The sequence below is a fragment of the Panthera tigris genome, chromosome X, assembly GCF_018350195.1.
Source record: "Panthera tigris isolate Pti1 chromosome X, P.tigris_Pti1_mat1.1, whole genome shotgun sequence".
In the NCBI taxonomy this organism is placed as follows: domain Eukaryota; kingdom Metazoa; phylum Chordata; class Mammalia; order Carnivora; family Felidae; genus Panthera; species Panthera tigris.
The window spans coordinates 101,141,377-101,428,777 of record NC_056677.1 but is presented as its reverse complement, the minus strand read 5'-3'; the positions used below and the strand labels follow the sequence as shown (position 1 = coordinate 101,428,777).

Here is a 287,401-nt window from a genome sequence, read left to right as displayed (position 1 = left end):
ACAGAGAGGGGGCACAGAGGAGGGCCCTCAGCACGACTTAGGTGACTCAGGGAGAGATTCCAGTATGTCTAAGCTGAGGCCTGAAGGATGAATAGGCGTTTGCCTGATGAAGAGGTGGAGAAAGAGTGGCCCGGGCAAAGTGAACAGTGTGTGCAAAAGCACGGAGGTAAAAGACTCGATTGGAGAGCTAGACCAAGACCCCATAGTGGCATCTCAGAGTGCAAGAGTGCAATGGGAGACTGACAGGAAGTGAAGCTAGAGAAATCATCAAGGAACAGGTACCGCAGAGCCTTGCAAACCGTGGGATCAAAATTTGGACTTTATCCTAATGGCAGTAGGAGTTTTAAGCAGGAGAGTGGCCCGAACAGGTTTGCAGCAGAGAGATAAGCCTGGTTGCATAGAGGAGAAGGGATGGCCAGAGGGCAAGAGGGAAAGGAGGGAGCCCAGTTAGAGGGCAATGTTTGGTGGCCCAAGCAAGAAACGGGATGGTGACCTGGGAGAGGGTAATAGATGCCACAGTGAAGAACAAGAGAAGTTGAATTTGAGAGGTGTTTTCAAAGTAGACTTGACATTGGTCATTGATTAGATAAGGAGAGGGGAAGAAAGGTCACACAGGATTTTCGGGTCTCTGACTTGAGCACTGGGTGCTGCCGTTTACCGGGCAGGGGGAGCGGGGTGTTAGAAATGAGGGAGACCTCAGTGGAAGACAGAGATTCGGGGGTTACCAGCAAAAGTGGTGACTGGAACCGTATTCATAGATGAAACCGCCTAGCCTTACTACTCAGAGTGCGGGGCAGTGACCAGCAGTGTAGGCATCACTTGGGAGCTTGTTCGAAATGCAGAATCTCCAACCCCGCTCCAGACCTACTGAACACAAATCCTCACTTTGGTGAGCTCCCCAGCGCTCTCTGTGCACATTAAAGTCTAAGAAGCACTGGTCTAGGGGCATAAACATTTCTCAGAGGGGACCCTCTGTAAACACTGACTTTGAGGCGCTTCCCCGCCCCCCTCAAATCAAGTTGTTTACTTGCAATAAACAAAAATGTGTGTGTAAGGCAAAATCACTTTCACACATGAACTTATGATAGGCGTTACAGAGAAGAGACTCGGAGGTCATGGAATCACACAAAATACGTGTGCCTTACTAAGAAGACATTCCTTTTTTGTTTAAGTTTTATTTATTCAGGTAATCACACCCAACATGGGGCTCAAACTCACGACCCTGAGACCAAGAATTGCATGTTCTTCCGACTGAGCCAGCCAGGCGCCTTCAGAGATACATTTTGATGAAGAAACAGCCCCCGTGATAGACAGAATTACATGTCACATGATCTGTTAGAGAAAGAAAGTTACAGTCTCAGCAGAGTGGTAGGCCCTTAATCTTTCACTAGACAAACTTTGTGACTCTACTCAAATTCATGTGATCACCGTCCCTTACAAATAGCCTTTTGAAATGTCTTAACAATAATATTTCATTACACTCCGTCTCCCTACCAAGAAATCCCTACCAAGATTTTAAGGGTTTCTTCCCATGAGTCCTGCTGAAGCTATTCCAGAGAACCTGGAGAGGATGTTCGGCTAAGAATGAATTTTAGCAATTTGTTTAATTCCATCAAAGCATGGCTATTCATTACAGGATTCTACCGGGGCCTTCTGTAGATGAAAACGTAATAGATTCTGTTTTTATTAGGGTCTTCCCAAGAGACAGAACCAACAGGGTGTGTATACGGGGGTGGTGTATATGTGTGTGTAGAGGGCGAGAAAGGTTTCTTGTAAGGAATTGGTTTACGTGATTGTGGGGGCCAACAAATTTGAAATTTGTAGGGCTAGCCAACAGTTTGGAAATTGAGGTAAGAGTTGATGTTGCAGTCTTGAGTCTGACATCTCCAGGGCAGGCCAGCATGCTGGAAACTCTGGCAGAATTCCTATGTTATAGTCTTGAGGCAGAATTCACTTCTTCAGGAAACTTCAGTCTCAGCTCTTAAGGCCTTCAAATGATTGGATGAGGCCTACCCATGGCACATATTATAGAGAGCAATCTGCTTTACTTAAGGTCGACTGATTATAAATGTTATTCACATCTAAAAAATATCTTCATGGCAACATCCAGACTAGCGTTTGATGAAACAGCTAGGTATCATCGTCTAGCCGGGTTCACACATAAAATCAACCATCAAACTGTTTTTCTTTTTTTTTTCTTTTTTTTTTAACGTTTATTTATTTTTGAGACAGAGAGAGACAGAGCATGAACGGGGGAGGGTCAGAGAGAGGGAGACACAGAATCTGAAACGGGCTCCAGGCTCTGAGCGGTCAGCACAGAGCCCAACGCGGGGCTCGAACTCACGGACCGCGAGATCGTGACCTGAGCCGAAGTCGGCCGCTCAACCGACTGAGCCACCCAGGCGCCCCATCAAACTGTTTTTCATTTCACCACGTTGTGGTGGTGGTTTGTGAAAACCCAAAAGAATGGAGTGTTATTCTACATGTACTCCCTTCAGGAGTGGGAAGGACTTTTTCTAAAGACAAATGGCTCCTTTCTCTCCACAGTATGCCACAGCCATACGTTTGAGGCTTGTATTCTGTGGCTAAGAACCATACAGTTCTGCTTCTTTTTATGACACATAACTTGCAAGGTGGAAAGGCATCAGGCACGCACCTCTGTGGCAGAGACTTCTGTTCGTTAACGTCTGGTTCTCCTCCAGACACACAAGGAAGTGCACTTCTCCATCTGTCATGAAGTTGGTTAGGGCCGCGTGGCAAGTTCGGCCCACGGGTCGTAGGCTGGAGTGGCACGTAGAACTTCTGGAACAGAGTACTTAACTGCTTGTGCAACACCCTCAGCCTCTCTTCTCATGCTACATCAGTCAATGTAAAACAGTCATATGTTCAAGATGGGGCAATTATTAGATGGTAAAGCCCCCATCAGCCTGGATGGTCTAGTTGCCATATAGAGGTCCAGTTGTGCTGGAAAGCCCCTCAGACCCACACTGGATATGAGGGACAAATGAACCTTTGTTGCCTTAAAGCACTACTTTGTGACCATTTGCTACTATATCATAACCTGGTATATCCTCCGCTGATTGTCCCTACAAACACGGAAGCACCGGAGAAGGCAGGCGGCCAGCTTTGACCACATCATCCATTCTTCTCCTCTGCCTCAGAAGCCGTGGTCTCCCTCCCTCCCTTCATCCTTCCTTTCCGATGTGCTTTCCATTATATGCGGACCGGCTCAGTCCATCTCCCACCTACACCCAAAATACAAACTTCCTCGGGTTCAAACAGATTGTTCTAAAATGCAGCATCTTAAGATGCCTCTTTGAAACAGCCTCTACTTCTATCAGATAAGAAATAAAAACTTGCTGAGCAATGAGCACTAATTTTCAAATTTAAAAACCAATAGAGAGTCCCCTTCGTGTACCAGCTTCTTCCTTATTCATAAAATTCAGCATCACTGTGATGTGTTCAGACACCTCGGCTTGGGGTTCTCAGCCAGTCAAAACACAAGACCAAAAAATGTAAAGCTGCACATTGGCTCCACTGCACTAAGGGCCATCGACCAGAACGACTGCGTTTCTGGAACGTACTGGTGGAATGGAAAAAGCATCACTGGAATGAAATATTGCCACAGAGGCGCCTGTTTTTATAAGCGAATGTGTTGACAAGACCTATAGCAGCAGGCGGCTTCTATGAAAGGCAGCATTGTGGGTCACCAACCTTGTTCCCTTTAAACTATCCAAAGATAAGAAGGGGGAAGATGGAGGAAGGAGTCCGGTGGAGTCTGCCTGTTATGATGAATTGTGTGGCCCTAGGAACTTTTAAAACATATTGGTGGGTAAAGGTCGAGGTAGCCGTTATTTAAAAAATACGAGCACATGTGGCACCTGGGTGGCTCAGTCGGTTGAGCGTCGGACTCTGGCTCAGGTCACGACCTCAAGGTTCGTGACTTCGAACCCCACATCGGGCTCACAGAGCCCACTTTGGATTCTCTGTCCTTCTCTCTCTGCCCTTCCCCTGCTCACACTCTCGCTTTCAAAATTAAAAAAAAAAAAATTCAAGTACAGAACTTGACGACTAGAAATGTGAATTCGTCTTTAGTTCAAGCTGCTGCTTTTGGGGGAGCAGCTGGGGAGAACCCTTGGATGGGCCCTTCAGTTCCAGACGTGCAGAGTAAGTCATGATGCTTCGTTCTCGAAAGAAACTCTGACACATCCCAAATGAAGATATTGTTAGACTGATAAACCGAGTTCTGTTTGATAATATAAATGGTTTTAAAAATTGCTGGGTGAACTAGAGTCACCTCATGTGCAGATTTCTTTTGCCCTGGGGGACTGTCCTCGGCCTTATGATCACTGCTCACTCTTGCGGAAATATGTCTTCTCCTGTTTGAATGATCACACGCGGGAGGTGAGGAATCGCGCCTCAAACAACCTACAGGGACGACTTTCACCTTAAGAAGAGAGAGAGAAGATAAGACGGAACTGAATTAAATGCTAGCTTCCTGATTCTGATAATCGAGGGCTAGATTGTTTGGACAACCCTCCTGCTGAAAACAAGTGAAAAAGCTAGATAAAATAGAAAAATTACCACCTTAAAAGCATAAAAGACCCAACACGACAGTAGGGAATTACGAGGCCAAAATTAACAGGAAAATATTCACCAGGGAGATGAGTAAGAACAAAAGCAACTTTCTTCTCTGAGGGTTCTTGACAATCCTTCCAATTTGTGAATTTTCATTCTGAAGACTCACAGAACGAGTGGCAGCAGGACAGAAGTAAAACCCAGAGGCCTCACAAACAGGAGAACTTCCCACAGGCAGGACCCAGAAGTCAGGGCCCCAAAGTCCTGAGAGTGCTTCACCCAGAATTGGGTCAGTCTTTACATGGGATCACAGCCTAAGTCCAATTCTCTGGGCTATTCAGAGAACCTCAAGCTTTGTTTTTTATTTTATTTTTTACTTTATTTCTTTTGAGAGAGAGAGTGAGCAGGGGAGGGGCAGAGAGAGAGAAAGAGAGAGAGAGAGACAGAGAGAGAATCCCAAGCAGGCTCCACACTGTCAGCACAGAGCCCGATGTGGGGCTCAAACCCACAAACCGTGAGACCGTGACCTGAGCCAAAACCAAGAGCCGGACATTTAATTGAGCCACTCAGGCCCCCCTCAGAGAACCTCAAGCTTTCAACTACACTTAAAGCACTTGGTGCCCCAAGTGCCTGACAGAAAAAAATACATATCCTTTTTGGAAGAAGATACCTTTATCCCTGATCTCAAATTATTCTTACAAAAAAAAATTTAAATACAACAAGGAACACACAGAGATGAGCAAGCATGGAAAGAAACTAGACTCCAGGAGCAAGAATCAGTAGAAATAACCAACAAAGTCAATAGCGCATTGTAAACAGAGAAATCATCAATGAAATACACAATTTATAAAAACGGTATTATTGTTCTTGTTTATATAAGTGTTTCATATAGTACTTACCTGGATGCACTAACTGTTAACATCTAAACAGGATGATAACAAAAATTCTAATTATCAAGTTTTGTGGGATTTCCCCACCAACAAAATAAAACAGTTGTTGGTATTTTGCCTCATTTGCTCTACATCTTTATTTATATTTTTAATATTTTCTTTGTAAGAATTAAATTTTACACATAAATCCCTTCACCTGCTTTCCTTCCCTAAGGTAACTACTATCTCGAAATTGTTGTATATCTTTCCCTTGTATGATTTGCACTTTTACTCGAGATAAATGCACTCAGGGGCGCCTGTGTGGCTCAGTCGATTGAGCGTCCGACTTCGGCTCAGGTCATAATCTCACGGTTTGTGAGTTCGAGCCCCGCATCAGGCTCTGTGCTGACAGCTCGGAGCCTGGAGCCTGCTTCAGATTCTGTGTCTCCTTCTCTCTCTGCCCCTCCCCAACTTGTTCTATGTTTCTCAAAAAATAAATAAATTTTTAAAAATTAAAAAAAAAAAGAAAGAAATGTACTCATAAACAATAAAATCTCTGTAATATCATTTTTCTACCTTGTAAAAAATATTGCTGGGGCGCCTGGGTGGCGCAGTCGGTTAAGCGTCCGACTTCAGCCAGGTCACGATCTCGCGGTCCGTGAGTTCGAGCCCCGCGTCAGGCTCTGGGCTGATGGCTCGGAGCCTGGAGCCTGTTTCCGATTCTGTGTCTCCCTCTCTCTCTGCCCCTCCCCCGTTCATGCTCTGTCTCTCTCTGTCCCAAAAATAAATAAAAAAACGTTGAAAAAAAAAATTAAAAAAAAAAATTAAAAAAAAAAATATTGCTTACAGCAAATGTTTTTAGCTTTAAATATTAGGATGAACTGCATTAACTTGTCCATATTGATCATTAGTTTCCCATAAAAAAAGACTATTTTATATACCCCAAACTAATATTTCACATATACATAATCAATGTATGAAAATCAGTGAGTTAAAACAAAAACTAAAGTGAAGAAGAAAACAAAAACAAAGAGACTAATTACATAGAAACCATATATAAAGTAAAGAAAATCAACAAATCCAATTTTTTTGAAAAGATTTATTAGTAAAATTGGCAAACTTTTGGTGGGATTATTTAATATGAAAGAAAGAGAGAAGACATAAATAACCAAGATAGGATCAGAGACAAAAAGCAGATTTCATGCATATGCTGAAAACATTTTTAAAAAATAAATGACAAAAATTACTGAAACTGACCAAAGAAGAAATAAAAAATCTGACCAGATCGAAAACAAGAGGATGAGTTAGTAATCAGAAAAGCATAGGACCAGATGTCTATACTGGTGAATTCTACCAAACATTTAAAAATAATTAACACTAGGGGCACCTGGCTGGGTCAGTTGGTAGAGCATGCAACTCTTGATCTCAGTGTTGTGGGTTCGAACCCCATGTTGGGTGTGGAGACTACTTAAAATAAAATCTTAATAATAATAAACACTAACCCTTCTCAAACTCTTCCAAAAAGCATTAGTAGAGAAAATACTTCCTTCCTAACTCATTCTTGAGGCTAGCATTACCCTGACACCAAAGCCAGACAAAGATATAACAAAAAAGAAAAACTACAGACCAATATCCTTTATGAATATAGATACAAAAATCCTTGGGGTGCCTGGGTGGCTCAGTCGGTTGAGCATCTGACTCTTGATTTCAGCTCCGGTCATGATCCCAGGGACATGGGATCGAGCTTAGCATGGAGCCTGCTTCAGATTGTCTCTCTCTCTCTCTCCCTCTGCCCCTCTCCTCCATTTGCACACGTTCTCTCTCTTTCTAAAATTAAAAAAGAAATCCTCAAGAAAATACTACCAAACCAAATTCTGCAGCATATTAAAAGGATTATAAACCAGGATCAAGTGGGATTTGTCCCACAAGTGCAAGGGTAGTTCAACATAAGAAAATCAGTCAATGTAATAATACTCCACATTAATAGAATGACAGAAAAAATCCACATGATCATCTTGATTAATGAAGAAAAGGCATTAGACAAAATCTAACACCATGTTAGGATAAAAACATTCAGAAAACTAGGAAAAGAAGGGAATTTTCTCAACCTGATAAAAGGCATTTATGAAAAACCTATAGCTGACATCATATTCAACAGTGAAAGACTGGAAGCTTTCCTCCCACATTCCTAAGTTCAGGAACAACACAAGGATGTCATTTTCTTCACTGCTATTCAACAACGTACTGGATGTTCTAGCCAGGTCAATTAGGCAAGAAAAAGAAAGAAAAGACATCCAAATTGGAGAGGAAGAGCTGAAATTTATTCACAGATGACATGATCTTATAAGCAGAAAATTATAAAGCCTCCAGAAAAATCTACATAAGCTAATAAATGAATGCAGTAAATTTACAGAATACAAGATCAACATACAAAAATCAATTGCATTTCTATACACGAGCAACGAACAATCCAAAAAGGAAATTAAGAAAACATTTGCATTTATCACAGCATCCAAAAGAAGAAAATACCTAAGAATAAATTAAACCAAGGAGGTCAAAGAATTGTGTACTGAAAGCTACAAAACATCAGTGTGCATGAAGCAATGAGACGGACTGAGCCCCAGCCAGAATCCAGAAACTAGTACACCCTCAGATTTCAGCATACCAGTTTTACATTTCTTTTTGTTCTTACCTTTTCATGTTTATTTTTGTTTCTTTTTTAACTTTTTTTAATGTTTATTTATTTTTGAGAGAGAGAGAGAGAGAGAGAGAGAGAGAGAGAGAGAGAGAACGAGTGGGGGAGGGGCAGAGAGAGAGGGAGACACAGAATCTGAAGCAGGCTCCACACTGTCAGCATAAAGCCCGACATGGGGCTCAACCCAGGAACCGCGAGACCGTGACCTGAGCCAAAGTCGGACACTTAACCGACTGAGCCACTCAGGCACCTCTACATTTCTTTTTAAGTGGTTACAAAGATCTACCCCCATATCTTTTCAGGTATTGTTTTGGGATTCACCAGGAAGGTAAGCTCAAAAATAGACATATTTCAAATGGTTAATATACATTTGAAAAGCAGTTTTCAAGTACACATTTTGAAAACAAGGGCAGTCAAAATAAAGAAGGCAAAATATTCGTCAGTTATACATATTTGAGAAGAGAGTCAGTCTTTGTCCAAAGAAACAAAGATGAAAGAAATAAGGCATTAAAGAATTTTTAGTTGAATTTTTTAACATTTAGAATACATAATTTAAAGTTACTTTGATTTTGGAGAGACTGATTAGGTTATCAGCATCCATTGGCTATTTTCCTAATTCTGGTGTTGAGGGTTTTTTTTTAATTCAAAAAAGCTCTTTATATATTAAGTAATTTTGCCATTTATCATAAATGTAAATCATTTCCACGGTTCATTGTTTTTATTTTCAATGTTCATTTGCTATTTAGGAAGCTATACATTTTTACGTAGTCAAATTTCTCAATCTTTCTGTGATTCCTGAGTTTCGGATCATACTTTAAAATATCTTCCCCACCTTAGGATTATTGAAATGTTTGCCTATATCTTCTCCTAGTATTTTTGTTTTAATATTTAAATCTTTGCTCCATTTGGAATTTACCTGGTATGAGGAACGAGGTAGGGGTCAAGTTGCTTTTTGATGAGGGGAGAATCAAGCTTAATTTTTTTTCCCCAAGAGGCTAACCAATTGTCCCAACATCATTTCCTGAAAAGCCCACCATTTCTATATTGGTTTGAAATGCTAGTTTTAGCATATAATTAATCTCCAAAGAGACTTGGGTCTGTTTCTGAATTTTCTGTCTACTTGATTCATCTTAAATGGAGTTCTATTTCTCCACTTACCATTTTATTTCTGCTTAGTGCTCTGAGTGTTCCTTTCCTGATCCGAAGGTATCTCTAAGATCCAGCCAGAAAACAACTTAGTAAGCATGAAATGAGAATCAAAAGAAATACAAGGTTTGGGGCCAGTTCATCCAGGCCATAGGTACTACCCCCACCCAACAAGAGAGAACGCCTCTCTAACAATCCGTGGTCTACAAAGCCCTTTGCGATCCAGCTCTCGTCCCTTTGCAACACCATCCCTGGCCACTTTCCATCCTCTCCTCCCCTCACCATTTGCTTAGAAGCCCCCAAAACGTCTTGTCATTTCATATCGTCTTGCCTTGCCCTTGCTATGCCTTTCGCCCAGAAGCCCTTCTCTTCCTTGCCCACCTGGCAAATTCCTATCCAATCCTTTAAAACCCAGCCACACTGTAAACTGTCACTCCTCCCTCCTCTTTCAAGTGATGTTCTTCACTTAATAGAGTCAGAAACTATCTTATTCATATTTGTGTCTCCAATGCCGGAAACAACCAGTACACCAACGTTCAGCTGTGTTTGTTGCATGAAAAGCTTAATTCAAATCAATCTGGTGTTTCCGTTGTTAAGTGTTCTTACACCATACTGGGGTGGCTGACAGTCAGTGGTTTTTCAAGAAAAAAGTTTACTCTGACCAGTATATCACCCCTTGCCTCCCTATCCCGCTGGCCTAGTGCACTTCACTGAACTGGGCGGGGGTGAGGGTGGAGACAGAAGAGGGACAAGGGGGGAGAGGAAAAGGAGTGTCCTTAAAACAGCAGAACCATATTAGACACAGTGGAGGGTAATAGGATTCTATCTCCCATAAGCATTTTCCTGAGTTCATTGTTTGTGTAAAGCAAGACATACCATAAAAGCAGCAGGATATCGATACTGTAATAGAGTATTCAAATTATAATAATGGAATTAGTCAGATATGGTGCTGCTTTGATTGGACAAATATTAAAAAATAATTGAACTATTTTCTTACCCCGATAGGCACTCTATGGCATAGTTTTTAAACTGGAGACAGTTTCTCCCATAGAATAATTTTCATTTGGGTCCAGGAAACCTTTATCTACATGAACTACATTTCTAAAAAGTAAAAATGTTAGTAGCAAATGTGAGCTTTGCAGTGTTCTCAAAATTTTACTAAAAACATAGCTGACATAGAAAAGCACTTATGTATTCAAATCCCTTTTCTCCAGGGACCAGTCATTTTAATCTGTTTTATACACACAGTCCTTGGACTCAATTGTACTATAAATGACACAGGTTGGCTCGAAATCTGTCAAATTGTTCCCCAAGTTCTTGGTGCGATTTTTTTAATCTCTGTTTTTCACTATAAAATTTTTCCTCTTGATTTACCAGCATACTTTTTCACCATTTCCAGCCACTGTCTAATTTTATAGAAACAAAAAGGGTGAGGTGGTTACCGGGTGATGAAGACGCAGCTGATTCGTGTCAAAACCGGCAACAAAAACTCCATAATTCCTTTTGTTCCCCTTAAACATATTTCTTAGAAGCGGAATATATACATTTTCCTTAAAACCCAGTATATTTACTTTGCATGATCTTTTCTGACTGTATCTCCCCAGCATAATGGAGAAAAAAGGAAGGCTTATCTAGATAAATTGCTGTGAACAAAGTCAAACCAGGAAATCTAGTCACTGAGTTATTTTCACCCTCTGACGATTTGTTTGGAGCAGTTGAGGAGGGATGAGCAGTGGCTTTGTATATTTCACCCTGGCAGAGCAGTTCAGCCCACACGGCCTTATCGGCAGACGTAAATCGGCACGTGGCTAGGATATCATGGAAGAGAGGGGAAGCGGTGTGATGTGGTAGGGGTAAACCTCTCTGTGACATGGTGCTCATAGCCTGTTTGTATTTTCTACCTTGGTCTTCTTAAACGTGCTATGTTGTGCTGTCACAGCATAAATAGCACCATGATTTATATCTTTCCAACCTTCCTCTACCCAACAGCTTTTATATGGGTAAGCTGATCTCATTAAACTGAAAGACATTCATGCTAATCCCTGATGTCATCACCATATCTTAGGACAAATACTATTGAACACCATCTACGTGTCGGGCTTAGTTAATAATATCCAAAGAACCTATATATAAGCAAGGACTCTAATAGGAAATTTCCTGGCATCAGTTCAGCCAGAGAGCTATTTTGGGGCAGGAACAGGAGGCTACACAGAAGACTGGCTCCTCTGATGGAATCAGAGTGTTGAGGCTCCTATTTTCTTCAGTATATTCCCTAACTCTGATCCTTCAGTCAACTGAAGATTTATTCACAGGATTCTATAAGAATAAGGAAAGTCAGTATGAGTATAAACCTGGTAAGAGTTTAGTTTTTTAATGTTCATTTATTTTTGAGAGGTGGGGAGGACAGAGGATCTGAAGCAGGCTCTGTGCTGACAGCAGAGAGCCTGACGTGGGGCTCGAACTCATGAACCATGAGATCGTGATCTGAGCTGAAGTCAGATGCTTAACCAACTGAGCCACCTAGGGGCCCCTAAACCTTTATAGGAGGTTAAAGAAAAAACAGGACACCTAATCCTTGCCATTAAGATTTTTATGGTAGCTTTACCAGGAATGGAAATTTGTAAGGCAGCCTTTGGAATTCTTGGCAGTAACCTGAACTAAGTGACTCAATTTCCAGTGGCCCCTCACCATCTCGTTCCACATCTCATCATTCACTTCCAAAGTCCCCGAAGGGGCTATTGCCTCTGCTCTGTACTCAAGATCTTTTTGGATTTCTCATCTAAGTTTACCAGTCTCGAAACCAATCATGCTAAGTTACAAATGCTTGATCATACAGTATTGCAAAGCACAGTTTGCACTCAAACAGGGTACTCTAGAAGACATATGGTTTTACAAAAGGAATTTGTGGGGCAGTGTCCACAAAAATGACCAGGAGAGACGACATTGTGTATTTCGGCCCACCTATGGGTGGGGCAGGCCCTGGAGGCGTTGGGCTTAATTAGATCACTGTTGCACAAATTTCTTTTTTTTTAATTTTTTTTAAGATTTATTCATTTTTCAGAGACAGAGCGTGAGGGGGGGAGGGGCAGAGAGAGAGGGAGACACAGAATCCGAAGCAGGCCCCAGGCTCTGAGCTGTCAGCACAGAGCCCGACACGGGGCTTGAACTCACAGACTGTGAGATCATGACCTGAGCCAAAGTCGGATGCTCAATTGACTGAGCCACCCAGGTGCCCCTGCACAAATTTCTTCAAGCAACTTCCTTGTTGAGACACAGTCATTGGGCTTCTCCACAGTCCCTACGGTCTTCATACAAATATAAAATAAAATGAACACGAGTATGCATTTGTACCATTAGTAAATTGGACCTTAAAAAGATAAACGATACATTTTCATTATAGACATAAACCCAAATAGAACTTAACATCTGTATTACTTGTTATTTAATATTATACTTTCTTGTACTGTGGGTTTATTTTCTTTTGTTTTAAAGATATAAAATAATCTTATTTTATTTTCTTAATTTAAATTCACATTCGTTAGCATACAGTGGAGTCTTGGCTTCAGAAGTAGAACCCAGTGATTCATCACTTACGTACGATGCCCAGTGCTCATCTCAAAAAGTGCCCTCCTTAATGCCCATCGCCCATCTAGCCTATCCCCCACCCTCCTCCCCTCCAGCACCCCTCAGTTTGTTGTCTGTATTTAAGAGTCTCTTATGGTTTGCCTCCCTCAACATGGATGGAACTAGAGTATATTATGCTAAGTGAAATAAGTCAGAGAAAGATATCATGACTGCACTCATATTTGGAATTTGAGAAAGGGAAGGAAGAATAAGGGTTTATTTTCTCATAGACACCTCTCCCTAACTCAACTGAGGACACGAGACCATACCTGATAATTTGTGCCAATGGTACTTAGCCAAACCCATGCACAAATATTCAATATTTTTTGAGGAATTGAAGCAACACTTGATTCTTGACCCTAAGAGAATAGAATGGTCAGTGTCACATAGTTTGTGTAGTTGTATGTGTTTCATACAACTATCAGATCTCCTTTTTCTTCTCTCCATTATGGTTATGCCCATTTCTTATAGTAAACAGCTTCTGAGGTGTCTACATAGCTCACAGTACTTCTTGCTTCTCTCAGTACTACTTTTCTACCTATATGGACAGGAAGTCAGGTTTACAATGTGTGACTCTGCCCCCACGATTGCAGTTGATTAGATTAGGGGTAGTGCCTGCCAAGAAGTTAACGAATAAGAGTCTTCCTCCTGGGAATTTTTCATAGGGCATAGAGTCAGCCAGTCAGTCTCTGTGTTGACAGAGAAGCCCAGAAAGTCATTCTACAAAGGGAGAAAAGCAAAGATGAGAGACCAAAAGAGAATATGCTTTCTGGGCTCCTGTGCTGACTTTCTGGCTCCTAGTTCTGGTTTCCTCTAGAGGTCCAGCTACATTCCGGCCTGCAGATACCACGAGACCTCCACCATTTCCTTTTTGTGAATGACCATTTATATCTTTTTGCTTAAGCTGGCTTGAGATACAGTTTACTACTTAAAACCAGAATCTTACCGAATCCACTCCATTATCCAAAAATCGACCAAAGGGGAGTGAAGCTACCAGACTGGTTAGCTGACACATCTTGCATAGGTGGCATTGTAGAGCAGGCTAGGTGGTGGGATGGCCTGTGACTTGTTACACATGTAGTAACAATTCAGAAATCCAAAAAGTGGTGATCTAAGGCCCAGCCACCATATACAGACTCGGGGGACATGAAGAATGCCTAGTAGCATGACCAAAGCATGCCTGTTGTATGACATGGCCAAAAAAGAAAAAGAGGGCTGGGGCACCTGGGGGTCTCAGTCGGTTCAAGGTCTGACTCTCGATTTAGGCTCAGGTCATGACCTCACAGTTCACGAGATCAAGCCCCATATAGGGCTCTGTGCTGATATCGCGGAGCCTGCTTGGGATTCTCTGTCTCCCCATCTCTCTACCCTCCTCTGTGGCACGCTTGCACTCTCTCTCTCAAAATAAATAAATATTAAAAAAAGATTTTAAGGAACAAAGGTGGATGTGGTTTATAATAATTTTTGAAGCTGTTTCATTTTTTTAAATGCAGGATCTGACACAATGAAACAACATGCAAAGAAGAACAAAACTGGAGCCGTCTCACTCAAAACCTAGGGTTTAACTGCAGCTCATGTCTATAAGGAAGAAGGGAAGAAATACCTCTGATTTCCCACGACTCTAACCAAAGGTGGCAAATATTAATTCCATGTGAATTGAACACTGGTTAAAGACTAAAGGATAACCTATGTTAGAGAATGAGCTTGTATTAAACCAACCATTACTATTTCACTGCAATATGCATTATTACTATTGAGAGATTTTCCTCAAGATTTACACTAAGTACTCTGATGCAAGTCTAGCTGCAGACTTCTTTTCCTTGCTTGTGTTCCATTACCTTACTTTTTACTCCTTATCTGGAGCAGTCCTTACATCCTTCTAATCTGACATTCTCTATTGGGTGTGCCTTGCACCAAGGACAACACCTCTCTACCAAAATCAGTATCCTACTTTCAAATTAGAGCACTTTTTTGCCCCCCAGCTTTAGTTATTTTAAAATATTTTTGGAGTAATTTTATTTTTATTTCTTTTTGAATGTTTATTTTACTTTTGAGAGACAGCACGCGGGAGAGGGGCAGAAAGGGAGGGGCACAGAGGGTCTGAAGCGGGCTCTGCAATGACAGCAGAGAGCCCAACATGAGGCTCAAACTCACGAACCGTGAGATCATGACCTGAGCCAAAGTCAGATGCTTAACCAACTGATCCACCCAGACGCCCCTGAAGTAATTTTAGATTTACATAAAACTTACAAAGATAGTACAGAAAATTTCCATGTATCTCCCCCCCCCCCCATTTTCCCCAGTGTCAACCTCTTATATGACTATGGTACATTTGTCAAAACCAAGAAACCAACATTGATACATGACTATTGACTACACTTCAGAACTCCAGGCTAAGATTTCAACAGTTTTTCCAATGGTAGTTGTTTTTGTTGTTGTTGTTGTTTTGTTTTTTTCTGTTCCAGGATCCAATCCAGGATACTGCATTGCATTTAGCAGTCCTTCCTTTTAATTCTCAATAGACAACCGGGAGCTTGAGGGCAACCCTTCTCTTGGTCAAGACACCCTTTGAGTCTCACTTTGTACAAAACCATAAAGGCATCCAACTGGAAAGTCCACCTAGTGAGTATGTTTGTTGGTTTCAGAGAATATCATCATTCCATTGCTTCTTGTTCCTCCTCATGCCTGACATCCTGCCTCAGCAACTTTGTCCAACATTCAATGTGATTTATTCAATCAAAGAGCGTTTTCCTTAAAACTTACAATCTTCACACCCATTAGAAACAATGAGTAACTTCCAACAAGCATTCAAATGATGCTCTACTTCTACTCCTATGGCCTTCTCTGAAGAAAACCACTGTCCTCTTTCGTTCCTTTCATAACTCATCTCCTACTCACAGTCTTTTTTTTCACTGGTATCTCTTCCCCACTGCAGGTGCACTGTCCACTTACTTGTCCATGCTATTCATCTTTTTTTCAAACAATTTTTATGTTTATTTATATTTGAGAGAGAGAGAAAATGAGAGGTGGAGGGGCAGAAGGAAGGAGACACAGAATCCGAAGCAGGCCCCAAGCTCTGAGCTGTCAGCAGAGCCCGACATGGGGCTCGAACCCAGGAACCTTGAGATCGTGACCTGAGTCAAAGACGGACACTTAACCGACTGAGCCACCCGGGCGCCCCCATGCTATTCACTGTAAAAGGGCAAATAGAAGAGATTTATGTCTTGTAGGGCAGGTGTGGGCTGTGAGTGAAAACACAAGATGCCACGTGCAAATGAAGCAGAACGAAGCAGGATTTTATGATGTGCCTCTGTGCGCTGCGATGGATTATAATCATCCCAGCACTTTACCAAGTCACATTAGCCACAAAAGTTCTGGAGCAGAGAAATAAATAAGCATCAACCGTAGGGATGCTCTGAAGTTTTGGGCCAAAAATCTTCTCTCACATATGGCCTCACCCTTTAGAAGGGCGAATGTCTACCTCAACATCATTTCTGCCATCACAGAACGTGGGCAGAATGTAATTATGTATGTTACCATAATATATAATCAGCATGAAAATGTCAGTAATATGAACAAAGAACATCAGACTTATTTTTAACATCTGAACATTTGTTTTCAAATATAGGTAAGCACTGTAGATGACAATTACACTGGAAATCTCCCTGTGTTCTTTCTTTGTTGAAATCTTCCGGTCATTGACATATAAATACATATTTATTATGGCAGGAGTAAAATCCTGGTTCTTAACGATGATTGATTGTGAAAGCTTTTAACTTTATGTACGAACGTAATTTTTAGGAACTTACAGTTAAATAGGGAAATGGATAAAGTCAATACAAACATTAAGAAAACATGCAGTGGGGTGACTGGTTGACTCGGTCAGTAGAGTATGCAACTCTTGATCTCAGGATCCTGAGTTTGGGCTCCACATTGGGCTTAGAGCCTACTTTAAAACATGCAGTGAACAAATAAACTTAAGAGCATTCTTTTGAGCCAATAATTTTTTATTTAAATATAAGGTAAAAATTTAAAAAATATAGAATTCTAATCTTTGTAGAATTGTTTTTTGTATTAGCATTCGAAACAATAAACAAAATCACATTTAAGAACTGCACTTAATTTTTCGTTTTTAATTACAAAAAGACCATGCATGTTTTAAGAGATCTTATTTAAAAATCTTTCCACAGCTTATGAGGATGAAATAAAAGCTAAATGTCAACTTTTCCACCTTGAAATTTCGTAAGAAGGAAAAACTCCCAAATCATGTACATCTACGATAAATCATGCTCCATCCAAACATAATAATGAATGTAACGAGAATAAAGGGAAGAAAGTCTTCGAGACAAGTGAAATAGCCAAAGTTTGATTCTCACCAAGCAAACTTTAAAACAGACTTTAAGAAATATTTTTAAGGCACTTCCTCCTGTTCTAGGTCTATGGCGTTAAAAAACCTAAACGAAATTTGTCGAAGTGACGCTTATGGACTGGCAACCACTCTCAGTAGTTGAAATTGAAGGATTTTTGAGATTTGCTCAAGCAATAATTCCTAGCTACAAAGTTCCTTCTAGAAATGAAATTACTGGAAAACATTTTCTGTGAATCATATTCCGGGCACAAAATGATTAGTGATACTATGAGATGTACTACTTTTTTATTTTGTGCCTTGTACACTTGGACATGCAGAAACACCCAGAAATCTTTTTTTTTTTTAAATCAAATACCACAATGGGTTAATGCTTTTGTTTTACTTGCTTACAGTATCACTTCGCTATTGCTACATAAAAACAGCTACCCCAAAACTCCTTGACTTAATATAACAACCAGTTATTCGGCTCACGATTCTTCAGGTTGGCAATTTAGTCTGGGCTCAGCTGGCCAGCTCTGGGTACAGCCTTCATGTGCCTGCGGGCAGCTGTGTGTCAGCTCAGTTAATCTGCTTCTGGGTGTTGACTGGATGTATACGTGCAATAAATACCAAGACAGAGGTGAAAAATCATAGCTAATTTTAAAGTCTGGAGTCTGTTACATTGCTCCATTGTCACATTTCTAGATGCACAAGTGAAAGGCACATTTTTCACCAATGAGTTTGTACAACGGCAAGGGCTTGTTTCTGTCCCTGCTGAGATAGAGAAGCACATTCCATTCTGTCTTCCTCACCGAATGCAGCTGTAAAACCTGGATGGAATGCATGGGGCGGCTATTTGAGGATTCTGCAAACTAAGTGGTAGCAGAGATCTTGGAAAAGAAGACAAGAATTCAAAGTGGCAACAAATCGGCACCCACGGTAACACAGGCAGCAGGCATCAGGCATCAGGCATCAGGAGCAGGGACCCACAGGGTCTAAAACTCAGAGGCGGGGAAACCTTCCTCTTCAGGAAAATGCAGTACCAAAGGGTAGAGCACATCACCATTGCTTTTTTCCTCCCAGACATGAGCACAGTCGCCAGAAGTGCACAGCGGAACAGGGTACTGAAGTCCCAGCTTTCTGGCCAGAGGACTGACTAGGGAAGCCCCAGGAATCAGAAAGTAGCAGGGAGATGGCGGAGAGAGAAGAGCTCAGAAAACGACTCTATAAAATAGTTCATGAAGTCCTTATAGAAGTGTACACCAAAAAAAAGGTCAATTTTACTGTATGTTAAACTGAGAAATAGAATAAAAATGAGATAAATACAATCTAAAATAAAAACCTAAAGGGGAAAAAAAACCCCACCAAGGTCACACAAGGTATCAGAGGTAAAAGCGTTGAATGGGGGCAACAATCTTAAAACCGCATCTGAAAAAACTTAGAAAATGGGGTTTCCAGTTTCCAGTCCAGCATGAAAGAAACTTGTAAGCACCACTAGGAGAGAAAATAGTTATTTCCCCATATTGGATACTATGCATTTGGGCAAAGAACCTAGGGAGTTCAGGGGGAGTCTCGAAAGCTGTTGGAGGCCTAGCTGAAAACATCTGTAAATTGGTTTGCCAACACTCATTCTTTCAATAACTTATTCTCACACTTAACAAATATTAGCTAAGCACCTATCATGCGCCAGGAATTATGTAAGTTGCTGAATTTATGACAAAGTTCAAGACACAGTTTCTTTCAGAGATTACTTTCAGAGATTACTTTCAAGGCTTTCAGAGATTACTAAATAATATAGGTCTAGTTTCCAGTCTAGCACGTAAAGAGCTTGGAAGTCGCCTCTCCAGGCTAACAACGAGTAAAAGGCTGAACACATTGAAAAATCAACAACTCTCTTTAGATCTGTAAGAGATGTGAGGTTAAAAAAAATAAAGTGAGGTCAAAGAACAAACCAGCGCTCACAAAAGGGACTGACAGGTGAATATAGAGAATCACAACTTACCCAAGCAGAATCCTCTGAGGAAACCAATGCTGGGTTAGGGAAACCTGGACTGCAATTGATGAATCACTGAAGGCTCAGTGTGGGCAAGTCTGAGAGTCGAAAACTCTAAAGGGACCCAGCCATCAGGGGTTCCCCACGCTTTTGTGAGTTTTACCTCCTGGATTTCTACCAGATTCTCACAGTATCAGAGAACAATCCCCTCCTGCTTCTGGCAAGGAGAGGGGAAAAGGAACTATGTTGAAATACGCCAGAGCATTCTGTTCTCCTTAACAAGGTCTGCCCTCAGGAGAAACTATTTAACCGGAACCCAGCCTGCTGGGGGTTTATCAGAACCTAACTGGCCTGAGGAAGGAAGTACTCAAATCCAGCCAGTTGTAGCCTTCCACTTGGGAGAAGGAAAACACCCAACACAACCCCAGTCAAGCCATCCAATACCACCTGAGGAGGGAGAAAAAAACCTGAGAAGCGCATGTGAAGTTCACATTCCAGAGGGACAGGCTCACTAAAATCTAAGACCTAATTTAAGACTATAGACTGCTTCCCCTTCCCCCACACCTTATTACTATATCACTAAAGACCTATTTACAGCAGTTCCTTTTACCCAGTACATCATGCCTACCTGTGAAGAAAAAATTACAAGACATACTCATGGGCAAAAAACAGTTTGAAGAAATAAAGAATCTGAATCAAACTCTGATATGGCAGGGATATAGGAATTATCAGGCCAGAAATTTAAAACAATCATGATTACTATGCTAAGGGCTCAAATGGACAAAGTAGACAGCATGCAAAAAGAGATAGGCAATGTAAACAATGAGATAGAAATTCTAAGAAAGAACCAAAAAGAAATGCTGCAGATCAAAAACACTGTAACAAGAATGCAGAATGTTTATTAGTAGACTGGACATGGCTGAGAAAAGAACCTCTGAGCTTGAGGACATCTCAATAGGAACCTCCAAAACTGGGAAATAAACAGAAAAAAAGACTGGAAAAAAATTCCACAATATCCAAGAGCTGTGGGACAAGTTCAAAAGGTGTAACATACATAATGGGAACACCAGAAGGAGAACAAAGAAAGTAATGGAAGAAATATTTGAAACAATAATTACTGAGAATTTCCCCCAAATTAATGTCAGACACCAAACTGACCCAGGAAGCTTAGAGGACACCAACCAAAATAAATGCCCAAAAAACCTACACCTAAGCATATGATTTTCAAATTACAGAAAATTAGAGAAAAATTCTTGAAAGAAATTAAAGGAAAAAACAACCTTACCCGTAGAGGAGCAAGGATAAGGTTTATACCCAACTTCTCATAAAGCAAAGAGAGAACGGAGTGAAATATTTAGTGTTGAGAGGAAAAAAACCACCACCAATCTAAAATTCTATACTCCACAAAAGAATCCTTCAAAATCAAAATAGAAATAGAATTTCCCAAACAAAAATTGAAGGAATTTGTTGCCAATACACCTGCCTGGCAAGAAATGTTTTTAAAAGTTATTTAAAGAGAAGAAAAAATTATATAGGTCAGAAATTCAGTCAACATGGGGCGCCTGGGTGGCTCAGTCGGTTAAGCATCTGACTCTTGGTTTTGGCTCAGGTCATGACCTCATGGTTTCGTGGGTTTGAGCCTCATGTTGGGCTCTGAGCTGGGAGTGTAAAATTTGCTTGGGATTCTCTCTCTCTCTCCCTCTCTGCCCCTCCCCAACTTGTGCTGTCTCTGTCTCTCTCAAAATAAATAAACTTTAAAAAAGAAAAGAAATTCAGCCTACATAAAGAAAGGAAGAACACTGCAAAAGGAATAGTTGAAGGTAACATTAAATTTTTAATCTTTTATTCTTAATTGATCTCACAGACAAAAGTCTGTTCAAAATATTAATAGCAACGCTGTATTCGACCATGTATGCCCATGTGTGTGTGCTCATGTATGCTTATTGTATAAGTGAAATAAAAGACAGAAAAGATACAAAGGACAGGAGGGATATGTTATGATTGTTTTGTTATTATAAGATAGTTGCACTATCTTTGAAGCTGTATAGTCTTATTTTAAAGTGGGCTTGGATTAGTTGTAAATGTTTATTACAAACTTTAGGGCAACCACTAAAAAAAAGTTAAAAAGGGGGCGCCTGGGTGGCTCGGTCGGTTAAGCGTCCGACTTCGGCTCAGGTCATGATCTCACGGTCCGTGAGTTCAAGCCCCGCATTGGGCTCTGTGCTGACAGCTCAGAGCCTGGAGCCTGTTTCAGATTCTGTGTCTCCCTCTCTCTCTGCCCCTCCCCTGTTCATGCTCTGTCTCTCTCTGTCAAAAATAAATAAACATTAAAAAAAAAAACAAAAAAAACCCCAAAAAACAAAAAAGTTAAAAAAATATATAACTGATATGCTAATAAAAAAAAAGGAAAGAAAATGGCATTACATAAAATGCTCAGTTAAAACCACAAAAGGCAGAAAAAGGAGTGGAAAACAAAAATAGGAACAAAGAACAAGGACAACAAATAAAAAACAGTAACAAACATGGTAGTTCAACTATATCTATAATCATTTTGAACATCAAGGGTCCACATACACCAATTAAAAGACAGAGATTGTCAGAGTGGATCAAAAAACAAGGCCCAATTATAGGTTATCTACAAGAAACCCACTTTATATATAAAGATACATATAGTTTAAAAGCAAATGCATAGAGAAGGATATACCATGCTAAAATGAATCAAAAGAAGCAGGAGTAGCTATATTAATTTCAGACAGAGCAGACTTCAGACAAGGACAAGTTACCAGGGATAAAGAAGGGCATTACATAATGATAAAGGGGTCAATTCTCCAAGAAGACAACAATCCTTGATGGGCATGTTAACAGAGCATCAAACCACACGAGGTAAAAACTGATAGAAATGCAAGGAGATATAGATGTATCCACTATTATACTTGGAGACATCAATACTCCTGTATCAGGAATGGATAGATCCAGTAGGCAGAAAATCAGTAAAGACAAAGTTGAACTCAACAACAGCATCAATCAACTGGACATAATGGACAGCTATAGACTATTTCATCCAGCAATAGCAGAATACTCATTCTTCTCAAGCCCACATGGAACATTCACCAAGATAGACCGCATTCTGGGCCAAAAACCACACCTTAACAAATTTAAAAGAACGGAAATCATACAATGTATGCTCTCAGACCACAATAAAATTAAACTAGAAAACAATAACAAAAAGAGAGCTGGAAAATCCCTAAATACTTTGAGATTAAACAACTCATTTCCAAATAACACATGGGCCAAATAAGAAATCTCAAGAGATAGGGGCGCCTGGGTGGCTCAGTCGGTTAAGCGTCTGACTTCGGCTCAGGTCATGATCTCGCGGGTTCGTGGGTTTGAGCCCCGCGTCGGGCTCTGTGCTGACAGCTCAGAGCCTGGAGCCTGCTTCGGATTCTGTGCCTCCCTCTTTCTCTGCCCCTCCCCTGCTCATGCTCTCTCTCTGTCTCAAAAATAAATAAAAACATTAAAAATGTTTAATTTTTTAATTTTTTAATTTCTCTTGAGATTTCTTTTTTTAATTTTTTAATGTTTTGTTTTTTATTTATTTTATAAATAAAATTTTATAAATTTTATAAATTTTTTTATTAAAAAATTTTATAAAAATTTTATTAAATTTTTATTAAATTTTTTTATAATTTATTTTATAAATTTATATTTTATTTATTTTATAAATAAAATTTTATAAATTTTATTTATTTTTATAAATAAAAACATTAAAATTTTTTTTTAATTTCTCTTGAGATTTTTTTTTAATTTTTTTAATGTTTTGTTTTTTATTTATTTTTGAGACAGAGAGAGACAGAGCATGAGCAGGGGAGGGGCAGAGAAAGAGGGAGACACAGAATCCGAAGCAGGCTCCAGGCTCTGAGCTGTCAGCACAGAGCCCGATGCGGGGCTCAAACCCACGAACCGCGAGATCGTGACCTGAGCCGAAGTCGGACGCTCAACCGACTGAGCCACCCAGGCGCCCCTCAAGAGAAATTTTTAAATATTTGAACTAAATTAAAATGAAAACACAACTTAATAAACCCAGTGAAATGCAGTGAAAGCAGTGGTTAGAGGGAAAATTCTAGTATTGAATGCATATATTAAAAAAAGAGAAAGATCTCAAATGAATAATCTAAATGTCCACCTCAGGAAACTCGAAAAAGAAAAGCAAATTAGGTCCAAACTAAGCAGAAGACAAGAAATAATAAAAATTAGAGCTGATATGTGGAATTTAAGAAACAAATGAGCAAAGGGAAGCAGAGAGAGAGAGACAAAGCAAGAAAGAGACTCTAAACTATAGAGAACTTACGGTTACCAGGGAGAGGTGGGTGGAAGGATGAGTGAAATGGGTGATGGGGATTAAGGAGTGCATTTGTGATGAGCACAGGATGGAGTACGGAAGTGTTGAATCATTATCTTGTACATCTGAAACTAATATAACACTGTATTTTAACTAACTGGAATTAAAATAAAAACTTAAAAAAAAAGAATTAGAGCAGAAATCAATGAAGTTGAAAAAAGGAAATCAATAGACAAAATCACTGAAACCAAATGCTGATTCTCTGAAAATATCAATGAAAGTGATAGTCTATAGGCAGGCTAATTAAGGAAAAAAAGAGAGAAAACACAATTTACTAATGCAGGCATACCTTGTTTGCTCATTCTTTTCTTTATTGCACTTCACAAATATTACATTTTTTACACATTTAAGGTTTGTGGCAACACTGTGTTGAGCAGGTCTATTGGTGCCATTTTTGCAACAGCATTTGCTCACTTTGTGTCTCTGTGTCACATTTGGGAAATTCTCACAACATTTCAAACCTTTTCATTATTATTATATTTGTCATGATGATCTATGATCAATGATTATGACTTACTGAAAGCTCAGATGATGGTTAGCATTTTTTAGCAATTATGTTAAGTTTAAAAAAAATTTTTTTTTTATTTTAGAGCGAGAGCAGGGGAGAGGGGCAGAGGGAGAGAGAGAGAATCTTAAGCAGGCTCCATGCTCAGTGCAGAGCCCAACATGGGGCTGGATCCCATGATGCTGGGATCATGACCTAAGCCAAAATCAAGAGTCAGACGTTTGACCAACTGAGCCAGCCAGGTGCCCAAGCAATTAAGTATTTTTAAATTAAGATACAGAAATTGTTTTCTCAGACATAATGCTATTGCATACTTAATAGACTACAGGACAGTGTAAATACAACTTTTATATGCTCTGGGAAACCAAAAAATTAATTTGACTCACTTTATTGTGATATTTGCTATATTGTAGTGGTCTGGAACCAAACCCTCAATATCTCTAAGATATGCTTGTTTCTAGAATGAAAGAAAAGACATCACTACAGATCCCATAGACATTAAAAGGCTAATAAAGCATACTATTGATAACCCTATGCCCACAAATTTGATAATCTAGATGAAATGGACCAATTCCTTGAAAGATACAATCTGCCAAAGCCCACACAAGTAGCAATAGACAATCTGAATAGGCCCATATCATCAATAAAATTGAACCAATAATTAATAATCTTTTAAAACAAAGCAACAGGCCCAGATGAATTTTACCAAACATTTAAGGAAGAAATTATGGCAATTCTCCACAATCTCTTGGAAGATAGAAGCAGAGGTAACTCATTCTATGAAGCCAGCATACCCTAATACCAAAACCAAACAAAAGACATTACAAGGAAACTACAGACCAGTATCTCTCATGAGCATAAATGCAAAAATCTTCAACAAAATATTAGCAAATTGAATCTAACAATGCATTAAAAGAATTATACACCACAATCAAGTGGGATTTATCCCAGGTATGTAAAGCTAGCTCAACATTTGAAAACTGATTATTCAATTCATCACATCAATAGGCTAAAGAAGAAAAATAACATGATCATATCAACAGATGCAGAAAAAGCATTTGACAAAATCCAACACTGACGTATGATAAAAACTCTCAGTAAACTAAGAATAGAGGGGAACTTTCTCAACTTAAGAAATAACATCTACAGGGGCACCTATGTGGCTCAGTCGGTTGAGCATCTTGACTTCAGCTCAGTTTATGATCTCACGGTCTGTGAGTTTGAGCCCCTCATCAGGCTCCTTGCTGTCAACACAGAGCCCACTTCGGATCCTCTGTCCCCCTCTCTCTCTGCTCCTCCCCCACTCGCACTCGCTCTCTCAAAAATAAATAAAACCGTTTTAAAAAAGAAGTATCTACCAATAAGCAATAGCTAATATCATACTTAATGGTGAGAGGCTCAAAGCTTTCCCACTAAGAACATCAACAAGCACGATGTCCCTTCTCATCTCTGCTAACATCAAAATGGAAGGCCTAAAAATACAGTAAGACAAGAAAAGGAAAAAAATAGGAATACAGTGGGAAGGAAGAAATAAAACTGTCTTTGTTTGCAGATGATGTGCTTGTCTATGTAGACTATCCAAAGGAATAAACCAAAAAAAAGATTGGAACTCATAAACAGTGATACAGGTCAACTGCGTTCCTATATTCCAGCAATGAATAAATGAAATTTTACATCAAAAATGTAATGTCACTTATATTAGCACACCAAAAAATGAAAATCTAAGGTATAAATCTAACAGTAAGTATGTGTAGGAGTTCTAACCAGACCGACTCCATCTTTGGGCCCTCAATCTTATTTTTTGCCTGTGTGCTTACCTCCCAGGAGGCTGCATGTTCCGGGACTACTGGAGGTTAATGTATGTCCTGACTGGAATGTGAGAAGGCTTGTTCTGATCTACCCTAAAGTGGTGTACAGGTGGCACCACTTTGGTTAATTACCCTTTGACCTCACCACAGTGCCTCTATAAAAGTTATGGATTCATGTTCGAACTGGGCGGAGAACGGCTGGGTAGTGTCTGGATTGCTGGTGTGCCCAACCCCCCCGCTAGTAAGTTACCCCGAACAGAACTCTGTATAAACAATATGGGGTGACCTGCAACATTTTTTGGTCTCAAAGTGCCTTCTCAGTCGGAGAACACTGTCCCTCATCCACATTTTAACATATGAACAAGATATGTAGAAGGAAAACTACAAAATTCTGGTTAAAGGAATCAACTAAATAAATGGAAAGATATGCCATGTTCACGGATAGGAAGACTCAATATTATCAAGATGTCAGTTCTTCCCATCTTGATCTGTAGATTCAATGTAATCCCAATTAAAATTCTAGCAAGTTATTTTGTGGACATCAACAGACTGATTCTAAAGTTTACATGGAGAGGGAAAAGACCCAGAATTGCCAATACGGTATTGAAGGAGAAGAACAAAGTTGGAGGACTGACCTTACCCGACTTCCAGACTTATAAAGTTACAGCAGTCAAGACAGCGTGGTATTGGTGAAAGAATAGACAAATAGATCAATAGAATAGAATAGAGAGCCCAAAATAGATCCACATAAACATAGTCAGCTGGTCTTTGACAAGGGAGCAAAAGCAGTACAATGGAGAAAAAATAGTCTTTTCAACAAATGGTGCAGAAACAAATGGACATCCATGTGCGAAAAATAAATAAATAAATCTAGATATAGACCTTACACACTTCAAAAATTAACTCAAAATGGATCACAGATCTAAATGTAGAATGTAAAACTAGAAAACTCCTATAATGTCACATAGGAGAAAATCTAGGTAACCTTGGATTTGAAGATGGCTTTTTAGATACAACACTAAAGGCACAATCCATGAAAGGAAGGATTAATAAACTGGACTTCATTAAAATTAAGTTTTCTCTTGTCTGCAAAAGACACTCTTAAAGGAATGAAAACACAAGCCACAGACTGGGAGAAATATTTGCAAACTATACAAAGACCTCTTAAAACTCGATAATAAGAAAACAAACAACCCGATTAAAAAAATGGGCCAAAGACCTTTACAGTCACCTCACCAAAAAAGATATACGGATGGCAAATAAACATATGAAAAGACGCTCCCCATCACATGTCATCAGGGAAACGCAAGTTAAAATAACAGCGAGATACCACTTCACACCTATTAGAATGGCCAAAATCCAGAGCACTGACAACACCAAATACTGGTGAAGATGGGGAGCAACAGGAAATCTTATTCATTGCTGGATGGGGATGCAAAATGGTACAGCTACTTTGGAACACGGTTGGGTGGTTTCTTACAAAATTAAATATACTCTTATAATACAAGTCAGCAATCATGCTCCTTGGTATTTACCTAAAGGAGAGGAAAACTTATGCCCAAAAACCTCCACAGACACATGGGTTTTTTTTTTTTTTAGTTAGTTAGTTAGTTTATTTATTTATTTATTTATTCATTCAGAGACAGAGACAGAAAGCAGAGGAGGGACACAGAGAGAGAGGGAGAGAGAATCCCAAGCAGGCTCCGTGCTGTCAGCACAGAGCCCGATGCGGGGCTTCAACTCACAAACTGCGAGATCGTGACCTGAGCTGAAATCAAGAGTTGGATGCTTAACCCACTGAGCCACACAGGTGCCCCTACACATACGTGTTTATAGCAGCTTTATTCGTAATTGCCAAAGTTGGAAGGAACCAAGATATCCCTTCAGTAGATGAATGAATAAACAAACTGGTACATCTAGACAATTAGGCACTTAAAACTTGAGCTATCCAGGCATGAAAAGATATGGAGGAATCTTAAGTGCATGTTACTAAGTGAAAGAAGCCAATCTGAAAATGCTACCTAGTCAATGTTTCCAACTACATGACATTTCTGGAAAAAAGAAAACTATGGAGACAGCAAAAAGTTCAGTGATTGCCATGGGTTGGGGACAAGGGGGAGGGATGAATAGGAAGGGCACAGAGGAGTTTTAGGGCAATGAAACTACTCTTTATGATAGTATATTGATGAACACGTCATCATATATTTGTTCAAATCCATAGAACGTACAACACCAAGAGTGAACTCTAATGTAAACTACAGACTTCAGATGACAATGATACACTGATATAGGTTCTTTGATTGTAACAAATGTTCCACTGTGGTACGGGGTGTGGATAATGGGGGAGACTATGCATGTGAGGGAACAGGAGGTATATGGAAAATCTCTGTACCTTCCACTCAGTTTTTAAAAAATTGTTTTAACGTTTATTTTTGAGAGAGACAGAGTACGAGCGGGGAAGGGGCAGAGAGAGAGGGAGAGACAGAATCTGAAGCAGGTTTCAGTCTCTGAGCGGTCAGCCCAGAGCCCGATGCAGGGCTTGAACTCACAAACCACAAGATCATGACCTGAGCCAAAGTCCAACGCTTAACTGACTGAGCCACCCAGACGCCCCTTTCCGCTCGGTTTTGCTATGAAGCTAAAACTACTCTAAAATACAAAATCTAGGGGTGCCTGGGTGGCTCAGTCGGTTAAGCGTCCGACTTCGGCTCAGGTCACGATCTCACGGTCTGCGGGTTCGAGCCCCGCGTCGGGCTCTGGGCTGATGGCTCAGAGCCTGGAGCCTGCTTCCGATTCTGTGTTTCCCTCTCTCTCTGCCCCTCCCCTGTTCATGCTGTGTCTCTCTCTGTCTGAAAAATAAATAAACGTTAAAAAATAAATAAATAAATAAATAAATAAATAAATAATAAAATACAAAATCTATTTTTAAAAGATTCACAAAGCATTTTCTTCAAGCAGTACACAAAACTGGCAGTGCTGAGAAATGAGTGTCCCTGCAATGTAATGTCAATATTTTAAATGTGAAAAAAATCTTTTCAATGTGAAAACCTCATTTTTCACAAAAATCGTGATAATTTTTCAATAGGATTTTGGATTTATTCTTATATTCCAGAACTTTTTTCTATGGTAGTGTTATTTCGTTTTGGCCTTGGCTTCAGGTAAATATTGATTTTAACACCTAGTCACTTAGCAGGATGCTCAAATGTAATTCAGTGCACCGACAGTCACCAATTAAACAAGAACATCAGAACCACGAGGAGTATTTCATGTAACCTTCTGTAAATTTTCTGATTCATCCAACAGGCATATGTTCTGGCTCTTCCTCAATTTTAGGTGTACCCTCATAATTTATTGTCAGTTTGAACTAAGAAGAAAGATGCTTTCTGTATTCCCATATGCAGGTTTTATTATCACAAACTAGGAATGACAATAATAAAGAGAGGTTTCAAACATACCCTTAGAAAATCAAAGTCACCATTCTTGGTAGACATTCCTCAACATTTATCAAGTGCAGTGCTAATGATCCTTTTCAGCAAGTCAATTCGTTTGGTTACCTAGGCATACATTTTACAGCTAGTTTCTCCGGTGGCTGGTTCATCAGGAATTATCGTTCGGAGCTAAATCTTTCCTGACATTCATTTTCATGACTGAGATTTGGTTACGGCTTTAGGTTTTTTCCAACCTAAAATTACTACAGTGATGCTGTCTAGTGTAGAATTTGGGGGTCTGGTTCATCTATGTGCTAAAGCAGACCACAACTTCCTTCTCGAGAGTTATATTGGCCCTGACAGTGAGTATTCCCTTGGCCTGTCTCCACGCAGAAGGGCAGTTGCTTTCTATTCCAGGATGGATTCTTGTTTGACTCATCTTTCACTTGGGTTGACTTTTAACACACATAGCTCTGTACTTTGGCAAACACAGACTAGTTGTGCTCTAAGGACTTGCCAGACAGCATACCCTCAAACCCACAGTTGTTGAACTTATCAAAAGCTCAGCTGAGAGAAATCAAATTTATGGAGGATTGCCTGAAGACTACGAAGTCTATCCATTTCTCTCGTCGACAATTTATCCCTGGGGGCACCTAGGTGGCTCAGTCAGTAGAGCATGCGACTCTTGATCTCGGGGTTGTGAGTTCAAGCCCCACGCTGTACATAGAGCCTATGAACAAAAAGAAAGAAAGAAAGAAAACGTATCCCTGGATAAAAGTGTATCCCTGAATACAAGAAAACTGTATCCTTGGACTGAATTGATTTGGCCCCACATAACTGCTTTTTTAAATTTGAGACATAATTTGCATACTATAAAATTCACCTATTTAAAACGTACAGTTCAGTGTTTTTGAGTATATTCAGAGTTGTGCAACAGTCACCACTGTTATTCTTTGAAACAAAGAGTTCTGTGGAACTCATTTACTATTTTTATATTTTGCATATAAAAAACAGTTCTGTGTACTGTTTCACTTCACAAAATAGATCTGCTAAAATGTGGGACAACCCCTGGGAGTGAGGAAAATTAGAGACAGGTAGTCAAAAAACTTGGGTTTGCCTTTAACCTGCTTTGTTAGTCCCTGTTTGTTCTTCCGTCCGTGTAGAATGAAGTGAGTTCGATTAGAAATTCCTGAGGTTCTTTCCAGTTCTGCCACTCTATGATAAGTCCCCAAAATTAAATAGCTTTTTGAATGCAGCCACACTACCAATTATCTGACAAGACAAAATCTTATTTAAACAGGTTGCGTCGATTTAAGTTTGAGGAGTTCTGCCGTAGGGGAAGTGAGTAGCCAGCAGTGGTGTTCTTGCTGTTGTTGGCCAAGCTCTTTAATTGCAACTGTACATACTTTTTAAACAATGGTAAATTAAGCTGTCTTCCCAAACCGTGTACTGTCTGTGTATGATCAGTTAACTGTCTCAGAGTCTGTTTATCTGGTACTAGGAACACGTTGTTAGCATTCCCTGTTTCCAAAGACTACATCCCTGTTGCTTAGAAGCTAGGGATAAGTGATTCTTTTCTCTCTCCTCATTCCTTCCTTTTCAACAGTTTGTTCTGGAGATTTTCAAACACAGAAGAAAGTTTTCCAGAGTGAACACTCATATACCCACCACCTGGAGTCTAATATTTTAACTACACGTATCGATTCATCTACCCATCTCATCCATAAATTGATCCTATTTTGATAACATTTTGAAATAAGTTTAAGATAGCAGTACAGGGGCGCCTGCGTGGCTCAGTCGGTTAAGCGTCCGACTTTGGCTCAGGTCATGATCTCACAGTTCCTGGATTCGAGCCCTGCGTCGGGCTCTTTGCTAACAGCTGGGAGTCTGGAGCCTGCTTTAGATTCTGTGCGGTCTCTCTCAAAAATAAATACACATTTAAAAACGTTTTTAATTTAAAAAAGATAGCAGTATATTTCACACCTAAATACTTCAGTATAAGTATTAGAGTTAAATATTTGTTTATGGTGTTTGTTATTAGGCAAAATATAAATAATATGAAATGCACAAATCTTAAATCTAAAGGTTTGGGTTACCCAGGACAAAGCTTGTATCACTTTCCAGTCAATTCTGGAATCTACACACCAAAGGCAAACACGTTAGGATTTTTCCCACTATTCCTTTTTATTGCTGAGTCATATTCCATTGTATAAATATACCTTGGTTTACTTATCCATTCTCCTGTTGATGGAACTTGGGCTCTTTCCAGTTTGGGGCCATCACCCATAAAGCTACTGTGAACATGCTTGGTCAAGTCTTTTTATAGACATTTACTTTCACTACTCTTGGGTGAGTAGCTATGAGTGGAATTGCTGGATCATAAGGTATGTGTATGTTTAGTTTCCTAAGAAACTGCTAGACCTTTACCCACAATGAAATATTAAGAGTTTCACTTCCTCCACATCCTTGCCAATATTTCGTGTCTTCAGCTTTTTTGATTGTAGCCATTCTGGTAGGTGTGTGGTGGTATCTTACTGTTATTTTAATTTGCTTTCCCCTTCTGATGAGTACTATAGAATGCTTTTCATGGCTTTCTTTTCTGTCCACCTATCTTTCATTGTAAAGTGTGTGTTCAAATCTTTTGCCCATTTTCATTAGGTATTTATTTCATTGAGTTGTCAGGAGTTTGGGTTTCTTTTTTTTTTTTTTTAAATAATCTCTACACTCAACATGGGGCTCAAACTCATGACCCCGAGAATAAGAGCTGCGTGCTCCACCAAATGCCAGCCAGGTGCCCCTGGAGTTTACTTATCCTGGGTCCCAGTCTTTTTTCAGATGCACGTTTTATGAATACTTTCTCCCAATCTATGGCTTGCCTACATAGCTCCTCAATGGTGTCATCTCATTAGCAGAAGTTTTACATTTTGATGGTCTATTTTATCAACTTTGTCTTTGATAGATATTGTTATCTGTGGCTTAAGAAACTTTTGCCTACTGCCAAATCATGAAGATATTCCCCCAATGTTTTCTTATAGAAGCTTTAGATCTAGAATCCATCTCAGATTGATTTTGTACATAGTGTGAGATAGGGGTTGAGGTTAATTTTTTTTCATATGGTCGTCCAGTTGTTCCAACACTATATTTATCCAGTAGGGAAGAGAATATAAAATTAAGACACAGAAATCAAGGGCACCTGAGTGCCTCAGTCTGTTTAGCATCTGACTCTTGATTTTGGCTCTGGTCATGATCTTGCGATTCAGGAGATCGAGCCCCACATCGGGCTCTGGGCAGACAGTGTGGAGTCTGCTTGGGATGCTCTCTCTGCCCCGTGCCCCGCCCCCACTCAGTCACACTCTCTCTCAAAATAAACAAACAATTTTAAAAAATAAATGAAATAAAATTAAGATACAGAAACCAATAGCCTTTATATATGCAAGAAATAACCAGGGAAGATAATAGTAGAGAAAAGTTCCATTCAAATCACAATAATGAAGATAAAGATCTTAGAAACAGACCTAACAAAAAATGTGCCAATCCTATGTGAGGGAAATTTTAAATACTCCTGAAAGACACAAAATAGAGATGAACAAATGGGAAGGTATTTCCTGTTCTTGAATAGAACAACTTAGCATCATAAAGATATCAGCTGTCCTCAAGTTAGTCTTTAAATTTAACAGAAGCCCAATAAAAAACTAAAAGGATTTTTTATGGAGCTAGACAAGTTGATACTATGTAAAGGGAAAAATAAACATGCAACAATAGTTAGGAAAACACTGAAAAGGAAACCACATATGGGATGTTAAAGCATACTATAAAGCCTTTATAAATAAAACAGTGTGGTTCTGTTCACATAAATAGACCAGTGATACAGAATAGGAAGTCCAGAAATATAAACCAAGTACACAGAGAAATGTGGTGTATGATAAAAGTGGCATCTAAAATCACTAGGGAAAAATAAAATAATAAAATAAAATAAAATAAAATAAAATAAAATAAAATACAATCACTAGAGCAAAGATGAACTTTTAATTAACAGTGCAGGATAGCCATTTGGGGAAACATAAAATTAGGGTCACACCTCACACTACACACAAGAATAAATCTCAAATGGATCAGAGAGCTGAATAAATACATTGAATCACATAAGTCCTGGAAGAAAATTTTACTGAATTCCTATACATGCTCTGTGTAGGGAATGGTTTTCTAACTATGACTCAAAATCCAGATGCAATAAAAGATTGATACATTTGACCACATACAAGTTGTAAAAACTTTTGCATGGCAAAAAGAATCAATCCGACGCATAAGCAAAAAGCCAAAGACAAACGACAATGTGCTTGGCTGGCTCAGCTAGTAGAGTATGCCACTCTTGATCACACGGTTGTATGTTCAAGTCCCACACTGGGCATAGAGCTTATGAAAAAAAAAAAAGATAAATGACAAACTGAGAGAAAATACTTGTAACACATATCACTGATAAAGGGCAAATAATTCTAAGATCTAAAGACTTTTTTAAAATTAAGTGGAGGGGTGCCTGGGTAGCTCAGTCCGTTAAGGGTCTGACTTCAGCTCAGGTCATGATCTCACGGCTCGTGAGTTCAAGCCCTGCGTCAGGCTCTGTGATGACAGCTCAGAGCCCGGAGCCTGCTTTGGATTTTGTGTGTCCCTCTCTCTGCCCCTCCCTTGCTCGCATTCTCTCTCTCTCAAAAATAAATAAACATTGAAAAAAAATTAATTAAGTGAAAAACCCAGAAAAACCTGATAAAACATAAGCAAAAGACATGAACAGACAATTCACAAAAAAGATGTAAAAATGGCCTTTAAACAATAAAACTGTTCAACTTAACTTAAATAATAGAAGTGTACATTGAAACCACACTGTGATACCATTCCTCAGTGATCAGATGGGAAAAACTTAAAAAGTAAGACAAGACAGTCAGTTGGTGAGGTTGTGGAGAAACAGGCACTTGTACATTCAGTACCGTATGCTGGTGGGAATGCAAATTGATACAGCCTTGTGGAGAGGGAATTTGGCAATATTTAACAAAAATACACAGGCACGCACCATTTGAACCAATATTTCCACTGCTAGGAATTTATTCTGAAGATAAACCTTCAACAGTACAAAAATACATACATACAGTTATTTATTGTACCATATTTCTGTGATTGCAAAACAATGGAAACAACCTGAATGCTCCTACATAGGAAAGTGGTTAAACTATAGTATACCCACACAATGGAGTATTATGTAACCACAAGAAAGAATGAGAATCTATAAATGATTTGGAGTGATTTCTAGGAAATACTGTGGTTTTTTTGGTCTATTTTTTTTAATTCCAGTATTGTTAATTAACATACAGTGGAAGTATTAAGTAAAAAAAAAAAAAAAGAATGCAAAAGAGTAATAAAGGAAAATAAAATATCCATGTATCTGCTTATTTTGTAAAAAGAAACATAAGAAATATTAACCCGAAACCAAAGAAACTGGTTATCTACAGGGGGTGAGTGGGAAAAAGATGGAAAGAATGGTGGATGGAAATTAGGATAAAGGGCATCAGGGGTGGGATGCCTGGATGGCTCAGTCAGTAGAGTGTCCAACTTCAGCTCAGGTCATGATCTCACGGTTCATGGCTTCGAGCACCACATCGGGCTCTCTGAGGTCAGCACAGAGCCTGCTTCAGATCCTCTGTCCCCCTGTCTCTGCCCCTCCCTTGCTTATTCTCTCTCAAAAATAAATAAACATTAAAAATTTTTTTAAACAAAAAGAAGGAATCAGGTAGGAGTGAGGCTTCTCTAAATATATATTTTTGTATAGTTTTGGCTTTGGGATTTTTTTTAGTTTATTTTTATTTATTTGGAGAAGGGTGAGTGGGGATAGGGCAGAGAGAGAAGGAGAGAGAGAATCCCAAGCAGGCTCCACACTGTTAGCACAGAGCCTGATGCAGGGCTCAAACCCATGGACCATGAGATCATGACCTAAGCCGAAATCAAGAGTCAGACACTTAATTGACTGAGCCACCCAGGCACCCCTGTTTTGTCTTTCGGAATCATGGAAATAACATTTCACATATTCAAAAATGAATAAAATCAATAAGGATTGAGGGGGACCCAGAAATGCGATATAAACACAAGCAAATGAACCTAGCTGTATGTCAAATGAATAACATAACCCCACTCTGGTGGCAGTGGTGGGGGAGGAGGGTGACACAGAACATTCGTATAGCTATAGAAGTATGCATATGTATGTGTATACATACAGGTATTTCCCAACTCTGTCATCTAAGATGGCCTCTAGAAGCCGTCACAATCCAGTACCAATGAATACATGTAGATCCCATATCCTGGTTTCTAAATACCATTCTCTCTCTCTTTTTAAAATCTATTTATTTAACTTCAAGTTAGTTAATATACAGTGTAGTTTTGGTTTCAGGAGTAAAACCCAGTGATTCATCATTTACATGTAACACCCACTGCTCATCCAACAATGGAAAAAAGATAGCCTCTTCAGCAAATAGTGCTGGAAAAAAAATGAACAGCAACATGCAGAAGAATGAAACTGGATCACTTTCTTACACCATACATAAAAATAAATTCAAAATAGATGAAAGACCTAAATGTGAGACAGGAAACTGTCAAAATCCTAGAGGAGAAAACAGGCAGCAACCTCTTTGACCTCCGCCACAGCAACTTCTTACTAGACATGTCTCTGGAGGGAGGAAAATAAAAGCAAAAGTGAACTATTAGGACCTCATCAAGATAAAAAGCTTCTGTACAGCAAAGGAAACAGTCAACAAAACTAAAAGGCAACTGACGGAATGGGAGAAGATGGTGCAAATGACATATTGGATAAATGGTTAGTATCCAAAATCTATAAAGAACTTAGTGAAATACTATTCTCTAATAAAAGGAACTGGGGCTTTTTGTGGAAATGGCTGAATCCAAGGCTTAGCAGGGAAAGTACAAAAGGAGCCTGGAATATCTTGTTATCAAAAAGTAATGAAATAATCAAAGAATGATAAGAATGTATCAAAAGATAAATGAAAAAAAAAAAAAGGAAAAAAAGAACATATCAAAGACACAGGAGCCAGCTTGAAAGGACTTCCCACTGGCCAAATCTGTGATAATTTGATCAACAAAATAAATAATGCTATTAATGAGTTACAACCATAGATTAAAAGATATTCCTGAGTCCATACTGATATAAATAAATAGTAATAATTGATTAAGGCAAGAAAGTTGATGAGTTACAGAATGTTTACATAGACTCACAGAGCCTCCCCACAAAATACTTATTAACTACAAAGCAAAAAATAGTAACTTACACTGGTGAAAACCCAGCATCATCTCAACCAAGTAATCAAAGTTAAAATCACCTGTAATGAGACAAATCAACCTCATGTGCCTCCTGATATGATGCGCTGAGGGCACATTATTTCTGTAGAATTCCTACTAAACATGTATAGCCTGAATCTATCTGATCATGAGGAAATATTAGACAAGCCCAAATTGAGGGACATTCCATAAAATAACTGGCCTGTACTCTTCAAAAATGTCCATGTCATAAAAGACAAAGACTAGGGATGTTTCTGGATAAAAAGAGACTAAAGAGACATTACAATTAAATGCAATATGTCATCATGAATTAGTTCCTGGATCAGATATTTTTCTTCTCTTGATACAAAGAACATGAGTGGAACAATAGGAAAAAATTGAATAAAGTCTGTAGGTTAAAGCATAGTGTCACGTCAACGTTAGTTTCCTGATTTTGTTAAGTGCATTGTGGTTATGTAAGTGAATATCCTTGTATTTTAAGAAATATACATTACTTAGAGCTAAAGGGGCATCCGTGTTCAACATAATCAAACTTTTCAGAAAAGAAATGTGTGTATGTTGAAAGAGAATGATAAAATATGGCAAAATGCTAACACTTAAGGAATCTGGATAATGGGCACGCGAGACTTCTTTGTACTGGGGTGCCTGGGTGGCTTGGTGGGTTGAGCGTCTGACTCTTGATTTCAGCTCGGGTCACGATCGCAGTGTTGTGGGATCCAGCCCCACGTTGGGCTCTGCGCTGAGCAGGGAGCCTGCTTAAGCTTCTCGCTCTTCCTCTGCCCCTCTCCCCCACTCACGCTCTCTCTCTCAAAACTAGAAAAAAAAAATTTTTTAAAATACTTCTTTGTACTAATTCCTGCAACATTTCTATGAGTCTGACATTACTTCAAAATAAAACATTTAATACACTTCTAAAAAAAGGGCTGTAAATATTGAACTTTAGTAAATGCTATGCTTGTTGAAAAAAAAATAGTTGTAAAAAATTACAGAACTTCCTACAATCAGCACAGATAACCACATAGAAGAGGAGCAACACCCTAACCTAGACCAGCTACCCTGGGCTGTAAAGGGGGAAAAAAGCCTCTCTTATGTAGATCACTGCATCTAAGCCACTGTTGGGTCTTACAACAGCAATGTATTCTACATCAACTAACACAGATCACATACCTGAAAGAGGGATGCTTCCAAACGAAATAAACTATTTGGCATTGCCCAATTCAGAGGTGGCCATGGAGAATGGTGGACAAGAAAAAACTTCCAGAGGAAGGATAAGGAAGACAGAAGATAAGGAAATCCCACTCAGAGAGCAGAACCAGAATCTGACCAAAGGACCTCCACTGCCAGGGTAGGAAGTCTTCACAATTTCTGTCTAGCTGGTTTGCTATGGACCAAATGACTGCTACAGTTTCCATCCTTCTCTTTTCTGAATGTGAATGATTGTGGTCATTCTGTCCATGCTTCACATTTCTATACTGGGTGTTAGAGGATATCTATCTATATGTGGGCTTGATGGAGAAGACTGAGCATAACCCATAGATACTGGACTTTGAACTGCATGTAGTAACTGGGATAGGGCTTTGGGTGGTTTCCCTTGAGGGAGGGGGCAAGTACATCCTAAGAATGGCAAGAAGGATACACATGAATGGCAAAAGGGGGAAGACTGAGGCAGAGACTGCCAGTGGTCTGCTAAACTCCATTCTTCCCTACGTTCTGGGCATATGACTAAGTTACTTTTCCCAGGCTCCTTGCAAGTTAGGTGTGGCCATATAACAGAGTTCTCTCCAATGGAATGTGAACAAAACCAATGGCTGCCACTTTCAGGTCTGGCCCATGGGAAAACTCCCACATGTACTCCTCCATGATCTTTCCCCACCTCCTGTGGGCTAGAATGGTGATGACCAAACAACCTTGAAAGCCATGTGTTAAAGATGGCAGAGTTGTGGGGTGCCTGGGTGGCTCAGTCGGTTAAGCGTCCGACTTCGGCTCAGGTCATGATCTCACGGTTCGTGAGTTCGAGCCCTGCATTGGGCTCTGTGCTGACAGCTCGGAGCCTGGAGCCTGCTTCAGATTCTGTCTCTGTCTCTCTGCCTCTCCCTTACATGCTGTCTCTCTCTCAAATATGAAAAATAAAACATAAAAAAATTTTAAAGATGGCACAGTTGCTTTTCATTAGCCTGTGTCTTACAACAACTATATAGAGAAAAGGCACCTGCCAATTTGGAAGGGTCGTTGGAAGAGTCATCCTGAATTGCTACCAAAGGGAGAAATAAATAAATGTATTAAGTCACTGAATTGCTATTAAGTCTTCTTTTACAATAGCTTAGCCTTCTGCCTATAGAGGCCCTGGGGCTCTCAAAGAAGACAATTATTATTTTTTTAATGTTTATTTCTGAGACAGACAGAGACAGAGCATGAGCGGGGCAGGGGCAGAGAAAGAGGGAGACACAGAATCTGAAGCAGGCTCCAGGCTCTGAGCTGTCAGCACAGAGCCTGACACTAGGCTCGAACCCACGAACCGTGAGATCATGACCTGAACCGAAGTCGGACACTTAATTGACTGAGCCACCCAGGCGCCCCCAAAGAAGATAATTCTTAATAAAAGGACTTTGAAGGTGCTAAAATCCTAAGAACATGCCAGATAAACCTTTAAATGCTATGGAAGGGCTGGTTAAATGTGTCTACACTTATACTAAAACTTGTACAAAGGACACTGGTCCCAAGGGATTTAGAATTGGAAAATGTGAATCTGACCCAAACAGGTTTTGGCAGGCATGAAATGGAGTTCCATGCTCTGCTCCAAGCTTAATCCATCCAATCTTCTCTCAACTCACTACCAAAGCCATTTGCAAAGGATGGGAAGATGACGAAATTGGTTGTTGCACTAACACAGAAAGCCAGGAAATCACAGGGAAATTTCCATGTGGCATAAGACAGACCCTGACAGCTATGGAGGCTGGGAACTAAATATAGCAGTTACAAGTTCAATTACTCTTGCACAGGCTTTGGGAAAGTCCCATGGGAACATCCCTCTGTCAGTTCCCGGAGATGGCAGCCAAAAAAAACCAAAAACAAACAAAAAAACCCGGCATCCCCATAACTCCACCAAAATGGCACAAAACTCAACCTGCCATCAATGGGTTAGCCTGGGGCAGAGGACAGACTGTAATTTGGAGGAGGAAACTAGATTCTATAGATAGGTTAGTGAGAACACTGGTAAGAAAACTTGGCAAAATGCAGGTCAATAGGGCACAGAAGAGTTTCAACGGAGTGGGAGGAATGAAGAGAGAACGGGAGAAGAATCCAGACAGCGAAGAGAGAGAGATGGAGCAGTAGAGGGAGAGGGTTAGTGAAATGAACGTTTTTTCCCCTAGTTTTGAAGATTGGAGATGTTTGTATGTTTCTAGGAATGATCCAGTTGAGGGGAAAATAAAGAACGCAGGGGAGGCAAGAGGGGAATCCAGGGTCTCAAAAACAGGGAGAGCTTATCTCCCTAAGAAAAGGAAACGTAGTATATACAAATTCAGAGCCAAGTAGGCAGGTGCATTTGGTAGCACAAAGATGAAGGGAGATGGATAAGAGCATGGACAGTGAAGTCAGATGACCTGGGTTCATATCTAGACTCCATCACTTTTGAGTTATGTGCTCTTAGGCAAGTTGATTTAACATGTGCACCAGTCTATTTACCTGTGAAATGCGGATACTATCAACTATAAGTTCACAGCAAGAACTATCACTGAAGCACCGTGAAGTGTTTGGCACACAGTGAACACCCAATAAATACTGGCTATTTCTTTAAAATTACCTATAACTGGAGCATCTGGGTGGCTCAGTCTGTTGGACGTTCAACTTTGGCTCTGGTCATGATCTCATGGCTCGTGAGTTTGAGCCCCGCATCGGGCTCTGTGCTGACAGCTGGGAGCCTGGGGCCTGCTTCGGATTCAGTGTCTCCTTCTCTCTCTCTCTGCCCCTCCCCTGCTTGTGCTCGCTCTCTCTCAAAAAGAAACATTAAAAAAAATTTAAATTACCTATAATTTACAAGTACTGTAAAATTATTTAAAAGCTAGCTTGCCAAAGACTCACTGGAGCAAACTCCTCACACCTAAGACGGCAGAGGGTAAATGAGGTAAATTCAAAAACAATTAGTAAACTTGGGGTGCCTGGGTGGTTCAGTTGGTTAAGTATCCAACTTCAGCTCAGGTCATGATCTCACGGTTCGTGAGTTCGAGCCCTGCGTCGGGCTCTGTACTGACAGCTCGGATCCCGGAGACTGCTTCGGATTCCGTGTCTCCCTCTCTCTCTGTTCCTCCCCCACTCGCACCCTGTCTCTGTCTCTGTCTCTGTCTCTCTCTCTCTCAAAAATAAAAGATTTAAAAAAATAGTAAATTTACCGTGGCTGACCTTTCACTTTTAGTTTGCCCTATCAGTCCCAAACTGACTTCAACTGAGCAACCCACTTTTCAAGAATTCACAGCTCATTTTTAATACAACTACACAAGTGATGAACTGTAGGAAAAGTACTCTATTTCTCAATGGTACAACAAGGCCTAATGTGACTAAAACATATAAAACACCCATATCAATAAACAAATCAATTTATCAAAACTCATTATAAAAGCACCCAACTACAACTACTTGGGATATTTGCCAGTTCTGAGAGCACTGCATGTAATACTTAAGTTACCAAACTTGCTGTGAACACACTTTTTCATTTTTAGAGCTGATGTGAGGTAGCAGATGGCCAACTATCTTCCAGTGTTGTCCCACCTACCCTAAACAGCTACTTAATAGTTCTTACATCCATGACAGTTGTTGATGCTGTTGCCTTTGCCTAGAATTCTCAGCCTTGGTCATGTCATCCCCTTGCACCTAGCTTACCTCTCACCTTTTAAAATTCAACTCAAGTAGTAGCTTTATTCGTAACAGCCAAAAGGTGGAAACAACCCAGATGTCCATCAACTACTGAACAGACAAACTGTTGACACATACAACATGGATAAATCTCAAAAACATACTGAAACTTTGGACAAAAAGAATACATATCGTATGGGGTGCCTGGGTGGCTCAGTCGGTTAAGCGTCTGACTTCGGCTCAGGTCATCATCTTGTGGTCTGTGGGTTCGAGCCCCGCATCGGGCTCTGTGCTGACAGCTCAGATCCTGGAGCCTGCTTCGGATTCTGTGTCTCCCTCTTCTCTCTGCTCCTCCCCTGCTTGCACTCTCTCTCTCTCCCTCAAATATAAGCGTTAAAACATTTTTTTAAAGAACACATATTGTATAATTCCATTCATATCAAGTTCTAGAATGACCAAATTTGATCTATGGTGGAAAGAAAACAGTTGTTGCCTCTAGAAGGGATGGAAGCAGGGGTTGATCGATAAGGAGTATAGAGGAACTTTCTGGATTGATGGCCATGTTCATCATCTTTGATAGGGAATTGGGTTAAACGGCTGTTATGCATTTGTTAAAACTCAGCAAATATATACAGTATTATATCACATATGAATTTTACACAAGAAAAAAGGGTAAACAAATATTAAAGTCCTATGATAAGCATGCTAAATATTTAAAAAGTGGGCCCACGTTTGCAATTTACTTTGAAATATGCTTTAAAAATGAGATGTATTGATAGATGGCTTTGTGGTAAAGCAAGTATAGTAAAATACGTTCACTGTAAAGTTCAGCATTGCTTGTGCGAAAATTTGCATTTTAAACATGGGGGAGGGGAAACTCAAGTGACAACTTTATATATAGGAAGACTCCTCCCACAGCACAGCCACAGCTAGTGCCCTTCCTCTGGGGTCCCAGAACACCCAATAAAACCATTGAGTGTGCTTCATTTTATTAGTTTTGCATATGCATCCCAGCCCCCCAGAACTGTAAACAACTTCAAAAGGAAGTCTGTCTTACTGGTCTTTGCTCAGCAACTACCACAAGGCCAGGCACACAGTAGATAGGTAAGATCGGTTGACTTGAAGGGACATTTAGTGAACTTCATCACCTTGTTTCCTCATAACCAAAAACCTTGTACTTGATTAGCTTACTTTCTTCAGCTGAATGATTACAGCTACCAGAATCATCTATATGACCTGGAACTCATCCGTGTGAATCCTTACAAGTTCCCTTTGAGGCAGGATATTGAAGACCTCTCTTCTGGGTTATCCACTTCTTTCCCAGTCTTTCAACTTTAAAGACTATCAACTAGTAAGTATTTATGGGCTCAAGGCTCAATTTATACTCTTTACACAAGTCAGCTGGGTAGCATGTTTAGGACAATGTTTCTTCGCACCACTCAGTTCTATAGCCAGCTGGACCCCTTAAAGATCCTCCATTTCTTCACCATGGCACAATGAACCATGTGCCATTTTACCTTTATGCAATCATCTAGGTTGTCCTTATGTATCAAGTAGTTTCAATGCTCTTGGGACTGAATGCAGCCAGACTGCCTGGACGTGAATGCCAACTCCATCACTTACTAGCCTTATACAGCCTCATATAGCTACATAATAGCCTTGCCCAAGGTATTTTAACTTCTCTGTGCCTCATTTTCTTCCCTGCCTCCTGATTTAGAAAAAGGTGGGGGAAGGGGGACAAGGAAAGATGGGGGACAACTTGTATCACCTACTGCCACGACATTTTAAAAAGTTACTGCATGTAAAACCACTTAAAACAGTGCCCCAGCTATTAGCTATCATTTAATATGCTTAGTTCTGAATCACCAATGACAGAAGACTGGTCTTCATAATATCCTCTACAAACCAGGCGAACCAATGTGCTAACGTTAAGAGTACAATGCAGGGGGGCCTAGGTGGCTCAGTTGGTTAAGCGTCTGACTTCAGCTGGGGTCATGATCTCGCAGTTTGAGTTTGAGCCCCACATCGGGCTCCGTGCTAACAGCTCGGAGCCTGGAGCCTGCTTTGTATTCTGTCTCCCTCTCTCTGCCCCTCTCCTGCTTGTGCCCTGTGTCCCTCTCTCTCAAAAATAAACTTAAAAAAAAAAAAAAAGTTAAAAAAAAGAGTACAATGCAAATCTTAACATGTTAAAGACCATAGTCTTTTTTTTTTTAAGTCAATTAGTAAATTCTTTTTCAAATGTTGGCTTTCACCCACCTCTAAGCATGAGTCCCTTGTCTAAGAAAGGTTATACACACACACACACACACTCATTTTCTAGCTCAGCACACACTGGTAATTTCCTTCCTAGCACTCCTTTTAAGTTTAATTATTTTGTTTACCCCACCAGATCTAGGAGGGAGGAACCTTATCTATCTTCTTCACTGTTAAGATCTCTAACACATGCCTAGCACACAGTACTCACTCGAATGTATCCTGGATAAATAATGCAGACATTTTAAAGAGCGTTTAACCCATACCAAATAAAAATTAAAGTAACAATGGTCACAAGTTTCTATTTTAAAGTAATAACCCAATTAGGGATTTAGTCTCATTTAAAAAGACATGATTTATTAAAAATATAAAATGGCAATGTTCTCTATAAATTAACCTCACTGACACATGTTAAAGTCTGTGATGATGGATATGTTTTCTAAGCCATTTATAGCCACCCTCCTCCTTTAATTATAAAAGATAAAACATACAACATACTGTAGGTTTATTTTTATTCAAAAAGTTACTGTCTCAAGACATAAATACAAATCAGAAAACAGTACAATTAGGACAATAGAATGTGGAGGACAACAGGTTAGAGTAATATATAAAACATTTTTAGCTGGTTGAAAACAAAGCTGTAAGAACTGCTTTCACAAAGAAGTACTCCTTTCAAGAGTGAGAAACAAAATCAACTTAGGTTTAAAATCATATATACAGTCCTCTCAGCAGTTCTAGTAAATGCAGTGGTGTGAAAAACAACATAGGCAGTACTTTTTGCACATAACAATATTTGTAGATGGAAAATCTGTTTAGACAAGTCTGGTTTCATTTGTTATTAATCATGATTTAATAAAACAATTGTACTGTATCATGATCTTTTAGCTAACCTATGGTTTTTGGCTACCACAGCCCAATGCTTGTTGATTTCTGACTCTAAGAACCGGAAGCCTTTTGGTATTCACCCATCTGAAGATATTCTCGTATTGCAAGCATATTAAGGCATGGAATGATTAAAATAATATACCTCAAGAACTGAGAGACGACTGACAAAAGATAGATATACATGTAATATAAGTTAATATTTTGTTTTAAACGATGTCTAGCTGCCTAAGCCTCGCAAAATGAGTTGATGTCAAAATGGCAAGTAGCCACTTTCTGTTTTAAACTAATTTATTTGTGAAAGGACATAAAATGAAGTTTTAAAGCTTAGCTTTCAAAGAATATTATGGGTTATGAATTCTATTATCCCATCTAATTTACATACAGAGGAAATGTACTGTAACCTGTTAGAAGTATCTTTAACCTGAAGACTGCTTGCAAAGACAGATAGATAAAACAATATAAAATACAAATTTAAAAATCATTTTAAAGCATGAACACTCATGCTTTTCTATTTTTAAACATTGTTAAACTTTCAATATATTTCTGAAACCTCATAATTTTAAGTTGGAATTTAAAAGTAAGAAAAAACTAAACAAACTGCGCAATTATAAAATCAGCACCAATTTATATATATATATAATTTTATTTAAAATTTAGATCCCTATTCCCACACTCTAATAAGCTGTATAATTTTTGTTTAGAATTTTTCTGCAAACATACTACAATAAGCTTCTTTTATTTGGAGACAAAATACAGTGGCACTACTGGAAGGAATATCACAACATTACATTTTTATCTTAAAGGACAAGCAAACTTTCAGGGCTGATAATGGGATAAGCATGTTTGAGACTGGTTACCTTCTGGCAGTTCACTGCATCTGGATATTTCTGAAAAGTATAGAGAAGCTCTTGGATTTTAAAAATATCTTAAAATACATTTCAGATGAAAAAATTGTAAAAGTTCTGCTTATAAGTTTACTTTTCTCCACAATTACAATATTTAAAAGAAAGCTTTGTTGATTGATGTTTTAAGCATTTAAATTTAGAATGCTAAAAACAATTCTATCCTATAATTTCAGGGCAGGGGAATAAATTCATCCTTAACTTTGTTTCTTGGATGTAAACAGAAATCCAGCAGAGGTCATCATTACTTAGTACACCCAGTAAATAAATGTGAGAGGATTCATGTCTGTACCAAATGCCTCTTTAGATTGTTATATTTTCTTTAAAAAAAGCATGAAATAATTGATTCAAAAGCCAACTAACAGCGCATAAATAAAATATTTACTTTCTAAGAAAAACTGTAGCTTATCATCAAATTGTTTACTTGTCCTTTACTTTTTTCAGGCAAACAAAACTGCCCCTCAATGCACTTGATCTTGGTAAGCGTAAGCATGTCATATTCTCCTTAGAGAAAAATCTGTACAGAATTTCACTGTATCTACCACACTTTATTTTAAAACTTCCTCTTCCACTTAGAAAATGACTTCACCACAGATTTAATTGTGTACTGGTATTAAAACATTGACACCCCAAGAACCTAATGAGAGAGAAGAAAAAAAATCTTGTTAAAATTGTCATTCATTTCTTTGTAAAACAGATCTGTATATGTTACATTAATAAATGATAATACTAAGTTTAATAATATGCTAATAAAACCACTTTGAAAAATTCCCCTCCCTTCAGATCTTTAATTCTAAAATTGAAACGACCATAAATATGTAATGAAGTAACAACATCAGGCCTACTCAAGATGCTACTTACCTCACACATATAACTAAGAGCAGGGACCATGTCTCATTTATAGGTTTATTCACACCGTTGATGCCTAGATAATGCCCTGAACACAGGCACTCAACATTTGTTGAATGGACAAATGAATGTGCTTCTTTACATACACTTCTGGCACAGGCTCATTGGAAAGAGCTTAAGAATGTCTTGCAGACTTGGTATTTGCACTGTGAAGTGGGTATTGCTTTTAAAAAGGCACCTGAACACACGGACTAAAAATATCCAAGAAGAATACAAGTATGTAGAAAATCCAGAAAATCTAGTCCGAGTCAATGAACAGAACTACAAATTTTAATAAGTAATGTGAAATTTGGGCAAAGTAACTTACACTGATGCTTTTTTTATACCATTCCAGTTGGGAAAAGAAAGGTAAAATCTAATCATTACTTGTCACTAACTGAAAAAAGTAAAAGCATATGATGAATGGAGCCAACTCTCTCTTGTTCATCAAACAAAAACAAGACATAACTTTTTAGCTACATATACTAAAAGTTAGGCTATTCTACTAAAATTCCAGCATTTACTAGGACAATTAAGGAGTATTTTTAAATACTATAACGAGCTAAGATTGGGATTACAGGGTTCTTACTTGTAAATGAAAAATCATTTTTAAAAAAGTTACTGAACTCAGTACTTGTTCAGTACTCACTTGAAGGAAGTGAGTGTTTCCAGACCGGGAAACAAGTATCTATCTGACTGCAGCCTCCTTATAACGAATTATCAAGTAAAGTATTTGGAATTCCCAGTAACGTGAACAAAGAGGATAAAATGCACCCCACTTCTTACCTGTCATTCACCAAAACCACCACCACTGCTCACCCCTTATTCCCCCCGACCCTCCAATAAAGTTTAGGATTCTCCTTTTTTGGCTAGAGTCAGAGTTCGGGTGGTTAGGGTATTTCCACCGAAGAAGCCTACATGATGTTTAAAGGTCCCTTCTAGCCATAATACTCTGTGACTTTGGGTAAGGAAATGTCTGATGAATTGAAGGATAAATCTTACTAGCAACTCTTAGTGTAGAGTATGGCATGAAGATGAACTCACGTTCTTTCCAGAACGCCTAACTAGAAATCATGTGAACATTTATTTTTTTGCTTTTGCACAGATTAGGTTGTAAGTAGATTCTTCTCTAAGAACACAAAGTTAGCTCCATTAGACTGAACACTTCTTTTACCAATTTTATACTACAGATAATTCTAATATGAGAATCTTAACATAGAAGAATGACACCAATGACACTTATTCTCTTTTTGTGCTAACAAACATCTGTTTCTGATGTTAACATTAATAAACACTTAAGCATATATTTAAAAAGTATAAACAGCAAGCTTTAGTGTGTCGTGGCAATAATGACCCACTAGTAGCAGAGAGCGACTACTGGCACAATGAAATAAACCAACACTGCTTCCAGACATACAACTCACTAAACCATAAGTGCAAAATTTTGTGTATATGCAACCCAAACCGAGCTGCTCAGTTCTGATGCTACCACTTCTGAATCTTGTGAATATCATGGTACAAAAGACTGTTTAGGATGTATTTAGTAATAAAGCATCTATGTAGGATATTTTCATTATTTTACGTAGAAGAAGAGAATCTTAGAACTGGGTATAAGGATTTAAGTCTCAATTTTACTATTGTTTTGATGACTCACTTATCACAGGCTTGAGTTAAAAACAGATGTAAGCTATTGTATAAAGGCAAACACAGATTTTTACATTTAAAAATTTCTATTATTCTATTTCTTAAGTTATTGTTGAGACAATAGGAGGTAAAGTTTAATGTATATTTTAAAATAAATTAGTATCAACTTAATACATATATTAACTTAAACATATATATAAATATACATACATTTATATGGTCAAAGATAACTGAACCTTGAAAGATTACTGGCCACTCAGTTATGTGACTGCTGCCATCATGTGGTAACACTATAAAACTACAGAAACAGATGCATGTGCTCATTTTCCTAATTTTAGTGGAAACAGCTCAACTACTATCCTCTTAGTTATAACATTACCTATTCAACAAGACATGAGAATGCCAAAAAAAATCCTATAAGTAACAAGTAATTATTAGGTTCCTATCTGGCTTCACTCAGCTTGTAGTTTCTCTATAAGTTGCCAAAAATATATACGTATGGTTTACGTTGCTGTTTCATTATTTTAGTAATCTCAAGTGAAGAACACCTTTTTGCAAACCTTTAGGCTCACTTTAGGTGAACACATGAAAAAATAAGAGATCTCTAACTGCCCTTATCGACTACAGTTAATCATTCCAATTTCTAAATTATGTTCTTGGTGTTTCTTCTAAATGATGTCTGATTTTAGTTCTGGAAAGTACAACAGCAGAGACAGCATGAGATTTTTTAAATCAAAAGGAACTCTCATCAAATTACTACTCTGGCACTAGAGTTGTAAAACTGAACAAGCCGATGAACCATTTCTTCAGTCCCAAATTTGCTTGAGTGTAAAAATGAGGTCCTACCACCTTTCTCACACGGTAGCTGAGAGAATCCATCTAAATCATGCCTAGCACAGCATCAGGCACATTATGCTCTCAAATACTAGCTTCTGTCCCTTTCACTTCAAAGGGATAGTCACTGTGAACTAGAATACAAACTCCTGGAGGGCAGGTGAGAACATCGAACTCATTTTAGCACCAAGGTCCAGCCCAATAAATTGTTAGGTTAATGCATTTCATTATAACTGCTTGAAAAGATTCTTTTAGTCCTCATCACAGTCACCACCTTCACATTTTATTTAACAAACTGAAGATACATATCCCTGGATTATCAGGGAACCGTACACTTCAAAATGCACTTGAAACTATAGACTTATAGGTAGGCCTAGCTCACTTGTGCTATCGAAAGTATGGTCAGCAGAAGCATCAACAGCACTTGTGAGATGCAGAATCTCAGGCCACACTGCAGACCAACTGAAGCAGATCTACAGGTGAATAAGATCTCCAGATGATTCATATGTGCACCAGAGACAAGAAACACTGATTTAAAGGACATTGAGGTGGCTTATCCAAAGATTCCTATACCTGCTGCTCTGTGACGGTGCGTCCTGACTCAGGTAACTGGCCTTATTAATCTACTATGTTGGTGTGAGTTAGTTTGTTAAAATTTTCCCAAGAACTATCTGAAGCAGATTATCAGGTGAGGAAGGGCTAGGAGAGAACAGCAGAAATTGGGGCACAGAAGGCAGGACTCAGAGGACGGTCGCCTGCGGTAGTAAGGGTTAGGAGGAAGGAGCAAAAATGGGTAGACGATAAAAAATGAGATGGAAGGGGACTTAACAGATTTATTCATTTGACAAAACTAAACACCTATTATGCTGGGCAGAACTCAAAATGAATAAAATCATCACTGCCTGGCGTTAGGCCTACTGAGTGAAATGTAATATCCTATTTCACTACACAGGTGTGGTAATTACCAAATTAAAAATGTACACAAAGTGGTACAAGAGCCAAAAAAAAAAAAAAAAGGCATTTATCTGGAGGGGTCAGCAAAAAGTTCATAGGTAATGTCAGAACTATTAAAGGATGAATTCACTAGGCGGAAAAGGACGGGGCAATTCTGGCAGAGAGAAAAGCTTATACAAAGTCATGGTGTCATGAAAGAGCATGGCGTGTATGGGAGGAACTATAAGACTTGGTATGGCTGGAGAGCAGGATACATGTAAGGAAAAAGTCAAGGTTAAGTTGTTGAGGGAGCAAGAACCCCAAAATTTTTGTTTGTCATGCTGAGGATCCAAAATTTTTTCTTAATGGGGGGAAAAAAATCAATGAAAGCCCTGAAGTTATGAGGGGGAGAACCAGATGTGCATTTTAGGAAGGTGACCACAAAAGAAATATAAAGGAGTGCGGTGGCAGCAAGATCAGTCTAAAGGCTACTTGCAATAGGCCAAGTAAAAACTGAAGTAGACTTGTACCAAGGCACTGTTGGGCACGATATGGCAGTGGGGACAAATATGAGAGGTACTTAAGACACAGTGAGAATACCTAACAATAACCAGTCTCTTTCCCCTTCTCTTTATTATCAAAGTTTATTCAAGTTCTATGTCTTCCTATGTCTTCATATTATGATTATGGTTTCTCATTCATCCTATCCATCCATAAATGCCAAGGAAATATTTCTGAAACACAATTCTGATCATGCCATTCCCTCATTCAACATCCTTGGATGGGTAACTCAAGCCTACAGAAAGAGTCCAAATTCCTGAACATAATACTTAAGTCCCAGCTGGCCAAGGATTCAAGGATACTTTCAAATCTGTCCCACCACTGTATCACCAACCCCCCTTCCTCCTGAAATCCCTTCTGTCTGCCTCTATTTCTCCTGTCCAATTGTTTTTATCCATTTTCAACGTGCTGTCCCAGCTCTTCAATCTCAAACTTAGGGATTGCCTGTACTTTTGATTTTGCAATCCTGGGGTACATTTAAATTGAACGTACTGATTCATCCATAATTGAAGCTGGATCAAAGAAATCAGGTTTCAGTTCTGTTCTTTCTCGTCTGTTCTTTGATGGTGGCTAAGGAAAAAAAGAAAAGGAAGAGAGTTGACAATCACTCTATCTATAAACCAGATAGCAGCTGAAAATATTGAAATTATCGTTAAGTGCTCACATGACATATATAATTGCAAGTGTACGTTACAATATTTTAACTACTGTATGTTAAAACTACAGAATGCATAAAAATACAAAAGCAAATCATTCACAATTATTCTGAAAGATGAAAGCTAGAAAACTTACTTTTTTTGTTTTACTTTTTTTTTTTTAACGTTTATTTATTTTTGAGACAGAGAGAGACACAGCATGAACGGGGGAGGGTCAGAGAGAGCGGGAGACACAGGATCCAGGCTCTGAGCTGTCAGCACAGAGCCCGACGCGGGGCTCGAACTCACGGACCGCGAGACTGTGACCTGAGCCGAAGTCGGACGCTTAACCGACGGAGCCACCCAGGCGCCCCTTGTTTTACTTTTAAAAAATGCCTCTCTCAAATCATTTTCCTTTACTATTATTTTTTATTATTTATTTAGAAGAGAGAGAGAGCGGGGGAGGGGCAGAGAGCGAGGGAGAGGGAGAAAATCCCAAGCACCCTCTGCACTGACAGCGCAGACTCTATCTCACAAACTGTGAGATCATGACCTGAGCTGAAATCAAGAGTCGGATGCTTAACCATCAGAACCACCCAGGCACCCCTCAAATCATTTTCCTTTAAAGACGCCGCATTACCCAACTCTGAAGAGAACCCGTGTTAACTGATTTCTTCCTTTGAAGGAGAACACAGCATAGTATACTAAGAAATAGAATCAGAAGACCTAGTTTATTAAGTCTCAGCATTATTGTTTCTTAGTTTCGTCTCCTTGGATGGGCTAATTGCCTTAAGTTTCAATATCCTCAATCCTCCCAGCCTACCTCACAAAGCTGAATGAGGTATGTGGCAAGATGAAATATGCAGAAGCATTTTATGTATGATAAAGCCCTAATCACATATGATATAATAAAGAATATATCCTTATATATGTATTTAATTTCCAAGTTTAAGTCTCAATACCAGGGTAGTATCAAATTACTAATGTATTGTTTTGATAATGGCAAGTAAGTGGAAAATGATAAGGTGATATGATACTTAGTATAATAGTAAGCAAAATGTAGTCTTTAAATCGATACATTCTTAAATTAATCTGAAAATCTGCCATCTTAAACTAAGAGTTAACAGCCTCATCAACCTCACCCTCTCCCCAGTCCCTTCTCATACACCTAAACACCTAGCAACTATTTTATTTAATCTTTCTCCAAAACTTACTTTTCATGGCAGGCATTTCCTCTAATTCCAACTTAATTTCCAAAGGATATTAAATGAAAATCATACAGAAATCATTAAGTTTCTTACCAAGTCTATATCCATGGTGTCAAAATCCATTCCCTCGTTAAGATCTTCAATCCTCCCTTCTGAGGACATCATAACATCTTCAACAATTGGCTCTTCATCATCTTCCATTAGGCTTGTACCACGCCGACTAGAGAAATATAAAACAAGGTCAAGATCTGAACCAATGTTGTGACTATTAATATGCTGGCAGCAACTATGTAGCTCTCTATATTGAAGTGTAATGGAAAATGATGGAATTAAAGGTCAGGGAAAATGATTAGGCATTGATCATGTCATCAATGATGTCAAAACCCCAATGTTCACTGGTCTAAAAATGCTAAGGAGTTGTTTATTCTACATTACTTCAATACATTTAGCTTGATAGTTCTGATATCCCATATAAAAGTCCAATGAGAATTTCCCACATGGGAACAGACAAGATACCTCAAATCCTTTGTGAAAGTAGGCAGGGTACAAATTAATAAACAAATATAAAACAGAGACCATAGAAATGACATTTTCAGAACACAGATATTTTCACTAATATACAGTAACTTTACCCATCACTCACTCGAATTCACTCAGTACTTAATTTGTACCAGGCACTCACTCATTCATTCACATAGTGCCTACTACATGTCAGGCTTCTTTTATAGCCTATGGATGCAAGCAAAACAAAAAAGGAGAAATAAGACATGGTTCCTGCCCTCAAGGAGCTCACAGTCTACTATAGGAAAACAGAAATAATTAATTGTAACAAAATGTGGCAAATATTGCAAGAGAATCATGTACCAAGGGCTATAAAAGATTACTGAAAGAAGAGATTAATTCTGCTTCAGGAAGAAATAAGTAACATTTATGCCAAAACTTGGATTCTCTGTCCTACAAAAATCAAAACTAAGACATATATAGAAAAGTAAAATAAAAACTTAAGACCAAAAATTCTGTATGTTATCACATAATCACAAGGAATAAACTCAAATGTCAAGTTCACAAATTAGCCCAGACCAACATAGAGGAGTCAACATAATAGCAAAACTGAAGGCAAGTAGTTCCCCAGTTTGGCCAGTATTTCCTTCTTTTCTCACTCATTTAAAAATTCCCACCACCACCAAAATCAATTATTCACTTACAATTTACACAACTTATGTTGAGTCTTTAAAAATAATATAAAGATAGCAAGGCATGATGTCTCATCCAGGCTACCTGGACAAATATGTTGACAATGGTTCCTATTTTCTAAGAGTTCTGGACAGTTAAATGACAATTTTATTTTATCTGGTAAAGGCGACTGTGAAGGAAATATGTGAACCATATTATAGAAAACCAGAAATCCATTGTGCATCTCATTTGGAGTATAAGGAAGATACATGTGATATAAACTATAAAAAAAAACAAAGAGATAATTTGGAAGTATTTCCAGTTGTAGAGCAGATGCCATTACAGAGAAATCATTGTAAAACAAAAATATTTTAAAGTTTCAGGCAACAGACTACTTATGGCACAACAACCAAAAGACTCCTATGGTAATAATTATTTAAATGAGATAATCTCTTACAGTCAGCTGGGGAAGTTCAACAGGAATTAAAACAAACTTCAAATAAAAGAATAATGATAAATGGCACTGAGTAATGAGCTGCTACGGAAGATCTTAGAGACTGGCAGAAAACTTTCAGGGGGAGAGATAAGGACCAAATGAGTGTACGGTAGAATTCCAGAATGCCTGAACTGGTGACTGGTTGGAAGCTAGGAAATTAGCTGTTGAATCCAGCATGAAACAAGAACATATTAAGGGGAATGTGGCCACGGGAAAAGAGAACAGAGGGCAGAACCAAGTCATAGTATAGATGATGACCCTATCAGCCAAGTCAGGATCAGAATCTATACATGTGATAGAGTGTACGTAACTGTAGAGGTTCCTAAGGCCATAACTAAGGTGAATTCTAATAGGTTACCAAGCATGTGATAAGTGATCACTTCTCAAGAAAAACAGGTGAAGTTCTCATCATTTAAAAACAAAATGAAACGAAACACGAATTTTAAAAAGAAGGTAACAATTACTGTCTCCCAGTATTAAAACATATACCACATTATGTTACAAATACAAAACTTTCAAACTCAAAACTTAAATAATCAGAATCATCAGATCTTCCCTTTGTACCAATCATCTAAAGACTGATTTTCTGCCATTTCTTCTGGAGCCAAAGCTAATAAAGATTCATAAAACCCTCATACAGATTCCAGTAAAAACAAAGTATTTAAAAGTTATACTACAATTTTTTTTTTTGCATTGGACATTTATTCATTCAACGAACATTTGCTTAGCACTTTTTATGTGCCAAGCACCAACAGGCAATGAAAGTGGTCCCTGCCCTTAAGGAGCTCACAGTCTAGAGAAAGGGACAAATTCGTAAACAATTACAGTACAATGTGGTAAGTGCTGTAAGAAATATGAATACACAGAGTGCTATGGGAGCACAGATGACCACAGCTTCACTTAAGGTGACACCCGAGCTTATTCTTTCACAGTGCTTTTACCACCTGCCAAGGAATGGGGGGTATCATACTAGTATGTAGGCAGGGGGCATATGTTTTGAAAGATCTTGCATGCCATGAGCTAAGGAGTTTGGACTTTATCCTGTAGGCAATGGGGAGCCATGGAAAGGTTTTAAGTCAAAGAGTTACATGACCAGATTCTTATTCTACAATAGTCATTTTTGATGGTAGTTGAATGATGGAGTGGTGGGGGGGAGTGAGGGGAGGAGTCTGGTGAGAGGATAAATGGGAGATTTGAGGGAAAGAAACAAGTCAGAAAGCTAATACAATGGTTCAGATGAGGGATGAGGGCCTGAACTAAGCTGGGGAATCAATTAAGATGTAACAAAATTGAATTTTTAAGCTATAATTCTGTGTACCAAAATAAACAAGGATTCAAATTTAACCTTTTCCAACAGATCAACCTAAGATTGGTCCTTTAGCTAACTAGTGAATATTTAACTTTGGAAGTTTTCTTCTGTTGGAAAGACCAATTTTTAGTTCCTTGATTATTTCAGCTTACTCTAGAGTTTGCTGAAATTTTTAGGTAAGGCACACATTAAAATATGTGAAAATGAATTAGTGAACTTCCTAGACTCAGACAATAAGGCACTCTCACTTACATGGCATGCTGGAGATTAGTTCGCAGTTTAACATAGCTCATTGCTGCTCTCTCCTGCTGTTGCCTTGCTTCCTCGTGTTGTCTTTGAGCTAACATCCATGTTACCTGCGTGCTTCAAGGAGAATTTTATTCTTCTTTTAACTTAACTTTTTTCTATATAATTAATAAAGTTATAGTACAGAAAATAATCAAATGTACTTACTTATAATCAAGAGGAGTTTGATGATGTTCAGTCTGCATTGGATAGACGCTCATGAAGCTATCCTCAGGTCGTAATCTTTTGGGCTCTCTCATAATCGTTGAGGTGAGTTGTGGTGTCTGCATCATAACTGGGGTGTGCAGTGTTTGTTCTCTGCTTAACCACATACTGTCACTACTACTGCTTTCTTCAGCTAAATGAGAAAATTGATGGCAATAAAGTTCAGTAACTAATTTTGACGAACGAAATGTCTCACATAACCTGTTCAGTTCAACAAATAACTGGCTGTTTTCCCCATGCTAGTGCTTGAAACAGGGGGATACACCAAGGTATGTAAAGTGCAGTCCCTGTCCTTGGAGACAAAGAAAACACACACAATGACAACACGGTGTAAGTGCTACAAGAGAGGGGAGCACGGGTGGAATGGGAGCAATGAAAAGGATCAGAGCCAACTACCCAAAAGTGACTTCTAACTATAGTAGATACTGCGTCAACCGTGACATTTGCCAGGCAGGGGGAAGAACATAAACAAAAACACAAAAACACTGAGGCACGAAACTACAATGACTGAACCATACTAACTTGCTGACACTCAGCAGGTTTTGACCTGCAAAAACGGCAATTTCATATGGTTCGGACTAAGAGTTTGGTACTCCTAGGGCAAGTGGCAAAAGGTAAGGCTGGATAAAGAGGCAGGAACCAATTTGCAGCAAGTCTTACAAGCTGTGCTAAGGTGACAGGAATGACCACTGAAGTTTTATGGAAGGGAAGCAACGTGGTTCAGTTACGTGTCTTAATCAAAGTATGTGGTAGCAGTGTAGAAGGCAGACTGAGGAACATGAGGACTAGTGAGCACACGAGCTAGTTAGGAGGCTAGGTGGGAAGAGAAACGGAGACAATGGAAGAATGATTCCTAGTTTATAGGATGCTCGCCAACTCCAAGGGGAGCACAAATCCATATACTGGACTAACAACACCAGATTTCACACCTGCAAAAGCTATTTGATTTCAAATCTGTAGATGCTGCCATGATTCATAAAAGACAAATTCACATGCAAGTGTTACTGAATTCATAGTAATTTTTTTTTAAATCACTGATTTGGGAGGTGAAATTGTAGCACTTGAGGACGGACTGAACAGGAATTTGCAGGAAAACGGTTTTATTAGAAAATTACACATGTGCATACAGAGGTGTTTTTAAGAAAAGAGTGGAAAGAAAAATGTACTAGTAGCTAATGCCCGAGTAACAGATAGATTAGATGTAAAATTTCACAATCTGCAATATAATTACATGACACCTTAAGTTCTACTGTGTCAGGCTCCAATTCTCTCTTCAAAATTGCACTGATCTGGACAATCTATCAGTAGTCATCCTTCCAAACTACTAATGCCCCAATTTCTATGGCTTTCTCCAAAAATCTGCTAAAGAGTATTGACTCTTTCTGTAAAAGTTGAACTATCTGGTTTGATCATCTACCCTCAAGATGTTATATAAATACCAATTCATTTGTGCTCCATGTAGTCTATAGAAAAGGAGACATCTGATGGCTTGGCATTAAGCTGTTAACTACTATTTGTTCAGATGAGAAAAACTTGTAGTGATATGCAGGATATATCATCTTTTAATTGGATAATTTTTCTACTTAAAAAAATTATTTTAACTTCCTATAAACCATTAACCCTATTTTAACTGGTCAGGAACGCTGTACAAGAGATTTTCCCACAGACCAAGACATTGGAACTATATAACCAACCAAGTCTAGATCTAAGGGTACCAGTTGTAAGTTCATGCGTTTCTATTACTGGACAAAAGATACAACCATTAATCCACAGACAATCAAGTACTGAACACTATATACCTGACGATGGCTGAAGAATTATGTGGCAATTAGAAAATATGGCCCCCAAATCTTTGACACTCCTCACATTAAGAGGTGGAAGATTTATGTTCCATCCCCTTGAAGCTGGGCTCTGACTGCTTGGTCAAGAGAATATGGTGGAATATGCCTGGTCAACAGAATATGCTATGCCAGTCTCTGGCCTTAAAAAACTGGCAGCTTCTACTTCCTGTGTCTCCTCAGACACTTGCTCTTAGAGCCCAGTCACATACTGTGAGAAAGCCAAACAGCCACATGGAGAGGTCACACGTAGGTGTTCTGGCAGACAAGACAGTTAAAGTCCAAGGTGATAGCTAGCACCAGATACTATCTATAAGTGACGGTGCCTCCATAGGATTTGTCACCAGTCTTTGAGTCTTCCTAGCTGAAGCATCAGACAGACACCATGTCCCTTATATGTCCTAAGTTTTGGGGTAGTTTGTTATTCAGCAATAACCGGAACAAACTTTGGCAACTCCACTAATTTGTTTAAAGGTTACGAAGGAGAGGGAAAAAGTCCCCAGGCCCATTATGAACCAGCCCTACAGTGCTAGGAGTCCAAGAGATTCAAGCATCATAATGTATTCTTATTTCTAAGATTCCAGATGGAAATTTGTATCTCTACCAAGTTCCTCATGATAAATGACCTCTTCACAGAAACTCAAAGTCAGAACCTCTCTGAATTTGTTGCTCCACACTTAAATAATCTGGTTTCTTAGGTAACATTAGCTCTGTAATACTTAGTCCATATCCCTATGCATATACAGTATAGCATAGTGATTAAAAAGCATGGGTTCTAGGGGCGCCTGGGTGGCTCAGTCAGTTGAGCATCTAACTCTCGATTTCGGCTCAGGTCATGATCCCAGGGTCGTGGCTTAAGCCTCATGTCAGGCTCCACGCTGAGCGTGGAGTCTGTTTAGGATTTTCTCTCTTTCTTCCTCTGCCCATCCCCCCAGTTTGTGCTCTCTCTCCAAAATTAAAAAAAAATTTTTTTAATTAAAAAAAAAAGCAGGGGTTCTGGAGTAAGATTGCCTGGGTACTAAATAATTGTGTGACCTCAGGTTAAGTTACTTAACCAAGCCACTCTACTAGTTTTCTCATCTGAAAAATGAGGATGTACCTAAAGAGTTATGAGAACTGAATTTATGTATATTAAATGCTTAAAACACTAAATTTACACATAACTAGACACACTGTACTGTACAAGGTATTATTTAACAACACATAGCTCAAATTTAACACTAAGGTGAACCTAATGACAATTCTGCTGGTAAACATAAGGGATACGTATAAAGAGAATCAACTATATTCTTACTGAGTGAAAGTTGCATGCCTTCAACCACTTTCCGTTTTCCTGTAGATGGTTTTGATTTTTTACTCCGCACAGTTGACCCTCGACTGCTGATACCACTAATGACTGACATGGTGTCATCATCACCACCAGCTAGCAAAGAATTTCGGTAAGACATCAGTGGAAGCCACACATCTTCTCTTCGGAGTGACATCTGAAAGGTCATGAACTTTTCCAAGTAAACATACCTTAAAAAGAAGTAGAAACCATTAGCTCTGATACATAAAACTGCCGTAGTTTCAACCCCCACCCCCCCCCGCCAATTTTTATTTATTCCTACTAATCTTAAGGCTCACATACCATATGGAACAATGATTTAAATTAGACTTAAACAAAAAGTAAATTAGAATGAAACAAACATTTCCTCAAAACACACAGTAACAACTCAAGGATTTTAGTGTTTTCTTTTCCATTATGTTTCTTTCTGTTCTATCCTAACTTTACAGGTCTTCTGCTAGGAGAACCAAATAATATTTCTGGAAAGAGAACTGGATTGAAAATCACACAAATTTGGGTTCTAGTCCCAGTTCCACCAAGCCCTAGCTGTACATGCAGGGACACATTACTTCATGATTCAATCTCAGCCTCATTGGTACAGTGACAAGGTATTTTGTCTCTATCAAGATTCTTCATTAAATGAAATAATCCAGAGCATTTCAGCTTAGTATTTGTCAAGCATCCACTATGTCACTATGTCCTCAGCACTGGGGATTGGTACAAAGATGAAAAAGCTATGGCCTCTATCTGCAGCCTGATGGAAGTCATACATTTATCCATGGGTCCAAGTATCATGAGGATTCCATGGCTTATATGTAATATAGCAATAACAATTCAACTAACATTTGTGTGACTACATTATGTATTAGGCATTTTATTCTTGGGTTCTTTAACTTTAGTCTCATAGTCCTGTGAGGGAGATATTCTCCTTACTTGACAGATGAGGAAGCAAAGGATAAGAATGAGAAAGCAACAGAACCAGGATTCAAATCCCAGACTTTTTAAAGTGTTTATTTATTTTTGAGAGAAAGAGAGACAAAGCGTGAGCAGAGGAGGGGCAGAGACAGGGAGACACAGAATCAGAAGCAGGCTCCAGGCTCTAAGCTGTCAGCACAGAGCCCGATGCGGGGCTCCAACTCACGAACCACAAGATCACGACCTGAGCCGAAGTCAGATGCTTAACCGACTGAGCCACCCAGGTGCCCCTCAAATTCCCAGACTTTTGACACTAAGAGTTCAGTGCTTTATTGTCTAAATTATGTTTCAAATACATGAACACAATTTTTGTCAACTAACTATAATGTGTTACCCAAATAATCTGTTGTCACAATAATGACTAATTCGAATCAATTCAAAATCACCAGTTTTAAACACCATTAAAGACAAAGGATAGGAGGAATCGGTTACAAAGATACTGCTTGGGGTTAGTTCACTATTTATTAATTATATTCCAGGTATACAGAGTAGTACAATACTCCTCAAAGTGGAGACTATCAACTGGCCATCATTCTGAAAACTGTTACCAATCTGCAGCAAGATATGGAGCTTGGGCCAAAAGATACTCACTGGTAGAAAGATTTACAGCTACGTATCCACCACATAGCTTAAATGAACATTCCAGATAAGGGGCCCTCCCTGATGCTATTTCCCTTTGTCCTCTTCCCTGCCACAAAGGCTTACTACTAACCTGAATTTGCTATTTAACATCCCCATGCATATTTTTAATATTTTTAATAAATATTTTTCTCAAGTTTTTATTTCAATTCCAGTTAGTTAACATACAGTATAATATTAGTTTCAGGTTTAGAATTTAGGGATTCAACAACACCTGGTGCTCATCATAACAAGTACCATCGTAACAAGTACCTTCCTTAATCCCCATCCCCTATAAATCCCCTTACTCACCTACCCTCTGGAAACTGTCAGTTTGTTCTCTCTAGTTAAGAGTCTGTTTCTTGGTTTGCCTTTCCCCATCATTTTTGTTTGTTTCATTTCTTAAATTCCACATGAGTGAAATCATAATATATTTTTAATATATATTTGTCTATAACTATTATAGCAGTTTTGTAGTTTGACTTTTACACTCAAAATTATATTTCAAAAATCTAACCATTTTTGGAAGAGTGGTGTCAGCTAATCCTATGGTGTTAATAATTTTCCAATATATAGTGTATCAAATCAAAATGTACACCTTAAAATTGTTCAATGTTGTATGTCAACAATATCTCAGTAAAGTTGAGAAAAGAGCTTTTATTTTTTTTTTAAATTTTTTTTTAACGTTTATTTATTTTTGATACAGAGAGACAGAGCATGAACGGGGGAGGGTCAGAGAGAGGGAGACACAGAATCTGAAACAGGCTCCAGGCTCTGAGCTGTCAGCACAGAGCCCGACGCGGGGCTCGAACTCACGGACCGCGAGATCATGACCTGAGCTGAAGTCGGCCGCCCAACCGACTGAGCCACCCAGGCGCCCCGAGAAAAGAGCTTTTAAAGATGACATCTGAGTAACATATAACATGGTGATTATAGTTGATGATGGTGTATTTGGTGTATTATTATTACACTGTATAATTGGAATTTGCTAAAAGAGGAGCATCTAAGTATTCTCAAAAAAAAACCAACAGGGTAAATATGTGAGGTGACAGACGTGTTAATTAACTTGATCAGAGGAATCTTCTCAAAATATACACAATCATCATACTGCACACTTTAAATATATTACAATTTGGGGGCGCTTGTGTGGCTCAGTTGCTTGAGTGTCCAACTCTTGGTTTTGGCTCAGATCATGATCTCACGATTTGGGAGTTCAAGCCCCGCATCAGGCTCTGCACTGACAGCGTGGAGCCTACTTGGGATTCTCTCCCTCTCTCTCTGCCCCTAACTCATGCTCGCTCACTCTCTCTCTCTCTCTCTCTCTCTCTCTCAAATAAAAGTAATTTATGGCATGAGACTACTAGAAATTTGAACAATGACTGGGTGTTTAATGAAATTAAGAAATTATGTTTACTTTGGAAAAGATCTAACCATTTTGACTGCTTATGACATCCTATTGTATAACAATCAATTGATCTCATTTTCTAATTATAGACGTTGTTTTGACCTTTCCTCTATTCAAAACCTGCAATGGTCAAATTCTTTTATGGTTCTCCATGTACACATGTGTAAGTTTCTCTAGGGTATCTACCTATGAACAGAATTACTGGATCATAAGATAGGGAGAATATTAAATGTTACTAGACACTGCCAAATAGCTTCACAAAGTGGTCTTGTATCAATTTACGCTATCACCAACAAGGATAAAAGTCTCCTTCTCCACATCTTTGACAATACTTTGCACTATCAGACTTCTTAATTTTTGCTAATCTGCTACGTGAGAAATGATTTTTCATTGTTTTATAATTTCGATTTCTCTGGTTAATAGTGCTAATGTAATTTTTAAATGAGATAAATTTATATATAATAAAGTACAGAGAACTTAAGAAGACAGTTGGATCAGTTTTGCAAATTAATGCAGTCACATAACCTACACATCTATGAAGATAAAGAACATTCCCATGATCCTACAAATTACCTTATGTCCCTTTTCCCATTCAACACCCCCAACCCTAAAAGTAACCACTACAGGGATTTCTACCACAAGAGAGTAGTTTTGTCTGCTTCAGAAAATCATGTAAAACCTACACAATCTTTCAGTGCAAAATACTGGTAGACTTTCAGAAGAGGTACTATGAGTTACTCATATTCCTCTGCCCTTTTATACCTCAAAGAGGGGAGTAAATTTTGAGAATTTTCACTTGGGCTCTCTTAGAATATAAGTCACCATTTTAGGAGACCACACTAGAAAAGAATTCTGTCTAACTGGTCTGCTGAGGATAGGACTAGTCGGTTAAAGCAAAAAAGATAAAAAGGAAACTTCTACTTTCCAGTGTAGTCACAGCTCGACACAGAGACTAACATGAGCCTGGATGAATTACTGATATTATTGTCTATTAGGTTAAGGTGAAGAATGCAGATAAGAATACATAAAGCATTCAAGTAACAACTCTAAAGCCACAACTACACTGAAGGGCAACAAAGGAATTAAAATGGAGTAGTACGCATAAAATACAGTTATAATCCTTAAATTGTAGAATTTTTTGATGCATAAAGTATTTTGTGTGTTAATGTAATCCTACAACTGTGCAGAAGGGAGAAAAACCAAGTGTAACAATTCATCTTTAAGAATTTCAAAACAGAGATGCGTGGGTAGCTCAGTTGGTTGAGCATCTCTTGGTTCTGACTCTTGGTTTTGGCTCAGGTCATGATCCCAGGGTTGTGGGACAGAGCCCCCCATCGGGCTCCATGCTAGGCTTAAGATTCTCTCTCTCCCTCTCTCTCTGCCCCACTTTCCCATTCGCACACACTCTCTCCAAAACAAAACAAAACACACAGGAATTTCAACACAAACATAAATAGAATATTTTTAGCAAATACATACACCGTTCTTTTGTCTTGTCGGAGTAGTTTAGAAGAAAATTCGCTCAAGATATCAAGAAATGCCAAATTTAAAGGTGGATGGCTCTCTCCTTGTGGGTTAGGCTCTTTAAAAGCAAATTCTATGCCATCTCTGCAACAACAAAAAAACAAAACATTTAAGGGTCACAATACGAAATTTAGTAACACAGAAAGGAAATTTCTCTCTATATATAGTTTTGTTCCACTATTAAGATGTTTCCTCTGCCATGCATTTAATCTGAGGAATAAAGAGAATAAGGAGCCTATAGTGTGAGAATGAGCAAGTACATGTACATTTTATGTCACTGTTATTTTAAAACTAAAACACACAGAGGAATACACACACACCAGCTAGCATTACTTTGAATGTGGTTTGGTATATCTACATTCTTGGATCTCTTCTCCAAAGAAAACAGCCCAAATTCTCTCATGTAATGATCAATATATAGTCTGTATTTTTCAAGACATAAGGAGACCTACTATGACGCTTAAAACTAATTTAAATATTATTAAAAAAATACTTCTAACATTGCATTTAAGAGTCAATTTCAAAACTTAATTTCACTTAGGGCCCATTTTAAATATATTTATTTAGTGACAAATACCTCTAATCAAGACAACAACCCAATGTTATATTCTTATAGTCTATCAAAAATGTAACTGTGTAAAAAACAATCCGATGAAATTGGGGAGGAAGGAATGGAAGGCTACTACAAGAAGAAAATAATATATTACTTTCTCAAAATAATCACTACATGTGTGGTCCTTAAATAATACCTAAAATTATCATCCAATATATTACAGAAAGGCATAAAAAGGAATTTGAGATGTTCAGAACAAAGTAAAAGGAGAGAGGGAGTATGGGGTATGGGACTAACTTAAAGAAGAAAAATACCTGTAGGGAGATATTTAACACATTTATAACTAAGTAAGCAAGGAGTAAAAGAGACACAAATGAAACAAAGAGCTTTCGTGAAAGAGAGTCCAAGCCTCTTGATATTCCCAAAGGCCAGGCTCTTCATCCAGAATTAAGAAGTAAAGCGTATTACTATCCACATGCTGGTTATGTTAAAACTCTAAAATATACTCCTATTTAAAAGCATGATTGAATGCTAAAATATATGACCAAAATAAAGTCAGATAATTTTCAATTTTGATAAGGGCAAAAAATAAATGCAGGCAGAAAGAAGGCTGTGGCTCAAAACAAGGGAAAAGAGCACTACAAAATAGAAAACAGAACCACAGAAAGAGAAAAATTGAATCAAATCTCAAAAATTTCTCTACCTAGCAGTGAGATTATAATAAAAGCTATTAAAAGAGATTTTATAATACCTGATGAATATGTGTTGCTTTTCTTCACATAATTTATAAGGATTTTTGTATTGTTTTAATTAAAGCAAAGACTTTCTATAAAAGAAGTTTTAGTCCCAATACATGTGTTAATGGAGATAGCATTATTACTGGTTCTCAAGAAAGGAGATATGCCACAGATTTGAAAAAAAAATAATAAAGCATCAATTGAATTTGGTTATTCTAAACAAAAGAAGTAAATACAAAAAAATTTCATGATTAAAAAACAGGAGAGCTGAATAAAATATTTGGAGATTACTTGTGTAGCATAGCAATGGCCTCCCTTGTTTTCAACTGATCGAGTCCAAAAGTTAAAGCAAAACGTCGAGCAAGTTCTTTTATGCCGCTAAATGTTGAGGATGATCTATCAAAATTATAGCCGTTTTCCTGTATCATTTCATTAAAAAGCTGTTTGGGAAAAAAGAAAGCATGTTAGAGTTTTGTAGTAAGTATAGATTACTAACATCTTTTAAGATCTCATATTCTTTAGGTGATCCATAAATGGGGCATTGTATTTTATTCTAAAACATGGATTTTTAAGAACATGATAGAAATGACCAAAATTACAGTACTTCATACATTCAGACTAGAGGGAGTTACTGACATTAAGAACTCTTTAGGTTAATTATGGTATAATTCTATTCTGCTGGAATTAACTGGATATTAAAACAGCATATAAGAATATAAAGAAAAAGGAAGCCCACTCCATTATTAGGCAACTATGTGTTACTTCCCATTTAAATAATGAATCTTCACATCAAGAACTTCCATCATAAGTAAGCACAACAAAATATAATTTTCAACTACCAAATGGCCAAGGTTTTCAACAAATAATGGCTACTACTGATAAGACTATCATGCAACAAGCACTGTGACCTGCTAGAAACATAATTGAAAGATAACCTTTCTATAGAGCAATCTGTATTGAAAACTGTAAAAGTCTGATGTCCTTTATCTAAACAATTCTAATTACTGGACTTTACTCAAAGGAATAATAGTATCTGTGCACGATACATAGGTACAAAAATGTTTTGGTGTTATTTATAATGGCAAGGATAGTAAAAGACCTCAATGCTAAACAAGGAGAGATACTGATTAAATTATGGTCCTTGTATAAAATGGAATACTATATAGTCATTTAAAATGCTCAAAAAAGGGGCGCCTGGGTGCCTCAGGCGGTTGAGTGTCAGACTTTGGCTCAGGTCATGATCGTGCGGTTTGTGAGTTCAAGCCCCACATCAGGCTCACTGCCGTCAGCACAGAGCCTGCTTCAGATCCTCTGTCCCTCTCTGTCCCTCCCCCACTTGCACTTTCTCAAAAATAAATAAAACATTACAGGAAAGTAATGGCATGAAAGTGTTATTGCTTTATTAACATGAAAAATTCAGGTTTAGAAAATAGAATGCATAATATGGCTTAATTTTTTATAAAACTTAAGGTTTCATATAGGCATAAAAGACTAAGAAGGCTATTAAAAACTAAAAATGTATTTGTTAGGTGAAAAACAAGGATGTTGTATTTTTTCTAGTTCCTATATTTTCTAAACTTTCTACAGGGAGAAGCTATTGGTTTATAAGAGAAGAAAAGTTACTTAAATGTCAACCTTAAATCCTTTTAAATTCCATTAACGTTTTTTCAATATTTATTTTTGGGAAACAGAGGAAGAGAGAGAGCACACACGTGAGCAGGAGATTGGGGGGAGGTGGGAGGGAAAGAAAATATCCCAACAGGCTCCACACTGTCAGCACAGACATGACATAGGGCTCAAACTCACAAACTGTGAGATCATGACCCAAGCCAAAATCAAGAGTCGGACGCTTAACCAAATGAGCCACCCAGGGACCCCTCTATTGACTTTAATGAAGAATATCCAGGGGCGCCTGGGTGGCTCAGTCGGTTGAGCGTCCAACTTCGGCTCAGGTCATGATCTCATGGTTCGTGAGTTTGAGCCCCACGTCGAACTCTGTGCTGACAGCTCGGAGCCTGGAGCCTGCTTCAGATTCTGTGTCTCCCTCTCTCTCTGCCCTTCCCCCACTCATGCTCTCTGCCAAAAAGAAAGAAACATTAAAATAAAAAAATTTTTTTAAATAAAAGAATATCCAGGGGCACCTGGGCGGCTCAACTGGTTAAGCATCTGAATTTGGCTCAGGTCATGATCGCATAGTTTGTGGGTTCGAGCCCCACGTTGGGCTTTGTGCTGACAGCTCAGAGCCTGACGCCCGCTTTGAATTCTGTGTCTCCCTCTCTCTCTCTGCCCCTCCTCTACTTGTGCTCTAGTAAACATTAAAGAATATCCAAATATGCAAATGGGATTAAGAAATTCAATACCTAGATTTCTTAAAAGGAAATTTATCAAACTGAAATAGGTTGGGTTATGTTCTATACGCATTCGGTCTCCAGAGACAAACGCATATTAAGCAAATGATTTTTACGAAGTTAAACTTGCCTCACCACTGTCAAAATGAAAATGAGTATTGTGGTTTGATTATAAAACTGATAAATGCTCATTAAGGTAAATGTGAAAATGAAAAAAAAAAAAAAAACAGTAAAATTCACTTGAAAACTACCAAAGCAAGTTAACCACAGCTAAAATTTTGGTGATGATTTTTCCAGATAGATATACAGAGAAGTTCAATTTTACAGGGATGCTGTACTATACTCTTTTTCATTTTATTCTCAAACTATATATTTGATCTTTACACACTAGTGAAAGTGAATACAGATCTACACGACTTTTAAGTGCTACACCAAAAAGGAAAAAAACAATTTTAAGTACTACACAATAGTCATTGCAAGAGATGCATTGCACAATATAGTCATCTAATATCTTATTGATAGACATTTGGATTATTTCTAATTTCTTGCTATTCTAAACAACCCTGCCATGTGTGATATTATATACCTCTTTTTGCAAACTTGTCCTATTACCACTTTGGATAAAATTTTAAAAGCAGAATTGAAGCGCGGCCAAAAATGGCATACACGTTATACATTTTGATATACACTGCCAAACAACTGCCTACCAGGAAGCTTGTACCAACACATACTGCTGACCGTACCTATTTCTCCCACATCTTAGATAGCTCTAAGTGTTGCCAGTCTGAAAGCAAAAAATGATCTCACTTGCACAATGTCTACTAGTGAGACTCAAAATCATGTATTTCTACTTTCATGAACTGTGTATTGCATCCTTTGTCCAGTTTTCTACTTGTTACCTTGAAAACTCTTAGATGTTAATTATGTTTAACCAAGTTGATACTTTGTATCTTACCTGTTGCAAACTGAGAATAAGGGTCTTTGCACACTGAATTTTGTCTATCTGCCTTGTTTTACTCATCGTTTCTTTTATGATGTCTCCATAGTCATTATAATACTAGAAAAGAAATTTGTACAAATTAGAGCCTTATCTCCTAAAACTTTTGGACAATAAGGCTAATTTTATGTTAGCCATGTGAGTATGCCACAAAGTATGCCACAAAGTATTACACATTCAGAGGCAGAATAAAAATGTTACTAAACTTTAAAATAATTTCTAAGTATATAATCCCTAACACCAGTAAATTCTGAAACAGTTGAGATCCAATCACATTAAGCTCCAGATCTGGTTTTAAGGAGGTGCGGAGTAAAACACTAAGTAATCAGGTTATGCACATTGTCTGAAATAGCACAAAGGATATAAACAAAGTTCTTGTGCTCTTTGTGAACTATCAAGACAATGAATATAATCCCAGTTACATTTAGAACTTATTCATTGTTACAACAGGCCCACAGGTCACATGCAGTTTCCAACTTTATTAATTTGGCTTATGGAAACTAACAGCCTGTTAACATTTAAAAGAAAACTCATTGTGTGTGACATTTGTGTTATACATTCATCGCACATGAATTTTTTTCTTCTAATTTAAGACCTTGTTTCAAAATGAATACAGAACTATCAGAGATAACAGGATAACCATACCCTTATGACTAATAAAACTGACTTTACAATACCTAAGTCAAAAAGTTTAAACTTGTAAAATGACTTCACAACCTTAGTTTTTTTTTAAAAAATCTAAAAGCAATAATGCCAAATAACTTAAATTCCAAATTTACAATGGTTCTAAGAGAGTTCTATCATGTAGCAAAATATTTCAAAGAGAGAACTAATTAATTAGGTTTTGACAAATTTATTGCATATTTAGTGACAGCAAAGTCTTAAAAAGTTCACATTTATAATTAGATTTTACTTGAGAAAGGATTAAAGAAAAACTATCCTACCACATTTAGTCATATTTCATTAGTACCGCTAATAATATCCTTTCTACTACCACTTAAAAATTAGAGAATCTCACAGGTACTTATGAAAATTGTGAATAACCCACTGTGAATCAAATCAGATTTTCAAAGCCTAAAGGAACCTTAGTTATCACAGTGGAACAGATGAAGAAAGACAGGACACAAAAGGTATTGAATTACTCAAGGTCACGAGCTGCATAGTAACCAAGCCAGAACTATAGCAGCTAGGTCTCCTGACTCCTGGAACAATACCCTTTTTATGCTACATCAAGCAGAGGAGGAACATCATCCTGTTGTCTTAAACCAAATCACAAAGGTAATTTCTAACAGTGCTAGTTAACCTAAGACAACATGTTTCCAATACTGTAAAAGATGTGAACCAACAAATCCAAAATGTCCATTAATGGAAGAGTAGAAGTATGAGGTCATGTTACCGAAAAAATTAGATTTTAAAAGAAATTTTACTTTATGCTAGAAAAGTAATTTACCGTTTAAAAAATTCAATGGCAATCAGGCATAAAAGCCAGTGTTACACTCATTTTCTTTTAAGCATTATAAAAATAAGTTGCTATCCATTTTTCAACTTTACCTTCATATACTGCTTGAAGATATCTGCAGCTGTATTCATCTCCACCACAGTATATACAATTAGCTTACAAAATGCTGCAAGTAAATTTCTTCTCTTGTGCAAAGCTTCAATTTTGCTGGCTTCGTCCTCCTGTTGACCGTCTGAGAAAAAAAATTACAAACATTAAGCCATCTTGTATTTTACTTCTGCCATATGTATTTTTTAATTCTTACTATAAAATACCTTTATTTTGGAGAATTTGAAAAAATAAGGAAAAAGCATTTAAATGAAATGCAAATTATAGTCACTCTTAATATCTCAGTGAATGATCAGTTCCTTAATCCCAAGAGAGAAAATTTTTGTGAACTCAAACAGTAATCATAAGGCTGCCTGTTGAAGACATAACAGGAACAAGTGGAATGAGTCAGAGGAACTGATGTTTAGTGAAGTCAGGCTGAGCTTGCCTAACCCATTCATTCACTTGCCTAAAGGATAGTTTGCCAATGAGATCTGCAGACTCCGTGTCTTTGGTTAAGGCTCTTCACAGGGGACAGCCAAGCTCAGAAACCTTCCTATCCCTTCAAGGATGATTCGACCCTACCCTACCCTCAACATACTTATGCATATTACATATATTCAGTAAGTCTGGCCTAGGAACCATTCTTTTTAAGGTAACTTCACACATTTCTACTCAGATCCATTGTGTGAGATGTTGACATTCAGAGTTATCAAGGAGTAAGACTTACTTCCGACTGAATAGTCAAGGAAGCTGGACTATAGCCTCCAAGTACTGCCAAAAGACTCTTTCTAATTATTTGATACTGCAAATGAAATTGTGATGATACCTTTTATATATAAAGCTACGTATTTTCTTCTGGATAAATTTTACAAACGAAATTCCTTATAAAAACTATCTAATTTTGATTTACATTTCTTTGGTTAGCAGTGAAGTTAAAGTTTTTCGTGCATTGATTAGACATTTGTATTTCCTCTTTTGTGAACAGTAGGTGCATATCCTGTCAGCTCTTCAATATAACATCACCAATATCAAACAACTAATTTGTGTAAAGTAAGAATGTTCTTTAAAACAAATATTTTACCCGGTCTCTGATGATCCTTGATAACTGCTAGTAAGTCAAAACCAAATTTTGAGAATAGGAATTTCAGACAGAGCATCAGAAAAAGTTATCATGAGTGCATACTCCAGAATCCCAAAGCCATTTGATTAGAAACCTAAAATGTATTGTTTACTCTTTTAAAAGATTGCACTGAATATACCAGCTTTGTCTAAACATCTCTGTGATTGTAATGGATTTCTATACGATACTGTTTCCAATCACTGTTTAGTACTACTCTTAGGAAGTACATGTATTCAGATGTTTTCCCCCTACAGACTAAATTGCCCAGATATTAAAAGTTTTTGAGCTCTGATTTTGGGTTTGTTTTTAAAGTTTATTTATTTTTTTGGTAGTCTCTACACCCAAAGTGGGGCTTGAACTCATGACCCTGAATAAAGAATCACATACACTTCTGAGTCAGCCAGGCACCCTGGTTTTTTTCCACTTCTGACTGAAAACCAGCCACTTGTAAGGATTAAACAATGTTAGAGATTTATCTCACCCACTGGGCCTCTCATAGATGTTAGCTGCCATTGTTATTTTGTGTTGTCATTGCCTCTAGAAGCACTCTGTTTTACGCTCCCCTTCTCATGAGATGTAGACAAACAAATCAAATAAATAACCATGGGTCTACAACATCAGGGGTTAGATGAAAACGAAAAGCAATGGAAACTCATGTTCCTGGTGGGAAAATAAAACAATACAACAACTTGGAAGAATAATTTCACAACATGTGGTCAAGTTAAGACACACACAGACTATATAATCTGGCAATTCCATTCTTAGATATGCACTAGAAAAGCATTTGCACGTGTGCTCAAGGGGAAAAGTGTAAGAAAACATTTGTTGTAGCACTACAATAGGGAAAAAATTGATAACAACCTAAATGTTCCTCAATATAAAAATGGATAGGGGTGCCTGGGTGGCTCAGTCAGTTAAGCGTCCGACTCTTGATTTCAGCACAGGTCATGATCTCACAGTCATGGGATCAAGCCCCATATCAGGCTCCGTGCTGAGTGTGGATCCTGTTTTGGATTCATTCATTCATTCATTCATTCTCTCTCTCTCTCTCTCTCCTCCCCCCCAAAATAAAAAAAAGGAAATAACATAAAAATGGATAAAGTAGAGTTAATTCATATTATGTAACAGCAGTCAAGATGAATAAGCTATAACCATGACAACACTGACAGATTTCAAAAATGTTAATGCAAAAAAACAAGATGCAAAATAAAATGTTCAACATAATACCATTTATGTGGAAACTAGTAACATAAAATAAACTATATATTATCAGACATATAAACTTCTAATAATAAAATTAAAAAACAAAGAATGATAATGGCAAATTCAGAATAGCAGTTATCTCCAGGGAAAAAGAGTAATAGGACTGGGCAGGGATAAAAACAAGGATTTCTTTTGTATCTACCCTTTATTCCTTCAAAAATAAAAATCAGTAACAAATAAGGCAAAATTTGACAAGTGCTAGTGGTAGATATGGACATATGTGTTATATTTTATATTTTTCAAAAAAACTGGAATACATTTCATTTTTAAGGTTTAAATAGGAAAAAAAAGTCCAATAAGACTGAGTATAATTTCAACAAGCTCCTAGATAACTCAGGAGTATTGGCAAGCTTATTCTCTTCTAGTTTCATGGTATAAATGTAGTAGAGGCAGTCACCCAATTAACAAAAAGGGTGGTAAACCAAAACCGATTTTGTATCAGTTTTTGGAATGCAACTATGCTTTCCCATAGAAGTTTTAAAAAACTCCTACTCATCTCTTTTAGGATCTGATTCAAATGTTAGCTTATTTCAATGGTTTGACTCCCAGGCCAGTTAAAACTTTCTCTACAAGCCCACAACAATGTGAACATGCCTCTATTACTTATCAAATTGCAGTGAAATTATTTGTGTTTAGATACGTCTTTTCAGGGCACCTGGATAGTTGGTTAAGCATTTGACTTGATTTCGACCCAGGTTATGATTTCGTGGTTCAGGAATTCGAGCCTCAAGTCAGGCTCTGTGTTGACAGCTTGGAGCCTGCTTGGGATTCTCTCTCTCCCTCTCTCTCTGCCTCTCCCCTGAATGTGCTCTCTCTCAAAATAAATAAATAAACGTTTTAAAAAAAAATAGGTATGGCTTTTCCACTTGAATTCTCAAAGGAAAAGCCACTGTTTCATTTTTTTTATATCCATAGCATCTAGTATACTGCCTGCTGACCAATAAATGTCAAATAAATGTTAAAAAATAAAAGTCTAACTAAACCAACAGCTCAAAGTAAGAGGTAAAAAATTTTTAATGTTTATTTATTTTTGACAGAGGCAGAGCAGGGGAGGGGAAAGGCAGAGAGAGAGGGAGACACAGAATCCGAAGCAGGCTCCAGGCTCTGAGATGTCAGCACAGAGCCCGACACGGGGCTCGAACTCACAGACCACGAGAGCATGACCTGAGCCAAAGTCGGACACTCAACCGACTGAGCCACCCAGGCGCCCAAAGGTAAAAAGTTTTAAGTAAATAAACTTCAATACATGGACTCTTAACCAATGTTTCTGCTACTCTAGGTTTCTTAATTCTGTTTTAGCTAAATTTTAATACTTGAGAAACAAAGCTGGTTATTGATAAAAATAAGCTATAAGCCATGTCTAGAATTGTAGGCGTTTAGAATCTGATTTGCAGTGATGTGTCATTATATGTATGGAGATTCATATATATTGATGTTATACTGCACTTCAAATTAAAAACAAACCGAGAAAGAAGCCACCCAACACTGTTTTTCCATGACCTCTTGTTCAAGTAAGGCATCTGTGTATGTAATTAGGGTAGGAAGAGTAATTTAACACTAGGCAAGGCTGGTGCAATTATTTTCCTGTGAACATTCTGTACTGCCCCAGACATTTACAGAACAGTTTCAAACATTTTCTAACATTGAGAAATTATACAGTTTAATACAACAAAAAGGTCACTTAAAGAAACACTTTATTCTGTTCAAACTACCTGAAAACTGGTAAGAAGATATCACATTATCTTTACAATATTACAAAAAATTAATAGAAATGTGCCGGAACATGAACCTGTGTTTAAAGTTTTCAGAGTAAAATATCAAATAGTATTCTACCACTTCCTTAAATTTCTGCTGGATACAAAGGTTTAACAAAAAGATATCAATAAAATTACCTGCGCTGTTATTATCATCATCCTGTTCAATGAAGACATGATCCAGAATAAAGCTGAGCAACTCAGACTGCAATGAAGAATCAGGGGTGTAAACTAATGGCTCTAACATGTCCCGTCCTCCAGACATAATTTGATGGCTGAAGATCATCAGAATATCACACAGAATAGTGAAGGCCTATTAAAAAAAAGTACAGCATGCTATAATTCAAGGTTTCTCACCAACTACCACAAGAGACATATTTAACACAAAAACGGAATCTAACTTTTGCTTAAAAAAATTAGTTTAGTATTTTACTGAATTTTTAAAGCTGAAGAATATAATTTTCATAATAATGATTACTAATATGTGCAATCATGTTTTACTAACTGCAAGGTAACTTCACAAATATTGTTCCTTTTCAGCAACCTTTAAGTGACGTGAACATATTAACACTGCCAAAACATGCAGTCAGGAATCAACCATAGGTTTTCTGACTCCAAATCCCATTCTACACTATATGACCGTATCTCATGTTATACATTCCTAAATATGAAATAACATATAAACTTGGAATGTCCTAGAATATCTCTTAGAAGAGAGATCACAAAGTCTCTGGTACTTTTTAAGCATGCTCATGCTCATTATGTGTGGTAATTAAGTAGAGAAAAAACACAACCAATTATGTGCCTCCTTATTACTCATCAGGCAAACCTGATAATATCATAATAAACATAAAGCTAATGCTATATCTTAAGGAGCTTTATAAAAACTTGGCCAGGAGTTTTAAATGGACTCAAACACTAGTAAAAATAGAAGGAAACCGGAAAATTTTAATTACCTATTGGGAAAGGATTGTAATCAACATAGAATCTCGGGGTCACAAAGTCAACAGTAAAATACATTTGAAGGAAGACTACTGCTAGACAGATTCTAAGAGTATACTACAGAGCATAAAGCAGATCTCATTTATGGTTTTACCTTTTTGGAACTAACCACATTAACTTTTTTCTCTTTCACTTTATGCTTTCATCTCTTCTTTCAGTCTCTTCTCATTTTGCTATTATAGTAGCCATTTATACCCATCAGGATATCTGAGTTTATAAAAACTTTTGCAACATATACAGTAAGAACACAAAGTGATAAGCATGTTGGTATTTACTAATTAGGTGAACTAGCAGGTCAAGTGAACTAACCAGGAACTATTTCTGGAAGCTGTTAGAAGACTGACACACAAGATAATTCATGACCAATATTTCATGACCAAATAATTGCCAAGGCCTGAACAACAGGTTATATAGATTACATATGATAACCCATAAGGAACTGTGTGAACACTATAAGAAATAGGGAATATTAAGCTCAGTATCTTGGTGTCATATGAAAATATATCAAGTAATATTTCATGTATTAAATTTGGATCCATGTATAGCTCCATTAAAATCATATCCTAAGAGTTTAAACTCAATTTACTACCTACAGAAACGTTTCTTCCTTTCATGTGAAATGTAGAGATGAAAACTGAATTTCCAAATCTTTTACTGCTATAATTCAAAACTATATATTTAAAACCAGGAAATTCAGCAATTTAATAATTACAAGAATATACTTCATATTTTTGCATGAAAAACATGAAATTCAGTAACTGGATCTTGGCCATTTAACATTTTCTAATGTATTTATGCCCAAGCATGTATGTATGGGAGGGACAAAAGGGAGTTGGAAATAAGAAAATTAAGATTAACAGTTGGAAACTGACTGTAAATTTTTCACTATATAACTCCAAATACTTCCCTGAAATCAGTTTTGATATTCTAAAATAAAATAAAATAAAATAAAATAAAATAAAATAAAATAAAGACAAGTAACAAACACAAAGGTGGAACAACTTTACTGATCGCTTTATAGTTGGATGACTATATCTAAAATACTTTCATTGTAGCTTTAAGAATGCACTATATTCTAGGGGCGCCTGGGTGGCTCAGTCGATTAAGCGTCCGACTTCAGCTCGGGTCACGATCTCACGGTCCGTGAGTTCGAGCCCTGCGTTGGGCTCTGTGCTGACGTCTCGGAGCCCGGAGCCTGGAGCCTGCTTCGGATTCTGCGTCTCCCTCTGTCTCTCTGCCCCTCCCCAGTTCATGCTCTGTCTCTCTCTGTCTCAAAAGTAAATAAAAACATCAAAAAAAAAAAAAAAAAAAAGAATGCACTATATTCCACTAGGACACAGCAAAGACAGTCATAAGAGGAAAGTATATATCAATCCAGGCCTTCCTAAAGAAGGAAGAAAGGTCTCAAATACACAATGTAACCTTACACTTTAAAGAGCTGGAAAAAGAACAGCAAATAAAACCCAAAACCAGCAGGACACAGGAAATAATGAAGATTAGAGCAGAAAGCAATGCTATTGAAACAAACAAAAAAACAGATCAATGAAACCAGAAGCTGGTTCTTTGAAAGAATTAACAAAATTGATAAACCACTAGCCAGTTTGGTAAAAAGAAAAAGGAAAGGACCCAAATAAATAAAATCCAGAATGAAAGAGGAGAGATCACAACCAACACAGCAGAAATACAAACAATAATAAGAGAATATCATGAGCAATATTATACGCCAATATTATACGCCAATAAAATGGGCAATCTGGAAGAAATGGACAAATTCCTAGAAACATATATACAACCAAAACTGAAACAGGAAGAAATAGAAAATCAAAACAGACCCATAACCAGTAAAGAAATCGAATTAGTAATCAAAAATCTCCCAAAAAATAGAGGAGTCCAGGGCCAGATGGCTTTCCAGGGGAATTCTACCAAACATTTAAGGAAGAGTTAACACCTATTCTCTTGAAGTTGTTCCAAAAAATAGAAATGGAAGAAAAACTTCCAAACCCTTTCTATGAAGCCAGCATTACCTTGATTTCAAAGCCAGACAAAGTCCCTACTAAAAAGGACTATAGACCAATTTCCCTGATGAACATGGATGCAAAAATCCTCAACAAGATATTAGCCAAATGGATCCAACGGTACATTAAAAAAATTATCCACTACGACCAAGTGGGATTTATTCCTGGGATCCAGGCCTGGTTCAATATCCGGAAAACAATCAATGTGGTTCATCACATCAATAAGAGAGGACAAAAACCATATGATCCTCTCAACAGATGCAGAGAAAGCATTTGACAAAATACAGCATCCTTTCTTCATAAAAACCCTCAGAAATTAGGGATAGAAGGATCATACCACGAGATATCATAAAAGCCATATACGAAAGACCCAACGCTAATATCATCTTCAATGGGGGCAAACTAAGCGCTTTCCCCCTAAGGTCAGGAACAAGACAAGGATGTCCACTCTCACCACCGTTATTCAACATAGTATTGGAAGTCTTAGCCTCAGCAATCAGACAACACAAAGGAATAAAAGGCATCCAAATTGGCCAGGAGGAGGTCAAACTTTCACTCTTCGTAGATGACATGATACTCTATATGGGAAACCCAAAAGGTTCCACAAAAGAACTGCTAGAACTGATTGATGGAATTCAGCAAAGTCGCAGGATATAAAATCAATGCACAGAAATCGGTTGCATTCTGATACACCAACAATGAGGCAACAGAAAGAGAAATCAAGGAATCAATCCCATTTACAATTGCACCAAAACCCATAAAATACCTAGGAACAAATCTAACCAAAGAAGTGAAAAATCTATACACTAAAACTATAGAAAGCTCATGAAAGAAATTGAAGAAGACACACAAAAAAAAAATGGAAAAAGATTCCATGCTCCTGGAGAGGAAGAACAAATATTGTTACAATGTCAACACTACCCAAAGGAATCTACATATTCAATGCAATCCGTATCAAAATAACACCAGCATTCTTCACAGAGCTGGAAGAAATAATCCTAAAATTTGTATGGAACCAGAAAAGACCCCGAATAGCCAAAGCAATCTTGAAAAAGAAAACCAAAGCAGGAGGCATCACAATCCCAGATCTCAAGCTGTATTACAAAGCTGTAATCATCAAGACAGTATGGTATTGACACAAAAACAGACACTCAGATAAATGGAACAGAACAGAGAACCCAGAAATGGACCCACAAACATATGGCCAACTAATCTGTGACAAAGCAGGGAAGAATATCCAAAGGAATAAAGACAGTCACTTCAGCAAGTGGTGCTGGGAAAAGTGGACAGCGACATGTAGAAGAATGAATCTGGACCACTTTCTTACACCATACACAAAAATAAACTCAAAATGGATGAAAGACCTCAATGTAAGACAGGAAGCCATCAAAATCCTCTAGGAGAAAGCAGGCAAAAACCTCTTTGACCTTGGCCACAGCCAACTTCTTAACACGTCTCCGGAGGTAAGGGAAATAAAAGCAAAAGTGAACTACTGGGACCTCATCAAAATAAAAAGCTTCTGCACAGCAAAGGAAACAATCAGCAAAACTAAAAGGCAATCGACAGAATGGGAGAAGATATTTGCAAATGACATATCAGATAAAGGGTTAGTATCCAAAATCTATAAGGAACTTAGCAAACTCAACACCCAAAAAACAAATAATCCAGTGAAGAAATGGGCAAAAGACATGAATAGACACTTCTCCAAAGAAGACATCCAGATGGCCGACCGACACATGAAAAAGTGCTCCATGTCACTCATCATCAGGGAAATACAAATCAAAACCACAATAAGATACTACCTCACACCTGCCAGAATGGCTAACATTCACAACTCAGGCAACAACAGATGTTGGCAAGGATGCGGAGAAAGAGGAACCCTTTTGCACTGCTGGTGGGAATGCAAACTGGTGCAGCCACTTTGGAAAACAGTATGAGGGGTCCTCAAAAAATTAAAACTAGAACTACCCTACGACCCAGCAATAGCACTACTAGGTATTTACCCAAGGGATACAGGTATGCTGTTTCTAAGAGGCACATGCACCTCAAGTGTTTATAGCAGCACTATCGACAATAGCAAAAGTATGGAAAGAGCCCAAATGTCCATCGATAGACGCATGGATAAAGATGATGTGTACACACACACACACATACATACACACACACGCACGCACGCACAATGGAGTATTACTCAGCAATCAAAAAGAATGAAATCTTGCCATTCACAACTATGTGGATGGAACTAGAGTGTATTATGCTAAGTGAAATTAGTCAGAGAAAGACAAATATCCTATGACTTCACTCATATGAGGACTTTAAGACACAGAACAGATGAACACAAGGGAAGGGAAGCAAAAATATACAAACAGGGAGGGGGACAAAATATTAGAGACTCTTAAATATGGAGAACAAACAGAGGGTTACTGGGGGGGCGGGGGGGGGGATGGGCTAAACGGGTAAGGGGCACTAAGGAATCTACTCCTGAAATCATTGTTGCACTATATGCTAACTAACTTGGGTGTAAATTTTAAAAAATGAAAAAATAAAAAAATAAAAAATACACTATAAATTAAATGAACAGTATACCCCAAAATGAAAAAATAAATAAAGAGTACCCAACAGAACACAAACTGCTGAAAATAGCACTTGTGATGACTGCTAGGGATCTATCCCAATGTGCAAAGGTTAAGGAGAATGAAATGGCTAAAAAAAAAAAAAAAACCCTTGATATCACAATAACCATTTTAACTGTATCATCATTAATATTTCTTATAACAGGATTATGAAAATGTCTTCCTCACAGAAGCATTTAAAAAGCGTATGTCCAAAAAACCTTAATCCTCTATTAGGGAATTAAAACTAAACAGGCTCTTAGTCCAAGGATCAGAATTCATTTTACAGATGGGAAAATTACCTATGGCAGCATTTAACAATATATTAATTTCCAGAATGAGGAGGTAAATAGTAGTAATGAAATCATGAGGGCATATGAAGTGCGAAGGTAACTCTTTGAAAGCAGGGAAATGATTAAAATTTTTATTTCAAAGTCCACAAAAGGAAAAATAATGTACACAATCAGGATGAACAGGAATATCAGTCTCTATCTGATAATATTCTCAGAGATGACAAAAACCGTATGGACCCATTCTCCTCCCTGAGGCACACTTGTACTTGTTCATTTCAATGGGGAGCCTGCGTGGCTCAGTCGGATAGGTGTCCAAACACTTCATTTTGGCTCAGGTCATGATCTCACACTTCGTGAGATCAAACCCCATTTCAGGCTCTGTGCTGACAGCACGGGAAGGGAGGCTCTCCCTCTCCCTCTCTCTCTGACCCTCACCCACTTACATGAACTCTCCCAAAATAAAGTTTTTTAAAAAAGAATAACTTACGTAATTTCATGCATCTAATTTGTATATATGGGTCTGTTTACCATGTGAGTCATAAAGAAACAGTAACAGAATAACTACAATATGAGGGTAATCTACAATACAACTTACAGATTCCACATGAAATACATTAATCTATTTTCTGAGCATCATATACATGGACAGATACAAGTCATTTCTACTTTGCTCAACCTCAGTATTACTTTAATTTTCTGTATTAGTTCAGACATTTGTAAAGGCTGCTTACAAAAGATGGCTATCTACAGTAATTACTAACCTGCTCCTTAACAGTAGTATTCACGTTGGTCAGGTAATGCTGACATATCTGACAGAATACCCTCATCTGTTTCTTTAAACGCAGCAAATCCTCCTTGAAAAATCCAACATAAAAAATTGAAGATATTGTATACAAACCTCATGTATTAAGATACTTCAAATTACATAAAATATATCATATGTTTAACTATATTAACTTTGTACATTAGAGTTACTTATTTATTATTCATCAGAACGAAAAAGACAAATTAGACCATTTTTCTTAAAATTTGCAACAAATTGCAGCTTTAAAAATACCAGGTATATTAATGGGTAATATCCTAAGTGGTCTGGGTGCTTTAAAAGTAGAAAACCTATATGACTATATATGGCTATCTTTATAAACCTACTAACTCAGAATGCGTAAAGAGTAAAGATTTATGCTCCATCATCGTTTTGTAATTTGAAGGGTAGCCAATTGATGACGAAATTAATTAATAATAAAAGAGACGGTATCTTTTATTTCTTACTTGAAGTATACCAGTTGTACTTTTTAAAAACAGAGATGGACAAAAATCAGTTTCGTGGTATTGCTCCAATTAAAAAAAAATTAAGGTCTTATAAACATACAATAAAAATAAATCTTTTCCTTACATTTTTTTCCTAATTATTTACCAATTACCTTAAAATATTAAACTATTCTACAAAGATCATCCTCACTAATTTAAGGCATAACCTTGACCCATCACCTAATACTGGATCCCAAATGATAGAATATGAATATATATTGCAATAGACCATAAAGTTAAAGAAAAACAAGTTTAACTTGGAGATTGATTTGGTAAAGAAAATTCAACCAAGCTTCAGAACAAGTTTGTATTCAGTAACATTCATTTTTATCCTTTTCCTCTACTCAAAATATAATCTCCTTTCCCATTTTAATTTTTAATTCAATGCTTTTGACTTAGACGAGCAGTCATATTTGCTAATATGGCTACTGTTCCTACTAGAAGCTTGGCATTGAGTTAAATAAATTTCTTGGGTGTTTGACAAAAGTACACTGACAACAATACTCAACTGTTTTTTCAAGGGGGAAATATCCATTTGTGGATATAACAGCATCTTGTGCATTATCACCTCAGAGAAATTCTAAGCATTTAAAATTATTCTGTGATTCTATGCAAAAGAAATTTATTATCAAGACTATGGTTTTTGAGGGAAAAGCTATGAACAACTAAGTCTCTATCTTCTAGAAAGTGCTTAATATTTATACAGATATTATATAATACTTAAGGCAACATCTACTACACGTACAATGCTTAAGCTTCCAGTTTACAAATCAAAGAGGCAGTACTGCTTAGTTCAATTACTGAACACATCAAAGATTGCCATTATGGATAAAATTCTGAAAGTTCTACTACCTTGTAGCTGCCACATTATACTCAACCAGAAAGTGATTTATCATGAATTTGGAACATCAATAGAAAGATCTAGGTATGAACAAAGTGATCCCAAAACAATACTGAGGCCTATGAAGATCTAGGGGCAACTGGCTTGTTATCATCAATTTATATAGTCCAATAGCTATACGCTGGTTTCAAAGGCTCTTGGTCATAATTTACAAAATCTGTATTTCTATATGTTCTCAATACTATTGAGAATATGGACGTACATAAACTATGCCACCTTAAAATGTGAAAGAATTTTTCATTTAAAACCATGCCTTGAATCATAACATATTAATGTTCTTTCACTGAATATATATCAAACTACAAAAAAAACTTTCTAATGGTATACATGCCTAAATGGTACTTTAGAAATAAGCAACACTTTACTGAAATAACTGATCTTACTAAATGTGTACATGTGCTGAAAACAGTTAATGACACTGAGCGTAATAAGACCCTCACAGGACCACCACAAACCTTTGTAGAGCTGCTTTCAGTTATCTTTGCAAGCTGCCAAAGGATCACATAGTGAGTACACTGCAGGGCATGAATAACAATCTGTAAAAAGAAAAGAATACAGTTAAAATTAAAAAGTCACAAGTTTTCATTCTCGAAGTTAAATATGTAACTTGAAAATAAATAAAAACCTGTTCAGGCATGTCTCCATTTTCAATTCCGGTTTTCAATAGTTTGTAATTACAAGCAAACAAATCCCACTTTGAAAGATCATGAGCACTGTAAAAGACAAGTTATATTTAAAAGTTAAGCTTAATCACTTTGAGTGATTTGGGACTTGAATGTTAACAAAAATGCTGTTAAAGTAAATAAAGCAAACTTTTTAACATGCACCCGCAACAAAAACGAAATATGTTTTAAAAAGTATGGTATTTGATAATTTGTCAATTATTCCCCAATTCAAAACATGATTCTACCAACTACTTTTTATATAAAAGTGCAAGAAATCTAGCAGAATGTGATAACATTATAACCCTAAAACACACAAACTGGTTTTGATTTTGCTAGTTTTAAGACATCAGAATATTAAAATTCAACTTACTTATGAAAAGCAGTGATTCTCTTCAATGTTGACAATACCTGATATGCATCATCTTCATCAGGCTCTTCCCCCTACAAATATTAATTAGACAGCATTAAACCTTAATAACTACCCACATGAAAAACTTTAGGCTATCACATTGGTGATACCACCTTGAGAAAAATAACCTAACACCACAAACTAAGTTTCTCATTCAAAACCTAGTCTGCTCAAATTTAAAGCAGTATGGCTGGAGTAATGAGTCAATAGAGTTGTTATCACGGGCACATTATACTCACGAAGGAAAAACTGAATGACACTCTCCCCTTTCCCTTAACGTAACCTTGACACAAAACTAGGAAGTAATTTACTCTTTCACAGTAAAAGATGTATTAGGACAATAAAGAAAAATATAGTAAAGGACAAACAAGAGATCATAAAGACAACACCTAAAAGATAAAACCTAAATGAACGAAACACAGTGCTCAAGAAAGACATATCGACCTTTTTGAGTATCAATTTTCCAATTTAGAGTAACTTAAGTTTTTGAAAATTTTATGAGTCTTACTGCCATGAAACTTATAATTTTTTTTAAATACTATCAAACTTACTATACTGAACCCTGTGTCTCTCAAAAAACATTTTGTTTCTAAACTTGAATTTTTCTACACAAGTAATTAAACTTAATTAATCCACTGCTTGGGGCGCCTGGATGGCTCCATCAGTTAAGCGTCCGACTTCAGCACAGGTCATGATCTCAAGACTCATAAGTTAGAGACCTGCATTTGGCTTTGCGCTGACAGCTCGGAGCCTGGAGCCTGGAGCCCGCTTCAGATTCTGTGTCTCCCTCTCTCTCTGCCTGTCCCCCACTCGGGCTCTCTCTCTCTCTCTCTCTCTCCTTCCAAAATAAATAAACTTTTTTTTTTAATTTTAAAAAATAATAAAATAAACTTAATTAATCCATTGCTCGATTTTGACTTAACTTGTCCTAGTCACAATCACATCTAGCCAACAGTACAGCCATTAAATTTTTTAACTAAAGGGGTGCCTGGGTGGCTCAATCAGTTGAATGTCTGACTTTGGCTCAGGTCATGATCTCATGGTTCGTTGAGTTCAAGTCCCACATCGGGCTTGCTGCTGTCAGCCTGTCAGCGCAGAGCCTGCTTCAAATCCTCTGTCCCCCTCTGTCCCTCCCCTGCTTGCACTCTCCCAAAAAATAAGTATTAAAAAATAAATTTTTTAACTAAGAAATGTCATCATTGTACATTAACATATTTGCACAGACCTCCAATTAAGCAAAACTTAGTAAGCATGGAATGTTACACACACCCAAAACAAGAAAGTTAAAGAAGTAACAAACAAGAAAACTGAAAATTACAAAGTCCATTATGATTTTTGTAACATTAGTGACAAAAGTTAGGTAGAAAAGGCTAAATGCATTCATTTGAGAATTATGACATTTTATTTTATGCACGTCAATTACTGTTAGGTATGTATTTCCAGAAAATACAAAACTCAAAAAATACAAGTATATTTGAGTGTCACAATTTAAGTCTCTTTAGGAATATAATAGAACAAAGGAAACCCCCAAATGAACAGTGGCTATAACAGCAATTTATCAAGGCTTTACAATATCAAAGATCATTAATTGCCTTTCCTTAGTAACACTGTCAAAACACTAAGAAATAGCCTTCTTTTATGAGGCTACATGGCCATAGTTTAGTTCTACTTTTCTGTTCCATTTATACCCTGATTGCCTAATAGCCTCTGGTTCAGCTAAACCCTGGTAACTTCTGAGATTTTTTTTTTTTTTTAATTAACAAAAGGGGAGGGAGTATCAGTTTTGCTTCCACCTTCTCCCAGTCACAGATTCTTACCACCTTCCCATTTTGGTGGAGTAACAGTAACATGATGAATCAAAGAACAAAAAGTCTGAACATTTTTAAACATACTGCTAGGGACTATGACCAGGACACATGAATAATTCAGTTACTGAAGGGGAGGAACCCAACTGACAAAATACTTGTAATATATACCTCTTGCAGAAAATCTTCAAGAAGCCGGTTAAATTTATCTGCCAACTCATCTATCAGTTGACTTCTTGAAATATCTACCCTGTTGAAGATTGTGAACTCTTCATTACAGAGTGCATGGTAAGTTTTAGAACATGCTTCCAAAACATCTGTATCTGTGTGCTTCTCTACAATATTCCGGATCTGTCGTAATAAGGCATCCAAATGCTGCAAAATCAAAGGTTTTTTTTTTTTTTTTCCAGTAAAACTAAGGGAACATATAAATAAAAAAACCACTAAGGTACATATGATAGGCACAGAAAGACTACACCTCTGCGACAAAAAGCTTCAAATATGGTAACTCTACAACAAATAGGGCATACATTTTGATGTTTTTCCAGTTGTGGAAAATAAATACAATAACCCACCCATACGTATTTCCTCAGATTTAATGGGAATAATATTACCAATCTCATAGGGCTTTGGTGAAAATACAAAGAAGTTACAATAGTTCCTGGAACACAGTAAAGGTATTCAATGAATATTAACTGCTCTCATTTTACAGTTACTATTATCCAGTTATCTAACCCCAATTTCCACAAATGATCAGATATATCCTCATAATGGGTAGGAATGAGGGTATGGCTATGGGCATGAATCAAAAGGAAGCCTCATTAATGCCATTCTTTAAATCCAACTTAGAGAAAATAAAGAAGATATATAAAATGTAGATTTCCTTTAGCATTAGAAGTTTCAAAAATATAAACAATATGATGAGATGAACTAAACCAATAACTTTTGTTCAAGGTGTCTTTACACAGAGAAAACACTGTACCTTTTCTAATCGTCCAGTGGTATATATTTCCAAATCAAAATACTGAGGCAACTGCAACAAGTTAGTCACCTTTTCTGCATCTATAGAATACTTTGAAATAAAAAGAAAATCATGACAAAACATCACAAAAATGTTAGGTAGACATTATGATAAAAATCTGCATGGCATTTCCAAACAAATCCTGTAATTTCTCAGAAATACTCTGACATTACACAAATGTACCTTAGCTAATAACTGAGGAAGAGCCACAGCAAAAAGTTCAGTAATTTTTGTCCTGTCATCCAACTGGGTCTTCTTCTCCTTCGCTGTCAGCACCTGAATGAACACAACAATGCTTTTAAGTATTTACTAAACCTATTAACATTGTTAGGTGCTCAAGTTCAAGTTAAGACATACAAAATAAGTGATGAAACTGTATTTTAAATGATGGATACTAAAATTTCTACTATAAAATATGAAACCCAAAAGTAACAGAGAATAACCTGCACAATTATTTTAAAAGCTACCTAAAATAACAACAATAAAAAACTTTGAAGGATTCCAAAGGCAAAATCAATACCCAATTAGACTAACCAACTCTACCATTAGATGAATAAAGAAGCAGTTAGGAATAGAAAATGTAGTTTAGAATCTTCTATAATAACGAGATTGAGTAGCATTTCAGCCTACTCTAAGCTATGGGCCATGATCCATGGATTATGAATTCAACATAGTAAGTTATTATCATCAATTAGAAAAACAAGAAAAAATGGAAAACGAAGTAAGTTACATACTGTAAGTTTCAGTATCGTTTGATGAAGTTTTGTTTCAGTTACACATAAACACACATATATAGGTGTATACCAGGTGATAAACCATGTATTTTTATGCCTCATAATCAAAATGTTTAAAAGGCTGGTGAATTATTGGTCTATAATGCAAATATATGTGAACTTTGCAGTGATACGTTAAAAAATAATCCAAGGAAATAGGTATTTCTCCATTTTAACGAATAAACATGTTTTAATTTCTAATTTTTATTAAAAGAAAGAGAAAGCAAGTCTACAAATAAACCAAAACACAAAAATGGACCATTCTAGGGGCACCTGGGTGGCTCACTTGGTTAAGCATTCGACTCTGGATTTCTGCTCAGATCAGGATCTCGCAGCTCAGGAGATGGAGCCCCATGTCGGGCTCTTCACGCACAGTGCAGAGCCTGCTTGGGATTCTCTGTTTCCCTCTGTCTCTGCTCCTCTCCTGTTCTGTCTAGTCTCTCTCTCCCTCTCTCAAAAATACATATATATTTTTTAAAAATGCCCTTGTGAGTTATATTTAGTCTTGAGCAGAGACTGTCTATCACTGTATCTCCTGAAGTAACTGACAAAGTATCTTATGGAAGGAACTCAAATTTTCCAAATTGCTAACGCTTTAAAATTTACTTCGAACACATATTAGCAAAGATCATCTGAAAAATAAAATTTAAGATTCAAAAATATGGCTCTATAGTTACAAACAAGAATTTTTTTAGGGGTGCCTGGGTGGCTCAGTCGGTTGGGCGTCCCTTCAGCTCAGGTCATGATCTCACAGTCTGTGAGTTTGAGCCCCGCATCGGGCTCTGTGCTGACAGCTCAGAGCCTGGAGCCTGCTTCGGATTCTGTGTCTCCCTCTCTCTCTACCCCTCCCCCACTCACACTCTACCTCTCTCTCTCTCAAAACTAAAATACAAACATTAAAAAAAATTTTAAAACAAGAATTTTTTTAATGATATTGAAAAGGCAGAAATATACTTTAAAATACTGAAACTATACTGACATACCCTTTTTCCTGTCCCTCTTCCCACAGGAGGATGACATTCAGCTGCTTGTCTAATGGTACAAAGCATTATTTCAATCAGAGCACTCTCCTGTCTGTCTGTTAATGCTGAAAAAAAAGAATCAGAAAGAGTTAACCTGTTTCTTTTTCCTATATGCCACTTATAAGTATTACATAACAATTCCTTCTGCCTGTGACAGAATCTGACCTAATGTACTAAAGAATATCCCATTACTGTATCACAAAAAGGGTGAGAACAAGGTAAACGATCCTGAACAGTACAAATCTGTGCATCACTGGTCCACAATTTGACCAAGGATATGAACACAGATACCAGGAGGGAAAAAAATCAACAATATTGACAGCAACTACATCTTTTTACATAGTATTCGTGTATATGAAAACACGATTATTCACAAAGATTTTCAGTTACGTTTTAATATTAAATACAAATGGAATAAGTATAATCTATTTTCAAAACTGTCTAGACAAGAAAACAACCACTTACCTTCTTCTCCACTAAGTGGCTCCTCCAGCAACAAGCTATTCATACATTCCCAGTCTTTCAGTAGCTCGGTAGCACAGTCCCACATGCTGTCCACAAGGTATGCTGCATGCTCATGTAACTAAAATTTAAAAAGAGCAACGTGCTCTTAGACAAATAGTACACTAGCCTTAACTCAAAGGAATGGAAGCTTTGTTGGCACCACATACAAACTCAAACAGCATATCTGTTTGTTGAGGTCAAATGGAAAAAAGGACAAAGAAGACACTTGCCTCAGCTTGCTGTGTATAAGTTAACCTAGTTAGGTAGTATCATTAAATATTCCTCACAATAATCATTAAACAGTTTACAAGAAAATTAATTCTGAAAAGGTTATATACATTTAAGTTTAGTGCCTATTTTGACTCAACACTACATGAATTAACTACAATTATACTGGGATTTTAATTTAATGGGGGTGATAATGGTTACTTAAAACATAAAATACGTGTTTAACTTATCAATTCAATATATAAGCATATTATTTCTCTTCATTCTGTGAAGCTTAAAAGGCCCTATAGCTTCCCAACTCATTTTAGGGAAACATTACAATAACACCAAAAGCTGCCAGAGACATTACAAATAAAACAATGTATGGACCAGCATCTTACATGAATATAGAGGGAATAGAAACCAGCAATATATAAAAAGGATAACAGATCACACTAAGTAGGTTTTACCCTAAGAATGCAAGGTTGGTTCAAAATTCAAAAAACCAATCAACATAATTCAATTATTAACATAATGAAGGATACAATAAAACAATCTTAAGGGACACAGAAAAAGCATTGGACAGAATTCGACATCCATTCAAGATAAAACTCAGCAAAAGGGATAGAAGGAAACATCCTCAAATAAACAGTTACACAATACCCATAACTAATAAGAGAACAGAGAGATATTGGACACTTTTCCACGAAGATCAACAACAATCCAAAGATGTCTGCTCTCACCTATTCTATTCAACATTCTACTGGATGTCCTAACCAGTGCAATAATGCCAGGGAAGGGGTACCTGGGTGACTCAGTCTCTTGATTTTGACCCAGGTCATGATCTCACAGGTTTGTGAGTAAGAGCCCCGCATCAGGCTTGCGTTGACAGTGCAGAGCCTGCTTGGGATTCTCTGTCTCCCTCTCTGTCCACCCTGCTCCCAACTTGAATGTGCACAGTCGGTGTGTCTCTCTCTCTCAAAAAATAAACAAACAGTGACCAAAAAAGTAACACCAAGGAAAAATGGCATAAATGAAATGAAATAAACCTATCGTTATTCGCAATGACTTGATTGTATTATTAGAGAAAAACTCAACAGATCTATTAAAAACTTACCAAACTAAGTGAATTTAGCAAAGTTACAGTTAAGAGGTCCATATGCAAAAACCAACTGTATTTCTATATGCAGAAACAATTAGAAAATTTAAAGACTCTAAAAGTGATTAAGTAATACAGAATATGGACACCAAAAATGTATGTTGGATTCTCTCAAATTCTTGTCAGCAGGTTTTCAACCTGAAGGAGACCTAAGAGCTGATGTTAAATGTAAATCCCTATCTCCTTCTTTACAACAAAAGTAATAAAGCAGGTACCAAATACTGAGAACGAAATGCAGGGTCTGTGTTAAGAGTTAATTTCTTAGGTAACAAATTATTACCCACATTTTTACAAGGGAAATGGGGCATAGAAAAACTAAGTAACTAAAACAAAGTTATACAAATAATAATCAGAGGACCCCAATTGGTCTTTCTGATTCCAAAGCTCATACTCTAAGCTCTGTACATAAATCCTATTATTTGAACATCTTAAGAAAAGTCAAAAGTTTTTTTAAACTTTGTGTAATGGGTACAACTATTCTATCCAAGATTTTCTGTGATATGTGGAAGATTTTAAAATATACATTATTTCAACCTTTTCTCCAAATTGTTTTGAACACACGCATAAAATGAACATTAACTAACCTCACTTTCCAGAAAGAAAAAAACCAATGTCTTCACAAGGTTGGCATTTGGACCTTGTCGTCCCCTTCTTTTCATCATTCCGTCCTCCTCTGGATCTCTACGACTGAAGAGCCTACAATCAACACAAAAGATTTACTTTTAAAACAAAAAAACCGTATTTCCTAATAAAAAAAAAAAACTGTCTGGATTCCATATTTTAAGCATCTAACTAAGGAGAGTAAATGAAACCTGGGTAGGTAGAGTACTCTACAACATGATACCCAAGTAAATAACTGCTATAAACCTTTTTAATTTCAAACTTGATAGTACTTCTAAGTCCTCTTAAATTAACTTCTCAAGTTAATTGTATGGAGTTATGAATTATTTCTTTTTAAAAACATTACTGCATTTTATGCAACCATTCCTTTTCATGAAAATATTATACTAGCCTGTATCATTTATGCCCTAAATCTATGACACTCATCTCTTTAAAACTAAACATGTATTTTCTTTCTATCCTTCTTGCAATTATCCCAAAGTCTGAATTTAGTGGCCTCTTTCTATGGACATCATGGTGGTTTTTCCTTATATATAACAAAAGAGAACCATCACTGGCAGCAACCAATAGAAAAATGGAATATGAACATTTTATGTCATGTAGAACTTTCTAATAAAATTGCTCCTGCCAGGGGCGCCTGGGTGGCTCGGTCGGTGAAGCGTCCGACTTCAGCTCAGGTCATGATCTCACGGTCCGTGAGTTCGAGCCCCGCGTCAGGCTCTGTGCTGACAGCTCAGAGCCTGGAGCCTGTTTCAGATTCTGTGTTTCCCTCTCTCTCTGCTCCTCCCCTGTTCATGCTCTGTCTCTCTCTGTCTCAAAAATAAATAAACGTTAAAAAAAAAATTAAAAAAAAAATTGCTTCTGCCAAATAGGCATTTTAATAAAATCTCAAAGATACATAGTTTAGTCCATGTGGTTCAAATTGTTCTCTTTAAAAGCCATTACATAACATTTGCTGAATGTTTTCTGTGGCCAAGATATTCACACTGCTATCCATACTACCTGATCTGAGGTGTTATAGCAACATGAAAAAGATTGTAGGATTCTTGGGATTCTTATGTCACACTATATCAAACACTTGAGGCAAAACCTTTTAATATTTTCTAAAGCAAAACAATTACAGGCTTAAGACTAAATATTATATTATGGGGTACCTGGGTGGCTCAGTCCGACTTCAGCTCAGGTCATGACCTCACAGTTTGTAAGTTCAAGCCCCACTTCAGGCTCTGTGCTGATAGCTCAGAGCCTGGAGCCTGCTTCAGATTCTGTGTCTCCTTCTCTCTCTGACCCTTGCCCACTCACACTCTGTCTCTGTCTCTCTCTCGAGAATAAATAAACATTAAAAAATTTTTTTTAAAAAGACTAAATATTACATTAGGAAGGGCAATATTTGGAAGCTGACATGGGAGAAAAGAATGAAAAATTAGGAAGAGGTCAGTCTTAACATGATGATATAGATATATTTTTGTATATTTTATCCACTAAAAGGCATTTCCCTTTAAAGATTTAACTTCTACAAATCAAGTGAATTGGAGGAAGGTTTAAATGTGAAAGTTACGCCTTGTACTGAATAATTTTTTAAATGAGTTATATACATCTTTAGTATCAATTATAGCACAAGGAATTACTGTCATAAAAGTATACTTTACAAAATAACAAAAATATAGGTTTACTTTTTGTAGAGAAATTCCCCAGCTGCTACTGCTACTGGCCGGTGAGCTGAATAAACCAGATGGTAGACATTTTCACAATCTTCTGCAGTAAGAACTTCTTCACTACTCCTAAAAAAATAAATGAGCAGGAGCAGTTTCAACAATGACTTAATTTTAAAGACACTGAGAGTACAACAATCCGTGCTCATACATTAAAAAACAGTACACTTTTACTAACTTCTGTTTAAAAAAAAAAGAAAAAAAAATCAACCTTATTTGAGTATCATCTGTCAGTAAAAGCTTACACTGACAAAAGAGCTGCATATTTTTTAACATCTAAGATCAATGGGAGGAAAAATTAGAGTGAATACCAAATGTACTGAAATATATGATGAAGAGAAGTGATAATGTGACAAGGATGCAGAAGAGAAATGAAGACAGAATGAAAACTAATGTAAAAAATTAAGGGGTGGCATTCTAAGAGCTTAGAGTTAATCACAGAAAATACTCTCTGTACTTCATAGTGATATTAAGAATATCACAACATTAAAATATACCAACACCCCAATTCTCTCACAACGATGAATACTTCATTCACCATGTACTGAACACCATAAGGCAATGCAAATAGATTTTTGAAATAGTTAAAATTCAAGTGCCAAAGGCCTTTAATTGCAATCTATCATTGGAAAAATCTTACTAAAATGTACTGCTCATTTCCCTGATCTCATTTTTAAAAAACAAAATAAACCTTGGGGTGCCTGGGTGGCTCAGTCGGTTAAGTGGCTGACTTCAGCTCAGGTCATGATCTCATGGTTTTTGAGTTAGAGCCCCACATCAGGCTCTGTGCTGACAGCTGAGAGCCTGGAGCCTGCTTCGGATTCTGTGTCTCCCTCTCTCTCTGCCTCTCCCCCACTTGTGCTATGTCTCTCTCTCTCGGTCTCTCTCTCTCTGTCTCTCTCAAAAATAAAATGTAAAAAAATTTAAAAAAACACACAAAATAAACCTAATAAAATCTTCTTGGTAAATAAAAGTCATTATTAGGCCCATCAACCACAGTACCTCAGGGTAAACCTTGTTAAGTTCTTCCCTTATGGACTCTGTATTCAGGGTCCTGGCCTCTGGTACCTCTTTCACCCCTAATATGCAATCTAGGTTTTTAGCATTATATGTAAATTGAGAATCACAGGACCACCAACACAGAAAGAAGTCTAAGTATGTTAGATGGTTAGTTGAGGAGCTCAGATCCTTTTTGGTTTTCTGCTGTGCCCAAGGATTCCAGAAGTCTGATGTCTAAGGAAATAGTACTTCTCTTTAAGAGAAACAAAACCAAAATGTTACAATTCAAGTTTCAAAAGCATTTTGACTTACTCTATGTATAATACTGAATCGTTATTGGAAAAACCATTTGGGTCATTTTCTTTAATTTTTTAATGTTTATTTATTTTTGAGAAAGAGAGACAGAATGCGAGCAGGGGAAGGGCAGAGAAAGATGAAGACACAGAATCTGAAACAGGCTCCAGGCTCTGAGCTGTCAGCACAGACCCCGACACGGGGTTTGAACTCACTAACTGCGAGATCATGACCTGAACAAAGTCGGATGCTCAACCCACTGAGCCACCCAGGCGCCCCCACTTGGGTCATTTTATAATTAAAAACTATATATATACTGACTCAAATCAATGTGCAGTAGTTCACTCATTTTAACTGTTTGAGAAGGAATGCTCCTGACAAGTTCCAGTGATGAAGTATGTAATAGCTGAATCAACTAAATGGCTATTATCCTTTAAAAAAATATTGAAAGATATCCATAAGGTATTACAGAGGAAGGGAGAAGCTACGGAAATACATGTAGAGTACTATTACTTTCTTATTTATTTCAGAATTGTTTCAACACTTTCATAATGTATACAATATTTATAATTTTTAAGTTGAACTAAAAAAGAAAATGCAATAGTTAAGAATGCTCAAAACAGCTATTATCTTACATATTAATTTAATTCTTCCTCTACTGATAATCATTTAGGCCATACAAAAATTCTATTCTGGGGCGCCTGGGTGGCTCAGTCAGTTATGCATCCTACTCTTGATTTCAGCTTAGGTCATGAGCTCACTGTTCGTGAGACCCAGGCTCATGTCAGGCTCATGTCAGGCTAGCTCATGTGCTGCCTGCTTGGGACTCTCTCTCTCCCTCCCCTTGCCCCTGTTCGCACGCTCTCTCTCCCTCTCAATAATAAACATTTTTTTTTAATTCTATTATAAACAATGCTATGTTATAGAATGTGAGCAACTAAAGTTTTGAACATAGATACTGTCAAGTTTCTTCCCAAAAAGGTTGTATCAATTTATAGTCACATCAATAATGTTTAAGGACCTGTTTTTGCACAGCTTTAACAAAATAGTGTATTAGCAAACACTTTTGTGTATCTGTCAAATGACAGGTTAAAAAAATGATCTCATTTTAATATACTTGTCTCTATGTGTGGCTCAACATCTTTTCATATGTTTAAATTTTTATTTTCTTTTCTGCCCATGATTTGGTTTCCTGACTCTGGACTATTCTTGGGTTTCTATTCTTTAAATTGATTTACTGAAATTAACTCCTCTGATAAAAAAATATTTTGCCCAATCTGTCATTGGTTCTCTGAGTTTGTGGTATTTTATGTCATACAGACATTTTAAATTTTTTATGTAATTAATTCAATGATTTTTGTTATGTCTAGGTTTTATGTCAAGCTCTGAAAGATCTTGCTCAGTCATTTTACATATCAAATAAAAATGTTTAATCTCCCCCAGGTTTTCATCTAGTACTTGAATGGTTTCATTTATTTGCATTTAAACATTTCATCCATGTGGAAATTACTTTTGTATAAGGAATGGGATGGGAATCCGATTTTATTTTTCCCCAAATAGAAACTAGTTGTCACAAAACCATTTCTTTTTTTTTTAACCATTTATTTTCTTATAGGAAAATGTCACCCTCACCCTATACTAGGTTCCCTGATTCATTTGTGCTTGTCTCTATTCTTTATTCTCTGCTACTAATCACAGTCTATTCACACACCAGTACCGAAATCTAAAAATTACTATGGTTCTACAATATGACTTAAAATGATACTGCGCAGGGGTGCCTGGGTGGCTCAGTCGGTTATATGCCAATAAAAGAGTTTAAAAAGAGGAGGGCGAGAATTTTATTGGGAGTCCTAGGCAATGCTAATTTTAACCAAATCACTTCCAGCCATTTGCGGACATAGGTAAAAAATAATTTATTTTGGGGGGCGCCTGGGTGGCTCAATTGGTTAAGCATCCAACTCCTGATTTCAGCTCAGGTCGTGATCTCAGGGTCGTGAGATCTGGGCATGGAACCTGCGTAAAATTCTCACCTTTTCCCTCAGCCCCTCCCCCATGCTCACTCGCTCTCTCTCAAAAAAAATATTAAAAAAAAAAAAAAGAACATAATCTTAGAATGAACAAAGAATATCCTTTTTTAAAAATAATACTGGGCAGTCATCACTCACTAAATGTTTTTATCACAGCTTCACTGGCTACCATTACATGATGAATTTTCCATATGAGTGTCAGAATTAGCATGGTATGTTAAAAAAATCATTTTGCAATTATTATTTGGATCATGCTAACAAACTAAATGTCCACTGACAGATGAATGGGTAAACAAAATGTGGCATAAACATACAATGGAATATTACTAAGCCTCAAAAGTAAATGAAATCCTGATACATGCTATAACATGAATAAACTCAAGACATTATGCTAAGTGAAATAAGCCAGATACAAAATTACAAATACTATGTGATTCCAGTTATAGGAGTTTCCTAAAATAGTCTAATTTATAGAGATAGAAAGTAGAACAGTGGTCACCAGGGGCTGGGGGGGAATGAAGGAATAGGGCGTTAGTGTTTAATGGGTAGAGAGTTTCAGTATGGGATCATAAAAATAGTTCTGGAGATGGATAATGGTGATGGCTTCACAACAAAATAAACATACTAAAGGCCTCTAAACTATACACTTAAAAAATGTTTAAAATTGTAAATTTTTATTGGCTGAGTAATATTCCTGTGTGTGTGTGTGTGTGTGTGTGTGTGTGTGTACACATGTGTACACCGTATCTTATCCTTCATCTGTTGATGGGACAGATTACCTGCTTCTTAAACTTGGCTATTGTAAATAATACTCCAATAAACATAGAGGGACATATATCTGTTTGAATTAGTGTTTCCATTTTCTTTAGGTAAATACCCAGTAGTGGAATTACTGGATCCTATGGTACTTCTATTTTTAGTTTTTTGAGGAACCACCATACTGTTTTCATCTATAAAGAACTCATACAACTCAATAGCAAAAACATCTGATTAAAAACTGGGCAGAGGACCTGAGCAGACATTTTTACAAAGACATACAGATGACCAACAAACAAATGAAAAGACGGTCAACATCACTAATCATTAGGGAAATGCAAATCAAAACCACAATGAGGTATCACTTCACAACAGTCAGAATGGCTAGTATCAAAAAGACAAATAACAGTGTTGGTGAGGTTGTGGAGAAAATGAACCCTTGTGCCAAAGGGGAGGGGAGGGGAGTGGGGCAAATGGGCAAAAATGGATGAAGGGATTAAGAGGAACAAATTTTCAGTAATAAAGTAAGTGACAAGGATGAAAAGTATATCATAGGGAATATAGTTAATAATACTATGATACACATATTGTGGTGAGCGATATATATTATTTTTGAAATGCTATGTTGTATACCTGAAACTAATTTAATATTATGTCAACTACACTTCAATTAAACATTTTAGGGGCACCTGGGTGGCTCAGTCGGTTAAGTATCCGACCTTGGCTCGGGTCATGATCTCACGGTTCGGGAGTTCAAGCCCTGCGTTGGGCTCTGTGCTAACAGCTCAGAGCATGGAGACTGCTTCGGATTCTGTTTCTCCCTCTCCCTGCCCCTGCCCTGCTCATGTGCATGCTCTCTCTCTCTCAAATATAAACAAACATTAAAAAACAAATTTTTTAAAATACGATGGCAAATTTTTCTAAAAAGGAAAAAATGTTGCATCACTATTACATTTGAACATAATAGAATTTTCTTTTTTAGTCTTTCTCTTTCTCCCTTTTTTTTAACTCTCAAGTTAGTCAACATAGCCATAGTCTTGGCTTCAGAGGTAGAACCCAGTGCTCATCCGAAAAAGTGCCCTCCTTAATGCCCCCCACCTGGGGGGGTGGGGGGGGGGGTTAAATGCATAAGAGAATGTTTTAAATTCAGATTGTTTACAGAGAAATTTCAGTAAATACTATTTTCTAAAAGAGTGACAAAATATAATAGGCATATTTAATATACTCAAGTGTTTAACTTTATTTCAAGGGCACCTAAGACAGTGAAATGGAAAGGAAACTGGCCATCAGAATGGGAACACATGAATTCCTAGCTCAGTTAAAATATTCTACTCTAATGGTTTCCTCTTCCTATTTCTACAACCTTACGTGAGAAAATTAAACCTCTAGCTGTAAAAATTCTGTGACTTAAGTAATTAAAATTTAAAACCAGATAAATTTAAACTATATACTCTAATGTTTTATTTAAACATCTGAACATTAATAATATGCAATAAATACATACTTACTGTAAAACAAGAGTAAGTAATTTTATTGCTTGTACTGCAACATCATATTCTTTGTCAAGGGTCATAGACACAATTCTATCCTAAGGACAAAAAAATTAAGATATTTTTAAAGTAAAAATTAGAAAAAAAATTTTTTTAAAAATAAAGTAAAAATTAGAGAAAAATATTTTCAAACAACAGGTAATTTTTAAAAATTTAAAGTTATACTAACCTTGAACCGACTGGTAAAAAGCTCCAGTTTGGAATTAAGCTCTTTGTTATAATAAAGCCCTTGTAGAGCAGTGAGACATTTGAGTCTTACCTCACCTTGCTAAATGAAACAAGAGGAGAAAATGCATTAAAACTCTGCATATCTTCAACGTGAATATTCAAGACATAAACAGTATTTTCTACTTTAAATATTTAAGTATCTTCCATACAATTCTCCAAAACTTTCATTTTCAAAACCTCTCATCCCTGATAATGCAAAAATAGAAATCAATACATACATTTAAGACTAAAGACCTTTTGGGTTACTATTTCTGTAGGTCAAATGAAAATTTTTTGAAAACTTATTCAAAGCAATACTACCGTGAAAGACAACAGAACATTTGACAGTAAGTTTTCCTTCAAAAAAAGTATTTGTAAAGGATGTATGCTAAGAGCTTCAAGGCTAGTGAAAAGGTAGCCTGAGAGAAAGGTAGATTAACAAAAAAACAGAAAATAAAAAAGGTCAAAGGCAAAGTAATTTATAATCTGGCAAAGATATGTGTTTATCAAAGAGAGAAGAAAAGTTAGAAAAATTTTAAAAGTATTTAGCACTCACATATTAAGAATAAGGACTCTTCTGACTGCTCTAAGAAATGCCTGACCACCACCTCATACATGATTCTAATGTTTCGCTACAAAAAGTAATTCAAGATTGATGTCCAAATCAGTGGCCAAGATTTAAAAGTCTAGGGGATTTTTATACAGGAGACCATGTTCTCATGTAAAAGATAGAAAAGAATAAAAGAGAGGGGCCTATAGGAATGTGGTCCCAGGCATACCTATACGCAGATACTCCTCACGAATGAGAGCTGTAGATAGCTATGCCTATATGTACACAAATATTCTATAAGAGCATATCTTACCTTATCATGCATAGTCCAACCAACATACTTTAAATAACTGTCATTTAGAAAGGCATCACTATACATTTTCATCCAAATGCCAATTTCTTCAATACAAATAGCTCGGATTTCAGCTATTGCATCACTAAATGAAGGAAAGAAAAATTACATATATTAGTGCCACTACAGCAACAGGATTTGTGATTTAGTCAAGAGATGCCAGATACCTTTATGGATTACTGGGGATTTAAAAGTAGAACTGATGCATGACACCTGAATGCTTACAGTCTATTTGGCAAAGCATAATAGTCATCACATGAATATTTAAAATTAAATAAAACTACAAACAAAATCGAATCCCTCACCTTTTATATCATGCCATATCCCAGCCTCTGCTCACACCTGCTGGGCACAGTGTGTTCAGAAAACAGCAGGCACACTAGTCTAGTTAGAGCATAATTTTCCAGGAGAGAATTAGGTACACATAACATTGAGGCCAAGCTAAATTTGGATTTGAATGTCAGACTAAATTTATTTTGAATTCAGCCTATAGATACTGGTGAGTTACTGAAGGCTTCTGAGCAGAGGAATAACAACAAAAAAATGTTTTAGGAAAACTTCAATCATCTCTAGGTATGAGAAATGGTGGGAGAATAGACTAAGATAATGGTGACACCAGAAACAAAAAGGAAAAAATGGACAAAGGGACATTACAAAGGAAGTGATTCAATAATTGACAAGTTGAGGAAGTGAGGGAGAAGTTGAATAAAAATGCGACCAACATTTAAAGAATAGGTTAGAGGAGAAATGGTGATAAGATTACCTATTTCTTTCCTCTGCTCATTCAAAACAGCAAAACAAAACAAAACGAACCAAAAAAACCCTTAAATCCATCCAAACTTTCCCACTGACACGCAAAACAGTAGAGCCCAGAATTGTCATGCATAGTTTCTATTAACATAGTACATCCAAAGGCAATGAAGTATTCTGTGCTCTGAGTCCTAATCATAGAAGTAGCTTCCATCTGCTGGGCAGCTATAAGTCAAGCACATTACCCCATTTTTCAGAGAGAAAACATCAACTTTAGAGCAGTTAAATAACTTGACTGTCGAGTAGCTCAATCAGTGGAAGACCTTACCTTCTAACACTGATCTTGTTCCAGTGCTCCTTCCACTAATTTATACTGCCTAAACCACTAAATACCCAAACTTGAATAGGAAAAAAGAATTACATAGAGGGCGCCTGGGTGGCTAAGTAAGTTAAACATCTGACTCTTGATTTCTTGATATTGGCTCAGGTCATGATCTGGCAGTTCATGAGATCAAGCCCTGCATCAGGCTGCACGCTGACAGCACAGAGCCTACTTGGGATTCTCTCCCTCTCTCTCTCTGCCACTAGCTCCCGTGTGCATTTGTGTGCTCTCTCTCTCTCTCTCTTAGAGTAAGTGAATAAATTTAAACTATATAAAAAAAAGAGTTACATAGAAAAAATGTCCTGACTTACCGGTATCTATGTACAAACACTCCCTTAAATATTGCATTCATCATATTTTCTATCTCGTCTTGATTTTCCTGAAGCTGAAAAGAATACATCATTTCTTTTCAATTGTAAGGAAGGACAATGAAAAGAACTTCTAGAAGTTGTTACAAGTACAAATGCAGGTCTCCCCAGTGTTTTGGTAATTAAATCTAATTTTTAATTCTACTAGACAACAGTAACCACACACAAAAATTAACAGCTGCTGTAGATCAGGTAGCCAAAGTCCCTTGATACCTAGAATATTTGACATGGCTTTTAATGTTTACCTGGTAGATTAGCCTTTTCTAAGGGTCACAAATTTCCACTGTAAAAAGGCACATAAGAATCTGTGAAGTAATTTATTATCACACGTATCACCTATTATATAACATGTATGTTCATATCAAAAAAGCCTAACATTATTTCATTATCTTGGTCATAATCATCAGAAAAAGAAATGTTACAGTGCCTGTTCAAAGAACAAAAGATATTTGAGTAAAATAACTTAGTAAAAATGAATCTCCCTGCTAAATTCTTCTGAAGGAAACAAATCGCACCTTAAATAATCAAGTAAACATTTTAAAATCTTAGTTTACTTATCTACTCCCATTATTTTTCAATTCAGAGTTTGAGAATGAAGACAAAATTGTTTCAGAGCTTGAGGAGAAAAATCTTTCACAGTTTAAGTATCAATGAGCTTTTAGATTATGTTCTGTGCTTTTGTAAAATGTATTTTTTTCTTTTATAAATACATTCTTGCATTTCCAAATAATGCTAATAAGGGCATGTGCTTCTTATATTCATTAGCACAGATAAATAGTCAAATGTACAAGGTGGTCAAAAACTTAACCCTAACCTAGAAGTATTAATATCTTATACCTGTACAGGAATTTTAATCTCAAAATCCTTTTACCTATATCCACTCGTTCTATGCTCACAATCTTAAAATAAATGTCCAAGAATTGGACCATAATTTCAAGGCCTAAGACATGCATTATGTTTACCTAATAAATCTGATGAACGTTATTATCTAAATTAAGGGGCAAAAAGGTCAATTCTTCCATTTCAAACTATACAAAAAAGATGACAAATTTAGGTAGGGGGAAAATATGGACAAGATTTTGAGGCTTTTGTTGAGTCAGGACATTTTAAAGTTATTGACTATCCCAAAAATAATCAACTAAAATTGTAGCTACTACCAACCCCAAATATGTCAAAATCAAGTAGGAATTTATGGATTACCATGGCAAATATTAACTCAACTGCATTACTAACACTTCTAAAACATCAGATCTTGCATATTAGAAATGAGCACAAACATCACAAATATCAGACAGCAAAATATGTATCACTAATGAAGGAGGAATTTAAAATCACAAACACAACATTAAAATATTTTATTTAGGGGGTGCCTGGGTGGCTCAGTCAGTTATGTGTTCAACTTCGGCGCAGGTCAAGATCTTGCGGCTTGTGAGTTCGAGCCCCACGTCAAGCTCTGTGCTGACAGCGCCAAGCCTGGAGCCTGCTTCGGATTCTGTGTCTCCCTCTCTCTCTGTGCCCCTCCCCTGCTCACCCTCTGTGTCTTTCACGCAAAAATAAACATTAAAAAAAATTTTTAAGGCTGAAAAATAGTCTCCTCATTCAAAGTTAAATTTGGCGGTCAGTTGTTAATGCTAACTGCCCTCCTATACTACCAAAAAAAAAAAAAAGGGCAGCAATTGAGACACCATGAATAGCCCATAAGTAATTTTTCACAGTGATGTCACAGAAGTAAAACCTGAATTCATCCTGACAACAAGCTTGGGGAAGAAGTTACCAGAGACATTTTCATGGCAGAGATAAACACTAAGGCTTAAAACAACTTGTCTGAATGGCCAGGACTCCTTACTTAAACCTTGAACTCTTAATCCTAGTCCACACAGAAAAGAAAATGCATGCAAAAGGTACTGCTGGCTTGCACAGTCAACCGAACTGGACATTTAAACAACCTGAAATGTTATTTAAGTTTAAATCATTCCCAAAACTTTGATGAACTTGCAAAGTTATATGATAATTCACGGTGGCCACGTTGGTCATGGATTAACAGATTAAATATTTAATACAGGTGCATCTGGGTGCTCAATCAATGAAGCATCTAACTCTTGACTTTAGCTCACGTCATGGCTTCACAGTTCATGAGCTCCAGCTCTGTGTAGCGCTGCACGTTACAGTGCAGAGACTGCTTAGGATTCACCCTCTCCCTCTCTCTGACCCTCCTCGCTCAAGCTCACACATGTGCATGTGCGCATTCTCTCTCTCGCTCTCACTCTTGATAAATAAATAAATAAATAAATAAATAAATAAATAAATAAATAAAGAGCTAGCATTTAAAAAAACTCAACACAAAAGTTTACCTCCTTCCGCTTCTGTAGCAGGAGTTCTAGCCTCTCATTGGCTCGTTTTCCAATCATTTTATTCCGTTCTGCCTCATACTGTCTTTGTGTGTTATCCATATTAATGCTAAGATTTAGTGCCACATTCACCAAAGCTGTCATCAACTTCATAGCTATTTTTAAATGTAAAATGTTGAAATTAGTTTCACAGATGCAAAATTTTACAATTTAATATCAAGTTAAGAGAAATTAAGGACAAAATGGGCTGTTCTGCTTCTAACAGAAAAGAAAAATACAGCTGCTACAAATGACAAGAAAATAAACAACAGCTAATGTGTACTGAATACTTACTATGTCAGTCACCTATGTTACAGTACTTTTCATGGATTATCTCCTAAACCTCACAACAGCTCTCAAAGTCAAGTATTATCCCCATTTCATTCACGAGGAAACTGAAGGCCAGGGAGATTAAGGAATATGCCTGATATTATACAGTTCATATAAGTAGTTAAACCAGTATCCAAAACTAGGGAATCTGGGGCACCCGGGTGGCTCAGTCCGTTACATATCTGACTTTGGCTCAGGTCATGATCTTACAGTCCAGGAGTTCGAGCCCCGGTGCTGACAGCTCAGAGCCTGAGGGGGCCTGCTTCAGATTCTGTGTTTCCCTTTCTCTATCTGCCCCTCCCCCACTCGTGCTCTGTCTCTGTGTCTCTCTCGGTCAAAAATAAACTTTTAAAAAACCAGGTAATCTGACTTTAGACTATGCTCATATCCCACTACTCTAAACTGTGTCCCCTATGATCTTTTTCAGAGATATTTCACCTTCTAAGTAAATTTTGGCTCATATAGCAGTCATTTAGCTATCTCCATAACCAAAGGGAGAAGGAATCTGAGTGCTCATGTCAAACTATAGTGTGTAAAACTGTGTCTCCCTCTTTCTCTGCCCCTCCCCATCTTGTACTCTCTCTCTCAAAAATAAACAAACATTTAAAAAAAATTTTTTTTAATAAAGTGCTTTTTATTACACTTCCTCCAGATTCCCACCTTCTGTTACCGAACCCTGGCTCCTGAGACCAGACTTACTGTGATTTAAAACTACTATCTCACCATTTTATGCATTTTTTAGTTTACTCCAGACTACTTCTCATTGTATAATAGAACAGCACAAAACTAAATCTTAATTTGTGGCTACTGGGTGTCTTTAAAAGGGATCCTCAACTTTCTCTTCAGAGCTATTTCATTCCCTCAGATTGTTATTCTGATCTAAAATTATCCACCTTATGTCATCATACTTATTTTCATTTACTTTAGCCATCAAGTTCTTGATATTAAACACTACCTAAATTCATAGAGCAAGAACACATTCGTATTTTGTGACTTCCAATCTAAAAACAAAAATCCTATAGAAAGATTGCCTGCATTTTTTTTCCTCTACTCCCTTCCCTCAGATTATCTGCATTTTTTGAAAATGGAAGACTTAGCAAAAGTACGTTTTTAATTGTACCTTTAATTCTTTAGGAAAATAAAGGATAAAAATATCCCCACACTTAAAGAATGAAAAATTTTTGCAGAAATCATATATTCTAGCATTAAGGCTTATAATACTATAGTAACAATGAAAGCCTAGTTGATTTTTTTCCAACTCAAACCAAGAAGTACATATTCAGTGATAGCGTATCAACAATTTTACTTTTAGCACAAAGGAGGAACCAAAAGATTTTATAAACACCAACACCAAAAATCACTGTTCTAGAATTATGTAAGGCTTAAAAATATAACTCATTTCAAAAATCAAAGAATTTAGCTCAGTCTAAAGTTACTCTGAAACATAAAAAAAATAATAAAATAAAATAAACTTTTATGGCGTGATTAAAGAATAAACATGATCCTGCCAGGACCATCAAACCAGGAGGGACAGTGCATAATCAGAGACAAAATAAGGGTCATTAGGACTACATATCCAAAGTGACTGACAGTCTCCCCAAATTTGCTGTCAATATTCTCCCTGATAAAACGTCTTTCAAAAACATGACACATTCCTATCCACTTCTTTTCCCCTTCTGTGGCGTAGCAATCAAGTAGGTTTAACACAAGAAAATCACAATATATACTAACTATAATATACCTTTAAAAATCAAAACTGAAAATATCACTGCATTCCCAGTAATTCATGGGGCAAGGGGGGCGAGTGGAGGAAGAGTGTCCTGTTGATGGTTACTCTACAAGCAAAATTAATTTGTGTGATTATTATTTCATTTCTATTAACGAAAACGATTTTCATCTCTAACCTAAAGAAATAGGCAAAAAAATTTTAAATACTGACCTGCCAGGGTGCTTGTATGTCGAAATGCTCTGACTTGTGAGTCAGACAATCCTGTAAGAAGTGAAATGACTGTATCCATCATGTACTCATCATATATGATGCTATACTGACACTGCCGTACTAATACGCCAATGAATTCACAAAAACTGGATTTGAACTTCTTCCACTGAGGCCCAGCCATGGTAAGTGGATAGTCTCCACTATCCTAAAACAAAAATTTTAAACAGGAATTTCACTTAAAACACACGATTTAACAAAATTTCGCTTGTCTTTGAAATTCCCTAGGCAAAAACTGAAAATAGACTCCTTTACCTCACCCTTCTTCTCCATTAAATCCTCAAAGTAGGCAGGAGAATATGCAAAGGTGGAGGTACCTTTGAACACTTCTCTTTAAGACCAAAATGGATATTCTGAATTCACTTTAACTAATAAAAATATATACCATTACTCAACGTTAAAAATATAAAGGTTCTCCCATCAAAGCAAAACATTATTCTGATTAACAAAGATAAACTGATTACATTTCTTTAAAACAAAAGCATAGCAAAAATCAAACCAATGTTCTATTTTTAATGGATTAAAAATGATGAAATCATATTCTCAGCCAGTCTAAATGATGTATGATTTATAAATAATCAAAAGATTACAATGTATATTTTCATTAGCTTCAAGGACATCAGTCAAAAGACATAAACAATGACATAGTTATTTTTTTTTAATGATATAATTTTTAAAAGAAATGTATAAAGATAGCTAGTATAGCCTGGAAAGACTGGTACTTGAGTTTTCTTCTACATAAAGATGGGGCATTCTCCAGTGCAGTTACATTGAGAATCCCCATAAATCATTAAAAACAAGTCCTTAAAAAATAAAAACGAAGGCCAATACTCCACAGAACATCCAAAAGTAAGAGTTGCTTTCAAGAGTATCCTAGAGACTTAAGATCATTTTATTGGTACAGTTTAGTACATTTTTTAACCATGATATATTTTTTTTCTTAAGTAGCCCAACGAGGGGCTTGAACTCACAACTCTAAGATCAAAAGTTGCATGCTCTACCAACTGAGCCAACCAGGCACCCCTATATTTTGTCATCAGAGAAACATTTTTTTTAAATTTTAGGTCATGGCATATAGAAGTTGAACTATTATTTCTCATCTGAGAATAAGATCCTAATACTCCAGAAAAAACCTTTCTTCCATATTATCTGATTAAATAATTTAGTGGCTACAATGAACTGTATCATCTTAATTGTTGTTAGTTTGCAGATACTTTCAAATCAGATTTCAGGATTCTTATCTCAAATAGCTATTTCCCTTTAGTAAGAAGGTTCTCACTAAAACATTTTGATATTAGTAAGTTAAAATAAAGTAGTCCCTCCCACCATTATCCAGTTTCATTTTCCACCTTTCAGTTACCCACAGTCAACCTCCATCCAAAAGCAGATGATCTTTTTTCTGAGGTATTGTCAGAAGGTCAATAGTAGCCTAACACTATGTCACAACACCTATGTCACTCACCCCACTTCACCTCATCATGTAGGTAATTTTGTCATCTCACATCATCATAAGGGTGAGTATAGCACAAGATATTTTGAGAGAGACAGACTACAATCACGTAACTTTTATTACAGTATAGTGTTAGAACTGTTCTGTTTTATTATTAGTTATTGTTAATCTCTTATTGTGTCTAATTAATAAATTAAACTTTATCACAGGTATGTATACATAGAAAAAATATAGAATATATAGGGTCTGGTACTATTTGTGGCTTCAGGCATCCACTGGAGAGCTTGGAATGTATCCCCCGGGGATAAAGGAAGGGGTGGGGGGCGGGGAGGGACTGCTGTAATACCATTACTCATAATTACCTCTCAACTACTTGGAGACTGATTAATAGCACTTAGTGATCACCAAAGCCTTTTTAAACAAATCTTGTCTATCTTTTAGAATGATAGTTGAAAGCTCCTTCATCAGAGTAAGCAAAAAAAAAAAATGATCAAGTAAAACTCAAATTAGACCAGACTTTCTGCTTGAAAATCCACAGCGACAAGTTTTGAAGAGTAAACCTGCTGGTCCTGGAATGCAGCTGTGAACCCTGCCCTGAAGGAGCTTACATTATAGTAAATCTGTCTTTATTGGTAACAATACTTCAAAGACATCACTGTGATAAAGAATTCACTCAAGTCTAAGCTAGTATTTTTTTATTTGTATTGTTCTTATTACTCATATTTGAAACATAAAAGATATTCTAAGTAATAACGTATAGAGAATTGACCCTTAAACAACATGGGTTTGAACTGTACGGGTCCACTTATACATGGATTTTCTTCAATAAACATATGTATAGTACTGTAAATTTATTTTCTTAGTAACATTTTCTTTTCTCTAGCTTACTTTATTATAAGAATATGGTATATAACATACAAATGTTTGTTAATCGACCGTTCCCTGGTAAAGCTTCCAGGGAAGACTAGGCTATTATAATAGTAAAGGGGAGGGGGGGGGGGAGTTACATGCCTATTTTTGACCATGGTGGGGGGGGAGGGGAGGATTAGCATCCTTCATCCCCCCGCTGTTCAAGGGTCAACTGTATAGTCTTTTGCCTCAGCTACCTGTTCCCCAAATACTGACCAATCTTTAACAATATTCCAAGACGTGTTCTTAGGCACTACATTTTATTCTTTCTTGAAGTTTTAATTTTTTGACAATAATAAAAGCTACCATTTACTTCTTACTATATACCAGACATTGTAAAATGCTAAGAAATTTTTCAAACATTACTGAGTTAAATCTTTACAACAGCCTTATGAAAGAAGTATTATTGGCCCCATTTTACAGATCATGAAACTGATGCCAAGATAACAACTTGCCCAAGATCACATCTCATCATCTGATTAAATCTGATGCCAAAGCTGTTATCCATAACACTAACACTCAGAATTTAAGAATACTTTCAAGGGTAAATCAAGATCAACATGCATAAAATTATCAAAACATTTAGGATAAGTTACCTCATCAAACTCTTCAGTCATTTTTCGAATTATTTCAGAGTTCTGCATATGTCTAAACATTTCTGCTGTGACAACTCCTGAAATGTGCAAGTGTAAGAAGTTAATATACATTGCAGAATGAATAAAATAAAGAGAACTTCTAAGTCAGCCTCTAACACTGTCAGTCTCTATAACATTTCTAACTGACTTAATCTAGTCTTACCTATAATGTGTACACTAGCTTAACCCCTTTTAATATAAAACATGTCATCAAGGGTGAGGCAACACCCAGAGTAACAATTAAAACTTCAAGTATAAAACTGAATAAGGAAGAGAGTGATAGGTAAAGTTCACTTTAGCCAAGTTTCCTTATTAAACACCACTATATATAAGGCAATAACTCGTTATCCTCCAAAAGGTTTCAAATAGACAGTAAGTTGTAGTTCCTGCTCATCGTGTAATCTAGCTGGAAGTTTTAATAAAGAATAACAGAAACAGGAAGGAGGCGTCCGGGTGGCTCAGTCAGTTAAACGTCCGACTCTTGATTTTGGCTCAGGTCATGATCTCACAGTTACAAGATCGAGCCCTGAGAAGGGCTCTGCGCTGACGGTGCAGAGACTGCTTGGGATTCTCTCGCTCTCCCTCTCACTCTCCCTCTCCCCAGCTCCTGCTCTCTCTTGGAAGGAGGAAGGAAAAAATAAAAACTATTAAATGCAATATATAAGAAATGCCCTAATGAGTGGCAATGCCAACAAAAGCTATAGGTTAGACAAAAAATAAATAAATTAGCATAAGTCGGGTGTTTCACAGAGAAGGAATCTGATAAGGACATTCAGAATTGCAAAGGAATATGGGAAAGGGGAGGAGAAACGGGGTACATTACAAGTAGTACAAGTTAGCCAGTAGAGAGATCAAGTATCAGAAAAGGGATTTCTAGAAAAAAGACAAGACAGGAAGAAGATGCACATGAACTTCCACTGATGGGGTATCAGATTATTTTTTAAAAAATCATGTAAAAACTAGATTCTCAAATTCCTATTTCTATTGCTGGATTACTTATTCCTTGCCAGTCATAGCACTATGAACACCATAAATATAGTACCATCTAAAAAAAAAAGAATGTCTTGGTATAAGAAGATGAGATATATTATAAAAATTAGATATAGGGGCGTATGGGTGGCTCAGTCAGTTAAGCTTCCAACTCTGGATTTCGGCTCAAGTCATGATCTCAGCATTCTTGAGTTTGAGCCCTGCATCAGGCTCTGTACTGACAGCATGGAGCCTGCTTGGGATTCTCTACCTCTCCCTCTCTGCCCGCCCCCTCAACCTACCGTCCCCCCCGCTCCCACCAGCTCACATGCACACACTCTCTCTAAACATTTTTTTAAATTAGATACAATTAGACTTCTTTCAATTAACCATGATATATTTTGTATATGCACATACTTGTGTGTGTATATATAAATTTAAAAACAACAATAAAATACCATACTCTCTTTCCAACCCCAAACCAGAAAAGAACAACTGATACCTGAGCTCCTTCTCTATGGGCATGCAATTTAACACTTCCCAGTAGCGTAACAATGCCAGCAAGGCTACAAGAGGAACTAGCATCCAATGAGCCTCCTATACACCAGCCACGTGACATACGTGCAGCTCTGGGAACAAGCCTATGAGGCAGGCACTGTAATCCTAGCTTTACAGATGAGGAAGCTAAAGGCTAAGGCGAACAGAAGCTAAATACTTTGTCTGCCATGATTCATCTTCATCATGCTGCCACCCCCAGGTAAGATCAATTTCTAGTGGTGCTGTGAAGAGCCTTTACTTACCACAACACTAAAGAACTACATGATGGTTTTAAAATATTAACAAATCTGGAAGGAAGCACCATTTTCCTTGCTAAAGAAGGACATTCTCAAAAACATTCCAAAGGTTTTTATTTTAATCTAGAATCATGGATATACCATCTTCAGAACCTTCCTACACTTTACACCCAGGTGCTATAAACTTGGCAATGCTATAGAAAGACATGTTACTCAATCCCTGAAACAATTTCTACAAAATAAACATGCATATAATAAATAAATCTCAAAGCAAACATGCTGCATACATTTTGACAAGTGTCCCATTTCTAAAGCTCCTCTCTGATCTCACTGACCATATAACAGCCAGAAACCCAAAAATAAGCAGAAAAAAAAATAGCTGACACAAACTCCGTGCATGTATCCCCTGGGGCAGGTGTGAAGGTGCCATTAAGACACCAGGCCTAAGGCACTGCCTAGAAATTGTAGAAGAGATGAAGACAGACTGCTGAAAGCTGATAAACTGAAAAGTGACAGCTGACCAGGAAAGAAAGAAGGAAACACTGGCCACATTCAGCCACCACAAAGCAGCCTGAAGCCTTCAGTGTAGCACCAAATATCCCACCACACCTCAATAGCTGCTAAAGGCAAAACTACAGTAAAATAACTGATGTTCATGATGACAATCAGGACTCCAAAAGCAAAAGGTTAAAGTACAATACATATACATAACGATGTTTCTAACTCGTTTATAAAAGAATTCAATTTAAATTATGCTGAGTATGTTTTGAAAGCATTTAATGAGCTTAACTTTGGATTATATGATAAATTCTCCTTGGTGGAACTTTCTTAGTTCTAAAATAGATATTATGGCAGTGTTTAAATATACCTGATAATTTAAGTTTTCAACACCTTCAATTTTTAAAAATCTGGACAACCTAGTTTATGACCAAGTGTATCCAAACGCTCAACTGGCAGGCTCCTGATTCATAAAACACGCTGGTGCCAGAAAAGGAATGAATCTGCTAAAGGAAAATGCTCTGGCTACGGCCTTGCTTTAAAACTACAATAAGGAGCCTAACTAATCAACCTTCCACTGTCAAAGAATCTAAAGAAAAAGGACAGGGCCCTTGATTACACACCACCACAAACAGGTACCTGATTTCTTCTACTCCAGAAAAATAGACTGGACGTAGACAAAATAAAAATAATATTGATATATCTCATTTATGAAAAGTGTTATTCTGATTCATCACTCTGTCATTACTACACACTCTTGAGCAGAGTCTGTAGAATTTTGTAATACTGACTTGTGGCTACCTATAGCTAAGAAGTAAACTAGGCAACTCTGTACTCTAAAGTTTTAAAGTCTCTAAAAAGACAATTTTTAAAATCTCAAAACTGACCACATTAATGAGATTCTGCAGGTAAGACTCAAGTTAATTTTTTATCCGTCTGGACTCTCATACATAATATCTAGTATGCATGCTGCACTGAATGTTGTGATCAACCTCAAATAAAATGTATCATTTCTTAAAAGGTTACTTGTTCATAGGAACTGCTGAATTACTATACTGTACACCTGAAAATAACAGAATACTACATGTTAACAACCCTGAAATTCAGATAAATATTTTAAAAACTTAACTAAAAACAAAGTCTTTATATAAACAGATTATTTAAATTTTACACTGAGCGGTGTAATTTTGAGAATTAGGATTTTACTCCTATGCTACCTGGAAGAGAAAGTAATGTGAGAAGAATGTAAACTCTATTTTCAATAAAATGTCACTTTCAAAGTTAAAAAATAAAAATAAAAAAGTAAAAACTCATTTAAAAAACGTGACTTGTTTTACAACTTCAATAATAGTACTTTTAAAGTATTATTATAGAATTAAAGGAGTAGACATAAATGATTTGCTTCTTTGGATTCTCTTTACAGATTTACTTAAATCTGTCATTAACATCTTAACTTCTCAGATCTATTTTTAAGCAAACATCCCTCCTCCTGACTTATTACTAATGCCTGTTTTTGGTACCACTTTCATTTAAAAAAAAATGTAATACTCTTGGAAAACTCTGTAACATTTATTTTCCTGAACATCTTCTAGAATTTCAAGGATGGACCAAGTATTACAGAGAAACAAAATAGGTCCTAACCTGCCCAGGATTTTGTCTGAATCATTTACTGATCCAGATCAGGATGTATGACACCCCCCAACTTACATAATTTTGTCTCCCTGCCAAATGTCTGCACTCAGTATTTTTGCCCCAGGGAAGACACTACTGTATTTTATATTTACCTCACTCCTACTTCAAAATCTTTTTAAATAAAGTGAAAAAACATTTTCAACAAAACCCCACTCCGAAACTTCTCTACTTTTTAGAGAAAAAAAAAAAAACTAGAAAGTTCACCAAAACCTTACTTAACTTAGTTACTTACTTACCTACTTACTTACTCTTATTCATGGCACTTTTAAACTCCCTACACTTTACAATTCCCTGCCACTTGAACCTGTATCTCTTCATTATCTTCCTCCTCCCTTCTTAATCCATTTCTTTGTTCCTAAAACCAGATGCTGAAAGTGGGAAATATATCTAATAAAAGTAATATAATAATTATAAATTGCCAAGTTTTTAGTTAACTTTCACATATGAATACAATGGTCTCAACAGAGTTTCTTTCTTATTTTGTTCTTTGCTCTTTTTTCCTTTAACATTTTGTATGATTATAATGCAAACAATTCAATATCTTGGCATTATTTTCCATGTAAAGCACTAATGTATATTTAGGTGGAACAGAAAGAGATCATTTGAGAACATTCTGCTTCCAAAATAAATGTATCTTACCTTTACAGCCTGAACACTGAATAAAAAAGTTGATGAGGTCAAGAAGTGCTATATCTCGGTCATGCTTGTAGGATTCTATCCAATCATCTACCACCGACTACAGCAGAGGAGGAAATTAAAGAAAAATTAACTTTTGCTAATGCAAAAAAAAAAATTAGCTTTTGCAATGTTCTAAGAATTGTGATTAAAGTCATTAAGATTCAACATTAAATGGTATCCCATTACTTCAAATTAATATATACATACTTGTGTACTAAAATTTAAAATTAAATTTTAACTGAATTAAATAAAATAATCACCTGATGCCACAAAATGATGATCGATCTTCTGTTTAATCTGCATTAAAAGGAATCTGAAAACTATGGGACCCAACTCTATAAAGTGTAATTACTTACTTCTTAGTGACATTAAGGATATCCTAGAAAATATTAAACATCACACCCATATTTTTTCACTAAAATATGGTAGTAAATATAAATAACACTTGAATATTAACATTTCAATGAAATGAAAACAAAAATCTTTTAAAAGATGTGAATGGCTGGGTCAATGAGAAAATGCACCACCAAACAATTTTTTTTTTCAACACTGAGCACTAATAGTCCCATGTTAGTAACAAAAGCAAACTGATGGCTAAATAAACATCATAAGAAAGTAGGACAGTTCATGGATCTGGAGACTTAATATTATTAGATGACAATACTTTCCAAATAGATCTACAGACTCAACACAATCCCTATTAAATGGGGGCACCTGGGTGGCTCAGTCGGTTAAGCGTCCGACTTCGTCTCAGGTCATGATCTCAGTTCCTGAGTTCGAGCCCTGCACTGGGCTCAGTGCTGACAGCTCAGAGCCTGGAGCCTGCTTAGGATTCTGCGTGTGTGTGTGTGGGTGGGTGTGTGTGGGTGGGTGGGTGTGTATGTGTGTGTGTCCCTCCCCCACTTGTGCACTCTCTCTCTCAAACGTAAACAGCATTAAAAAAAAAAAAAACTTTTTTAAAGCCTAGCTGTCTTCTTAGTAGAAATTGGAAAGCTGATCCTAAAATCCTTATGGTAATTCAAGAGACCTAGAATAGTCCAACAATCTTGAAAAAGAAACACAAAGTTGGAGGACTCACACACTTCATGATTTTTAAAACCTGCTCCAAAGTTATAGTAATCAAGATAATACTGGCTTAAGGATAAATGTGTCGATCAATGGAATAAAAATGAGAATCTAAAAATGAGAATCTAAAAATTTATTTTTTTTATATTGATGGTTACTTGATTTTTTTGATGCCAAGACAATTCAATGAAGACTAGCTTTTCAACAAATGGTGCTGGCAAAACTGGGTATCTGTATGCAGAAGAATGAAGTTGGGCCCTACCTCATACCATACACAAACCTTAACTCAAAATGATCAAAGACCAAAATGTAACAGCTAAAACGATAAAGCAACTAAGTAAATCTTTAACTGTGTGTTAAGCAAACTATTCCTAGATATTAGACTAAAAGCATGAGAGACAAATGACGAATTTCACTTAATCACATTGAAAACTTTTGTATTTCAAAAGACTCCATCAAGGATGAGAAAAGACAATCCACAGAATAGGGCAAAATATTTGCAAGTCATGTATCTGGTAAGGCATTTGTACTCAAAATATAGAAGCATATATTGTTTTATTGCACTTCAGAGATACCGCGGGTTGTTTTGTTTGCGGGTTGTATTGTTTTTACAAACTAAAAGTTTGTGGCAACCATGTGTCAAGCAAGTCTATTGGAGCCATTTATCCAACAGCACATGCTCACTTTGGGTCTCTGTCACATTTTGGTAATGCTCTCAATATTTTAAACTTTTTCATTACTATATTTGTTATGGGAATCTGAGATCTTTGATGTCAGTAGTGTAGTTGTTATGGGGCACTATAAACCGTGCCCATATAAGACTGCCAACTTAATAAATGCTGTGTGTGCTCTGATTCCCTCACCTCTCTCTCTCCTCAGACCTGCGTAGTCCTTGAGACATACTAGTATTAAAAGTAGGCCAATTAATAACCCTACAATGACCTCCAAGTGTTTATGCGAAAGAAAGAGTTGCACATCTCTCCCTTTAAATTAAAAGCTAAAAATGATTAGCTTAACAAGGAAGGCATGCCAAAAGCAGAGATGGGCCAAAAGACAGGCAGGCCTCTTGAGCCAAATAGCCCAGTTATAAATGAAAAGGAAAAATTCTTGCAGAAAATGATGTGTTGTTCACTGAACACATGATGACAACAAAATGAAACGGTCTTATTGCTGATATGGCGAAAGTTTTACAGGTCTGGATAAGAGAATCAAACCAGCCACAAAAGTGCCTTAAGCCAAAGCCTAATCCAGGGTAAGGCCTCACAACTCTCTTCGATTTTACAAAGGCTGGCAAAGGTGAAGAAAATGCAGAAGGAAAACTGAAGCTAGGAGAGGTTGGTTCATGAAGTTTAAGGAAAGAAGGTGTCTCCTTCACATCAAAGTGCAAGGTGAGGCAGTAAATGCTGATGTAGAAGCTGCAATAAATTATCCAGAAAACTAGCTAAGATAATTAACCAGGGCAGCTACTCAACAATAAATTTCCAATGTAAACAAAATAGCCTTATCGTGGAAGTAGACGCCATCTTAGACTTTCATAGCTAGCTAGAGAGAAGTCAATGCTGGTCTTCAAAGCTTCAAAGGACAGACTGACCCTCCTGTCAGGGACTAATGCAGCTGGTGACTTTAAGTTGAAGGCAATGTTCATTTACCATTCCAAAAATCCTAGGGCCCTTAAGAATTACGCTGAATCTACTATGTCTGTGCTCTATAAATGGAACACCAAAGCCTGTTGTCAACATGGTTTACTGAATATATGAAGCCCACGTTTGAGGCCTACTGCTCAGGAAAAAAAATTCCTTTCAAAATATTACTGCTTATTGACAAAGCACCTGGTCACCCACGAGCTCTGATGGAAATGTACAATAGGAGATTCATGCTATTTTCATGCCTACTAATACAAAATCCATTCTGCAGCCCATGGATCAGGAAAATTTCAACTTTCAAATCTTCTTATTTAAGAAATACATTTCACAAGGCTATAGCTGCCATAGTTGGTGATTCCTCTGATGTATATGAGCAAAGTCAATTGAAAACCTTCTGTAAATGATTCATCATTCTATATGCCATTTAGAATATTTGTGATCCATGGGAAGAAGTCAAAATATCAACATTAACAGGAGTTTAGAAGTTGTTGATTGTAACCCTCATAGCTGACTTTGAGGGCTTCAACACTTCCGGTAGATGTGGTAGAAATTTCACTGCAGATGTGGTAGAAATAGCAAAAGAACTAAAATTAGAAATGGAGCCTGAAGGGGCCCCTGGATGGCTCAGTCAGTTAAACATATGACTCTTCATTTCAGCTCAGATTGTGATCTCATAGTTTGTGAGATCTAGCCGCACGTCAGCCTCTGTGCTGACAGTGTGGAGCCTACTTGGGATATTTCCTCTCTCTCTCTCTGCCCCTTCCCCCACCTTAAACATTTAAAAAAAAAAGGAGAAGGAGGAGGAAATGGAGCCTAAAGATGTGACTGAATTGCTGAAATCCTATGACAAAACTTCTAACGAATGAGGAATGCTTCTTATAGACGATCAAAGAAAGTGGTTTCTTGAAATGGAATCTACTCCAGGTGAAGATGCTGTGAAGATTGTTGAAATGACAACAAAGGATTTAGAATATTATATCAACTTAGATGATAAAACAGCAGCAGGTTTTGAGAAGACTGACTTCATTTTTGAAAGTTCTACTGTGGGTAAAATGCTATCAAACCGTATTGCATGCTACAAATAAATCATTTGTGAAAGGAACAGTCTATTGATGTGGCAAATTTCATTGCTGTCTTATTCTAAGAAATTGTCACAGTCACCCAAAACTTCAGCAACCACCATCTCAATCCATGAGCAGCCATCAATCAACACTGAAGCAAGATCCTCTACCAGCGAAAAGATGGCAACTCACCAGAAGCTCAGATAATGATTACCATTTTTCAGCAATAAAGTATTTTTTTTTAATTTTTTTAACGTTTATTTTTGAGACAGAGAGAGACAGAGCGTGAACAGGGGAGGGGCAGAGAGAGAGGGAGACACAGAATCTGAAACAGGCTCCAGGCTCTGAGCAGTCAGCACAGAGCCCGACGCGGGGCTCGAACTCACGGACCGTGAGACCATGACCTGAGCCGAAGTCGGACATTTAACCGACCGAGCCACCCAGGCGCCCCAATAAAGTATTTTTTAATTAAGGTATATACAGTTAAGGGGTGCCTGGGTGGCTCAGGCAACTGAGCATCCGACTCTTGATTTCAGCTCAGTTCATGATCCCAGGGTTGTGAGTCCAAGCCCGCGTCAGACTCCACACTGAGCATAGAGACTACTTAAGATTCCATCTCCCTCTGCCCATCTTCCTGACTCGCACTCTCTCTAAAAACACTTAAATATTTTTTAAAATTCTGAAAAAAGTATATACAGTTTAGACATAATGCTGTTGCACACTTAACAGAGCACAGTACTGTATAAACATAACTTTTATACATACTGGGAAACCAAAAAATTCATCTGACTTACTTTATTGTGTTATTTGCTTTACTGTGGTGGTTTAGAACCAAACCAACAATATCTCTGAGGTATGCCTATCTGAATAACTCTTACGGGGCACCTGAGTGGCTCAGTCGGTTAAGCGGCCGACTCCAGCTCAGGTCATGATCTCACAGTTTGTGAGCCCCCCGCGTCAGGCTCTGTGCTGACAGCCCAGAGCCTGGAGCCTACTTCAGATTCTGTCTCCCTCTTTCCCTGATCCTTCCCCACTCACACTCTGTGTGTGTGTGTGTGTGTGTGTGTGTGTGTGTGTGTGTGTGTCTCAAAAATAAATGAACATTAAAAATTTTTTCTTACAATTTAATAATTTTTAAACATCAAATAATCTAATTAAAAATACAGAGAGGGGCACCTGGATGGCTCAGTGGGTTAAGCATCCAACTCTTGATTTTCGGTTCAGGTCATGATCTCACATTCATAAGATCAAGCCCCACATCAGGCTTCATGTTCAGGGTGGAGCTTGCTTGGGATATTCGTATTTTCTCTTTCTCTCCCTCTCTCTCTCTCTCTACCCTCCACTCCCCCACCCAAAAAATAAACATTAAAAAATAGACAACGATTCTGAATACAGTTCTATACAGAAGATAAACAAATGGCCGTTAGCTCATCAAAAGATGCTCAATGTAACTAGCCATCGAGGAAATGGAAATAAAAAGTATAAGATACCACTTCACACCCACTAGGATGGCTATAATAAAAAATACAGTGACAAGTATTGGCAAGGATGTGAGAAACTGAATGCTAAAACACTGCTGGTGAAGAACATATAACGGTGCTGCCACTTTGGAAAAATAGTTTGGCAGCTCTTCAAATGGTTAAAAAGTTACTATATGATCCTGCAACTCAACTCCTAGGTATGTATCACCCAAGCAAAATGAAGATGTATGTTCAAACAAAAACCTGTACAATACTTGTAACAGCATTATTCACAACAGCCAAAAAGTGGAAACAAACAAAATGTGCATCAAAAGATGAATGGATAAACAAAATGGAAATATTTGGCAATAAAAAAGAATGAGGTTATGATACATACAATATGGATGAGCCTTGAAAACATTATGTTAAGTCAAAGAAAAAACTCAAAAAGGACCAAATATTGAACGGATCATATATATGAAATGTTCTGAATAGCCAAATTTATAAAAAGCCAATTAGTGGTTGCCTAGATGTGGGGCAGATGAAGAGAAAGTGATTGCTAAGAGGCACAAGGTTTCTTTCTTTAAAAACATCTTAAAATTAGGGGCGCCTGGGTGGCTCAGGTGGTTGAGCCTCTGACTTCAGTGCAGGTCATGATCCTGAGGTTCATGGGTTCCACCCATGCATTTGGCTCACTGCAGTCACCACAGAGCCCGCTTCCGATCCTCTGCCCACCTCGCCTTCTGCCCCTCCCCGGCTCATGCTCTCTCAAAAACAAAAAAAATTAAATTATTGTAAAATTAGATTGTGGTGATGGCTACACAACTCGGTGAATATACTAAAAACCACTGAATTTACATTGTAAAGGGTAAATTTTATGGTATGTGAAGTATGTTTCAACATTATATTTTCTGTAAATAGGACAGAGCTAAAAAAAATAAAGCAGCACTTTATTCTTTGGGGGACAGAAGAGGAAACCACAAAGCTGATGAAAATTATTTTTAAATAAACCAAGCTTTAAAAATTAGGATGAAAAATAAGAGCTACTAAAAAAACCAAAATGTCAAGAGGGGAAAACACTGAACTTCTGTACCAACAAATATAAAACCTGGGTACAAACTAAATGAATAAAATATGTACAATTTGATATACATTAAAGAAAATAAAAAGGAAGTATTATCTAAGAACTACCTGGCTCAGAGAATGAGAAGAAATCTTCTACAATTTTACCTAATTTCTAGATTTCAGTCCTTTTCTGTACTTTACAACAGCTTAGGTATGTTAACTAAATCAATTTAACACACTTAGGATTATTCCCAAATATGATACAGTTAATAAATGCCAAAAGAATATATTACAGGACTGTAGGAGTTTTAAAATATGGCCCAAAATGTTGGACACTGTTCTTCAGTAAGAAGTGGGGTCTATCTATGTTCTCTTATCTAGGACTGAAGGCAGTAAAAATGATGCTTCCAAAGGTAAGTCACTGAACACCATTCAACTGCATTGGGTTCTTGGAGCACTAGAGAACTAGATGCTCCTGCTCAGGACACTATCCAAACACAGAAGCCATAATGTAAGAAACCCAAGCCACATGCAAGAGCCATTTGTGCACACTCCAGGTAACAGTTCCAGCTGTGCCCAGCCTTCAAGTCACTCCAGACTAGACACCAAACATCAATAAAGAAGCCTCCAGATGATTATAGTCCCTAACTGTTTATGTAACCTCCAAGCATTAAAGCTGTGTCAGGTAAGGCCCCAGCCATCATGGATAGGAGCATAGACAATTTCATCCCTATTTAGTTCCATCTGAATTCTAGACCAACACAGAATCATTAAGCCTAATAAAATGATTGTTCTCTTAAATCATTAAGCTTGGAGTGATTTGTTATGCAGCAACAGACAAGTGAACAAGGGCTATTTTCATTAATAAAGATACAAAAATATTTAATGAAATCTTACAAAAAGATCACATCACATTAAAAGGTTACTGAGAAAGATCAAATAAAATTTGTACTAGGAATACAAGGATGGTGTAATAAATACAAGCTAACACATTAAAATATTTTAAAATTTTCATCAAGTAACTTGCTAAAAATTTATTCAGTAAGATTCAACATATATTATCTACTAGAACTAAGGGCACAGGCATGCATGATCCCTCCTTTTTTAAAATAAAAACTATTTGATGGGGCGCCTGGGTGGCTCAGTCGGCTGAGCGTCCGACTTCGGCTCAGGTCACGATCTCGCGGTTCGTGAGTTCGGGCCCCGCGTCCGGCTCTGGGCTGATGGCTCAGAGCCTGGATCCTGCTTCCGATTCTGTGTCTCCCTCTCTCTCTGCCCCTCCCCCGTTCATGCTCTGTCTCTCTCTGTCCCAAAAATAAATAAACGTTAAAAAAAATTTTAAAAAAAAAATAATAAAATAAAATAAAATAAAATAAAATAAAATAAAATAAAATAAAATAAAATAAAAACTATTTGAAAACCAATGGCCAGTCTTGTACTTACTTTCATGTATTAAATAATACACAGTCCCTGGTCAAGAAATTAATAACCCAGAAGCATTTTCAGACATATGCATACCTATAATACAATATACTAAGTGCTATAATGGAAAGAGGAGAGTAAGAAATCTATTCAAGGAAAGAAAGAGACAGAGCCTGTGAATGCTTCTCAAAAGAGTGACATATGATTTAAGTCAATCTTATGTGATACTGAAAGAAAGAAAGAAAGAAAGAAAGAAAGAAAGAAAGAAAAGAAAAAAGAAAAAAGAAAAGGAGAAAAGAAAAGAAAGAAGGCTATTCCAGGCAAAGGGAAAAAACGACAAGAAAGGTGTGGGAGTGCTGGGTAGGGTGGAAGCAGAGTACATACTGTGGCTGGGGAAGAGCAAGCACACCATAAAAAAAAATCTGGGCTGGAACTTTTAGATAAGGAAGAACTGTTGGAAGCTTGTAAACAGGAGACTTCCTTGATCAAATTTTGTATTACCAAGATAACACAAGTAAGAGTACACAAAACAAACTAGAGGTAGAAGACAATTCAGGGAAATCAATGGAGAGATACTGTGGACATTCCACTTTTAAGGGTGAAAACACTTTTAGAAATAGAAAAGCAAGTAGCATAGAGGTACAATCTTCATATGTGACAAACCATAATCACAAAAATAAAGAAAATGTTCATTCTTTAAACACTGAGATACCATTAACAAAAAAATTAAATATAAAGTGAAATCCTCACATTTTCTATTAAAAATTTTTGATGAGCCAAAAAGTTAAACAAAAACCCTACAGACCAGACAAAATTAGAACAGTCTAATTAGCTGTGGATATAAGTTGAGACTTCTGATGTTAACAAAAATGAAAGATACCAGAAAAAAGATTAATGCATTTAACAGCTTAAAATAAAATATTATAGAAAAAAAGTATAATATAAAAATAAAAAAGAAAGTAATGAAATACTATATATGACGTAACTGAGACAATTTATTTCTTTGATAAAATTAAACCATGGGAACAACAGAGAGGGGGATAACTTTTTAAATTAGGGAACGACTAAGTAAACCATAGCACCGTAATATAATTAAGATGTTATTTTTTAAAATATCAAATGTATATATGAAATAGTCATTTAAAACATTAAAGAAATAAAATTCATACCCTCATCACAACTATATAAAAAGCAAACCATAGATGAATAAGTGAAGGCAAATTCAAATTTAAAAAATCATGTTCCTCTGTACAACTGGTAACAGCTCACACAATTTTTATTATACATGTAAAAATGCTATTTATTAGTCCTAATTGATACTTAAAATTTATTTACAAAACCATACATATTAAGTCCATATTTATAAACAAGAATTATATTTACTTTTTAATAACACAAAGCTTAAATGGCTAGTTCTCCAAAATCAATCCATGTGCACTTTTTTTTTATTAAAATTAATTCTCTGAAAATGATTCCTTGTAGCTTTTATAAAGTAAATAATAACCTTATTAAGCATGTATTTTCTTTGAGTATAGTGTTTATTCAATTTTTTAAAACAGTACAGGTTTAGTCTCCAATGTAAAGCCTAAATTCTTCTCTTGTCACAAAATCATGCAGAAGAAACAAAATTAGGATGACTTGACATGGATATGACTCTCACTTTTTACTCTTCTGCTAAGAAACAGCACAAGTAATAAAATGTGTAATAGATAACAGTGATCAACATAATTCAATTCACTAAAGTGGATGGTGATTATATTAGGTCACTCAACCAAGAATTCTATATGGGCAAAGGACTTCATATTTTAATGGTAGACATATAAATTCAGGGGAAATTAAAACCTCATAGTTTACATCAGCATATTTTTTGAGCAAAGAATTTTTTATTATATACCATGAAAACAAAATAATGCAGTAGAAAATGACTCAAGACACAGCTTAAAGGTCTTATGTCTGAATGGACAGATCCCTAGTTTTCTGATGACTTTATTGCTTTTTTCTAATAAGTAGTGTTAGAAATTTTTTAAATGCAACTCAAAATCTCCAGCATTTCATATAACTCACTAAAGTTTAAAATGTACAAATGAACTGGGAAGAATACGATAAACATTACCTGCATAGCACTCTTGCCCATTTTAACAACTTCAAACAACATCATGTTTTCCACTCCATTCTGTTGGTGATGACCATTCATTCGGTTTGGACCAGAAGGAGGTTTTCCTCCTCCATTTCCACTTTTGCCCTTTTCTCCTGGGCCCTTTTTGCCTTTTTTACAAGTCTGCATAAAAATACAAGTTGGGTAAGTTATATCATCCTTGAAAATTCAAAACAAAGCTACGGCAGAAGCAGTTGAAAGGGTACATAATTATAACATGCCTAAACCTGAGCTAAAGAGGAGTGCCATACACGTATGTTGAGACAGCCTCTTTGTGGTATCATTTTGTTTACTTATCCTATCGGACACCTCACATGAGGTTGCAGTTAGGAGCACAGTCTCTGCAGACTGACAGACTGCATGGGTCCAAATTCTTACTCCTATCAGCTGAGTGATATTGGGCAAGTTACTTAACCACACTGAGCTGCAGACTTTCTCATTGGTAAAGTGAGGATAAAACTGTGCCTACTCATAGGGTTGTATACTTTAGGGTGCAGACTAGAGTGGGCAGCAAGAATAACAAAACACCTCATCAAGTAAGTAGCTCATATTTAGTTCAAACTTTTAAATTCTATTGTTAGTCTTACAAATTATTGTGGCGGACTGACAAAGGAATTCTAAAAAGGATGAACAGGTGTATCAACCTGATTCTCATTCTGGATAAGTGAAGGCAAATTCAAATTTAAAAAATCATGTTCCTCTGTACAACTGGTGATAGCTCAACACTTATTTATCATGAAAATTCAGTTAATGAACACTAGGGAAACAAAGGACCTTTATAAGGAAGCTGTCAATATTGGGGGTTTGGGGGCTTCATAAACCAGTGAAAAGGTTGCCTACATGCCTCAGTTATAAAATACCTCCCACGGCCTTTATACCTTGTTATAGAAAAGCAAGTCATTCCCTAACTCAGAGTCCTCATTTCTAAAATGTCAGAGTTGTATTAAATCTTTACAGATTAGAATAGATGATTTCTAGGTCTCTTTTCAACCTACACGTTTCTATGATCTAGAGCAAGGATCGGCAAACTTTCTGTACAATACCAGACAGTAAATATTTCAAGCTTTGCAAGCCACATTCCATCTCTGTCACATGTTCTTTGTTTATTTTTATAACCCTTTAAAAATATAAAAGCCATTCTTAGCTCATGGGCAGTATAAAAACAGGTCATAGTTTACAAACCCCCAATCTACCGCCAGGTCTACAAATGTATTTCTGCTGACAGCCCGTATGGGTCTATACTTTGTTCCATCGAGGGTCCTTCCTCAAGAGTCCAAAACCACCCTACTCATAATAACTACTTCAAACTCCTTCCTAACAACTGAAATATATTACTTGTTAACTTACATTACTTTCTTAATGAGACGCAGCCTTTGCGAAACTAAGTCATTAATTACTAATTGTAGAATGAAAGGTTATTGTCCCCAGTAGAAGGATTTCAGATAAGGGTGAAAGAAAAAATCAACTACCGGGAGTACACTAGAAAAGTATAAAATGTTAATGTTAATTAAACGGAACTATATATTTGCAATCTATCTATCACATGCTTCAATACTCCCTGTTGGTATGGAAAACTAATTAGTACAATAAAATGGTTCAATGAATATGCTATGCTAGAAAACAACATGCAAGGAATGATAACACAGGAAGTACAAGAAGTAAACATGCTAACCTGGGTACAATCTTCTAGATGAAAAACATCTCTAAAGAAAGACTATGAGCTAGCATACTACAGTGGATTAAGAGCACCATCTTTCAACATGTGGGCTCAAATCCTTTAAGCACCGGGCTCCTCTGGACCACAGTTTCCTATCTATAAAAATAAGGAAGATTTCTAATCCACAGGGTGGTTCAAATATTAAATTAGTTAAACAAACAATATTATTAGCACAGTGCTTGGGATATACATAGTATAGTGTCAAAACGTAGTTACCAGGGCGACTGGGTGGCTCAGTCAGTTAAGCATCTGACTCTTGATTTCAGCTCAGGTCATCATCTCACAGTTCGAGATCGAGCCCCACATCAGACTCTGTGCTGACAGAATCTGAGGGATTCTCTCCCCACCTCTCTGCCCCTCCCTCCCTCGCATGTATTCTCTCTCTCAAAATAAATAAACTTAAAAAAAAAAAAAAAAAAAACGCCAAGTTACTATTATAATAAATCCTTGACCTGACCCCTAACACCTCACTCATAGCAGTGGCTTATATAAAGTTAACCTGTGGCACAGTAACTTTGGGGAGTCCTCTATTCAGATGCCACTGTTAGTCTTATCCCACCTTGTAAATGAAATCAAAGTCAAAAGCAGATTTTTAGTTTTGCAAGATATTTGTGGAACAAGAAAACATGGATTTATAATGAATAAACCATAAACTACCCACTAGAATTATAGTTGTCTTTGGATAGTTCTGAGTTAACATTTTATTCATTCACACTTTTTCTGTCTCAAAACTTCCACTTTTTAACAGACTAAAAAAGCATATGAAATTATGAAACATGGATTATGTGAACTCTAAAAATATATTCCAAGGACTAGTTAAATAAATTATATTCCATACATAAAATGTGATGCCTTGACAACATTAGAAATTACAGCAAAAATTCACTGATAGGAAAGCTGCTGACAACATACTATTGAGTTTTAAAAGCAAATTAAGCAGTCTGCATAGTATAAACCCATTTAAGTAAAATTCTACGTGCATGTTTATAGACAGGTATATGTATAAAAAAAGTATGTTCATCAAAATGTTTAAATAATACATTACCTCTGTATGATAGGTTTATAGGGAAATTTTACTTTGTTCATTTTACATTTCTGTTATTTAGACTTTAAGTAAATATGTCATAAGAAAATATAAATCCAAAATTCATTTTGGGAAAGAAAATGGTTAACAAAAATGAATCAGCTTTTGTACAATGTATTCACACACATGCACAGGGTCAAGTGTACTTTCCAAATCATCAAAATAATTCACCCATTCACCAAGTTGTCCAGAGCTCTCAGGCTAACTACTCATATTCTAAACTTGCATTCTATTGACTCAGAACCTTACTTTGTTAGTTTTTATCCTTGGCATTATTTATAAAAAGTGAAACTCTTGTCAACTGTAACCTATTAGACTTGAACTGGTTATAGGTTACATCTTTAGAATAGGACATCTTATTATTGCTTTGCTTTATATTTGACTACTCATGTGTAAAGCCAACAAAATATTACATTGTGTTTAGCATACTGTGCTTTACAAAAGAATCTATTAGAAATGGAAACAAGTGTTGGCAAGGATGTACAGAAAAAGGAGCCCTCGTGTACTGTTGGTGGGAAGGCAAACTGGTGCAGCCACTGTGGAAAACAGTATGTAAGTTTCTCAAAAAACTAAAGCTAGATCTACCCTATGATCCAGTAATCACACTAACGATTTGGGTACTTACCCAAAGAACACAAAAACACTAATTCAAAACAATATATGCACCTCTATGTTTACTACTATTTGCAATAGCCAAATGATGGAAGCAGCACATCAACAGATGTCCATCAATAGACGAATGGATAAAGAAGATGTAGCGTGTATATACAATGGAATATTACTCAGCCATAAAAAAGAATGAAATCTTGCATTTGCAACAACATAGATGGAGCTAGAGAGTATAATGCTAAGTGAAATAAGTCTGTCAGAGAAAGACAAATACCATATGATTTGACTCCTATACGGAATTTAAGAAACAAGTGAACAAATGAAAAAGAGAGACAAACCAAGAAACTGACTCTTCGTAACTATAGAGAACAAACTGATGGTTACCACAGGGGAGGTATGTGGAGGGATGGGTGAAATAGGCAATGGGGTTTAAAGAGTACATTTACCATGACAAGCACTGAGTAATGTATAAAATTATCGAATCACTATACTGACACCTAAAACTAATGTAATACTGTATGTTAACTATACTAGAATTAAAATTAAAAACTTAATAAATTTTTTTTTAAAAAAAGAAACAATGATGTGTTATTAATTTCAACTTTACACTAGTGGAAATAGATAATCAAAAGATATTTGACCCAGGGGCACCTCGGTGACTAAGTCAGTTAAGCATTCAACTCTTGATTTTAAGCGTCCAACTCTTGCTCCATGGTTCATGGATCAGGTCCTGCATCGGGCTCTGCGTTGATGGCACAGAGCCTGTTTGGGATTCTCATTCTCTCTCTCTGCCCCTTCCCTGCTTGTGCTGCCCTTTTTATTTTCTCTCTCAAAAAAAAGATATTTGACCTAGAAGCCAAAGAAACCATATGTGTTCAGAAGGTTTACCACACCAATCCAGGAAAAAAGCATTTTTAAAAGAGAGTATCTATCTGACTGGGGCTGCAAGAGTCAGTCAGTCTGACTCTTGAGTTGGACTCAGGTCATGATCTCATGGCTCATGAGTTCAAGCCCTGCATCATACTCCACACTGACAGTGCAGATCCTCCTTGAGATTCTCTCTCCCTGCCTTTCTCTCTTTCAAAATAAATAAATTAAAAAAAAAAACAAAATAGAATATCTGAGATACAACTAAAACTATATTTGTGTGTGTGTGTGTGTGTGTGTGTGTGTGTGTGTGTGTGTACAAATGACCTTAAGAACCAAAATATAGTCTGTACATACCTTTCCTTTGCCTTGCTTTTGGTTTTTTCCTTCAATGTCTTCAAAATCTGTGTCAGAAGAAAAATGTGTTTCTGACTCCCTGTGACAGAAAGATAAGCAATTATTTAAAACTTTCCTTATAGGGGCATCTAGGTGGCTCAGTTGGTTAAGTATCTGATCTCTTGATCTCGGCTCAGGTCATGATCTCATGGTTCGTTGGATCGAGTCCCACATCGGGCTCTGTGCTGACAGCAGGGAGCCTGTTTGGGATTCTCTCCTTCCCTCCATCTCTGCCCCTCCAGCACGCATGTTCTCTCTCTCTCAAAATAAATAAATAAACTTTAAAAAAAAACAACAAAAACATTTCCTTAGAAATAAAGGTGGAATTTAGGGCACCTAGGTGGCTCGGTCAGTTGAGCATCTGACTTCAGCTCAAGACATGATCTCACAGCTTGTGAGTTGGAGGCCCACCTCAGGCTCAATGTTCTCAGTGCAGAGCCCACTTCAGATCCTGTGTCCCACTCTCTCCCTGCCCCTCCCTCACTTGTGCACTGTCTCTCAAAAATAAATACAACTTTTTTAAAAAACATTGGTGGAGTTAATAATTTTTGCCATATTTTCTAACAGAAAGGTTTGATTTATTCTTTTCAATTAATTATTTTCAATTAATTCTTATTCATTAAATATAATGAAGATGCTTCCCCAAAGCATCATACCACAGCACATTCCCAAACATAAAATTACATAACTACAAAAACAATAATCTAAAACACAAATATCTAAACATTTTTATTTTGTTAATTTTAACCAAAATACAAAAACAAAACCAATGGTTCTCAAAATTTTAACCCTAGGAATTGTGTTCTATTGTAATTGCTGGTTTCATTTTCTGATTGAAACACCACTGTGCTCAGAAAACTGTATTTTAACACTAAGAACTAGATGAACTTAATATTAGGGAATTTTAGCAATATTAAGGATCCTCTGACCACTCCTCTCTCACTCAAAAAATATTTGTATATCTAAATATAACTATACAAAACATGTATTTCTGAAAGGTATATATACAACATTTTTACAAACTAAGCCATTTGAAATACAGGTGTGCTAATTGATCAAAATCCTTTTTGAAATAAAGAGGTGGTAAGCTATAGTCAGAAGAACCGATTCTAGTACTAAGAAACTGTGTGATCTTAAGTGACAATCTCTCAATCTTCTCATCTACAAACAATGTATATGCAAGAAAGAATGAAATCTCTCAAGTCTCTTCATTCTCGTACAAGAAGTAAAGTCCTTTATTTTGGAGAAGGTGGGGTGTTTTGTATTATCTGGATTTTCATACACATGAGGAAGAAGACTAATTTAAATACATATGTGTAATGCTTCATATATATGTAAATATGGGTCTCTGTATCTAAATAGTAGTAACATAATCTCATTTAAATGCTTAAGCCAAGGCATACTTGGAATTTGGGTCATAATGGATTTTAGGATTGAGCCACACCCATACAAGATAAAAGTTTGCCACTCCAAATATGTAAACCTCATACCAGTTTTGCTTAAAATAAATGCAATCAAAATTTAAAGCTATCTTTCTAAAGCTAGTCTTCTCTAACTAGATTTCTTTTATTTCCATTTTTATTGCCACAATAACCAGTTGTCCGGAGGCTATGAGGTAGGAATACTTTACATACGTATAATAATGGTTAAGGTGCTAGCAGGGAAAAAAATTACTATTTATAGCACTCAGATACAAAGTAATTTAAACAATGTACTGAAGATAGTGGCAATCTTAACTATCTCCTATAATGCTGTGAGGAAAGGGCTTATAATAAATACCATTTCCCAGAGTTAATGCACCAAAACCTAAACGACTACTATAATATTAACCCTGAAAACCTCATGCCTGTTACATCTTAGGAAGATTGTTGTCATCAATATTCTCCCCACATACCTATATGGTCTTGCAAAAAAAAAAATGTTTTTAAGGATCTGCTGAATATAAATAATACTTCTTCCTTCCCAAGACATCTGTGGGACACCATCTCTCTTAGAGAGCTCAGGAACTGCAGTAAATCTGCAAACAATAACTAGTCTTCACAATATTCCAATGGCCACAGAGTAATCACAGGCTCAATTACACTCCTAATCCTCATCTCCAGGCTATCCCAACTAAAAGAATGAGCCACTAGAGGTTTGATTACAAACTGGAGAACCTTATGAAGAAATCTGGAGTAATCAGGATAAGAGTCTAAAATATCCCCAACCAGAGAAGAAATATTCTTGAAAGTCTGTCTTCCTCCAGTGTTTTCCTCTGCTTTTAAGATCAAAAGAACACCACCACCTATCCTAGGTAAAATAGCCTATGCTAGTATGTTTATGGAGCATACGAGGTTAACCTTTTAGTGGCTTGAAATTTCATGAGTCATCTATCATATGACTGAACCACCCACTCCTTTCTCTTTACCCTGGCTCCCATCTCATCCCCCACCAAATAGTGCTATTCTACCTCCACAACAATTCCCACTTATCCATTATCCTATTTCAGTCTTTAATTACTTGAGATAGTCTAATAGTAGTCTAGTTTATAATATGAACAGTCTTTTTTTTTAAATTTTTTTTTACGTTTACTCATTTTTGAGAGAGAGTGGGAGTGGGAGAGGGGCAGAGAGAGGGAGGCACAGAATCCGAAGCAGGCTCCAGGCTCTGAGCTGTCAGCACAGAGCCCGACCCGGGGCTTGAACTTTAAAGACTGCGAGATCATGACCTGAGCCAAAGTCGGACGCTCAACCGACTGAGTTACTCAGATGCCCCTATACTATATACAGTCTTAACTGGCTCCAATATTAATTAACAATTTAAGAAATTTCCTAATTTTACAATAGTCAAACCAAAAATTATTTTTTCCTAAGACTATCCCATATCCTCCCTCAAACAAAAATAAGAAATGTCCCTCAAGAATCTTAAAATACAATTAATAAACACTGGGATTGAAGTCACATTAAAAAACATACTTTGAAATATTGGCAACATCCCAGTAGACCCCCCATAGTCTCCACTGAAAATAATAAAGTTATTTCAAAAATGAAAACCTAGGAGCGCCTGGGTGGCTCAGTCGGTTGAGCATCCAACTCTTGATTTCAGCTCAGGTCATGATCCCACGGTTGTGGGATGAAGCCCTGAGTCTGGCTCCATGAGCCTGCTTAAGATTCTCTCTCCCTCCCTCTGCCCCTCTCCCCTGCTTGTGATCCCCCTTTCTCTCTCTAAAATAAAATTAAAATTAAAAATTTGTAATTTTTATAAATAAACATGAAAATCTATACAGCATCAAAAGTAGACACTGGCAACCATTATGTACAAAGGTATCTATCTAATGTTTTCACAATTTTTAGCAACCAAACTATTTTCAAATCAAGTCTTATAAAAATTCCAACAGCAAATATACTATGGTGTATATGTGTGTAAAGTTAAGGGGATCCAAAGGCAGTTTAAAGTTTCACTTTTCACTGAGGCACCTCAGGAAACTGCAGCTTAGTGTGAAAACTACTATTACATACAGTAGCTCAAATTCCTTCCTACATCAAATCCTAAAAAGTAGTTAGAATAGAAGTTGAATAAGGAGTATAGGTAGCTTTTAGAACAAGGGTAAAAGAAAATACCTATGTTGAAGTTACTTTATGGACCACTAAGCATGTAATTTGTTTCTGGAAAAAAATATGAAGAGTATATCCTACCCTCCCAGATTTGTTTTACCCTATTCTCATTGGATTTTATAACAAAAATCTGATATTACATCCTAAATGCTACTATGTGGTACATATTCCTTACTAATGAGAACACTGTACATTTTAAGAATTTCACAGCACTCCCTCAAACAGTTTGCTACTGTAAAACCAAGTACAGATTCAAAGAATCACACGGCAAAATAATAAATTAAAAAATAAATTTAACACATAGTACAGAAAACCATGGAATTGCTGTTACAGAGACAAACCAGCACTCATATAAACTGTTTCAAAGTTACATGCTTATCTTCTATCTTATACGTTAGATCTTCTGAACTAACTTTAACTGAAATTAATATACTATATTTCCCATTTCGTGGAAAAAGCAAGTATTTAAAAATTTTCATAATATACTTACTGTAGTAGATTAAAATCAGTTGGTATTTCTGGAGCTGCTATCATTTCTTTATCATCTTCTGGAACACCCCAATGTCAGAAATATATTCATATATTTACGTGGGTAAAATGATGGTTTGCTTCTTTCTTCTAAGACAAACAATTCCTTTAAGGGAAGGGATGCCATATTTATTACAAACAAATGAAAAATATTGGGAAGGATATCCATACTCAAAAATTAAATTTCCAGGGCACCTGGCTGGCTCAGTTGGTAGAGCATGCAACTCTTGATCTCCAGGTTGTAAGTTCTGGTATAGAGATTACTTAAAATCTTAAAACAAACAAAAACAAAACAAAACAAAACAAAACAAAAACTAAATTTCCCAGTGCCTGCTACTGTCCTTTAGTAAATATGGATTTTTTTCCCCTTGCATTTGACTGCTTTTTCTAGATGTGGATTTGTTATAAACAGATGTAGCCCCACCGTAGCAACAACAGTTACAAAGAAAAAACACTGTAATACAGACAATTATTCTTAAATTTTGTTATGATTCTCTCTCTTTGGTCTCAGGCACAGAAACGAGATGATGAAGGGGATGTAATCATTTGGAAAGCGTGGCAATAAGACGCCCCCATTGTGCCGCCACCGTGGCTCCACGGCCTACCACCTTCAGAAGTCAACCTGTGGTGGGGCGCCTGGGTGGCTCAGTAGGTTAAGCGTCCGACTTCGGCCCAGGTCATGATCCCATGCTTCATGGGTTTGAGCCTAACGTCAGGCTCTATGCCTCCCTCTCTCTCTGCCCCTCCCCTGCCTGCACTCTCTCTGTCTCCCAAAAATAAATACATATTTTTAAGAAATTTAAATTAAAAAAAAAAAAAGCCAACCTGTAGTAAATAATCCTGCCAAGGGGAAGAGAAAGTATAACTGGAGTGCCAAGGCTAAAAGATGAAATACCACTGGGACTGATCAAATGAGGCACCTAAAAATTGTATACTGCAGATTCCAGCATGGATTCCGTGAAAGAACAACACTTAAACCCAAGAGGGCAGATGCTGCAGCATCTGTTTCATCTTAAGGATTTCAATAATTAGTTACAAATAAATGTTCTGGTTTAAATAATTAAAATCTGTTATGATTCTCTAGCCTGGCTTAAAGAGATGTATGCCCTAACTAGGAACAGGATATGACTCTTTTACTGGTCCTAAAATCTTTATGACAAGTTTAAAACCATAATACAAGACGCCTAAAAATTCTGCAGCTTTTTGCTGATGATGTACCGTACAGTTAAAAGGAGCTAGCCAGGGGTGCCGGACTGGCCTAGTCTGTAGAGCATGCAACTCTTGATCTCAGGGTCATGAGTTCAAGCCCCATGTTAGGCATAGAGCCTACCTTAAAAAAAAAAAAAAAAAGGCAGGTTCTTCTATAATAAAAGAAGCAGCCCAAAGTCTTGCTTATTAATAAATAATGTCATGATAATACCACACTGTGTTGAAAAGAGAAGGGGAAAGAATGTTAGCTCTGATCTATTCCCTCAAGGAACTTACAATCAATTTAAATACCAATAATGTCATGTAGACAACAGATGATGCCATTTGTGACCAAAATAAGATTAGTTTGGCCATAGGAAGGATATTATTTCTAATTTTGAAGGTCAAAGATGCAGATCCTAAATGAGAAAATGATCTAAAAGTAAATGATAAGTCTGTCTGTAACAAGAAAGAAAAAATAGGCTGGGTCTGAAGCTCTTAATCTTGTGTGTAACTTTCTTTTATAATTTTCTTATGTTTTTCTTTTATTTCCATGTGAATCTAGTACTTGATGGCCACCTAAAGAAAAAGCAGATAAGACTAAATATATCTAATTAATAATAAACATTATGGGGCACCTGGATGACTCAGTCTGTTAAGTGTCCACCTGCGGGTTTTGGCTCAGGTCACCATCCCACGGTTGTGAGATTCGGTCCCGCATTGAGCTCTGTGTTGAGCATGAAGCCTGCTTGGGATTTTCTCTCTCCTCTCTCTGCCCTTCCCCCGCTCGCACGCACACATGCACTCTCTATGCTCCCCGAAAATAATAATGCTAAAATATTGCATACTGATTAACTTCTAATGATCTCTCCCAATAAATACATTATACAAGAAACTGATAATTCAATTTTTCCATTAATTTTAAGATTTTTTTAAGGTAATCTCTACACCCAAAGTGGGGCTGAAACCCTGAGATCAACAGTCGCATGTTCTGCCAACCGAGCCAGCCAGGTGCCCCATTTTTTTCCATTAAGTCTCTAAAAATCATAAATAGCTAGTAATATGCAATTAATAGAAATTCAAAACACTACATTTCCTAGCTCACTCTAATGAAGCTACTATGAACAGCAAAATAATGAGGTAATAAGAGAAACAAGAAGAATGAGTAATCCACAAATCAAGCCCTGAATAATCAGGGGTTGTCTATACTGCTACTTTGAGTTGATCTTTTTTTCTGAAGAGTACTCATATTGTAAAATCTTTATTTGGGTATGACCGTTAGTATGGTCTTCTCATTGCACTAAATCATGGTCCCAGGATTGTTCTCCTCTAAAACCACTAAATTGTTAATCTGGTTTTATTCTTATTGTAACCTAAGGAATTATCTAAGTAGCACACCAGAACTCTGATGCTTGCCATCACACGTAGGATGCACTCTAGCCTCCTAAAAATCCCAACTTATTAAAAAAAAAAAATTACTTCTTAAGAAACAATTTTGTTTTTTATAAAGGAGTTGGAGAAGTATAGAGCTAATAAGTTCCAACCAACACTAACCAGGCAATCTAGATGGCAAGATGGAAATGAAGTGCTTGTTCTGTCTGCCTACCTGCAATGTCCTCAGCCCTCCCCCAAGCACTTTATAAAACCAATTTTTTAATGTTTATTTTTGAGAGAGAGAGAGAGAGAGGGAGGGAGGGAAGGAAGGAGGGAGAGAGAGCGCACGAGCAGGGAAGGGGCAGAGAGAGAGAGAGAGAGAGAGAGAGAGAGACAGACAGACAGACAGACAGACAAGACAGACACAAAATCTGAAGCAGGCTCCAGGCTCTGAGCTGTCAACACAGCACAGAGCCAGATGCGAGGCTCGAACTTCCAAACCATGAGATCATGACCTGAGCTGAAGTTGGATGCTAAACCGACTAAGCCACCCAGGCGCCCCTACAAGTTGTATTTTAAAAAGAAATACCATGACACGGTCTAATAGATTTAGAAAAAAATTATTAAACTCGCCAACTCCCTATCCTGGTTAAATATTTGTTCTAATAAGTTTCTAATTATTAAAAATCCATCCAACCAATTAAAGGTATCTATACCATGTGCCAAATGCAGTGCTGCGCACTGGGGCGCACAGTGGTGAACAGGAGAGATCCTTACCCTTATGGAACTACCTGTACCAATAAACATGAAAATATATTTCTACAAGAAGGCACCTATCTATACTGCCACCTAATATTATTAAGCATAAATACCAAATTGCCTGTATCTGAGTTTTTGCTATTTTAATCACTATCTAAATAACCAATTTGCCACCAAAACAGTTCTTCATAGCTCAAAACATTATATATATTAAAGCTGCTTTGTACTTCTTTAAGGGGAGGGGGAATCAAGGGGTAAATTAGCACTGGGTTTTTTTAAGAATATAAACTTTTATCTGTAGAAAGCGCTATAAATTTTTTTATTTTAAATGTCTACAGCTGTATATAAATACAGTTGCTTCCCCCAAAGACTTACATTAAAAAACTTATATAAACAAAGTCTTTAAATATACTTAATAACATTTGTCCCAGGTTGGAAAACCCAAAACTGTAAGAATATGTAATGCTCAAATAAAAGTAAGAGTCTGATGATCAAACGTATCACACCACTTCTGGACTACTATAGGTTACTAATTTTTTAAAAAATATGCTCAAAGATCACAAGGTGGAGCTCTCACCTAGTGTCAAGGAAAAACTGATTCTTAGCACATGTACAAATTCTCTGCAACTACTATAAAAGAGTTAACATTCCAAAAGCTTTGGAAGATAATGCACAGAAATGAAATTTGCTTTAGCTCTTAATCACTATGTTCCTTTTAAGAAAAAAATACATATAATAACAATTAGTTTGTTTCTCCTTACTGTAGAAAACTAAGTAACACATTTGTAGACAGTTTGAATATACTCTAAAGTAAAACCATTTCCTTAAGCTCAAGTGTATTAGTATACTGCCATTAAAGGTTTGTTAAATACATTCACACATAATTATTAGAATAAAAGGTAATAGGTGATTATAGATTTTCAATTCTATACATTAAATTCAAGTAAATGCTCTCAGCAACACTTCTTTTGATATAAACAAAGATCTAAAAGCTAAAACTTGATCACCATAGCTTTTTCAAGTTATCTATAATAAATACATGTTTATGGCCTATTATTCAAAATTTACATTCCATGTTAAATTCACTCAATAACAAAATCTTCCCTCACTTGTGAAAACCTGTTAGACTCCTATAACTAGAACATACAAACACAAATATATAAAAAATGTCATTATGTTTGCATAATTAACTTTGAATCACCTGCTAATAAATTCATTAAAATTACCCCCCAAAAAAGTAAAAATATACAAAAAACATGTTTTCCTATGATATTCTTTAAAAATCTTAGAGTAATTTTGATTTTTTGGTAAAAGAATTGTTTCAAAGTTCTTTTAACTCAAATCCCAAGTGGTCTCAAAACAGAAAGTAAAAAGCTCCAAAACAGAGAGCCATCACTAACAAGGTCCCTCAGAATCCACATATTGTTAGGGAGTGAGGGGAGCATTTAAAATGACTACGTGTGTTATGTCCCTAAAAATGGAGAAACATTCAGCTGCTAAAGGCCAGCAAATTCAGCACACACAAACATGCTAATCTATTATCTTAACACTCTTCTCAAAAGGATTACATCCTTCTCTAAGAATCACATCTAAGAAATACATATAACCCTCTGAAATGCCACCATCACTATAATATAAACACTTAAAAGTAGGAACAACCTAAATGTCCAGCCATTTATTAACTTACGGTACAGAAACACAAATAATATACCATTCATTCTCTACAACTATTTATGATGACTGTGTAGCAACATGGGTAAAGTTTGATACATCAAAGCCCTCTATCAATGGATGCAATATTAACAACAAAAAAGCAGCAGCAAAGGAGAACAGTTAACATAGGGTGGTGGGATGCCTGTGGTTCAGTTGGTTAAGCATCCCACTCTTGATTCTGGCTCAGGTCATGATCTCACAGTTCGTGAGCTTGAGCCCTGTGTCAGGCTCTGCACTGACAGCTCTGGGCTCTGCCCCAACAGTGGGGAACCTGCTTGGGATTCTCTCTCCATGTTCTGCTACTCCTTTGCCTGTGCTGTGCAGGTGTGCAGGCACACTCCCGCTCTCAAAAAAAATAAACATTCAAAAAAACCATCAGGATGGTGACAATATAGGTGATTTTCACATTTTTAACTCACAATTTTATTGTTAGTATGGAAAAAGTAAATTATGTAGGTGGAGATGTATTTTTTTAATGTCATCTTTTAAAATCTGAACTATCTGAGGAATTACGAAACTATCTCTGCTGATTTATTCATATTTCGGGTCCATAATCTCAAAGTATTTACAAAAATCCGAGTTCTATCACAAAATGATCTTTTTTAAAAAGTAATCTCTACTCCCGATGTGGGGCTCAAATTCACGACCCCTGAGATCAAGAGTCGCATGCTCCACCAACCGAGCCATCCAAGCGCTCACATAAAATGATCATTACCATGTTCATCTACTCAAGGTTAGCAGGGAACAAAAACTTTTTGTACATTTTTTTAAAGTTGATGTATTTATTTTGAGGGGGCATGCGGCAAAGAGAGAGGCAGAAAGATGATCCCAAGCAGGGTCCGAACTGCCAGGGTGGAGCCCCCACACAGGGCTGAAACTCAAACCATGAGATCATGGCCCAAGCCAAAATCAAGAGTCCGACGCTTAACCAATTGAGCCACCCAGGCACCCCCAAAAACTTTATGAACATAGGTATGCTTTTATTGGCCTATCTACTTTCTTAGAAGCCAACTGGCAGGAGTCTATCATTTAGGTTGAGGTCATGAATGTTAAAAGGTAAACTAGTTCCTGCAGCAGAACACTTAACCAAAATAGGAAAGTTATTATCATTCCTTATGTCAAATGATACGTGGCAACTTTGAGTACACAGGGCAAGAAATGAAAAGCTCACCAAAAAACTGCTAATCGTAAATACTTACCTTCAAAAGAAGAAAATCTACTGTCCCTTTAATGATTAATAACCTTCTTAAAAAAAGATTTCTCCTTGCTCAAAAAGATGTTTTTCTTCCCTCTGTTTATCTCCCCAATTTCTGCTATAGTCTTCTAAGGAGATGACAAGGTGTAAAGAATGACAAATCAAGCAATGATCATGCACACCCAGACCAGTAACAAAACTTCAACCAAAACATTTCTTGATAGCATACTCATATCGTAGCTACCACGTGTATCATTTGCAAATATATTTTCGTTTCCATAAACCTGGATGGAGTCCTTAAGAATTTCTAGTGAAAGCACCTGCTTTAGCACAGGAAAAGGTAATCTGGAAATGGTAGGACTAGAAGAAATCTGGGCACTTCAGAGAATTAATGACCCCACCTACATTTCCTAATTAACTGTACGATAGGTCAAGTATCTGCCCTTACAAACTTAAAAAACAACATACAGAAGGAAAGAGGGAGGCCAGAAGTAAAAGGACTTTCTCAAATAAGTAGACAAACTGAACACAATGCCACGACACTTCAGAAACAACTTCTACTTCAGGAAGAGGGGAAGGAGCAAGCTGGGGCACAGTCTACACAGATATGCTATCACTACACATTGCCAGAAACTAAAGCCAGACAGAACTGGAAACATCCACCTGTTCCCCTCCTATTTTTAAGTATGTGATAGTAGGTGCTCAGCAATCTTGCTAGTTTCCTTGTCTACCCACATTCCCCAATACCTTCCAAATACGACTCCAGTGCTAAACACAATTAGAATCACCTGGCCCAACCTACATATTCTGCTTGCCCCAGATCTTGGCCATCAATTCTGATTTCTGTAGAAAATCTAGCATGCCACTCCTCAACTTTGCAACAAATGAGTACTACCAGTTGGGGGAGGGGGGGTGTTGGCAGGGGAAGGGGAGGAAGATAAGAAAAAGCTTCTGCTTTATTCCTGCAGACCCACTACTCTTTCACCCTGTACTCAGTTGTACCCTGTGTCTGAGTCATCCCAGGATCAATACCCTGCTTTGTTCTTGCTATAAATTATCTACCAACCCCATCCCATGAACTGGATTCCTGCCCAAAACCCACCCTAAAAACAGCATCTCTGTGTCTCTCCAGATGCCCTAATCTGAATGCCACATCGTCCTCCCATCTGTCTACCATACCGGCACTGGCTGCTGCTAGACACTGGATATCATATCATACCTGATATACTGGACATGTATCAACTATCTAATTCCAAGTCTGCTGATTCCCCAGTGTGTCCTAACAAGCTGCAGTTGACTTTTATAAATAAATATCAAAACAGATAAATATCAAAATAAATATCAAGCTAAACATCAAAACAGACAGAATATTTGTTTTACCATAAACTATCACCTTAAACTCTTATCTCAGTCTGCCAAGGTCAATAGCTAAATCATGAGTAATTTTTAAAAATACTATCGATGCTCACTCTTCATCTAACTTATACCAGAATACCATACCTACCTTTCGACACTGAGTTAATTTAAAAATATATACATGCCCCCACTGACAGAACTTTCTGTATGTTAAGACATCATGAATAAACAGAGATAATTACAACTGGGTGTAGTGGCTATCAACATTTCAAAGGTGAGACCCAATTAGCTGATATAAATGAATATCTAGATCTGAAAACCAAATTTACAACCATGAGCTAAATTCATGTGTAAATACTTATAAATGGTATACAGTATAAGCACAGTATTATCACCATCAAACCCACTTCACATTGGGCACCACTAGCTCACTGGCAGATTTCAAGCAACAGATAGCAAAGCAGATGTGATAGCAAAGTAAATGAAAATAAGGATAATCCTACCTGGATTTCAAGGGAAATCCACATTTTTATCTCACATATTCTCGGATTATATCAAAACTTTCATTTATTTATTCAAGGTAGTACAAAAAGTATCTAAATGAAATACTGAGTGTTTATTAATAAGTCACAGGAATAGGGAGATACAACTGTCACTAAGATAACAATTCAGTTAACAAACAACAATAAAAGCAAAGTGTAAACAAGCAAAACCACTTTATAGAGGATAATGGGAAATTTTAATCTAAAGTGTATATTTTCAGTTACTACTAGTAAGCACAAAAATATTGTCATTTTAGTATGACCAGGAAACACAACATACAAGCTACATATTTAATATTTTTTGTGCCTTCTATTTCTGGTTAGATAACAACCTGTTAAAATACCTAGCATTAGCATCCACTTGATATAAACTGCTAACCTTTCTACTAACACCCACAGTATACAATTCATAGGCTTGAATTATATTTATATTGGAAGTTCAGAAATCAAATATGCTTTCACAATGAAGTTTATAAACCAGTATGGATACTCTCCATTTCTTATTTCAGATTTAAGAGGTTGGTTCTTCATTTGTTAATTCTACACAATGACAATAACAGAAGAGTCATACATATGTAAACTAAATTTATTTAAATTCTAACCTTAAACTTTCCTAAAGATTAAAACATGTAAATGACATTTTAAAAGTTAAATTAAGCCAGACAGACACTACGAAAACCCTCAGACCAACATCCCTGATGAACACCAATACAGAAATCCTTAAAAATATACTAGCAAACCAAATTCAATAGCACCTTAAACATAGTATACACCATAACCAAATGGGATTTATTCCTAGAATGCAAGGCTGGTGCAACATATGAAAATCAATCATTGCAATGCACCAAACTGAATGAAGGACAAAAAAATTCATAATCATCTCAACTGATGCAGAAAAAGCATTTGATAAAATTCAACACATTTTCATGATAAAAACACTCAACAAACTAGGAATAGAAGGAAAGTCAACAAAACAAAGGCCACTAATGAAAAGCCCACAGCTAATATCCTACTGTTAAAGACTGAAACTTTCCCTTTAAGATCAGGAATGAGGGGCGCCTGGGTGGCGCAGTCGGTTAACTGTCCGACTTCAGCCAGGTCACGATCTCGCGGTCCGTGAGTTCGAGCCCCGCGTCGGGCTCTGGGCTGATGGCTCGGAGCCTGGAGCCTGTTTCCGATTCTGTGTCTCCCTCTCTCTCTGCCCCTCCCCCGTTCATGCTCTGTCTCTCTCTGTCCCAAAAATAAATAAAAAACGTTGGGAAAAAAAAAAAAAGTAGGAAACACCACCAACTGAGCCACCCAGGTGCGCCTGTGGTTCAAGAGTAAAAAAAAAAAAAAAAAAAAAAAAGATCAGGAATGAGGCGGGGGGGGGGGGGGGGGGGGGGGTGGGCCTGAGTGGCTCAATCAGATAAGCGTCAAACTTTGACTCAGGTCATGATCTCACAGTTCGAGCCTCCTGTCGAGCTCTGTGCCAACAGCTCGGAGCCTGGAGCCTGCTTCAGATTCTTCAGATTCTGTGTCTCCCTCTCTCTCTGCCCCTCCCCCACTCATGCTCTGTCTCTGTCTCTCAAAAATAAACATTGGAAAAAAGAAAAAGATCAGGAATGAAGCAAGGATGCCCACTCTCCCCACTTCTATGCAACATAGTATCAGCAGTCCTACCCAAAACAATTAAGCAAGAGGGGTGCGTGTCTGGGTGGCTCCGACTGTTAAAATGTCAGACCTGGGCTCAGGTCATAATCTCACAGTTCATGAGTTCTAGCCCCACATCGGACTGTCTGCGGTCAGTGTGCAACCTGCTTCAGATTCTGTCCTCCTCTCTTTGCCCCTTCCCCACTTGTTTTCTTTCTCTCAAAAATAAACATTTTTTAAAAAGCAATTAAGGGCACCTGGGTGGCTCAGTCGGTTAAAGACAGCATCGGACATCAGCTCAGGTCATGATCTCACGGTTCGTGGGTTCAAGCCCCACATTGGACTCTGTGCTGACAGCTCAGAGCCTGGAGCCTGCTACAGATTCTGTGTCTCCTTCTCTCTCTGCCCCTCCTCTGCTCACTATTTCTCCATCTTTCTCAAAAATAAATAAACATTAAAAAATTTTAATGAAAATGAAAAACAAGAAAAATAAAAGACACCCAAATTATAAAAGTAAAATTATCTGTTTTCAGATATGATCCTGGATGTAGAAAACTTGAAAAATTTCACAAACACACACACACACACACACACACACCTGTTAGAATGAACAAATTCAGCAAAGCTGCAGGATACAAAGTCAACACACAAAATCAGCTGTGCTTCGGCATGCCTGGGTGTCTCAGTGGTTAAGGGTCAGACTCTTGATCTCGGATCAGGTCATGATCTCACGGTTCACGCGTTTGAGCCCCACATCTAGCCCTGCGCTGGTGGTGCAGAGCCTGCTTGGGATTCTGTCTCTCCTTCCCTCTGCCCCCTCCCGCTTGTGTGCACACACACGGTCTCTCTATCTCAAAATAAATAAAAACTTAAAAAAAATCAGTTGTTGCTTCTATACACCAACAATGAACAATCCAATAAGGGAAACTAAGAAAATAAGTTTATTTACAATTGCATCAAAAGAAAAAACTTCTTAGGAATAAACCTAACCAAGGAGGTAGAATACTTATACACTGAAAATTACAAAATATTGCTGGATGAAATTAAAGAGGACACTTGGGGCACCTGACTGGATCAGTCGGTGGAGCATGTGGCTTTTGGTCTCATGGATATGAGTTCAAGCCCCACATTGGGTGTAGAAATTACTTAAGGTCTTAGAGAAAATAAAAAGAAATTAAAGAAGGCACAAATAAGTCACAAGATACCTATGTAAATTGATTGGAAGACGTATTATCATTTAAGATGTCCATACTACCCAAAACAATCCACAGATTCAATGAAATTGCTATCAAAATCCCAAGAGCATTTTTTTTTCCAGAAAACAGAAAAAATCATCATAAAATTCAAGGGACTCCAAATAACCGAAACAATTTAGAATAAAAGAAAGTTGGAGGAATCACACTTCCTGCTTTCAAAACATATCACAAAGCTACAGTAATCAAAACAGCGTTGTACTACCATAAACACAGACAGACATAAAGACCAACAGAATAGAACGGAGAGATCAGAAATAAACCCTTGCATACACGTTCAAATTATTTTTGACAGAAGTATGAAGACCACTCAATAGGGAAATGACAGTCTCTTCAACAAATGGTGCTGGGGAAACTGGATATCCACACGCAAAAGATGTGAAGTTGAACCATTCATTATCTCACACCATATAAAAAAATTTCATTAAAAACAGGTTAAAGACCTAAATGTAGGACCTAAAACTATAAAATTCCTACAAGAAAATGTAGAGGAAAAGCTTCATAACACCGAACTTGGCAATGATTTCTTGGATAGGAGACCAAAAACAGGTAACGAAAGCAAAAACAGACAAATGAGACAATATCAAAAATTTTACACATCAAAGGACACAACCAACAGAGTGAAAAACTACAGAATGGGAGAAAATATTTGCAAATCATGTATCTGGTAAAAGGTTAATATCCAGAATATATAAAGAATTCCTGCAACTCAACAACAAAAATTCAAATACCCAAATAAAAAATGGGCAAAGGATCTAAATCAAAATCAAATCAAAACCACAATGAGATACCACTTCATACTCACTGGGATGGCTAGAACCAAAATACACATGCAAGCAAGTGTCCACAAAGATGTGTAAAACACTGAACACTTGTGCACTGTTGGTAAGATTGTACAACCGTGCATGTGCTATGCAAAACACTGTGGAGGTTCCCCCCAAATTTTTAACTGAACTGCCATATGATCCAGCAATCCCCACTTTCGGGTATATATCCAAAACAACTGAAAGCTGGTTCTCAGGTATTTGCATACCCACATTCACAGCAGCAATATTCCCAATAGCCAAGAGATGGAAGCAGCCCACGTCTATCAACAGCTGAACAGATAAATAAAATATGGTATATACATACAATAGAATATTATCCATCCTTAACAAGGATGGAAATCTTGTCACATGCTACAACATGCATGAGCCTCCAAGACACTATGCTAAATGAAATAAGCCGGTCAGTCACAAAAAGACAAATACTGTATGATTCTACTGACATGATGAGGTATCTAACGTAGTCAAATCCAAAGAAACAAAAAGTAGAATGGTGTTTACCAGGAGGTGGAGGGAGTGGGAAAAGGAGAGTTGTTTAATGGGTATCATTAAATCAGAGTTTCAAGATGAAAAAGTTCTAGAAATCTGTTACACAACAATGTCAATTTAATTGAACTGTCTGCTTAAAAATGGTAAAGATGGCGGGGGCCGGGGCTAGGTGGCTCAGTCAGTTGAGTGTCTGACTCTTGATTTCCGCTCAGGTCATGATCCCACAGCTGTGAGACAGAGCTCCATATGGGGCTCTGCGCTGAGTATGGAGCCTTGCCTAGGATTCTTTCACTCTCTCTCCCTCTGCCTCTCCCCTGCTCACAATCACGCACGCATGTGCACTTGCGCTCTCTCTCAAAAAATAAAAATAAATTTTAAAAAGATTATCTCTCTCGCCCTCTGCCCCTCTCTCTTGCTTGCACTCTCTATAAAACTTTTAAAAAAAATTTTGAATTAAACAAAAAAAAAGGTGAAGATGGTACATTTTAAGTTTTTTACCACAATAAAATTAAATTTTAACCTTTTATCAAGTAAGCATCTCTTGTATCATACAGTCTCATAAGATTGTATCACCAGACACTTGAGAACACCTTTCTACTGAATAAGCATACTACAGACCTTAACTATTGACATCTTTTGAAATGTAGTTTTATAAATAAGACACTAACAATTTATATCTACACTCAAAGTATTTGGCTTTAGCAAACAGATTTTTTTGTCTCTTTAATATGGTAAAAAATGAACCAAAGCTTGTGTAACTTTATGGCAAAAGACCCAAAGAAACATCCAGATTTAAAAAAAAAAAAAAATGGAAGCACTTTTTTGCTTAGACTGAACAAGGTAAGCTAGGCCTAGCTATATTTTTAAAGTTACAAACCAGAGCATAAAAATGATCATTGAAACCCATTTAATAAATGTTCAATGTTTCTCTCCTTTGCTCAAAATTTGAGGGGCGCCTGGGTGGCTCAGTCGGTTGAGCGTCCGACTTCAGCTCAGGTCACGATCTCACGGTCCGTGAGTTCGAGCCCCGCGTCGGGCTCTGGGCTGATGGCTCAGAGCCTGGAGTCTGCTTCCAATTCTGTGTCTCCCTCTCTCTCTGCCCCTCCCCTGTTCATGCTCTGTCTCCGTCTCAAAAATAAATAAATGTTAAAAAAAATTTAATTATAAAATTTGATGGTACAAGTTTCATAGTTTCCCACAAGAAAACAGCACACAACTTAAAGCTGGAAAAAAGCGACAAGAACCTTCTAGCAGCAATCAAGCAGGCTGCAGTCAAGGGCTAAACATGCTAGAATTGCATCATGTGATGATACTAGGAATTAGAGGAGTTACTACTGATCCCTAAAATGTAGCATGTGGTTCCATTAAATTTGGTGGGGGGAGCTAATCATTAGCATACCTCATGAAGATGATCAGTAAGAAGAGATATTAAAATGTTAAACATATACAGATTACTGATACTAGATATTACAAAGGGCCCCCACATTTTGCCCTGTAACCTATTCCATTTTTAGTGCCTTTATATCCCATATCCCTGTAAGTGTATTTCATCCACCTGAGTATGCCATCCAATGGTGGAAAAGAGGGAAACAAAACCAACTCTCAATCTGAGCTCTAAGATGGTGGAAATTTTTTAAACTCATAGAGCAACTGAGACCAAAAGACCACCTTATTTCTAAGCCACCACAAATATATTAAAGCATCCTACAAAATTTCCCCTAAAAGGATTATCTAAATGCTAAAAAAGGAAGCAAAATAATGACTCAGTACACATTTAATATTAAGAACGATATGTTATTAAAGGAAAATATATCTTAGAACTAATGTTTTAAGTATTAGGTATACTTGAAAGTATACTATATTGCAGTGAACTTGAAACTACTATCTTAAATTGGGAGAGGTTTATAGTTATTGCACCCTTACTTTTAAGATGGAATTTGTTGCACTGATGATTTATCTGTGAAGTCATTAGTAAGGAAAGAAATTTTTCAATTAGAAAACTCTTTTGGGGTGCCTGGGTGGCTTAGTCGGTTGAGTGTCCGACTTCAGCTCAGGTCATGATCTCGCAGTTCGTGGGTTCAAGCCTCTCGTCGGGTTCTGTGCTGACAGCTCAGAGCCCGGAGCTTGCTTCGGATTCTGTGTCTCCTCTCTCTCTGCCCCTCCCCTGCTCACACTCTGTCTGTCTGTCTGTCTCTCTCTCTCAAAAATAAATAAAAACAATTAAAAAAAAAGAAAACTTTCAATAGAAAAACATGTGTGTAACGATCCACTTTATAAAAAAAAAAAGTGCCAAATAATTTAGCAAAATCTGAGAACAACATGCCTAAGGAGATTCTTCATATTCAAGTATCTCCCATTTTATTCTATTATTACTACTTTGGCAAAAGTGCTCAAAGTACTCTTTTCATCATGAAAAGCAATCTCTCTACCATCCGAGATTATGCTCAGCTTTTCTGATTAATAAGTTTCAAACAAGAAAAAGATTTCTTCAACTGCTTCTTGCAAATTATTCTGCCAATGTTTGCCAAATATCCCACTCATTGTGCACCCCCACACACATAGGTTACTCCTGTTACCACTTGCTTTGGCTAGCAATAACCACTTACTAGGTATTCAACTATATTTCATCTGTCTATCATTTTCTTTCTAAAATTACATAGTAACAAGCAGATTTCTCCAATGTTGTATTAATCATTAGCACAGTTACTAGTGAAACTATCTCACTACTTCATGTTGATCATAACTTGCAGACAGATCATGAAATGGTTCAGGTCAGTATGGCAGATTCAACTCTCACACCATGGAAGACATCATCAACACAACTCTTCTGTTAGGTCTGGCACCTAATATCAATGTCTGTAACAAATTATTTTATTTTTTATTTTTTAAAATTTACATCCAAATTAGTTAGCATATAGTGAAACAATAATTTCAGGAGTAGATTCCTTAGTGCCCCTTACACATTTAGCCCATCCCCCTCCCACAATCCCTCCCGTAACCCTCAGTTTGTTCTCCATATTTATGAGTCTCTTCTGTTTTGTCCCCCTTCCTGTTTTTGTATTATTTTTGTTTCCCTTCCCTTATGTTCATCTGTTTTGTCTCTTAAAGCCCTCATATGAGTGAAGTCATGATTTCTGTCTTTCTCTAATTTCACTTAGAATGATACCCTCCAGTTCCATCCATGTAGTTGCAAATGGCAACATTTCATTCTTTTTGATTGCCGAGTAATACCCCATTGTGTGTGTGTGTGTGTGTGTGTGTGTGTGTGTGTGTATACACACACACATACATACATACATACATACATACCACACCTTCTTTATCCGTTCATCCATTGATGGACATTTGGGCTCTTTCCATACTTTGGCTACTGTTGATAGTGCTGCTATAAACATGGGGGTGCATGTGTCCCTTCGAAACAGCACACCCGTATCCCGTGGATAAATGCCGAGTAGTGCAATTGCTGGGTCATAGGGTAGTTCTATTTTTAGTTTTTTGAGGACCCTCCATACTGTTTTCTACCATGGCTGCACCAGCTTGCATTCCCATATAACAAATTATTTTGACTAGTATACTACTTTCAAGATAGTATAGTAAAATAAGAACGTATACATGGATGTGTTTGTCTGCCCAGAAGGAAATACTGGAAGGATTGACAAGAAACATTTTTTAAGTTGCCTGTGAGGGGAAGGGGATGAAAGAAAGAACAGAGGAGCACCAACTCCTCAGTTAAGCGTCTAACTCTTGATTTTGGCTCAGGTCATGATCATGGGATCAAGCCCCACACCAGGCTCCACACTGTCAGCTTGATATACGCTCTCTGCCCCTCCCCCACTTGTGCTCGCCCTCTCTCTCAAAAAAAAAAAAAAAACAAATAATATTTACCAAAGGAAAAGAAAAAGAAAAAACAAAGAATAGAGAAGGCAGGAGTCTCTGGAGACTTCTATGTATACCCTTCTATGTTGAATTTTAACTTCTGATTTAGGAAAATGAATTATCTATTGGAGACATGAAACTGAATTTCTGAAATGCCTGAAGTTGAAAAAATTTAGAAAAATAAACTTAATCCTGTACACTGAATAAATCACACAAATATACAGAGAAAGCGCTTATACTAAGATTCCAAAACACAACACAACATCCTTAGTGTGATGAATTCCAAAGACAAAATGAAATCTAAGGAAAATTTAAACTTTGCTTAATAGTTTTATCATTTGTGGAGCGCCTGGGTGGCTCAGTCGGTTGAGCGTCCGACTTCAGCTCAGGTCATGATCTCACGGTTTGTGAGTTCGAGCCCCGCGTCGTGCTCTGTGCTGACAGCTCAGAGCCTGGAGCCTGCTTCGGATTCTGTGTCCCTCCTCTCTCTCTGCCCCTCCCCCCCACTCGTGCTCTGTCAAAAATAAATAAATGTTAATGTTAAGGAAAAAAATTTTTAAATAGTTTTATCATTTGTTAGAATACTGATCATGTTCGTCCAAAGCTATTTTCTTTTTCCTGTAGGATAGCAAATAAGTAATCAGGTTAATGGTATTAAAAATCAAAAGTTTAAGTGTAATGGTATTAAAAATTAAGAGTTTAAGTGTAAGAGAAAAAATTATCTGCTTCGGACTCTGAACTGATGGTGTGGAGCCTGCTTGGGATTCTCTCTCCCTCTCGCTCTCTGCCCCTCCCCCACTTATGTTTTTTCTCAAAATAAATAAGTAAACATTTAAAAATAAAGAAAATTTAAAAAAATTAAAATAGGGAAGGGAATTGAGACAGACATGCACACAGTGAGAACATCATGTAAAAGATGAAGGAGGAGACCAAGGTGATGCTTTTATAAACCAAGAAACACCAAAGATTGCCAGCAAGCTATGAGAAGTTTGGGAAGAGGCATGGAACAGACTCTCTCCCACAGCCCTCAGAAGGAACCAACCCTGCTGACACCATGCTCTGGGATATCTAGCCTCCAGAACTGCAAAACAATAGATTATCATTGTTTAAGCCACCCACTTTCTGGTACTGGGAGCCCTAGCAAACTAATACAAATTAACATGAACACTAATTTCAAATTTCCTTCAATGAGTCGATGGTTAACCTGTGGTACATCTGTACCATGGAATATGACTCAGCAATATAAAGGACTTAACTATTGGAATGCAACAACTTGGACAGAACTCAAGACAATTATGTTGAGCAAAAAAAGCTAATTTCAACAGGTTATTTACTGTATCATTTCCATTTATAATAGTCTCCAAAATGACACAATTATGGAAAACAAATTAGTGGTTGCCAGGGATTAGGGACAGAATTGAGGAAGGTGAGGGAGGGGGATGAAAGTACCTATAAACAAGTAGTATGAGGGATCTTTGTGATGATGGAACAGTTCTGTTATCTTGGTGGTGATGGTTACATTCATCTACACATGTGATAAAACTGGACAGAATTATAAACACACTGTCACACAAATGGATGCACATATAACTGTAAAAATCTAAATAAATAGACTCTATGGGTTGCACCAATGCCAATTTCCTGGTCTCGATATTGTATTATCACTCTGCAAGATGTTTCCACTGGTTAAAACTGAGTGAAAAATACATGGGACTTCTCTCCTGTTTTGGCAACTTCTTATGACTCTAGTATTACACCAAAATAAAACTTTAAAAAGTCTAATCAAAAATCCTAGTATGGGGGGTGGTGCACCTGGGTGGCTCAGTCCTTAAGTGTCTGACTCTTGATTTCGGCTCAGGTCATTGTCTCATGGTTTGTGTTAGGTGAAAAGGCAAAGGAATTACAACAGCCAAAACAATTTTTTTCTAATGTTTATTCATCTTTGAGAGACAGAGACAGAGTGCAAACAGGGGTGGGGCAGAGAGAGAGGGAGACACAGAATCCAAAGCAGGTTCCAGGCTCTGAGCTGTCAGCACAGAGCCCGAAGCAGGGCTCAAACTCACGAACCGTGAGATCGTGACCTGAGCTGAAGTCAGACACTTAACTGACTGAGCCACCCAGGCGCCCCTACAACAGCCAAAACAATTTTGAAACAACAAATTTGGAGGACTCCCACTATACATTATATCACTGCTTCATATAAAGCTACAATAACCAAGGCAGTGCAAATGGTGATCAAGATAGACCAACAGAACTACAAACTTGAAACAGACCCACACCACAAATGGTCACTTGGCTTTTGACAAAGTTACCAAGGAATTTCAATGAAGAAAGGTCCTTTTCAAAGGTTGGGTACCCATATACCAAAAGAAGTTACTTAATCCATTACCTCGTACCATATGCAAAAATTAACTCAAAATGAATGCTAGAGGCAGTGTAAAAACCTAAAAGTATAAAACTTCAAAGTGATTCATTAATCACTAAACAATAGAAAAACAATCCAAATATCCTACTGGTGAATGGATAAGCAAATTATGTTACACCCATACAATGGAATACTACCCAGTAGTAAAAAGGAACAAACTTGATACACATGACTCCACTGAATCTCAAATGCATTATGTTAACTGAAAGGAGCCAGGTTCAATAGACTACTTATTAATTGTAGGATTCCATTTACATGACAGTCTAGAAAAGTAAAAACTATGGACAGAAAACAAATCACTGCTTGCCAGGGGCACAGGATGTGGAGAAAGACTGACTACACCAGGTTAATGACCTCTTTCTTGCCAACTTCAAAAATCTCTTTAAGTGTCAGGATAGTCTTTCAGGCTTGAGAAGCCACAGATTCTCTCCACTGCTTCCACAGACAGATCACTTCCTGCTAATATGGCATCCTCATGCAATGCCACAGTTGTTATACACAGCCCTTTTTCAGGCAATGCAATAGTTGTTATATACAACCCTATCATCTCTCCTAGTCTGACTAAACCTTGTCTACCAAAGCTTTATCTTCTACCCTGCTCACCATTGCCACCCACAAAGGACATTATCTTTTGCACTTAAGATTTTTGAGATCAGCCATCCCCTCTTAAGCTAGCTCACGACTCTCCATGCTTCTTGGATGCACTACAGACCCTCCTTACATACTTTCTTTTGTGATGTGCACATTTTATCTGTCACCAAATATGCTAAAAAAAAGTTTGCAAAGGGTTTTTTCCTGTTCACCTCGTTATTTCTGTATCATACCCAAAACATCCCTCACATCATGGTAAAACCAAAAGTCTTATCAAAATATTTAAGCAATGTCATAACATGGTTCCTACAACACATCATCAACTCTCTGTAAACATTCATCAACACTGAATATTTTTTAAAAGGTTAAGAGTCTTGCCCAGGGTTATACAGATAGTAAGAGGCAAAAATCTGGGGCTTGAACCTGTCTTTGCACATTTGCTTCACAAACAGATGGGACAGATGGGTATCTTGTTAGGCTAATTCACATACCATATCTTCAGAAGATAAATGAGATTATGCTCTTCAAGTCTTCTGAATCAGTCCATTTCAAATATAAGAGAGGTGTTGGTTTCCTTCCTCTGTATTTAAATGTTTAAAACAATTACATAGAAAAAACGCCGAAATATCTTACAAACCATGATCAATACATGCAATAAAAACGATTGTTTCCTTACAATCGTGTACACAAAATGATCTCTAGCAAAATCTAGAGCAGCAGAAAATCAACAACAGCTGCATTTTACCATCAATCATATTATAAAGCAAATAGGCATTTGCCACCTATAATTGTACTTTTCTGAAGGGGAGCAGTAGCCCCACCATAGTATCTACAGGTGATCACTTAATAAATAAATAATGGAAAAGTCTATGTATAAGAGTGATTCTCTTAAATTCCAACTGCGTAAGAATCATATAAAATGCTTATTAAAATGCAATGTCACAGGACCCACACCAAGAGACTTCTTCAGTAAATCTGTATTAAAGTCTCAGGTATCTGTATTATTCATAAATCCCCTACACAGATGGGTCCATATCACACTTTAAGAAAAGCTGCTGTAAGCCATAGAATCTGCAACCTCTAATATACAAAACGACCCAGTTTTAGAGACTGAGAAGGCATGAGTAGTTGGGAAGAGAAACAAACACACTTCCCCTTTCCTGCCTTGGGCCACTTAATCATCCGAACCTTACTCACTCAAATGCCAGAAACCCACACCTCAATGCACTTCCCCAAAATGTCCTTAAGAAGCTTCCCAGAGTCGAAGCCACCGGTGGTCACCACACCACTCTTCTTTCCACAAGAAGGAAATAGGTCTTTTCTATAAGATATTGCCCAAATTTAAGTTAATCAAGATTGTAAATCTCCAGAAGTTTATTCCATATAGGCTTCATTTGCCACTGAGATCTTCCTCCTTCCAATTTCTATATTCTACGGAAATACCAGACGCTGCCTGTTTTTTGAAGTCTGAACAACCCAAGACAGAAGCTTACTTAGTTGAAAAAAAGTATCAGATAAAAAGAGTTTATTTTTTAAGCTGTGAGTTTAAGAAAAATACAAGATAATCTCTGAGCACTTGTTACACAAGCCACTTCCCAATCTTGAGAAGATCCTGCAAAGACCAGAAACTAATGTTTTTATTATTGAAAACAAACCTATAATCCCAATTACAATGCTGGTCTCATTATTCCATGAAAGTTATTCATTCCCATCTCTGTTTCTCCAGTCTGTAACCATAACCACCCTCTTCTGCTCAACCTAGAACCATTCTGTAAAGCCCAATTAAAACCCTAGCTTCTAACATCAGCTCCTGGCATCCTCTCAAACCTCGCTATTCCTCCCCACTCTATCCCCAAATCCATTTCCTAATTACCCTTTTCTATTTACCTAGCATTTATTTCAGCCTTTAAATTATAAATTATTCTAATAATCATAATAATTACCCTTGTTCTATGAAATTCTCTCTACTCCAGCCCTTAATAAATCGCTCCTTTCAAGTGCAATATACTTATAGTTAAATGCACAAAATTAAGGATTTCAATTCAAATACTAAGCACCTCTATACTAACACTGTGACAGCCCTGATAAAAATAACAGGTACAATTTTCAAAATGTAAAAAAAGGATGAAAATAAAACACGAACTCCATTTAATGACCATAATGCTGAAGTCTTTAGGGGTAGAAAGGTACTAATGTCTACAACTTACTTTGATGTTTATTTATTTTTTAGAGAGAGAGAGACAGCGAGTGAGCGAGCAGGGGAGGGGCGGGGGGGGGGGGGGGGGGACACAGAATCTGAAGCAGGCTCCAGGCTCTGAGCTGTCAGCACAGAGCCCCATGCAGGGCTCGAACCCACGAACCATGAGATCATGACCTGAGCTGAAGTCGGATGCTTAACTGACTGAGCCACTCAGGTGCCCCTACAACTTACTTTGAAATCCCACCAAAAAAAAGGTCATCAATGGATAGAAGGGAGCAGTGGCTAGATGGATGGTATCTGACAAAGCAATTATAGCAAAATGTTAAAGACAGAATCTAAGTGATGGATATACGGGTGATCACTGTACAATTATGTATATTGTAAATTTTTCATAATAAAATATGGGGGGGATGCATAAAACAGTCACACACACACACACACACACACACACACACCCGTGCAAATGAGTTTTACAGTACAGTGAAGGTGTCACCCAAGCAATTACACAATTGAGTATACTGAAAGTACACTGGCATAAATATGCATAGGAAGCCCCAGGGCACAGAGAAGTGGCTCTTAACTAGGAAAAAGGAGCTCAGATATGGTTCCCATGTGACCCCAATCTAAATCTGGAAGGACATATACAGTTATGCTGGCAAGTGGGTGCAGGAATATTCTAGGCATTAGAAAGCTCAAGCAAAGAAACATGTAGGCATCAAACGGCGTGGTATGTTTAAGGGAACTAAGAGCAGTTGGATACTACTACAATGTGTAAGGAGAAGGGAAGAGGGGAAGAGGGGAAGAGGGGAAGAGGGGAAGAGGGGAAGAGGGGGAGAGGGGGAGAGGGGGAGAGGGGGATGGCTGGCTGGTTTGGAATGCCCTGATAAACTTCTACTGAATCTCAATCACTATGGTAAGGCACACTCCCTGAACTTTTCCAGATAATCACTACCTCTTTCTACTCCTAAACTTTACACAAGTTTCCATCATTACAATAATGATTCTATATTTTAATGTTTTTGTTTCCTTAGCTACCTTCTGTATTCAGACTGTGGACTCTTTGAGGACAAAAACTGCATCTTATACACAATTCACACTGAAAAGACACCATTATAATAAAGTTCTTTTTTGGGAATAAGGTATGCCCTAAATCACATCCCCATGAACTTCCCACACAACAAAAATTGTTTAGGCGAACTTAGTATAGAGAATAATACAATACCACTTTTTCTGGAAGAAAAAAAAACACTAAATTACATGTACTCCCAGAAAAAAATGTGCATTTTTAAGAGCCATGATGGATAATTAGACTCATAAAGCATATACTGCTAAAACATGTGCTGATATTATTAAATGTTAGGATAGTGTCATCAAGTAGAAAGAACAAATTACAGACCAACACATATGTTTCCTTTTAAGACTTTTTTTTAAACACTATTTTAATGTTTAGTTATTTTTGAGGGGGGGAGGGGCAGAAGGAGATGGAGACACAGAATCTGAAGCAGGGTCCGGGCTCTGAGCTGTCAGCACAGAACCTAACGTGGGGCTCGAACTCATGAGGCATGAGATCGTGACCTGAGCTGAAGTCAGACGCTTAACTGACTGAGCCACCCAGGACCCCCCAAGATTTTATTTTTAAATAATCTCTACACCCAATGTGGGGCTTGAACTCACAACCCTGAGATCAAGAGTTGCATGCTCCACTGACTGAGCCACCCATTGATCAAATATGATCCAATTTGTTTATGCTTAACAAAATTTCTAGAAGGATCCAAAGAAACTATTAGCAGTGGTTACTTCTGAAACTGGGAATGGTGACATTGGAATTTTTCATGTTACACCTCTTTTGTACTGAATTTTTACCATGGGTAGATATCATTATTTTTATACAACAGTTACTCCTTCTTTCAAAGTAATTTGCTCTAAACATTTTAAAAATCCTTCTTAAATCCTTGGAAGACATGAAGACCATGCAACACAACCTGTAAATTTTCCAAACAATGGTTGTGTAAAATACACGATACAAGAAATATGAACATTCCAAAGAATCACAGTACAGAGGACTCTCAATGATTTCACTCCCTGAATATTTTTTAAAATGTTTATTTATTTATTTTGAGAAAGAGTATGTACCCATGTGTAGGGGAGGGGCAGAGAGAGAGGGAGAGAGAGATTCCCAAGCAGGCTCCATGCTGTCAGCACAGATCCCAATGCAGGGCTGGAACTTAGGAAGTGAGATCATGACCTGAGTTGAAATCAAGAGTTGGATGCTTAACCCACTGAGCCACCCAGGCACCGCTCCCTGAATATTAATTTAAAACAAATCCACCCTGAGAGCTTGGAATTGGTTTGGGATTCTCTCTCCCCCTCTCTCTGTGCCCCTCCCCTGCACGCAGGCACACACACACACTCTCTCTCTCCCTCAAAATAAATAAATCAACTTAAAATTTAAAACCAATCAGAGGGATGCATGCACAAGCATACACATTGGGGGAAGGCAGGGGATATCAATTTAACAGTAATACCCTTAACTGGAACATAAGTGCAAACAACTGAAAAAGGATTCTGGTAAGTTCTCAAACCGCCACAACCATCATACTATTTACACAAGTAAAATCTTTTTATTTTTTTATTTTTTTTTTACATTTATTTATTTTTGAAAGAGAGAGAGCACAAGTTGGGGGGGGGGGGGTGCAGAGAGAGAAGGAGACACAGAATCAGAAGCAGGCTCCAGGCTCCAACCTCTGAGCTGTCAGCACAGAGCCCAACGCAGGGCTCGAACTCACAAATCGTGAGATCATGACCTGAGCTGAAGTCGAACACTCAACTGACTAAGCCACCCAGGCGCCCCTTACACAAGTAAATTCTAACAAGCTTCTTTTAAAATCAGTATATAAATGAGAAATACCAGAATCAATGGTGCACTGTGTCTTGTAGTACAGATGAATGGAAAAAGAGAAGGAATCAAAACTAACACCTCAACCAGTCTTTTTTACAGAAGCAATGAAACAGAAAAGAACACACATACCATAAAATATATCAACCATAAAATATATGAAGTAATTTGGGAGGCAGAGAGCAGTGAAGTTATTTGCTTTGCTGATTGACAAGACAAGCTCCACAAAAGGCAATGGGCATAGAAGATTACAATGGATGGTTTCCCTCAGAATACTGCAGTGGGACAGACATATATCTGGGGCTTAAATAAGCATGCTTCTTTCATCTCACCAAGAAGTTGAAGAATCTCAAACCCATTAAGGGAAAAAATAGTTATATAGTATATGTAGGTCTACTTATTGTAGCTATGATTTTCAAGAAGAAGAATAACACTGAAACTCCACAGTAAAATACAATAGGTTGACTGATAATGTGTAGTGAAAGTCTACTGGAAGAAAAAAGTAAAACACCAGTAGTTGAGAGTATTAAAGTCCCCCGAAGGTAGAAGATACAGTATATTGGACCATGTCATCGAGGTCAAGTCCCCTGATAGTTTAAGGGCAATGTTCTTCAATGTACACTACACAGGAAGCATTATTACCTTGGTTTCCACAAAATTACACACAAAATTACCTTTAAGAAACTCAGAACAATCACACAGCATCCATTACCCTGATAAATCACTTATTTTCATTTTTCTTTCCAGGCTTTGTCTATATATGTGTGCATAAATGCCTAGATGTAAATCTTTTCAAAACTGTAAACACAGAGTGGATTAATAGTGCATAATTTTCCATCTATATACGCACTTCTACCACCTCTGTGATATTCATAATAAAAACTAATGTTTTCATGAAATTCCACCAGATATGATTTCCTATAACCTATTTATTTATTGTTAGACATTAAGATTGACTCCACTGTTTCATTATAACACTGCTTCCTATATACATATAGATTTTATGCTGAATTATTCCTGATTTTCTCATTATTAGATCCAAGTAGATCAACATTTATTCCAGGGCTCTTGATTAGAGACAAGGTACATTTTTACGATTTTTGGCTATCTGTAAAATGGGAGATTTGCACCTATTCTTTGCATGGTTACTGCCTAAGGATTTAAAGTGACAGCTGTCAAGCACTTCACTAAGTAAGACTCAGTAAATGGTAGTAATATTATTAAAACCTTCAAGTCCACTAACATTTAAGATGACAATAGTTGTTTATATCAATTTGTATGAATTCTAATATAAAACCTTTGGGTGTATTTGCTATAAATGCATTCCCAAATTTTGTTTTACTTAAGTAATCTCTATACCCAATGTGGGGCTCAACCTCACAACCTCAAGATCAAGCATCACATGCTCTCCCAACTCAGTCAGCCAGGTGCCCCCAAATTTGTTTTTTTCATCTTAGCTGTTCCTTTCTATACTGTAAAAAAGTTTTGTATGTGACATTTTGTAAAATAATGTTAACAGAGTATAGCCCACGTGTCAGAAACTTAACATAATACACTATCTTTAATTATTTTAAGGTAGGTGATATCCTGTCCATTTTACAGATGAAAAAACAAAGAAGTTAGGTAATTTCCACAAGGTCAAACAGTTGAGGAAAGGAGTCCTAAGATTCCAACAAGTTTGCTTTGCTCGAAGGCTTATGTTCTTTCCACTATTCCAAGATGCCTCAAAATACATTCAAATATTTTTGGAAGCCATTCACCATTACAAGTATACACATGAACCAGAAAACTATTAAGAAACCCAAATACCTTTGCTATCAGCTAGTCAATTCATTCAGTAACATACATATCTCCAAGATCAAAGACATGGAAGATTAGAAACAATACAGAACCAATCTGAGGATGAGAGCTGGATTGGAATACTGGCACATTAGCTTTGTAATGCTAAATTATTTCATAATTTATATATATATATGAGATTAAGAGCCCTTAAAACTTCTTCCTGATCTAAAATTCTATGGTTCTAAAGAACACGAAACCAGGAAACAAGATGTATATTCTAGAGTTTATTTTACCAATTTTAGTTGTGTGACCTTGGGCCATGTTTGGCACCTGTGAAAGGCTAACTCCTCATGTGTAAAGTATTTGCATAAATACCACAAGACTTCCCCCCCTCTAAAGAATTATTATGAGGACATACTGAAAATGCTATAATAAACTCTACAATGCACTGAAACGATGGTGGAATCATCGCTACTGTTACACTTGATTAACACACATAATGAGCAGTACATTTGGAATTTGATATTAGGTAATATGTTCAACACTGGAAAATAAAGTGCAAGCAAACATAACTCCCCTCCCCTGATCCTCCTCCAAGATGGTGGCAAAAAAGCAATACAGTTTCTAACTACTCTTTTCTCACCTTTTTCACATTTCTTTTCTGCAACTTGCAAAAGAAGCTAAGTTTGGAAATGTACCAAATCAGATGCTTAACAGTAAAAGCTTACCTTAACTTGAAGATAAAACTGATCAGAAGAAAATATGCTAATAGTCATAACTCAGATAATGAGCTCAGACATAGTTACATACAGCACAACATTTATTTAATGGACTTTGGAGCCTGGAGTCTTTTTTTAGCCTCACCTCTAATTTCTTGTATTTTATAGTAATACTGACAAGGCTCCTCAGATCTCAAAACTTTTTCCACTTCTCAGATTTAAAACAAAAAGCAAAACACCCTGAGTGATTTCTGAAAGTTCAGAAGTTTAGTTACATTCACAACTAGGACTGAATTTACTTCTAAATACTTTATCAGTATCCAGATAAAGTAATATTATTCTTCTAAGTAGGCTCCACGCCCAATGGGACTCAAACTCACAACCCCAAGATCAAGAGTAGCGTGCTCAGGGTACCTGCGTGGCTGTCAGCTGAGCATCTTACTCGTGATTTCAGTTTGGGTCATAATCTCACTGTTCATGGGATCAAGCCAAGTCGGGCTCTGCGTTGACAGTGCAGAGCCTGCTGGAGACTCTCCCTCCTTCTCTGCCTCTCTGCTTCAAGCACGCGCACATGCTCTCACGCTCACTTGCGCGCTCGCTCGCTCTCTCTCAAGATAAATAAACATCTAAAAAGAAAAGGAAGCGTATGCTCTACCAACTTAGAGCCACAAAGGTTACAGCATTAAACCACAAAGTCCCTGCTCTCACAGTGCTTAAATTCTAGTGGGGGGAGAAAGACCACAAAGAAACAAGAAAATACCAAGCAGTGGTAAAAGCTACCATGAAAATAAAACAAGGTGATTGTATTGACAGGGGATCATTTTAACTAAAGCTACAAATACATTTTATGTATCTAACTAAAATAAGTCAATCTATAGAGTGTCTGAAAATTAACTATTCTGTATTTCCATTTGCTCCAAAATTCTCTCCCCAGACCTGCAAACTGTTTCACTAGAAAATTGCTAGTGCAGGCATAGCCTGGCTGGCTCAGTGGGTAGAGCAAGCAATTCTTGATTTCAGGGTCATGAGTTCAAGCCCCGCACTGGACGTAGAGCTTACTTTAAAAAAGTTGATGGGGCGCCTGGATGGCTCAGTGGGTTAAGCGTCCAACATCAGCTCAGGTCATGATCTCACAGTTCGTGGATTCGAACCCTGCATCAGGCTCTCTACTGACAGCTCACAGCCAGGAGCCTGCTCCAGATTCTATATCTCCCACTCTCTCTACCCATCCCCTGCTCATATTCTGTCTCTCTCAGTCTCTCAAAGATAAATAAATGTTAAAAACATTTTTTTAAGCTACTAGTGCATCTTTATTTACTCAAAAGTTAGGGGTGCCTGGGTGGCTCAGTTGGTTAAGTATCTGACTCTTGATCTCAGCTCAGGTCTGGATCTCAGGGTCCTTAGTTCAAGCCCCAAGCCCACTGTGGAGCCTATTTAACAATAATAATAATAATAATAATAATAATAATAACTCAAAAGTTAAATAGTCCAGGGGGCAGCTAGGTGGCTCAGTCAGTTTAGCATTTCTTTATCCCAGCTCTGGTTGTGATCTCAAGGTTTGTGAGTTTGAGCCTCGAGCCCCACACTGAGCCTGCCTCGGGCTCTGCACTGACAGTGTGGGGCCTGCCTGGGATTCTCTCTCTCTCTCTCTCTCTCTCTCTCTCTCTCTCTCTCTCTGTGCCCCTCTGCCAGTCTCTCTCGCTCTCTCTCAAAATAGATAAACTTTAAAAAAAAATAGTAAAGGGTGAAACTGTTTTTTAAAAAAAAGTTAAATAGTCAAGAACATTCTCAGATATCCTAAAGAAAGAAGAGTATCTTTTCCCATAGGTTTCACCAGGCCATGGCACTGACAAATTCTCAATAGGGAAGCCTATGGACTTTCTTCCTGAAAGTAGAATATGGACCACCATCTGACATAACCATAAATGCAATCATATAATTATTTTTTAAAAAGAATGTCTAACAGCCAGTTTTAATTTATCTACCCTGCTCATAACTAAAAATGATCATTACTATCAAGAAACAGGCTTGAATGTGGGGCACCTGGGTGGCTCAGTCGGTTGACCGTCCGACCTCGGCTCAGGTCAAGATCTCACAGTTCATGAGCTCAAGCCCCATATCAGGCTCTGTGCTGACAGCTCAGAGCCTGGAGCCTGCTTCAGATTCTGTGTCTCCATCTCTCTCTGACTCTTTCCTGCTCGCACCCGCTCTCTCTCTCTCTCTCTCTAAAAAATAAACATTAAAAAATTTTTTAAAAAAAGACGAAAGTGGGGCACCTGGATGGCTCAGTCAGTTAAGTGTCCAACTCTCGGTTTTGGCTCAGGTCATGATCTCAGGGTTCATGTAATCAAGACTCTGTGCTGACAGTGTGGAACCTGCTTGGGATTCTCTTTCACCTCTCTGCCCCTCCCCTGCTCTCTCTCAAAATAAACATTTAAATTAAAAAAATAAAAATAAAAAATAGGGGTGCCTGGGTGGCTCAGTCGGTTAAGCATCCAACTTCAGCTCAGGCCATGATCTCGTGGTCCATGAGTTCGAGCCCCGTGTCAGGCTCTGTGTTGATGGCTCGGAGCCTGGAGCCTGTTTCAGATTGTGTCTCCCTCTCTCTCTCTCTCTCTCTGCCCCCACTCGTGCTTCTATCTCAAAAAGTAAATGAACATTTAAAAAATAAAATAAATTAAAAATAAACATAAAAAAGACAAAAGCATATATACATAAGTTGGTTCTGAGACCCAATTCCAATGTGTTTTTCTTCTCACAGAGCACCCAGTAATTCTCCAGACACCACTTGGGTGTCATACAATGCAACTCAATTCTGACACTAATCTACTGCAAGATAGCATCAAATTCCACAGGTTCAGGGTTCAGTCCTACAGGACTGCCCCTCCCCCCGCCCCACCAGCATCTTCTGCTCCCAGTTGCAAACCCAGGTTACCTGTGCTTCTGACAATGGGCTACAGACTGGGCGTTCCCATCACCACGTCCTTAGACTTCAGAGGACAGCTCCAAGTCCAGGTTGTTACCGGTACTGCTAACTAACTGGCTATAAATCAGAGGTTCCTAAGACCCTCTCCCTGGGTTCGGTTAATTTGCTAGAGGAACTCACAGAACTCAGAGAGATCCTGTACTTACTAGATCACCGGTTTATTATAAAAGGATATAATTCCCAGGAACAGCTAGATGGAAGAGACACATAAAACAAGGTACAGAGAAAGGACATATTTCCCTGCCCACTCAGAGCTCACCATTCCCTGAAATTCCACATATTCACCAGCCTGAAAGCTCTTGGAGCCCTGTCCTTTTGGGTTTTTATGAAGGCCTCATTACAGAGGCAGGAGACTGATTAAATCATTGGCCAGCTGGTGATGGATTCCATCTCCAGCCCCTTTCCCCACTCCGTGGAGGTGGGAGGCAGGAGGTGGGGGGCGTGGGGGAGGCGGAGCTGAAGGCTCCAGACGTCAAAACACAAGGTTGGCACCACTGGCAACCAACTAGTCCCATCCCCAAGTGCTTTCCAAAAGTAACCTCATTAACATAATGAAAAACACGTTACTCTTTCTCAACACTTAGGAAATTCCAAGGATTTCAGGAGCTTTGTGCCAGGAATGGGGTCAAAGACCAAACATACATACACACACTTCTTATAAATCACAATATCACAACAGCCCTACTTCACATCATAGTAAAAAACTCCAGGTATTAACTTTTTTTTAATGTTTATTTATTTTTTTAAAGAGAAAGCGTGCGCACAAGGGGCAGAGACAGAGGGAAACAGAGGATCCAAAGTGGGCTCTGCACTGACAGCAGAGAGCCCAACATGGGGCTTGAACTCACAACCGATGAGATCATGACCTGAGCAAAAGTCGGATGCTTAACAGACTGAGCCACCTAGGCGCCCCCAGGCATTAACTTTTTACACGTGAAAAAATGAAGTTTCCCAGGTGGTGGTAGGTGGGGGAGTGGGGGAGTGGGGTGCTGCAGGGATTATACCGGAATATGGAAAAGCATTTGATATTATGTATTCTTCTCACTAATAATATATATATTACTACAACCGTATAAAACATACACATGGCACTCTGTACTTGTCCTTTTGTAACACTTAATATACTTAATTTTAACTGATTTAATATCTTTTACCAACAGTAGACTAAATTCTTTGAGGGCAGGGACCAGGGTCACTGCTTTATCTCCAGTGCTTAGCACAGTGCCTGCCACATACTGGACACTCAAATATTTGTGGAGCAATTGTACTTCTGGGTATATAAGCCAAGGAACTGAAAGTAAGGATTCAAACAGGTATCTGTACACCCATATTCACAGGAGCATTATTCCCAATAGTCAAAAGGTGGAAGCAACCCAAATGTCCATCATGGATGAATGAACAAAATGTGTTATATATACACAATGGAATATTATTCAGCCTTCAATTGGGAAGGAAATTCTGACACATCCTGCAAAATAGATGGAAGCTTGAAAACATTATGACAAGTGAAAGAAGTCAGTCACAAAAGGACATATATTCCGTTTCCCTTTACATGAGGTACCTAGAATAGTCAAATACATAGACACAAAGGAGAGCACTGGTTTATCAGGGACTGTCTGAGGGAGTTGTTTCATGGGTACAGAGTTTCATTACGGGATGATGAAATAACATTGGCGCTGGATGGTGGTAATACCTGCACAACAATGTGAATGTACTTAACGCCACTGAACTGTACACTTAAAATGGTAAAATGTAAGTTCACCAAGAAAAAGTATTTTTGGAATGAAATAATAAGTATTAGAATTTGGGTAGTTTTTCAGATCAATAATTTTTCTTTGAAATGTTATCCCAAGAAGCAGAAAAGTGAGAAGATCCTACAAGATACTCAGCCTGGCGTTATTTCTACCCAAAATAGCTTTTCCAAAAACTTGAAGAAAACTGAAGTGATTATCTACAAACTTTATTTCACATAGAAGTACAGAGGAAACAAAGAAAAAAAGGCTTTCCTTTTAAATAGACTCTAACAGTGGTGCCTGGGTGGCTCAGTCGGTTGAGTGTCTGACTTTGGCTCAGGTCATGATCTCGCGGTGAGTTCAAGCCCTGCGTCGGGCTCTGTGCTGACGGCTCAGAGCCTGGAGCCTGCATTGGATTCTGTGTCTCCCTGTCTCTCTGCCCCCCCATGCTCATGCTGTCTCTGTCTCTCAATAATAAACATTTAAAATTTTTTTAAAAATCGACTCCAACATATCCAATCGTAACTATCATACCTCACATACAAGAACAATCAATTCTTTGATTATCCACACTAACATAAATGTTTCATACAAAATAATTCCAAGAGGTGCTCAGGTGGCTTAGTCGGTTGAACATCGGGCTCTTAATTTCAGCTCAGGTCATGATCTCACGGTTCGTGAGATCAAGCCCCATGTCGGGCTCTGTGCTGACAGTGCAGAGCCTGCTTTGAGATTCTCTCTCTCTACCCCTCCTCCACTCTCCCTCTCTCAAAAATAAACATTTTTTAAAAAGACAAAATAATTCCACTGAATTTTTAGAAAGAAGTAAGCCAGGTATGCCCTCCCTTCTTGTCCCAGACCACTTCACAGCTTAGTGTTATTCTTGGTAACCTGGGACCCAGTGTACAAGAAGAACCCAACTCCCAAGAGATGCCACAAAGAAAACAATCTACATGAGGATAACCATTGATTATATCAGCTTTAAAGAGAATTTCAACTTGACACAATTGGAACAAGTTTTTATACTGTATACAATTTAAAAGCATCTCCCAGATGAGAAATGGATTCTTTTCACATTTCAGATATTTACGGATTTTATTCTACATTTTCCTAGATTTTCTCCTATCTCCCTGACCACTCTGTATCAATGGTCCTACTTCTTGCTCCTGTCCAATTAACAATGAAATTTTCACCCCTGACCCTCTGCTCCTGTTTATAAGTTCTCCCCTCTAAAAGCCAATGTACTCTATGCATAGGAATCCCTAACATATATTTCCTGCTCTTCTATCTACTGAACTCCAGTTGCATAATATCAGCCTAAGGTTGAAGTATCTAAAATATAATTCATCTCTTTCTCTCCAAAATCAGCTACCATTTAAATGCAAGAGCACAGTACAATATTATCACTACTGTGTTCCAACTACATAAATTATTGCAAGAAATTTTTCAAGAAGTAGAAACAAAGAAAGAGGTATGCATTCCAGAACATCATAAAATAATGACTTATGTGCTATCAAAATATTAACTAAAATATCATTATTGAAAGTTTCAATACATGGCGGTTTTTTAAACATACACTCATATGTACGTATGTGTGTATGTATGTTATCTCCTACTAAATTGTAAGTGGCAAAGCTAGGAATCCTCCTCTCTGAAGCCAACTCCTTACTTCATATCTAGCTCCATACTGCATTCATTACAAATGCACTATAAAAGCTCAATGAACAAATCTTTAGGCAAAATGAGGGATTGAAAGTTAAGACCGTAAGAAGAAGCTGGAAGGCAGACCTCTACTAAGAGATAAAAGGCTTCACAGAACCTAGAAACTGAGCTGAGTGCACATACTCCTCCTGGAATTGAAGGCAATTCATGAGAAAAGGCTTCTAAAACTACTAAAGACTCTGCTATCTCCCTACTCCCACCCCAGAACAGGCCCAAGCACATGCCACAGCACTTCTTTACTCCAGGGAATGGGCATCTTGGCCCATTAAGATTAAATCAGTTTAATTTAGGATCAGCTCACAAATGCAGTCTATAATCTCACGATACCACATAATGCATCCACTCAAATATTTATACAACCTACTATGTATGTCCCAAGCACTGTTCTAAGTGCTGGAGTGAAGGCAGAAAAGGGACAAATCATGTAAAGTTGTGTTTGATGGTGAAAAGAGCCACACAGAGAAGAAAGCAGAGTAAGGAGGAAAGTGAATGCTGGGGGCAAAGAATATTACTTTACAGAACATGACCAAGGAATGCTACACCGAAAGGCTAATTACTTGAGCAAAATGTGTCCTGATGAAATGAACCAAGCCAGGCAAAGGGACCAGCAAATACAAAGGCCTTGAGGTAAGAACCAAATTATTTGGGCAAATTACTTAATTTCTTTAGGCCTCAGTTTTCCAATCTGTAAACTGGGTATATAACATCCCCTACACCATACAAGTAAAGGTAGTATATTACATCAAATATCTGACCCATGGAATGTACTCAATACATGAAATTATTACATACCAGCAAAACCCTCAGCATATTGTCAGGCACACAGAAACACTCAGAAAAAGTACTGTTATATAATCCCCATAATAACATAAATCAGATAGCATTACTTCTTTTACAGCTGGGAAACCTGAGAATCAGAAATTTGTCCAATCCTCTGGACACCTAAAATTCCTATGAGGATGAAGAAACACTCTACAACTAAAGAAATGACTTAAAATAATACACAGCCAAGGGGTGCCTGGGTGGCTCAGTCAGTTAAGCTTCTCACTCTTGATTTTGGCTCAGGTTATGATCTCACCAGTTTCATGAGTTCAAGCCCTGTGTCAGGCTCTACACTAGAGGCACGGAGCCTGCTTGGGATTCTCTCTCTCTCTCTTTGCCCCTCCCCTACTTGTGCTATCTCCATCTCCAAATAAATAAATAAATAAATAAATCGCAACCAAGATGAGGAAACCTTTCACATTACTGTCAACCAATCAGCAGTATGGTGCTTAAGAACATGGACTCTATAGCCCGACTGCCTGGGTTCACATCAAAGCTCCACCACTTCCTAGGTAAGTGCCCTTGGGCAATTTACATTTTTGCTTTGCACCTCTGTTTCCTCAACTGTAAACAGGAAATAATAATAGTACCTACTTCACAGGGTTGTTGGGAGAATTAAATGGGTTACTTTCTGATATCATTTCTATCTCAGTGCGCAGCATTTGGTTATGTAGTGTTAGTAGTAGTAATAGTATAAATCTTTTTTTTAAAAATCATCAAAATGTTTCCACTTCCCATGCTGAATTTTAGAAATCATAAAGACACCAGAAGTGGAAAAGCAGCAGAAAATGGAGACAGGAAAAAATGAAGAAAAAAAAAAAACCACCACACACACACACACACACACACACACACACACACACACTACCACAAAGTGGCATTATAATGTTGCCTGGACTTAAACCAATTTACCTGAACAGATTTTTCCTATTAGTATTATTGTCCTTTAGTAGGAACACTAGTAGTAAGATATGTGCCAACAATGCTTTAGATAACATTTTATTTCATAGTTTATAGCAAGTTTAATTTCTTAAAATTAATTCAGATGTCATTTTACTGAGGATTAAAACAAATACAATATAATAAACTTTATCATCTTCCCCCCCATCCAATGCTCTTCTAGGTACTATTCAACACTTATTATAAAATATGAAACATCACATGTAACTTCAGACTAAGAATGATTTATCCTCTATCAACTACTGGTAGAAAATAAGCCTTTCTCCAAAATCAAAAATACAAGAAACGGCATGCCTGGCTGGCTCAGTCGGTAGAGCAGGTAACTCTTGATCTTAGGGGTCATGAGTTCAAGCCCCACATCAGGAGTAGAGTTTAGTTTAAAAAACACAAGAAACAGCAAGTGTTAGCAAGGATGTAGAGAAAAAGGCATCCTTGATCATTGGTGGTAGGAATGCAAACTGGTGCAGCCACTGTGCAAAATAGTATAGAGGTTCCTCAAAAAAAAGAATAGAATTGCCATATGATCCAATAGTTCTACTACTGGGTATTTACCCAAAGATTACAAAAAAACTAATCAGAGGGGTGGCTGGGTGGCTCAGTCAGTTGAGCATCCATCCAACTTCGGCTCAGGTCATATCTCACAGCTCCTGAGTTTGAACCCCACATTGGGCTTGCTGCTGTCAAGCATGGAGTCTGCTCTGGATCCTCTGTCCCTGTCTCTCTCTGCCCCTCCCGCACTTGTGCATGTGCACACATGCTCTCTTTCTCTCTCTCTCTCTCAAAAAGAAACATTTAAAAAAAAAACCTCTCTTTCAAAAATAAACATTTTAAAAAAACACTAATTGGAATATGCACCCCTATGTTTATTGCAGTCTTATTTAAAATAGCCAACATATGGAAGCACCCAAGTGTCCATCGATAGATGAACGGATTAAGATGTGATAGAGGGGCACCTGGCTGGCTCAATCAGTGGAGCATGTGATTCTTCATCTCGGGGTTAAGTTTGAGCCCCATATTGGGTGTAGAGATTACTTTAAATATTAAGTAAATTCTTAAAAAAAAAAAGACGTGGTGTGTACACACACACAATGAAATACTAATCATAAAGAATGAAATCTTGCCATTTGCAACAACATGGATCTAGAGAATATAATGCTAAGTGAAGTCAGTCAGAAAAGACAAATACCATGATTTCACTCATACGTGAAATTTCAGAAACAAAACAAAGAAAAAAAGAGACAGACAAACAAAAAAAAACCCAGACTCTTAGGGGCACCTAGCTGGCTCAGTCCATTAAGCGTCCAACTCCCGATTTCAGCTCAAGTCATGATCTCACAGTTTGTGAGACTGAACCCCTCATTGGGCTCTGCACTGACAGCCCAGAGCCTGCTTGGGATTCTCTCTCTCTCCCTCTCTCTACCCTCCCTGCACTCACGTTCTCACTTTCTCAAAAATAAAAGTTTTATTTTATTTTTTTTTTAATTTTTTTTAACGTTTATTTATTTTTGAGACAGAGAGAGACAGAGCATGAGCAGGTGAGGGTCAGAGAGAGAGGAAGACACAGAATCTGAAACGGGCTCCAGGCTCTGAGCTGTCAGCACAGAGCCCAATGCAGGGCTCGAACTCACAGACCGTGAGATCACGACCTGAGCCGAAGTCGGACGCTTAACCGACTGAGCCACCCAGGCGCCCCTCAAAAATAAAAGTTTTAAAAAATTGACTCTTAAATATAGAGAACAGATGGTTACCAGAGGGGAGGTTGATAGGGGGATGGGTGAAATAGGTAAAGGGGATTAAGAGTACACTTATTGTGGGGCACCTGGGTGGCTCAGTCGGTTAAGCATCCGACTTCGGCTCAGGTCATGATCTCACGGTTCGTGAGGTCAAGGTCCAAGTCAGGCTCTGTGCTGACAGCTGGGAGCCTGGAGCCTGCTTCAGATTCTGCGTCTCCTCCTCTCCCTACCCTTCCCCTGCTCACACTCTGTCAACCTCTCTCTCTCAAAAATGAATAAACGTTAAAAAAAAAAAAAAAGAGTACACTTATTGTGATGGGCACCGGGTAACGTATAGATTGTGGAGTCAATATATTATACACCTGAAACTAATAGAACACTGTTAATTATACTGGAATTTTAAAAAAATTCACGCATTTTTAATTCTCAAAGCAGAAAAAAAAGCCTTGCTCCTACTTTATTTCCAAAAGTTCCCTAGCTACTTTGAGAAATTTAACTTCCTCCTCAGTCTCAACAATTCAGGATTACTGTCTCTTTAAAAAAAAAATTATTTATTTTAAGTAGGCTCCATGCCCAACGTGGGGCTTGAACTCATGACCTCAAGATGAAGAGTTGCATGCTCTACCAATTGGGCCAGCCAGGCACCCCAATTATTGTCTCCTTTTATTCTCTTTCCCCCAAAAAATTATCACTATGAAATCTATAAATCAGCCCACTGGGAGGCAGTGTATCACCATGTAAAGAAGTACTGTATGCTGGAATCAGGCAGAAAGAACTGTATTCAAAAGTAGGCTCTGCCACTTACTAGCTGAGTGAACTTAGGTAAGTCACTTAACCATTCTGGAACCTCAGTAAATGAAAATACCACCAACTGCCTCACAGGATGTTGTAAGAAATAAAAAAAGTCAATGTTAGGGAATGTACAACTTGCCACGTAGTAGATGTGGTAATGATATTCTATACAAACTTAAGATTTCTCATTAAGGCAAAGCCAACTAGAGGAAATTAACTACTTCTCTTCCAACATACAGCCCCTTAATGTGAATATTCATAATGTAATTATAATGCAGGGTTAAATTTCTAGAAAACCTAAGGTTTAATTCAATTTTCACTTGAGAATCTGTATAACATATAGTACATGACACAAGGATTCAAAATTAGATAAAAACACAATTCGTAGTCAGAAGAAATTAACAATCTACTTATAAGAGATAATGAAAAAGTTAACAATCTACTTATAAGAGATAAATGAATATTCACCAATATTGTACATTTAAACACTATATATTTATACACACACATATAATTAGCTCTCATGTTAGATTTGCTATTTTTCTGCAGCAACCTAGATACCTGTTTCAATCTAACTTCAAAAGTTTAGGAACTAATTTCCTACTAAAGAATCTTTTCTAATATAATGCCATATTGTCCAAATAATCCCTCTGAAATTTTTCAAGTATATTTAGAACACCGTAATATGAATGCAACTACTGAATATTCCTCAATGAATGGTAGCACTTTATGCATTGATATTTAATCAAAACTCAAAAAAGTACATATACACAGAGCTGGAAAAATCCATTTATCATTGACAAATTTGCTTTTCAAAAACATACCTTCATGCTTCTGCTTCCCTGCCAACCATGGCTACCACCACTTCCTCAATTCTCCTGCCAGGAATAAAGTCTGAGGAATGCCTTTTGGCCTGAATGAGTAGTGGAAACAGGGAGGGATATATCCCAAAGGAAAAATATTACGGCTTTGCTAATATTTCCTACATTTTCGTTATTTCTTTAGTGTAAAAGGGAAATTCTCAAAGGTTCATGTTCCTATCTTTAATACTATTTCTTTAAACCACAAAAAAAGGCATTTTTTAGGAAGAGGATATTAAACATGTTCTTTGTAATAATATTCTAGTTGCCACAAAGTTTGCAAATTAGGTACAAGGCAGTGGACACACTGGTAAGTGTGGAAAAATTCTCCTTGCTTTTGAAAAAGGGAAAATGATTAGAAATGCAAGAAAAGAGGGTATCATACATCCCAATCCTGTAATGGAAATACTTCAAATACACCAAACCTAAATCATGTATATCATATTCAGAGAATGAATTTAATGAGTATCATATAGTGCTATGAAGACATTTCAAGCTAACATTCTAACAAAGAATTCAAAGTCAAAAAGTTAAACACAGGGGCGCCTGAGTGGCTCAGACGGTTAAGCGGCCGACTTCGACTCAGGTCATGACCTCGCGGTCCGTGAGTTTGAGCCCGAGTCCCGAGTCGGGCTCTGTGCTGACAGCTCAGAGCCTGGAACCTGTTTCAGGTTCTGTGTCTCCCTCTCTCTGACCCTCCCCCGTTCATGCTCTGTCTCTCTCTGTCTCAAAAATAAATAAATGTTAAAAAAAATTTAAAAAAAAGATAAACACAAACATGCATAACTTTAAATCCCTTTTTTTAAGTTTATTTTTAAGTAATCTCTACACCCAACATGGGACTCAAACACACGACCCTGAAAGACCCTGGAAGAGTCACATGCTCTTCCACCTGAGCCAGTCAGGCACCCCAAAATTCCTATTTAAAAGCAAGCATTTACAACATGAAATAAAGACACAAAAGAATGCCATATAACAGTGACTACTGATTGCCTCTTTTGCTTTTACACAACACCATAACATCATTTAGGTCTCAACTTTTGGATAACAGTAACTAGTTATAGGAGATGATCGTGGTCTCTTTTAATTTAGTTTTGTTTTTTAACTTTTTTGAACATTTATTTATTTTTGAGAGACAGAGACAGCATGAGCAGGGGAGGAGCAAAGAGAGAGGGAGACACAGAATCCGAAGCAGGCTCCAGGCTCCGAGCTGTCAGCACAGAGCCTGACATGGGGCTCGAACTCACAAATTGCAAGATCATGACCTAGGCCAAAGTCGGATGCCCAGCCGACTGAGCCATCCAGGTGCCCCTAATTTAGTTTATTAACCACCACCAAAAACTGAAGCATTCTAAGGCTACACTTACAAGTCCTCAATTGTTGAGGTGCCTGAGTGGCTCAGTAGGTTGAGCGTCTGGCTTCGGCTCAGGTAGTGATCTCACAGTTTGTGAGTTCAAGTCCCACATCAGGCTCTGTGCTGACAGCTCAGAGCCTGGAACCTACTTTGGGTCGTGTGTGTGTGTGTGTGTGTGTGTGTGTGTGTGTGTGTGTGTGTGTGTGTGTCTCTGCTTCTCCCCCAGTCACTCTCTGTCTCTCTCTCTCTTTCAAAAATAAATAAACATTTAAAAAAATGTTTTTAAAGTCAATTGTTTTTTCTCCAAAAACTTTTCAAAGTAGTCCTTAAAAATACTTGTCACCAGGGTGCCTGGCTGGCTCCGCTGGTAGAGCAAGCAACTCTTGATCTTGGAGTTGGGAGTTTGAATACCACTTTAGGTGCAGAGATTACTTAAAAATAAAGTCTTAAAAAAATACTTGTCACTATCTCAAATAAAGAGCACTGTATCAAAAAAAAATAAAACCTGCATTGATGACTATTGGTTTTGGCCTAATAATATTCTTTTATATATAGTAATCCCAGTACATAGTGGTTTGTATTTGTTGTTGTTGTTTTTTCAGAAAGAGCATGGGGGGGGGGGAAGAAGGGGAGGGGGAGAGGGAGAGGGGAGGGAGAGGGAGAGAGAGAGAGAGAGAGAGAGAGAGGGAGGGAGACAGAGAATCTTAAGCAGGCTCCACATTCAGCACAGAGCTGGATGCAGAGCTCCTCAATCCTACGATGCTGGGATCATGACCTGAGCCAAAATGAAGAGTCAGATCCTCAACCATCTGAGCCACCCAGGCGATCCCCCCACTTCCAATTTCATGATAGCTTTTAATGAATTAAAGAAAAGATTTACAAAACTAAACAGACCTACTTACTAACCATGCAGTTGTTTATAAGATATTGACACCCACAAAACCTCCAAAAGTAAACTAGCCAAGGGATAAAAAAACACACAAATTCCTCAACAAAATATCAAAATAGCCAAATATGAAAAAACCTAAAGTCCTCTTAAGATCAGCTCTCTGCCACTCACCCCCACTAAAAAGGGTGGGGAGGGAATTTTCGTTTACAATAGAGTATAATCTGCAATTATGCTGAATTCATTTCTCCAAATGTTTGAATTCACCTACAATAATCATTTTTTTTTTTTGGGGGGGGGGATGTACCACAAATATAAACAGGCGGGAATATAAGGCAACTACAAAAGTCATCAAAATAAAAGAGAACTATTAATTTTATGAAATGACACTTCAAACTCTACAAGACAACTCTCAAATTATGTTACAGAATCAATTTAACTTCAAATAAGTCTCTAACCTGTAAGTTTTTCTTTCTTTTCTAACACCACTTCTCCCTAGTCACAAAATTATTTCTCTCTCACTTTTCTTCTAAGAAATTTCCCACATAAAAACCTCCATGAAAAAGCATACAATTAACATTTCCTCCCTAGAAAACAGTAAAGGAAGTCTGAGTAAAATGTAAGAAAATCTGTTTACAGATTTCAAACAGTAAAAGTAGTTATCTTGGTTTTTTCCTTTTATTTCAGTGGACCTCAGAAGCTATTTTTTTTTTTAACAGTGACTCAAAAGTCCAATAGTCACTTGAAAAAAGCCAACTGGAAATTCTCCTGGGTAGAATTTTAAAAACACTGTCTCTCGTCTTTTACTGTCAACCCCACACCAACAGAAATTCCTCCAAGTAAAAATAACAAACTCTCAGAATATGGCCGTTTAAAGTAATTAAATCACTTTCATGCCCAAATAAATTGTAGAGGCTGTGAATCCCTTCCTACCACTTACTAATTAGGCAAGGTTTCCTCTTGAAAAATGGGGTATTCATTAGGGATGTCATATATCCTAGCTTCTCTGGGACAGTTCCCATTTATACTATTATCCCAGAATGCCATCTAGTTAGAGTCCCCTTTCATTCTCCTAAGTATGCTGGGGTGGCTCAATCAAGTTAGGTGTCTGACTCTTGATTTCAGCTCAGGTCATGATCTCCTGGTTTGTGGGTTTGAGCCCTGCCTCAGGCTCAGCACTCACAGCGCAGAGCATGCTTGGGATTCTCTCCCCCTCTCTCTCTGCCCCTTCCCCACTTGCATTCTCTCTCTCAAAATAATAAACTTTTTTAAAAAGTATCCTGATTTGAGCAATAAATTATAGGATAATGGGTAACAGGGTTATGAAGATTAAGAGAGGTAATGCAATGTAAAGCATTTATAACAGTGTCTGACACAGAGTTAAGAATTCAGTTAGTGTTAACTATTCCTAATGTTAGTCACCATCAAATACTTTATAAGAAGTTTTGAATTGAGGGGCGCCTGGATGGCCCAGTTGGTTAAGCGTTTGACTCTTGATTTCAGCTCAGGTCATAGTCTCACAGTTTGTGACATAGAGCCCCACGTCGAGCTCTGCATTGACAGCGCGGGACCTGCTTGGGATTCTCTCTCTCCCTCTCTCCCCCCTTCCCCCGCTCTCACATGCACACGCTCTCTCTCAAAATAAATAAACTTAAAAAACAAGTTTTGAGAGGCACTGCCACGCCTGGGTGGCTCAGTCGGTTAAGTGTCCGACTTTGGCTCAGATCATTATCTCACGTCTGGTGGGTTTGAGCCCCGCATCGGGGTCTGTGCTGACAGCTCAGAGCCTGGAGCCTGCTTCAGATTCTGTGTCTCCCTCTCTCTCTGCCCCTCCCCTGCTCACGTCTCTCTCTCTCCCTCCCTCTCTCAAAAGTAAACAAACATTAAAAAAAAAAAACTTTAAGTTTTGACTTGTATAAGGAACAGTGCTCCTACAATATTCCTTTTTACAAATAAAATTATTCAACTTCCCACATTCAATTCTTTGAAACAACTAAGTAGCACTAACTGCTTGAAATCAACACTAACCAATTTATCCAACTTATGCCACAGAGATGACAATATTATCAATTACATTCACATTTTATCATACAAAAGTTTTAGTAGAGCTATATTAGGGTTACTGACAGGAAAGTTAACTGTGAAAAGTAAAACTGCTTAGCACCAAACCAAGTCCCTTAATATTCTAGCAGCCCTTCTCATCCAGGGTTCCACAAGGTTAACCACAGAACTCAGAAAATGATGTGAGTGACAATTTCCTGAATTCTCCCAAGAATGGTACAAAACTAGTATCTTCCTAGATACACAGGAGAGAAACTAATTCATTGTGTACAATGGATGTCTTGGGGCATAATTCCGTTGTAGAACACCAGGGTCTTGGTATTCTTGGAGTACAAAAGGGGAAAATATGGATGAAAAGACTCAATACTGAACAAAGAAATCTGGATAGAAGACTGCATCACTCCCACAAAATAAGGGAATAATTAACATAAAACATATAAATTGCACTCATGGCTATGAAAAACATTATACATTGTTTTACTTCATCTCCACTAATTTATCTTAGGCCAGATATCCAACATCTAGCAGTCCTTCGGATAAGAAAAGTTCTAGTTGTAGTTTATGAAAAGCAAGAAGGAAAAAGCAAAGAAAGCTGAGACTAATGAACCTACTAATAATCCAGGTCACCAATATTAACTATTACCTGATACAAATTAGAACAAGAAAATTTAATAAAGTGAAAAGATGAACTAGAAATTAGAAGCAAACAGAGAAGATATTAACACTCAGGAGGAAAGAGTATTTTTAAGGTACCATTAAATAACAACAAAATCCCCTTACAGAATCAATCAGAGCAGTGAACTACAAAAGTTGCATAAATTTTTATTTCAAATCTAAACCACTCAATAAACAAGCTGAATGACTGGGGAACTATTCTCAGACACACTTAGCTTCCATTCTGTATAGAACATAAATGACATAAGGGAAAAATTTTTCAGTGAAACCATTCTATCTACCATAGTATGACCCCTACCCCCAAAAAGTCAAAACTATAACTCAACATGTTATCACATTAACTTTTGTATAATGAGCACACACAAACAAAACCAAGGCTCAGATTTCTTTCAACTATCTTTTAGCGTAAAACACAATTTAGACCCTTCATCGGGCAACAACTCATCTAACCCTGTGTAAAAATCTGTATTTCCCTTGCACTGTATGTGAAAAAGAAATCTTCATTTTGTAATATTAAAATGAGGCATGCTTTCTGGTGATAAATAACCCAAGACCTAAACCAGTTAAGGGAAACTACTGAACTTAAAAAAAGTACACACACAAAGGTTTTCAGGCCAAATTACTTTGGGTGTAAATTCAGGCTGTCAATTATTATGTGACAAGTCATTTATTCTTTGAGAGCCTCAATTTTCCCATCTGTGAAATGATAATAACCACCTATCATGCAAGGCAGCTGAGAAGATAAAACAATAAATGTTAAAACAGTTATTGGCATTCAAAAGGAACTTAAAAGTACACTAAATTAAGTTTCTTTCTTAGAATATCTCAAGATTCAACAAGTTAGAGGTCAAATCCAATTACAACAAATGTTGTGCATGCAAAATTTTAGTGTAAACAAGACTTACTTCTTCCCCCTCTAACATTCTGACATTATAAAAGAGTTTTACTTTGAGTTTACATTAGATTATTCAGAACTTACAGATATCTCTCTAGTTGGTCTCATCAATCCTAGTAATGCATTTTCCAATCAAATAATAAAAAAGAACAGAGCACTGACATTACTCACCCTCCCTTCCTTTGGAGGAATGAGGAGTGTAAAACAAGTTCAATAATCTCTTGACTAACCATATGTAAAGACTTCTTGTTTTTTTCTGGTTAGTATCAAAGATGGAACTATAGCAAGCATACATTAAGAACACAGTTCAGGGAGCAGATCACCACAGCTGCTAGAGATGTAGGGGTTTTTTTAATGCACATATTCAAAAATTAAGACTCCACAAGCAACACCACTTACACAGAAGGAATATAAAATTTGGTTCAATTAAATGCAAAGCAGGCAACCCAGGATATGTTAAAAAAAAATCTGACAATTTTTTCTCACATTATCTTTACCAAACAGAAACATGCAATAACCACTGCTCATGATAGCCAGAGACACAGAGAATTATTATACAGGGACAGTATTGAGCCACAAATTAAAAGTTCAATGCATGTATCAGATGTAGAAAACTACAAAAGGAAAATGTAAAGAACTTTTATATTTGCCTGTATCTTTAAAGTTTCTTTATTCTCCAATGATTAATCACATTTCAGGATATACTGATACCCATAGCTAACTGGGACTATCCCTTTCCTTTGCTAAGCTTCCCCAATTTCCAAAATGGGTATACAATAGTGCTCCACTGTACAATGAGCTGTCATTTCAAGTATCTGAATAACCTACGAATAGCAATTTCAAAGTGCTAATAATATAAGACCCGGTTGTTGTTTTTAAACATGTGAGACACAAAAGTCACAATATTAAAGAGATATGAATCTTATCCCGCTAGGATGTAATAAACAGATCATGGTGTCCATTTAACATAAATTTTCTTCTCAAAGTTTATTTATTTTTGAGAGAGACAGTGTGCACAAGCAGAGAAAGGGCAGAGAGAGGGGGATAGAGGATCTGAAGCAGGCTCTGTGTTGACAGCAGCCAAGTCCTATGTGGGGCTTGAACTCATGATGAGATCATGGCCTGAGCCCACGTTGGCCACTTAACCAAGTGAGCCACCCAAGTGTCCAGGTGTCCATTTAATGTAAATTCTAAATTAAAAGTTAACTTGCAGCATCAAAAACTGAAGTCTTCCATCTATTATAGAGCCCAAAGCAAAAAGAATACACTATTCACTGTTTACTCTCTTCCCACACATGACTGTGGGTGGCATCAGTTAAACATGCAGAATATTAAGCACTACTAAACCGTCCAAGGCATATTTTCACATCTAATGCTATATTCCCAAAAGATAATTTATTTGAGCCTGAGCCTACTCCCCACTTCTCCCCACCCATTTTAATACACAGGTCCTCAGACAACCACCAAAGTCAATAATGTAAGATCGATAAAGAAAATTATGAAAAAGAAATGCAAGACTTAATTTCATTCAAATCTTTAGTGTTTGGGCTTTAAAAAATATCCTAACTGGGCACCTGGCTGGTTCAGTCAGAAGAGCATGCGACTCTAGATCTTGTGAGTTCAAGCCCCATGTTGGGTGTAGAGATTATTTATTTTAAAAAATAAATAAAATTTTAAAAATTAATAATCCTTACTAAATACACTTCAAAGTTACAAAACTCGTAATTTGTTGGCTTAGTAGTTTAGCTGTGGCCTTCCACAATAAATCTGAAGCCACAATCTTCATCATCTACTTAAGATTATTTGCATACAAGAATTCAAAAAATGTCATCTGTCTTCTCATAACATTCTTAAAGCTAAAATTTGCATATGAATACACAGACTAATATTAACAGTTATGAAATATCTTCCTAGACTAGGGTGGAATTTTGTTTTAATAATGATGAGGGAACACACTTCACCCAACATAAAACTTAAATATCCATTATTTTGGATTTCCTTTAGAACTTTGACATATTCAAAAATACATCCGGAGCACCTGGCTGGCTCAGTTGGTGAAGCATGTGACTCGATCTTGGGGTTGTGGGTTCAAGCCCCATGTTGGATGTAGAGATTACTTAAAAATAAAATCTTAAAAAAAATACATCTCATAGGGGTAAAAAGCCTGACACTGAACAACACAAAATTGCAGAAAATAAGGCACTTACCTTCAAAGAATGTAGAAGCAATTCACAAATATATTAATTAAGGAAACTGAGGATTTTAATTGCAATGCACTTTTACTGTTGATGGGTAATGGTCAGAATGGCCTTAATAGAAAAACATTAGAATATTTTACATACCGACTTTTAACTACAACACTAAATCCTTAAAGTGAGGAGTGCGATTTAAGTCACTTTATAAGTAAATGTTCATTTTCATATCAGTTTTTTTTTAAGAACCCACCCCACCCCCACTGCCAGTCTCTGATAACCTTAGAATGCTATAGTTATTTCACAGTAGGAAAGAATGGCTAATAAGTACATTTCCTTTCCAATCCTAGTCTCTACCCATTCATTAAACACCAAATACTGAAACTGAATTCAACTCCTACCTCTATGTTCCTACCAGGAATGCGCCCTAGGGCACCCGAATCCCTTCCACTGTCACTTACTGCAACTGCCAAAGCCCCTCCTATTAATAGTAAATCCCTTTCATACTGACTCACTGTAACCCCAACTTAATGAAATAGACAACAAGCAAAATTTACAAAATCTGAGAATGGAATTTTCCCGTTTTCAAAGGATTAAAAAAGAAACTAAAAGTAGAATACATTCAGACTAAGTTACAAACATATAGAGTTCAACCGATTTGTAAGTATTTATACTGCTTATTCTATACTGGTTCAAATTAAATATTTTTTTGAAAGTTTGTATATCAGGCATTGTGTAATTACTTATGCAAAAGGCCAAGTTTTCCACGCAGATAACTGATAGGTAAATACAAATGTATGCCATCACATCAAAATTGCAGGCCAATTTGAAATTTTTTCTTACAATTTTTTTAATTGTGGAAATTTTCAAGTACGCACAAAAAAGTAGAGAGAATAATAGTACAATAAGCTCCCCTGTACTCATCCAGCTACGATCAACTCAAGGCCACTCTTGTTTCATCTCTACCTCCCACCACTCTCTCTTCCAATTATTATCTTCAGAAAAGAATTAAGAAGACACTGTGCTCGGTAAGTACCCTGAAAAAAACCCCAAAGATGCTAAAGTATCAAAGACTAGTAAGAAGAATTTAACAGTGACTGTCACCCTAAAACAACTACTTGCAAATTTAAGAATTCAGTTAAAAACAAAGAAATAGCCATCTTTAAGAATTTTAATAAAGTCCATAAATCCAAAAGGCATATTTAAAATTATACCTAAAAGGAGAAATAGGAATAGGTGGTGAAAACGAACTTAAATATCTGCAATTAGCTTACATTCATATAGCACCTCGGCTCAAAACGAAAAAAAAAAAAAAACAGACTATTTAACATAATGTGTCATAAAATTACAATTCAACCACTTGAAAAACCGCTGAATGCTTATGCCTTAACTGGTCCTTCTGATCCCTAATTACAGATTGATATCAATGTAAAAAGAAAACCAGGCATTTTAACGTAAGCGTTTTAAAATGTTCAAAATTAACCCCACCGTTCATTGGAAAATATATGAAAGCAAGTCTAAACTACCTGAATTGTATGTCGTTAAACAGAAATGTATATCCACTTTCCAGGGCCCAGGTTTTTTTTTTTTTTTAATAAGTTCACATATACCCTGAAACGCAACGCGCTAGGCTACAGATAGAATTAGAAGACCGCCTCCTGCTCTTGCTCCTAACCAATACGCAGAGAGAGAAGGTTGGCAGGAAAGTGCTGCGAGGACAGTAACAAACACCAGCAGCTCCCGAGCAGGCCCTGCTAGAGCCAGGAATGACGCACTTCGGTAACCCGACTCTTTCTCCCCTCCACCCCCGCCCCCAGCAGCGGTGCTGACACCGCCAACAGCCCGGAGTAGGAAAAAAGACAACAGAAAAAAGGCAGAGGTTGGACCGCACCAGGTTTCATCAAGAAACCTCGATTATTCCTCTTTCGACACTAACCACTAGGACTAAACAGGAAAAGAAGCTTCGTGCTTAAGCAAGTCCCATCATGGTGGTTTAAGAGTCACTAAATTAAGCTGATAATGAGTCCAATCCACAGAGACAAATACAGGGTGTGGCTGCCGTGAAATACGGCGGTCCGTGGGAGAAAAGGGGTATGGAATTTACACTCCAGTATGAGGGGAAGATGGGGCTTTACCAAGGGGAGGGGGGGCGGCCCGCGCATTTTAAGGAACCATTTCAAAGCAACACAAGCTTTTCGTTTACTTAAACCTAATCCCACAGATCAAAAGTTTCTAATAGATATATCGTGTAAACTGTAAATAACCATTTAATCAAACACCATGACCCTCAATTAAGAAACCATCCGAGAGAAAGGAGGGAGACGGTAGGAAAGGGTGGTAGGCAACAAGATATAAAACATTTCTAGGCCACGCAGGAGAAAGTCTCACAAACCGGATGAAACTACTAATGCAATATTAAAAATTAAAGCTGAACACTGCAGCATGAAAAATCTCACGATAAAACCCATTATAGTTCAGGATTAAAAATAAAATGACATACACACCAAGGGAGAGCGGAAACTAAATGTCGAAAGTACAGCGGTTTATAAAAAACTAAAGGCAAAACAAGACCTTCTCGCGACGAGGAAAAAAAAAAAGGCAGAAATCAACAATACGTTTACGAATGTAGGCCAGAAGAAAATGGGAACGGGGCTCAAAGTTTTGCGGAACTACTTGATGCTGTTTCCCACACCTTCTCTCTCCTATGGCCCATCAGACCCTTTTCGTGCTAAAATCGCCGGCCACAGATCACCGGGTACGCGACAGAAGAAAAAAGAAAGTCAACCCCAAGCAAGAATAAAAGTGTAGAGAGAAAAAACAGAAGCTGCCTACCTGGGGCAAGGATCAGCTCAGTTCGTGCCTTGAGAAAGACAGTGCGGGTGGGGGTGGGAACGAAAAGCAGCACTAAAACTAAAACAAAAGTGGCGCCAAAACCCCCCAACAAACAGCCTTCCACTCCCGCCCTTCCCCCCTCCTCCCATGCCAGGCAGGCAGGGCCCCCTTCGGGGCAAGGTCTGCACGCGGGGGCCAACACTGCCAGACCCCAGCCTATTTATAAAATTGTTGCCCGAAGAAAACTGACCGAAGTCGGGCCTCGGAAGGGATGGAGAGATCGATGCCAATCGCTTTCCCAAGCAGTTCCCCCACCACGCGCTGGAGATGATGGGGCGGGGGAGAAGCAGAGGGGCCCGTCACATGAATGTTGTTCCCTCTCTAGGAAGGGAGGAAGAGAGGGAGGGAGCGGAGGGAGGGAGGAAAGGAAAGAGGGGAAGGGAGAAGGGAGGGGGCACGAGGGAGGGGTGTGATCAGAGTAGATTTTCCCTCGCCTCCCTCGGTCCGAGGCCCAAATATACACAACTGAGCCTCCGCTTCTCCCCTCCCCCCTAGGTTCCCAGCACCACCATTTTGCTCTCTTCCTTCCCCTCTCCACGATACCGCGCTCTCCCCCACCCCAGCCACAGCCTCCCCGGCTTTCCTCCCCCGACTATGGCTCGCACCCCACCCCACCTCCAGTTTGGGCTCTCCCAGGCTTAAGAGCCTGCCGGAGAAAAGGCACCTAAATCTAATGCAACACAGAGAAGCGGAGCCTCCATCTTGCGCTGCTCCGCGTTCTCCATTTTGGGCCACCCATGGGGGGGGGGGGTCTCCGTGGAGGCCCCGAGGGAGAGTTGGGCGAGGGAAGGAAGAGAAAATCTTCAGCGAGGGTAGTCGAAAAGAAGAGTCGTGCAGTAGAAAGCCACTCTAGGAGTAGGAGGTAGGGAGGAAGGGGGGCTGGAAGTTCCTTGGTAGTGTTGAGGTGGCCACTTGGGGGGAGAAGGCAGAAAGAAGGGTTGGGGGTTACGCGGGGACGGGGAGGCTTCTCCCCGTCTTGACTTGGCCACCCGCTCCATGGCTGGCCCCGCTGGGGGCAAAGGGAGTAGAGGGGAAATTAAGTGGCAACAGAGTGCCCATTCTCTTTCCCTCCCAACTCTTCTCTCGCGCCCTGCTTCAACCATACACACCTCACGGTGGGCCCCGCGCCCTCCGGGTGCCCCTCCAAACTTCTAGAAGCTTCGCCTCCGCCATTTTATAACTTACCTCCCCCCTCAGCGTACACAGAGGCAGCAACGAGACTGTTCGCCTCCCCCACTCCTCCTTCCTTCTTTCTCAGGCCGGGGGCTTCTTCACCCCTGGGCTGGTACAAGATATTTTCCCCTTCCTCTTCTTTACACCCTCGAATTCTACTCAGGGACGGAAGCTCCCGCGGTTCTAGAGCGGTGGGGGGTTTTGAAAGTGGCGGTCGGATCCGGCGGGTTTTTTTTTTTTCTTTTTTTTTTCTTTTTTTTTTTTTTTTTTTTTTTTTTTTTTTTGGTGGCGCTTCGGGATTGTTTGGGGTGTTCGCTCTTCGGCGACTTGGAGGCGAATGGAACGCGCAGGCGCCATCTGTCGGCCACGAACCCGCGCTCGGCTCCTGTTGGGAGGGAGCGGCATCTAGCGGCAGCGAGCTGGCACTGCAACGCTTGTCTCCCAGCGTCCTCCTCCCTATCAACGACCAATCGTGGCCGACTGCCTCCCGGGTTCAGCGTCTCCGACGCCGCCTGCAAACGAGGCGCCCGCAGGGGCGCGCCGCCGAGTGGGGTAAACAAGGTTCCGTGCCCGCGCCTGACTTACTCATTCGTTTGGCCGCGCTTCCGCCGCGGACCCGATCGCGCCGCGTTTCCTCTCTCTTTAATTTGGGGGGTCGAAAGGAGGTCGTTAGGAATGTCCGGCAGAGCCCCGGGCCGTGGGAAATCGGAAACCGGGGTCGCGCGGGACTCGTCCCCCGGACTCCTGCGCCCCGAGCGCAGCCCGAGGTTGGCAGCCCAGCCGGGCATCACCCTTCCCTGTCCCCTCCTCTGGCACGCCCCAGCGAGGGGCCTTCCGCCCTAGTTCCGGGACCTTCTTTTCCCCCGCGGTCCCTACCCCTTCCCACCGAAAGAAGTCTACTCGCGGAACTCTGGCACCTGATCCTAAGTGATTCAGGGGCTTCGCTTTTTGAGTTTCTGTTTTTGCTTTTTTGCTTCGGCTGTGGAGAGAAAGCGAGCCGATTTTTCACCGGGAAGACTTGACACTGGAGAAAAAAAAAATTTTTTTTTTTTTCTTTGCAGCCCACTATTCCCGTCTCCCAGAAAATGTGGTCTCTCCCCCTCTAGGGTCTAAGAGATTTAAGGAACTGGGCTACTAGGCTAGGCCGGGCGCTCGACCAATTTATTCTCGACTCTTGGGGCGGGGGTGGGGGGAGGAAACGGGACGGAGCGAAGTGGAGGGAAATCAAAAATTTGGGCTAAAGGAGTCGAGAGGGACCTGCCCGGTCTTTCCCCGTCCTCCCCCGCCTTCCCCGCTGATCCACTGTCTTCCTGGAAACGTGGGACAGGGCTGCCTCACGACTTTGTTAAGAATTTTGGTTCCTCCTTGTCCTGCCCTATCCCAAGGTGTTTGAAATGCGAAAGGAGCCCTTACGTTCCTTTGACCCCCCCCTGTTAACTCCAGTCTTTATCACCCTTTTTATCTTTTTGTTTGTTTCGAATCCAGCGTCCCGGACCTTTGACCACCTAGAACTCTCTACGCTGGGGAGAAAAACTCAGGGAGGCCCTGTCCCCTCCGAAGCGCCGCTTTTCCTAGGACAGGAAGAAGTGACCTATTACCGTGTCTCCATTGCTGTTATAGAAGTTCCCAGGTTCCCACAATAGTGTGTAGTTAAAGGCACGTCGTTCCTCTTTCTTTTTAAAAAATTTTGGTTAGAGTATTCCTTTGATACTGAATTACCTTTTAGTTACAAGAAAAGGAATAAATGTAAATGTTACTGACAAATTTTCCAAATGAGAAATGACGAAAGCCCCGTGTAAATCGAGGAGATTTCACCCGATGTCACCTTCAAAGCATTCCTAATGGAATATAATGATTAATTTCAGTCCTCAAAATATATTCCAACAGGCCTTAGTTTCTCTCCCATTCTGTGTGCTTACTGTTTTTTTTTCTGCAACTTTAAAAAAGAGTTATGGTATATTTAATCAACTGAACAATAAAAGTTAAACAGAAACGTCTAAATATCAATAACAAATAAAATCCGAGACGTTTTTACTTACCTCTAAAGCTTTGGAGAGTGGAATACTATTCAAAATAAATTTCCATTTCATTTATAGACCATCTTTGGTAGAATGTTATACAGTTTTTAATAGATTCAAGTTATGGAATGATGCAGCTAGAACATTAAATAGGGAGTAGTGGAAAATTTACAGTTACATAAGTTAATGCAAAATTCCACTTAAAGTAATAGAAAAATTGGGCTCTGTACCAAATCATTTTACATTAATTTAGTTCAATTGTGCCAATTTACTATCAATTGATATTAAATTATTTCCTGTCTTAGTATTAGCTGAAAACTACTGATTTTCTGCTCCAAACGTCACATTTATAGTACATGGTGCAAACAGTTTTTCACCTATTTTGTAAATTCATATTCTTATTGTCTATGTAGCAACTGAGACTTTAAACAATTTTATACCTTGAAAAAACATTGAAAACTTCCTCTGTTTAGTAAACTTTCTTTCATCTTGTGAAAAATACCATTGAAGAAAACCAGTAACTAACTGGTATAACATCTGAAGAAAATTTTATAGCGAATTTGTACTGATGTTTGAGTGTTTCACAGTAGCCTCTTTTTTTCTAGAGCTTATTCACAAGAATATTTATTGAGCTTTCAATATGTACAGATTACAGTGCTGTGTGCCCCAGTCCTGTCCTAAGAAGTGAAATGTATTTCATAGGGTACCGAGAGACCAAAAAGGGAACCCTTTGAATTTGAGGACAAAGTGAGAAAATGCCACCAAATGAAATATGTAACTGATGTAAAATAAGCTTTAATCTAATTATTTGTAACATAGCCTTCATTAAAAAAAAAAAAAGCTTTCCTCCATGAGATAATATTGTAATAGCAGAAACTTTCAGTGCTTGATGAGAAATAAGAAAAAGGAAAGTTGAATACTTAGAACATTTGATGCTATTTAAGGGACAAGACACTATTTGATGCAAAAATATTCTGGTCACTAGAAATGCATACCCCACGGGGTAGCAGAGATAATCTTCCTATCTTACCACAATCTAAATAAAGCATTCCACAGCTCTCTTTAACTCCATCTATACCAATGGAACAAGCTTCTGATTATAATTTAAATTTTCTAGATAGTCTCCTACTCTAGGCAGCATGTATATATACTCTGTATTTTCTAACACCATTCTAAATGTGAACTAAAATCCAGAAGCCTGAAGGTGAATAAATTTGAGCCCACAGAAATTTAAAATTATGTATAGCAAGGTACAATAAACAAAGTCAAAAGATAAAGTATGAGCAGACTATATTTGCTACATGAATGAGAAAGGCATGACACATATGAAGAACTTGCACAAATCAACAAGATAAAAATGGTCCAATAGAAAAGTGGAGAAAGGGGGCGCCTGGGTGGCTCGGCCAGTTGAGCATCCAGTTTCGGCTCAGCTCATGATCTCATGGTTCCTCGTGAGTTTGAGCCCCGCATCAGGCTTGCCGTCAGCGCAGAGCCTGCTTTGGATCCTCTGTTCCCCTCTCTCTCTGCCCCTCCCCGCGTGCGTGCTCTCTGTCTCAGAAAAAAATTCTTTTTTAATTTTGAAAAAATTTTTTAAAAAACGGGGAAAGAATATAAAGAGTCAACTTGCTGGAAAAGAAATGCAGATGACTGATAAATACATAAAACGGTGCCGAACTTCATCCGCCACTAAGACATGCAAACTAAATACCTACCAGGTTGGCAAAGATTAAAATTTTTTAAATTTTTTTTAATGTCTATTTTTGAGAGAGACAGAGTGTGAATGGGGGAGGGGAGAGAGAGAGAAAGAGAGACACAAAATCTCAAACAGGCTCCAGGCTCTGAGCTGTCAGCACAGAGGCTGATGAGGGGCTCGAAGTCGGGAATGGTGAGATCATGACCTAGGTTGAAGTCGGACGCTTAACCGACTGAGTCACCCGGGTGCCCCAGAGATTAAAAGTTTTTGATAGTACTCAGTATTGGTGAAGCACTAAGAATTCTCACGTACCATTGGTGGGAATTGTTTAAAAACAAAATATCTCAGGGGCACCTGGGTGGCTCAGTTTGTTAAGCATCCGACTACAGCTCAGGTCATGATCTCATGGTTCTTGAGTTCCAGCCCAGAGTGGGGCTCCGTGCTGACAGCTCAGAGCCTGGAGCCTGCTTCAGATTCTGGGTCTCCCTCTCTCTCTACCCCTCCCCCGCTCGTTCTCTCTCTCTCTCTCTCTCTCTCTCTCTCTCTCTCTCTCCCCCTCTCCCCCTCCCTCCCTCTCAAAAATAAATAAACATTAAAAAAGAAAGTATCCCAGGGGTGCCTGGGTGGCTCTGTGAGTTAAGCTTTCAACTCTGGATTGAGCCCCTCTTTGGGCTTTGTGCTGACAGCTGGAGCCTACTTGGGATTCTCTGTCTCCAGCTCTCTCTGCCGCTCCCCCGCTCACGCTCGCTCTCTCTCTCTCTCTTTCAAAATAAATAAACATTTTTTTAAAAAGTATCTCATAGCATACAAGATGTAAAATTAACCTGCCATTTCTATTTCTAGGAATCTATCATACATAGATGCTTGTATAAATTACACAAAGATCTGTGTAGCTTTGTAATAAAGAGAAACTGAAAATAGAAATGGCATCATTTAAGGAAATTGGTTAAAGAAATTGTAATACACCTAGGGGCACCTGGCTGGCCCAGTCGGTGGAGCATGGGACTCTTGATCTCAGGGTCATGAGTTCAAGCCCCACGTTGAGTGTAGAGATCACATAAATGAATAAATAAATAAAAACTTTTAAAAATTTTAATGCTGGTAATAAAAGACAGTTCTGGCTAGTGGAAAGGTAATTACTCCATTGTAAATTAATAAATTGAGCTTCTAGGGGTGCCTGCGTGGCTCAGTTGGTTAAGCTTCCAACGTCCGCTCAGGTCATGATCTTGCAGTTGGTAGGTTTGAGCCCGGAGTTGGGCTCTGGTGACAGCTCAGAGCCTGGAGCCTGCCTCAGATTCTGTGTCTCCCTCTCTCTCTGCCCCTCCTCCACTCTCTCTCTCTCTCTCTCTCTGTCTCTCTCTGTCTTTCTCTCAAAAATAAACAAACATTAAAAAATGTTTTTTAAAAATTTATATCAATTGAATTTCTCGTTTATAAATCAGCTTTTTGTGAACTTTGATATAGTGATTTAATTTCTGAATTCCTTATCATAATCCCTGTATGAACTTGTATAAGATTAAGGGCCTGATACTTTGACACTCGGGAGTACACTATGGACCTGTGGCGTCAACAGGAAGTAGACATACCAATAAGCCTTTTCTAAAACGAATAGCTGGCACCTTCTAAGACATCTCAGATACCATATTATTGAATTTGCTGATTTTTTTTCACTTTGAATAACAGACAATATTTCCAGTATGAGTTCATGGAGCGGAAGCTGTGCCTGTATACAAAAGATTGATTGTCTCTCACATCCAACCCCTCCCATTTCTCATCTCATTCTACAGTAATAGGCCCACGTCCAGTTTCTTTTGCTTTCAACCCAATACTGATTAGAATACCACCTCACTTCCTACTTTTATGCTTACTTACTTCCTACGTCCTTACTCCTTTACTTTAATTCATTCACTTGCATACACTCTTATTGGCTCAGTTGGCCTACAACAATGCTCCTCAAACGTTAACGTGCTTGAGGATAATCTGGAGATCTTGCTAAAGTGCAAATTCTGATTCAGTAGGTTTGAGGTTAGGGTGGGACCTGAGATTCTGCATTTCTAACAAACTCGCAGGTCATGCCCAGCCCATGCTGCTGGTCTAAAGTCCGCACTTTGAGTGTGAGGGCCAGAGGAGCAAAGTACAAACTCTCTAGGGTAGTTTTCAGTGCCTTCCATAGTTTTATCCAAATCTCATCACTCATAACTGTGAACTCTGCTGGGGCAATGTCTGTATAGTCTCTGTTTATCCCCAGCACTCAGTATGTATGTGTGTATGTGTGTGATATATATATATACATTTTTTTTTCTTTTTAAAAATAGGCTCCACTCCCAACATGGGCTTGAATTCACGACCCTGAGATCAAGTTCTGTGCTGTAGGAACTGAGCCAGCCAGGCACCCCTCCAGGACCTAGTATAGAGCCTGAAACAGGATAGGTGCTCAAAAACTATTTGTTGAATGATTCGAGGAATGAATTAATAAACTAAACGACTACTCCCAGCTCATATACCATATATTCTAAGGGAACTAAATTACTTCCCATTTTCCTAGTACTTTCCCACCTCTGTACATTTGCTCACACTATTTTCTCTCCTTTCCTAAGATTTGCCCTACTCAAATACTCTCCATCCTTAAATGCCCAGTTTAAATGAGAAAATCTCCATGAAGCCTTCCCTGATGTCCCAATATGGAAATAATCTCTCTCATTTTACAAGGCTTCCTCCTACCAGATTTCAAATGCCTTGCAAATAATCATAATAGTATTCACGTTTTGTTCACATTTGCGATAACCACCACGCCTAGCACAAATGTTAGCCTATAGCAGAAAATCAATGTTTATTAAATTGAAACAGGAAAATAAAGAATTTTCCAGATCAGCACTATGTATTAGGACCTTTTGCGATGATGGAAATTTCTGTTATCTGGGCTGTCCAGTATGATACACACAAGTAGCTACTGAGCACTTGAAATGTGGCCAGTGTGACTGAAGAACCTCATTTTTCATTTTAATTAAAATATAAATGTAAATACCTATATGTGGCGAGTGGCTACGTACGGGACAGTAGCTATCTGGACAATTTTAGTTACAACTGTTCTTCATTCAATAGTATTTACTGAGTACCTCCCATGTGCCAGACACAGAATAGGCTAGGGGCTGGAGACACAAAGATGAATAATTCATGGTGCTTGACCTCAAAGAGCTTGCAACCTGTTAAGAAAAGATAGTCAGGATCAAATAAATCCAATCAAGTGTTATAGGTGCTACTACAGAAGATTGACGAAATAGAATGTGTGTACAAAGGTGAATGTGGGCATGAGTTAGAAAAGGCTTTATAAGGAAGGTAAGAGTTGAAATTACATAGTGTTCATTAGGCAAACAAAAGATAAAGAACTTTACTCTGGGAGGAGTGTGAACAAAGGCACAGAAAGTCACAAGAGAGAGCCCCTCTCCTCCTGGAACTACAAATCGTTTGGCTAACGACTAGGAAGTGGAGGGCAGAGAGCTCTGTTAAAAGGAGAGCTGGAGAAGTTTATGCTGGAGATGTATGCAGGATCCAGATCACAGGGGCCCCTTGGAATGCCCATGTAAAGGAGGGAGCTTGGTACCTATAGGCAACGGTGTGCCATGGACGCAACATGCTCAGTTTGACATTTTAGAAAGACGTCTCTGGATGACGGATCGGAAAGGGATAGACAATCTAAAAGGTTGTAGCCAGGGTGCATGGGCACAAGGGCAACTGGCGCTGAGGATCCCAAACAGACCAAGTTCAGCACTTGCCTCTAACAAAATCCGAAGGCACTGGCGATGAAACTAGAAAGGAATCCATCTCAGTGAGGCCAACACCGGGAAGACAGTGGACTAATGTCTCCAAGACTGTGTCCAGTGCTGAAAATCCTTCCAGGTTCATATAAGGAAAATGTGAGACAAAGGTCAGTGGGTACGTGCAGGTGGGCAGGAAAGGTCAGGTCGATTGTTGTCTTGGGATTTAAGGGGTCTTGCTGGCGTCAGGGCAGTCCTTATTGCTTTAGGGGGTAATTTCAGTTCCCATCACGGGATGCTTTGCCCACCGGGTCTTTTGCCTGAGTTAAGAGATAAGCTGGAAAGAATTTAATCAATTAGAAAGTTTAAGGTCAAAATGGAGGTAGTTGAAGTCCTCTTTCAAGGTGATGAGGCTTAGACTAAGCAGTGGAAGTAAAAATGTATTCAGGGTTTAGACAGGGCACATGTGCTGCTTTTTGGCCTGAAAGAAGGTAATTACAGTGAACGTCTTTGTTTTGTCTTTATTTGATCATCCATTCAACTTTTTTTTTTTTTTTTGCATATAAAGACATAGCTTTCACTGAATGTCCAGATCTCCATGGAAGCAAAGTAGAAATTTAGTCTGAATATCTGGAAATTTCAAGGAAAAAACGACCTTCTGCCTTCTGCTTCAATCATTTGAGAAATACTAGCCAAAATAATCCATTCCTATCAGCAGCTAATTCTTTCATCACTTAATGCTGGCACTGGTCCTAGTTATTTGTATTAAGTAGTTAAACATGTCATAGGATTTGTTGTGCAGACAGATGACATTTGCATTATTTTTTGAGTGCCAGCATTTAAAAAACAACAACAGAAAAGACATCAAGGCACACGCAAACCTATCACTTCAGACCTATGGATTATTTTAAAGGCCCTGTTGTGATGCAGGATTTTTCAATATGTTCCAGAGACATTTATCAGTTGAAACCTATACACATTTGGGGCACCTCGGTGGCTCATTTGGTTAAGCGACTGACTTCGGCTCAGGTCATAATCTCACGGTTCGGTTCGTGGGTTTGAGCCCCACGTCCTGCTCAGTGCTGACAGTTTAGAGCCTGGAGCCTGCTTCAGATTCTGTGTCTCCCTCTCTCTGCCCCTCCCCCACTCAAGCTCTGTCTGTCTCTGTCTCTGTCTCTCTCTCTCAAAAATAAACATTAAAAAATGTTTTAAGGGGCGCCTGCGTGGCTCAGTTGGTTGAGCTTCGGCTCAGGTCATGATCTCAGGGTTCATGGGTTCCAGCCCCGCATAGGGCTCTGTGCTGACAGCTTGGAGCCTGGAGCCTGCTTCGGATTCTGTGTCTCCCTCTCTCTCTCTGCCCCTCCCCCAATCATACTCTGTCTCTCTCTCTCTCTCTCAAAAATACACATTAAAATTTTTTTTAAAAATTTTTAATAAAAAAATAAACCTATACACATTAATTGATTACATTATTCATTTTGTTTGTTGTTCTGTGGAACTCCTTGGTGGATACTACTTTTTATAGAAATAGTACTGTAAGCAGAAGCATTCTTGTTAGCAGAATAACAGACACGCACCCAAGAATAAATATTTTTTAAAGTTCTTTTAAATGTTTATTTTTGAGAGAGAAAAGAGAGAGGCAGGGGGTGGGAGGAGGCAGAGAGAGGGAGAGACAGAGAACCCTAGCAGGCTCCACGTGGTCAGCACAGAGCACAACTCGGGACTCGAACTCATGAACCGTGAGATCATGGCCTGAGCTGAAACCAAAAGTCGGAGGCTTAACCGACTGAGACACCCAGGTGCCCCCAAAATAAATATATTTTTTACCTATTTCCATATATAGCTGGAAGTCATTTGGTTAAAATTAGCATTGCCCAGGACCTCCAATAAGACTGTCTCTTTTTTAAGACTCTTTTATTGGCACGCATGCAGGCTCATAAAGCTAAGACCATATTAATGACTAGGAAGGACACTACCATTAATAACAACAAAGACTATTCCTTGAATTTAAGTGCATTTGTTATTACTAACTACCAACATTAAGTAAAATTCAAACACCAGAACCACTGTAAGCACTTGATGTGTATCATTGGTAGCAAGTTTACTGTTGTTATATGTTGATAGCACTTCTAATGTTAGACACTAGAAATTAATGCTAGAACTCCTCGTGGAAAGATTAAGAGGTATGAAGAAAAGATGAAGGGAGAATTGCAAAGTGGAAGGAGAAACTTCTGAAAAAATACATCTTATCCCCAAAATGTAGACAACCCTGGATTAGATGGACCACACCCTTTTTTTAAACTATAATGGGTATTATTGGGACAACTGGCAAAATTTGAATAAGATCTATTTAGATTATATAATAATATTGTAACAATATTAATTTACCGATTTTGATAATTATACTGTAGTTATTGGGAGGTTGTCTTCATTTTTTTTTTCTTTTTAAGTAATCTCCACACCCAATGTGGGGCTCAAACTCACAACCCCAAGATCAAGAGTTGCATGCTTCACCGATGGAGGTGAAGAGGTGCCACAAGATGTCTTTATTCTTGAGAGATACACACTGCACTATGTAAGGGTAAAAGGGGCATTGTGTCAGCAACTTATACTCAAATGGGTCAGAAAGAAAGGTAAATATATTCCTTATATCCATGTTACATACTATGGTGGTGTGCTAGAGCCTGCTAGCACTGGCTCACAAGAGCTGAGTGTGCACATGTCTTCCCGACTTCAGTTCGTGACCTCACATTGGGATCTTGAAATCAGACACGGTGAGGGCATTTACGCCATGCAAATCAGCAAATGCGAGAGATCAGGGCTATTTTTCCCCCACGGAGAGCCAGTTGTTAAAACGTATTTGCCATGGATCAAAGTCAAAGATAATGTCCAGAGTCATGACTTTTTTGTGTGTTATAATTGATAGAATTAATTTAATTCTATTTTCCTTTTAACCTGAGTTGATACATTCAAAAAACCTAATGATGTTAAATCTCAACAATTATAGTAATGATAATATATTTTCATATGCCATCCTCTAATCATCTGAAAATACATTTCAAACATATCTACCCAGGAAAGTAGGTAAATATGTACATTATTCTAGTTTTGCAATTATTTATTGTACACTGTAAACTAAAAGCAATCACATCTAGCAGTAAAAACCGATTTAGTTATGCCCGAACACTGCCTCCCAAGCATCTGAATCCTTCACAGGACTTTGTGAAGCTTCGTGTTCTCCATAATGTCTCTCTTGAATACTACATTCCACATTGGTCCCTTCCTTACAGTTCATAGAGTTGTCTAGAAGATACGTAGAAGAGCATCCAGACTGACTCCTTCATTTTTCAGAGGAGGAACTGAAGAGTCAAGAGATCAATGTCCTCAGTATAACACAGGGTCCAGTGACAGAGCTAGGAGCAACACCCCAGTCCTCTCATTCTCCAAACCCTAGGCTATTTCTCTACACCACTGGGAACACACTTTCCAGACCACTTTTAGATACTGGATCATAGCCTTCTACTTGCTGGCCAAACTTAGTGTGCTTACTCATTTTGAGAATAGGGACATCTATCCAGCACAGTAGATAAGTCAAACTTGGTGCTCAATAGACATTTGATATATCCATTAGTTTGGAATGCCTTTCACACAGACTTTTTCTTTTTTTCAAAGATGCTTTTAGATTTATTTACGAAGCCATAAAACCTGACATATTTTCTTAGAGCTGTAAATGAAGAGCTGGCTACCAACAATGAAAGTAGACGGCTTGTTTCACAGAGGGTGGGACATCCAAATGTCTAGGAGCCAAATCATAAAATGAGATCAGCTTTGGAATCTCTACTGAGGTTTTATTCTTTCAGATTTAAATACGGTTTATAGAACACTTTGAGAATCCATTTAAAGTCACTTCACAAGGCAAAACATTATAGCCATTTAGATATTCTTAAAAGAGAAGCATATCAATTACTGGCACAAGAAAATGCAAGAAATAATGGCTATCAGAAGTTGTTTGAAAAAAAAAAAAAGGAAGTTGTCCCTATTTTTAAAAAAAAAATAACACTTCCCTACAATCTTCAGGATGAGAAAAGGATAAAATTTGAATGAATTTTCAAAGGGACTACCAGATGAAACTTAATGAGGTTAGCAGTCTAAGATCCCAATCATCAGAGACATTTCAACTGGGGTCTTTATCCCTTTATGAGTTGTCGAAACATTCTTAAGGTTTACAGCCTACCATTCAGCAAGTTAAGACCAATATAACACCCACTTGACCAATTCAGTCTCTTCCCAAGAAGAAATAACAAAATGGAGTTTGAAAAGACATTCATTAGTTACAACTGTTGTGACACAGACCTCAAAAACCTTTGAAGTATAATGACCTTTCAAGTACAATGATCAATCACTTTGCATGAAAAAATCGGATTTTATACAAAGCATAAGAAATGGCATGCTCTTTGATTGGAGGTCAGGTTCTACACTTTCAGTTTGCAGATTGCAGTGTGTGAAAATTAAAAGGCAATGAAAAAAACCAATAAGACCAGTATTTGCTGTCATGACATCATCACTTTAACCAGACTGTGATTTTGATGCTCAACAGGGCAGCTGCAAATGGTTAGAAAGTCACAAAGACTACTGGTTTTTTAAATCTATACATATATTTTATTCAAGTGTAATTAATATACACTGTTATATTAGTTTCAGGTGTACAATATGACTATTGATTTTGGAGACATTGAAATGGATGAGACACATTGTTCCTTTGCCTGTGAAAAAGAAATCAAAGCCATATTTTCTAAAAATGTATCTTTCTAGAAAGTTAAAGATGAGGGGTGCCTGGCTGGCTCACTCAGAAGAGTTCTTGATCTTGGGGTCATGAGTTTGAGCCCCATGTTGGGTGTAGAGATTACTAAAAAAATAAAAACTTAAAAAAAAAAGAAAGTTAAAGATGAAGAACTCTAGAGAAACTCTTGTATATATGCGCACAAAAAACATCTACAAGAATGCTCATTGCAGCATTTTTGCTAATGGAATCGACCTACGTGTGTATCACAGAAGAGGAGATATATTGCAATATGTTCATATGACAATACTTTGTAGTAGTGGAAATGAACTAATGCTACATGAATCAACATGGGTGAATCTGAAAAATGTTAGGTAAAAAAAAATCAAGGTGCAGAGTAATGGCTAACATGCTTAGTTTATTATGTTCTAAGTGTTACACGTATCAACTCATTTAATCCTTAAAACAACCTTATAAGTTAAATATTTTTTATGAATTTCCATTTTATAGATGAGAAAAATGAGGCACAGAGAGATTAAGTAATTTCTCCGAGGTCACACAACTAGTAACATGTACAGCAGAAATTCCAGAGCACCTCTGGCTCCAATATTGGTGCTCTTTTTTTTCTTTTTTTGAAATTTTATTTTTATTTTTTTTTACTTTTGAAGGAGAGAGAGAGAGACAGACCATGAGCGGGGAAGGAGCAGAGAGAGAGGGAGACACAGAATCCGAAGCAGGCTCCAGACTCTGAGCTGTCAGCACAGAGCCCGAGGCGGGCTCAAACTCACCAACCGTGAGATCATGACCTGAGCCGAAGTCGGACGCTCAACCTACGGAGCCACCCAGGCGCCCCTTGGTGCTCTTATTCATTGCATTATACTGCCTCTACTACTGATTGTATGATGCCATTTAATAAAGTTTAAAATAGGCAAAACAATGTTCTATACATTTATAGATATACACCCATGTGATAAAAATACGAAAAGGTGCATGGAAATGAAAGTCACCAAGCGGCACCTGGGTGGCTCAGTCGGTTAAGTGTCCGACTTTGGCTCAGGTCATGAGCTCACGGTTGGTGGGTTCAAGCCCCAAGTCCGGTTCTGTGCTGACAGCTCGGAGCCTGGAGCCTGCTTCGGATTCTGTGTCTCCCTCTCTCTCTGTTCCTCCCCTGCTCTCACTCTGTCTCTCTCTCACTCTTTCAAAAATAAATAAAGATTTAAAAAAATTTTAAGAAAAAAAAAAGAAAGTCACCAAATCCATGATTGTGGCTACTTATGAGAAAGGGAGATGGGAAATAAATGGAGGCAGGAAATTTCAACTGTATCTGTAAAGTCGTATTTCTTTTCTTTCTTTTTTTAAAAAAGGATCTTCAGTAAATATGGGAAACTTAAGATTTGACAACCCGGGCAGCAGGCAGATGGGAGTTTATAATATCATTCTCTATATTTTTCTGTATATGTAAAACATTCCATAATTTTAAAAACAGAAGTTATAGGGCGCCTAGCTGGCTCAGTAGGAAGAGCATGCATCTCTTGATCTCAGGGTCGTGAGTTTGAACCCCACCTAGAGATTACTTTAAAAAAGAAGTTTCAAAAAGAAGAAATGAGGGCACCTGGGTGGCTCAGTCAGTTAAGCCTCTGACCCTTGACTCCGGCTCAGGTCATGATCTCATGGTTTCATGACTTCAAGCCCCATGTTGGCTCTGCATTGGCAGCACTCAGTCAGTTAAGCCTCTGACCCTTGACTCCGGCTCAGGTCATGATCTCATGGTTTCATGACTTCAAGCCCCATGTTGGCTCTGCATTGGCAGCACAGAGCCTGCTTGGGATTCTCTCTCTCTCTCTCTCTCTCTCTCTCTCTCTCTCTCTCCCCCTCTCTCTCTCCGCCCCTCCCTCACTCACGCTGTCTCTGTCTCTCAAAATAAATAAATTAAAAAAAAAAAAGACCAATGATTATGTTAAAAAATAATAAATAAATAAATAAAAGAAATGAAATACTATAAAGCCAGACTATTTGTCTTGGATCTCAAATAATACAAAATAAATAAAGATTCTGTGAAATTCGGATACCCTTTTTCATTTCAGTTAAAATGCATTTGGGTATTTCATAAAAGCTCAGTGATACACTCTAAAAACATTAGATTCTACAGATAAAGGAATGAAAACTTCTCAATACAATAGCACTAGCATACATCATATAAGTACCACATATGCAGTCTCTTGAGAGATCATGTCCAAGTTCAAGCCAGAAGTCCACATAACCATTTTGGAATTCCTTAAATGCAATGCTGTTCTTTTATACCTTTAAATTATATGGTTTAAAAAGGTTCTATTCAATCAAGGGAAAGGAAGAATTCTGAAATCAGGTTTCGGAAGTATTCTGATAAATGACCAGGTTTGACAGGTGCCTGGGTGGCTCAGTTGGTTTAGCTTCCGGCTTCGGCTCAGGTCGTGATCTCTCAGTTCGTGGATTGGAGCCCCACGTCAGGCTCTGCGCTGCCAGCAGGGAGCCTGGAGCGTCTTTCAGATTCTGTGTCTCCTTCTCTCTCTGCCCCTCCCCCACTCACACTCTCTGTGTCTCTCTCAAAAATAAATAAACATTAAGAAAAATTTTTTTTAAATGACCAAGTTTGAAAAAACATGTGATTCTATTTGGATAATAGGGCATTTTGCTTCTGTAACAACTAATACAACATTTTTAATTTAAAGGTCAAACCATTGATTTGGGATGTGGCAGAGAAGGGGGACTATTCTATTTTCCTGTTTACAGACATCCAAGTAGTTACGCAAGACCTCCCAAAATCTAAGACACAGTAGCCTTTACTTCATTTGGTGGAAAGGGGGTTTCTACTGCTGTTGACAAGAGAAAGAAACAGTTTTATGGCTATTTTCCCCTTTTAAGTAAAATAGAAAATCCTCCAAGTAGATTTCATGTCAATATATCTTTCCCTACAAATAGTCAAGAGAGTTCAGGATCATATAAATATTCATGTAGATTCCCCCCTTTAAACTTTTTTCTGCCTTCCTCTTACATATTTCCAAGCACATTTTTCCTGTCCAGAAAGGATGGAGAATTATCCCCATCCTTTAACCTGGGAGTGAGAGGAATTTTCCACTGCAAATCTTGCTGTCTAGCTACTGTGCCTGTAAATTATGTTTCTGAAGCACTGATTCTCGATGATTTCCAAAGCAGTATTCACTCCACACTCTGGGGGTCAACTTTTGGCACATCCTCAAATCTTGAAAGTAACATAGAGTTAATTACCGTGTTTATGAGACATTTGTTGCCTCCTCTCTCTTTCTCCATGTGTGTGACTTCACCCCTTTGGTGTAGAAGATCTGAGAAAAGAAGGTGAGAAGGAAAAATCAAAAATGATACCTTTAATTTCTATGTCCTAACAAGGAGCTCTAGGTACTTTTCTTTTATAATGCTGCATTTGCCTTTGCAATTTCCCTTCGAATTGTGTATGTGGAGCTAAGGAGAAAGACTGAGGCAATCATTTAACCTTTCAGTTTCATTATCTGTGAACTGGGAATAAAAAGACAGGCTTGACACACTTTGGTTCTTTGAAGATAAAGTTAATAAATATAACACATGAATCCATTCTCCTTTCAAAAAAACCAGAACATTAAAAAGGATAAAGCTAAAATCTCTGTATTAGGGTTCTCCAGAGAAACAGAACTTACGGGATATCTATATATCTATACATATACCTATACCTATAACTATGTATATGTATATGTGGAGAGATAGATAGATAGATGATAGATAGATAGATACATAGATACATAGATATATAGATAGGGAGAGAGACTGATCATTAAGAATTGGCTCAGCACAGGGCTCCTAGGTCTGTGGAGCATCCGACTTCAGCTCAGGTCATGATCTCGTGGTTCGTGAGTTCGAGCCGGGCATCAGGCTCTCTGCTAACAGCACAGAGCCCTCTTCTGATCCTCTGTCCCCCTCTCTCTATCTGCCCCTCCCCACTTGCACTTTCTCACTCTCAGAAATAAGCATTAAAAAAATCTTGTTTAAAAATAAGTAAGTAAATAATAAATAAATAATTGGCTCAGCACAATTATGGCTGAGAAGTCCCAAGATCTGTAGTTGGCAAGCTGGAGACTCGGGAGAGCTGACAGCCTCGAGAGCCAAGAACTAATGTTTCAGTTTAAGCAGCTTAAGCAATCAAGCAGGAGGAAGAGTCGGCCTTTCTGTTCTAGTCAGGCCTTCAATTGATTGGATGAGGCCCACCCACATTGGGGAAGGCAATCTGCCGGACTCAGTCTCCTGACTAAAATGTTAATTTCATTCCAAAACATTCGCACAGACACCTCGAGAATGTTTGTCCAAACATCTGGGAACCCTGTGGTCTAGTCAAGTTGACACATAAAATTAACCATCACAGACCCTCCCCTTGGCCACTTTCCCAACTTGTCCCTCTCCCTTCTTCCCATAGAGAAACATTTTTTAGTTTGATGAGCATTCTTCCAGATAGATCTTTTCTTTTTTTTAATGTTTATTTATTTATTTTGAGAGAGAGAGCACGAGCAGGAGAGGGGCAGAGAGAGAGGTAAAGAGAATCTCAAGCTGTCTCCGCGCTGTCGACAGAGAGCCGGATGCAAGGCTGCATCTCTCGAACCGTGAGATCATGACCCGAGCTGAAATCAAGAGTCAGACGCTTAACCAACTGAGCCACCCACGTGTCCCCTTCCAGATAAATCTTTTAAATACTTTTACCTAAATAGGTACAAAAATAAATAGTAGTGTAGTATGTTACATAAAAGGTATCATGCTATACATATCCTTTTGTGACTTGTGGTTTTCATTCAACATTGTGTTTTTAAGATTTATCCCTGTTGATACATGCACTAATTCGTGACTTTTAACTACCGTATAGTGTTCCATTGAATCAGCTACATTTTATTTAGTCATTCTTTTTTTTATTTTTAAATTTATTTTTGAGAGAGAGAAAGAGACAGAATGTGAGTGGGGGAGAGACAGAAAAAGGGAGAAACACAGAATCCGAAGCAGGCTCCAGGCTCTGAGCTGTCAGCACAGAGCCCGACGCGAGGCTCGAACCCATGAACCATGAGATCATGACCTGAGCCGAAGTCGGACATTTAACTGACTGAGCCACCCAGGCGCCCCTTATTTAGTCATTCTTGTATTGATGGAGACGGAGATTGTTTTCTATTTGTTACTGTTAATGACAGTTCTTTTTTAAATTTTTAAAAAATGTTTATTCATTTTCTGAGAGGGAGAGACAGAATGCGAGTGGGGAAGGGGCAGAGAGAGAGAGGGAGACACAGAATCTGGAGCAGGCTCCAGGCTCTGAGCTGTCAGCACACAGCCGGACATGGGGCTCGAACTCACCAATCGTGAGATCATGACCTGAGCAGAGGTTGGAGGCACAACCGATTGAGCCACCCAGGCGCCCCTACTAACAACAGTTGTATAGTAAATATCTTTGTGCACACGTGGGGATGTTTCTCTACCTAGAAGTGCAATTGTATATAATTCTTTCAAGGGCAAAGAACTAGTTTAATGAAAACTGGTTCCAAAGTTTTAAGCTAGTCTGTTTGGTTTGTGTGCAATCTTGTCAACAGTTGCTTTTTGATAGAGAGACTTGCGATAGAGATAATGTGGCAGGGGATCAGCTCTTCATCCAAAACGGGCTTTGCTGGGTGGCTATCCTTTGGAGGAAATCACCGTAATTCAGAGTCCAGAACTCACTTCTGCAGATGCAGGGCCTGCATTTTGCTGGTGCACCCACTGAGACACCCTGTTTTCAGTATCCAGATACTACTGAAGCCACTTCAAGTATAAGAAGGTAGATTCTTCTTGTTTTCCATGTTACTTCGTATTCTTTTTACAAGAATGTCTTCTCAAAGTCTTTAGGACTGCACTAGATTATTTATGTCTTCTGATGCTTGTGACTTTTAAATTTCATTATCGTTCATAACTATAAAGTATGAATTTTCAGGGGCACCTGGGTGGCTCAGTCAGTTAAGCCTCCGACTTCAGTTCAGGTCATGATCTCACAGCTCGTGAGTTCTAGCCCCATGTCGGACTCTGTACTGAGCTCAGAGCCTGGAGCTTACTTTGGATTCTGTCTCCCTCTCTCTCTGCCCCTAACCCACTTGCATTCTGTCTCTGTCTCTCTCAAAAATAAACTTTAAAAAAATAAATAAAGTATGAATTTTCAGAGCTCACAAATGAAATGCTGATTGATTTTATTGTTTTTTTAAATGTTTTTATTTTTGAGAGAAAGAGAGCCTGAGCAGGGGAGGTGTAGAAAGAGAGGGGGACAGAGGACCTAAGCGGGCTCTGCACTGACAATGGCGAGCCCATTTCGGGGCTCGAACTCACGAAGAACCATGAGATCATGACCTGAGCCCAGGTTGGACACTGAGTCACCCAGGTGCCCCTGATTTTATTGGTTTATTTATATCCAGGCCTGGGTATAGGTGAACAAACTCCCTTATTTTGTAACTAGGTACTGTCACCCCTATTTTATAGATATGGAAACCGAGGTTCAGAGAGGTTAAGGGAGTTTGCCCTAGGTCACAAAGCTCCGAAATGGTCAGGCCAGGATTCAGTCCTGGGTCTCATGGTTTCCAAGCCCTGTGCTTTTTCCATAGTACACTGCAGCTTTTCATGACATTTTCTTTCTCTATCCCTAACTCACTCTGTGACAATACGTATGAAAGCACTTTGAGATATATAAAGAACCAAGTAAGTACTAAGTAAAACTACCATTTATCGACAACCTATTCTACATCAAGCACTGGACTAGGCATGGCACCTTATCTGTACATCTCATAACATCCCTCTAAGATAGATATTATCACCCCCAACTTACAGATGGGAAAACCGAGGTTCAGAGTTTAAGTGACTTGCCCAAGGAGCGTCAGGGCCTGGATTCAAACACAGGTTTATTAGGATGCAAAATACATGCGCTTTCCACAACTAAGCCACCTTCCAGTGTATCATTTCATTATACTTCTATGTATCATGAATATCTTCATTCTAGTCAAACATATCTTTTTTGGACAGCCTTTGTGTCCCTCTCTGGATTACCTTAATAGTGGACTTCATTTCGTTTCTTACCTTAATGGGGAGGAGTTGAAGGAAGAATTAAACTCTTGCTGTTATCTAGTGCCTTTTTCATTCCACTGTTGTATGTTTTTACTTAATAAAACGATTTTGCATGCATTTTTTAAACTGTTGACAGAACATCAGTAAACAGAATATTTATCACCTATGAGCAGTCCTCTGTTCTTTTCCTTAATATAATTTGGGTCTTTATCAAAGTATGTGTCTAGTTCGGTAGGCATTTTTATCTTTAAAAAATGGCTAAAACAACAGAGTAAGAAGAATCATTCATAAGTTTCAGGAGTCATTCATTCATTCATTCGTCCATCCATCCATTCAGTGCACATTTATAGAGTGCCCATTATGTGACAGGCATTATTTTAGGTTCTGAGGATAAAAAGATGAATGTGACACAATTGCTATTCTCGAGAAACTCACAGTAGATGGGGGGAGACCTACAGGCAAATTGACAGTTACCATACAGTGTGATGTGTGCTCTGCCTGAGCAGGAAAGTAGTACAGTGATTTCAATAGTAGGTCCTTGAGCCAGGCACTTGGATTCAAATCCCAACTCTGTCACGTACTAGCTGCCACGGTAAGGATTGCCTTCATGCGGTCGGTATGCGAATTGAGTTATTCGTGTATGTGAGTGATCAAGAAGTATCATTATTATGATAGCAATAAGAACTAGGTGCTATCACAAGACAGATGAGAGGCACCTCATACATACAGAATGACAGGGGGGTAGAGGGCAAGAGAAGAGGGCAACGTTTTTTGACACAGAGTCTAGCATGGGCAAAGGCACCAAGACCTAAGGAGGCATGGAATGGATTGAGAAGCTACAAGAAGTTTGGATTGCTAATATATAAAGGGCGGCGGGGGTGGGGGGGTGGAGGGGGAGTAGAGGGAGATTAGGCAGGGGCCAAATCACGGAGGGCCCTTGTAATCAGTGCTAAAGACTGAACTCTATCTCGAGAGTGATAGAAATCCATGAAGGTTTGTGATAAAGAGGCTAACATCTGCAGATGACTTTGGTGGAAGTGTGGAGGACAGACAATGGGGTGAGACTAGTATCACGGAAACCTGTTAACAGGCTGTGACGTTAGGTCAGAGGAGAGATGATGAGGCAGACCCTGGGCTAATGGTATGGCGGTGTAGATGGAGTATGGCCCAGTCAAGAGATATTTAAGAATTGTGATAAGCAGCACTTGGAGGCCATTTGGATGAGGTGAGTAGAAGACGAGTCTCCACTTCTGCCATTCACTAGGATAGGAAATATAGGAGAAGCAGTCAGGGGAGAGATGTTCTTGACTTCGGTTTTGAGTGCTAGCAAGATAGAATCTAAATTCCTTAGCATGACATTCAAGGGCCTCCACAATCTAGTCCTAAACTATATTTCCAACTGCATCTTGCCGGTATAGCTTCCCCCAAATCCGATTACTAAAAGGTATTCTTTCAGACTGGTTTCCTAACCCCCTGCCTCCTTCAAGTGCGTCAGGAGTCTGCCACAGTATAGTAAGGGGAACAGACATAGACACAGAGGGGTGCCTATATGGTTAGTTGAGCATCTGACTTTAGCTCAGGTCATAATTTCACAGTTCGTGGGTTCGAGCCCCGCATCAGGCTCTGTGCTGACAGCTCAGAGCCTGGAGCCTGCTTCGCATTCTGTGTCTCCCTCTATCTCTGCCCCTCCCCCATTCTCTCTCTCTCTCTCAAAAATAAATAAATGTTAAAAAAAAAAAAGACATAGACACAAGAATGAGATCATGTCCATGAGATAATGTGATGGTTCTCTCCCTCTCCCTCTCCCTCTCCCTCTCTCTCTCTCATTCTTGGTCTCTGCGTGTGTATCACAAATAAGGAACAAAGAAGTGACATTTCAGCTGTATGATTGTTAAAAATGGCTCCCAATGAATGATGCCTCTCCTTGTTTCCTGTCCCTTTGCAGTGTGATTCTGTAGCTCCTCCTGTCAAGAAGTGCACTCTATTTCCCCTCCCCTTGAATCTGGGCTGACTTCGGAATTTGCTTTGACCAATAAAATGCAGCAGAAATGACATTCTGGGATTTCTGATCCTAGGCAGGTCTTAAGAGAACTAGCAGTGTCTGCTTTTGCTCTTGGAACCCAGTTACTATGGCAAAAAGTCTAGGCTATCCTGTTGGGAGGAGGCTGTGTGGAGAGAGAGGCCCTGGAGGAGGAGAGACCACATGGAGAGAGGACAGGTGTGACAGTGTCCCAGCTGACCCCAGCCCCCCATGACCCACCAGCTGACTGCAGGCACAGGAGGGAGCCCAGGCAAGACCAGCAGACCTGCCCAGACAACCCACAGATTCAGGAAATAATAAATAAAGTTGTTGAAAGCCACTCAGTTTGGGGGGAGTTTGTTATGCAGCAATAGGTAAATGAGAGGGACTTGGCAATTAGAAAGACGAATAAGAATTCTTTAGGAAGATAATGGAGGAAAGAACTTTTCCAGGCAGAGGGCATATTACGAACCAAGGCACAGAGGACTGAAGGGACACAGCCTATCTCAGGAAAGACAAATGGTATTTTGTGGTTTTAAAAAAAGGGAGGCCCGCCTGGGTGGCTCAGTCGGTTGAGGTCTGACTTAGGCTCAGGCCATGATCTCGCGGTTTGTGGGTTCGAGCCCCGCATCGGGTTAGCCGCTGTCAGTGCAGAGCCCGCTTCAGATCCTCTGTCCCTCCCCGCGCCCCACGCCTCTCCCCTGCTAGTGCTCTTTCAAAAATAAATAAACGTTAAAGAAAAACAAAACAGAAGGTGCGCCGCAGGGAGTGGGTAATGAAAAGGGGAAGCTGAATCTAAGTCTAGAAGGAAAAGGTGTTACCACTTGTAATTTACTGCTGAACTATGACTACATCACATCTTAGAATGTCATACAGGAATTGTGTTTCTCCGGTATTATTCCTTGTTGCTTTGTGAACCGTTTCTCCCAAACTTCCTCAAAGAAATGATTAGGTCACCATCTAGTTTCCTTCAATGCCTTCATGTAAAGATTACTAAGAAGCACGGTCAGAATTTAGCTGGTGACCAGTGGGTAGGTTAGTGTTGCCTTTCATCTTTCTTCTTTCTTCCTTTCTTTCTTTCTTTCTTTCTTTCTTTCTTTCTTTCTTTCTTTCTTAAGTAGGCTCCTCACCCAACATGGGGCTCGAACTCAGGACCCTGAGATCAAGAGTTGCATGCTCCACCATCTGAGCCAGCCAGGTGCACTGCTTTTTTTTTAATTTTAATTTTAATTTTAATTTATTTTTAAAGTAATTTCTACACCCAACTTGGGCCTTGAACTCACAATCCTGAGATCAAGAGTCTCATGCTCCACCAACTGAACCAGCCAAGCATCCCCCTTTCATTTTTCTTAAGTTTTCTTTGCTGTTCATTTATTAAAATTTTTTTTAACGTTTATTTATTTTTGAGACAGAGAGAGGACAGAGTATGAACGGGGGAGGGTCAGAGAGAGGTGGACACAGAATCGGAAGTAGGCTCCAGGCTCTGAACTGTCAGCACAGAGCCCGACGCGGGGCTCGAACTCATGGACCACGAGATCATGACCTGAGCCGAAGTCGGCCGCTTAACCGACTGAGCCACCCAGGCGCCCCTGCTGTTCATTTATTAAGGAAGCAACCATTTATTGAATTCCTAGCATATCCCAGATACTTGGGATTCAGAAAAAGTAAGCCATGGTTTTTACCTTCTAGAAGTTTATAATCTGTCTGGCGAAATTGATAAGCAGTAGAAAATTATAATACAGCATGCTTAGCCCCAGAGAGGAAGAAGAGGCTTCCATATAATAATTATTAAGAGTGCCTTGGTGGCTTAGTCGGTTAAGCGTCTGACTCTTCATTTCAGCTCAGGTCATGATCTCACGGTTTGTGGGTTTGAGTCCCACATCGGGCTCTGCGCTGACAGTGTGGAGCCTGCTTGGGATTCTCTCTCTCTCCCTCTCTCTCTGCCCCTCCCCCACTCGCTGTGCTCTCTCTCTCTCTTTCAAAATAAATGAACTTAAAAAAAAATAATCATTATTATCTAAGACAATATTGCATTTACAGAAAGAATTACCACCAAGACCCTTTATTTGTTTCTGAAATAATACACTGTAAGCTTTTAAGCAGCCATGAAACTGTGATTGGCCTGATGCTACCAGCTTGGGTTAGAGACCACCCGGGATACTTGAATGTCAATGTAAACTTTCCTCCAAAAAAGCCGAATTACATATAGTCAGACTCCCTTTCCATCTCCTATGTAATACGTTTCTGAAATCCTCACTTTTAAAATTCCTATTAATTATTTTCCTTTCATTTTCTTCTTACAGCCTAGCACTGGCTGTATGTTTTATACATTTTTCATTCATGTATAATTTCTCAGCCATTCGGAGATCTTGGAATCAGTTCTGTGCTAACACTTGCAGCCTCTCCATCAGGTTTTCATTGCTTCTTTTTCCCATTTTTGCTTTCAGTCATTGTTTTTTCAATTCCTTTCACCCAGTCTTTCTTCTGGCTCCCTAGAAACTACTGTGTAGCCCTTTAGTTCTTTTATAGTGTACCTAGCTGTCAGTTCCACTTTGCCCACGTGTCTTTGAAAACCTCTAGGAGAGAAGCATGTCCCTCTCTCACCATGTTTTCCCCAACACGGTGATCTTGACCCTGTGTCTGCTCTGTTATGAGCTCTCTCCTATTCCACACTGGCACTGAGATCCCTAACTCAGCCTGCAGGAAATTATTTTCCTCCTTGCTTGGATGATATCCTTCAAGTCTTTCTGAGGATGGAAAATATCATCCTGTTGAGCCTTCAGGATGTTGTTTGAAAGAATGCTGTAATTTGCCAGGAATATCTGCACAGTGGTTGGACTTTCAGTATATGCATTATCTGTTATTGTTCAGCCACACCTAGTTTTGCGTATTACACCAATAGGAAAGGAGGCAGAGATTTGACTTTGACCCAGAATTCTTTTCAGTTCTATATCAAGGTATTTGTTAGTTTGATGCTATCTGAATTACCTCATTATTGACTCCCACAGAATAATTTAATTGAAGAAGGTTTTCATACTCAAACAGATGGGCTGAGCTGGTTTTTCCTCTTTTATTCCCTCAACATAATAATTATCTAACAGAGTAAATCAACTGGAGTCTTTCTCACTTTGGTCCTATCTACTGCTACCTCTTTGGTTCAAATATATATTCAAGTTTATTTATTTAATTTGAGAGAACACGCACGAGTGGGGGGAGGGGCGGAGAGAGAGGAGAGGGAGAATCCCAAGCAGGCTCTGTGTTGTCAGCCCAGAGCCCAACCGAGGGCTCAATCCCACGAACCGAGAGATCATGACCTGAGCTGAAACCAAGAGTCAGACGCTCAACCAACTGAGCCACTCAGGTGCCCCTCGAATATATATATTCAAAACCTAGACTTAATATTTCTTCATTTACAAAACAAGCCTGGATCTACAACATTTGCTGTCACTTGATAGTCTTAATATGAAGATGTCACCTTTATAAGATTTATTCATTTCTCAAAAGAAATCTGAACCAATCATTTTACAGTGATGGCACCTGGGTTAAGGTAAATTTCTGTCTAAATATCAGTATGATTTCCCTACCCTTATTCATAAAAATACAGTAAAACCTTGGATTGCAAGTAACCTGTTCTGTGAGTGTTCCACAAGATAGCAAGCATTTCTAATAAATGTAACTTGATAAACGAGCGATGTCTTGCAATACGAGTAGTATGTGATGCCGAATGTCACATGATCACAACTGAGCCAATGGTTCTTGAAATTCGCTGTGATATACAAGTGCTTTGGATTACAAGCATGTTTCTGGAATGAATTATGGCTCGCAAACCGAGGTTTTCCTGTAATTGTAAACAAATAATAAGAGAGATCCCTTGTACACTTTGCCTGGGTTCCCCCAGTGGTAATGTTGGGCGGTTGTTGAGTACAATGGTCAGGAAAGAATTCTTGAGACATTGTGTGGTGCAACTTAGTAATTTTATTTGAGTAGCACAGGGGCGGAACCCTTGGGCAGAAAGTGCTCCACCTTGATGTATGAAGTTGGTGGTTATATGCTTAGTGCTCAAGAAGGAGGGCACGTGTAGGCAGGTCATAAAAGTCTTCATCAAATTTCTACTTGTAAAACTACTTTCATAAGATTTCTCTGGTGCTTATCATTCATTTTGAAATCAACCATCAGTGAGATATACAGGCAGTAATGAAACCCTTATAGAATGCAGCAACTAGCATGTATTTGATCCTTATTAAAACTATGCAGGCTATAGGTCAGCCTTCTGGGGTAAAGGTGAACATTTTTCTGCTTCCATCCCTCATCAGTAACATCTTGCAAAACTGTAGTATTGCTGGGAAGGAAGAAATTTGCGCTTCCCTTCAAGGTCCTAGGTGGACCAAAAATCACATTGACATGGGACAATTTAACAGGAGAAAATTAAATTTAGCTTTGTATATATGGGGAGTCCACGCAGGCATGAAATTTCAGATACAGGCAACATGAGGTTTAAATGACATTCTGGGCTAAGGAGAGGGGTAGGATCTGGGTATACAAATGGGAGGAAGACCATTAACAGGAAGGTGAGAAGAGATGTCTGGAAAACAAAGTTGCCCTGTTATACAGGTAAGCTTCTTAGGTAAAGAAGAATCTCTTGTAATAGCTCTCTTCCTGGTACAGCTAGTAGGCAGTTGGGGGGAGGTAAAGAGCTTTTCCCGAATCTGTTGGGTTTTTATATTGCTTTTAATTCAAAATAACCTTCATACCAAAGGGGCCTATCTTGGGGCAGCCTGCCCTTGGCCTCTACGGCATTATATCACAACCAGAACATTGACATTGATACAATTCACTGGTCTTATTCAGACTTCCCCAGTTTTAATTGTACTAATGTGTGTGTGTGTGTGTGTGTGTGTGTGTCTGTGTGTGCACGCATGCATACACATGTGCATGTGTATATTAATTTATATACAATTTGGAGGTGCCTGGCTGGCTCAGTCAGTGGATCATGCAACTCAGTCTCAGGGTTGTGAGTTCAAGCCCCAACGTTGGGAGCAGAATTAACTTAAAACAATTTTTTTAAGTATTAAAAAAAAATTATACACAATGTTATCACCCATGTAGATTCATGCATCTACCAGCACAGTCAAGATACAGAACAGTTCCAGGGTGCCTTGTTGGCTCAGTCAGAGGAGTGTGCAACTCTTGATCTCAGGATCATGAGTCTGAGTACCACGTTAGGTGTAGAGATTACTTAAATAAATAAAACTTAAAAAAAAAAAAGGCACGGAATAGTTCTAACACCACAAGGATTCCTCCATTGCTCTTTTGTAACCATACCTATCTCCCTCTGCCTTCCCCTCCCCAATCCTTGACAACCACTAAGCTGTCCTTCATTTCTTTTCTTTTTAAAAATTTTTATTTTTTTAATTTACATCCAGGTTAGTTAGCATATAGTGCAACAATAATTTCAGAAGTAGATTCCTTAGTGCCCCTTACCCATTTAGCCCATCCCTCCTCCCACAACCCCTCCCATGACCCTCAGTTTGTTCTCCATATTTAGGAGTCTCTTCTGTTTTGTCCCCCTTCCTGTTTTTATATTCTTTTTGTTTCCTTTCCCTTATGTTCATCTGTTTTGTCTCTTAACGTCCTCCTTTGAGTGAAGTCATATGATATTTGTCTTTCTCTGACTAATTTCACTTAGCATAATACCCTCTAGTTCCATCCACATAGTTTCAAATGGCAAGATTTCATTCTTTTGGATTGCCGAGTAATACTCCATTGGATGTATATACCACGTCTTCTTTATCCATTCACCCATCAATGGACATTTGGGCTCTTTCCACACGTTGGCTATTGTTGATAGTGTTGCTATAAACATTAGGGTGCATGTGCCCCTTCGAAACAGCACACCTGTGTCCCTTGGATAAGTACCTAGTAGTGCAATTGCTGGCTCGTAGGGTAGTTCTATTTTTAGTTTGTATCCCTTGGGTAAATTCCTAGTAGTGCAATTGCTGGGTCGTAAGGTAGTTTTATTTTTAATGTTTTGAGGACCCTCCATACTGTTTTCCAGAGTGGCTGCACCAGTTTGCATTCCCACCAACAATGCAAAAGAGATCCTCTTTCTCCACATCCTCACCAACATCTGTCGTTGCCTGAGTTGTTAATGTTTGCCATTCTGACAGGTGTAAGGTGGTATCTCATTGTGGTTTTGATTTGTATTTCCCTGATGATGAGTGATGTGGAGCATTTTTCATGTGTCAGTTGGCCATCTGGATGTCTTCTTTGGAGAAGTGTCTATTCATGTCTTTTGCCCATTTCTTCACTGGATTATTTGTTTTTTTTGGGTGTTGAGTTGTATAAGTTCTTTATAGATTTTGGATACTAACTCTTTATCTGATATGTCATTTGCAAATATCTTCTCCCATTATGTCGGTTACCTTTTAGTTTTGCTGATCGTTTCCTTCGCTGTGCAGATTTCTATTTTGATGAGGTCCCAATAGTTCATTTTTGCCTTTGTTTCCCTTGCCTCCGGAGATGTGTTGAGTAAGAAGTTGCTGCGGCCAAGGTCAAAGAGGTTTTTGCCTGCTTTCTCCTGGAGGATTTTGATGGCTTCCTGTCTTACGTTTAGGTCTTTCATCCATTTTGAGTTTATTTTTGTGTATGGTGAAAGAAATTGGTCCAGGTTCGTTCTTCTGCATGTCGCTGTCCAGTTTTCCCAGCACCACTTGCTGAAGAGACTGTCTTTATTCCATTGGATATTCTTCCCTGCTTTGTCAAAGATTAGTTGGCCATATGTTTGTGGGTCCATTTCTGGGTTCTCTATTCTGTTCCACTGATCTGAGTGTTCTTGTGCCAGTACCATACTGTCTCGATGATTACAGCTTTGTAATACAGCTTGAAGTCCGGGCTGTCCTCCATTTCTTAAATTTTGTCATTTCAAAAATGTTATATAAATAGATACTATTCAAAAGTTTTGGGGGCACCTGGTGGCTCACTTAGTTAAGCATCTGACTCTTAATTCTTTTTAATGTTTATTTATTTTTGAGAGAGAGAGAGAGAAAGCGTGAGAAGGGAGGGGCAGAGAGAGAGGGAGACACAGAATACGAAGCAGGCTCTATCCTCTGAGCTGTCAGCACAGAGCCCTACATGGGGCTGGAACCCACAAACCCGTGAGATCATGGCCTGAGCTGAAGCTGGACGCTCAACCGACTGAGCCACCCAGGTGCCCCTAAGCATCTGACTCTTGATTTCGTCTCAAGTCATGGTCTCACCGTTTGTGAGATAGAGCCCCACGTCGGGCTCTGAGCTGACAGTGCAGATCCTGTTTGGGATTCTTTCTCTTCTTCCTCTCTCTCTCCCTCTCCCTGGCTCCAGCTCTCTCTCTCTCCCCCACCCTCCACCCCTGTCTCTCTCTCTCTCTCTCTCAAAATAAATAAACATTTAAAATTTTACACAACAGAAGTTTTCTGCACTTCAAGTGAGAAGCATATGCAGTGTTATAGCATTTTGTAAAAGCCGAGCCCCCTTGGTGTTTTTTACTCCAGAGGGAAATATTTCTTACCTGCAAAGTAAAAGGAAACTTGACCCACTCTCTGGATATCTTAGTCTGGTAAAGTTCTAGTTTTGCAATGGTAACTGATGCCACTCAGCAATGGGCACTTCTTTGAGTAGTGGTTTCTATGAAAGGAAACTCTCCCCCAGGTAGTGCAGACATAACTTTGGGGTTCAAGAGAATGAAAGAAAGTGCCTGGGATTCATGTCAAAATTGTCACACATATTGCCCAGGCAGGTGAAGACACTCTTATCAAGCATGACACTCCAAGGGCTTAGAGATAACCTCTCAGAAGCCAAGAACAAAAGTCAGACCTCTTTTCGGGCAAGGTTAAATTCTTTCCTGCATAGTAAAATCAATTGTGAGATTATTACAAGATTATTTGAAGCTTTTAAACCCTTTAAAACTATCAGTTGCATTTTTTACTTACTTTAAAATAAAAATCATAACTTATTTTTTACTTCAGTTATATAGCAAATAAAAATAAAGCTAATATTTAACTTTTGCTGGCAAGGGAAAAAAAGAAGGGAGGGAGGCAGTTCATCTGTATGTTCTTACATCTATCTTGCATTTTAACATCATCACTGCCAACAGACTTTATTTTCTTCTTTAAAATGGGGACATGCTGGGATGCCTGGGTGACTCAGTCAGTTGAGCATCTGCCTCTTGATTTCTGCTCAGGTCATGATCTCAGTTCACGGGATCGAGCCTTAGAGTCAGGCTCTCCGCTGACAGTGTGGAGCCTGCTTGGGATTCACTCTCCCTCTCTCTGTCTGCCCCTCCCCCATTCTCTCTCTCTCTCTCTCTCTCTCAAAATAAACATTTAAAAATATATTAAAATGGAGAAATGCCACAGACAGAAGGAAATTAATGAGACACACAACTATATGTAATGTGGGATCCTGGACTGGACCCAGGAACAAAATGAACGCTAGGAGTGAAACTGGTGAAATTTAAGTAAGGTCAGCCGTTTACCGTGAAGTATTATTTTTGTGTATTGCGCCAATGCTGATATCCTGGCTTACATTATTGTTTGAATGTTACGGAACTTGGTCTGGATCACCCGGCACAAGAACCAAGTGGCATCCGGAGATCTCGGAAGGCAGGAGGTTTATTTCACACCGGTGGGCTCAGAGGAGATCACTCTCCAGAGGTCCGCACTCCAAGCGTAAGCAGAGGGAACAATTTATAGTCTGTCACTTCCACATTCCGCATTAGTAGTAATTTGGTGCCTGGGCAAGCAGGGTCGGAAGAAGAGCCTGGAAGGGGAGTCTTCGGTCAGGGACTGGAATTTCCCTATCAGTCCTGCCTGCCATCTTATAACAGATGTCTCCCTATCAATAATTCTGTGAGTTGTTACTATTAGAGAAAAGTTGAGTGAGGGATAAATGCGAAAATCCCGTATTATTCTTGCAACTTTTCTGTAATTCTAAAATGATTTCAAAATAGAAAGTTAAAGGAATTGTCATACATATTGACAGAATTCAAACTGAGCTCAAGAAAAAGCCTGATTTACACTCACAGTCTCATATTCCATTTTATATTCCATCCTTAGAAGCAAACGCTCAGAAAAAGCGTGCTTTCCTTTGAACAAAAAGATGTCACTATGGATCCAGGGTCATTAGGATATATAAGCTTGACGTTTTTCCTGTGATGGGGAAGGATATCACATTCACTTGCTTCCCTCTCTCAAATGGCAAAATGGCAAAGCGAGTTTGTGGAAGGTGGCTCAGGGTAGGGGTCAATGGTCCTTTCTTCCAGTGTTCTCAGTTGGCTTTCTTTTTCTAGCTTTTCCCTTACTATCCAGAAGGATTCTGATGTGGTCACACGGTCTTGCTCGCATCTCCCCTCTAGTTTTCTGCTTGGCCGATCCCAGCACCTCTCCCTGCCCCCCTTCCCCCCCCCCCCCCATTCAACAACTCAACATTTGGGTTTTAGCATCTCTTTTCTTCTCCTGCTGTGGAGTCATCTAAAGAATTTCACCTGCTGTGTGTTTCCCACAGGCCAATTAAAATGGGGGAGAGGGGAGGAGGGAAGGAATGAGAAAGGCATAGAAGAAATTAGCAAGTATTAAGCAAAGCCAAGAAGGGTGTCCTTTTAGGTTTTGGAGAAGCCACTGAGATGATCTTTTACAACCTTTTAGGATTATTATCAGGGAGGAGATGAGTGAGTCGATTGGAAAATTGACAAATGTAGGTAGAGAGTGGTCTGGAAAACTGAACTCCGCAGAAGGAAAGACATTAAGAATCCTAAAGCCAGGGGCACCTGGATGGCTCAGTCAGTTGAGCATCCGACTTTGGCTCAGGTCGTGATCTCACAGTTCGGTGTGTGAGTTCGAGCTCTGTGCCACAGCCTTCTTCGGATCCTCTGTTCCCTTCTCTTTCTGCCCCTCCCCCACTCGTGCTCAAATAAACATTAAAAAAAAAAATCCTAAAGCCAAAGGATTAGTCTGGGTCCTTACTACTACCGTGGGCTGCATTTGATTGTAAAGGCAACTGCTGGGGCACCTGGATGGCTCAGTTGCTTAAGCACCGACTCGTGATTTCGGCTCAGGTCATGATCTCAAGGTTTATGAGATCAGGCTCCGCTTGGGGTTCTGCCCTGACAAAGTGAAGCCTGCTTGGGATTCTCTCTCACTCTCTCTGTCCCTCCCCTGCACACTCACACACACATACATGCACACACTCTGTCTCTCAACATAAATAAATAAACATGAGCAAATAAATAAAGGCAATTGGCATCAGGGCTAAATATAGTAGTGGTAACTTGAGAACAAGGAAAATCTACCTGAGCTGGGTCATTTTGAATACCTGTTAAAGACCGAGGAGAGGGAACCAGTCAGAGACTCACCGCAGGGTGCAATCACGCGCCTTGAAAAAGCGGGGCTCATACAGGAATCTCAAAGCACGCTAGCTACCGACTTCAATTAGTTTTCATAACACTTCTGTGAGACCATCGCTTCCTACAGACAAAGGAAGAAACTGAGTCAGAAAGGTCACCAGGCCCCTTCAGTCATACCAAGAATCACCTGCTGAGTGGCTCCTATTTCCAATTTGTCATTTGAATTAATTGACCATTTCCAAACGAAAAGGGGACGCTAGGGCGGTGCTTTGAGCGAATGTGGGCTTCTGTTTTTTTGTTCGGAAGCAAGGGCGGCTGAATTCCTTTTAAGACAGAATGCTGTTCGAAGAGTTATTATTCAATGGAATGTATGGAGATACATTAAAATACCCTCTAAGATACCTGCCAGAACACACAGATAAGCCTACAGAGCTTAACAGCCCAAGTGGGTCCTTTTGTCCTCCGTCATTAACCTTGCATACAGAACAAAACAAAACAAAGCAACAAATATGTCACATACAGTCATAAAGTTTTAGTATCTGGAACGGCCTTCAATAATAGATCTGTTAGCTCTGGTCACACCACTTTCATGAAACCCACTCTAATTATTGGTTCACACCCTCATTTAGCCTTCCGTGTTCCTGTTGTAGTGATAGGCTATACCACATGATCTAGCAATGTTGTCACACTGTATTTACACTCTTTTTTAAAAATTTTTTTCAGGAGTGCCTGGGTGGCTCAGTCGGTTGAGCGGCCGACTTCGGTTCAGGTCATGATCTCACGGTTTGTGAGTTCGAGCCCCGTGTCGGGCTCTGTGCTGACAGCTCAGAGCCTGGAGCCTGTTTCGGATTCTGTGTCTCCCTCTCTCTGACCCTCCCCCGTTCATGCTCTGTCTCTCTCTGTCTCAAAAATAAATAAACGTTAACAAAAGTTTTTCTTTTCAGTATTTGTTTATTTTGAGAGAGAGAATGCAAGCGGGGGAGGGACAGAGAGGGAGACACTGAGTCCAGAGCAGGCTCCAGGCTCTGAGCTGTCAGCACAGAGCCCGACGTGGGTCTTGAACTCATGAACCGCGAGATCATGACCTGGGCCAAAGTCGGACGCTTAACCGACTGAGCCACCCAGGTGCCCCATGCTCTTTGTGTTTGTTTGTTTGTTTATTTATTTATTTTGAGAGAGAGAAAGCTCGAGTAGGGTTGGATCAGAGAGAGGAGAGAGCGAGAATCCCAAGCAGGCTCTGCAACGACAGCACAGAGCCCGATGCGGGGCTGGAACCCAAGAACTGTGAGATCATGAGCTGAGCCGAAGTCAGGTGCTCAACTGACTCAGCCACCCAGGTGCCCCTGTATTGACACTTTTTTGCTCCTTGGGTATTTCGAGTTAAACAACACCGCGTTTGCCAGTGGCCCATGTATTTACTATGTTTGGAATGGGGGAATATCTTGTGAATGATGAATGTAAATCTCTTTTTGCTAACAAGACTGTAAACTCCAGGAGGGCCATGCCTCCTCGGTCTTATTTTCTATCACTACCTCCCAGAATTTCTGGGTACACTGTAAACAATGCACACCGTTGGCATGATTTCACAGGATTAAGAGACACTGGTAGAGGCCAGCAATGAAGTGACACAAGGTTTCAGCTAACTCATGAAACAAGGTGGCTTAATTTGAATATATATTTCAAATAAAAAGGTGCCTGTGTGAGACTCATATATTCCATTCAGCCCCAGCAAAAGCCTCGTACAGGTGATGGCTGCCTGGTGAATGAATATCTTTTCCCTTATCCCCCAACACACCTCACAAAACCTGCTTCAGAAAATATGGAACGGGGCAGGGCACCTGGGTGGCTCAGTCGGTTAAGCATCCCACTTTGGCTCAGCTCATGATCTCGTGGTCCGTGGGTTCGGGCCCCGCGTCGGGCTCTGTGCGGACAGGTGGGAGCCCGGGGCCTGCTTCAGATTCTGTGTCTCCCTCTCTCCCTCTGCCCCGCCCCCACTCGCACTCTCTCTCTCTCTCTCACAAAAATAAACATTAAAAAGAAAATAACAAACATGTTTCCTGCTCAGAAATTCAAAGCCCATCATACCAGCTTGAATCGGTCTCATCTGTAGGAGGAGACACGAAATATATCCTAAACGTGTCCCCCAGGACCCCTAGTGCACATGAAGCGCCCTTGAGAATTTGCAGTCAGTGGCCTCAAACCTCTCATTCAAAACCCCCATTTGTAGTTCTTCAGACAGGTCAGACTTTCTTGATTCTGGGCTCTGCACACGCTTCTCTCCTAGGCGGAACTCCCTTTCTCCGCCTCCTTGCCTATTTCAAGGGTCCCGCCTTCAGAACACTTTCCCTGAGACCCTCCCCCAAACAGCTGAGACCCTCCCCCAAACAGTTCGCATTAGATACAGTTCCTTTGCCCTTCGGTGCTCTATGACAGAACGGATCCCCTAGCGCCTGGCATCCGGTAGGTGTTTAATATTTGTTCACAAAAAGGAATGAAATTTGGGGCGCCTGGGTGGCTCAGTTGGTTAAGCGTCTGACTTTGGCTCAAGTCACGATCTCGAGGCTTGAGAGTTTGGGCCCCGCCTCCGGCTGGCTGACGGGCGGGGCAGAGCCTGCTTGGGTTTCTCTGTCTCCCTCCCTCTGCCCCTCCCCCACTCACGCCTTCTTTCTCTGTCAAAATACATAAATAAACTTTAAAAAGAAGGAATGACATTTGTAGAAAATCAGTATGAATTCTGGATTGTATTATATTTGTCAATGCACAACTTTTAAATGAGGTTTTCCCAATCGGTTCCTTTATTAATTTCTTCATCCATTCCTTCACTCAAAAAAATGAACTCAGTGCTTATTAATGGACTAGACAGCATGCTAGTCATTTCGAACACAGTGATTAGGAAGACATGGTTCCTGACCTCCAAGGTTTGCCTTGGCAATGTAGTGAAAAGTTCTTTTTCTCACTTCCAAAGTTTTGAGATCAGAAACATACATTTGGGGGCACCCGGCTGGTTCAGTCAGTAGAGCATGCTACTCTTGATCTCAGGCTCGTGAGTTAAAGCCCCACATTAGGGGTAGAGCTTAGTTTCAAAAATCTTTTGGGGGGCGGCTGGGTGGCTCAGTGGGTTAAGCGTCCGACTTTGGCTCAGGTCATGAGCTCACGGTTGGTGAGTTCGAGCCCCACGTCAGGCTCTGTGCTGACACCTCAGGGCCCGCAGCCTGCTTCGGATTCTGCGTCTCCCTCTCTCTCTGACCCTGCCTGCTCGCACTCTGTCTCTCTCTCTCAAAAATAAATTAACATTAACAAAGTAAAAAAAAAATTTTTTAAAGAAACAAATTTTGGTTTTTTTAAAGTTACTTTAAATTTTGCAATTCTAGTCGAGTAGCCGCTAAGGACTACATAGACCTATGTATTACTTCTATGTGGTTTTCTGGTTTGGTATCATATGGCCAGCCAGGTCTTGCCATCGAAAACGGAGCCTGGATTTGGACATATATCCTCTAAGTTCAGACAGTGAGGCAGCCAATTTAGCTAATTCATGCCAAAAATTAGCTAAAAACATTCTCAGTGCCTAGAAGAACAGCTTGACTGGTGAATCACCATATGATTTAGGTGAGTCACATAACCTTTATGTCTGGGGTTCCTTAGCTGTAAATTACAGAGATGCTAGGACTATAATGAATGACAGACACAGTGCCATAGTGCAAGAATACCATACCAATTATTTTATTGTCCCTAAATTTAATCTGTTTTATACATTCTTATTTTCACATGTTAGAAAATAGAGTTGACCTGACTGCCTGAGTAGATGTGTTAGAGAGCCACTTGATTGGCAGGGTTTATGAATACAATTTCCACAATGGTAACACAGCACCAATTTCTCCAATTATCTCGGTGCCATTACCCATATACTTCTGATTTAAACACAAGGAGTAACCGTGTAGAGAGTGGAAGACATTGAGATAATGTATACAAATGTTTTTGAGAGTCATGGAAATGACCACGAAACTTTACAAGTGAATTTCATCACTGGATATCCCTGATTAATCAGATACTGGTCCAGAACTGTTTCATTTTGTGTAAAACGAACCCACAATTAGTCCAGTAAACTCTAATTAGAGGAATGATTCCTTGGGCCTACAGAGAAGGTTTATACTTTTTGAAGCTCTTTCATGTACGTTTACTCATACGATCCTTGCAACAATCTGCTGAGGTAGGTGGAGAGGGATTATTATCCCTCACGTATTAATCTTTTTGTTACATTTTATTTTACATATTATTTACATGTATGTATTACATACATATAAATAATATTTACCTATTATTATATACCTAACCAAATCTTGCTTTATAACCCAGGCTTAGCATAACTTAATTCTTATAGGTCACATAACATAATCAAATGACAAACAAACAAACAAAAAACCTAGATGAAAGAAAAACAGGTTTTTCCAGATGAGTTAGGTCATTCTCTTAATGATTCACACAGGCCTTTGTTAAATTTCTACTAGGAAATCTAGGCACAATGTCTACGCAACAAAAAACGAGATGCTTTTTCGTAAGTTCTTCTCCAATTCAGATTAATTTTATGGGGAAGAATTAGGCTCTTTTGTTTTGAAAAGAAGTTCCTCTGGAAAAAAAGTAATTTAAGTTCCTCTGAAACATCAGTAAGTGTTCATGAACATACTTATATGTTCTTCGCTCCTCAATACAACTGTCAGAAATCTGGCAGAAGCAGAGCCTAATCGCTGCCAAACAAAATTCCAATATTTAATGAGAAAATACATTTTTGATGCTTTAGCCAAAAACGCAAAGCCCCTTATATAAGCTAATGGAATGAAAAAGAAATCCCTCGTACCTGGCAATGGAATAAAGTTAAAGAAATGCAGTGCACAGACTTAAAGAAAAGTAACTGGCAAAACTTTATGTAACGAATGGACGTCCGTAATTTTGTATGTGCAGCAGTCCCCCCTTATCCGCGTGGGATACGTTCCAAGGTCCTTGATGCTTGAAACTGCGGATAGTACCCAACCCTAAATATACTATGTTTTTTCCTACACCTACATACCTATGATCAAGTGTAACTTATAATTTAGGCACAGTAAGAGATTAATAATAAAGAACAATGATAACGATAGACTGTAATGAAAGTTATGTGAATGGAGTCTCTCTCAAAACATCTTTTCTTCCCCACTCAAAACATCTCGTTGTACTGTGCTCGCCCTGCTTCTTGTGATGGAAGGTGATAAAATGCCTATGTGGTGAGACGAAGCGAGGGGAATGACGTAGGCATTGTGACGTAGCGTTACTGACCTTCTGATGATTCGTCGGAAAGAGAGTCATCTGTTTCCAGACCACAGTTGACCACAGGTGACTGAAACCGTGGAAAGGGAAACTGAGTAAGGGGAGACTACTGGAAAATATATCTTTCGAATATTGAATAAAGTTTATTATTCAATATTCAATAAAGTTTATTGAAACGAAACTTAGATTTTGGAGCGAGATCATTGTTTAAATACTATTAACCTCAATTAAGTATACTCTAGCTGTGTTTTGTTTTGTTTTTTCAAATTTAAACTCCTTTGGGAAACTTTGGGGAAAACAATGATCAGAGTCTGGTTTCTCTTAGATTTTTATTCCTTATTTGTTTTGAACCAGTATCCTTCCAATATTTATTCATAAGCCAAAGTTAACAAGTATAGGCCCATGCAAAAGAGTTTTTATGCTGTCATCATTAATTATGCTGCATACAACGTCTTGGAAATCGCAAATCAACCAGGATAAGATTGGGGGAAAAAAACACCTCTGAGCAGACCAAACCTATAGAAGCCAGATGTCCAGTTTATGTATTTGTTATAAGCAAATTAGCGGTTCACAGGAATAGAACAGAAAACCACCGACTTTCATCTAGCCTGAAGACTTTAATTTTGGTTACAGTTAAAGAGACCAATAGTGACCTATGAGTGTGGATTTCTTCAGCTCTACAGGCTTGACGCCACTAGAGGAAAAAAGAATTCCGAACTGCTGGTTATTAACATTAGAGAGGCTTCCGACTTCATCGCAGAGTAACTGTTCACATTTCATTGAAACTTTGGCTCTTTCTAGAAGTGCAGGTCTGTTCTGTACCATTTCAAGTGATTGCTGTCACACTAAGTGCTTACGAGTGTGTCGAGTGGGTCTTCGAATCTTTAACTCTTCCACGGCTTGATTGGAGGATAGTTTAACGGCACGGGCAGCGTGGGGCTATTCTGAATTTAGCAGTGAAAGGGCTGAAGATTTATACTCATAAAATTCAAAGAGTACTGTATGCAAGAAAGTTTTGTTGAAAAGAATCAGAAGGGACTTTCAGGATGTATTTTGTGTCGCGTTTTGCTACCAGGAGAAAATACAGGACTGGATCAGCACTAAGAAGGAAAAGAAAGGTGAGGAGGACAGTCATTTGTAGAGGGCTGGACCAATTTGATTTCCAGGTTTCAGCCATTTAATTCTTTCTGGATGCGGACCCCTTACGATATCCCAGTGATTTCCAAACTTTAACCTGCATCAGAACCACCTAGAGGGCCTGTTAAAACACCGAAAGCTAGGTCAAGCCCCAGAATTTCTGATTCAGGTTTGAGATGGGGCCCACACATTTGCATTTCTAACAAGCTCCTAGCTGACACAGATGCTGATCCCTGGACCACACTTTCAGAACAAGCCATCCATATGCCATGCAGTTAGCCTACTAACCGCATTATATATATATATGTACACATACATCTATATATACAATTTCTTTGTATTAAATAAACTCTGTGCCCAATGTGAGGCTTAAACTCATGACCTCAAATCAAGAGCCGCATGCTCTACCGACTGAGCCAGCCAGGTGCCCCTAGCCTACTAACTTTCAGTAAGTACCACGTTTATTCTATCATCTATAAGCAAACTACAAATGATATGGTGAGAACATAGTTTTGGGTTTGTTTTTTTTAAGACTTTGAAGTAATCTCTACACCCAGTGTGGGGCTTGAACTTACAACCCCGAGATCAAGAGTCACAGGTTCTACCGACCGAGCCAGCCAGGTGCCCCAAGAACATAGTTTTAAAGTATTTTTATTTTATGTTTAGAGGGAGAGGGAGCGTGCACAAGCATAGGGGGAGAAGGGCAGAGGGAGAGAGAGAATCCTAAGCGGGCTGCCCGCTCAGGATGGAGCACGAAACGGGGCTCGATTCCACAACCCTGGGACCACGACCTGGGCCAAAATCAAGAATCGGATGCTCAATCAGAGCCATCCAGGCACCCCTTTAAGTATTTTTAAGTATTAGTTCTGAGGGGTTTATTTACACTAATTTTCAAAGAGGGGAAAGGGGGAATAAAGTTGCCTTTAATTCTTGTGTAGATGTCCATTAAACTTTAGCAATAGCGGGCAGTTAAAAATTCAGTGTTTGTAAAAAATGTTCTAATTACAGGAGAAATGACATAATGGCTAGGATTTGTTCTAGAATATGCAAGTGAACCAAGGATGGGGGATGGGGGAATCCCAGATGAAACGAGATGGGCAAAGTGTTGATATTTATTGAGGCTGAATGAGGAGTGCCATGGGATTAGCTCTGCTTTCCTTTCTATTTTTATGTAAGTTTGAAAATTTCTGTAAGAGAAAGCTTTTGTAAAAATTTTGTTTTTGGTGTCTTCTTTGGGGCTTGAACTGTAAGAGAAAGCTTTGAAAATTCACATCTTTATCAATATTCACTGAGAGTATAGTTGACACGTATGAAGAAAGGTAGACTGCATTTAAATGGTTTGTTCGAGATTTGTTATGGTGACTATATTATCCCTTGGGACAAACAGGCCACTCTTTGTGGGGAGGGGGTGTTACTATAGTTCATGTTTTTATACATCTTCAAAACTGTGCTTTTCATGCACAGACAGAATTCTACAAATTAATACGAAAACAGATGTCTGTTTTAACATGCCATGACTTGATGTGTACCTTAATGCCTGGTCCAATGGCAGAAAATATATATTATAGTTGGGTTTCATTTGCCTATTTTTAAGAAGGCTATTTCAGCTTTTCTGAGAAAGTAAAATAAATACAAAGTAATATGGTACCATTTTAAAGAATAGTGCTTTATTGAATAAGTTTTATTCACAGAAAAATAAGCTTTAATCTATGGTGACTGCCAGATTATACAGTGGAAAGCAATTTTCTTAGTTTTCCATACTGATGGAAAGGTTTCTACTAAATGAAAAAAGCCATAAAATTATATTCACAAATATAGCACTCTATCTCAAAACATTTCACATGATTATTCACAACACTAATACAATGACATAAGAACCTGTCATTCTGTCAGATTAGATAAAATATAACAGTAATGAAAAAAATGCAAAATCTTCTAATAAAAATTACATTAAAGCCTTTATTACAGCAAATTGAAAATGCAAATTTGTTACTAAGCATAGAGAAAATGACAAAATATACTTATATAGTAATCTTAAATGTTACATTAATGATACACAATAAGAATGTAGTAAATGCCAAAAAAAACTATATGCATATCTGCAAACATTAGTCATCAAAATAGAATCTTACCACCCAAAACATTAATGTAGTATTGTACAATTTGAAGATATATGTATTTAAGATTGTCCTATGGTATTAGTCATAAAGTGTCATTTAATATGTAGTGAAAGCTACAGTATAGAAGAAAGAAGAGTTGAAAAAATAAACATCTGAGACCTCCCAGGAGAGGTAACTTGAAGTTTTTCACCTTCAAACTATGTCCCAGTCTGGGCTGCCACTAATTAGCTATACAGCTTTGAGTAAATCACTTCACTTTTGAGCCTCAGCTGCCTCACCTGTGAAATGAGGGGGATGAATCAGATACTCTCTAAGGTCACTTCTAGCTCTGACCCTCTATGATTCTATTAGGCCGCTAATGAAATTCACATTGTGCTAAGTGTACAAGAGTCAAACTGAAACTGATTATGAAAGTGGGAATAAGCCAGTTGTTTCTATTAGGAAAGCTCACCTGAATTTGATAAGAATAGTTTTTTCAAATTTTTTAAAAAAGGAACTTAAATATTTTTAAGGACTTGACCTATTTATTATAATTTACATCTTAACTATGAGAAACACCAAAAAAGAGGAGTTGAGAGTCACTGAAAGAGTTACCATCTAAGTGGTAGCCCAAATTTCCAGAGTCAAGGCAAACCCATGATGGGCGAGGGTGTGCTAGGAAGGGAATTAACATCTGTAGCAGGTATTTCACATACACAGTCTCCCCTGAACTCTCGTAATTTTGTAAGCTGGGTGAAGAAATAGCTCTCTCTTTTTAATCTTTAAAAAAAATGTTCATTTATTTTTGAGAGACAGAAGAGAATGCAAGCAGGGAAGGGGCAGGGAGAGGGGGAGACAGAGAATCCCAAGCAGGGTTCCACACTGTCAGCGGAGAGCCCGATGCGGGGCTCGAACCCACAAACCGTGAGATCATGACCCGAGCCGAAACTGAAAGCCAGACACTTAACTGCCTGAGCCACCCCAGAGCCCAGCTCTTTTTTACAGCAGAGTTGGCTTAAAAATAACTACCTCTGTCAAATATCCCCTCTAGTTTTCTTATTTCTCTAGGGGAAATGAAAAGCCTACCCTAGCTCTCCCGTTCCTCCACCCCTTCCCCCTCCTATTCAGCACCTGGGTAATCAGGACACAAATCGATGATTTGGGCCTAAGGAGTCCCATACATGCAACTAATGGCGTGATGGCAGTCTCCATTCAGAGAGCTCAAAATTCCAATTTTATCCACTAGAATGAAAACGGGAACAGAACCACCAAGATTTAAATAACGTAACAACAAAAACAAGATCATAACATGCAGGGCCAAATCATATTATACGCACCCATTACACCCACCCTACCCCACCTCAGCCCCTAGCTAAAAGGGAAAACAAACCCAAAAAATCCAAATCTAGCAGTGAAGGCAATACAAAACCGTTAATTAATAAACTGGGAGTTTACTTTATAAACGTTAAACCCATTTTTCAAAAACTGACACAAGGCTTTTGATCAGCACGCCAAATTACTACGAATAAAGATAACTACTTATTACGGAACAACTTGACTCTTCACGTGACTGAAATGTAGTAAAATAGGTGGGGACTTCGAAATCTTTAGCGTGGACTCTAGAACAGAACAGGAATGTCTACATGCAAATATGGAGACCTATTTTGGGAAAGGGGAGGCACAGATTTGGATCTGGTTGTATTTGTGACCTTGCAAGTAATCATTTTTTTTGCACAACCGGATGGAAAGGATCCAGTGCTTTTTATAGTGAGAACACAAACGTCGGTAAGTCTTTAAAAAAAATTTGATTCGAAGTTGGAGTGTGGAGTGATTTCAGGGTCTGAAGCAACAGCATTTCTAAACAATTCTTAAAATAAACTTGTTAGCCACATCAGCTTCATGCATTACATTTCACAGCTCACGGGGAGAAAAAAAAGGTCTTTCTTAACTCTAAACATACAAGTTTTAAAAAGAAGAGTTTTAAATGAACTGAGGCTCCCTGAACAGGAAAAGCCTTTTGTTAAAACAATTCAGTCCTTGGCCAACAACTAGATTGAACTAACTACCTGCCTCGGAGCGGACACGTTCTGGAAAATGCATTTAAAACACATTAACACTCTTCTCCCCTTATAATTTAAATCCCAAGCTTAGACTACATATGTAAAATTTAACTTAATGAGTATATAACTACACCTGAGAGGATGTGCAGAAGGTAAAGAAGTGGGAACTTACACAACAGAACAAGAACAGGGCAGTCAGTATTTAATTTAAAAAGTTCTCACTGAAATTCGCAATGCCTTAAATGAGTATCACTGAAAATTGTCATCGACAGAGGTTAGGAGAACACGACGGTACTCTTTCTCTTAGAATATACAATGAAAAAGAACTTTGAAATTTCACTCTCAAATGTTTCTCTGCAGTAAAATGCCTCACTCACCTCTGTGACAGGTCAGTTTAAGAATCCTATTAAGAAAACCCTGGGTGTTCTAGGAAGCACTGTTAAACTTCCATTTTTTATCTATATTGACTCCTATTCAAGTTTTATTTTAAGATTTAAGCAAGTATTCTCGCTTTCCTGTCAATATTTTACAATTTCCAAAAGATTTTAAGGATCTTGAGAGAACATTTCAGAAGTATCCACTACTATTACTAATCGAGAAAAGAAAACAACTAGGTCAAGACTTGACATTTTGTCCTATATACATCTTAATTATCCTAACAGTAAAAACGCACATGAAACTTTAAGATACAAGACGATATGGGAACCTCAACACAGAAAGCTGTCACTCTAACTACAAGCAGTGTACAAACATGCGTCTACTTTTTCCTACATAAGCTGACAGATGTTTAAAATACTGGGTTAACAAAGATCTTTTAGTAAAGTGACTTAGGCAGGCTTAAACTAGCAAGGATTAAGGCTGAATCCTTACTAATTAATTGGAAGATCTGAGACATATTTTATATTTCATTTTACAAAATCAGGAATATTTATTTTGAAACAAGAGAAGACATGGTCTACCTGTCAGAAAACTACCACTCAGAAATATTTTTCATCCACAAAGCAGGAAAAAACATAAAAACATTTAAATTTCACATTGGCACCAAAAAGGTTAACTGCTCTGCCTTCCTGGATTAGAAAAACTAAAGCTGAGCAATAAGTAGTTTTGCAGGCGTTTGAACATGCCTAAGCCTTTAAATCAGTAAAATACTTTCTAAAAATTCTGATTACAAAAGTAATACATACTTATAAAAAATTCAAACAGAACAAAATGAAAAAAAAAAAAAAAAAAACAAAGTGAAAGGCCCCTGCAAACCCCCCCCCCCCGGGGACCCACCCCTTCCCATCAAGAGAAACCACAATTAACAATTTGATGCATCATCTTTTCAAATCTTTTGTTCTATACAAATACAAAACACACACACTTTCATCTGGCGCATTCTATACATAGTGTTTTGCCACTTCATTTTACACTTAATGTAGCTCTGACATCTTTCCATGTCAGTACGTGTTGGCTACATGCTATTCTATCCTTAAATACCCTTTTGACAATGGCAAAATCATTTTTTAAAATCACCCACCCAAGCACGTGTGTGTAATTTTAAAAGAGAATGGACAGAATCCTAAAACACAAAGACAAACGTCTAAAAATAATCTCTATCTTTCCACCAGTGTGGAACAGTTCATTCCTTTTTCACACAAAACAAATTATGTGATTGGGGAGATTAACTCTAATCTCCACGTTTACACAGAATGCTCCATTTGTTAAGCCTATATGAAAAGAATGAGAAATTCAGTTGATTAATTCACTTACACTTAGAAACCAAGTTAGTGTACTACAAATACACACTGCAGTCAGTTACAATATGATGCTTAGTCTAGTTTTCAATAACAGTAAAAAAAATAAGATATATAACATAGCTAATATCTCCCCCAAATCCAATCCAGAAATTCATATTTTAGATTACAAACTAGAGCAGCGTACTTTACATTTTGTCTACTTGGTAGCAAATGTTAATGGCATTCAATGCTGATTACTTAAAGTCGGTTCACATCACACACTCAATCAGGGTAATGAGAAGAACATAATGCGCCTAACTGTAGAGTTAGATTAAGACATAAAAATTTTTTGCTTGAAAGTAATGATTGTGTAGCACATGGGACATTTGTCAACTGCTTCAGCACATTGTTTACAAGTGACCAGATGTCCACAAGGAATAAAAACCACAGCAATATTTCTATCCATACAGATTTTGCAAAGCTTCTCCTCTTGCAGGAGCCTTAGCTGCTCTTCGGCACTAATCTCTGCACAAAGAGAAAAGAAATGGGTTAATTTTAGACTTCCTCAGCTGCCGACATTGACTGAAACAACATGAACCCCTACTACGTGCCAGGCACCAATCAGGTGCTGGGAGACAGGAGGACTCACGTGGGACACCTGTTCCTGAGTAGCTGGTGTGCCAGGCGGAGAGAAGGACGGGAGCGGAGGCTGTGCAGGGAAGCACAAAATACAGAGTGATAAGTGCTATAATAAACTATGTATAAAGGACTCTGGGACAAGATGAGAGGCCAAGTTCTTCTGTTCAGATGCACCGGGGAGGGCTTCCTGGGCTGGTGGCTGCGCGGTGGGGACCTGGGTGATGTGGAAGAGTGACATTTACACACGGCCGGCGACTTGTCCGGCAGAGAAGCGAGGGTGAAGTAAAAGAAGGGACACATGGAAAGGCTACGGCTCACCCCGGAAGCGGAAGCGGATGGATGGGTCTGAGGGACACTTCTGAAGTGAGACTAGGAGGATGTGGTGATTGACTAGATGGCCGGGGGGGGGGGGGGATATGAAACGGGTTGATTGTAAGACTTCTAGTGTGGCTGGCAAGGGGATGGGAATGCCAAAAGGAAATCTAGAAGGAGGTACTGGCTTGGCATTTTTCAAGTTATTTTTGAGATGTCTGCAGGGCATCCGTACATAAAATGTCACTGGACAGCCATGTTTTGAGGTCTCAAGTCAGGGCTAGAGACAGAGATCTGGGTGACATCAGCACACAGGTGGCACTAAGGTACTTGCTTAATTCAGCTTTTCCCAAACTAGGTTTTGTGAAATGTTAAATATGTTACAAAAATGTGTTTTGTGGCCATAGTAACTGTAATGACCACAACCTCAATGATGGCAGCAGTTAACAATAATACAGTACTTATTACTATGTGCTAGACACTATTCCAAAGGCATTACGTATTTTAACAATCTTTGTATACGTGTGGTTTCCAAATCTGGCCTCACATGAGAATCACTTGGGGCATTTTTAAAAAATGTTTCTTCTATTTTGAAAGAGAGAGAAAGCTTGAGCAGGGGAAGAGCAGAGAGGAAGGGAGGGAGAGAGAATCCCAAGCGGGCCCCGTGCCATCAGCGCAGAGCCAGACGTGGGGCTCGATCCCACTGAACCGTGAAATTATGACCTGAGCAGAAATCAAGAGTCTGACACTTAACTGACTGAGCCACCCAGGCGCCCCAGGGCATTTTAAAACACTAGATTGCTAGGCTCCATTCACTAAATCTAAAATTTCTAGGGTTGGTTTTATTTTTTATTTTGTTCTGAAATTAAAGCATGCAAAAAGAAACAGATACGGTTTTATACAACAACAATTTCCGGGCTTGCACACACTGGAGATTGGGAACCACTGCTATGAAGTACAGGACAGTACAACACAGCGTATGTCCCCTCTTAGAGAATCACAATGCATGTCCCTATTTAACTACAGAGCTCCTTTGTCACCACATTCCTTTTAACATGCTGGGGAATACTATTTTGAAAACAAGTCTGGGAAACAGTGGTTGTTTCATTCAATAAATATTTACTCAACACTTAACTAGGTTCTAGGGACTAGAGATACAATAATTAACATATCTAGGCCCCAGGCCCCTAATCGTTCATAGACAAGAAACACAAGTAGACGGGAAATTATAAGAGAGCGTAAGGATAAAGGCAATTACAATGTGTTATCAAGAACACAGGAAAGGTGCGAGTGTGTGCTGGAGTGTGTGCACACACACATAAATGGAAGGCCTCCTGGAGGAAATGATACTTAAACTGGGTCCTAAAGGATGAGGAGTTAACTAGGAAAGAGAGAGAGAGAAGTCCCTGGGGGATGGAGGCGGTGGGAGAAGAGTGTCTAGGCAGGGGAAATGGCATAAGCTGGCTCCAGGAGGAGGGACGGAACCAGACGTGCAAGTACACGGGGAAGGCTTGGGAAGAGAGTCACAGGGAAACAGCATGACAAGAGGCTATAGAAGGTTAACAGGGGCCCAGTCATGGAGATTTGGAAACCCATGGAGCGCCTGGGCCGCTCAGTTGGTTAGGCGTCCAACTCTTGACCTCGACTCAGGTCATGACCTCACAGTTCTGGAGCTCGAGCCCCGTTATCAGACTCTGTGCTGACCGTGCAGACCCTGCCTGGGATTTTCTCTCTTTCTCTTTCTCTTTCTCTCTCTCTGCCCATCCCCTGCTCATGCTCTCTCTCTCAAAATAAATAAACATTAAAAAGAAAGATTTGGCCACCCATGTAAAGGAGTTTGGACTTGTTCCTGAGGACGCTGGGAGCCAGGAGGAGAGACAGGAGGAGATTTGCGCTTTGGAGAGGTATGCCTGACTAGGGGTGGAGGGAAAGTATTATTTAATCTCTTCCTTCTTCTTCTTTTTTTAAATCTCTTTCTTCTTAAAAAGCAACCTAGAGGGCATAATCAAACCTATGCTCAAACATAGAATGCATCAGAGATAAGATCAAGTGCCTGTCCTCAAAAAGTTTAGTCTAATGGGCAGGACAGAAAACAATGTTACAAATGCTCTGATAGCAGGTAAAATCGCGAAGAGGGAGCTCCAGAACGCTACTCTGGGTATGGGGGTGAGCTTGAAAGAATGACCTCTCAGTGGAGCTGGGAAGGAGGAGTTCACGAGATGGATTTAAGGGTGAGAAGGCATGGGGAGGTGTTGTTTAACGGGGACAGTTTCGGTTGTGTAGATAAGAAGAGCTATGGAGAGTGGGTGCACAATGTCAATGTACTCAACACTACTGAACTGTATACTTAAAACCTTAAACTTTTTAAAGTTTATTTATTTAGAGGGGAGTACGTGAGCACAAGTGGGAGATGGGCAGAAAGAGAGAGAGAGAGAGGATCTCAAGCAGGTTCTGTACTCCTCACCAAGTGTGACGTGGGGCTCGATCTATTGACTGTGAGATCATGACTTTAGCCGAAAGCAAAAGTTGGAGGCTTAACTAAGCCACCCAAGTGCTCCATAAAAAATTTTTTTAAGGAACGCTGGGGGCGCCTGGGTGGCTCAGTCAGCTAAGCGGCAGACTCTGGCTCAAGTCATGACCTGACCTCTGGGTTCACGAGTCAGAGCCCGCATAGGGCTCTCTGCTGTCAGCACAGAGCCCACTTCAGATCCTCAGTCCCCCTCGCTCTCTCTCTCTTAAAAAAATAAGGAAACCTGAGTTTTATCCCCAGCTATCTGAATGATGCTGGGCAACAGCATAACTAGCTTCAGTTTTCTCACTGAAGCGATGAAAGTTATTATATGATCTTTCAGGTTCATTTTGGTTCTGATGGTTTGTGATTCCATTTTACAGACCACAGGAGAATGAAATGTGAGGCCTACCAACCACTGTTATCATCAACCTTCTCTACCTCAGTTTGGCCTTATGTACAGCCACTTAACTCAGATGGTTTTACCCCCTCAGACCAATAGTTTACCTCTGAAAATTATAGTTCATTCAAGCCTTAAGGCAACTATCGGATTCTACATCCTTCACTTGGTGCCTTTCCCCTTCAACTTTCTCCAAGGCTTTCTTCCAGGTCAGGAGGTTCCTGGCACGTGAACTATGAAGGCAAGACCTAGATAACTTTAGATGGTATTTGCTAATATTTTTACTACATTATTTAAAACTTTCTAGAATATGGGGCACCTGGCTGACTGAGTCGGTGGAGCAACTCTTGATTTCGGGGTTGGCAGTTTGAGCCCCATGCTGGGTAGAGAGATTACTTAGAAAAAAAAAATAAAAACTTAAAAAAACCCATTTCTAGAATAAATTGATGTTACTCATGTTACTATCAGAGCAGATCCATGTGGACAGGCTGATAAGAAATATGTATGGTATTTGATTTTTATATACAGTAATACATACATAAAGGTTAAAATAAGCACTTTAGAAGTAAAGGACTTTACAGCACACTATGTAATCTTGAAAAAGAAAGAATGAAAGAGTATTTGGTACTATTTTTAGAAGACCATTTACTAGGACATTCTCTGTCACACAGCCATTGGGATAAAAGCACTGGATGCAGGATTTCTCGGTAAGCAATAACAGTGTAGTTTTTCTAATAACTTCCACCTGCTCGACTTCAATTAGACCTGCCTTCTATTCTGTATAAAGATTCCTAGCGCCAGTCTTTCCTCCTCAGCCTTTGAGAAGAGGGATATGCAGCAGCCCTAGTGTGAGAAGACAGCCTGTATCAGTGACCCTGCCTCGCGATTCAGTGAGACTAAGGAGAGGTCAATTCCCGCCTCTGAGAGCTGCCCGTTGCTCAGACCCTGCTTCCCACACCATCCTAGCTTGCTGTGGTCTCAGTGATTATAGGAGCCGCCAAGGCCTCCTGCTGGCTAGAAAACAGACACTCCCCAGTGCACTCTGTCCCTGCCCCCCACTAACTCATTCTGTTGCATTCGATGCCTTCGGGTGTAAAAGCTAACACTTCAACTGTCAAACTTGAGTTATGGTTAAGACGCAAGGAAAAAGGATACAATCACTTGAATTTCTATTGCAGTAGAAAGAGGACCGAGTCAGTGGTCCATTTTACCATCTCCAAGACAAGTGGAGCTATTACAGGTTTTAAATAAACGCATCGTTAGGAAAAGGGTGGTAAGCTTTCTGCTGCATGTTTTATATCAACTGATCTAATTTTATGTTTTTAAAAAAAATTTTTTTTAACGTTTATTTATTTTTGAGACAGAGAGAGACAGAGTGTGAACAGGGGAGGGGCAGAGAGAGAGGGAGACACAGAATCTGAAACAGGCTCCAGGCTCGGAGCTGTCAGCACAGAGCCTGACGCGGGGCTCAAACTCACAGACCGTGAGATCATGACCTGAGCCAAAGTCGGCCGCTTAACCGACTGAGCCACCCAGGCGCCCCTCAACTGATCTAATTTTAAAAGCCATTAAAATCATACTGGTTTTTGACTGAGGTAATTATCTGAATAATGTTTTAGAAGCATTTGAAATAACTTAAAGGTCAAAAGGGTCTATTTTTTTTAAGTAAGCTCCACACCCAAAATGGGGCTTGAACTCAGAACTCTGAGATCAAGAGTTACATGTTCTTCCAACTAAGTCAGCCAGGCACCCTAAAAGGGTCATTAATGTAAAAAAAAAAAAATTAGTAAACTTTAAGGTTTATTAGCACTGGGGAGAATTTTCAACCTTTGGAAGAGGTGGTTAAGAGCTCAGAGAACAAAGATTATTATCATCTTTTTATTTTTTAGAGGGAGAGAGATAGTCCCAAGTAGGCTCCACACTCAGTGAAGAGCCCAATGCGGGGCTTGATCCCACGACCCTGGGATCAAGAGTCGGACGCTCAACCAACTGAGCCACCCAGGCACCCCTCAAGACCAGTGATTATCACAACGTAACTCAGTACCCAAAATGTATTCACAATTTGAAACCTTTTAACCTTCAATGTTGCTGTCAAACATTAGAGTAGCTATCATCCTTAAAGAAGGAACCTGTATTTTTAATTTTTTTTCCTAAAGGGAGTTTATATGATTCTCTTGCACATTATTTAATACACTTTCTAGGGATGCCTGGCTGGCTCAGTTGGTAGACAATGTGACTCTTGACATCAGGGTTCTTGAGTCTAAGCCCCATGATGGGTGTGGAGCCTACTTTAATTCATGTTTTTATTTACTTGTGAGAAACAGAGTGTGAGTTGGGGAGGGACAGAGAGAGGGAGACAGAATCTAAAGTAGGCTCCAGCTGATAGCTCAGAGCCCGATGTGGGGCTTGAACCCACAAACAGTGAGATCATGACCTGAGCCAAAGTCAGATGCTTAACTGACTAAGCCACCCAGGCGCCCCAATATATGATTTACAGTGTTAGAGCGCCACTCATTCAAGCTCTATTTAGTAATATAGCACTTTTTATATGTTCACACCACATGAAAAGTTGCAGGACATTCAAAATCCGTTTCAACTACAAAACTTACAGATTCTATACACAGTGATAAAAGCCTTTTTTAAAAAATTTATTTTCAACATTTACTCGTTATTGAGAGATACAGAGAGACAGAGCATGAGCATGGGAGGGGCACAGACAGGGGGAGACATGGAACCCGAAGCAGGTTCCAGGCTCCAAGCTGTCAGCACAGAGCCTGACGCGGGGTGCAAACTCATGAACTGCGAGATCATGACCTGAGCCGAAGCCGGACGCTTAACCGACTGAGCCACCCAGGCGCCCCAATAAAAGCCTTTCTTTCTTGTTCTTTATCTGAACTAAAACACAAACCCACACTCTAAAATTTTTTTAAGTATTTATTTTGAAAGAGTGCGCAAGAGACAGCACATGAGAGGGAATCCCAAGTAGGCTCCACGCTGTCAGCAGGGCTCAATCTCATGAACCGTGAGATCATTATCTGAACCAAAATCAAGAGTGGGGCATTTAATCAACTGAGTCACCCAGGTGCCCCCACACTTAAAATGAATAAATCAGTGGCTCTTACTTGGATCCCGATTAGAAGAAATCAACTGTTAAAAATGTTTTAAGACAAGGGGGAAAATTAAAACCAACTGATTTTCAGATGGTATTATAGAAGTACTGGTAATTTTTTACATGGGGTAACAGTATGTTATGGAATAATGTATCTCCCCAAAATTCGTATTTTGAAGCCCCAAACTCCCAACGTGATGGTACTCACAGATTGGCCCTTCGGGAGGTAATTACATTTAGATGAGGTCATAAGGGTGGGACCCCCTCATGGAATCGGTTTGCTTTCTCTCTCCTTCTTTCCTTCCTTTCTTTCTATGTTTTTTTTTAAGTTTTATTCATATATTTTAAGAGAGAGAGAGTGAGAGCGCACAGTGTAGGGGCAGAAAAGGGTGGGAGAGAGAGAATCCCAAGACACAGCTCGGTCTCACAAACCATGAGATCATGACCTGAGCTGAAATCAAGAGTTAGATGCTTAACTGACTGATCTGCCCAGGCGCCCCTGTATGTATTTATTCTTAAAGTGAACTCTATGCCCAACCTGGGGCTCAAAGTCACAACTTGGAGATCAAGAGTCACATGCTCTACTGACTGAGCCAGCCAGACATCCCATGGACTCAGTGTATCTATAAGAGGAAGAGAGACCAGAGTGCTCTTTCTCAGCCATGTGAGGACACGCAGAGAAGGCAGCCATCTACAAGCCTAACCTGAGCACAGTTTAAGTTACTGCTTAACACATGGTATTAAGATTATGTTAAAAAAAATCCTTATCTGTTAGATATATATTATTTACAGGTAAATGGTGTATGGGATGTCTGGAATTTTCTTTGAAATACATAACAAAAAAAGTTGGGGAAGAAATCAATCAAGATTGGAAAACTGTTGGCAATTATTGAATCTGATCGATGGGTATGTCAGGGTTCATTATATGGCTTTCTCCACTTTTGGGTATTTTTGAATTTTTTATTGTCAAAAAGTCTTTTAAAATGTTTATCCTAAGGGGGATGTGAGAAGGAAGAAAATGAATGGGCCACAAAGTCATGTAAGATGCTGGCCATAAGGAAGTGCTGTTAGGTGTTTCTTGCCTTTTAAAAACAGTCACGCATACCTTTCTGCAATGAGGTCTGGCTTGGTTCATCCTGCGTATTGTCTTTCTGAGCACTCACTAGGTCTGTAACCAGAATCTCAAGTGATTTATAGTTGCTCCCAGATGTCTGAATTTTTTCTTCCATTACTTTCTTAATGTCTCTGAAATTGAATCCCATTCGTATAGCTTGCTGTACCATAGGATCTTGGAAGATGGCATCATCTGAAATAAAAATTGGTGAGAAAAAGGAACGTGGAATTTAAATAATTATTTTCATTAGCACAACTCAACAGCAAAGTATAGTTATAAAGGAACATATAAGCAGCAAGCAAAGCCCCGCTCCTCAAAAAAACCAAAAAAACCCAAAATGCTAACCAGCAAATCAAAGCTACTTTGGGAAGAAGATTTTAAAATATTTAAGCACTGAAGAATCTTTCAGAATGTTATAATTGAAAATGCAGTATGTATTTTGTAGCACTATGAATTGAGATTAGGTGCTTTAAAGACTAAAGAAACAGTGAACAATTAGGTAAAACTGAGAAGAAAAAGTTGAGTGCTTTGAAAATCAGAACTTTATCAAATCAGCTGAACTCATTAACAACTAACCTAAGTACTTAAAGAGTGGATGTCTTTCCCTTGTCACTAGCAATTATTTTGGAAAAATTGTGGGGAATACGGGGAAGTCCCAGTCTGTGACTTTGAACGTGTGTGAGTTTCCTATCTCTGAGACTTAGTTTCTGTAGCCAAGGGGGGTGAACTAGATAAGGCAACAAAATGAACAGAAATTTGCTTTAATGGTACTCAAAGTAAAATACAGGTTATATAGGGAACTGCTAAAAAAAAAAAAAAAACAGAGAGACTTACACCCTCTGATTCATCAATTCTACTCGAGTATTAAAAATAAGTACAAAGGTCCACCAAAGACATCCACAAGAATATTCACAGCAGTGTCATTTATAACAGCCTCAAACTGGAAACAACTCAAATGTCTATCATCAGGTGAATGGATAAGTAAATTGTGGTATATTCCAATACTACACAGCAAGAAGGAAAAACAAACCACTGCCACAGACAATATGGACGAATCTCACAGATAAGATGAACAAAACGTCATCATAATGATGAACTAGTAACAAAGGAATACACTGTATGATTACATTTGTAAGATGTTCAAATCTAACCTATGGAAATAGAAGTCAGAACGGAACTTGGGGGTAGATACTGATTGGGAAGGGGCCTGAATGAGTTTCGGGCATGGTGGAAATGTTTTATTATCTTGATTTGGCTGATGACTACACATAAATGCATATTAAAATTCACTGAGTTGAATACTTAAGATTGGTCTATTTTATGCATTTTATTGTATGCAGATTATACTTCAATAAATGTTTTTAATTTTTAAATTTTTTAAGTTTATTTATATTGAGAGTGAGCATGTGTGCAAGCGAGCAGGGGAGGGGCAGAGAGAGAGGGAGATAGAGAATCCCAAGCAGGCTCTGCATTGTCAGCACAGAGCCCAAGGTGGGGCTCGAACCCATGAACTGTGAGATTATGATCCCAGCCGAAATCAAGACTCGGCTGCTTCACCAACTGAGCCACCCAGGTACCCCTCAATAAATGTTTTTTAGAAAGAGAAACTGGAAAAGGATTTGACCATAAGAACTATTATATGGTAAGTAACAAAAGAAGTAAGAAAGTAACTTAAGATTTCTGTTTGATAAAGAAAAATTCTGTTGGGAGGTTATAATGCAGACAAAAGACCATTTATGAGAATACTAACGCATCTGGATGAGAAATAAGGGCAGAAACTAGGGCAGAATCAGTGGATTTTAGACAATATTAAAAAGGTTGAATTCATCAGACCTGGTGGTTAATTAAATGTAGAGGGATTAAGGAAAGCAAAGAGCTTAAAATGACTCAAATTACTGGGCAACTCTGTGAACTGTGGAACTATTAACCAACTTGGGGGGTGGAGAGCAGGACTGGATTCAGTCAGGGTGGTTTTTAGAAATGCGGAATTTGAGCTGCTTTTGAGATTTTTAAGTGGAGATGTCCAGAGATCAGCTGGACATCGCTCTTTCCTGGTTCTACTGTCCGCGTTTTGTTTTGTTTTTTTTTCAGCTTGTTTTGTTGGCTCCTTCTGCTCACCTTCCGCTTCCCTCATCGATGCACCCTTTTTAATGATCTCTCTGGATGCTTCCCCCCTACCACAATTTTACTCTTATTTAGGTGAGTTCCAGGTTTTAATATCCATGTACTTGGATATCCTGTAGGTATCTCAAGGTCACCTTGCTAAAAACTAAAGGCAGAGACAACAGGATATGAGAAACAATTAAAAGGACCCTTACCTTACACATATATAAAAATTAACTCAAAATGGATCAAAGACCTGAATGTAAGAGCTAAAACCATAAAATTCTTTTTATTTTTTAATAAAAAGTTTTTTAATGTTTATTTTTGAGAGAGAGAGAGACAGACAGACAGACAGACAACACGAGCAGGAAGGGGCAGAGAGAAAGGGAAACACAGAATCTGAAGCAGGCTCCAGGCTCTGAGCTGTCAGCACAGAGCCCGATGCGGGGCTCAAACCCACAGACCATGAAATCATGACATGAGCTGAAGTCAGACTTTTTTTAACCCACTGAACCCCCCAGATGCCCCTAAAACCATAAAATTCTTAAAGGAAAACATAGATGACCTTGGATTAGGCAATGGTTTCTTAGATATAACACTATAAAAGCATAAGCAACAAAAACAGATCAACTGGATTTCATCACAATTAAAAACGTATATGCTTCAAAGGACACCAGCTAGAAAGTGAAAAGATAACCCACAGAACGAGAGAAAATATTTGCAAATCATATATCTGACAGGGGGCTTACATATAACAAACTAGAATATGTAAAGAACTCTTACAACTCAGTAACAGAAAGATAAATACAACAACTCAAAAAATGGACAAAGGCAATGAACAGACATTTCTTCAAAGAAGACCTACAAATGGCCCATAAGCACATGAAAGGATTCCCAACATCATTAGCCATCAGGGAGATGCAAATCAAAAGCACAATAAGATACCACTTCACAAACCCACTAGGATGGCTGTAATAAAAGAACATACAATAACAAGCATTAACAAGGATGTGGAGAAATAAACCAGAACCCTTATGCACTGCCAGCGGGAATGTAAAATGATGCAGCCACCTTGGAAAACTGGCCATTTCTCAAAAGGTTAAATGTAGAGTTACTACATGACCCAGCAATTCCATCCCTAAATATATACTCAAGAGAATTCAAAACCTATTTCTACACAGAAATTTGCACACAGATGTTCATAGCAGCATCAGCATCATTCTTTTTTTTTTTTTAATTTTTTTTAACGTTTATTTATTTTTGAGACCGAGAGAGACACAGCATGAACGGGGGAGGGGCAGAGAGAGAGGGAGACACAGAATCGGAAGCAAGCTCCAGGCTCTGAGCCATCAGCCCAGAGCCCGACGCGGGGCTCGAACTCGCGGACCGCAAGATCGTGACCTGAGCTGAAGTCGGATGCTTAACCGACTGAGCCACCCAGGCGCCCCTAGCATCATTCTTAAAAGCCAAGGAGTGGAAACCCAAATGTCTACCAACTGATGAATGGGTAAACATTCATGGTATTATCCATACAAAGGAATATTTTTCCACCATAAAAAATGAATGAAGTACTCATATAGGAGTACCAAAATGTGGATGAACCTCAAAGCCATATATTATGATTCCATTCATATGAAATGTCCAGAATAGGTAAATCCAGAGAGATGGAAATAAATTAGTAGTTGTTTGGGTTTGAGGGTGAAGGGGCAGCAATGGAGAGTGACTGCTAATGGGTATAGGGTTTCTTTTGGGGGTTACGATAATTCCCTGCAGCAATTAAATAGGTTGTGATGGTTCCACAACCTTGTGAATACACTAAAAACCACTAAAGTGTACAGTTTATAAGGGTGAAATTTTTGCTATATGAATTACATTTCTATTTAAAAACATTAACCCTAAACGAGAGCAAGAGTCTCATTTAGTCATAAAAAACACAGTGTGCATTGTAAAGGTGATTATTATCAAGAAATACTATAGAATCTTTGTTTCTGGATAATCTGAAAAATACAGGCTGGAATAAATGATTTCTTAAACTGTATTTTTTATGCTCATTACAAAACCTGTATCAAACATTATCAAAATGGCTCTCTTTCTTAAGCATATTCATGAGTATATATAGTTTTCTCTTGCCTTGTAACCCTTAGGATACTAAACAGATGATGCTATAAGGAGTGGGGAATTAGCAGGCATTCTCAATAAACTTTCTACTATTTTCGAAACATGATGCCTAAGTTGAGAATGAGATCTACAGTGTGATGTAGGTTTCAGAAGACCTTGTTTACAGCCCTAGTTCCACTGACGATTTGTAAGGTAACTGTGGGCAAGACACTTAACCTCCTTGACTCTGTTTCTTCATCTGAAAAGTGGGGATAACAATATCATATTTTCTTAACATAGCATTTTTCTGGTTTTCAAAGATGCTTATGATGAGTAACTAATCTCTGAGATAAAAACCTCTACCTCTCTATAAGGTAACAGGAGATAAACCGAACCGTGCCCCTCTGTGAAGAAACTGGGGAAGGCAGAAAGATGGCATGGGATAAGGAAGCAGGTAGGGCCGATCGTGGTGATGGCACATTAGCAGAGCACTGGATTCATGATCCTGGCTAACTGAAGAAGCACCAGGGACAAAAATACACTTAACTCTTCCTTTCGCAATTTTAACAGAAATGGCAATGGACAGCCTATAGCTGCTTCTCCTGAAATAGGAAAAGCTAACTGTCCAACTTCCACATGAATATTCTTTTTTAAAGTCTTATTTTATTTTTAATTTTTTAGTATAATTAATGTAACAAAATATATAATTATATAACTTATGGTTTAGTATAATTTTTAATTTTCCAGTAGAATTAATATAGTGTTATATCAATCACACGAATGTTCTTAACAGTTAAACATCGGACTTAAATTTACAGGCACTTCACTAATTCTTAATTCATAGCAATGTCATCTCAAATAAACACACCCTGATTACCTTGAAAGAATAAGCTTGTATTTCCAACCTATAAATAACAACTATAATAAATTGGCAATGATGGGGCTCCTGGGTGGCTCAGTCGGTTAAGTGTCTGAGTTTAGCTCATGTCATGATCTCGAGGTTCATGAGTTCAAGCCCTGCGTCGATCGAGCTCTGCATAGATGCTTAGAGCCTGGAGCCTGCTTCGAATTCTGTGTCTCCCTCTCTTCCCCCTTCCCCCACTCACTCTCGCTTGCTCTCTCCCTCTCTCTCAAAAATCAACGTTAAAAAAATAAATCAGTAATGAAATTAAAAGTATATTTAATAGGCATATTTACCAATTCTTTTGGTTAATGATGGCATTTTTTCAGCAGCTCTTACCTAAAACAGAAATACGGATTTTAAGTTAGAATTCTTTTTGGTAGAGGCAATTACCTCAATTTGAAAAGTTACATTAATCATGAATTTATAAATTGGCTTTATTCCAATGTTCACAAGAGGCATAAACTGATGAAGCTAGAAGTTAAAAGATCATTTAACCCAATCCATTCACTTTACAGACAAGAAGCTGAGACTCAAGGAGATTAAACAACTTGATGGAGGCAACAGAGTTCATGGTGGAGCCATAAGGGCAACTCTAGCCCCCTGTTCTAGTCCACGGCCGTTCCCTCATGGTGCCAACACCTTGGCCACCCCAGGCCGCACCATCCACTTAGACACATTTTTGAGACTTAAAATATCATCTACGAAAAGTTTAAAACTATTTATGAGTATAAAACACATTACACAAAAGTCTAATTTCAGAAAGCTGAGGGATTAAGTATTTTAGTTCTTAAAGCCCAGTTCTGCTTACAGTGATAGTTCAATCAGCTCACAGGGAGTCTCTTTTCACAAATCGGCTTCAGAGTAAGAATAACAAGCCATTCTTCAAGATCTCCCCTCTAAAGCTCACCATACACTATTAATTTAAAATACTATACTGTGAATTGTACACCAAGAAATCATTGCAAAAGAAATTACGTATTTAAAAATATATATTCTACAATATGTGACTTACCATAGAGTCCTCAAGTGAATGGGTTAAATGAATATTGGTTACATAGTCTTGTCCCTTCTCTTCTAACAGATATTTACACCTAAACAATTAAAAGAAGGTTAAACTTTGGTAGCTGATAAATTAGTAAGGTAGAAGTAAAGATATAATCTCCATTATCTTAATTCCATTAACTTGCTTTTTGGTATTTCTAAGAAGTGGCAAAATAAAATGTTATTCAATTCCCTATCAACTGTCATTTTAAGGTCAAAAAATGTGTTCCCTTTGTTATGCTACTTTGTTAATCTTAGTGAGGCAAAAAATATCACCTATTAAATTATCACCTTAACATTTAAAAAATTTTCTTCAAACAGTTAATCTTAAATTTTATTTAGAGGATTAACCAACTGTACATTTTGAAGGAATTCTTTAGGCTTCTAACCTTTCCTTCTAAGGCTTTTTCAAGTTAAGATTTATTTTCAAACAACTGCTCTGAAGTTTTACGTTGTACTACTTTGCAGGCCACAAATTCACATCATTTACATACGTGTGTACTTGATTTTTAAAGAAGATGGAAAAGAGACGTTTAGCGTATGTCGCTATCATTCTAAGATGCCATTGATTATATGAAGCACGATTATTTTAAGTACCACCACTGCCAATTCAATTATGACCCACCTCCAGATGTGTCCTCATTTCAGAAATCTGCAAATGTGAACTACTGTGTGTGTTAGAATCACTGAGATAGAGTAAAATCGGCTAGGGGATGTCATGGGTTCTTAAGGAAACTCCTCGACAGCAAGGGCTCTACTGCCCATCACGAAAGAGCCTACCTCCAACAACAACAAAACCATATATTCCTAATCTGGCATTTAGAAACAGAATTATCTGAATGCCAGAGATACAATATACAAGCAATGAGTGCTTTCTCTGGTCACCAGAGAAGGCTTAGGACTTTTTTTTCCCCTATAAAGTAGGTGACCCCATTTTTATAAACCTGGTGTGAATTTCAAGCCATAGTGAGGGCAAAAATAGTTGAGGTGAAAAGTTATTCAAGATTTTCCTACTGCAAAGTGTCTAACTTGCCTGTTCCTGAATAAGCATTTAAATACCTTACCCTGGATACCACTTAGCATGTTGTTCCCAAGGGTCTTCACTGGGCTTCCAATCAGTTAGCCCTCCTCCACAGTGAAAGCATTTTACTTTATCACCTTCCCCTAAGAAAAGACACAAGTAAAAAAATACATGTGTTTGTGCAATTAAAAGCTTACGCAAAAATACTCCTTTTAACACTGAAATTAACCATTTCTAAATACATGAAAGCCTCACGGCTTCAAAGAAGACATTCAAATTCACATCTAAGTAACAGACATGATTGTTTGAGGAGGAAACAGACACTAAATTCACTGAATTCATCTGAGGTATGTTACAGAAGACAAAAATAAAACTGTCCAATTTTTATGTGAAAAATTACAATTGTTACCTTCTAACATGTCATTTGGGGCCATCCATACTACACTCCTTCAGACTGAAACTTTAACAGTAAAGCTCAGCATAATGAAATTACTAGTAAGTTTCTCTACGGGTTATAGCTACGTGACACTAAATAAACCTTCATGGTTTCTGTAGGATACTATGTAAATAAAATATCGAAATAATTGCGAGTTTGTATTTTGGCACTGTTCAATCCTAAAGTAAATGGGTCAGATATATCGTGGTATAACTGAATATTCCTGGAAGGCATCACACTAATGGCCCTTCCTGACAAGTTTACACTAGTCCATTTGAGAAGTGCTTATTTGAAGCAATAAGGCATCATACAGGGCAGCTTTCAAACATATCGTCTATACATAAAAGGCAGATATCAATTTTAATATTGGCCACACTAAACTCTCGACGTTAACTCTTTTGTGGGGTGTAGAAAGCATGCACGTAGGCTATGCACTGAGCACACAGAGTAGGTGCTCGCTCCGTTATAGTCAGCCTTGCTGTCAGACCCATTCTTGTACCATCTTTTGCAGGTCACCCTTCTCCAAACAACAACCACACGAACGGGAAGAGAACTCACAATATGGCGGTCGCTTTCACAGAAATGGAGTGCTTACGTTGCAGATTCAACGTAAGGGTTCACAGCTTTAATAGTGATACAAACCATCAGGCCAGCCTGCACCTAAATATTTACCAGTTCAGGGGGCTACAGCAATCGATTTACTTTTTTAGGAGCCCTGAGATAGTTGGAAAGTTATTTAACAGCCTGATTTTATAATAACGTTTACCTAAAGCATAAAATCCAGCTCTGGCAAGCTGCTCCTTGTTAACGGAGTACATCCACGTCCCAAAAGTAACGATCCGTGCTTCATAATCTGCCATGGCTGGATTTCTTGGAGCATTTGTCGAGTTTGGGAAATTCCTATCAGAACTCACAACATCAGATTCACTTCGAACATTCACATTCCGGCCCAAAACAAAGAAGCAATTAGGAAAGTGCCGCCTGTGTTCTGACCATGCACGATCGCAAGGTTCCCAATTTTTCAGTTTTCCGCCACAACAAAAGCACTGCACTTGATCCTCAATACCTGTGTAGTAGAGTCCAGCGCTAGCTAACTCTCGTGGGGTCAGGTGGGCATAGTCTGGCCAGTTCTGAAACGACTTTAATCTAGCTTCTTCACTATACATGGCGGGGTTCCTCGGGTATATGGTGTCTGATATATCTACAACCTGCCCAGTTCTCAAAAGATAGTCTGCGTGAGTCTCAGATGGCCTGTCTACAACAAAATGATTTCTGTTTCCCAGATAGTTTTCAGCTTTATACTGACCATTTTGGATACCAGGGTTTGTAGGTTGCGCAGCATGACTTTCAAAATAAAAGCCATTGATAAATCTGCAATTTGGGGATACTTTCCTGTGTCGTCCAACCGCTGAGTCTCCATATTGCCATCTATCTACTGCTGCGTGGCAGCTGAAGCAGCGCACAGTGTCTCCTTCGCCAGTATACAGAAAACCCGCTCGTGCCAGCGTTGATGCCGAGACAGGACTATTACTTGGAAAATTAGTGAAAGTCTTTAATCTATTAAACTCTTCTACAAAGTCTTCATCCTTACTGAGATCTGCAGGTACACAAGGTTTAGATGCTTCAAAACTGTTAAAAGTCATCTTCTCCTGAAAATAGGACTTGTCCACCCTTCCTAAAAAGAGAACATTACATGAAGAAATCCAAAGTGTGAGACGCAGCCAATATAATTTTGATATCAGAAGCTAATAAACTAACTACTGATGACATAAAAGTAATCATACAATCTCTAAGAAATATTCTAATTCTAAATATTAGAGTTCTACGTTACCACGTGATTCAAGTTACAAAAAAAAACCTGCATTTTTTGTTTTTTAGAGGAAAGTAATATTTAAGTAGGTAGAACTATTCATTTTTAATTGCTTATTTTGCATAAATATGGAAACTATGTGATGCAGAATATATTAACATTATTAACCATGTAAAACCATTAATTAGGAAAAACAGAAAAGCATAAAATATGCAGATTCTTAAACTCCCTGCATAATTGTTATAATGGATCATTGTATAGTCAAGGCATCAAAGTTCAGCTTTAACAATTAAAAAAAACTGTGTATGTTCAGAATGTTAATGAACTAATTTTTAATATTTCTTTACTTCCCTGCAGAGCAAAAGATACCTGAGTTTTATGCACGGTATTGGTTCCAATATGTCCTTCAGGAGCATCAAATGTTTCTAGGGGCGCCTGGGTGACTTAGTCACTTAAGCGTCCGACTCCAGCTCAGGACATAATCTCACAGATCATGAGTTCGAGCCCTCCGTCAGGCTCTGTGCTGACAGCTCGGAGCCTGGAGCCTGCTTCGGATTCTGTGTCTCCCTCTCTCTCTGCCCCTCCCCCACTCATGCTCTGTCTCAAAAATAAAACATTAAAAAAAGTTTAAAGAAAGGAATATCAAATGTTTCTGATTTTCATGCATATGAAAATGGACTCTCGTAGTCCATTTTTTGTTGGAATTGGATCATTTCAGATGTATGTATTACTGCCCTCTAGAGGGCAGCTCCAGAGAGATTCTGAGTATGCGTAGACCTTAACTGCAGTTACTTTTGCTATCAACTTCCCATGGTCAAGAAACAATCTGTTCAAATGGAAGAGAAGTACTAGTGTAGCCTCATTAAAGTTGCCAAATTATAGCTGTGTTAACATTTAACCCAGAAAAAATTCTAAAAAGAACTAGCTGGGTTATGAGAAGGGTGGCCAGATAATTTAGCCTCCAAACCTGGACACTCCGAAACTGAAAAATGATGTTACTAATAATTACACTGGGACAAAAGGCATAAATCAGGGTTGCCCCAAGCAAACCTGGTTCTCCGGAATCTTGCACCCTTCCTAATACTGTGCTCAGTATATGCTTGGCAAAAAAAATTTAAAAAAGGACACAGTAATTTTTTTAAAGTTTATTTATTTTGACAGACAGCAAGAGAGCATACGCGTGCAAGGCAGCGGGCAGAGAGAGGAAAGAGAAGGAGAAACCCAAGCAGGCTCCATGCTGTCAGCACAGAGCCTGACACGGGGCTCAAACTCACGGAACCATGAGATCATGACCTGAGCCGAAATCTAGGGTCGGACATTTAACTGCCCGAGCCACCCAGGCGCCCTGGGACACGGTAATTCTGTCTCTACCACGTATGTGCATTAATGGATTTCTTGGGAAGAATTAACAGCCCTGGCATTATGTTGGCACTACATGTCTCGGAACATCATCTCAGACTCATATTGAACACAAGGCTTCTGTCTTGCAGGCTGGCAATAAACTTCAGTCTCTCTTGGCCTTGTCAATTTACAATGGTATTAACTCCTACATATGCAAGAGCTCAGATATATCTGCAGGGAAAAATTTTTGGAAGATAGTCTCCATGATTTTTCATCATTGTTTCCCAGATGTCTGAACACATTTTGACACTAGCTTTAAGACCCCTCGTTGAATCAGAATAAGCTGGATGACAAAAATCAAGATTCAAAGAAACCAAAGCTGGCTGATACACTGAGATGAAATTTAACAGGGATATTAAACATTACATTCTGACTTTAAAAATCTGTTGCACAGCTAAAGGAAAATGGAAACTTGGTTTGGAAAGAAGTCACGTGAAAGCAACTCTCTAGAGTAAAATCTTGGGATTTTAGTTAATTAAAAATTCATTTTGAGGGGTGCCTGTTTGGCTCAGTCAGTACAGCATGTGACTCTTGATCTCAGGGTCGTGAGTTCAAGCCCCATGTTGGGCACAGAGCTTATGTCAGAATATAAAAATTCATTATATGAGCCAACATTACATGGTTGCTAAAAAAAAAAAAAACCACAAAAAAAAACAAAAACAAAACAAAACTTAAAGTAACTCCAGGCTGCATTAATGTCCAGAAGTGCAACATCAACACAAGGATGAAGGGTTATAACAATCAACAGCAGTACAGAATGGATTGGGTTGCCTTGTAGATTCCTCCCATTACTGGAAGGCACAACGGCATAGACTAAGAGGCAGGACAAAACATTTCTAAGTCTATAATGACCCTGAAGAATTAATGCTCAATATAATCCAAAACATAGGAAAATTACCTTCTCTGAGGTGGTAAGTTTTATTTCTCAGGTCAATCAAAATAGACAGAAAATGTAAAATCAAGGATCTATTCTCATTTCGAGATAGTGGACGTCTTGTATGGTTCAAGTAGTCACCCCATTTCAGATAATATTAGATAAAACTCCATCGTTCAATACTAGCAGGAGAATCTCTGTTTGAAGCTTTCAAGTGGAGACCTCATCTTACCAGGGGTCATTTCCATGCTAATAGTTTAGATTTCACTGTTTTGAAAAGCAGATATTTATTCAGAAACACCCAATTGAGCACTACATATACATTATCAGAGTGTGAGCTTTTGTTGCAGTGTGAGAAAGCAGAATTACTAGAGAGGTTAAGAGTGAAAGGGAGAAAAATGACTGACAAAAGACAGAAACCTTGGGTTTGGAGGAAGGCACCAAACGAAAAGGATGAGAGAGGATTTTTTTTTTTTAAAGAAGGATTTAAATGGAATGAAGGTGGGAGAGATGATATTTAGAAAATGAGTATATATAGCACAGGAATTGTGAATAGAGAAGAAAATGGGGTATGAATACTGGAGAAGGGTGACCAAAAGGCTTTGGATGTAAACAGGTCTTAATACAATAAAGTATGCGGAGATAATTCAAGGCTTCTTTGTGAAAGCGTGCTTAGGCTTTGTATTAGGGAAGCAGAAAGGTAACAAGGCACAGAGGGAAAGATGTGAAAGAAAGCTGTCACAGGACTTGCAAATTTGTCTAGTTTAAGAACTTCTAAACCTCTGACCTGGAATAGGCATGAGAACAGTGTTGCAAGTTTACAATGTTATAATGTTATTAAACGCCCAACTCTGGATTTCAGCTCAGGTCATGATCTCATGGTCAAGAGATCCAGCCCCGTGTTGAGCTCCACGCTGAGCATGGAGCCTGCTAAAGATTCTCTCTCTGCCTCTGGCTCTGCCCCTCCCCTGCTCACATACTTTCTCAAACAAAAAAGTTACTGAAATAAATAGCAACAGGAAGTAGGTTAGTGGTTGCTAGAGCTGGGGGAGGAGGGGAATGAGGAGTAAATACACGTGGTTACTGGGTTTCTTTTTGGAGTAATGAAATAGTCTGAATTAGACTGTAGTGACGGTTGCACAACTCTGTGAATACACTAAAACCCACTGAACTGTACACTTTAAAATTAAGTTTATGGTAGGTGAGATGTATCCTGATAATGCTGTTTAAATGCTAGTTTGGTAATAGTATACACTTTGGAGCATCAGAGGTGATTTTCAGGCTAAAACAAAGGGACCCTTGCTAACGAAATTACTTTTTTATATGGAAACCTAGATGTTACAATACATTTTCGGAACTAGGCAGAGGCCTAAATCACTTCTATTTGAAGTGGTTACATATTTAACCTGTTACAAAGATCCCAGTTAATTTTTCTTTCAATTACATTCTTTAAATTCTAACGTGAAGTCTGATTCTTACCTCTTTTGATACTCTGAGGACCTCAATTCTTATGTTCACAATATTTTCTTAATGTCGTTCTTCTGTTGCGAATTGTTGTAAATCATCTTCTGAAGTGCATTTTTTTCTAACTTCTAGGATATCAAACCAATTGGCTGTTTTTAGGAGCCAATTAGCTTCTTTCCACATTGTGAAGCACTGAAGCTATGTTCCTGAATTATGAAATTCTGTGTTTTTTTAACACTGGGTTTATTCATCTTACAGTTTATTTATTTATAAACTAATTCCAAATAGGTATAACTGCATTGACTCTGGTAATACAGAAGACTCTAATTCTTCATTTCTTCACATTGCAAAACATTCCTTTTGTTGTACACACACACACACGGTGTGTGCTTTTGAACTCTTTTAATGTATTCAAGTAGTGTGAATTCTTTTGAATATAAGATACACACACATAGGTTAAAAGATTTTTATACACAGGACAGACTTGTGCACTTTTTATACAAAGATTTTGGATCTTCTTAAGTGGGATTGTTCCAGGAACACTGGCTACACTTTGGGAGAAAGTTGTATTTATCATGGACAGGTAGAGTTTATCCATATTATTTTCATTAGGCTATTTATTTCTCACACGTCCACTTAGACCAGTTAAGAGTAAGGCTGCCAACTTTCATTCTCTGCCTGAATTCTTTGGTATTTATCATTGTACAATGTGCACAAGCACTACAGTATGCATGTATATAGAAACTAAGAATATTATGAAGTACATAACTCCCCTATACTTTACGGATAATTCCCCCAAAAGCTATTTATTATTTTTTTATTTTTTAAATTAAGTCATCTCTGTGCCCAATGTGGGACTTGAACTCATGACCCCGAGATCACGAGAGTCACGTGCTCTACTGGCTGAGCCATCCAGGAACCCCTATTAATTCTATGGTAGGGCTACTATGGATGCCTTTAGAACGTTTGTGTGCTATTAAAACAATGGAAGAATCAAATGACTCCATTCTGAGGGACAGATTCTCTAGATGGTTAAAAAAAAAAAAAAGATGAAATAAAGTCCTGATTAATTGGGGGGAAAAAAACCTCTAATGTTCAAGCAATAGAAAAAAAATCCTATGCAGAAGTATTTTTTGTGAGATTTAATATCAGGACACTACTCAGAAATGTATTTAAGTATTAAACTTTCTTTTTATTTTTTTACTAAAAAATGCTTTTATTTTTAAAGTTTATTTACTTATTTCGACAGAGACAGAGAACTCAATGAATGGGGGAAGGTCAGAGAGATAGACATAGACATAGACATAGAGAGAATCCCAAGCAGGCTCCACACTGTCAGTGCAGAGCCCAATATGGGGCTCAATCTCACGAATCATGAGACCAAGACCTGAGCCGTAATCAAGAGTCAGACACTTAACCAACTGAGCCACCCAGAGCTCCTAAGTATTGAGCTTTCTATTGCCTTACTTGAAACAAAAATTAACAGTAATTTTTTTAAAAAGCTGTTTGGGGGATACCTGGGTGGCACAGTCCATTACGCAGCCATCTCTTGATTTCTGCCTAGGTCATGATCTTGCAGTTCATGGGACTGAATCCTGCATTGGGCTTTGTGTGCTGACAGCGCAGAGCCTGCTTGGGATTCTCGCTCTCCCTTTCTCTCTGCCCCTCCCCCACTCATGCTCTCTCACTCTGTCAAAATGAAGTTAAAAAAAAGTTGTTTGGTAGTCAATTATTACTGCTTAGGCAATTTTTTAATAAATAATAGGTTTTTTTGTTGGCCCATTTTAATGTTTATTTATTTTTGCGAGAGACAGACAGAGCATGAGTGGGGTGCGAGCAGAGAGAGAGGGAGACACAGAACCCGAAGCAGGCTCTGGGCTCTGAGCTGCCAGCACAGAGACTGATGCGGGGCTCAAATTCCCGAACTGTGAGCTCATGACCTGAGCTGAAGTGGGACACTCAACCGACTGAGCCACGCAGGCGCCCCCTGCTCAGGCAATGTTTTAAAAATGTACTCCATAATATCATGAGTTTCAGTTATCACAGCATCTTAGAAAACGTAAGTAAGCAGTTTCATATGTGTACCAGACACTGATGAAAGTAATTTTGACTCTGCACAAATTTATTTAAGATGGCTAACTAGGAAATGGTCTCTGATGACTGAAAATTAACTACTATAAATATCCATTACAATTTTTTGTTAGTTTTAATTTTATTTTAGAGAGAAGAGAAAACAGCAGGGGAGAGAGGCAGAAGGGGAAGGGGGGGAGAGGGGGGGGAGAGAGGGAGGGAGGGAGGGAGGGAGAGAGAGGGAGGGAGGGAGGGAGGGAGGGAGGGAGGGAGGGAGAGGGAGGGAGAGGGAGGGAGGGAGGGAGGGAGAGGGAGAGAGGGAGGGAGGGAGGGAGGGAGAGGGAGGGAGGGAGGGAGGGAGGGAGGGAGAAAGAGGGAGGGAGGGAGGGAGGGAGAGAGAGGGAGGGAGAGAGGGAGGGAGGGAGAGAGGGAGGGAGAGAGAGGTAAGGAGGGAGTGAGGGAGGGAGAGAGGGGGAGGGGGAGGGGGAGGGGGAGGGAGGGGGGGAGAGAGGGAGGGAGGGAGGGAGGGAGGGAGGGAGGGAGAGAGAGAGAGAGAGAGAGAGAGAGAGAGAGAGAGAGAATGAGAATGAGAATGAGAATGAATATGAATGAATCCCAAGCAGGCTCCACACTCAGCATGAAGCCCAACATGGAGCTCAATCCCACAACCTCCGGATCATGGCCTGAGCTGAAACCAAGAGTCAGACACTTAACTGACTGAGCCACCCAGCCGCCCCCACCCCCGGCCCCCATTAAAACTTTTTAAGTCAAAATGGTACCTGAATGACAAATCACCGTTCTTAACAAATAAGTAGCAAAACCCTTCATGGTTTTATTTTTGTTTTTACCAAGCTCATAGATCTCTACGATCTATGTTTCACTCTTCCAGTGTCTGTAAGAAATTTATCCAGTCACTACTGGCTCACTTAATGAACTACATCTTTTTTTTTTTAATAAAAAATTTTTTTAATGTTTATTTATTACTGAGAGACAGAGGCAGAGCATGAGCAGGGGAGGGACAGAGAGAGGGGGAGACACAGAATCTGAAGCAGGCTCCAGGCTCCGAGCTGTCAGCACAGAGCCTGAAGTGGGGCTCGAACTCACAAACTGTGAGATCATGACCTGAGCCCAAGTCGGAAGCTCAACCGACTGAGCCACCCAGGTGCCCCTATAAACTATATAACTTCTGAACATTATTCCTGCAACCAAGGGCTTTGTTAACTTCTCATCATGAAAAAGCATCTAAGTAACTATACTGTGGCACAGTACAAAGGGAGCTGAGTGGCTGTTACAAGTTGAATCCCGCCCCCAGGAAAGATACTTTTAAGTCCTACCCACTGGTTAAGAATGTGAATGTATTTGGAAATAGGATCTTTGCAGATGTAATTGAGTGAAGATAGGCTCATTAGGGTGGGCCCTCATCCAATATGACTGAAGTCTTTTCAAGAAGGGAAGAAACACGGCCACAGAGGCACGTGGGGAAGCCGGCCACGCAAAGATGGAGGCTGAGGCCGGAGTGCTAATGCACCTGTAAGGCAAGGAGCACCAAGGAGGAGTGGCAACTCCAAGAGCTACAACAAAGGCATGGAACAGATTCTCCCTGGAGCCTTCAGAGAGAACATGGCCCTGGCAACACCCTCATTTCCAACTTGTAGCGTCCAGAACCGTGAGAAAATAAATGTCTCTTGTTTTAAGCCACTCGGTTTGTGGTACCTTGTTATGGCAGCCCTAAGAAAAGCTAATAGGATGATGTTAAAAATACGAACCAGAATTATGTAAGCAACATAATCCTATTAGTTCCCACTGCAGTACTATCATGCTGGCTGAAACACATTATGTAATTAAATAAAGGCATCTGTTTAAAACTCAGAACACGCATGTTTCTAGAATCTCATCTATGACATCTTTACTGATTCTTCCACTCCAAATCCCTCTACGTAATTTGCTGATGATCCAAGTTGTACTAGAACAAGATTTAGTAATTTCTGCATGTTTGTCCAACCTTCTTTTAAAAGTTTATCGATTTATTTTGAGAGAGAGAGAAAGAGAGAGAAAGAGAGAGAGAGAGTGTGTGTGTGTGCGCGCGCGCAAGCAGGAGAGGGGTGGAGAGAGAGGATCCCAAGCAGGCGCTGAGCCGCCAGAGCAGAGCCTGACACGGCGCGGCGGGGACCTTGAACTCATGAACTATGAGATCATGAACTAATCCAAAACCAAGTCACTTAACCAACTGAGCCACCCAGGCACCCATGCACGCGTGTTTGGATGTGTGTGTTTGTATGTTGTCAGCATGAAGGTCCTCTTGGGCAAGGACCGTGTCTTATCACGTCTGTATTCTCAATGCCTAAAACAACGCACAACATGCAGTAGTACTTAATAAATGTTGGGCAAAAGAATGAATGCTGCACCACTTCTATCACACTACTGCTGTCATTGTGCTGCACTGCCCTGGACACTTGAGATCACCGTGAGCACTAAAAACTGTTAGCATTTGCCTCGGAAATTGTTAATATATGCCTAGGAAATGTGACCAAAATAGTCAATACGTGTATACCATGCAAACGGTATCATTCTTCAGTAATAAAAACCTATCCTAAAATCACATTTTAGGGGCACCAGGCTGGCTCAGTAAAAGGAGCATGTGAATCCTGATCTCCCGGCATGAGTTTGAGCCCCACCTTGGGTGTAGAGATTACTTAAATAAAAACTTAAAAAAACCCACATTTCAAAAATATTATAGGATTCACAAGCATTTTCATAGTAACACAATCAAAATTTTGTATGTGCTAATCATAAGACATCATAATTTTATTTTTTTTAATTTGTTTTACATTTATTTATTTTTGAGAGAGAGAGAGAGAGAGAGAGCGAGCGAGCACACAAGTGGTGGAGGTGCAGAGAGAGAGGAGACACAGAATCCGAAGCAGGCTCCAGACTCCAAGCTGTCAGCACAGAGCCCTTTGTGGGGCTCAAACTCACAAACCATGAGATCAGACATCATTATAATTTTATCTTAAGATTCTTTCCCATTACATGCAGAAATATTACAAATTTTTCTCATCAGTTGCCTCTCCCCATAGGGATCTTGTCAAATAAGCAACATTCTCCCTGACCCAACTGAGGTCAATCCATCTTTTAATCACCTTAAGTATTAGCCAGTTATTTCCATGCTTAGAATTAGCATTTTGACTTACAAAGTTGTAGTATTTATGTAGACGTAGCAGAATATTAAGAAGCTGAGGGGCACCTGGGTGGCTCAGTTGGTTAAGTGTTGGACTCTTGATTTGGGCTCAGGTCACAATCTCACAATTCGTGGGATCAAGTCCCATGTCAGGCTCTACATGAGCCTACTTGAGATTCTCTCTCCTTCTCTCTCTGCCCCTCCCCTGCTTGCACTCTCTCAAAATAAATACATAAAAACATTTAATTAAAAAAACCCGGTATGTACGTATGTGTGTATATATGTATGTATGTATGTATGTATGTATGTATGTATATATATATATATATATTTTTTTTTTTTTTTTAATTTGAGAGAGAGAGAGAGAGAGAGAGACCGACCATGAGCAGGGGAAAGGGGCAGAGGAGAAAGAATCTCAAGCAGGCTCCAGGCTCAGCACAGAGCCCAAGGCAGAGCTTGATCCAATGACCCTGGAATTATGATCTGAGCAGAAATCAAGAGTCAGACGCTCAACTGGACTGAGCCACCCAGGTGCCCCAAGAAGCTGAATTTTAAAAAATGATACACCCTGAACAAAAAGGGTGTATCATTTTTTTTAATTCAGCTTTTATCCTATATTTACATACAAATTCAAATTTCAGTCAAATTGTTCATTTACAGTAGTGAGGTTCAGGGGCACCTGGGTGGCTCAGTTGGTTAAGTGTCTGACTTTGGCTCAAGTCATTATCTCACAGTTCATGAGTTCAAGGGCCACATCAGGCTCTGTGTTGACACCTCAGAGGCTGGAGCTTGCTTCACGTTCTGTGTCTCCCTCTCTCTCTGCCCCTCGCCCGCTCACACTCTGTCCTCTCTCTCTCAAAAATAATAAACATTAAAGAGATTATAGTAGTGAAGTTCTTCTAACCATAAGCATATTTTCTTTTAACTTTAAATGGGCCATAAAATATTTTGGAGATTACATTCAAGCAAATCAAAAGTTCATCCCCTAAAATTAAGTACTAGAGCCATTCAAATAACTAAATGGCATTAATGAGCACTTGGCTCATAAGCTCAGTTAATAAGATAAACTTATGAATACTGCTATATACAATTCTTGATCATGAAACCTACTTCTGTAAACATCCACAAGGGCATGCTGAGAACCAATATAGAGAATATCAATTACATGTTCCATACTTAATTTACAAAGTCATAGTAATACTCAAATTTGAGCAAAGACCTCCAATCTTTGCCTGATTATTGATAATAATTTACTCCACAGGTACAGTTTGCTCAAAATGGACACACAGTAAGGTATTCCCTCATTTTTTTAAACAAATTATGCAACTGTGCTCCTCAAAATGTTCTGCATGAAGAATACACAGGTTTGGGGCTCAAAAATTCACTTAAGATCATAAAAAGGCTCAAGATCACTATTATTACTATTACTGCCTCTTCCATTTCACTGAAAACTGTTCAGACCATAAGACGATTTACAGTGCTTGCTAAACAGTAGCCTTTGATTAAAAAACAAACCATCTACAGTCCAAACTATAGATCCATGACACAGATGAATACTATTTATGCTTATTCAGAGCCCAGATCAAACCCTTTGTTAAAATCAGAACAGGCAGAAAAAAAATTTCAAGATGGATATTCATTCAGTCTTTAATACAAACACATGTTTTCCTTTTTCAAAGAGAGGAATTAAGAAAGAATCTTACTGGGGTACCCGGGTGGCTCAGTCAGTTGAGCATCTGACTTTGGCTCAGGTCACAATCTCGTGATTTGTGAGTTCAAGCCCCACACTGGACTGACTCGCTGCTGTCAGCGCGGAGTCCACTTTGGATCCTCTGTCACCCTCTCTCTGCCCCTCCCCTGCTCACTCTCTCTCAAAAATAAACATTTAAAAAAAGAAATAAGTAAAATAAAAATAAAAAAGAATCTTACTACCCAGGCTGTGGCTTTTAGTATATCTATCCTTTCAGAACCTTATCTGTATGCATTGGCATATGCACATTATAAATATTTCTAGAGGAAATTTATTATACATGGTATTTTACAACTTGCTTCTTTTTCCATTTAATAATATATCCTAAGCATCTTCCTACATCAATCTTTATCTTGATTAGAACACTATTTTAAATGGATGACCAGTACAAATCCATATTTCTGAACATTATGTTTACATGCATATTTTAAAAGAGAGACAATACCCAACATGATCAAACAATGCAAGAAGTCATCTCATTCATGCCACCGCTTACCTTAAACCTCTGGTTCCCCTTGAAGGGTTTCAGAACAAGCCTTCCCAAAATGTGCCACTTTGGCATGTGGATTACTTTAAGCTGAAGTCAATCAAGGCCCAAAGACCCAGGAAAAGCTTTTACCTCCCCCTTAACTGCCTGAAGGAATTTAGATAGAGGGCTTGGTCCAGGAAGAGAACTACCATGAGAGATCACTACAAAGAATATGGGCTAGGTGTGGTTACGCTGGGGGAGGTTCTGCAGGGCCTGTAGATCAAATTCCTCTGGGTCTCCCTGTCTCTGGAGGCCAGGCAAATATTTGTTTATCAAACATTTGTTCTTCTCATCTTCTTGTAAACTGTCTTCCTCCCCTTTGAAGTCCCAGACCCCTACCCCTTTCCCTTATCTCAAGATGGCAAGTAAGCGTCAACCACCTGACTGCCTGTGGATCTCATATTCTTATGTGGCTTCTGTATGGACTCAGATTTGCTCGTCTCCTGTTAGTCTGTCTTATATCAATTTCCTAGCCAAAGCACCTAGAAAAGTAGAAGAAACAAATTTCCTCCCAAACAGTTGGGTGAGTCAGGCAGGAGCAACTGTACTGGCTGATTACTGCTTGCTCCGCGGCTGCGGCAGCTGAGAAATTCTGGCACCTCTGATAAATGTGGCAGAAGGTAGGAATTCTTACCATGTCAGTCTTCTTAATCTCTGCCTGCAGGGCCCAGTGGAAATGAGAGTAGTAAGAGTCCTTTCTTTCCTTTTCTAAATTTAGATCAGTAGGAAAAAATATTTGTGGAACTAGTTCCTTGGGTGCAGCAACTCTGGTAAAGGTCTGAGCACTCCTGATTTTTATTGGTCTTTTTCCTCCCAGAGACGGTCACTGTTTTTGTCTCTGTTGTGTTGTTTGTCATAAGAAGGAAGGCCATGGGGTAGAACGCAGGCATAGGCCCTAGAAGCCTGCTGTTTGAGCCGGCCTCACTGATTGGTGAGTTCATGGTTCTCACCAGACCCGTGTCTGTTTAGACAAACTTTGCTGTGGGTTAATGAACACATGAGGTAAACGCTGTTGCTAAGAAACATCTTGGAAGCCAAAGCCACAAAATTGGAGGGCATGGGTCAAGTATTTAAGAACTGTTACAGCACTGGCCACCTAATCCAAAGTCTCCTGTGTTAGGATAAGTTGGTCACAGAACAGGTTAGATTTACACTAGGTCACTCGCCAACCTCAAAAAAAATTCCATGCCAGGTACTCTGTAAATCACACGATCCCCAACCCAGTGGCACACCCCTCTTAAGTATTAGTTTGGCTCCAAGAGACCCAAGGCTTAGCTAAAGCTGTTAAATACATATACAAAAAGCTAGATGAGGTTTTCCTTTTGTCTTGTTCTATGTCTTGAGAGGTTGAGAACATGCTCTCTTGTCTCTGCCAGCCAGAAGATGCATGTTCCAGTATGCATCTTGGTGACCAGTCAAATAGACAGGGTTCTGAGTCACAAGCAGCACTCTTTTCATCTGACTGTGCCAGCTCTCAGGGGAGTCAGTTATGAGGGGTCCCAGTCCATAAGGGGCTTTTGTCATCTCAACCTTTGCTGTTTTGTTAGTGCTGGAAAAGCCCCGTTCTAGTAGTGCCTGCCGGGTGTCAGATTAGTGGGTCTGGGACTGGAGGTGTGTCGTGTTCTTGTGGGAAAACAGAGATGCTGTTTTCACCACACCATTCTTACAGTCTGTAACAACAAAGGGCTTTACTTTCTCAAACAATCTTTGGGAGTGAACTTTCTGGATTTTGTATGGCCTGAATCTTTTACTCTCTCGTGGGATGCCTCTTGCATCCTTGGTTAAGCCATAAAAAGGCTTCCTGATTTGAATGGCTATGGACATTAATAGATGCTACTTGTCAATGGCTAGATGATGGATCTTCTGAAGTGAAAAGGTTCTATAGTTGAAAAAAGAATTCTTAGAGAGCTCTCATCCTAAACAATTGTCTTAATGGTACCTATGGGAAGACCAAATTAAAAAGTAGATACAAAGATGGGGCACCTGGGTGGCTCAGTCGGTTGAGTGTCCGACTTCGGCTCGGGTCAGGATCTCACAGCTCGTGAGTTCAAGCCCCGCGTCAGGCTCTGTGCTGACAGCTCGGAGCCTGGAGCCTGCTTCAGATTCTGTGCCTCCCTCTCTCTCTGCCCCAACCCACTTGCATTCTGTCTCTCTCTCTCTCTCAAAAATAAATAAACATTAAAAAAAAAATTTTTAAAGTAGATACAAAGAAACAGAAGAGCTAGCCTTAAGAGACTCCCTTAACAAAATGAAAAGAATGGAAATTAGACTTCGTACAAAAATTAAAGTCCCTAACATAAACTCCATTTCATAAAATCTGGCCCATCTCCTCAGCAAATTCCTTTAGCCCCCAAAGCTCCTTCACTTTCCCCAGAAAATCCCTTAAAACACCTAGCTGCTTGCTTCAGCTTCCCTTTCCCCACAAGATTTGCAGGGAGCACTCCAGCATGATCTCTAAGCCCAGGGTAGACAGGTTACTCATGTAAATACTAAAAGTCAGAAAATAAATTTCACAGAAACACCCAGGATGGACAATATGGCTCAGACATAAGGCTTATTTGGCTGGGTTCTATAATCAGGCTCCTCCAGCTTCCTGCCTTCCTGTGCAGTCCCAAAGAAGTCATGTCCCCCAGACAGGAGCAGATCTTTTCAATTATAAAGTCCTTTTACCTCTACTTTCAGAGGAGCCTACCTCATTTACTGAGGAATTAAAAAGACTAATGGCCATTTACAATCCCACACGTGGGGACCCTGTTTGGCCGCTAAGGGGTGTTCTTCCCACCAATGATTATGCAGACAAGCCAGACCATCCCCCTGAAAACCTCCCCACTTTGGATTTCTACTAGGCCCTCCTACAAATATCAACTAAAGGCGAAGTTCAGGGGCAGAAAGGGAGGCTTTTCCCCTTAAGGTGAGTCTGAGGTTCAACTGTACGCTCAGAAAGAAGGCCTTTATGTAGATTTTACAAAGGCATATTGCATTAAACCCTGAAAATGCTTGCTGTTTATCTGCCTAAAAACTGACAAGATATTTAAAAGATTTTTTCAGGGGCACCTGGCTGGCTCAGTCACTAGAGCATGTGACTCTTGATCTCAGGGTTGTGAGTTCAAGCCACATGTTGGGCACAGAGCTCACTTTTACAAAAGTTACATATATGGGGGAGGGACAGGGAGGGAGGGAGAGACATGGAGGGAGGGAGAGACATGGAGACAGGGAGAGACATTGAGACAGAGAGAGACAACACACAGCTCTGCGGTTGGAGACTAGCCAGACTGGAAGCTAATATTCAGAGCCTGACAAGAACTTTTTTTTTTTTTTTTTGGTCTCCTCCCCTAAGTAAAAGTAAAACTATGTACCCAGAGGGAAAGAAAAATCTTCTAAAGCCCTTATAAAAGGATTTATGGGTGGTTCAACCTACAAGGCCATTTAAATTGCAACCCAATTCTTTGAGGGATTGAGAGCAATTGTCCTTATCTTACAAATCTTCGCAGAACTAGAAATGCAACTCTAGAGGCAATTCAAAGTTCTGCCTATTCCTTTTAACCCATCCCAAATCCTCCCCTATTTATCTCACAAGGCTTGTAAATATTGGCCTTAGGAAACTGAACTCTTTCTCGGAGGAACTTGTACTCTTTCCCAGTGCCTTTGAGATTTAAGGGTAAATTCTTATCTAGACTATCCCCAATTTCACATGAAAAAAAAAAAAGGAGAAAGAGAACTTTTCAAAATACAACTGCTAAAAAGGCACAACTGCTAAAAGTTTTAAAACAAAAACTCTAAGGTCTATACTTGCGTCTGTCTGTATGTTTGTGTGTTGTAGATGGGAGGCATCTTCTACGTCCGGATGATATTACTAAAGTTAATGTGTACAAGAGTTCTATTTCATTGGCTTAAAATTCAGTGCTTATAAACAAAATACTACTTAGGTTCTCAGAAATATAACAGAAGGTAACCCAAATGCCTCTCAGGTTCATGTGATCTGGAAAAATACTCAGTACTGAAGCCAGTTGAAGTTCATTAGTCTCGGGGCGCCTCGGTGGCTCAGTTGGTTAAGTGTCCAACTTTGGCTCAGGTCATGATCTCGCGCTTTGTGAGTTTGAGCCCTGCATCAGGCTCTGTGCTGACAACTTAGTCTGGAGCCTGCTTCGGATTCTGTGTCTCCCTCTCTCCCTCTGTCCTTCCCCCACTCACGCTGTCTCCCTCAAAAATAAATAAAAACTAAACAAAAAAAAAAAAAACAGGCATGTCTTTAGAGTTATCAACACTGAATATAATGCAGACATTCAAATTTTATTCTGCTTAGGTTTACTACTCAAATAAGTTCATGTTATAGCTCTTACAAAATCTGTCAGCAAGAAAAATAGCTTGGGATAATGGCTGACTGTCTAATATCTCATGAAATTTTTCTGAGTAGTCTAAAGATAACTTTTGGGAGCAAGTGATTTAGATATCTGTGAGATTTAAGTGGGATAAGAGTTTTCAGGTGAACTTCTGAGTAATAATTATTTTATGGTATATGTACTTAAAACTAGCTTCTAAAATCTTTTCAATAACTTTCAAGTTTAGAGTTTGGCTAAGTCAAATGATAGAAATTTATTGAATATCTAGATCATTTCCAAATAAGATAAAATAATGAAACATTAATTACTGAAAACAGGTTTTTATCTACTTTTGGCTCCTATTACAGATAAACTAAAGATAAATACATCTTTTTCTCTCTACCTGATCCATCCAGAATTTGTAAACTTAGGGAGTATTCTTATTTCCACGGCAATATAGTTACTTGCATAGGTTCAAGAAGAATCTGTTCTGCTGATAACAGGACACAATTGGAAACACTGTTTATAATGACTGGAATGCTACGTTTGAGAGAGACATGCATAGACATAGGACCAGACAGCTTTAAGGAGCTAAGGTTGACTTTAAGGAGCTAATAAAGCCCCTTGGAAAAATCAGCCTGGTACTTTATTTACAGGGTTCCTGGTAGCCTTACAAGGTAAGGAAGGAAGGTCACTTTCTGGCAGGTACAGGAACCTAAGGACATCCTAGGAACCACGACGAGAGGAATTAACCCAAAACTGTAAGTATTACAGGTTAAATCAGATGGCAGGTGTTTGGCTTGGCTTTCTAGCCTCAAGAAGCTTTTAAAACGTCCAATCTGAGATTCCTTATGAAAAGTTTTAGCAAAGCAGATTAAAAGAACCTATATGATAAAAACCCTGAGTAGCGAAAGCAATCCTGAAAAAGAAAACCAAAGCTGGAGGCATCACAATTCCGGACTTCAAGCTATATTACAAAGCTATAATTATCAAGACAGTACGGTATTGGCACAACAACACACACAGATAAATGGAACAGAATAGAGAACCCAGAAATGGACCCATAAATGTATGGCCAACTAATCTTTGACAAAGCAGGAAAGAGTATCCAATGGAAAAAAAGTCTCTTCAGCAAATGGTGCTGGGAAAACTGGACAGCGACATGCAGAAGAATGAACCTGGACCACTTTCTTACACCATACACAAAAATAAACTCAAAATGGATGAAAGACCTAAACATAAGGCATGAACCCATCAAAATCCTAGAGGATAAAACAAGCAAAAACCTCTCTGACTTCAGCCACAGCAACTTCTTACTTGACATGTCTCTGGAGACAAGGGAAGCAAAAGCAAAACTGAACTATTGGGACACCATTAAGATAAAAAGCTTCTGGGGGCCTGGGTGGCTCAGTTGGTTAAACATCTGACTTCAGCTCAGGTCATGATCTCACCGTTTGTGGTTCGAGCCCCACGTCAGGCTCTGTGCTGACAGCTCAGAGACTGAAGCCTGCTTCAGATTCTGTGTCTCCCTCTCTCTCTGCCCCCTACCCTGCTCATGCTCTCTGTCTCAAAACTAAATAAACATCGAAAAAGTAAAAAAGATAAAAAGCTTCTGCACAGCAAAGGAAACAATCAGCAAAACTAAAAGGCAACTGATGGAATGGGAGAAGATATTTACAAATGACATATCAGATAAAGGGTTAGTATCCAAAATCTGTAAAAACAAAAACAAAAACAAAAAACTTATCAAACTCAACACCCCAAAAACAAATAATCCAGTGAAGAAATGGGCAGAAGACACAGACACTTTTCCAGAGAAGGCATCCAGATGGCCAGCTGACACATGAAAAAATGCTCAACATCACTCATCACCAGGGAAATACAATCAAAACCACAATGAGATACCACCTCACCCGTCAGAATGGCTAACATTAACAACTCAGGCAACAAAAGATGTTGGCGAGGATGTGGAGAAAGAGATCTCTTTTGCACTGCTGATGGGGATGCAAACTGGTGCAGCCACTCTGGAAAACAGTATGTAGGTTCCTCAAAAAATTAAAAATAAAACTACCCTACAAGCCAGCAATTGCACTACTAGGTATTTATCCAAAGGATACAGGAGTGCTGATTTGAAGGGGCACATGCCCCCCAATGTTTATAGCAGCACTATCGACAATAGCCAAAGTACGGATAGAGCCCAGATGTTCATCAACTGATGAACAGATAAAGAAGATGTGTATGTACACACATACATACAATGGAATATTACTTTACAATCAAAAAGAATGAAATCTTGCCATTTGCAACAACATGGATGGAACTAGAGTGTATTATGCTAAGGGAAATAAGAAAAAGACAAATGTATGATTTCACTCATATGTGGAATATAAGATACAAAACAGATGAACATAAGGGAAGCAAAAATAATATAAAAACAGAGAGGGAGACAAACCATAAGAGACTCTTAAATACAGAAAACAAACAGGGTTGCTGGTGGGGTGTTGGGTGGGGGGAAGGGCTAAAGGAGAGAGGGGCATTAAGGAGGATACTTGTTGAGATGAGCACTGGATGTTACTCATGATACATCACGAAATTCTATTCCTAAAATTATTACATTATACGTTAACTAACTTGGATTTAAATTAAAAAAGGAGCCTATATGATAAATCACTATTCTTGCTGCACTTATGTAAATAATCAGGCCAGGTTTATTGAGACTAGACTGAATTTGCAAATAAACTGATCTTACTATGATTATCTTTGATAAAAATGGGGATGATTGCAGAGAGACAGTAATACACCATTATGAATATCAAATTCTAGTGCCATTGTCTCTTTAAAAAATTTTTTTAATGTTTATTTATTTTTGAGAAAGAGAGTGTGCAAGCAGGGGCAGAGACAGAGGGAGACACAGAATCCTAAGCAGGCTTCAGGCTCTGAGCTGTCAGCACAGAGCCCGCCCGACGTGGGGCTCAAACTCAGAAGCCATGAGATCATGACCTGAGCCAATGTCAGATGTCTAACCAACTGAGCCACCCAGGAACCCCTATTAATTATCTTTTAGGTTCTACCTATAAACTGGACTGGATCTTGAATTCAGAAGTCTTCTCCAATATTTGGCTGCAACTCTCCAAACGAACATTTTTTTTAATGTTTATTCATTAATATTAATGAATGCACGTGCAAGAGAGAGGGAGTGGGGGAGGGGCAAAGAGAGAGAGGGAGAGAAAATCCTAAGCAATTTCCGTGCTGTCAGCACAGAGGCCAATTCAAGGCTCAATCCTGCGAACTGTAAGACCATGACCTGAGCTGAAATCAAGAGTTGGATGCCCCATCAAGCCACCCAGGCACCCCACCAAACTAACATTTCCAAATTTTTCCCACCCTTCTTTTTTAATTTCTTAATATGTTTGTTTATTTTGAGAGAGTGAGTTTGGGGAGGGGCAGGGAGAGAGAGGGAGAGAGAGAATCCCAAGAAGGCTCCACACTGTCAGCTCTGAACCCAACGCAGGGCTCAAACCCATGAACCCTGAGACCATGACCTGAGCCAAAATCAAGAGTCAAACACTTAATCAACTGAGCCACCCAAGAACCATCCCCCCCCCCCCAACCTTTCTGATTTGGAATCATCGAGAACTAATATTGTCCCTTTTCCAAAGCCATGCGATTTAAAGCTGGACAACTTGATATAAACTTTCGGAGAAATCACAACAGCTCACATATAAACAATTTTCATGCCTGTCGCTATGTGGACCACTCAGATCACCAGAGACATTCAAATTACAGACCAGGAAAATCTTTTAGAATGCCAGTGCCTGCCCTCACTCCATCTGAAGATGCTTTGAGCTGGACATCTACAAATCCTCTCAACTGGCTGCCTTCAGAACTCAGAAACTGGGACTATAATCTGCTCTAATTATTAACCTTTGTTTTTCTTTCATTTCCACAGAAATTGCTCTTATAAAATCCCAGATTGTTTGTACAATAGCCCTAACTTTGGAAGCCCACCTGCATCACCATCTCCTGAAATGAGACACCACTCTTTAACTGAACTGATGTATTCTCGGGACTAAGAGACCCATCAGTTCACTGAGATGGAGAAATGTACCAACTCAACTTCTGGGCTGTGAAACTTCTTGAGCAAGTTTCAGAGGCAGGTCTGAAGGGTTTCAGAACAAGCCTTCCCAAATGTACCACTTTGGCATAAGGGTTACTTCTTAAAAATTTATTATTATCAATTGATCATAATTTCTAGACCCAGTGTGGGGCTTGTACTCATGACTCAGAAATCAAGAGTCCATGCTGGCTATGTGCCAGGTGACAACACTTCCTTCATCTGTGAACACAGCCCAGCAAACTATCAATAGCAGGGCCTGGTATTGCAAGGTTTTGCCTTTTCATTCTCAAAAGATAATTTTTATAACTTATAACAAGGAGAGGGAAGGATATATTCTTGGCCCTTCTCTTTTTGCCTATCCTGAGAATTTGTGCCAGCCTTCTACTTTGTAATGTTACCGTTAGATTTACTAACTCTGAGCCACCCCAATGAGAAAGAACAAATCGTAAATTGATGTCGACACTGTTAATCACCAGGTTAAAAAAAAGAGGGATACAGGTCATCTCCCAGTGGTGAAAGCAGTCATCAGGTCATGTCCACAGTGGTTGGCCATGAACAAATGTCTTCTGGTCCTCTGCTTGGGTGGCAGTAAGTGGCCAGCAGAGAGGGCTGAGAAACACAGGTGTAATGCCTGATTGCTACTTATTGTTAACTTGAGTTGAAAACAACAGGACTTTGTTGAAAATGATGCCTACCGGTGGAGTTCTGAACTGTTTACTCACTTCCTTGTAAACATAATCAATTAATTTGGGGCCTGGTAAGAAGTGAAGAGTTTCCTGTAATCTTTGCCCCAAAATTTCCCTAATTTTTACTAAAGGGCAGCTCTGAATCAAGTACACTGTAAATTAAAATCATCTTACCCACAAGCAAAACTTGTTCACTATCACTGAATGCATTTGTGCTGACATAATAATAGAAATCACTCTTTCGTTTTAAAGATATGGAAACGAAAGCATAAGGAAGTTAAATGATTTGGCTAAGGCCATAGAGCTGATTAGTGGCACAGAACTGGAACTTATTCTATTTGATATTTATTAAGATCAAGATTAACTTATCCTGACAGAGTGATTAGGACGCAGTACTTAAAAATCTGATGGTTATACAAGTGCCATACCAAGCGAGGTTCTTTTAATAGATGACTTGGTGAGAGCCTAACACCTACCCTAGATATTTCTCAGAATTAAGTACTCTCTTTCCTGATCATGTTAAGATCTGAAGCAAGTTCTAAAACAAATTCTTTATAAAAGCCAACATCTTTTCTTTTTCTCCAGTAAAAATACTTAGTTCTATCTGAAAGCCACTCAGCCGCCTATATATTTAGTGAGTGCCCACGTGTTCCAAACTATCTATATTCATTTCCCTCCATGCCATCATTTTAGCTACGTGTAAATATTTTTTCTAACCTACAACATGCTGAAACTAAAAAACGTCTAATTCCATTTAACAGAAGGTCAAAACCTAAGTATGAGCTTGTGTGATTCCACAGCCCATCCTCTTTTTTTCACCATGTTACTTCTGATAATAACTAAAATATGTATGTGATTTACATTGAGAATGTTTTCATTTGTGGTATCTAATTTAACCTATCCAACATATCCTAGCCCCATTTGAAATATGGGGAAACTGTGGTCTTCTGATTGTTACTCATCAAAGTTCATGCAGTAAATGACCGTCAAAACCAAACCCAGTGATTATAACCATTATAGGTCTAAGGAAATTACTGTATGAATTACTGGCAGAAGGGTTAGTCTGATGAGGTAGCAGAAAATGTTAGTTCCTTGCCCTTTCAAGGCTTGATAAATTAGCAGGTAAATCATATTGAAAGGTAAATCGTATAGCAATACAGGATTGTATACACAGCAGAGGCCTGTGTTTTGAGGCCAACAAAACTATTATAAGAATAAGGATAAAAGTTAAACCACACGTTAGTATTTATAGATTCCAAGGAAAGCACAGTGGTAGCAGCTTTACCCAGTTTAGAACATCAGCCTTAACTCACTCGGTTCAACCTCCGTATGACCATTTGAGGTCAAGCTATTCCCAGTCTATACAGGTAAAACCTCAGTTTTCACCACGACCCATATCCTTGAAAACACATTATAAAGGCAGATCATGATAAGTGAATCACACACATCCTTAACAAAGACCGGGTACCAATCATACAAAAATCAAACTCCAAAATGCATTATATAGCAGCATTAAAACTATACCATAATGAAAAATAATAAAAGCCCAGGCCAAGTCCTACAAAATCACCTAAAATATGCTTTTAGGGGCACCTGGGTGGCTCAGTCGGTTAAGCGTCTGGCTCTTGATTTCGGCTCAGGTCACGATCTCACGGTTCATGAATTTGAGCCCCACGTTGGGCTCCATGCTACAGTGTCAAGCCTGCTTGGGATTCACACTCTCCCCCCACCTCGGCCCCTCTCCCGCTCATACTCTCTCTCAAAATAAATAAATAAACTTTGAAAAATAAAGTATGCTTTTATCACACAAAGGACAACCTACCATTAGGTATAATCACAGCAACATAAAGCACAACTCAGAAGTTTGGCCTCAAATTCTTATGGCGAATACAATTATCAACGACTGCTTTGGTTAATTTCTCAGAGCACGAAAAGTCCTTCATTTCAAATTATCTGGAAGGCCTTAGAAGTTTTCTCCCTTTTCATCTAATCCATTTCTTTATCAACGCAGAGGAATTTAGTCAACAATTTTTTTACCAGGCCCGCGTTTGCTACATGCCAGCCCCTGTTAACATACTGATGTTGGAGCTCAGCTCAAAGCAGAAGGTGCTCAAGGTGTGCTGTTGGGGTTGCCTCAAGCTGAAAAGCATTTCCTAAGTGCTAGTTCAACATTTCCCACCTTAGCTCAATTTATCCAGATACCAAATTAGTCAATTTTGATCAAAGCGATACCATCAAAAAACGTGTAGCCAAGGGGCACCTGGGTGGCTCAGTCACTTAAGCGTCCAACTCTTGACCTTGGATCAGGTTGTCAAATCAAGTCCTGCATCAGGCTCCTTGCTGGGGCCTGGAGCCTGCTTGAGATCCTCTCTCCCTCTCCCTCTCCTCCCCCCAACTCTCTTGCACATGTGCACACTCTCTCAAAAAAAAATGTCTAAGAGATCTTCATCTTTTGAAACACAGCATGCAATGGAAGAAAAGCGTCACTACTAGAATCAGAGAAATGTGAACCCAAATCCTACCCCTGCACCTTAATAGCTATTTGGACCTTGGGCAAGTTACTGAGCACTTCTGAGCTTCCGCAAATTTCCCCTCCTCTGTACTATGGTAATCCCAGAATCTCAAGCCCAGAAGCCCAACTTATTCTTCAACCTATTCTATACCCATCCAAGTTGGTAAAATAGGCCATCTTTCAACACAGTAATGACCCATATATCATTCACATCTCCAACAAATTGAAATTCAAGTCTTAGCACTTGAAATTTTAAAATAAATGAAAATATTCAAATCAGAAAGGCAGAAAAAGATAAATGAAAGTAGAATTCACAAATTATTAAGGTTTATCTGTCCACCTTGTTCTTTTAAGAGAGAGAGTATGAGCACTGGAGTGGGGGAGAGGGGCAGAGGTAAAGAGAGAATCCTAAGCAGGCTCCAAGCTCAGCACAGAGTCCGACACAGGGCTTGACCCTACAACCCCGGGATCACGAATCAAGATCCCTGAGCCGGAGTCGAGAGTCGACGATCTACCACCATCGACCGACTGAGCCACCCTGACGCCCCTCCACCTTGTTCTTAATTCATTCTCACTTTAAGTATTTATTCCAAACAGATTTGGAATTGTTACATGGGATTTTTTTCCTTGATAAGATCTGAGATAATCAGTTTAAAAAAAACTACTATCACAGGTTTTGAATCTTTTAAATCAACTAGCCCAAATCTGTTACTTTATAAAACTGAAGAAACTGGGACATAGAATAATATGGAGGATAAATAAACACTACATTTTAAAAGACTTTTCATGACATAGGAGTGTTCAATACAGAATATTGAATGAGAAAAAAGGATTATGACAATCTACACACAATATGAGCCTAAATGAAAAAAATAAACATAAAAGAATGTGGATTATATTTATTCTTTATACAATTCTGAATTTCATAAATTTTCTATAAGAAACATATTTACTTTAAAATTTAAAATATTCACAATATTGTTTCCAATTAAATGGGGTATTTAATTCATAAAAAGTTATGAAGAAAATAGAAATGTGTAGGCACTGAAATATGTAGAAATATGTAGTGACTTGCTCACAATCCCACAGCTAAATGGAAACAAAGCCAAGACAAGAACCCAGGCATCAAATCCAGGGCCCTTCTCATTGTACCACGTGACCTCTAAGACACGAAAACAATATTTGCTCCCCAGTAATTGCAGTGGAAGAACTGGTAAAAAGCTGGAAGCCTGGGACTTTTAAATTTTGTGAGCAATACATGCTCTTTTTTCCCCCTTAAATAAAAAGTAAAAGAGCACTTGTTCAATTCAATTATCAACTTATTTTACCAATACTGTTTTTGTCTCTTCAAATCTACTGCCAATGACCTTAAACTGTGCTACAGATTACATTTTATAATACTATTACCAGATTAGACCACACAGATAAAGCTGGAGAGTTGACAGCTCATGATAATCTCCCAGCCTCAAAAGAACAAGGACATCTATTTTGCCATATTTGTCTTTGGAACCCTGCACCACATAGTGCAATCCCTGGCATAGAGTAGGTGCTCAATAAATGTTTATTTTATAAAGCGTAACTTCCCACCCCTCACATTATCACTAGCTACCAGACTTTTAAATATTAGAACAAAACCAGTAAAATATCATAATTTCATATTTGTTGTCTGTAAGCATTTACAATATAAAGGATTTATTAAACAGATTAATGTTTACAACCAAATGTAAGGGGAACACGTCAGTAGAATATTTCAAGCACTGAACAAGTTAATTTGCACATTACAATAATTCTTATCTATTGAAATGGGCCTAAACTTTACTCAGCATTTTTTTTCTGTGTAGTTGGAGTCACTGAATACACTAGAAAGCAATAAAGTTCCAAATATAGCACAAGGGGCACTGGACTAGAACCTAGACCCTAGTCCAAGCTCTGCCAATAATCAGATACATAATCTTGGGCAATTCACTTTTTCTTCTTTTGAGTCCTAGTTAACGTACTCATAAAAAATAAAGAGCTGAACTACAAATCACCAGGGATCCTTCCGATCCTAATTTTTTAAAATGATTTCTTACCCGTAAAGATTCTATATTCAGATATTTTTTCACTGCATCAAATACAATTATCTTGAATGTTAGTTTGCCATATTATTCGATAATCAAAACTTAGCACATTTCCTACAAATATAGAAATATTAGTACCATATATTCTTTTTACCATCTTATATTAGGAGCAACAGAAGAAAACAAGAAATGTGAGCATCTGATAGTCGGGCCTGCTTTGCCAGTTGGGCTGACAGGAACCACGGTGGATTTTACAATACAAACCACTGATACATAAATACACACACGTATATATCTATATATACATACAATGGGTGAATACTTATTTTTATTGATATACATATATGTGTGCAAATTTAAAAAATTGTATGTGATTATAAAATACTTGTTTATGGTAAGAAATCCAAACAGGACATTAGGCCACGTGCAAATTCAAAAGCGTCCCACCCCTCTCCATCCTCCCTTAAGTAGCCACTGTTAACATTTTTCTTGTGTACCCTTCAAGAAGTTATCCGAGGCCATTCAAATATGTAGATGCGTGTGTGTATAAATCTTTTTAAACCAAACTGCTGCCACTTCTTGAATGGTGGGGAAAAAATATCTCAAGCACCGGCTTCATAAAACGTTAAATACGTACATCGAAAGTGGTAGCACAGTTGTATGGTACCAAGTGTATACGCTTCAGAAGTGTGCAATGAACTGAATATTTAATTTTCTTCCTTGGAGGCTCTGGGCAGCAGTTGCGCAGAAAGAGCGGTGAGCAAGGAGCCAGACAACCTGGGTTCCAATCTAAGTAGTTGAGTAGCCTTAGACAAGCCTTGAAATCTTCCTGTGCCTTACTTTCTACTTTTGTAAAATATCAGTGTTGGACTAAGATCCCTTCCAACTCTGAAATGTTATAGTTCTAAGATGGCCGTCTGTAACAGTTCTATTGAACTGGTTTTAAGAAATGTGAAGTAAAAAAAAGAGAAGAAAGAAACACTACAGCAACCTCCAGTCTTACAAGAGTACATTTCTATGCGTCATTAGCCATCCGAGGCATAGTGGGACAGACCTAGGGACAGAATTCGATTTGAAAGCAAAGTAGTAGATTATTAAAATCGGATAGGCAGGTTTTTACAGAGCTTTGATTGACATTTTTCTTTTTTTTTGGAGGTGGAGGGGGCTGTTTCAGTTTCAGCAATAACCACTCCCCCTCTTCCCGAAAACAATTAAGTGTATTAAGGAGTTAATAAAATGAAACTGAAAGTTAGACTGAATTTTGCTTTACTCACAGAATATGCTGGGGAGGTGACTAGGGCAGCAAAGATCGGAAAGAATTACTAGCTAATTTCCTCTCCCGGAAGCTCTCCGGTTCCTATTCTTTCTGCTTCACAAGCCCCCGGCAGGCACACTCCACCCAGCTCCGTACCTGCCACACGCATCAGATTCGGGGGTGGGGAGAGGGCGGTCCCTTTGATAATTTAAAAAAAAAAAAAAGTTCTTTGACTCGATTTACCTTAGGGGTCACAGCGGTTGGGAGGGCACCGGCCCGCCCGAAGCCACACACCCACCCACGCCTTCCTTCGGCGCTCCCGGGAACCTGGGCAAGGAGCCGCGGCTGGGCCACCCGCGCCGCGCAGGGGCGGCCTTCCCGCCCTCCCCCGCAGCGCGGGGCCCGCGGGGAGGGGAGGGGGAGGGGGAGGAGGAGGAGAAGTAGGAACCCGTACGGGCAGTACCCACCGCGCCAGGAGAGTCAACCCGGATCGCCCGCGGCGCCCGGCGCGGTCCTGAGGGGAGGGTCCTGGAGAAGGGGCGGCCCGAGCCCCAATCTGGAAATGCCAACTCCGCTCGGCGGCCGGGCCCCAGCCTAGAAGGAAACGGAAGTCCCTTCGTCTCCCTCAGGCGTACCCACCAGCCCGCCCATCTCCCAGAGGAGCCCCGAGTCGGGGAACCCGAGGCGCGTCCGCGACAGGGCCTCAAAGAGACACCGGCCACGGTCCGACGGTCTCACAGCCCCGGCCGCGCCACTGGGCCCCCTCGCAGGCTTCTTTTTGCTGCCCCCGCTGGGAGGCCAGCCCCCCGCCCTGCAAGGCCCCTCCTTCTTCGCCCTCCGCCATTTTCGAACTTACCCTTCGGGCCCCGAAGTCCCTCGAAGAGCGCTGAGCCCTCCCGGGGCGCAGCCAAAGTCCCGCCACTTCCCTGGGCCGGAGCCCGGCTGCCAGGACAATCGTGGCCCTCTCCCCCCCCCCCCCCCCCAACCCCCACCCCCCCCAGCTGGAAGCCCGAACCTGACCTGGCCGGCGCGCCTGCGCAGTGGGCACGTCGCAGTCCCCGCCCCCAGCTCAAGCGTTTCCTCTTTAGCCTCGGGGTGTTTTTTCCCACGGCTTTTACCTGCTGGACTCTAGGGTTGAGCAGCAGGGGCATTGGGGTAAAAGGATGAAAAGAGAGCGAACGAGTTTTCTTACTATAGACCAGGCACTGTGATAGGCTTGTGACGTGTTCTTTGTTGTGATTTTGGCAACCCTGTAAGATAGGCACTCTCTTATTAAATCCATTTTACAGACGAAATTGACATCCAGAGAGAATTAACTACCTCCACTAGCACGCAGCTAGTAAGTGAGGGAACTGAGGTTGGAATACGGTCTGTGTTCAGGGCGCATGGTTCAGTCGGTTAAGCATCCGACCTCGGCTCAGGTCATGATCTCATGGTTTTGTGAGTTTGAGCCTCACGTCGGGCTCTGTACTGACAGCTCAGAGCCTGGAGCCTGCCTCGGATTTTGTCTCTCTCTCTCTCTCTCTCTCTCTCTCTCTCTCCTGCTTGCACTCTGTCTCACGCGCGCTGTCTCTCAAAAATATGAAAATGAAGAGCCTGGAGGCTGCTTCAGATTCTGGTCTCCCTTTCTCTGCTTCTCGCCCTCTCTCACTGTCTCTCAAGGGTAAATAAATGTTAAAAGATTTTTCTTTTAAATATATGGTTTGCGTCCTAGATGGCAAGGGTAAAAGGAAAAAAGAATTGAAGACACTCAGTAGGGACAGGAAGGGGATTGGGAGATTAAGGAAGAGTAAATGAATAGGGAAGAAGCAGAAGGCAGGGAAACAGGAAATCTGGTACATAAAATGCTGATCTATCTTGGATTTATTTCAGATATGCTGTAAGATTGTCAAACAGACAAATGATTTTTTGTTTCACAAACTTGGGCTCCCTTATATGTTAGCATAGTGAGATGAGAGGTTCTGAATGAGAATATTTCATTGTAAGAGGAAGGTTGTAATTATCACCTGCCACCTGAAATCATGCTGCCCTTCTTGAGAAGGGAACTTGGAGGGAGAAGAGAGGAGAGACTTCTTTTTGGTTGTTAGGCTTTTGCTAAATATTAGCCCCTCTGATCCTCTCTTACTGTCATAGCTCTGGGAATCTCACATCTGACATATTGTGTAATAGCAATTGCAAGAAAATAGTTATCTCATTTATTTTTTTTAATGTTTATTTATTCTTGAGAGAGAGAGGAAGACAGAATCCCTAGCAGACTCTGCAGTCATCACAGAGCCCAGTGCGGGACTGGAATTCACAAACCGTGAGATTGCGTCCTGAGTGGAAATCAAGAGTCCACTGCTTAACCGACTGAGCTTAACCGACTGAGCCACCCAGGCACCATAGTTATCTCATTTAATTCTCACAGCAATCTTATGAAATATGTATCTAGCATTATTTCCATTTCACAGATGAAAACACTGAGGTTTAGAGAGATTAGGTGGCTTGCCCAAGTTTGTGAAACAAACTGTCAGCACAGAGCCCGATGTGGGGCTCGAACTCATAAACTATGAGATCATGACCTGAGCTGAAACCAAGAGTTGGACGCTTAACCAACCGAGCCACCCAGGTGCCCCCAATAGCTCAATTTTAGAGCAATTTGTTACCCGACAGTAAATAATTAATACAAAGGCTCTACACAATCACGGTCCTTCTTACCTTTATGTCTTCATTTCCTATTCTTTTCTCTTAATCCTTAGGTTGTCCTGCCTCAGGGCCTTTGCACTTGTTCACTCTGCCTGGAACACTTCCCCCAGATATCTTCATGGCTTGTCCTTCACCTCCTTCAAGCCTTTGCTTAATTGTCACCTTCTCAATAAAGCCTACCATGACCACCATATTTGAAATTACAACTTCTCTCATAGCACTCTCAATGTCCTTTCTCTGTTCTACTTCCCCCCTTCTGCATGGCATCTATCACTTTCTAACATACTATACGGTTATTTTCTTTATGGTGTTTATTTATTGTATGTCTCCTCCTTCCATCCCCTACTATGCTATAAGCTCCAAGAGGACAGGAATTTTTATTTTGTTCACTGATCTATCCCAAGTACTTAGAACAGTGTCTGGCACAGTTAGGTACTCAGAAGATATTTGTTGAATGAGTGAATAAAAATTTCATAAACATGCCAGACCCTTAGGTGAATTGTCAGTTGGGAGATATGAATAGCAAAGGCAGATACATCTGGAGTATGGTATTTAGGTTTTATACAAAGGGACACATAGAGGTGTGAAGTTAGAGAAACACAATCTAGGGGTGCCTGGGTGGCTCAGTTGGTTAAGTGTCCGACTTCTGCTCAGATCATGATCTCACAGTTCATGAGTTCAAGCCCCACATTGGGCTCTCTGCTGTCAGCACAGAGCCCACTTCGGAGCCTGTCTCCCTCTCTCTCTGCCCCTCCCCACTTGCCCTCATTCTCCCTCTCTGTCAAAAATAAATAAACATTGGGGTGCCTGGGTGGCTCAGTTGGTTGAGGGCTGACTTTGGCTCAAGTAATGATCTCATGGCTCGGGCGTGTGAATTCCACCCCCTGTGTCAGGCTCTGTGCTGACAGCTCAGAGCCTGGAGACTGTTTCCAATTCTGTGTGTCCCTCTCTCTCTCGCACTCTGTCTCTGTCTCTCAAAAATAAAATAAACATTAAAACCTTAAAAAACATTAAAAAAAAACAAAAAACACAATCTATAGAGAGGTTGATGTTTTGTTGTAATTATTTTTGGTTGAGAAGAAGCAACATTTAGAGAGGGAAAGAACAAAGGTATATTAGCATGAACCACGTGAAACTGCCAATGTTCAACAATTGCCAAGTATCCCAAACAGCAATTTAATAAGGAGAAAGGAAAATTGTTGGCATAAATACTCAGCAGAAATGAAAAGGAGATGGAATCAAGCATGAGTAGTGGCATTAGCCCTGAGTAGGAAAAAGGATGCGTCCTTAGAGGCTGAAAGCAATGAGATGCGGTAAGCAGAGACAAATTTTGGGGGTAGCCACCACACACCTCAATGGCAGCTGGATTCTGGGGAAAGTAAAATGTGTAGTTATCTGCGGAGAAGAACAGCCAAGGTTTAGCACTATAACACTTTTTTGCAAAGGCAGTTTAAGTGAAAGCCCAACTAAATAAAGAACAGAGTTGTTCTGAGTGAAGGAAGGTAGGCTGAGCCCTGACGTGTGGGCGTTACCCTCGGAGCCATCAGTTTCATGTACCTTCTTCTGGCAGGCAGGGGTACACACCTGCATAGGATTACCCTTGACTCATCACAGAACAGCCTCTGTGAAGGTCAGTCGTGCTGAACAGTGTCTATCAGCAGCACCTGCCCTGCAGTCTTCTGACTTTTGCTCGAGTGACCGGATCGCTAGCCTCTCACTGCCTCCTTGCTGCCAGAAAGACTGCGGCTGTAATTTCCTGTCTTTGAGCAGTCATAGAGACGCCTGGCCTTATCTCGCGCCAGCAAAACTTGCATCTCCAGCCAGCCCTCCCTTTTTTCCTTTGCCTTTATCTTCCAGGACTCAGTCATTCAGAAGTGACTTGCCTGTTTGTGGTAGAGATAGAAGAGTGCGCTCTCAACTTAAGCTAATGGAAAATTCCACCTGGGCTTTCTATATACGAATCTATTCCTATGGTTATACACAGTGTATTGGCTCTGCAAAAACCCAACAACAATATCAAGGTCAGGATGTTGTCATGGTGTGTCTGGAGTAGGGTGGAGATAAATGTTACTGGAGTTGAGGTCCAGGAGAGAGGCTAGCATGTTGGAGGGATCGTCGCCCAGGATGGTTGTGGGATTTGTGTTTAGGGAGGAAAACTATGAACAAAAGGCCACAGATGTCAAAGGATGCAAGGAAGTGTCCTGAATATACATAGATAATAATTGTTAGCATTTACTGAGTGTTTACCATATGCCGGGCACTGTCTTAAGTCCTTGGCATAGTCTGTCTCTCATAATCCTCTCAGTAACCCTATATGCTAAGTGTTCTTTGTTATTTTTATTCTTGTCTTGACTCAGAACCTGAGATGGTGCCGGTATATGGTAGGTACTCGAGCCAGATCAGGTCACTCCTCCACCTTAAACCCTGCGATGGCTTCTCACGTGGTAGAGGCAAGCACTGGGAGCTGTGGGAGTCTAGAGAAGAGCTTCAGATGGCGGAGAGTGGATGAGAGCTGGCTCTACACGGGACTTCAGTCTTGAAGGACAACCGAGAGTTAGCTAGGTGACACAGTGGGAGAAAGTCATTCTAATCAGACATGGTAGCATGTGCTAACTCATGGAAGTGGAGCAAAACAGCGTGTAGTTGGAGAATGGCAGTTAACGCCTTATGGCCGGACCGTACCTGCTAGTATTTATTGAGTGTTTTTTATGTTCACACTGTGTTAAATGCATTACACAGATGACCACATTTAATCATCATGCAACTCTAGGAAGGTAATGTTATTATCCCCATTTGACAGGTAAGAAACCTGGGGACAGAAAGGTTAGGCGGTCCAAGGTCTCAAAACTAGTAAGGCGGAGGTGAGGGTAGGTGGTGATATGGGGATGGATAGAGCCTGACAGAGAGCTGAGGCTCTAGAGAGGTAGTCAGGGCCCAGATGAAATCCTTGTGTATTAGTCTACTTTAGCTGCCATAACAAAATACCACAGACTGGGTGACTCACACAGCAGAAATTTATTTTCTCATGGTTCTGGAGGCTGCAAGTCTGAGATCAAGGTGTTGGCAGGGTCACCGTTCTTTCGAGGTCTGTCCTCTTGGCTTGCAGATGGCTGTCTTCTCTGTGTGTCTAAATTTACATGGTCTTTCCTCTTGTTGTGTCCCTATCCTAATCTCCTCTCCTTGATGAAGACAGCTGTCATATTGGATTAGGGCACACCCTCATCACCTCATTTTAACTTAATTACCTCTTCAAAGGCCTTATCTGCAACTACAGTCACATTCTGAGGTACTGTGGGTTGGGACTTCAACGTGAATTTGGAGGAGGGTACGATCTAGTCCATAAAACCTTGCGTGGCACATTCGATCATTTGGCCTCTATCATATAAGGCAGTGGTTCCCAAACCTGATGGTGACCCAGAATCACCAGAACCACCTTTGTGATGCTACTCATTCTTGGACACTCCCCCCCCCCCCCCCCCCGGCGGCTGTGTGATTCAGAGTCAGTAAAACTAGGTTATGTTTTGGGGAAATGTAAAGCTTCCCCACAGTCTCCAGCTGATTCTGGTGCTGTGTCTATCTGGGCTATGTTTTGGGGAAATCAATTCCAGGTTGATTACAGATAGAAATGTGAAAGGCAAAACTTCAACATTTTTAAAGAAAATACAAGAGAGTACAATTTCATCATAGGGTAGAAAATGATTTCTTAGACTAGTGGTGTTCATGCTTTTTGCTCTTACGTCTCTAGAAGAATTTTGAAAAATTATGGATCCACTTTCATATGTTTCATGTGACATAAAAAGGTTTTCATTATAAGTTAAAGTAATTACAAAGGATGTAATTTCCAGTATATTATAAAGATTGCATTTTTTAAAGGAATTTCTATACCCAACGTGGGGCTTGAACTCACACATCCCTGAGATCAAGAGCCTCACACTCCACCGACTGAGCCAGCCAGGTGCCCCTCCAATGTATTATAAATGTTGGCATAAAAACCAAATCTATCATTAGTTTAACTGAATTTTAAATACCATAGTGGTTTGGTACCCACTGTCATCCACTTGAAAATTAAAGGAAAAAGCTCTTCTGTAGGAGCCAGAAAATTTATATCTATTTTTGTCTTTAATTCATTTATCCATTCCACTTCCACCATAGAATTTTATCTTAATGTGATATATTTTATACTTCAAAGTCTTTTATTGATCACCCTATCATATTTCTTGGCAGCAGAACTGTGAATATAAAACATTTTTTTAAGGAAATGTCCTATCGACATTTTTAGCTATTAAAACATTTCTTTAGATTGAGTTATTCATAAATTGGTATAAAATTGCTCAAAACATAAATATTTTATACCTTGATAAGTGAATGGAAAACTTAAAAAGTCATATGTTATTAGAAATGCATCCTTGAATGAGCTGGATATTTTCCCCCTCCCGTGTATGGAGGGATGGATACAACCTGTTGCTGGAATGAGAGTTTAGGTTCAATTCTATTTCTGTTTTTATCTGATTGGATATGTGCACTGAGAAATTTGCTCACACATATAAGAATATGAAAATATAAATGGTATTGTAATAACATTGTAATTTAATTATCTGAACTCTTTCTGAGTTCTTTGCCAAAACTCACATGGCAATCCATCAGAAATGTCATTTTATGATCTATTGTCTGGCTACTTGTCTGGCTACTGGATTAGATTTTCCTTCAAATTTGTTGAAAGCAAAAGATTGGAAACCACCTGACTGGCAAAAGGATTTGTTACTCATCCACTAGAGTCATTCACTTTCTCAGCTTCTAGGAATGATACCCAAAAGCCTTTTTAGATGACTAGTAATTATACTTCTTTACTTTTTCATTAAGGGGTAACTTATTTAATCTGATATACTCAGAAAGGGTTGGGAAAATAAAAAATACTGTTAATTTGAATATTTGCCAATATAATATATTTTTTTCAATATATGAAATTTATTGTCAAATTGGTTTCCATACAACACCCAGTGCTCATCCCAACAGGTGCCCTCTTCAATACCCATCACCCACCCTCCCCTCCCTCCCACCCCCCATCAACCCTCAGTTTGTTCTCAGTTTTTAAGAGTCTCTTATGCTTTGGCTCTCCCCCCCCAACCTCTTTTTTTTTCCCTTCCCTCCCCCATGGACTTCTGTTAAGTTTCCCAGGATCCACGTAAGAGTGAAAACATATGGTATCTGTCTTTCTCTGTATGGCTTATTTCACTTAGCATCACACTCTCCAGTTCCATCCACGTTGCTACAAAGGGCCATATTTCGTTCTTTCTCATTGCCATGTAGTACTCCATTGTGTATATAAACCACATCTTCTTTATCCATTCATCAGTGGATGGACATTTAGGCTCTTTCCATAATTTGGCTATTGTTGAGAGTGCTGCTATAAACATTGGGGTACAAGTGCCCCTATGCATCAGTACTCCTGTATCCCTTGGGTAAATTCCTAGCAGTGCTATTGCTGGGTCATAGGGTAGGTCTATTTTTAATTTTCTGAGGAACCTCCACACTGCTTTCCAGAGCGGCTGCACCAATTTGCATTCCCACCAACAGTGCAAGAGGGTTCCCGTTTCTCCACATCCTCTCCAGCATCTATAGTCTCCTGATTTGTTCATTTTGGCCACTCTGACTGGCGTGAGGTGATATCTGAGTGTGGTTTTGATTTGTATTTCCCTGATGAGGAGCGACGTTGAGCATCTTTTCATGTGCCTGTTGGCCATATGGATGTCTTCTTTAGAGAAGTGTCTATTCATGTTTTCTGCCCATTTCTTCACTGGGTTATTTGTTTTTCAGGTGTGGAGTTTGGTGAGCTCTTTATAGATTTTGGATACTAGCCCTTTGTCCGATATGTCATTTGCAAATATCTTTTCCCATTCCGTTGGTTGCCTTTTAGTTTTGTTGGGCCAATATAATATTTTAAAATAAATGCTTCTATTTTATCTTGTCCCTTGAATATATTTTCATCAAAAGTTTTTGGAGCTGCTGATGTGAGTTTATTCAGTTTATGGAAAATGCCCCACTGTATAATCTAACTGGCAGTCAGTCCTATTCATCAACAACAAAAGTCAAATACTTATTTTGTTTTAAAAAGTCAGACTTTTGCTTTTCAATTCAAATACAAACGTGTTAATGCATTCCTTGTAACAACTATCTCATTTCTGAATTCGAATTCTAAGATAGATGAAGCTGAGTCTTGCCATGAATTTGCTGCCTGGATGAAATAAGGCACTGCCAGCTTCAGGATTTCTTACCAAAGCTCTCATTGCTTTCTTCTCATGGACCTGTCTCTCAGAAGCACAAAAAGACAGGAGAGTTTGACTAGCAGAGGCTTCCTCAGCATCAGTAGGTTTTAAACAAGTAGAGAAATTGAATTGTACACACATGTCCATATCCTTGACACCTGGATTCTACAATTAGTATTTTACTATGTTCCCTTTAATACCCTTTTCCATCTACCTGTCCCTCTATCCATTGTCAGGGAGGAAGACCTTACTCTGCCCTCTAGTCTTTCTAAGTGGACTTAGAATCAAATTGTCATGAGACAGATTGACAGGAGAAAACCAAACTGAATAGACGTACATATGGTAAATCTACACTCGACAGAGATTCCAAAGACAGTGGGGTGACATGAAGCTTACATGAACTAAGGAGAGGGTAGGGGCTGAAGATACAAAGGGGAGAAGGCCATTAGCAGGAAGGTGAAAGGAGACGTTTGGAAAAACAAGGTCATTCTATTATGCAGGTAAGTTGCTTAGGTAAAGAGGAGTCTCTGTTGATAGCTCTTTTCCTGGTAGAGGCTCCCCTTTCCCATGTAAAATTAGGCAGTTTTGGCGGAGGCAGAAGCTTTTCCTGCTTCTCCTGGATTTTGGTTACTTTTAACTTGAAATAATCTTTATGCCAAAGTGGCCCATCTTGGGGCAGCCTGCTCTGGGCCCCTATACCACACATCAACGCATCGTATGTGTTTATGCATCTTAAAGTAAGTTTCAGACATTAGTACACTTCACTCCCGAAAACTTTAACATGCATGTTATTTACTCTCGTGTTCTTTCATTTGAAACAATCTTCATTCTCACCCCAGAAGCGACCACTATTCTGATTGTTTTCTCTGGGAATTCATTTTCCCTGTTCTATAATTTAATGTACAGTATGTACACTTCAAACTTTTTTCTTATTTAAATCCAAGTTAGTTAACATATAGTGTAATCATGATTTCAGGAATAGAATTTAGAGATTCATCACTTACCTATAACCCCCAGTGCTCATCCCAACAAGTGCCCTCCTCAATGCCCATCACCCATGTGGCCCATCCCATCCCTCACCCACCTCCCTCCAGCAACCCTCAGCTTGTTCTCTGTATTTAAGACTCTCTTATGGTTTGTCTCCCTATTTTTATCTTACTTTTCCTTCCTTTCCCCCGTGTTCCTCTGTTGTGTTTCTTAAATTCCACATAGGAGTGAAATCATGTGATATTTGTCTTTCTCTGACTTATTTCATTTGGATAACGCACTCTAGTTCTACCAGTATGTACACTTTTAACACCAATGTATTGATTTTCTCCCTTGTTTGGCTCACCAGAGGTTTCATACTTAGCGGAATGAACAATACTAAGATTCAGACTGGGGAAAAGGGATACAGGCATTTGTGAAAGGAAAGGTGGAAAAGGAGACCCAGAATGAAGCCACCACACAGGCATTCTGAAATAGTTCACTTTTGGGGCGCCTGGGTGGCTCAGTCGGTTAAGCGTCCGACTTCGGCTCAGGTCATGAATTCGCAGTTTGTGAGTTCAAGCCCCGCGTCAGGCTCTGTGCTGACGGCTCTGAGCCTGGAGCCTCCTTCAGATTCTGTGTCTCCCTCTCTCTCTGCCCCTCCTTTGCTCGCACTCTGTCTCTCTGTGTCTCTCAATAATAAATAAATGTTAAAAAAAAAATTTTAAAAGAAATATTTCACTTTTAGGAAAGAATAGATATGAAAATGGAGGATCTTCAAAGCTGTCCATACTTGTAAACACCTTAAAAGTCTTCACATACCTTCAGGGAATATGTACCCTAGACCGAAGATCACTGTCCTGGATAGGGTGCATAAAGTATGACTGTAAAACAAAACAATGAGTAAATTTGACTGTGTTAAAAATGAAAACCTCTGCAGAAGAATAAACACCATAAACAAAGAGAAGAGACAAGATATTTACATCATGTAAGAGATATGCGATGAGCATGCAGAATAAAAAGAGCTGCTTCTTAAAGAAAAGCAGATTAAAGACAAACAGCTTAACAGAAAAATTAACTAAAGATAGAAGTAGATAATATATACAATAAAACATGTCTCATATGAAATTATGTTCAATTTCACTAGTAATCAGAGACATGCAGATTAAAACAAGAACCCAAGAGAGATGAAAATACATGTCCACAAAAAAAAACTCGACAAGAATGTTCATAGCAGCCTTATTCATAATAGCCCCAAACTGAAAAGACACCAGAAAAATGGATAAACAAACCGTGGCATATTCATACAATGGAATTTTACTCAGCAATAAAAAGGAACTAGGGGCGCCTGGGTGGCTCAGTCGGTTGAGCGTCCGACTTCGGCTCAGGTCATGATCTCGCGGTCCGTGAGTTCCAGCCCCGCGTCGGGCTCTGTGCTGACAGGTCAGAGCCTGGAGCCTGCTTCGGATTCTGTGTCTCCCTCTCTCTCTGACCGTCCCCCGTTCATGCTCTGTCTCTCCCTGTCTCAAAAATAAATAAACGTTAAAAAAAAAAAAAAAAAGGAACAAACTAATGATAGAGGCAACAACCTGTATTAATCTCGGAAACGTTATGCTGAGTCAAAGCAATTGTCCCCCAAAAGAGTACATACTGTATCTAGAAGAGACAAAACTAATCTATCATGGAAAAAAATCAAAACAGTGGTTACCAGGTGGAAGTGGGAGCAGGGGTTGAACTGGAGGGGAAATAGGGAACTTTTAAAGGGGGGGTGGTAATGTTCTATATTTTTACAGAGGTTTACATTACACAAGTGTGTATGCATTTGTTAGAACTCTGAATAGATAGTCCTGTGTATGCATTTTACCTTAAAAAGTTGTAAGCGAATGTTTAACTCTTGCAGCCGATATGTATGCCGAAGTGTTTAGAGGTGAAGTTTATTTTTATTTTATTTTATTTTTTTTAACATTTATTTATTTTTGAGACAGAGAGAGACAGAGCATGAACGGGGGGGAGGGTCAGAGAGAGAGGGAGACACAGAATCCGAAACAGGCTCCAGGCTCTGAGCCGTCAGCACAGAGCCTGACGCGGGGCTCGAACTCACGGGCCGTGAGATCATGACCTGAGCCGAAGTCGGCCGCTCAACCGACTGAGCCACCCAGGCGCCCCTAGAGGTGAAGTTTAAAGATGTTTTTAATTTACTTGGAAATACATAACAGAATATGATGAATTCAATTATGGATGGAGGGATGGACAGATACGCGATCAAACAAATATGACAAAATGCTCATAAAGCCACCGACTGAATTCACTGCACAATTTTTTAAACTTCACTGTATGTTTTTTTAATTAAAAAAATTTTTTAAACGTTTATTCATTTTTGAGAGATAGAGAGAGACACAGCGTGAGCAGGGGAGGGGCAGAGGGAGGGGAACAGAAGATCCGAAGTGGGGTCTGCCCTGACAGCAGCAAGCCTGACGCGGGGTGAGGTCATGACCGGGGCCCAAGTGGAATGCTCAACCGAGCGAGCCACCCAGGCGCCCCACCCTTTATCAATTGTTAGCAGGTTGCCACATTTGCTTTATCTCTCCATGTGTAAATATACACTTTTTCCCTGAATCATTTGAGAGTAAATCGCATGTAATCCCCGAATACTTCAGCGTCCATTTCCTAAAGGAAAAGGATTCTTCTACCCAACCACAATACAACGATCCCGCTCAGGACGTTTTAACATTTGTTACAATGTTAGTGTCTGATTTATAATCCAGATTCAAATATCTCTAATTATTGTAATAATGGGCTTTAGAAGTGTTTAGAACTGCATCTAGAGTCCACTGAAGTGTCACAGATTGTATATAGTTGTCACTTCATTCAGTAAAGCTCCGCAGCCTTTTTTTGTGCCTTTCCGGACATGGACTTTTTTGAGTCCACAAAATTGTTTTGTGGATGTCCTTACGTTTGCATTTGCAACATTTAAAAAGAAGAGGAACCGATCGGTTTCTAGGCCCCTCAGTGTCAGAAACGGCAACAGCTTCCACTAGGTAGAAGGATGGAGACCTTGTCAATGGAATCAGCTGTAGCCTCAACCCATCGTGCTTCGGATGCAATCACAGCTTGGTTGTGTGGAGTGGCTCAAGGCTTGTCAAGCTTACACGTGAGACAAGGCAAGGCCAAGGCCTGAGTGATTTGGCTGGGAAAGATACAGTGAGCGACTTCTAGACTTAGACATTTTATTACTTAAGCACACAGCAAAAAGAAGAAAAAGCCTAAGGTGCCTGCTCCCCAAGATCCTTGTTGCACACACTAAAAAGGACAAGCCCGAAACAACAGTGTTTCAACATTGCTAAGGAGCCCATTCTGGGCTGCCACTGAGGGGTTTTATAGTCTGCAGCTCTATTCTGAAGACACAGGACAGAAAGCTTCCTATGCTGTCAGAACCGGGGAGGTGATGAGAAACGGTCTCATGACAGCCTCCCAGGGAAGATAGGGAGATGAGTGGGAGATGACCTCATAGTAGTTCCTTACGGAACTCCAGTGCTCTTGTGTTTCAGGAGGATCACAAGGCATTCTGCCAAAACTCAGAGACAGTTCAAGCCTTTGCCTGTGTGGAAATGCGTAATGTCACCATGGAAGAGCCATTGCCACGATAAGGCTATTTCTCTGTTGACAGTGGATAGAAACAGTAGCAGCCGTGGCCTTGGGTGAATGCAAAGACTCAGGCCTCTCTCGCGTGATGTGGCATTGACCCAGATCGATCATGATTTGGAGGAAATCTAAGTTCAGATCTTTTAGGTAACTGGCTATATTAGATTAGTTCCTAGAACCCTTATGTTGTCCTAGAAATTGATTCACTTCCCTTCGCCACACTCTGCTAAGGGAGAGAAGGGATTAGTGGTAGTTCACAAGTTTGGCTTCTATGTTAATTGCAGTATGCTCTACTTTTTATTATTTTGTCCTTTCTAGAGTGTAGGCTCCATTTTCTCAATTAATTCTTTGGGTTTTCTTTAGACATTCCTGAGTGAAGCTCTCTTTCTATGTTAAGGAAAGAGCTCTTAACTGGTGGTTGGGCCTAAATAACAGTTGCAGCTAGATTTCTGTCCAGAGAGAGCACACCAAGTCAATAGTTCTACTTCAGGATGGTGTCTGAACAAGGCCCGTTCCTGTTTGGGTATGCTGCATGTTACAAGACATTAGGAAAAATTAAGACTAACGTTCAAAAAGTCAATAACCCACAGGAAGCCTGTGGACTATTTTAAACATACCGTATTGGAAACCTGAAAAAAAAAAATGTATGCCAATGATCAAAAATACTAGGCACTTGGGAAATAAAATATGCTGCTTGGTTAGTTGGCAAAGTCAAAGGGGCTATTGTAAGGGGGGGGAAAGGCATCTTTCAAAAAATGGAAATATAGCTTCTAATGAGGAGTCTGGAAAATATGGCAGCTCAGATACAAAGTAGAAATTACATGGGCTAAAAAAGAATGAGGAGTTCTTTGCCAGGGACTCTAAAACCCCTCTCTGAAATATATCCAGGAGAAAGCCAGCTAGAGAATCAGTGGGATTACAAGGATTAAAAAGGGATTTGACGTGTGGCAGGAGCCTGGGAGGTGGGGGTTTCAGGTTGCTGGTGGCTTAAATGGGAGGGCTTTTGCAAAGCTTTGGTTGAGGCCCTGGTGGAGAGGTGACTAAGAAAGTTTTATCTTTCTCTCTCTCTCAGTGTCTTCTTTCTACCTCCTACTTCCTTCTCTCCCTGCCCTCTTCCTGAATCTGCTTTGCTTTGCTCCTGAATGTCCCTTATCTGCTTCTCCCTGACTGGATCTTGGTCATTTCCAAATTGTGGTGCCTAAGGAGCGGGCAGGATGCTAGAGCGTGGGTTCACTCTGTAGGCACACATGTTCTCACCTAATATTGGTAGTAAGAGTTGTCTGCACCTAAGTAGCTCTGATCAGGACTCAGGGAGGGGCGAATAGTCTCACCAAGGTCCTTTGCTTCTTCCTCTGGTGTTTGGAGAGGTTAGACAACCGGGTCACCCTTGGCCTAGTAGGGTTTAGCTAGGGGAGGCTGACACCTGGTGGTTACACTTGGGAGGTGCAGAGGAGTTCTTAGTAGCCCCACCCCTTTCCATTTACTCACCATTTATTGAGCTATTAGCATGATACGAATCATCTCATTTAAAACACACAACAACCCTCTGAAGTATCATTATTTTAACTTGACATATGAATTATTTGTGTTAAATCTTTATGAACTGATTTAAGCAATGGGGTAAGGGATTATTATTATTTTTTTCTTTACTCGGCTCCTGCGACGGTACCTACCACATGGTAGGTTCTCAGGAAATATTTGTTGAAATAATATTTTTTACTTATCAACATCATGAAACTTTAAGAGGACAGTATCTTTGTAATAGAATTGATGTGAATACAGTGCCACCAAGCCAGATAAGCCTAGACTCAGTCTGTTGCAACTCTGGCTTAAATGCTCTTTCCTAGAAGTCTCCCCATCTCAGATACTTGGAGACCAAGTCTGCTGCTGGGAATATTTCAAATCTATTGAAACTCTACTCATCTGCAATCATCGTACACTCTATCGTGGACCTCACAAGGCTGAGTTTCTGTTCAAATGCAGCCATTTCATATTGAGAAACCACCAGAAAACTACAAGTTTCATTCAGCTGAGGCTGTTCAAATGCTGCTTTCTTAGACTCCTCTACCCGGACATTAGGTGCCCAAGATGGATTCTTGTTGATAGGAACACTGAAGATGTCTGGGACGATGGCCGATTTGTTAGAGAATCAAGTGGCAACATTCGGCGAATGACAGAGAGAAAGAGAGGGAGAGAGACTGACTAACCAGTAGGTTGTTAGATGACCACAATGAAGAAGAGAAAACGAATAGATGGGATGAACCTCAAGAAAGCAATGTTGGGAGAGTTATGGCCTGGAAGTAGTGATGAAATAGTAGGAGAATGCCAACCCTCTCTCTAGGTCCTGTGATATATGGAAATGCAGGGGAAGTGGTGCGTTGAGGGGGGGGACCATGTTTCATTTAAGGTCACAAAATGGGAGAGTTTCCGTAGAAGAGTTTGCCTATCTTTGAGAATTGTCTAGGGCCAAATAGAAAGGTTTGGGAGGGAGAGGTGCAGTGGGAGTTTGGGTGGGTGAGAAAGCACAGAGCGGTGTGGAGACGAAAGGAAGAGAAAGGATAGATGGTCAGAGGAGGCTTCATCTCGGATAGTGGCCAAAATGATAGAATGTAAAGAAGGGTGGTATTAGCTTTCCTCAAAGCTAAGGCAGGCTGAGGCCCTCGGTTATGGGGGGAGACTGGGACACTTGGAGTCATTATTTTAAAACTCATCAGGGAGGATTCAAGTAGAAATGGGGGTTGCAGAGATAAAATCAAAGCCATATGAGTGAATAACCTTGGCAGGTAGAAAAGACAGGGAGCAGAAGGTGAGTGGCGCCTTGAAAAGGCTGAAGAGTCCAAGACTACACGTTGGCAGACCCCATGTGAGAAAGAAGAGTGTTTTTAGAGGTCAGTACGCTGCCCCACAAGAAATGCTATGCTCTTAGCCCCACAAACTTTATTGAGCTCCTGGGCTTCTGATTTCAACATCTTTTGGAAGACAGCTTTCTGAAACTTCTTGGCAGGCTCTTCATACTTCCTTTTCAAAGTTCTTGTTGATCTTCATGGAATTGATTAAGGTCTGTGCTCCTTGAGAACATGGATTAACATGTTTATCTCTCAGATGCCCCTCTATTTCTGTCTCTGCCTATTTGACTGTTTTCATGATGGGAGTAAAAGAAGTAAAGCGCTTGAGGATCCAGAGAGATTTTGAGGTGGCGGAGAGGGAAATTGAGGAAATGCATGTTGATGTTCTCACTGTTTCCTGTACAATGGAATGCATGGTCATGGGCTGAAGGTGAGGGGGGTAATTCTTATCTCATATGGTTGTAAGCATGAAGCAAGATAGCAGATGTGAAGCATTTAGCACAATGTGTAGTTTGATGAATTGGAGTTTTATTATTTTTTTAAAGTGTATTTTTTTTTTTTTTTAGTAACCTCTACACCCAACGTGGGGCTCGAACTCACAACCCCAAGATCAAGAGTCCCATGCTCTTCCAACTGAGCCAGACACATGCCGCTACATTGGAGTTTTAAAGAGCTCTCCTTGGAGAGGTCAAAGTCCCGGCTGGGCATAGAAATAGTCAAGGAGGGGCACCTGGGTGGCTCAGTTGGTTAAGCATCTGACTTCAGCTCAGGTCATGATCCCACGGTTCGTGAGTTCGAGCCCCCCGTCAGGATCTCTGCTGTCAACACGGAGCCTGCTTCAGACCCCTTGTCCCCCTCTGTCTCTGCCTCTCTCCCGCTCTCTCTCAAAAAGAAATAAACATTTAAAAAAGAAAGAAAAAAGAACTAGTCAAGGAAACTGACAAGGGTTGGGCAAAGTTCAATAAGTGGGGAAATGGTATGGACCTGGGTAGGTGGTGTGCAGCTAGGCAGCACTTGGCAATGGAGGAGTGAACAGACAGGAGCTGGGATCTAAGCAGAGACAGACCAGCAAGCAACTAAAGGTCAAAGAACAAACTGAGGTTCCATCACATGGTATAACCTGAAGCAGTAGGTTTTAAGTGAAGCATAGATCCTGGGAAGCCATCTGCTAGCCAGGGTGTTGGCGTAGACCCAAAGATTATACCTTTCCTGAGATGAACTTTAAGGGCCATTTATTATGACCCATTATGGAGGCTAGAGAGCCCGACTTTGTATTTTTATCTCTGCAACCACTAGCCAGTATGATTGAGAGGGTTTCCTCAGTAGGTAGAAAGAGGGAATAGAGACGTTGGGATGGGAAAAGGACTAGCAAGAGGAGAAATGAATGGGGACACTTAGTAAAAGGCACATTGCTGGAGTGTTTGGTAATGGGATGAAGCAAAGAGAGGGAGAGTGTTGTGCAGGATAGCAAAGAACTAAAAAAGAAGGGGAAGCAATGGAATAATAATGCTATGGTTTCCCTCCACCAAATATAGTACCTAGGATCCCAATATGTAAGGGACAGAGACTGAATTCTAAATAATAACATAATAAATCTCTAAAA

At 38.9% G+C, this 287,401-nt stretch overlaps 2 protein-coding genes across 14 annotated transcripts; both read right to left on the bottom strand.

Annotated features, from left to right (window-relative positions):
- Positions 1 to 44,324: 44,324 nt before the first annotated feature.
- STAG2 (stromal antigen 2) lies at positions 44,325 to 181,860 on the bottom strand. Of its 9 annotated transcripts, XM_042973901.1 has the most exons (35): positions 177,583 to 177,684; positions 137,316 to 137,439; positions 131,045 to 131,188; positions 126,923 to 127,001; positions 122,247 to 122,411; positions 112,379 to 112,475; positions 107,748 to 107,824; positions 104,736 to 104,940; positions 102,431 to 102,582; positions 100,023 to 100,096; positions 98,541 to 98,664; positions 97,640 to 97,738; positions 97,429 to 97,508; positions 91,806 to 91,913; positions 90,096 to 90,207; positions 88,107 to 88,224; positions 87,603 to 87,706; positions 86,030 to 86,122; positions 85,808 to 85,897; positions 84,997 to 85,200; positions 82,982 to 83,052; positions 82,572 to 82,659; positions 82,402 to 82,482; positions 80,499 to 80,591; positions 73,954 to 74,128; positions 69,681 to 69,820; positions 68,088 to 68,189; positions 65,076 to 65,224; positions 63,450 to 63,578; positions 58,940 to 59,163; positions 55,751 to 55,940; positions 55,550 to 55,660; positions 52,413 to 52,539; positions 50,969 to 51,046; positions 44,325 to 46,253 (listed from the first exon to the last, which is right to left on the bottom strand). In XM_042973901.1, the coding sequence occupies exons 3-35, from the start codon at positions 131,086 to 131,088 to the stop codon at positions 46,230 to 46,232; spliced, it is 3,807 nt and encodes a 1,268-aa protein (XP_042829835.1). In that variant the 5' UTR covers positions 131,089 to 131,188; positions 137,316 to 137,439; positions 177,583 to 177,684; the 3' UTR covers positions 44,325 to 46,229. The 9 variants fall into 9 exon arrangements, with proteins under 9 accessions (XP_042829835.1, XP_042829834.1, XP_042829839.1 ...); XM_042973900.1 differs by lacking the exons at positions 137,316 to 137,439; positions 177,583 to 177,684 and adding an exon at positions 181,645 to 181,860; XM_042973905.1 differs by lacking the exons at positions 137,316 to 137,439; positions 177,583 to 177,684 and adding an exon at positions 181,569 to 181,593.
- Positions 181,861 to 183,378: 1,518 nt separating this feature from the next.
- LOC102957920 (X-linked inhibitor of apoptosis) lies at positions 183,379 to 270,354 on the bottom strand. Of its 5 annotated transcripts, XR_006213363.1 has the most exons (10): positions 270,253 to 270,354; positions 269,864 to 269,990; positions 242,138 to 243,046; positions 240,979 to 241,078; positions 239,886 to 239,964; positions 239,167 to 239,209; positions 233,761 to 233,961; positions 213,384 to 213,495; positions 197,143 to 197,216; positions 183,379 to 183,470 (listed from the first exon to the last, which is right to left on the bottom strand). XR_006213363.1 is itself a non-coding variant. In XM_042973912.1 (8 exons), exons 3-8 carry the CDS (start codon positions 243,012 to 243,014, stop codon positions 218,708 to 218,710), a joined length of 1,335 nt encoding a protein of 444 aa, XP_042829846.1. In that variant the 5' UTR covers positions 243,015 to 243,046; positions 269,864 to 269,990; positions 270,253 to 270,354; the 3' UTR covers positions 218,586 to 218,707. The 5 variants fall into 5 exon arrangements, 4 of the variants coding, with proteins under 4 accessions (XP_042829846.1, XP_042829843.1, XP_042829844.1 ...); XM_042973912.1 differs by lacking the exons at positions 183,379 to 183,470; positions 197,143 to 197,216; positions 213,384 to 213,495 and adding an exon at positions 218,586 to 218,742; XM_042973909.1 differs by lacking the exons at positions 183,379 to 183,470; positions 197,143 to 197,216; positions 213,384 to 213,495 and adding an exon at positions 225,898 to 226,211.
- Positions 270,355 to 287,401: the final 17,047 nt, after the last annotated feature.

What these genes read in the sequence shown, in the direction of transcription:
- STAG2 (XM_042973900.1), bottom strand. Translation starts at nt 131,088, where the DNA reads ATGATAGCAGCTCCAGAAATACCAACTGATTTTAATCTACTACA. An exon ending in TGCTACAGAAGCGGAAGGAG is followed by an intron (nt 100,097 to 102,430) that starts GTAAACTTTTGT and finishes TATTCTTTTCAG; the next exon opens with CTTCAGGAAAATCAAGACGA. An exon ending in ATGGAGACATGCCTGAACAG is followed by an intron (nt 82,483 to 82,571) that starts GTTTTTATTTAT and finishes TTCTTTTTACAG; the next exon opens with ATTGTTATTCATGCCCTGCA.
- LOC102957920 (XM_042973909.1), bottom strand. Translation starts at nt 243,014, where the DNA reads ATGACTTTTAACAGTTTTGAAGCATCTAAACCTTGTGTACCTGCAGAT. An exon ending in AGCTGGATTTTATGCTTTAG is followed by an intron (nt 241,079 to 242,137) that starts GTAAACGTTATT and finishes GTCTTTTCTTAG; the next exon opens with GGGAAGGTGATAAAGTAAAA. An exon ending in ATCATTAACCAAAAGAATTG is followed by an intron (nt 233,962 to 239,166) that starts GTAAATATGCCT and finishes TTTTTATTTCAG; the next exon opens with ATGATGCCATCTTCCAAGAT.